This window comes from Hevea brasiliensis, chromosome 7, assembly GCF_030052815.1.
Source record: "Hevea brasiliensis isolate MT/VB/25A 57/8 chromosome 7, ASM3005281v1, whole genome shotgun sequence".
In the NCBI taxonomy this organism is placed as follows: Eukaryota; Viridiplantae; Streptophyta; class Magnoliopsida; order Malpighiales; family Euphorbiaceae; genus Hevea; species Hevea brasiliensis.
Window position 1 is genome coordinate 103,068,752 of NC_079499.1, and position 288,358 is coordinate 103,357,109.

The 288,358-nt window shown below is 33.4% G+C and overlaps 17 protein-coding genes, 3 long non-coding RNA genes, 7 other non-coding genes and 1 pseudogene across 35 annotated transcripts; 11 read left to right on the forward strand and 17 right to left on the reverse strand.

Moving 5' to 3' along the window:
• The first annotated feature begins 8,013 nt into the window (after nt 1-8,013).
• LOC110636401 (probable serine/threonine-protein kinase At1g54610) lies at nt 8,014-11,552 on the forward strand. Its single transcript, XM_021786097.2, has 6 exons — nt 8,014-9,458; nt 9,544-9,828; nt 9,905-10,444; nt 10,522-10,616; nt 10,701-10,803; nt 11,006-11,552. Exons 1-6 carry the CDS (start codon nt 9,090-9,092, stop codon nt 11,354-11,356), a joined length of 1,743 nt encoding a protein of 580 aa, XP_021641789.2. The 5' UTR covers nt 8,014-9,089; the 3' UTR covers nt 11,357-11,552.
• A 2,720-nt stretch (nt 11,553-14,272) lies between these two features.
• LOC110636403 (crossover junction endonuclease EME1B) lies at nt 14,273-24,444 on the reverse strand. 2 transcript variants are annotated; one of them, XM_021786098.2, is made up of 12 exons: nt 24,047-24,442; nt 22,982-23,137; nt 22,753-22,826; nt 20,019-20,189; nt 19,785-19,938; nt 19,579-19,688; nt 19,210-19,385; nt 18,235-18,298; nt 17,999-18,117; nt 17,783-17,872; nt 16,241-16,355; nt 14,273-14,531 (listed from the first exon to the last, which is right to left on the reverse strand). In XM_021786098.2, exons 1-12 carry the CDS (start codon nt 24,321-24,323, stop codon nt 14,352-14,354), a joined length of 1,686 nt encoding a protein of 561 aa, XP_021641790.2. In that variant the 5' UTR covers nt 24,324-24,442; the 3' UTR covers nt 14,273-14,351. The 2 variants fall into 2 exon arrangements, with proteins under 2 accessions (XP_021641790.2, XP_021641791.2); XM_021786099.2 differs by lacking the exon at nt 18,235-18,298 and having other exon boundaries at nt 17,999-18,085; nt 24,047-24,444.
• A 5,548-nt stretch (nt 24,445-29,992) lies between these two features.
• LOC110636404 (protein GOLVEN 2) lies at nt 29,993-30,737 on the forward strand. Its single transcript, XM_021786100.2, has 2 exons — nt 29,993-30,148; nt 30,269-30,737. The coding sequence occupies exons 1-2, from the start codon at nt 30,073-30,075 to the stop codon at nt 30,430-30,432; spliced, it is 240 nt and encodes a 79-aa protein (XP_021641792.2). The 5' UTR covers nt 29,993-30,072; the 3' UTR covers nt 30,433-30,737.
• Nucleotides 30,738-31,732: 995 nt separating this feature from the next.
• LOC110636405 (ubiquitin carboxyl-terminal hydrolase 27) lies at nt 31,733-39,612 on the reverse strand. Of its 2 annotated transcripts, XM_021786101.2 has the most exons (10): nt 39,279-39,609; nt 38,774-38,900; nt 38,161-38,261; nt 37,853-38,086; nt 37,487-37,555; nt 37,225-37,353; nt 36,750-36,887; nt 36,112-36,174; nt 35,680-35,961; nt 31,733-32,435 (listed from the first exon to the last, which is right to left on the reverse strand). In XM_021786101.2, exons 1-10 carry the CDS (start codon nt 39,540-39,542, stop codon nt 32,163-32,165), a joined length of 1,680 nt encoding a protein of 559 aa, XP_021641793.2. In that variant the 5' UTR covers nt 39,543-39,609; the 3' UTR covers nt 31,733-32,162. The 2 variants fall into 2 exon arrangements, with proteins under 2 accessions (XP_021641793.2, XP_058006363.1); XM_058150380.1 differs by lacking the exons at nt 35,680-35,961; nt 36,112-36,174 and having other exon boundaries at nt 39,279-39,612.
• Nucleotides 39,613-41,350: 1,738 nt separating this feature from the next.
• Nucleotides 41,351-43,929, reverse strand: LOC110636407 (uncharacterized). The gene is made up of 2 exons (XR_002491338.2): nt 43,790-43,929; nt 41,351-41,807 (listed from the first exon to the last, which is right to left on the reverse strand). It is a non-coding gene; the product is annotated as an uncharacterized LOC110636407 (long non-coding RNA).
• On the reverse strand, nt 41,890-41,979 carry LOC131181860 (small nucleolar RNA SNORD96 family). The gene has a single exon (XR_009150335.1). It is a non-coding gene; the product is annotated as a small nucleolar RNA SNORD96 family (small nucleolar RNA).
• On the reverse strand, nt 42,637-42,751 carry LOC131181727 (small nucleolar RNA SNORD14). Its single transcript, XR_009150206.1, has one exon. It is a non-coding gene; the product is annotated as a small nucleolar RNA SNORD14 (small nucleolar RNA).
• LOC131181961 (small nucleolar RNA SNORD14) lies at nt 43,064-43,187 on the reverse strand. Its single transcript, XR_009150431.1, has one exon. It is a non-coding gene; the product is annotated as a small nucleolar RNA SNORD14 (small nucleolar RNA).
• On the reverse strand, nt 43,279-43,384 carry LOC131181922 (small nucleolar RNA snoR99). The gene has a single exon (XR_009150394.1). It is a non-coding gene; the product is annotated as a small nucleolar RNA snoR99 (small nucleolar RNA).
• A 6,177-nt stretch (nt 43,930-50,106) lies between the features above and the next one.
• LOC110636433 (protein S-acyltransferase 8) lies at nt 50,107-54,481 on the forward strand. Of its 2 annotated transcripts, XM_021786137.2 has the most exons (5): nt 50,107-50,427; nt 51,412-51,597; nt 52,118-52,420; nt 53,018-53,248; nt 53,721-54,481. In XM_021786137.2, exons 1-5 carry the CDS (start codon nt 50,389-50,391, stop codon nt 54,012-54,014), a joined length of 1,053 nt encoding a protein of 350 aa, XP_021641829.2. In that variant the 5' UTR covers nt 50,107-50,388; the 3' UTR covers nt 54,015-54,481. The 2 variants fall into 2 exon arrangements, with proteins under 2 accessions (XP_021641829.2, XP_021641830.2); XM_021786138.2 differs by lacking the exon at nt 51,412-51,597 and having other exon boundaries at nt 50,238-50,427.
• Nucleotides 54,482-60,463: 5,982 nt separating this feature from the next.
• On the forward strand, nt 60,464-67,521 carry LOC110636410 (26S proteasome non-ATPase regulatory subunit 12 homolog A). Its single transcript, XM_021786110.2, has 12 exons — nt 60,464-60,619; nt 60,740-60,934; nt 61,416-61,523; nt 61,628-61,732; nt 61,877-61,933; nt 62,266-62,462; nt 63,664-63,763; nt 63,846-63,958; nt 64,060-64,213; nt 64,344-64,421; nt 66,691-66,935; nt 67,038-67,521. Exons 1-11 carry the CDS (start codon nt 60,617-60,619, stop codon nt 66,907-66,909), a joined length of 1,329 nt encoding a protein of 442 aa, XP_021641802.2. The 5' UTR covers nt 60,464-60,616; the 3' UTR covers nt 66,910-66,935; nt 67,038-67,521.
• An 872-nt stretch (nt 67,522-68,393) lies between these two features.
• LOC110636394 (ethylene-responsive transcription factor ABR1) lies at nt 68,394-70,285 on the reverse strand. Of its 2 annotated transcripts, XM_021786079.2 has the most exons (4): nt 70,105-70,285; nt 69,977-70,029; nt 69,452-69,863; nt 68,394-69,237 (listed from the first exon to the last, which is right to left on the reverse strand). In XM_021786079.2, exons 1-4 carry the CDS (start codon nt 70,268-70,270, stop codon nt 68,597-68,599), a joined length of 1,272 nt encoding a protein of 423 aa, XP_021641771.2. In that variant the 5' UTR covers nt 70,271-70,285; the 3' UTR covers nt 68,394-68,596. The 2 variants fall into 2 exon arrangements, with proteins under 2 accessions (XP_021641771.2, XP_058006364.1); XM_058150381.1 differs by having other exon boundaries at nt 69,977-70,285.
• Nucleotides 70,286-74,457: 4,172 nt separating this feature from the next.
• On the reverse strand, nt 74,458-81,097 carry LOC110636416 (ribonucleoside-diphosphate reductase large subunit). The gene is made up of 17 exons (XM_058150382.1): nt 80,522-81,097; nt 79,627-79,688; nt 79,440-79,527; nt 78,112-78,375; nt 77,702-77,942; nt 77,523-77,599; nt 77,223-77,393; nt 77,043-77,135; nt 76,780-76,929; nt 76,610-76,696; nt 76,318-76,482; nt 76,115-76,234; nt 75,590-75,792; nt 75,357-75,506; nt 75,128-75,275; nt 74,861-74,944; nt 74,458-74,774 (listed from the first exon to the last, which is right to left on the reverse strand). Exons 1-17 carry the CDS (start codon nt 80,747-80,749, stop codon nt 74,673-74,675), a joined length of 2,433 nt encoding a protein of 810 aa, XP_058006365.1. The 5' UTR covers nt 80,750-81,097; the 3' UTR covers nt 74,458-74,672.
• A 1,505-nt stretch (nt 81,098-82,602) lies between these two features.
• On the forward strand, nt 82,603-88,063 carry LOC110636408 (uncharacterized). Of its 3 annotated transcripts, XR_002491339.2 has the most exons (10): nt 82,603-82,988; nt 83,217-83,339; nt 83,835-83,915; nt 83,999-84,087; nt 84,182-84,256; nt 85,116-85,177; nt 85,270-85,329; nt 85,862-86,056; nt 86,566-86,669; nt 87,644-87,782. XR_002491339.2 is itself a non-coding variant. In XM_058150383.1 (9 exons), the coding sequence occupies exons 2-9, from the start codon at nt 83,217-83,219 to the stop codon at nt 87,724-87,726; spliced, it is 768 nt and encodes a 255-aa protein (XP_058006366.1). In that variant the 5' UTR covers nt 82,608-82,988; nt 83,214-83,216; the 3' UTR covers nt 87,727-88,063. The 3 variants fall into 3 exon arrangements, 2 of the variants coding, with proteins under 2 accessions (XP_058006366.1, XP_021641799.2); XM_058150383.1 differs by lacking the exon at nt 86,566-86,669 and having other exon boundaries at nt 82,608-82,988; nt 83,214-83,339; nt 87,644-88,063; XM_021786107.2 differs by lacking the exon at nt 86,566-86,669 and having other exon boundaries at nt 82,614-82,988; nt 87,644-88,063.
• Nucleotides 88,064-89,243: 1,180 nt separating this feature from the next.
• LOC110636409 (uncharacterized) lies at nt 89,244-97,647 on the forward strand. The gene is made up of 3 exons (XM_021786109.2): nt 89,244-89,402; nt 90,618-91,284; nt 97,352-97,647. The coding sequence occupies exons 2-3, from the start codon at nt 90,677-90,679 to the stop codon at nt 97,359-97,361; spliced, it is 618 nt and encodes a 205-aa protein (XP_021641801.1). The 5' UTR covers nt 89,244-89,402; nt 90,618-90,676; the 3' UTR covers nt 97,362-97,647.
• Nucleotides 97,648-115,979: 18,332 nt separating this feature from the next.
• LOC110636420 (uncharacterized) lies at nt 115,980-116,765 on the reverse strand. The gene has a single exon (XM_021786126.2). The coding sequence runs from the start codon at nt 116,603-116,605 to the stop codon at nt 116,258-116,260; it is 348 nt and encodes a 115-aa protein (XP_021641818.1). The 5' UTR covers nt 116,606-116,765; the 3' UTR covers nt 115,980-116,257.
• Nucleotides 116,766-118,774: 2,009 nt separating this feature from the next.
• Nucleotides 118,775-126,985, reverse strand: LOC110636419 (cellulose synthase A catalytic subunit 2 [UDP-forming]). The gene is made up of 14 exons (XM_021786125.2): nt 126,012-126,985; nt 124,635-124,830; nt 124,312-124,547; nt 124,128-124,230; nt 123,848-124,031; nt 122,807-123,073; nt 122,312-122,657; nt 121,970-122,107; nt 121,698-121,823; nt 121,373-121,585; nt 120,994-121,267; nt 120,715-120,911; nt 120,276-120,626; nt 118,775-119,821 (listed from the first exon to the last, which is right to left on the reverse strand). Exons 1-14 carry the CDS (start codon nt 126,090-126,092, stop codon nt 119,240-119,242), a joined length of 3,294 nt encoding a protein of 1,097 aa, XP_021641817.1. The 5' UTR covers nt 126,093-126,985; the 3' UTR covers nt 118,775-119,239.
• Nucleotides 126,986-132,722: 5,737 nt separating this feature from the next.
• On the reverse strand, nt 132,723-132,794 carry TRNAH-GUG (transfer RNA histidin (anticodon GUG)). The gene has a single exon. It is a non-coding gene; the product is annotated as a tRNA-His (tRNA).
• Nucleotides 132,795-135,659: 2,865 nt separating this feature from the next.
• On the reverse strand, nt 135,660-139,949 carry LOC110636392 (uncharacterized; annotated as a pseudogene).
• A 96-nt stretch (nt 139,950-140,045) lies between these two features.
• LOC110636391 (uncharacterized) lies at nt 140,046-141,111 on the forward strand. The gene has a single exon (XM_021786078.2). The coding sequence runs from the start codon at nt 140,191-140,193 to the stop codon at nt 140,923-140,925; it is 735 nt and encodes a 244-aa protein (XP_021641770.2). The 5' UTR covers nt 140,046-140,190; the 3' UTR covers nt 140,926-141,111.
• Nucleotides 141,112-143,130: 2,019 nt separating this feature from the next.
• On the reverse strand, nt 143,131-151,843 carry LOC110636434 (uncharacterized). Of its 2 annotated transcripts, XM_021786140.2 has the most exons (7): nt 151,400-151,842; nt 148,353-148,382; nt 147,957-148,055; nt 145,494-145,608; nt 144,214-144,511; nt 144,031-144,085; nt 143,131-143,496 (listed from the first exon to the last, which is right to left on the reverse strand). In XM_021786140.2, the coding sequence occupies exons 1-7, from the start codon at nt 151,550-151,552 to the stop codon at nt 143,422-143,424; spliced, it is 825 nt and encodes a 274-aa protein (XP_021641832.2). In that variant the 5' UTR covers nt 151,553-151,842; the 3' UTR covers nt 143,131-143,421. The 2 variants fall into 2 exon arrangements, with proteins under 2 accessions (XP_021641832.2, XP_021641833.2); XM_021786141.2 differs by lacking the exon at nt 147,957-148,055 and having other exon boundaries at nt 151,400-151,843.
• Nucleotides 151,844-160,357: 8,514 nt separating this feature from the next.
• Nucleotides 160,358-163,801, forward strand: LOC110636428 (uncharacterized). Of its 2 annotated transcripts, none has more exons than XM_021786135.2 (2): nt 160,358-160,831; nt 163,108-163,801. In XM_021786135.2, the coding sequence occupies exons 1-2, from the start codon at nt 160,574-160,576 to the stop codon at nt 163,660-163,662; spliced, it is 813 nt and encodes a 270-aa protein (XP_021641827.2). In that variant the 5' UTR covers nt 160,358-160,573; the 3' UTR covers nt 163,663-163,801. The 2 variants fall into 2 exon arrangements, 1 of the variants encoding a protein (XP_021641827.2); XR_009150132.1 differs by lacking the exon at nt 160,358-160,831 and adding an exon at nt 162,717-163,008 and having other exon boundaries at nt 163,108-163,246.
• Nucleotides 162,920-163,557, reverse strand: LOC131181591 (uncharacterized). The gene is made up of 2 exons (XR_009150133.1): nt 163,424-163,557; nt 162,920-163,326 (listed from the first exon to the last, which is right to left on the reverse strand). It is a non-coding gene; the product is annotated as an uncharacterized LOC131181591 (long non-coding RNA).
• Nucleotides 163,802-169,636: 5,835 nt separating the features above from the next.
• LOC131181592 (terpene synthase 10-like) lies at nt 169,637-173,577 on the forward strand. Its single transcript, XM_058150384.1, has 7 exons — nt 169,637-169,899; nt 169,999-170,266; nt 170,725-171,100; nt 171,215-171,433; nt 172,326-172,464; nt 172,888-173,136; nt 173,245-173,577. Exons 1-7 carry the CDS (start codon nt 169,675-169,677, stop codon nt 173,560-173,562), a joined length of 1,794 nt encoding a protein of 597 aa, XP_058006367.1. The 5' UTR covers nt 169,637-169,674; the 3' UTR covers nt 173,563-173,577.
• Nucleotides 173,578-193,031: 19,454 nt separating this feature from the next.
• LOC131181779 (small nucleolar RNA R71) lies at nt 193,032-193,139 on the reverse strand. The gene has a single exon (XR_009150257.1). It is a non-coding gene; the product is annotated as a small nucleolar RNA R71 (small nucleolar RNA).
• A 21,157-nt stretch (nt 193,140-214,296) lies between these two features.
• On the forward strand, nt 214,297-217,581 carry LOC131181593 (terpene synthase 10-like). The gene is given in 8 exon segments (XM_058150385.1): nt 214,297-214,492; nt 214,569-214,836; nt 215,204-215,491; nt 215,494-215,578; nt 215,695-215,913; nt 216,107-216,245; nt 216,882-217,130; nt 217,230-217,581. Coding segments are annotated over 8 exon segments (1,665 nt in total). The 5' UTR covers nt 214,297-214,384; the 3' UTR covers nt 217,539-217,581.
• Nucleotides 217,582-219,930: 2,349 nt separating this feature from the next.
• LOC131181717 (uncharacterized) lies at nt 219,931-222,038 on the forward strand. Its single transcript, XR_009150195.1, has 3 exons — nt 219,931-220,484; nt 221,221-221,277; nt 221,853-222,038. It is a non-coding gene; the product is annotated as an uncharacterized LOC131181717 (long non-coding RNA).
• Nucleotides 222,039-241,691: 19,653 nt separating this feature from the next.
• Nucleotides 241,692-241,799, reverse strand: LOC131181780 (small nucleolar RNA R71). The gene has a single exon (XR_009150258.1). It is a non-coding gene; the product is annotated as a small nucleolar RNA R71 (small nucleolar RNA).
• Nucleotides 241,800-288,358: the final 46,559 nt, after the last annotated feature.

A 288,358-nucleotide genomic window follows, 5' to 3' on the forward strand; every position in this document is an offset into this window, starting at 1 on the left:
AAGAGCAATTAAAAGCCGGTCTACGGTTCCCTTTGGACGACTTCTTCAAGGAAGTTTTAAAATATCACCAAGTGTGCATCGCCCAAGTTCACTCGAACTCGTGGTGGATCTTAGTAGCATTCCGAGGCCTATGCCGAGCTAAGGGGCTCTGACCTAGAGCTAAGGGGCTCTGACCTATAGCTAAGGTGTTCACTGAACTGCACAGGCTAACTCGTTGAAAGGACGACGAGTATTGGTTCTTCCAGGCGAAACCCCACTGTGGGCTTTTTACCGACCTGCCTTCCTCCCTGAAGAATTGGAAGAACAGCTTCTTTATCTTGAGGAGCAAAATTCCAAATGGTTTTGAGGGCTTCCCTCGGAGCTGGCTGCATCAGGGTCCCTTGCTAACGAAGCACATCGCCCTAAATAGGGAAGAGGGTACAATGGTGATGGAGTTGAAGGAACAGGCGTCCAGAGAGAAGTTCTCTTGCTTGGATGCAGTGACGGCTGAGATGCACCATTGGACTATGCAGCTGGTCATCGGCCAAGATCGCGGGCTTCAGCTCTCTGACCTCGGCATCTGTATTTTCTATATCTCACATCTTTGGACCTTAGCGATCTCACTGACCTCTTCTTTGTGCAGGTATGGCGAGCGGCGAAGCTTCCAAGGAGAGCCGGAAACGAAAGAGAGAGATCTCCCGGAAAGTACGGGAAATGAAGCGATCCAGCCGCCTGCACTCTACCATGAACCCGGGGAAATTCATGGGGGCTCATCTCAACTTTCGGGACAGCCGATCCCCGAGGTAGAAGTGATCCAGTCTCCTCCTCGCCAAGAAGAGCTACCTCCGCCTCCTCCAGTCGCTTCGAGTGCGGAAGGGGGTCCTTCCCAGCCTACCCCAAGGACTCTCTCCCACGGTGCCCAAGTGCTTATCCATTCCTTGGAGAAGAACCGGACTATTCGGGAGAATCTGGGTTTGGCTAAGGTCCTGGGGGCTTCTATCTGCCTTCGGGAGGATCGGGACAGGCTGTCCTCAGACAACCTTGATGACATCCTGACCCGATCTATGAGCTTGAACATGGAGTGCTTGGTGAACCAGCATATTGTCCGGGAGAAGGCTCACCGTCTGGGTATGGAGGTCGAGAAGATGGGTCATGAAGTGGCTTCCCTCCGATCCCAACTCTCATCTGCTCAGAACTACATATCTGAAATTGAGGGGCGGATGAAGTTTTACGAGGATAAGCTGGCCGAGCAAGCTCATGTTCTGGCCGAGCGAACTCATGTCCTTGAAGAAGTTCAGGCGCTCCGAGCTGATGAAGTTGCTCACCTCACTGAGGAACTTAAAGCGAAGGAAGAAGAGATAGTGACAAGAGAGGCCGGCGCCTATGTGAATGCCCACAGGGATCTCTTGGCCGAGCTCAGGAAGCGATATCCCGAGGAGGACTTCACTTGGATGGTAGACCTGGCTCCCTAAGACGAAGGTGAGAACAGCGAGGAGGAGGCTGAGGGTGAGAGAGGAAGTGAGCAAAATGTAAATAAGGCTGGGGGTGATCCTCCAGCCGAATGACTTGTACAAACTTTAATATGGAATTCCCTTTTGTTCAGTGAATGGATGTGATCGGAAAATCTCTAAATTACTTATGCACTTTGATTGTCTGAGCATATTAAAACAACTAAAGGTGATTATTAATCTAAGTGTAAGAGGTCGAAAAACACAATAAGCATGAGATTGGCAGAGAACCAACGCTAAACAGAACTTGATTAAAATTGAAAATTTGGCTTAAGCACTTAAGATCGGGATCGCCATTAAACCGGAGTGGAACCTTAACTTGATTATTCCTAAACTTTTAAAATGAAGGTCGGCGATAAGACCGGTGACATAAAGATCTAGTGTTGGTTCAATTTTGTTTGACAAGAGAGATCAACGAGGCTTTAAATGTCATGGGGGTTTAGTATTGACTCGATTCCTTTTGAGGAGAGATCGGAAATGTGGCTGTTCGGCAAGGAGGGATCGGAAATGTAATTGGCTGGCAAAAGGGGACTTAGTGCTGGGGATCAGTTTCGAAATTTATTGATTCTGGGGATCGGCCAAAATATGGTGTCGACACCGGTCTGTGTGGATATCATCAGAGGCCAGACATCTGGACGGCTGGTGGTTTGCTACAACTCGGCCCGGTGGTCAGAAAATTCCTCAAACTGTTTGAGGTAATTTTGCTAAACAATAAAATTTTAATTATCACCATTCTATACTTAATTAAAATTGATCTTGTTTAATTGAGAATTAATGCTTCATAACATCAACTCCCTTTGAGGTTTGTTTACAATCTCAAGGCACGCAGAAGGGAGACAGTAGTAACATAGAACATGTATGTGGCAAAGAGAAAGCAACTGGTGTAACTGTGAATGATGAGACACCTTCCAATGAATTAACTAAACCTATGGTACTATATTCACTGCTCTTTTTCTCTATCATTCATTCATTATGTAATTTACTAGATTTGAATATTAAGCATAATTTTTTTAACCCCAATACAAGCGACAGAAGAGAGTCTGGATTCAACATTTATTGCTTAGACCAATGATACATAAAACACAAGTCTTTAGGATGATCTGGCATTTTTGTGTTCTAAATTTCGTAAAAGTTTTTGGGGAATTTCTGTGATTGGGTTGCCCAAAATAATTCATGTAAACTATGTACATGTCGTCTTTGAAGTCTTGAATGAGGCTATCCATTCTTCCATATAAATGTCTAATTGGAATACGCTTCCCAAATCTTGCGTCTTTCTAAAACTTGCTTTTTTGGATCTCAACAGTACAATGATGTGAAGATGCATGTTGGCATGGGGCAGTCATCTTATCTATGGGATGATAGTCTAACTAACGTAAGTATTGGAGGCCTGTTGTCTGAAGCATCCTTGCAGGGCAGGTTCAGTAATTTTGAACCAAAATCAGATGGAAGTAATGCAGGCTTGCAGCCATTTCAGTTAATCTCTGATTCATTTGATGCTTTTATCACGGCCCAAGTAAATCATTCCCAAGCTCCAAAGCTGCCTTCTCATGGTTCAAGCTCATCCATTTTGGATGCTGAAGACACTTGCCATGCATTTCCTTTTGAAAAGTTTTCTTCCTCAGTCAAAGATGCTTGGGCATTGGGTGGAAGTGCTTATTCTCGTACCTGCAGCCAGGATGCTGTTTCCAAGTCATCTAAACATTCAAATATTAGTGAGGTTTGCCCAATTTTATTTCATTCTACACTATTAGTATTTACACATCGAAATATGATTGAGGATCCTGATTTTATGGATTAATCTACTGTGATTTAATTTCTAATTGAAAGGTTGCAAAATTCATTGTTGCTTAGTTTTATTTTGTAGATGATGGAGATATTAGACACTGTCAGTGGTGCTTATTGATTAACCATGGTGATTAGAGTTATGATATTAGTTCTAGTCAGGTTATTAAGACTCTGCACGCGAGAGCACTCTTAGTAATCAGCGTACAGACTCTTAGTAAAACCCTTTCTGTTGGATGTTAAAAATTTCACACGATTGGATTTTATCGGATGTCCACCTACATAATAAATGGATTCCTTGACTGTGTTTTTTCATGTTATAGGCGCAAGAAATTGAAAAAACAACCCTCTCAAGCTCGTCATGAAGGCCATGGGAGGAGAAGATTGAGTACTCAACAACTCAAAGAAGATACTGAATCTTCTAAAGAGGTAAGAATCATTCCTTAATTCCTTTCCTTCCTAACAAGTTTATCACAAAAACAGGATTCTATTTTGTTTAGCTAAGATCAAATGCAAGTGCTTCAAATCCTGAAAAGTCTTTTCAACGAAAAGTTTGATGTATCTTTTGTTGCAGCTGGAGAGGCGCTCAGAGTCCAACATGAGTAGGCATTGGGCAAGAAACAGGAAACCGTGCAATTAGCACTCTCTTTGCTCTCAAAGCCATCAGTAAAGAACAAAAACTACATCCATCATTGTCGCCTTTTCGCCCTTCTCGCCAGAACAGATCAATAAGAACAGAGGCTCATCCTAATGCATTGAGGAATATCCAAAACTTCACCCATTTACAGGCCTCTATAACAGATGTCATCAACCACAATGCAGGAGGCAATGGATTGCCTGGTTATCGTAGGTCTGTTTCTACGTTGGACCTACGTACTCTTGATCCAGACAAGATTTTAGAACCCTTTGGATTGATAAAGATTAAGCTATTCTCGATCATTGACCATATATGTGCAAGCAACTATTTAATTAATTATCTATGTGATCTTATATATACACGTGCGCGCTAATTTAATTTTGTACTAAATATAAAAATTCAAGTAGTGAAATTCCATGCATTTAATTCGTAGGTTATACAACAGTCGTATGAATTTTTATTTTAAATGTATCAAGTTGATACAAGTGAATGTGCATTTTTTAATTATAGATAATTTCATATTTAAATTTTTTATTTTGTTATAATTTTTATTTTTTAATAAAATGACAAATCGATGTGGTTAAAGATAAATAAATTTTTATAAATTAAGTCTTCATTTCCTCAATTCTCCAAAAAAATTATATAAATTACTATATATATATATATATATATAAAGCAAGCAGGTATTATCAAAAGGTTGACATAAGACATTCTCTTTCAAGTATCGTCGTGTGAAATTCTTTCTTATATCTTTCTATTATATGTAAGTTATAATTTATTTAATATCTACCCTCTTGATATTATAATAATACTATCATAAGTTATAATATATTAATATAAATAAATTATATATATTTATATCTATATTATATATAGATAAATTTTAATTATTTTTATTAAAAAGTTTTAGAAATAAAAGGTAATAAAAATAAAATATACAATAATTAATAAAAAATTTAAGATATTATATTCTTTTTATATCTTAAAATTAATATATATATTAAAGGCAATTCCCTAGTTTTATATAAATCAAATAGTGATGCTCTATACTATTTGAAGGGAAGGCATTCCAAATGTAGATGGGATTTAGTTCATGATTTAAAATTTTGAGAAGAAGTCCAAAGATAAGGAATGTCGGCAGAAATTCCTTTTCTATCATCATGTATTAGGTTGAAAAAGAAAAAGAAGCGGCCACTTGGAAAATGACACCTTCGTTTGTACTCTAATATTTTTTTAAATAGAAAATTGAGAAATTAGAGACTCAAACCTAAATTTATCAAATTGATGCACTATTTGATCACTAAAACTAAGTCAATCTAGGCAAATTAGACATTTTCAAATCTTTTCTCAGAAGTTTTAAGCATAATAAAGGGAATATGCCTATGTGATGAAGTCATTTCTTGTCTTTTTGATGGGTTGAAATTGAAAAGAATTGGTTGCATGATAAGCATAAGGTTCCATGATTAGGGTTTGAGAAAATTGATGCAGACCAGTTTCTTCATGACAATCATTACTACTACTGCTACTCAAAGGAGGCTCTTTAGAAGCCTTTTGGGTATGCAACGATACATTAAATTTAACATATTATACTCATAAAATTTAAAGATGATCCTTTGCTTGTACATAATATACAATAAACATCACAATTACAAATTAACTTTGATTTGATTTATATTAATTTAAGCATCCAAATTATAACCAAAAGCATGATGACAAATTAAATTAAAAAAGCAGAAGAAGAAGAAGAAGATCACACATCAAAATAGTCATCAACGAGCTTGCTCTTGATCCACTTGAAGCTATTTCTGAAAGATGATTTGAGCTTACCTTCCATGGTGTACATATTATATTGAGCCACTCTCTTTCTTCTCTTCATCTCAGGGTTGCTTGAGGGTGCTAGCTCATCTATTTTGCCAGTGGCTGGACCGTTAAAACTATAAGATTTAGACCGTTCTTCAAACCCCAGCTGGATTTCTGAATAGGCGTGAGAGTAAGCTGAGAAAGATTTGCTCTTCTCCATGATCATAAGAGCACGTAGAGGAAACTAGATCCTAAATTCTATTATATAGAAGAAGCAAGAACATGGAAAATCAATGTTTAGTTTTGCACGTTAGTGGGATGTACAAGGGCAGTGACGTCTGCTTCAATTTGATAATTACTACATTAATTCTATATTTATTTTTCTAATCAAGGGTGTAAATTAATTAATTTTGTTTGATTTGATGGGGAAATGATGCATGTGTGTGGTGTAATATGGATATGGTGGGTGACAATATAGGCTATGGAGGGCCATATGCATTATTATTATTATTATTAAGCTATGTAATGAATAAATTTTTAATTTTCTAATGAATTTGTTTCTAAGGCTTCTTGCGATGGCAAATTGTTACAAGTGGAGTCTTTTTAATAAATTAAATTTTAAATATAATATGTGAATATGAAAAAAATATATAAATTATACACATATATAAACTTTCTAATTACAATAAAAAATAAAAAAAAATTAATAAAACATCAATAAATAATTAATAAATAATTAAACTTTTATACCATTTAAAGCAATCAAATTTAAAATAAAAATTTATAGAATTAATTGGCTGTTAATTTTCTAAATTATATTTGTTTAAATCTATCTTAAGTTAACATATAAAATAATTATTTTTAAAAATTTTAGAGAGAACAAATGAATAAATAATATATTTATCTTAATTTTCTTTTTTTTTTTTAAAAAAAATTATCTCATTCGCTAACACTTAGCTCTCCCAATGATGAGGTTGCTTATGAGTGGTTTAGGTTACCTACTTCATAATTTTGTTATTTAATTAAAATAAAAAAATTAATTAATTTTAATTAAAATTAACCAAGATGTGGAGTGGCTAAGCCCTCAATCTCCAATGGATTTTGGAAAGGCAAAAATTTCCAAAAAACTCATACAAACCTTGTAGGTGCCTGCTTTGTATACACATACCATAAATATATATACACACATAGACTACACTGATCATTGATTTGACTCGCATGAGATTGTCAGCATACCCACAAATCATTACACTTAAAGCTAGTGGACACTGGTCAATTCTAATGCCAGTGGTGGGGAGTGAATTAGTGCTATCCACGAATGCAGGGAGCATATCAGCTGTCATCGCTAAGAAAGTATGGCAGAAAATAATTAGTAATATCAAACTTCATATATATACAATCTTCTACTCTTGATTACCAAGAATTACATTGCAAAGTTATTCAAGGCTATTGATGCCCGAAAAAATCAGCGCCACCCTCAACATCATCAACTTTGATGCTTCCACTTTTGTATATTAGTTCTTTTCCATGAACAAATTCAATATCACATCAAATTTCACCTTATTCTTATAACATGGCATGAAGTCATGAAACAGATAACTAATTAGTCTGACAAAGAGTTTAAAAAAGAATCATCGTGGTTGTCGGTACGAGTGACCAAAAACCCTATATAAGATTGAATGTTCAATTCTCTTTAATGGAGAAAATTTAGACCTAACTTAGTGGATTAAGAGGTATTTGTAGTTAGGGGTAAATACTATTTGGTTTGAACTGAATAAATTGAACTGAACCGTCTTACTCTGACAATTCAGTTCGGTGTTTAAGATAATTCGGTTCAGTTCGATTTTAGAGAGAAAAAAAATCAGTTAAACCAAATCGAATCGAATTACTTTATTAATTTTTAAATTAATTTATTTTTATATAAAATTTATGAATTATAAGTAATTTTATACATATAAATTATTTAATTTCATTGATTAATGATTATTAGGTTCAAACCAATGTCAAAATTAAACTAAATAACTTGAAAATCAAGTCTAAATTAAAAAACTGATCAAAACTCAAAAACTGATTGGTTCAAACCAAACCGAATTGAAATAGAGTGATTCAGTTTGATTTAATTTTTTTATTCATTTTAATTCGATTCAGTTTCTAAAATATAATAATTCGATTTGATTTTGTTTTGTTTAAACCAAAGGCTCAGCCCTACTTGTAGTTTACTAAAAAAAAAGTTTAAAAAAGTTAATGTTCATATAAGAATAGGCTTAACAATTCCTCAACTTTTATTGATATACAGCAAATTGTATAAGATGGATTACAGTTCTGAACTCTAAAAAACATGGCCTAGAAGTGATTCATTGACAACAAGATTGCAGAAGCCTCATATACAGGTAACACCTATCATACCTCAGTTCCTTCAGGGGAAAGCTGCAAAATTTTTGAAGGAATTATATAAGTTAAAGCATAATAAGAATAATACCTACCTTCAAAAGAAAACTGACAATATACCACATTGTCTAAAACCTTAGGATTACCATGCACGTACAACATCTGCCACTAACTAATTACCTGCAAAATATGTTCTGTTTTTCCTTCTCCTATTTTTTCAGCTCAGTGTTTTGAGCCTTCGGAGCTGCTTTTGCCGATTTCTCTTTCTGTTCAATAGATTCTAGTTACTTATTATGCATAAAGTAACATATCATTAAAAGTGCAGCATGATCGCTAAGATACTTCATGATCTTGAGCTTTTTTTTCTTCTGTTAATCGAATTCTTTCCTCTTTTGTGTTCTTCTTCTTCCCCGCTACTATCTTTGTACTATTCTTGTCAGAATTAATGTTAGCTCAGGTCTGTTTTACAGTCCCACTCATCTGTTCCATGTTAAAATTTTCTCTATCAGGACGACTTACCTGGTCCAATGTCACTGAATCATAAAAACGAAAATTAAACAAGTGCAATTAATGGTCTCTGTGAAAGAGCCAATTCGAGAATGGAGAATTTTTGCTTCTGGCTCTGTGACTGTGTTCGTCTTCGAATAAGCGCGGGATTGATGTGGAAGGGATCTGTTTCATTAATTGTGAAAAAAATATATGTATGCATCGAGAACGCAGCCCAAGTCATTGATAATGGAGAAAATAGAAACAAGCCCTTTTCTTCGCATTGTTCTCTCCAATCCTCAAGGCGGAGAATGCTGAGCTAGACGCGACAAAGTTCCAAAACATATGCTGGCCAAAGGACGGCCAAGTATACCCTTGCCTTCACATTTCTTATATGATCAAACAATTTGTTGCCAACCCTTAATGCCATTTTACTTTTCCTTTTTCTTTTCTATGTCACCTAGCAATAACAGCTTCACTTCTCCACGAAAAGTTGAGGATTTTGAGAGATGGGTTGTGTTCTTACCAAGAGATCCACCACCTCCCCTCTTAATCAGAAACTAGAAAATTTGAAGCAGGAACGAGGTTATGTTGGCAGACCTAATAATGGGCGGGGTGATCCTGTAGGGAAGTTGTTTAGGCAAGACGCAGACAACAAAAGGGTGGTAGTCCTAAATGGAGTCGGGGAGAAATTGGTTACTAGAGAAGGAGCAAAGAATGATGGTGTTAGAAATGTCTCGCAAAGATTTACTTCGAAGAAGATTGGCGGAGATGAGCTTGTGGATGGATGGCCTAAGTGGCTTGTTGATAACATCCCCACAGAAGTTTTGGCTGGTTTGGTTCCAAAGAGTGCCGATTCTTATGATAAGCTAGCAAAGGTTAGAGCTTTGTACTGTTATCAATTTCCCTTGCTTATCTATAATTATACGTAATCTGAATTGTGCTTAAGTTTTCTTTCTGCAGATAGGCCAAGGAACTTACAGCAATGTGTATAAAGCCAGAGATAGAGACACTGGGAAGATTGTTGCTTTAAAGAAGGTTCGGTTCGACACATCGGAGTCTGAGAGTATTAAGTTTATGGCAAGAGAGATAATGATACTACAGAAGCTAGATCATCCTAATGTCATCAAGCTCGAAGGACTAGCCACATCAAGGATGCAATACAGTCTTTACCTTGTCTTCGATTTCATGCAATCTGATCTAACTAGAATCATCTCCCGTCCAGGCCAGAGGCTAACTGAACCACAGGTTCCAACCTCCTCCTACAACTTGTAAATTTGTAGCTTGAATTTGATCATCGGTGATATGGGTGTGTTTGATACAGGTTAAATGCTATATGCATCAACTGCTTTCAGGCCTCCAGCACTGTCATGAGAGGGGAATTCTACATCGAGACATTAAAGCTTCCAACTTATTGATAGACAAAGATGGGAGGCTGAAAATTGCTGATTTTGGGCTTGCTAATTTCTTCATTCCTAAACCAAAAAGACCCCTTACAAGTAGGGTGGTAACACTCTGGTATAGAGCTCCAGAGCTGCTATTGGGTTCTACAGATTATGGAGTGGGCATTGATCTGTGGAGTGCAGGATGCCTGTTAGCTGAAATGTTCATTGGTAGGCCAATTATGCCTGGAAGGACAGAAGTTGAGCAACTTCACAGGATTTTCAAGCTTTGTGGCTCACCACCAGAGGATTACTGGAAGATAATGAGACTACCAACAAGTTTCAGACCACCACAACATTATAAACCTAGTTTTCAAGAAGCTTTCAGGCATTTTCCTGATTCTTCCTTTGGTCTCCTGACCACACTTCTCGCTCTGAACCCAGCATATCGTGGTACTGCTACTTCTGCTCTTCAAAGTCAGGTATGCACATCGTTGCTTTCCTTTATACTCTACCTGATTCTGCATCTGAAAGGGTAACAAAGATTTTTCGTGTACAGTTCTTCACTTCAAGCCCATTGGCGTGCGAGCTTTCAGGTCTACCAGTAATACACAGAGAGAAGGATGAACCAACTCAAGCTAATGATCGGAAGAAGTATGTTGTTGTTTAGAAATGATTAAGTAAAACCCTTTCTGGATTAATGAATGGATTCCCTGACTGTGTTATTCCATCTTATAGGCGCAAGAAATCAAGAAAAACCTCTCGAGAAGGTCATGAAGGCCATGGGAGGAGGAGCTTGAGTACTATACAACCCAAAGAAGACACTGAATCTTCTAAAGAGGTAAGAATCATTCCTCAATTACTTTCTTTCCTAACAATTAGTTTATCACAAAAACAGGATTCTATTTTGTTTAGCTAAGAATATCATCAATCTAAAGAAGGAAAAGAAAAATAATCTCATATCCACAAATTAAAATCAACCCCTCTGCCATTAGGCTACTAGTCTAGTGATCAAATGCAAGTTCTTCAATCTTTTGTTGTAGTTGGAGAGGTGCTCAGAGTCCAACACGAGTGGGCAAGAAACAGGAAACAGTGCAAGTAGTAGCACTTCTTCTGGTTTAATAGCTATCAGGGAAGAGCAAAAACTACGTCCATCATTTTCTCCTGGTCGCCCTTCTCGCCAGAACAGAACAATGAGAACAGAGGCTCATCCTAATGCAATGAGGAATATCCAAAACTTCACCCTTTTACAGGCCTCCATAACAGATATCATCAACCACAATGCAGGAGGAGGCAATGGAATGCCTGGTTATCGTAGGTCTATTTCTACGTTGGACCTTCGTACTCTTGATCCAGACAAGATTTCAGAACTCTTTGGATTGGATAAAAATTAAGCTATTCTTGATCATTGATCATGTATGTGCAAGCAACTACTTAATTAAATTACCAATGCCGTCTTATAAAGATGTGTGTGTGCATGCGCGCCTGCACGTGCTACTTGTTTGGTTTTGTACTTAAATGTAGAGATTCAATTGCAATGAGGAGTTGGTCATGATTGTTTATTTTAAATGTATTATATTTTTATCTTAAATGCATTATCTTGATGAGAAATTGTTGCATACCTCTTCCACTATTAATTCAAGATATAATCATATGAATTTTATATATTCAAAAAATAAATTTCATTGTATATTTTGTGTGTTGAGTCCATAATAGATCGAATTTAGACAAAAAAAAAATTTTATATTTATTTAATTTTAATATTATAAAATTACTTTAAAAATACCTTTAATTTTGAAATATATTACCTTAAATTTTTAATTCCATTGTAATTTTATTTTTCGATTATTGTTCAATGAAATGACTAATTTAATATTTTTAGTCTGTCAATCGCATACCAAACATAATAATTTCATAATTGAATTAATTATTATTATTATTATTTTTTGTTGTTTGTACTTTTACTAATTAAAATCAACTATTAGCTGCGTTTATTATCATATTCATCAAGCGTATTAAATTTTAAATTAAATAATAAAAAAAAAGATGAATTCCAAATCCAACAACTTTTACATAAAATTCAATAAACATCACAATTACAAACTTTAATTGGATTTATAATAATTTAAGCATCCAAATTAGCCAAAAGTATGATGAAAAATTAAAGAAGAAGAAGATCAAACATCAAAATAGTTATTAACAAACTTGCTCTTGATCCACTTGAAGCTATTTCTCAAAGATGATTTGAGCTTACCTTCCATGGTATACATATTATATTGAGCCACTCTCTTTCTCCTCTTCATCTCAGGATTGCCTGAGGGTTCTAGCTCATCTATCTTGCCAGTTGCCGGACCGTTGAAGCTATAAGATTTAGACCGCTCTTCAAACCCTAGCCGGATTCCTGAATAGGCATTAGAATAAGCTGAGAAAGATTTGCTCTTCTCCATGATCATAAGAGCACACATAGAGGAAACTAGATCCTAAATTCTATTATATATATATATATAGAGCAAGCAACAACATGCAGAATGTTTAAATTTGCAAGTTAGTTAGTGGGATGTGCAATGGCAGTGACGTCTGCTTCAATTTTATAATTAATTACTACATTAATTCTATTTTTATTTTTCTAATAAAGGGTATAAATTAATTAATTTTCTTTGATTTGATGGGGAAATGATGTGTGTGGGATATGGATATGGTGGGAGACAATAGGCTATGGAGGGCCATCTGCATTATTATTATTATTATTAAGATATGTAATGAATAAATTTTATTTTTTAATGAAATTTGATTTTAAGAATTCTTATTTGAGATTTTAAGTTTGCAAATAAATGCAATAATTTGAAAAGAAAAATAAAAAAAATAAATAAATGTAGAATGTCGTCTTTTGCAATTTGCAAAGAAAAACGACACTAGTAGTGGCCAAGTGTAGTATGACGTTAATGTTACACCATTTGGTTTAGGTTGCTTATTTTAAATTTTAGTTATTTAACCAAAATAAAAAATTTAATTAATTTTAATTAAAAAATAAAAATTTAAATTTATTTTTCGAATGCCCAAAAATAAAGCTGCGTAAAAAATAATTTTAACTGAAAAAATCAGATCTAATGAATCTAATCTATTTTTTAATTTAATTGATTTATGCTCTATGTATTTAATATTTGTTGATTTTATGAATTTCATAAAATATTAGGCGAACTATATGAACTTAAAATCACGCCCAAACAATAAAAATTTAAATATTAGAAGGTTCAACAAAGCAAGTTTAAAATAAAAATTAAATCAAACCCAATAAAAATTTTTTAATTTAATTTAATTTAATTTTATAATTAATAAATTTAATTTTTTTAATTAATACAAAACCGAACGGACACAGTGATTCGGTTGATGATGGCGGGACCTTCCATAGGATGAAGGAAGGAACATCCCAATCCCATAAACAAGATGTGGTAGTGGCGAAGCCTACAATCTCCAGTGGATTTCAGAACACAAACCAACCTTGCAAGTGCCACCCCGCTTCAAGGACAACCGATATACCTTTCTCTTTCTGCGGAGGCCAAGTGTCCTACACTTGCCATAAATTTACCTAACAAATGCACATTTACATCACAAATTCTATGTAGTTGAATTAAAACCTAACCAGAGGAGACAAAAAAACTACAGAAAAAATGACACTCGAGATTTAAAAAGCCCTGACGTAACCTAAGCGCTAATATGACACCCTCCCTCACCAACAGAATTAGCCCTCATCATAAAACCCCATCCTCGAAACACAGAGGAACAAAATCCACAGGAATTTAATAAAACAATCTCCACGACAATGGTGACACATCAAATACCATAATTCTTTTAAAATTTAGGAATAACTGCATGAGTGATGCAGAGACCAGACAGATTTCTTCTCCACAACTTTAGTCTAACACCACTAGCTGATTTCTATGTGCGTGCTCTGTCACACTCCACAAGCACACTCAAGGGACGTTCCCTCTCTTCCTTTTGCGTGCAATTCAGCAAGGATCTTTGAAGTGGCCAGATCCTTTGCTTGCATTAAAGATCCCTCAAAATATCTAAAGGAATATATAAGGGGGCTGGGTAATTCTTGATTCGCCTTATATACACTACCCTGATCATCGATTTGATTCGCATCAGACTGTCAACATAACTACTGATCATGAAACCTAAGGATTGTGGACACAAGTCAATTCTAATGCCACTGGAGAGTAGTGAATTCCAGCTACAACTTCAACAATATACTGCTATCCTCAATTGCAGGAAGCACATCAGCTGTCCTTGCTAAGAAAGCATGGCAGGAAATAATTAGTAATCACAAACATTATATATATATATAATCTTCTATCTTGATTACAAAGAATCGCATTGTAAAGTTATTCAAGACGATTGATGCCTGAAAAAATCAGCACCATCTTCAACATCATCAGTTCTGATGCTTCCACTTTGAGCCATAAGTATTCTGTAGACTCGCTTTGAACAAATCTGACCTACTCTTCTTTCACCACCAAGTAAACCTTCTGTGGTCAAGTCCTCGAGCAGAAATTCCTTTTCATGCACCTGGCATTTGATGGGAGAGAAATGTCTTAAAATGAAATGCTAACCCTTTCAAAGAAACAAATCAAGAAAAAGAAATGTAAAGCTAATGGCCAATTCGCCAGATTCTTCACACCGAGGATATGGCCTCTCAGAGAAAAGGTAGGAGAAGGTTAAGTATAATAGACATCTTCGACCCTTGCAAAGCCAGAAGCTTTGTGAAATAGGGACACATTTTCTATTCTTCACTCTGAGAAAATTAATTTCAGAATTGGAGTAAGAAAGAATCTTTTCAAAATTAGAGCAGTATTCATTTCCAATTCCATCCTAGCATAACATTTTGTCACAGGATGCAATTTGCCTTCATTCAAGTCTCAAAATATACTGTACCCTTAAGCTACAACTTCATTAAATATTAAACAAACATATTCTTGTTTGGAAAAGTCAACTTGTTAGCACTATCATTAAGACAGCATGTATGATACTAATTATTTGCTTTATTTCCATTTTTTCTTTTATCCTATTGTTTGAGATTAAGGCTTAGTTTTTATTATTTTTGTTTCTTTTTTCCTATTCTCTGTATAGCAATATTAAGCTACTGTTGCCAGGTTGCTTTATGGTACTGATACCAATAATTTTAGGCAAACAATGGGCAGCAAGTTCCTAAAACCTCCATTTCATAGAGGTACTCATCTATGATCATCAGCATTTCCATTATTATCTGCTCAGAAAATTCTTGTGGGCTCAAGTAATCAAAAGCAATCAGGTGAACGAATTGGCACAATTCCTTAAAGTCAATATATATGCTGTGTATGCATGTGTATGTAAAGCTTGTAGAGTTAATAATAATTATTCTGCATATACATTATGTATACGTGCATATATATATACATGGTGATTAACTACAACTCTAATATGAAACCCAAAAAACCGATTCAATTAGTTCAGTTTCCCTTCAATTGCCATTTAAATTATACCATAAAAACTATAGTTTCCTATGCCCAAAACACCCAAATAGTATTAAAAGACCAGAGTATCGGCCAGTTCTGACGTCACATCCTTTTCCTTAGCTTCCCCATTCAGTTACCCTTGAAATGATATTTAAATAATACCATAAAAACTATAGTTTCCTTTCCCCAAAACACCCAAAGAGTTCAAAAGGCCAGTATATTAGTCAGTTCTGACATCACATCATTTTCCTTAGCTTCCCTTTAAAAAGCCACCCAAGTGCACCCTTGAACCAAAATTGCAATTCACCAACACAAGTAAGGTTCTGAAATGAGAGAAACATTGGCGACTTCTGAAACTAATCACTTGTTCCCAAAACAACCAAATTTTAGCATACATTAATTACAAGAAAAAAAAAATTTTGCACTGGTGAGTTTCTTGAAAGTCATTGTATATGAGGCTGTGAAAATGGCAGTATGAACACAGGTGAAGGTGCATGTTTTAACTTCATTGTGTGAAATCCCAAAATTAAACTAATCCAATGTGACCAATTAAATTTCTGAGCATATTTTCTCAATGCGGATGGTAGACTTGTATCCTAGGTTCTATGTAACTTGCAATGAAGCCAGTCCAATTCATAGGATGGTAAGATGCACCCATATGAATAAGTGAACCATATGGAAAATTATAATATATAGCCATTATAGAAGGGGGTGAAATCAAGAGCACATCTTATATGTCAGTATCAGATAGAAAATACATGGGGCATTTTTCCTCATACTTACCGATATACTAGGATCCATGTAAACACGTAAAAGAGATTTCATGGTAGGATACTTCTTCCATATAGCAACAGCAAATCGTGGCTGCACCTTTGGGATAGCTACCAAAGCTTTTAACCTGAATTTGGAACGCAAAATCACAAACCCATAAATGAAGGCAAATAAAAAGATTTAGTCCACAACTCCACATTGGTTTCATATCTGTCGTGGAATTCCCTAAGGAGAATTCAACATCTTTCTATAACTAGATGATCATATCAGATCACATCTACTTCAGATAGTTAATCCGATAAAGTAAAGGTTCTGCATATGGTTTTTAAGAGCCATATAGCATATGGATTTATATAATGAGCAGCCTTCTCCATTTACAAGCTTAATTTTTTAAATTAGACAATTACTACAGACTAGAGTCTTAATAAATGAAAGATGAAAAAACTCTACACTTGAGATATTATATCCATACTTCAGCTTCAGAGAGTGGATTCATTTTCTTTTTCCTTGTAAATATTCCAGATCTCTCCTGTTATTGAAAGTAAACACACTTGTGTAGTATATTTGTGTGTTCCTACTTCTATTTGGATTGTATTTGTATTTAGTAGGAATTATAGGAAAAGTAGGAGAAGTAGAGCGTACATATCTGTATCTAATCATATTATGAAATTGAAGAAATTCTATTCCATTACATCACCTAAATTTCCCACTTCCCCTATTTGGGTTTTCTTTGTTAACTCAACTCAACTCAACTAAGCCTTTATCCCAAAAATTTGGGGTCGGCTATATGGATTCGCTTTCTCCACTCTAAACGATTTTGGGTTAAATCCTCAGAAATGTGTAATGCTTCTAGGTCATGATTTACTACTCTCCTCCAAGTCAATTTAGGTCTACCCCTTTTTTTTCTTTCTATCCTCTAACCTAATGTGCTCTACTTATCTAACTGGAGCCTCCGTATTTCTACGCTTCACATGACCAAACCACCTCAATCTCCCTTCTCTCAACTTATCTTCAATTGGCACCACTCCTACCTTTTCTCTAATACTCTCAATACGGACTTTATCTAGTCTAGTATGGCCATTCATCCACCTTAACATTCTCATCTCTGCAACTCTTATCTTAGACGCACACATTCAATTGGGTTTTCTTTGTTAAAAAAAAAAAAAAAACACTCCTAGTAGATATCCCAAATGCAACGTTCATTACTTTCTTGCAATTTGGAAGCTGAAGGGAAAGTAGGGAAGGTGAGGATTACAGTGCAAAAGTAATGTGTGCATGATACTGAATTTTTCTCAAATACATAAATTAGTTTTTCTGGATGCATAAAAAAAACAGCACATGAGCAATATGCACATTCATGTCAAGATTTATAACATAGTTTGCATGACAAACAGAAAATGCAAATTGGAAGGGCATTAAACTTACCACTAATGTTCAATTAGAAAAGCAATTGATACAATAGGAAAAGAACTTGATGGCTACCATAAAGAGTATTTAATAAATATTACAATAGTGCTAATCTGCAAAAACATACTTGGGAATAATGTTACTCACCATGGACTCTTTTTTATAAAATTCTTGTCAATAGAGTCCTTTGGGATAAGGGAACCATTAGCGTTCACAGATAGTCGCGTTAACTTATTTCTGCAATTATTATAAAACATAAGATAGATTCAGAAATTTGATCAGCTAAAGTAGATGGATAAGATATTTTTAACTCTTAAAATATTTGAGATGAAGCTATGACAGTAAGACATAAATATTAAGAACCTATATTGGCAAGTTGCCAGGCTGCAAGTCAAACCCACAATATGTTCAGCGAGTTCAGCTTCATCTCTACAATGCCTATGATGTACCCTGGAATAATGAGTGGTCAGTTTTGCCAGGACCTGTAGGGAAAGTCCAGCAGAAGATAAAAATAGCTCAGCTTCTTCAAAAGGTCTGCATATAGCCATATAAAAAGTTCTTAATATCCTATGAATTTTAATTCAGTAATATCTTATGACCTCTTCAATAGGTGGACATCTCCAAGCATTATCATTTTCTGGGTTCTTGTATTGTTCCTTTTCCCTACACATTCCCATTGTCCTTGTTACAATTAATGCAATGGTAGATTTCAAGAATAAGCAAAGCAAACAGATAGCAAAATACACAAATAAGACCACTCTAGATTTTGTTAAAACCACTATTTATTGGGAGGTGGCGAGGTGCCATAGAAAATGGAGAATTTTCTCTAAGCTGGCATCCAGAAAAACTAAGTTACAAATGTACATCTACTAGTGTGAACAATTTATTATGAGCAATTGAGCCTGCAAACAATATATATACACGCACTAAAAAACAACATAAGCAATGAAAATCATCCACTTTTCTTGATGAATCACTGACATCAAGCATTAGTCAATAACTCACAAATACAAGAACTGACCCCACTCCAATTTCATTAAACAGACAAATCAATTTCCTCGGATGAAAAAGACTATCAAAGTATTAATGCAAAGAAATAAGGAAGTTCACAAGTCAAAAGAAAGAAAAAAGGGAAAGAGAGAGAGAGAGGAGAGGGGATGGAGGGATGAATAATATTACATTTTCAAAAAATTGTCAACAGTTGTAAATTTGGCCAAGTTGGTAACATGGTAATATGAATAAACCCCTAAACTTAATTATATGCCTGCATTAGCTCCCCTTGGGTTAGAATAGACATGTAATCAAGTTTGATACTTTGACTTGACTATCACCAATTCAACAATTCTTACTCAAATCCTTTTGTATTACTTCTTTTCCCATGAACAAACTCAATATCACATCAAATTTCACCTTATTCTTATAACCAAATAATGCAAATCATGATTGAATATTAGCCAGCAAAAGCCCAATTTTATGTGAAGCCACATGGCATAAAGTCATAAAACAGACAACTGTCTGACAAAAAGTCCAAAACAGTTAAAATTCCTATAAGAATTAGCTTAAAAATTCCTCACCTTTTATTGATATAAGCCATCAGCTTATTTGTGAGATAGCAAATTGTATAAGATGGATAACAATTTTGAACTCTAGAAACATGGTCCAGAAGTGATTCATTGATAACAAGATTGCAGAATTCCTCAGCCTCATATACAAGTAACACATACCGTACCTCGGTTCCTTCAGGAGAAAGCTGCAAAATTTTTAAAATAATTATATATGTTAAAGCATAATAATGGGAAGTATGCACCCTTATTAGGTATCTAATAGGCCACAATGTGAACCTACAAGTACCTTTTACCTTCAAAAGAAAATTGACAATCTATCACATTGTCTAAAACCTTAGAATTACCATGCATTTACAATATCTACCAACAATTAATTACCTGCAAAATATGTTCTGGAACACTCATAGTCCAGACAATTGATTTTTCAATTGGATTTGATGTTATGCGGTATGTAAGGCCTTTCTCAGCAAACCTGATAAGCAAATGTCCTGTACTAATAAAGTATAAATAGTCAAGAAGCAGGTATTTGAATGAGGAATCTGCTTATAAAGAATAGAGGAAAAATATTCAGAGATGAACCTCACCTCCAACTGAACCCTGTTCAACTACCTTAGAATCAAACTCAGCAACTATAGATTTTAGAGCTAACTTCCCTTTTTCCCACTTCTGCTTTTCCTTCTCCAATTTTTTCAGCTCTGCAGTTTGAGCCTTCAAAGCTGCTTTTTGCAACTTCTCTTGCTGTACAATAGATTCTAGTTACTTATTATGCATAAAGCGAACTACCATTAAAGGTGCAACATGATTGCCAAGATACTTACTTCTTTTTTGAGCTTTTTTTCTTCTGTTAATCGAATTCTTTCCTCTTTTGTCATCTTCTTCTTCCCCGCTACCTTCTTTGTACTATTCTTGTCAGAATTAACGTTAGTTCTGGGTTTTACAGTCCTGCTCATCTGTTCCATGCTAAAATCTTCTCTATCAGGACTACTTACCTGGTCCAACATCATTGAATCATAAAAATGAAAATTAACCAAGTGGAAATAATGGTCACTGTAAAGCACCCAGTAAATGATAAAAGCAAATGTCACTAAGTAGCAAAGTTCAAAAGTTTGCAAAGGAATAATTGCTTTGTCAAACATACTCTCGTTAAACTACCCATCAAAATACGACAATAAGAGCAATTATGAAACTCTTTCAAGGCCCACCCATGAAATTTGAAAACTGAAATCCAGAACTCAACCTCTTATGGGGAAAATAAAAGCAAAGGTCCACACTCTCTCTTTCTTCTCTCTTTTGCTCTCTGAAATCCTTTGCCCTCTAAGTTATTCTCTCTCCAACCGCAATAATGAAATCATTAATTGCAAAGAAATAAAATTTACAAGGAAATTTAATCATTGAAACTAAGTTAAAGGAACTATGGGAATAGATTGCCCATAAGAGTTTCATTTTCAAAACAAAGTTCTTTAATATGAACAAACATTCATGTTATAATCTTTAAAATCAAGGAGACTGCATTATTCTTGATTGATTTCATTTGGTGGCATGGGAACAATAAACATAACCATTTCCAGATTATCAATTCAACATAAAGAATTTTCTTTTCAATAGAGAGAAAAGGTTTATATGTAGAGAATTAGGAGGAAAGTGTCAATCTCAATTTTATTTCTTGTCTTATTTGTAAATATGATCTTATGGGTCTGAACTCTAGATATTTACCTTTTCAATTTTAACCTTTTAAGGTTGAGCATAAGCCACGAATTAATGTTTTAGAAGTATACATCTCTCAGATTTACATAAAAGGGTGGTTTTGCCAAAACAATGATCTATGATTTATTATCCTTGCTATCGTTTTGCAAGGACATAAAATCATCATGAAAAGTTTGAAATTTCCATTAGTTAACAAGCAATATAACTTTGGTGCATACGTACAAATCTTTACTAAGTTCTGAAATTCATTGGCATGCAACCTTTACAGCCACTTTGTTCAGTTAGAATAGAGAATTGAAAACTTAAGCACATTAAATGATATCAAAGGTTTCATCATAAACCTGACAATGAGATAAATAGGATTTCATCTTCATTAAACATACATAGTTTATAAGATTATTCACTCATGTCATCTTTTCTTCAACCTAGAACATCTATATAACACCACCACCCCCACCCCCACCCCCACCCACCCCTCCCCCCCCACAACCCCCCCAACCCCAAAGTGCACCTGACAGTTATATAAATAAGATTTCATCTTTTCCCATACACATATTCTTTTTAGGATTTTTCACACATTATCTTTTATTTGAACTTGAACATATTTTTTAATCCCCCACCCCCAAAAGGGTGCACGGGCACAAATAATAAATATATTTAAGCTCTTTCTCTCTCTATGCCTTTCTTGGACAGAAAAAAATTGTTACAGTCTATACAATTTGTCAACCCAAATAGTTTGGAATTAAGGCTGAATTGATTTTGTGTGACTACAATTTGATATAGGATAACAAAGAGGGAATGACTATATTGACCAAATGGACCCTATGCTGCAGTAAGAAGATGCCTTTTTAGGGAGCTTTTGATGGTGCAGAGACAATATGCAACTAATTGGTAGGTTAAGTGCTGTATTCTGGAAATGTTAAGGAAGCCAAAGGTATATGTATAATTTTGAACCGAAGAAAACACAGAAAAATTAAGATTTTAAAACTGCAATGTTTCTGAATTGTGCACAGTGCCACAAACAGTAACTTTTCAATAATTTTGTGGCTAATTTATGGAAATATTTTAATGGTTGGACAAGTAGGAAAATCATGGCTGATTTTAGGGATTCTTAGAATCTGATCTGAATTCTATATGAAAGCGGTGTATTTATAATTTTGAACAGAAGAAAACACATAAAAGTTGAGATTTTAAAACTGCAATGCTTCTTCCTAAATTGTGCGCAGGCTATAAAGAAATTTAGGACTAATTTAGGGGTTCTTAGAATCTGATCTGAATTCCATATGAAGTTGCTAAAAAATAAAAAGAAGATAGAAATTTCTAATTTTTCATGATTAGAATTCCTTAATCTTCACAGCCAATGTCCTGTTAGCATCATATAAAGGGTTAGAGTCACACCTGAGAATCCCAAATTAAACTAAGGGTTTCTGAGATTTTTGTAAAACTATTCATCATTCCCAAAATAAAGCAGTCTAAAGTCTAAACACAGTATATATAATTCAAGAGATCCATGATAATTTTTCCTTGGTGCATGTAGGATTTAAAAACATTTCTGGATATGCTGAACCAACAGAGTAACATATGGAATGACTTGTTTTTTTTTTTTTTTTCATCTAGTTTATTTCCAATAAAACAAGATAAAATGCAAATGGAAGATAAGAGACAGAAGGCATGCACATCTTAAAAACAAAATTATCACAATCCCAGTTTCTCTTTTTTCTTCAGTTATCATGCCATCCAGTTTCTTCTCTAGTAATACAGTACTCCTATAAGAAAGCAATACAGATTACATTCAACAACTAGAAAATGAAAATTAGTCTTCCTAGCATTTTCTTCATGAAGAATTACCTGATTGATATCACCTTGCAAGAAAATGGATTGGGAAGAAGTGTCCCCTGATGCTTGAGCCAGATTACCATCCCCTGATAATATTTCCATAACTTCAGTAGATATAGAAGAAAATGGATTCCAAGTGTTGGGACCGCTATCTTTTGAATTTACAGAAAAACATTTGGAGTTTCAGGGTTTTTTTTTTTAATGAAAAAAATAACATTATTTAAATTGAACATCACCATACCAAGTGAATCAATGGAAGCAAATAGTCTAGAACTCCACCCCGTCTTCTCTATCTCATCATCACTATTACCCATTGTTGTGTTCTTCTGATTTCCCATTACAGATTCACTTTCCGATTCATCATTTTCGGATTCCAAACACATAAATCCACAATTTCCTTTTAGAGATTAAAAGAAGAAAAGTAAAGAAAAAAAAAACTGTTAATTCAGAGAAATAATGATTCCATAATGAAACTATTTCTGTCAAGCATAAAATTTTGAAGAACTCCACAAAACAGTCAAGAAATATGCTGAAAAAAAGTACCATAACTGCAAACAGATCTACTTAGGATTTCAAATTGACTAATATTTCATGGATAACCCTAAATTGACAATGATGTCAGGAAGAACTCAAAACAAACAAAATAAATCTAATTCATCCAAACAGAAAATCATACAATCATCAGTGCTTCTAGGTGCCCAAAAATAAAGAACAAGAGAAAGATACAGCAGCCACAAGGAACGGTATAAACTATTAAGGACTATATTAATAATGCAGAAATTTACAGAAATAAACACTTGGTAACTGGGAATTATGAGAATGACAGAAAGACTAACAAGCCGGATGTCAGCTAGCATTAACCACCCAATACGTGTGTGTGTGTGAAATTTAATTCAGCCATGAAAACACTTAGACATCGAAGTTTTCTTCATACACACACTGATTGCATCCTACAAATTGACTAAAATCCTAAACTCAGCAGTGAAAAATGCATAACAATTCACAAATTACTAAAGCCAAATGTATAAAACGATAAAGATGATAATAATGTAACTAAAGATCAACAAAACCGTCTATAACCCAAAGAAACGAAATAAAAGCAAATGTGAAACCCTAATTTCGAACCACTAAATATCACTTCCAGTCATTTCACCAAGCTCCCAAATTGAAAGCAAGCAACCACTGTAAACAAAGGAGAACCGCCAAAACAATTCGCAATCAGGCGCAAATCAGCATGATACCACCACCACACCCCCCCCCCCCCCCCCCCCCCAAAAAAAAAAAAAAAAAAAAGTAAATAAATAACCTGAGGGCTTTGGATCGCAATTGGAAACCACAATTTGGGGATTTGAAGTCCCCATTGTGCATTTCACGATAGAGATATCAGACATTGGAGTGTCGGCAACGAAAGAGGGAGTGGAGGAGAATGAGGAGGAGGCAGGCCGTAGTTTCTGTGGGGTCGGGTCATCGTCGAGCACGAGAATAGTAGGGAGCGGGTCAGGTCCAGTTCTGGGTTTTTTGGGTAGATACGGTAGTGGAGTCTTTTGGTCTTCGTCGTCGGAGATGATGATTGGATTAGACATTGACGCAAATATGAAAGAGCAAATTCGAGAGTGAAGAGTTTTTTGCTTCTAGCACCATGACTGTGGTCGTCTTCGAAGAAGCGCGGGATCGATGATGAAGGGATCTGTTTGGTTAAGAGGATTGATGTTTCCATGTTTGGATTACAATTGTTTTTGTTTATACCTGGAATAAGTCCATCCAGGGGCAGGGATTCACCTGACTCCTGAGACCTGTCCTGGGCCTGTGATCAGGCCCAACTTATCTTAATGAATTATTATTGTTATCATATTAATATATATATATATAATTTTTGAAATATTATTATTTTAATAGGACAAGTTAGATTAAAGTATTAAATCCGAATTGAACTAGTTTATTAAATGAGTAAATTAATGAATCGATTTTTAAATTAATTTAAATTTATAATTAAATTAAATAATGAAGTGATTCGAGGTAATTCAATTAATTCGGTAATTAAAAAAATAATATGTTTTTAAAATAAGTCAAATTTTTTGTAAAATTATTTTTTTTAATTTTATTCCATTAATCAATTTTGAAGATATATATATATATATATTACATTTCAATTTTAAAACTATTTAAAATATAATTATTATTTTCTAATTTTAAATATTCATTAAAAATAATTTTTAATTACTTAGTAAATCTCATTTACTTAGTTAAAAGCTACATCACCAATACCTCAAACCATAATAATAATTTTTTTTAATTAGTTGTCCACACAACGTCATTAACTATTAATTATCATTTTCATAAGTATGATTTTTTTTTTCAACTTTAATTATTAATATTAAACTATTAATTATGATGATTAAATCAAATAGACTCTTAATTAATCAGTCCATTGTATGAATCATCGTATCTAGTCTGATTTTTAAAATAATATATAGTCTACGTTAAAGGAGGAACAAAGGCACGTGATGTTGCACCTTTAAACCTCTAAATAAAATCACTTATACGCAGCGTATAGCACATAAATAGAATGCAAAAACCAAAATCTGAAAATGACCTAAAATCTACAACCCAACAAGTGAGAAGCAATCTATACCCACATTGTGATGGCTACTTCTATGAGTCCAAACATGATAGAAAAAATAAATTATTCTATATTAATAAAACAGAATAATTATTTATTTTTATTTTATTATTTTATCAATAATTAAATATGATTTTGATAGGTGTTTAAAATATATTAATTATAATTAGCCATCAGTGGAGGCACGTGATGGACCACGGGCTCCAACAGCTTGGGGGGGAGGCGGACCATACTATGGCATAATTTGGGGATGTATAGGGCATCATTTTCAAGGCTTAAATGTGGGTGATTAGTGTCCAATCGTGCTACTGCTGGTTCGATAAGGGTTGGCATTGGATTGGCTGGGCTAGGAATTGTGGGGCTGTGTGGTGGACCTCTCTCTCTCTCTCTCTCTAGTTGAGAGTGGTCACAATCTGCCCATCTAGTTGTTTTCTTTTGAGATTGGTCATGGTTTTGGGACACAGGCAGCCCCATTCTCAATTATGTTGTCTCCTTTGTATCATCAAATCAATTCTCATCATTTAAGCATGATTTTTGAACAGGAAAATGTTGCCGTTGCTTGTTAATTAATAATTAGTCAGCTAATAATATATATACTTTACTTAAGATATCATAGTTTTAAAAGCAATCTTAATATTATTAAATAAAAATTAATTGATAATAATAAAAATAAATTTTAAAAGTACACAATTTAGATTATAATACTAATAAAAATAATACTTTGATATATAATTTCTTTCATTTAAATTTAAATGATATTTATTTTGAAAGTTAAAATTTAAAAAAAAAATTAAAATTACAAATTACCTTCAAAGCCAAAAAAAAAATTTAAACAAAAGCCCATAAAATTAATTATACTCCTTTTCGTGGGACTCATTGTTTGAGACAAAACGATTTGTTTCAAACCCAATATTGTTGAGCCTAAACCCAAGTGTTGAAAGGGGTTGCAAAGGTTCAAATTGAATTGAATCGAATTAAATCTTCAAAATTAAATTAATTAAATTATTATATTTTAAAAATTAAATTAAAATAAATAAAAAATTGAACCGAATCGAACTGTTCTATTCTGGTTTGATTCAGTTTGAATTGATCGTTTTTTAATTTCAATTAATTTTTAAATTAAAATTTAATTTTTAAGTTATTTAGTTTGATTTTAATCTTTATTTGAATCTAATAACTATTTATCAATGAAATTAAATAATTCATATATATAAAATTACATGTAATTCGTAAATTTTATATAAAAATAAATTAATTTAAAATTTGATAAAATAATTCGATTCAATTTGATTTAATTGATTTTAAAAAAATCAATTAAATTTAAATAATTGAAATTCTCAAAATATAAAAGTAAGCTGAATTGAATTATTTGAAAAATTAAATTAAATTATTAAATTAAAATAATTTAATTTATTTAATTTAATTTAAATTAAATAATACTTACCTCTAAATTGCCTTTTTTGATGAAGTGACAAGAGTCTCCTCCAAATTAGTGATATAAAATAAAAAAGCCCTCCCTTTTAAATTTTTAATCTCAAAGTGGGCCAAAATTCACCAATGGATTGGACTGTACAAAATGTTAGGTTATTTGAAATATTGGAGGGCCCCCAAATATCAAGGACAGGCAATGAGTTCATTGTTGTTAGGTCACTTGAACCATTCAAGGGCCCTGCCCTCTAAACTTTCAAGTGCCGTACCGGCAGAGTGGCAGTCAACAAATAGTAGGATTCACAAGTGCAGGGTGTGACATTTGATGGAAATTGCCCTGTAATTGTACCCTAGAAAATGGTTTACACCCATCCACCAAACTAATAAGGTGCAACTTAGGCATTTGTTTGATTTGAAAAAAGAAAATGGACTGATTATAATTTTAATCTAAAAGTTAGATCAAGAAAAGCAAGTAATTAGATTGTTTTATAAATTAAAATGACTAGTCAAGTCAATATTATAATTTAACTATTTATATTTACCTTTTTATATTTATACTTTTCGATATGAAATTTATATCAACACTCTGTTAAAAAAAATTGGTGACTGTTATTTTAAATAGTTGATAGCAAAGGGTTCATGCATGTTCAATGAAGCCAATTTAATAATTGTCTGATTTATATGGGGGAGATCAAATCTATATATCTTGTCTCTTTAACAATGCATAATTGTGAAAATTGGGGAAATTTCAGAATAATTAAGGTTGACATTAGGGTTTGTGAATATATATGTGTGTGTGTGTGTGGAAGCATTGAGAGAGCTTTTCAAGAAACAACAGCTACAAGATTGGTGGAGAAATATTTGTTTGTCAGCTAGAAGAGGCTGCAAAGAAAGTTCATTAACATTTCTCATCCATGTCATTAGGGTTGTAAATCAATCCTCATAATTCGGTTAATCGAATCAAATCAACAAATATTTTATAACTTAAATTATTAAATTATAAAAATTTTATAATTTATAATTAAAAATAATTATTTTAAAAAAATTTTACGGTGAGATATAGCCCATCCATAATATTCGATCAATTATGTCTCTATTAAATTTAAAAAAAAAATTATACTATCTTTCTCTCATCTCTTTAAAAAAAAAAAATTAATACCAAAAATAAAATGAAAGAAAAATTTGGAAATTTCTCCTTCCCTCTCCTATTCTAGCCTTTGATAAGTAATGCATATGTTTGGTGATGAAAAGGGATTAAAAAAGAAAATGTGAAACCTATGATCTTACTTGAAATTATTATTCTAATGTTTGTTTCACTTTGAAAATGTAATAATGAGAATGAAAACTAAGTCTACATATATTTATTTTAAGCTATTATTTTCACCTCAATTTATGTTAATCAAATAGGAAAATGTTCTAAAAAATTTGAATTTCTTAATAAATACCAAAGAAAATAAAATTTTATTATAAGAATTACACCTTCTAACATAGAAATCAGACCTCAGTTTTTTTTTATAAATAAACATTGGCTCATAGATATAAGTTAAATCATCTGGACATGGTATGGTCAGACTAATTAATTAAGATGGAACTTGGATAGAGGTCGAATTGAGAAGGGCAAGCTCTATCCGATGCAGACGCAAAACAAGCCATTAGAAAAAGCAAGCAGAATCATCACCGGGAATTACGTTGACATGATACGTTTTCGTAGTGTACGGTTTGGCATTTATTAACTGAATCTCATTTATCATGTTGGAAAATCTCTCATCACCATATAAATATGCCCCCGATGCCTAAACAAGTAAGTCTTCTACAATTCTCATAATAGTCTAGAGAACCCTGTCTAATTTGAGTGTCGGAGTAGCAATCATTAAGCCGCCAACCTATCTCTTTTTGTGTTTCAAGTAATCCCAAATCAAACCACATCTCTCAACCACTAGAAAATACCAGGCAGCATCACTTATAAAGTGAGTTAACCTGTTAGGTTTATCATAAGTTAGTAGAACATGTTACTACATGAAATTCATTGATCAATTATATATCAAACATTAATATCTTTGTCTTAAGCCTTAATTGGGGAGACTAATCATGTTTAGTGTATGTTGAATATGAGGACAATGAGGGTCCATTAAGTAGATTGTCCACAGTGAATTTCACGTGATTTTTGGTACAATAAATTTGATCAGCTTATCCGAAAGTGATGGTAGCCTCCACCTATGTCGGTTCTTCTCCCTCCATTAATTAATGCATGGTTTTTTCCATGATTAATCTGCCTCTGAATAATCCAAAAAAACCCCTAATTATGACTTCAACTCATAAATAAAATTAGGGTTAGGTTATTTTGTTCTCTGGGTGTCTTCTAGCAATCTATATAAGTAAATTCCATGTATGCAATGCAATGCAATGCTCATAAATTCTTGCTTTTAAGCTTAAAAGAGAATTAGGGCCCCAGAAATCTAGCATGCTTGAAGCTGTTCCCTCATCTCTTAAATTCTAATAAATTCAATCCACCACTAGCTTATTATTTGTCTTCCTAATCCACTATAAGCTTCCAAACAAATGAAAAATACTAATTATATAAGACAAATTAATTAATCACAAATGCAATTATTGTCATATAATTTGCATTACTTTTTCCTTAATTACCATCAAGTAAATTAACAATTTGATTGCATTACAGCCTATTAAACATAACCTCCTAATGCAGAATTTTGTTAAATTTCTTTTACCATTTTAAGTGAATAAAAAAGAAATGGGATTAGTGAATAATTATAATGCAAATATGTGTAAGCATGGATAAAAGGCCATTAGAATGGAAGAAGAAGAGACAGATCATAATAGATTTAATTAATAGAGAAAATTTAACTAGCCCAACACTTGAATTACATTAGCTTAATTACAGGGTAATTAACTAATTAAACAAAGTTAATGAAGGAAGGAAGATGTAGCTAGCCACTACAGAGACACAAACTGGATAGAGATATATGGGAAGAGAGAAGAAGTGATGGATTTATAGGTATAGGATTTGCCATAGGAAGGTGTTGCCTGTGCTAGCATTTTCATGCAAAGACAGCAGTGAGACATTGATTTTGACACTTACAAGACCACATTTGTTCACGTAGAATTACTACAAAATTTAGGTCACACTCGATTGCTACACATGTCTAAGTATGTGGGTATGTCCAATTTTCTATATAAGTGATCAATCTTGAAGAGCCTAAACAAATCAACAACCAACACTACTGCTACTGCTCAGATCACAGACCCACAAGGCTTTAGTTTAGATGGCTAAAGTTTCATGCAAGAATCTTCTTCTTGTGGCCTTTTTCTTGCTTTGCTTTGTTTCCATTGGTGCAAGAGGTAATTAATTTCTATTAGCTTCTTTCTTGATTCTTGAATCTTTAAAGTTGGCCAAGATTTGATGATCATATGCAATTGCAGAGCTATTCCTTTAACAGTTTTTCTCCCTTCTCTTTGCAGGAAGGAGTTTGCGAGTGGCAAAAAACATTAATGAAGTAGAGAAGATCAAGGACCATGAAGATAATTCCTTCACATCCAAAGGAAATGGGGCGCCCCCAGATGCAGAAGAATTACTGGGGATGGACTATACTGGCCCCAAAAAAAATCCTCCAATTCATAATTAAAATGGGAAAATTTTGTCAAGCAACTTCAAGAGTTCCCTCTTACGTTTGACGATTTTGAGCTTTCATCCATAGTTAGATACGTCTAGGAAGAAAAATTAAAATAGCTAGATTTTTATTTATATATATGTATATATATAAAATATATATGGTTTTATAAACATGGTAGAAGTGTAAACTTGCAAGAACTGATGAATATTGCACTAGGTTCTAGTCTGCATGGAGTCTTTCTGTAAATTAACAGGGGAGTGTTGGCTTGTGACACCTTAATGAGTTACAGAATACAAAAGTACACTATCTTTTTGCTATCTTGGTGAAGCACTACTGTTCAGTACTGGTCTCTGAATCCATAGAAAATCTTGCATTTCTATGCGTGAAATAAACATCTTTTTGCTAATTTTCATCTGGAAAAATGAAAGAAAATTTAATTTAAGTGCTTAATTACCAATAATACTAAAAATATTTGACCAGAGTTGGCAATAAAAGCCTGAACTTAAGCAGGAGGTTTGAAGTTCAAAACTTGTTCAAAATGGGGTAGGAGAGGCATTGTGGAAAGAGGGAGAGTCGTGCTAAAAAAACATGTCAACAACTGCAAAACATGCAGCTTCTACGGCCTAGGTGATATACAAGTGTGCCACTTTTACTTGCTTGATTTCTCAATTAGATGTACACCTCCGATGTAAAAGAATGACTAGAAAGTCCCAACAGGAAATGACTTGAAGAGAAAGAAAGAGATGTGTGTACTCTTTCTGGGAATACTATAAGTTCAGTCATGCTGCTAGAGATCATTATGAAACTCCAGTGCCTGGGTTGAAAACAAGGTCTAAAATCAGGTCACTTTCCACAAAACTGCTTAACACCAGTGCGCTGCCCCCAACAAATTAATAAAATATTCACAGGTTATGGAATAGAAACAATAGTTTTTTTCAACTTTTGGGTTCTCAAAACACTCTCTCTCTTGCTTTGACAAGAATTTAATGAAAAATAGTGTTGAAAAGTTGGTTTCATTCAATAAGAGGCAACAACACATCTAATCGAGCAATGAATTATAGAATTCTAATAATCAATGTGCAGCTTCTCTAGAGGATTAATGGCATTGACTCTATGACAAGGTGCAAAAATTAAAAACAGATAATTGAAAACTATATATATAGAGCTCAGAGGAGAAGATAATCTTGAGTATAATTGAACATAAGAGTATGCTTAATAGGGTATGTAGGTTCAACAAAAAGCAAACAAGCATAAAGGTATTCATAGTGTATGATACGTGCATGTGTAGGTATATATAAAGGGGAGAGAGGACTGTTTATGGTATGCAATCTTCTGAGAGGTGTACATACCTAATTTCAATTGAACGTACTCATTATAATTTCAAAGAACTACAAAGTTATTGGAAAAACTGTTTCTGTCTCATAACTATCTGTTTTTGAACAAAAAAATCAAGAGTCCCGGCTGCATGTTTTCTTCTTGGCTGCACTTCTTTCTAGAGCACTTTTCTGGTGATAACGAAGGAATCCAGGCGTTTTGTTTGACAGAGGTGGGTGTTAGATGACCTGTAAGGACTCGCTTAGTGCTCGCATTTATTCAGCATTACAGAGCTGAAACTGGTGGTGGTGGTTCCTTTCAATAGAATTTCATGGCATCAAGTGTTTACTTGGAGTTGCAACAGAAGAAGCTGCTGTTGGAAGGATACAATATAGCTTCCACAAGAAGTGGTTACCTTACAAAGAATTTCAGCCTTCTACAATTCTCTCATAGAAGAGCAAGCTAGCCTCCGCAGCTAGCACATCTTTCTCTGAGACACTGGAGACATCAGAATCTGATATACAAAACCACTGAAGATGGGAAGGCTTGAGAATTTCACTGGTATGCTCTTTCAGTTTCTGGGAGCTCACACTTCTATAAACAGTATAATGGCCACCTCCGGCCTTTCCAAAGTGCTCCACAAGAGAAACAAGACGGTATAGCAAAGGTTCTGCAGGAGCTACTGAGGAAGTTTCACTGGCCTGCCAAAAAGAGGAGACACAAACACATCATTTGTTGAAACAACCTTAGAGATTAATCATCCGCCTTAAAGAGCAATTAGAAGCATCACTACCTAATGCATCAAAAGATACTAGGTGGCAATCTTTTCCATATTATAGAACTTAAATACATACAGCATCTTCTTGAATATTCCAAGTATAAGATAACTGGACTTAAAAGTTTCAGTAAAAAATTATCTTTTGCTCAAATAAACGATAAGGGTTACAGGTATCAGCACAGACACCACCTGACAACGCCATAGCTGTGACAGAAAAACTTGGACCAAACTTTTGCGACTATCATACTAAGGTAGCAACTTATAACTATGCAAACTTGGTGCTATTCCAGTCACGAATAGAATCTGCAGCTAAGACTTTGCAGTCAAACTTAGAGAAATAGTTTCCTTGCACTTCATCACAAACTGAGATTCTGAATCAGTGGTGAACAGTCTACAAGGAAATCAAAAGTACATTTTGAAATCAAAGGTGAAAATAAAGCCTAATGGGCCACCTTCCTTCTGTTTCAGCAGGCAAGTATACTTTCACTATAAGCATCAGTTCATAAAACCTTGAAATCAGTAGCTGAAAGAAGTATGAGAGAGAGTTGGAGAAATAATTACATTTGTGGTTTAAAACTCATTTAGTAAATGTGACAATTAATGTGCTACTTTATCACGTAACTTGTAATGCTAGTCAATCAACTTAGTACCTAAGTTTAGTACACTTAATAAATCTTGATTTGTTCCAATTTGGTCAATGAACTAGTACTTCATCTACAATGTAGAGCCACTTTGGCAATTGACATTGAGGTTGAAACATGTTTTTCAAAAAACAACCTTTTAGCTAATGTTGAAAAAAACAATTTGAAGAAGCCGATTTTAACTTGGAGATTTTATGACTAAAATATGTCAAATTTAATATAAAAACAAAGCAACATGGGTATTTAGGCCCTTTAAGTTATGCCAAATAATAGTCACTTAAGTTCTTAAAGTATTTCACGGTCAAATTAAGCCCTTTAACTTTTTAAAAATTATCAAATAAGTCTTTCAAAATTTTTAAAATAGATGAAATAAACTCTTAGGGATAAATAAGCCATTTAACTTTTAAAAATTGATAAAAAAAAATAATAAACTATAATTTATCTCTAATATAAATTCAGCCAAGGTCGTGCACGAAAATCTTCTAGTGCATCTGTTGCATCCCAAAATAGATTTATAAATTATTATTTACCGAATAGTTTAAGAAGTTTCTCTACAGAAACTATTACAAAAAAAATAAACCCATAGAGAAAATTCTTCAATCATTCAGCAAAGAACAACTTATCAATTTGCTCCAAGACGCAACAGCAGATACTTAGTGGGATGTTACAAATCAAATACATAAAATTGCTGATAAAGACCCCATGCACGGCCTTAGCTGGATTTATATTAGAGGAAAATTATTATTTAGTTTGTTTTATCTATTTTAAAAAGTCAAGGATTTATTTGTCCTCAAAATAATAAAAAGGCTTATTTAATATGTTTTTAAATTTTAAATGACTTATTTGATCTTTTTAAAATTTGAACAGCTTATTTGGATCCCGAAACATTTTAATGATCTCAAAACACTTTAATAACTTATATGACTATTGATCTATACTTTAAGGACCAAAATAGGCCTTTTGCCTGAAAAAATAATTTTTAATAAGCTCTAATGTATTTAAGATAGTGTTTTTCTCAACATAAACTCAAACAATAATGCCGAAAGGGCCATAATCTCTCGTGCCTAGTGCAATCCCATGAATGAGTGGACTAAAATCCTACAAGATGGATGCATGAATGCCACATTGGATTTCTATTCACTACCATTTCGAAGCTAACTTCTTTCAAGGAGTAGGCAATACACAGGTATAGAATGAATAGGCTCTTCTCGTTCCTTTCTTTGAGTATGTGGCAGATATCAGTTATGGGCACCTAAACTATACTTAGTGGCATTGGAAGGCAATGTCAAACATTTTTTATTTTTTCTATGCATAAAGGAAAGCAGTTAGGAATCAAGCTAGGTGCTCTGATTTGGTGATCTCTATAACAGTAGTAGAAAGGTGGTCTTGAACAAATCAGAATACATTCAAATTTAGCAATCAAGCTTCAATACTAAATTGAGTTACTAACAATAGGATTTCATTTCCCTAATTAAATAAATCTGGTTCATTTTGCTTCACTTTAAAACTACAACTTTTCCTTACGATTGACAAGGATAAACTTTATGCTTTGTTTGGATGGGGTGAGGAGAAAGGTAAGGAACGCTCATTAAAATAGAGGGAGGAAAGGGTAAGGGAAGTGAAGTAAAAAATTTAATCTCCTCTTTTTTGCGACCAATTGTGGGAATGGAGGAAAAGTAAAGTGCTGAAATTACTAAAATATCCTACTTTTAAAAATAGGAGAGTAGTACAATATGACCTAGAAGCATTACACATTTCTAAGGATTTAACCCAAAATCGTTCAGAGTGGACAAAGCGAATCCATATAGCCGACCCCAAATTTTTGGGATAAAGGCTTAGTTGAGTTGAGTTGAGTTGAGTTGTATCCTACTTTTAAAAATAATATGGAGAAAATGAACAAAACACTGTTTTTATTCTTTTGATGGGTCACTTGCCCCTCCTTACACCCCAAATTGGGATGTAAAAAATTAGGAGCTTTGGGGCCTAAGGGTGGGGGTCTTACCCTTCCTTACCCTTCAACCTCAAATTAAAACTCTCTTCCAAACAAGAGTAGGAGGATACAATCTCCCACTTACCCTTAACTCTCCCTCCTTACCCACAATCGAAACAAGTGTTAGAAATGGCAAAAGCCACTTGCGACAAGTGCCAAATTTCAAGGGATAGCATAATTGAGACAAACAACCCTTCACACCAGCTCCATAAAGATGTTACACAAACTCTTACCTTAATTCAATCCACATGCCTGGCTGAACTCCTAATTCTATAAAACAATTTGTAAAGACTGCATGAGCTTCTCACCAAAGGAATAGCCCAATAATTAACATTTGGGAATTCCAACCTGGACTCCGACCATTGAAATGTTAGTCAGGTAGTTAATGCGATGGGAAAAGCTACTTAATGTTGTAGAGGACTGGAACAAAACACCCATGTCCACATGTACAAACACACATATATAGATAGATAGGCAGACAGGCAGACTACAAGAGCACAAACAAATATATCCTTATTGGCAATCAATCAGACTACCTTGTCATTAGTTTGCATGCTCTCATCTGTAAATATGGCTTTGGAACAGCCTTTGGTTTGGGGCAAACTGGATTCTCCCAACAAGGTTTCTGTGTGTTCATTGAACCCAGATCCATCAGCTCCTACAATCTTTGAGTAAGTACTTTGTCCATGAATACAATTTAGCATTCTTCTGTCAGAATGCACATTAAAATAGTTCAGATGAGGGATTGCTTTTTGACTTTGTGCCTTGTCCAATGTGAACGGAAGCATGTTCAAAATTAATGGAAAGCTGACGTGGCCCTACAACCATTAAAACGGCAATCCACTATTATGCTGAAATTTTCCTTACATCAATTTAAGCAAGGAATGCATGGCAAGCGCAATAAATATATCCCTTACAAACTGAGGGGACATAAACATAAGACACCCAAGCCAAGGAAATTTGGATACCTGAAGTTTGACTGGTTCTCCAAACCGATTTATTGAAACACGTTGTAAATGAATGCATAAAATCTGCAAGTACATGGTAGGACATCAGCATGCCTACATAAAATTAAAACGCTCCTATACTAATACAGGAAGCAGCAACTTGGTTTCAGAGAAATAAAAGCTTGGGCAAAGTAGCAGGTAGCAGTTATTTCTTCCAAAGCTATCCTATACATAAAAAGTAAAAAAAAATTAAAAAATGAAATGCACACCAGCTTCAGAAAGCTCCTAACAATAGATAACAACATTTTTTCCAAGTAACCACCATCCCTTGGCCCATCCTAAATCATTCAGAAGCAAACAAATCTAGTTGCCTTTTCCTCTGGTTGGGAGCATTGGTTTCGTTATTTGATTCATAGAAAGATATTGGCCCATTGATAATCATATCACTCCTAAAAAATAGCAATGCACAAGAGGCGTTACCACTGGATTTGTCAGTTACCATCAAAGTAATTAAATTCAATTTCAATGGTTCCACATGTCATTAGCACATGTGGACAAGTGCAATAAACCCAATATCAACATTGCACATGGTATTTTTTACAAGAATTCTAGTGTACTATGTGTTCTGTTAAAACTAGTAAAAAGTTCACAGTTCATACCTTTGGGCAACGAGCAATACTTAGTTGCTTTAAAGTGCGTGAAAACTTATTTGACCATGGTAGACTTTCAAGATGAGAAAGACTATGGCAGGTACAGAAATCTTGAATGCTACAACTCCTAATTTTTTCAATCTCCGTCTGAAACATGAAATCAGAACAAGTAAAAGAATAATTCCCAAAAATAGGTCCAAACAATTGTAGAACCAGACTAAGCCCAATGTAGAAGTAGACCATGTCAATAAAAAAAAAAGGTAAAAGAATAAGAATTAAGGGTCGAAAAAATTGACGAACTAGACTAGGCAACAAAAAAGGAGACAAGTTGGTTGAAAATTAAAGTAAGATGAAATAAGGGTCAGGAAAAATAAGAAGCATACAACAGGGTTCTCTTCAACATGGCCCTGGTCTGCTCCTCAGATGCCAACCGGCTAACTCTCAATAATTGAGAAGAATCTAGGTTATATAAATAGGAAGTCACCTCTTTTGCTCCTTTCAAAGATAAATACTTCATTGCAGCAATGTGCCAACAATGGCCGCAGTTGTAATTCTCAACTTGTTCAGCAGCAATGAATTGCTTCAAGCACTCCTCCAAAGTACATCCAGCCATCTAGTATCATCATTTAAAAAATTAAAATAGGGATATACCCTCAGTTATAGTAAAAGTAACTACAGTGACAGAAATTCAAGGAATAATTTCAAATATGCACAATACCAAAATATTGAAACCTGTGTTAACATACAATGGTAGAACCACTTTCAAGTACTGGCAAAAGAGGTAAGCTATGAAAAAATTGAAAATTCAATGAAATCTGCAAAACAACAAAAGTGCAATTAAACCACATGGACCTATAAGTTATGAGATAGGAAGAGAATCAAAATAGTTTGCTGCATAATATAAACATAAGAAATAAAACTAGTAGAAAGGAAATAGGTTCTCAAAGGTTACTAATCTATGAACATTTAGATCATTCACCAATCACTACAAATTTGCAAGTATTCCAGTCAGAGTACAATTCTAAATATTTATGCAAAAAAATGAAGGTAGAGAGAAATAACTTATATGCATACATTACAAATGGAAAGTCTTATATGAGGGCAGCACAAACCTGAGATGAACAGCTTTGACAAGTTAAAATGCTACTAAGAATTCCATCAAATGGTCCAAAAAAGTGTTGTTGCCACCTCTCTTGTTCATTCAGTATTTCCCTCCTCCTTGGAGCAAGAATCCTATAATTAGGAGAAGCAAAAGCATCTGCTAGAGAACTCTCATTTGGAGGATAAGAATCTGAAAATTCTTCTCTTAAAGAGGATAACAGATGAAGAAATGCTTCTTCAGCATCCTATGCATGGAAATAACAAAAATAGTCATTGGAACGTAATTTGCTTGCTCAAAGAGTTCTGAAAAAGCAATGACCTGTTGGCTTGTTAAACTGAAATTTTGAATATAGTCAGCCATTGCAAGCATCACCTTCCGCGGATTTAACACAACTCTTTGTTCACCAAATGAAGATAGTTCTATAGAAATGGAGAATTCACTAATTAGATTACAATGATCATGTTTAATATAATCACAGAAGTTCCAGTAAAAAAATTTTGAAGTTTAATAGTAATTCAGAGTCTAAGTTGTTTTTCAGGAACCACGCAAGGAATTTAGCAGAAATCATTCAAAGAAATCTTATAGTGAACCTGGAAGCATGGAAAACAAATTTCTGACATTGAATAAATAATTATTCATAATACTGATATTTGGAAAACTAAGATAATTTCCTGTTCTCTAATAGCATGGACCACGAGTGCTTTGAATAATTTCAAAATGAATATCGTCAATAAAAAATTTTATAAAAAAAAAAAAGTCGAAAGAATGGAGTAAGGTGTTATAAGAACAAAAATTCCCTGCAATACTTCAACGGTAAGTTGTAAGGCACAGCCATACCCAGCAAAGCAACACAAACAGGAAACCTCCACTGGCACTCCTTTAGATTTTTTTTTCCCTAAAATCTCTTAATTTATGTTATTTCATCTTTTACCTTCTAATAAAGCAGCCAAAGCAACTGTAAGGTGCAAACTTTCACTCCACTCTCCATTGGCAGCTGATGCAAAATCCTCTATTACCTTTTGAAGAAAAGGTTGGAAATATGAACAGCTAGCTAGAGCCTGTTAAGTGGTTACAGGAAAAGAAGAAAATCATTATAGTTTCTCCAATTGAAGAACAAAATACATATTTATGTTCTATTTGGCTACTAACAATTATAAACCAAAAGTCAAAACTTTCAGTTCAAATAGCTTAAAAGCTGAAAATCCCATTCAATACCTTTGACAGCATTTGTTTACAAAATGTAAAAGTTAACTAAGCACCAATATGAATTAAATGAAGTTCTATCTTCCATCAGAAACAAAGAAAAGGCCAAAAAAAAACTTCACGATTGGACATATCTAATTTTTTCATTTTCTATTAAATTTTCTCATTAGCTATGCAGAATTTAATTCATCCAATGCGGATATTAAATACCCACAAGCCAAAAGCGATCGTACCTGTAATATGACATTCAAAAAGCAATTATTCCCAAGATTTTGCAAGCCAGGAACGAAGTAGAGCTTCTCCAGACGATTTTCTCTCTGAGCCAACCAAGGTAAGCGAGTTAAATTCCCCAAGTTGCGGTCTCTTACTAAAGCCAAAAGCAAACCAGCAACACCCAGAACACCAGCCACAGATATGTGAAACCCAGAAGCCGAAACCCACTTCACATGAAACAAAGATTTGTACCCATACTTGAGATTGCAGATTACTGATTTCATTGCTTTTCCTTTTTCTACTTCGACTTTCGTTTCAAGAAAACAGCAGTGTTAAAAAAAGGCACCAAAAACAACTAAAATATATTTTTATGATTATTTATATTAAAATATTATATTTTTTTCATTTTTTAAATAATAATACAAATTTTAAAATATTAAAAAAGTAATTTTGACAAATTAATTGATGATTAAATCCTCAATTATAGAAACTCTTTCCTCCCTCAATATTTTCTTTTTCAATTTGTTGATTTTGTAGATATTTATAAAATTTTATGTTATTTTCTTTTTTTATGATAGTGATACAAATTTATAGTTTTAAATAGATTAGTATAATTTATTAGATAAAAATTAGAATTTTATACTTTTTTGTGATTTAATTTATTCTGTATTATATTTTAATTCACATAGGTGTATGTCCATATGTTTATTTTAATAAATAAATAAATATTGAATAATTTTTAATTATCTTTTCAAATTGTGAAAATTTAAACATTTAAATATTAATTTTAATAATTATTATAATAACTCAATAAATAATTTGTTATTCTCTTAGTTATGTCCATTTTATTTACATTCATTTAATTTAAACTGTAACTACTAATTTTAAAGATTTATTTTGAAATTGCTCATTTATCAAAATAATTAAAAAAAATGTTGAAATGAATTAAAATGAGGAAAAAATATCCATTGATAAATGGATTGACTATAACAAATTTGATATCTTGTTGCATAAATTAATTTATAAAATAAGAGAATATTAAAAACACTTCATATTATAAATTATATGAAGTGAATCTAATTATATTATTTTTACATATTACACAAGTATCCCAATTCAATAGATTAAAATTAAATGAATTAAAACTAAGGCTTAGGGGTGAAATCGAATCTCGTCGAGCTGATCTTTGTCTTGTTTAGGCTCGGCTCATGAATATATGTTTCAGGCTCGAGCTCGATTCGAGCTTTAATATTAAAGTTCAAGCTCGATTTGTTTGCAATATGTTCAATTCGAATTCAATTCAAAATCAACTCGATTTAAGCTCGTTTGTCGAGCTCTAGTTTGAACTCATGTCAAGCTCGATAAGTTTAATCTTGAACTTGTTTCGGCAAGCAAGCTCGATAAGCTTGAGCTCAAGCTTAATTACTTTCAAAATAAATTACTACATGAGTCTATAGTCATTCATAATATAAATTAATAAGAAAAAAAAAAAGAGATAAAATAGATTAAAAAAATTTTGGTATTTTTCTATTTTTATATTTAATTTATTTAAATAAGTTTAAAAGAATTAAATAGGTTACATTATTTATATTTTATAAATATATTTTTTATTTTAATTATATCATAAATTTATATAATAATATAATATTTAATAATATATCATTTTATATTTAATGCAAATAAATGAATCTACTCACGGACTTATAAATGAGCCCATTAACAAACTTATTTACAAGTTTATAAACGAGCATATTCACTAACTTAATTAACGAATTAATTTGTAAGCTTGTTCAATGAGCCAATTCGTAAGCTTATTCAATGTGTTAGCTCTTAAGCCTATTAACAAGCCGAACTCGAGCTCAAACCAAATATGACTAATTTCGAGCTCGACTCGTTTAATAAATAAGCCTAAAATTCGAGTTCAAGTTCGACTCGTTTAGAAAATGAGCCAAATCGAACCAAGCTTTTTTCGAGTCAAATCTCGAGTAGCTCACAAGCGGCTTAATTCATTTACACTCTACTAAGCTTGAAACACTCCATCCACCATAATCAGAGTCGAACATTTAATCTCACTTAAGTAAATCTAATTACATTATTTCTAATTCATCTTTATTAACATTTTTAAAAAAAATTATCAAGGACAACTAAATAGATTAAAATACTTGCACAACTCGCTAAAACAAGAGAGCAAAAATACAATCATTACCCTCAAAAAATTAATTTATATTTATTACCTTAGAAAGCAATAAATATTTTAAATATTCTTCTCATTTTATAAGCAGCAGCAGGAAATCCACAGCAATGGCAATGTCATCGACTCATTGTTATTCATTGTTATGTTAAATTAACTTGCATTGATTTCCTCCCCGCATCAGATTCTTGATTTTTTCACTTTTATCATCTTTATCATCCTTACTGATCAAAAGCCACTTAAGTCATTGTCCAGTCGTACAACTTCACTTGAGAATAAAACTTAAATTTTGTTTCTAAATTCCATCGTACGGTCAAGCTGCGCCAGGTTCTTTGGAATCTACGGATGCAATGGCAACCTGAAATATAACAGCTTCAGCTTTAATGGCAGAAATTGTCATCCACACTCGAATACAATATCAGCAAAAGATTAAAACCAATGTGCCTCAGAATTGCAGAATGACAGCAAGGCATTAAAGCCATTCAGTCCCGAAAGATGGTAATTTGGTATAATGATATCATCATTGGCAACATTGTATAACCAAACCACCAAACAAAGCAGTAGTAATGCAAATACAAGTCTCATATAAGGTCCCATGAGCACTACTGTTGCCTGTTTACTTTTGAATTTACAAACACATCAAAACATCTATTTGTTTGTCCATTTAGATAACAATGCCTGACTCATGGCCAGTCCCAAATTGTAACGGCGACGATGCCGCTACACAAGGCGATGGAATATGAGTCCTGCTCTTCTCGCGGAGGAGCTCCACCTAAAATTGGAGGAGGACCTCAACGCATCAGAGAATTTCTATCTGACGTTTACTTATGGAATATACAAACATTGATTTCTTGTTTGCTGCAACTCAAGTAAAGGATTTCTTCATGGAAATCCCCCGCCAGATCATAATTCAAAACAGAGGGTAAAATTATAACCATATTCGTAAAGAGAATATTATAAAATAATTGATAGCTTCATTAAAATGAATTATTTAGCCAAAAAAAAAATTAAATTCTAATGATACATTCAATAACAAGAAGAATTTTGTTGAAAGTAAATTCCAAAATCACACACTGCCTTGGCCAACAACCAAACAAAACGATAACAGGCAACTTCTGAAACGATTCTGAAACTTCAATTTCCAAACAAAAACTTAAAACACATACTGAAGCCTACCACGGGAATTGGGTTTCAGACATCCAAGGAAGGATAAAGCAGCACAAGCTCTCAAGCCTGGTGAAGGCGAAAGCTCTTAGGTGGCCACTGCGAATGTTTTGAGAAACAAGTAACAGGCCAATTTCCCAAGTATTGAATAGCACATACATATATTTCTTTTTTGAAAAGTATACAAAAAAAAAATAAAATGTGCCTAGAAACTGTACTACAAAATGTATTTCTTAAATTATGAGTTGGAAATCATACTCAACTACAAATATTAAAGTGATTCAACCAACAAAAATTCCTTCAAAACATATATTCAAAGATCACAAATCCAGTAGACGCACGATCATCAAATGACCTCAAACAACAAGACCACAACAGTATTAGATGGGTACCTCCCAACCACAAACAACGACAGTTACATGCAATTCAAAAGGTTATCCAACGCATACAAGTTTCAGACATCCAAGGAAGGATTAGAGCAGCACAAGCTCTCAAGCCCGGCGAAGGCGAAAGCTCTTAGGCGGCCACTGCGAATGTTTTGAGAAACAAGCCTCTGGATTTGTCATCATCAACGTTAAGCAATAATATTATAATATAAAGCAATCGTCAAAATTACAAAAAGAATACTAAAATACAAAATACTGACACTATATATATAAAATAAAATATATTCCACCCTTCAATGATCAGCAAGAAACCAAAGAATACGGCTGACAAAGTGATACAGATGGATTTAATTAAATATCAGGGACTCGTTCATCCCTGAAGCACTCCAAATCCTGCTAAAGGGGCAGACGTATAGTCCCCATCTGGTGTTAGAGATATATCCAACATCGTACAAAGAAATCAAATCTCTCATTTACAATTTCATAACAGACCCATGATCACAAATAAACCAAAAGAAGGTAAGAAACTAAAAGTTTGCAGTGAACATAACATTCCAAATCAGAAAGAAACAAACCACCGGAAGAAAGATCTAATCAAACCAGAATTATGACTCGCAAAAAGATATCCAATTATACGGGTTTAAAAAGGAGAAACAGCAATAAACAATTGAAACAACAGCATTAAAAGCAGAGAGAGATGAAGCATTATACAGGCTTCACCCCGATCGATCGATCAATCAACCAATGGAGCATTGAAAAAAAATCCCAAACAATCAAACACACACTAAACCTTCATACACCTGAGCAAAGATCGAGTTCTGCTACCAGCAGGAGATCGACGATGTCAGGAGAGAGAGAGACATAGAGAGAGAGATGCAAAATATATAGGGAGAGGTTAGGGTTTTAGCCTAGGGTTTTGTAAGGTTGACGGCTGTGATTTGTTGAATGGAACAACGTAGATGGATTACATCCTAGCAGCTGTCAAGTAAAATGGGCTGGGCTTCCCTCCCCATGAATCAACTTGTTTGGACATTATGGGCTTAAAAGCTAGCCCTTGTCTTTACAATTGTCAAATTTCTCTGGTCAAAAGAGAAATACCAATCATTCACAGAGTAGCGGGCTTATAAATTTTTATTGTTGTTACGGTTATTATTAAAATATGCATTTTTTAACATTTTAATTATAAAATATTAAAATCTAATATACTTTAGTTACAATAATTTAAAATAATTAAATAATATTTAAAATTATATTTATATTTAAAATTATATTAATCATAAAGAAATTCTTTTTACCTCCCAACTATAAGTTTAAAAGAATTTGCAATTTAGAAAAAAAAACATTTTTGATATTGATATGGTACGTCCTAAAATCGAATTACTTCTTGAAGGGCTCAAATCTTTTATATTCAAGGTGGAAATAGAATTGTCATTTAAGGCATTCAAACATAATGTGTTTGGACAAGATACAAAATATTTGGATAAAATACAAAGAGTTCAAATAAAACTAGGAACGAAACCATTGAAAGAATTTTGAAGAATCGGCTCAAATAAAGTTTGAATAAAAACTAGCTCGGATTAAGTTCGAATAAGAAAAAATTATCTTAGAAATTGGACACAAATTATTAAGCTGGATATATAAAATACATGATTTTCAATTCTAGCAGGAAAAGGAGGTAAATAAATACTTAATTTACAGTAAGTAAATAAAATTTTATATTGTGTTTTATAAATTGCTTCGGCACTGTTTTCGTCAAGAATGTCACTAAATAATGTGCTGTATTTCCATAATATATAAAAAAATATTCAGATATGAGTTGATAAGATCTCGAATATTGTGAAAATGTATTATCTTTTACTCTATAAATAGGAGTTATGACACTTTTCCAAGGAATGCAATTCATTCCTCTCATTCTTTCTCAGTATTTACTTTATATTCTTTGGCATTTACTGATTTGAGTATCAGAGTGACCTTTCTTTTACATTTATTAATTTAAGTGTCGAAGTAGTCTTACTTGAGCCATCGACCTCACATTTCTTTCCGTTTGACTTATTGAGAGTTTAATCACTAACTTGAGAATTACAAGTAACATTAGATACTAAAAAAAATTACTATTTTAAAATTATTGAAAATTAATTGAAATTTTATTTTGTTATTTAGAATTTTTAATATGTTAAATTTAATTCTAAATAAATTTTAATATTCCCTTTTTAACATATTTAAAAATGTAAAATTTAAACATCAAATTTAAATTAATTTTCAATATTTTTATATTAAAATAATTAAAATCGTAAATTTTCTACAATAATTTTAATAATGATATTAATAAACTCTAAATTTTTTTTACTGTCCTATGCATTGAGAGCCAAAATGTGCTGCATTAGTGTAACACCCCGTTTGCATAGCCTGGTATATTTTACTGTTCCGATGACCGGTGTCAGTCCGGACAATTAAGGGGATTAGAACAACATCTAAGACAACTAAATAAGCCATAAACACAAATAATTAACGATTGTCAATTAGTTAAGTATAAATAAGAAAAACAGAACATAAGAGGTTAAACGAGTCGAGAGTCACAGCGACGGGTGACCGTCTCGGGAACGACTGCGAAGCCGTTTTAAACTCAAATTTTGAACCGTAAAATGTGACGCTGCGGTCCTTAGGACCCTTATGAACACAGTGGAAAAAAGAAAATCACGAAAAAAAACTGTTAAGCCAGTTAAATAATTAGGTCAGAGAGCCGGAAGAAATATTGAATTAATTGCAAACCGGGATGAACCGGCGAGGGGCAATTTGGTCAATTGACCCCGAGAGCTGACTACTGACCTAACTGTCAAATAAAATTGGAGAAAAAAAATTTCAGAATCGAGAATTAAATAGAAAAATAAATAGAAAAAAAAAAGAAAATGGAAAAGTCAAAAGGTGATGACGTCATGTATGACCTCATGCATGATGCCATAAAAATAAGAATTTATGAATTTAATTAATTGAATTTTTGGGTCTTCCTAAGAGATAAAAACAAAACAAAAGAAATAAAAAAAAAAAGAAAAAGATTTCATCTTCTCAAAAAAAAAAAAAAAACGTGAACCATTCTCTCTCCCTCTCCCTCACCAAAAAACTCCCATGGAAGATTCCACCCACTTAACCTTATTTTGTCCTCAAATTAATCCATAAAAACTTGTTAACTTCACTTGGGGAAGCATTTGAAGAAGAAAAGAAAAGGAAAAAGGGAGTGAAATTGAAGAATTAGAGCTAAAAAAATTCTGCTCACTTAAGGTTGGTATTCTTCATTCTCTCTTTGAATTTATGTTTAAGTAGCTAAGTTACATTTGTAAGTAACAAATAAGTGAATAAAATCAAGCATGGTGGACCAAATAGAAATGTGGGCAGCTAGGGTTTAGGTTTGAGGATGGATAATTTTGATACAAATTATGAATTAGTTAAGTGTGATGAGGGTATAACTTCTAAGTATACAATTAGAATTCAACAAATGAGTTAAACATGGAAGTTAGGGTTTTGGACCTAGGGTTTGGGAGACAAAATTTGGAGAAATTGTGAAATGGTGTCTTTGACCTAATGTGAAGTGAGAAATGGTCATTTGTGACCTAATTAAGTGTGTTAGAAGTGTTGGAATTAAAGTCAAATTCGGATTGGGTATGAAGCATGATCAAAAATCTACTTTGAGGGACCAAAAATGAAATTTTACAAGTCCAATTGGTAAGGGACCAATTGAGACTGAAAATAGGCACTAAATGACACAATTTTCATTTAGGAAGCATGCCCAAAAAGTGACCAAAACCTAGTGAACAAACTGACCAAACTGGAAAATCTGCAGTGTGAACAGTACACATGAATAGTAATTGTGTTTGGGTCATAACTCGAGCTAGGCAGGTCAAAATGACCTGAAATTTTACCAGTGGTTAGATGAGATATAGATCTAAAACTTTCATGAAGAACACAAACCCAAATTATGCCATTAACCCAATCAAATTACTGAGCAAATTTGAATCATTGAACCTGCAGATTTACCATATGAACAGTAAAGTTTCAATGGCTATAACTCTCTCTAGAAAACTCTGATTTAGGTGATTCTTGAACCGATGGAAACCTAAGGCATAGTAGAACATTTCATATGAAGAAAGTTAGACCAAATTATGGACCTAACTTGATCAAATTGCTGAACGAAGTTGGAATTAATAATCTGCCAGAACAAAATTCTGCAGCATGAACAGTAAATGTAATTTGCTTATAACTTGAGCTACAAAACTCCAATTGGGGTGATTCAAAAAGGAGAATAAACTTAAGACAATAAGGAACATTTTCTATGAAGAAAGTTTTGTCAAATTCCAACAGTAAACTGACCAATGAAACAGTACAATTAGGGACACCAAAACTGAAAATTTGGCAATTTTGCCTAAAAGGCCTAAGTTTTGAGAAAATGACCAAAACTAACAAGTTTGGTGACCAAAATGTGGTATGTGTGTGAAGTTGGAGTTTCCATACCTATTAAACCTTAGAAAGTCAACCATTTGACTTGAATAGTATAGTGAATAGTAACCCGAAACACAAAAATTTCAAGAACGTCGAATTTAGCACGTTAGAGCTAGGTAAAAGTGAAGCTAAATTTATTTTGGGTTTATGTTAAGTTATAGTACTGAAACATTGTAAAATTGTGTGTTTCAGTTGGAAAGGATACCGGGAAAGAACCTGAGAAACCGAATCGAGGTCAAGAGGCGACTCGCTTGAGGTTTGTGCACAACGTATGCTTTTTATAATTATCTTATGCTTACTGTTTTGAATAATGTGAAATATTGAATTATGGCATTCTTATGATGTTTGATTTAAATTGTGAAAGTTATTGTATATATTTGAAATGACAATGTTTAGCAAATTGTTAAGATAAGTTTTGAAACCACAGTGTCATGACCATATATTTGAACACCTCATTAGCACGACTAGTGGGGGTAATTAGTTTCGAATTTTGATTCCTTCTCTGGAGAAGTGTTGAGGTGTGCCTGTAGAAGAGGATGTGAATGAATATCCATATATTTGAGCTAGCTAGCCTTGTGATGCGATTTCTCTTTAGCCTATGGCTATTGAGATTCTATTTGTTTCGAATGGCATGATCTAACTGTGGGTTTTATGAAATGTGATTTGATACTTCAAAATGAAATTGTTTGGGATTAAAATCTCATAATGCATTATTTTGTATTTAATTCTCATGTTCAGTTAAATTTTCGAATAAATGTGATTTAAGTCCTGCATAAAGATTATTTTAGAATGTTGTGCACCACTGAGTCCTAGTACCCAGCGATAGCTTTTATTGCTGTCGCAGATATAGAGACTAGAGGAGCAACAGACTGAGCTGCTGAGGATTGAGGATCTGTCAGCTTGAAGTTATCGGGTATAATTTATATCCTAATTGTAAATATTTCTTTTGATGTATGTATTGCATATAAATGTATGGACATGTAAATCGGTCTTGAGCAGCTTGTACAAAATTTGTATGAAGTTTGTAATAAAGTTTAGTTTGTATTTCTTTTAATGTAAATTTTGTAAGAATGTATATAAATTGTGTTGTCTCTAATGAAATATGAGGACAACTATTTTATTTAATTTAAATGAAATGTATTGCTAGTATTCTGAGGATTATTGAATTTTGAACTTGAGAAATTGATTGAAATGATTGTGAAATTGTTGAAATTTATTGAGTTTGACTGTGAAATTGAAGTAGTGGTTGAAAAAAATTTTTAGGAGTGTTTTTTACAGGTATTTGAAGAACTGTTTTCTCAAAATACAGACAGAACTCTGTCAAAATTTTTATAAAATTTACGAAAAAATAAAATAAGCCAAAATTTCCAACTAGCTTTCAACTTAATTACATGTTTTAATACCTATTAGAAAATGCTCACCACTTATCAAAAGTAAGAAAATTATTTTAAAATCCCTTGTAGGGTACTTAACAAGTTATTGGTAGGTGAAGTTCGGTAATTCATTAGGTATGCTGCAGGATCATGTTATGCCTTACAGAGGGGTAAGTGTGACAATTAGAAAGAGAGAATATTCTTTTTTTTTAGGGATTTAGGAGAGTGAAAATTCAAAATTAATACCTGCAATCAATGATATATTTTTAATTATTAAATTAAATCAGGTTAAGCAAAAAGAGAAATATTTACTTGTTTATAGAGATTTTATTAGTAATATCGATTTACATACTCTTTCTTTAATAATTAAATTCGACTTAAAAATAATTTATACCTCATAATTTATAAAATAACCGAAAAAATATAAATAAAATATTAAAAATTAATGCATGGAGTATCCTGTAAAATTCCCTTGCCCATATGGTAGATATTTTATATGTTATGTAATTAAAAATTCACTTAATATGGTATAATAAATAAAAATTAGTTACTAATTATTGTATTAGAGTCTGTATATTTCTTAATTAAAATACGCCTGTAGCATTGATGCATTTGTCCTTTTTCTTATGCGTAGTTTGCGAAACTGGTCAAGCCAACCCAAAACAGAAGATCCAACAAAGTTTACGATGCATTGCGAAAATCTTTTATTTTTAATTATCTGTTTAATTACATTTGATTTGGTAATCCAACTAATTAAAATTATTAAATTTTAATTAATTAATTAATATATTAAGTATAATTTTATTAATATTATATTATTTATAATTATTATTTTTATAATTTTATAATAATATTTAACTTATAATTATTATCTTATTAATATTAAATTATATTTATTATTTTTTATAAATAAAAAATATAAATATATATTTATTAATATTTTATTAAATAATTAATAATATAAAATATATATTTTATTTTTTTAATTAATTCAATTATAATCGATTAATTATTTTCAGTTTTACTTAATTTTAATTTTTCTCAATATTGAGTTAATTTGATTAATATTTTTAAAATTAATAATTTTATTAATTAAATTTTTAAAATCAATTAACATAATTTTTAAAATATAAAAATTAATTAATAAATAATTTCAATAAAATTATAATTCAATCTTTTATCATATTTTTTTAAGGAATGTCTTTTACGAAGCTCGAGTCCAAAGAATATTGGGGACGAACGCAGCGTCTGGTCATGGCCCTCACAATCAAAGTCCCCAAAACCTAGCTTTCTTTTATCAAAATCTTTCTCTTATTCCAAAAAAAGGTTTAAAGAAAGTTCCAAAAGCCTCAGCAAAACCCACTACCCCATCATTTCCTTCCAGCTCATTGTTTTGAACCACAGGACCGCCTCTCTCTCTCTCTCTCTCTCTCTCTCTCTCAAAAGAAATGAACTACCACCACTGCAAGTTTCAAATATTCTGCTCTCTTTCTGCTTTGCTGCTGCTTGGGAAAAGTATCTATTAATGGCTAAGCGTGTCTATCAAGTTTGGAAGGGACGCAATGTACGTTTCCTTTGATTTTGCTAATGCATTTATGGTTAATTATTTGTTTGAATTTGTTTAATCCTGTTGAAATGGTGAAATATGATCTGGGTTTTGCTCAGTTTGTTGATTTTTGGTACATATTTGATCAATTTCTGGTTTGAGTTTGAGACTGATTAGTTGTTGTTCTGTACTCTCTCCTCCTCTCTAATTTGCTTGTGTATTAATGAGAGCATTTAACTGATTATTATTGGCCAGCATTAACTTTAGTTCTTGGCCTCTTATTTTCGTTTTTAAATGGTTTCAAGTTTCATCTGTAACTTGTTTTTAGCTATTGCAACTTCATATATTTGTTCTTCTTTGATTTGTCGGTGGCTATTTTTCAAATGAGAATTTTTCTTGCATAGCTTCTGAATTTGAGAATACGGACAGCATTCATGGTTTATAGTCACCTTTATTTGGTATAATTGAAAATGTACTTAGTGATAAATGCAAAAATATCCTTAGCGTTGAGTCACTATAATGCAATAAGTAGAACAACATAAATTGAAAATATGTGAAGTTGAAAGGAAAATTTTTAGACCATCTTCTCCCCATCTCAAATCAAGGATCTGGATGTAAGTTTTGGCACTTAATTATTCTTACGGGCAGTTTTTGGGAAAGAATTTATTTATAGCTAACCTAACAACATGGCAATCAATAATTTCTGCTTACTGCTCACCATCATTTGGGTATCAATCTATCAGCTATTAATATTCTAATTTTACTTACTATGTTGTTTACTCTGGTTGCGTAGGTGCATGGAAAGAAAAAAAAGTGGGATGGGGTGTTCTATGTTCTGGACTCGTCTTCTTATGTATCTCTATATTAGTTGTTTGCTTTTTCAAAAAAAAAAAAAAAAAGGAAAGAAAGAAAAGGAGGGAAAGCGACGATGTGCTAATTTTTAGATATGTTTCCTCTAAACATTAACCTAAATGTTCTTCTATTATTGTATTTATTGTGCAGATATTTCTCTTTAATGGGAAGCTTATTTTTGGCCCAGATGCTAAGTCACTGGTTGTTACCATATTGCTCATTGTGGTTCCTATTGTTGTCTTCTGTACAAATGTCGCAAGGAACCTCATCAATGAATTTCCGACATATAATACAGGCTGTGTAATTCTGGCAGTAGCAATTCTGTTCACAATCTATGTTAGTCCTGCTGATTTCTCCCATTACATAATTGTGTTTTCATTACATATTGTTGGGACCTTTTTTTTCATTTTATAATGAATGAATAACTATTAGAGAGAAAGGATGCTGGTATGCCCATGATTTTAGTTTTACTGATACGTGAAACATTAAGATGTTTGAAAACCGAAGAAAAACTAGATAAGAAATGAGTGCATTTGTGAAAGAGGAAGATGGAAATTACTTAATAGTTGTTTGGATATCTCTTCTACAACTTCCTAAAAATACAGGAATCTCCCTACAGATATTTGAGAAATAAATTGAATAAAATTACTATATATGTAGTCAGAGTGCTTCTATTAGTTTGCCTGATATTGACCCATTTTCCAAACATCTATAAAAGTAATGGATTCTATGGTCAAGCATTCTTCTTTTTCCATGTCCATCATGTGTTTGTCTATATTCTTTTCTCCAACTTTATCTTTAGCCAATGATGTGTTGCAAAAACGTTGTCCATTTGTCACAATTGTTTTCAATATAGGTACTAGTGCTTCTTCTTCTTACTTCAGCGCGAGACCCGGGAATTGTTCCTCGCAGTTCACATCCTCCAGAGGAGGATATTTATGACTCTTCAGTTTCAGTTGAAGTTGGTGGGAGACAAACACCAACTCCACAGCTGCCCCGAACAAAAGAAGTCCTGGTCAATGGTGTGCATGTGAAGGTTAAGTATTGTGAGACATGCATGTTATACCGTCCACCTCGTTGCTCACATTGCTCTGTATGTGATAATTGTGTAGAGCGATTTGATCACCATTGCCCTTGGGTGGGCCAATGCATTGGACTGGTAAGTGGTCTACATTGGTCAAGATTTTCGTCTTGAATTATGTGCTTGGAAACTTTTAGATCAAATTGGCAAATGCTAAACGTTTTTAGAAAATTCAGTTCATAATTTTGAATTTTTCTGCACTATTGGTATCTTCATAACTATTCTGGTCAACATGCAATCAATTGAGATCTGATCTCTTAGGTGATACATGTAATGTTAACTTGTCCTTTGCTGATAAATTTGTATATATTGATCCAGTGGAAATTGGCAAAATTCTTTCAAATATGAAGAATCTTTGCTTTGCTTCATTTTATAGTGGACAGGTTCAATAATTTAATCAGACATTTTATGGTTTTTTGAGTTGGTGTTTGTGAATTTTCGCAAAATTGGTGGAGTGAATATCATTTTGCTCACATGTTGGTTGATCCAACATTCCACCACGTAGTTAACTGGAAAAATAAGGATGACAAAAAAACAGTAATTTAGCAAAACTATCTTGTAATTTCAACGAATTTCAAGTACGTAGGTGCCATGGAGGATAATTTGTTCTCCATTTCCTGTCTGCCTTGTTGAAGTTTTACTCTAATTAAGCTAAATATTCTTACATTTATGCAGCGCAACTACCGATACTTCTTTCTGTTCGTTTCCTCATCAGCTCTTCTATGCATCTTTGTCTTTGCAATGTCAGCTGTGAACATAAAACTTCTTATGGACGATCATGGAACTATCTGGAAGGCAATGAAAGAGTCTCCTGCATCTGTGATTCTCATGGGCTATTGTTTCTTTTTCCTATGGTTTGTTGGTGGTCTCACATGCTTCCATATATATCTTATAGGGAGAAACCAGGTCAGGGCAACTCTCTTCTATTTTTATAAGTGTGTATATGTTTGCAGTAGGTTCTGCCTGTTGCCGACCTTGTGAAATAGTTTATCATTCTGACAGTCATCAGTTCTAAGGGTAAAAAATGTACACTATTGGAAGGGTTGCAGTTTTCAATTTTCATAAATCCTTTTAAAGATTTTTGTTATGGTCAGCTAGTGTTCCCTCCCACACCTTAAATGAATATGAGGAATGAGGTAGCTTTTGAGTTATTGGTAAAAATCTTGAAAGATGCTTTTTATATGTCAAACGAAAGATATAAAACCTGATTCTTTTTCTCTGATTAGAAGCATTTTTGTCAAAAACTCATATCTGGAATGGTATTAAAAAGAATTGAATTGGAGAATAGAAACCAGAAAAGGGTATTCCTTCTTATGTGCAGATTTCTTTTTTTCTTTCCATTTCCTGAAGTCCTTTAATTCATTAATAATTTCTTCAGACCACGTATGAGAACTTCCGCTATGGAGCACGTAATGGGCGCAACGTCTATAACCAGGGGTGCCTAAATAATTTTCTTGAGGTATTCTGCACCAAAATGAAGCCTTCAAGAAACAATTTCCGTGCATATGTACGAGAACAGGCAATGATGCCATCCATGTGTCTGCCCCGAGAAGTGAACGTGGATGATTCAGATGGGTACCGTCGAACAAAAGTAGAGGATAATCTAGAGATTGATAATGATCTTTCAAAGATATCTGAGCGCCGTAATGTTGAAGAGGCTGACAACATTTGAAGCTGACAGGCTGAAATAAGCTGAATTCTCTGTGTTTGTATACTCAAACAGAGCCATCAAGGAAAAGGGATAATGATCATGACTTATTATAGTAGAGGAAATCAGAGAATGGAAACTTCTATGACATGCTGGGAGCTAGTATGAATACCAACTACCAAGGATCAGCAACATGGATATCCTGAGTTCTTTGCTCATCAGTGGGGGGTTTATTATAGCAAAAGTTATACAAGCAACAAAAGAAAAACTCCAACACTGTTGTTTATATTAGTTGATTTTTTTCACTTAAATTAAATTTCAATTCACAGGATGCTGGTGTTGATTTCTTTGACAATGCATGTGTACCCTGTAGGGTATTTGAAATCCCTTTTAGATATAGGTGAGGGATTAATCTTCTGGGGTTTATGATGTTTCTTATGTCTTGTGTTATTGAACCTGATTCTTTTCAAGAGTGCCTTGCATTTTTTTCCTCCTTTTTCTTATTCCTTGCTTTCATTGATATTTTTAATTTTTATTAGTTTGTTTTAGATGAAAAGTCTTCTTATGATTAAATTTTGTTATAATAAGCACGTAAATCTATGGCACACATACAAATCATATAATCACACAATATTGAAAAGAGAAGAAGAATAACATAAGATTTAACGTGGTTCAATGTAATGTCTACGTCAACGGGTAAGACATGAGAAAAAGTTCCACCATAATGAAAAGAGCAAGATACAATTAATCAGAACTCTCAAACCCTAATCCCAGTATGTTTCCCGAATATCTCACAATTTTATCACAAAGGGTAGAATATTACAATATTTATACTGGTCCATACTGTGGGGGTGTTGCCCCTGCACCCCCAAGGAGATCAGTAGTGGGCTTCGGTCCCGGGCCTATTGGCCTGAGCCTTTCGCTACCACCACAGATCTCACTTTTTATCTCAATCGGGTCGCAATGCGGTAGCCCATGAAAAACATATCCAAATATTCAAGCCACAAAAATAACAATTCTTTCCATTGGCTTGAATTCTCTCAATCATCAACAAAATAACCACAAACACTCTGTCTTGCCATATGTCCTTGTAAGGGCACTACTGAGCACTACAAATACCAACTAAGTCTAGACAATGCCTAAACTTACTGATTGTGACTCCCTTGATCATCATATCTGTTGGATTATTATGTGTAGAGACTTTCTGCACAACTACAGTCCCCTGAGATACAATGTCCCGAACGGAGTGATATCTGACATCAATGTGCTTAGTTCGCTCATAGTATATTTGATTCTTTGTAAGATGTATTGCACTCTGGCTGTCACAAAATATTGTTGCCTTATTTTGTATCAACCCAAGATCGCCCACCAAACCTTGTAACTATAAAACTTACTTTACTGCCTCTACTAAGGCAATATATTCAGCTTTTGTGGTAGACAAAGCAACTGTAGCTTGCAATGTTGCCTTCCAACTGATAGCACTTCTAGAAAGAGTAAACAAATAACTTGTCAAAGATCTTCTCTTGTCTAAGTCCCCTGCAAAATCTGAATCCACATAGCCAACAACTGAATCACTCATCTTGATCATGTCAAATTTCAGACCAACATCTATAGTACCCTTCAAATATCTCAAAATTCATTTCACTGCTTGCCAATGCTCTTTTCCAGAACACGCCATGTATCTACTCACAACACTAACTGCATGTGAAATGTCAGGTTGGGTACATACCATAGCATACATAATGCTACCAACAGCACTCGAATAGGGAACACTGGACATGTGCTCCATCTTCTCATCTGTTTTTGGTGACATGTCTGCAGATAACTTGAAATGGACAGCAAACGGAACAGTCACAGACTTAGCATTATTCATGTTGAAATGCTTAAGCACTTTCTTAACATAGGCCTGTTGAGACAAAAACCAACACTTCTATCCCTGGTAATTTATATTCCCAATATCTTCTTTACAGCACCTAAATCCTTCATTTCAAACTCATCACTCAACTGCTTTTTCATAATGTTAATTTGTGACATGCTTTTAGCAGCAATAAGCATGTCATCCACATACAACAGCAAATAAACAAAGGAATCATCTGAAAGCTTCTTATGATACACACAACTGTCATATGAACTACGATTAAAGCTATTGCGAATCATGAATGTATCAAATCTTTTGTACCACAGCCTAGGAGACTGTTTCAGACCACATAAAGATTTCTTAAGCAAGCAAACATGGTTTTTCATACCTGGAATAACAAATCCCTCAGGCTAACTCATATAAATTTGCTCCTCTAACTCACCATGCAAAAATATTGTCTTCACATCTGGATGCTCAAACTCTAGATCATGAAGAGCAACCATAGCAAGTAAGACTCTGATAGAACTATGCTTCACAACTAGAGAAAACACTTCATTAAAGTCAATCCCCTCCCTCTGAGTAAAGCCTTTTGCTACCAACCGTGCCGTATATCGAGGTGCTTCAACCCCTGGAGTGCTTTCCTTTTTCTTGAACACCCATTTGCAACCTACCACATTTTGTCCCTTAGGCAATGTTATAAGCTCCCAAGTCTGATTCTTGTGAAGAGATTTAATTTCTTCACTCATAGCACCGAACCACTGATCTGCATCTGAACAAGAAATAGCTTCTCTATAATTACTGGGTTCATGCACATCAATTGTTTCAGTAACTAACAGGGCAAACGCAACTAGATCAGCATATGCATATCTCTGCGGTGGTCTAATCTGTCTTCTCTCTCTACTAGTTGTAATGCTATATGGTTCCTGTTGCTGTTGCTCAGGTGTATCTTCTTGTTGATCAGGATCTTGCATTTCATCCTTTAAATCACTGGACTGAACTGCTGAAGTATCAATATCAAGCTCCACCTGTTCTCTGACATCGTGATCTGATTCTGCTATTGACTTCTCCCTCTGAATATCCAATGAAGCATACTCATTAAATGTCACATCCTTGCAGATAATTAATCCTGGAGACTTTAGATCATTGCACCACAACCTGTAGCCTTTCACTCCAGATGCATACCCTAGAAATATGCATTTTCTTGCCCTCGGCTCAAGCTTACCATCTCTCACATGAGCATAAGTACAGCAACCAAATACTTTTAGCCGAGAGTAATTAGCAGGTAAACCGGACCAGATCTCAAAAGGAGTTTTGCACTCAATAGCTGTAAATGGAGATCTATTAATCAAGAAACAGGCTGTATTAATTGCTTCAGCTCATAAATCCTTTCCCAATCCTGAATGTCAGAGCATGCTTCGTGCTTTGTCACAAAGCGTTCTGTTCATGCGTTCTGCAATACCATTCTGTTGTGGTGTCCTTGTACAAGTGCGATGTCTCACTATACCTTCATTGCTGCAGAATGCATCAAACTCACAATTGAAAAATTCCAACCAGTTATTAGTTCTAAGACGCTTGACCTTCTTTTCTGTCTGCTTCTCAATCATCATCTTCCACTTTACAAAGGTTGAAAATACCTCATCGTTTGTTTTCAGAAAATATACCCATACCATCTGAGAGTAATCATCAATCAAAGTCATAAAGTACTTGGCACCGCTCTTGAAAGGGATTCTATTAGGACCCCATAGATCTGAGTGGATATAATCCACCGTTCCTCTGGTCTTGCGCACTGCCTTTTTATCGAACTTTACCCTGGTCTGTTTGCCAAACACACAGTGTTCACAAAAGTCCATAGATTTCATTTTTTGCCCGTCCAACAAACTCCGCTTGCTTAACACAGATAATCCTCTTTAACTCATATGAATAAGAAGCATATGCCACAATTGAGTCTGATTTTGATTATTGCTTCTAGATGCTACTGCAGCTTCCCCTGAAACTGTACTGCCCTGAAGAAAATACAATCCTAAAACCAAACTACTTTTCATGAGTATCATAGAGCCCTTATACACTTTGAGAACTCCATTCTCTGCATAGTATCTGAATCCATGAGAGTCAAGTGTCCCAAGAGAAATCAGGTTCCTCTTTAGTCCTGGAACATGCCAACACTCTACAGTTCTGACAATGCCATCAAACATCCTCAATCTGATGTTACTAATTCCTTCAACAGATAATGCACGATCAATGCCCAGAAACACCTTGCCACTCATCTATTTGTAAGTGGAAAACCAGTTTCTGTGTGGATACATGTTATAAGTAGCACCAGTATCAAGAATGCAGAAATTTTATCCCTGATCTAAACTCACGGATAAAATTTCTCTAGCACTCTCATCACCATCAGAATCAATAAAATTATCAATCACATTCACAGAACTTTCTGATTGCTTTCCCTTTTTATTTTTCAACTTGGGACAATCTCTCCTGTAGTGAACTTGCTCCCTATACTCAAAACAGTTGGCCTTTTTCATTCTTAACTTAGATCTGGCCTTAGATTTCTTCCTGCTGAAAGAACCCTCCATTGAATGTGTTTTTCCCCTGCTCACCAAACCTTCCCCCTCAAATCTTTCTCTATTATCTAGAAATTTCTTTTTCAACTCCTTCGATTTTAGAGAATTACTAATATCATCTAGTGAAATACTGTATTTCCCATACAACAGAGTATCAACAAAAGTTTCATAGGAGAGTGGCAAAGAATATAGCACAATAAGGGCTTGATCCTCACTATCAATCTCAATATCAATATTCTTCAGGTCCTTAATGATTGAATTGAATTCATATAGATGTTCTTTAAAGGGCATACATTCGCTCATTCTCAGATTGTAAAGACTTTTCTTCAGATACAGGCGGTTGGTAGGCGGTTGGTCAGTGATTTGGCAGAGTACAACTCCTCTAATTTCTTCCATGCCGCAGATGCTGAGCTTTCACCAGTAATCTCTCGTAGAATATTATCAGTTACGCTCATGAAAATCACACTCAAGGCTCTCTTCTTTAGATCAGTCTTCTCCGCCTCTTTTATACATTCTGAAAAGTTATCATCGATTGCCTTCCATAAATCTTGTAGGATTAAGGAATATTTAATTTAAATTTTCCACAGACTGAAACTCGATCCACCATCAAACTTCTCTATCTCATACTTCATTGAAGACGACGCCATTTGTAAACCCTAGGTTTTGCGCACAAAGCTCTGATACCAGTTTGTTATAACAAGCACGCAAATTTAAAGCGTACACACACATCGCACAATCACACAGTATTGAAAAGAGAAGAAGAATAACACAGGATTTAATGTGGTTCAACCGTAAGGTCTATGTCCACGGGCAAGACAAGAGAAAAAGTTCCACTATGATGAAAAGAGCAAGATACAATCAATTAGAACTCTCAAACCTTAATTCCAGTGTGTTTTCCGAATATCTCACAACTCTATTACAAATGGTAGAATATTACAATATCTCACAACTCTATCGGGCCGTGTCATCCGCTACCACCACAGATCTCACTTTTTATCCCAATCTCACTTTTTATCCCAATAGGTAGCAATGCGAAACTTTCGGGTTGGATGACAATTCGGACCCATGAAATTATATCCAAAAATTCAAGCTACAAAAATAACAAATTTCTTTACAAGGATTTTAAAATTTATGTCGTGGACATAGCAATGAGATTTAACTCAATGACATTGTAATTATTTTTAAAATTTTAATATCTTAAATTTAAGTTTTAATTAGAATTAAATAAATAAAAATATTATAATATCGTCTTAAAAAAAATTATAATGTCATGTTAATTCTATTCAAATTTATTTTATAAAAAATTATAATTATTTTTATAATACTAATCGTGCTTTGGGTGTCACTCATTAATGAATATGACTCGTTCAATTTTTTTGGTAATACTAATTTAAACAAAATAGTAAAAAAAATATAATTTTGATTTATAATTTATAAGGATAATAGAACTATACCTAAATAATTTTTTAAAATGTTTAATAAAAATAGTTAATGTAATTCATTCTTCCAATTTTTCATAAATAATACAATTTTATTTTTTATAATTTTGGATAAATTTCAAAATTTTATCCAAAATTATTTCTTATCTTTAAAGTATGAAAAATTTATAATTTGATATTTGAGTTTTACCTTATATTATATTTTATCCCTAAAAAATTGATTATTTAGTCCTTAAGTTTTGTATTATATTACACTTTAATTTATAAATTTTGATAAATAAATTATTTAAAATAATTTAGCTTTTATAATTTTAATATTTATAATAATTTTATCTATTAACAGAATAATTAAATTATTTTATATATTAAATTTATAAGATTAAAGTATGATATAATATAAAATTTATAAACCAAATAATTAATTTTATACACTTAGGATTAAAGTATAATATAATATACTTAGAATTAATAATTAATTTTTTAAAATATAGAAAGTAAAATATAATATAAGGTAAATTTAGAGATTAAATTGTAAATTTTCCAAAATAGATCGGCTTGGAATCAAAGGGGTTACTTACTGGGTTCCGGTTCGATCCGAACCATTTCCCATGGGCCATGGTTTCTTGCGCAGGGGTTTAAATCGATACCTTGATAAAAAAAAAAAAAAAACCGCAGCAAATCTTCTCTTAAAATAAAGAACTCACACTCTTTTCTCTAGGGTTCATCTGAATTATTGTATCTTCATCTATAGAATTTTCCCGACTCAAGATGGTAAGCCTTTTAGTTAATTTATTCTCACAATTCTACAAAATTTTCCTTTTTGGGGGGTTTTGATTTCGCCGGCTTTTCTCGTGGTTTGTTTTTTTTTTTTTTGTTTTCAATGGAAATCAGGAGGGCAAAGCGAATTTAGAGTCGGCGATAGAGCAGTTACAGAATGGCGAGAAACAGATGAGGCTCGCCGGTGATGTTGCCGGCACCAAGAAGGCCGTCACCGACATTCTTCAGCTTTGCTTCGAGGCAAAAGACTGGAAGATGCTCAACGACCAGATAGTCCTCCTATCCAAGAAACGCGGTCAACTCAAGCAGGTACTCTATATACGCTTTGCTATAACATGTACTTTCAACATGCTATTTATATTGATCTGGATTGAGATTATTATTATGATTTTTGTCTTGGTGGGTAGATTTGGCTGTTGCAAGGGATAATTAGGTTTGAATTTACTTTTTAATCATCTTTTGAAATAGCTAAAATGCCTTCCTCAATCGTGCATTATTTATGCTTAACACAGCTAAATGATCTCAAAATCATATCTATATGAATTTCGCTTCCATATCTGCATGGGGATAGTATTAATCAATGTCTTTGTTAGTTTGGCTGCTATTCATGATCCATTTGTTGCGGTTTGTTTTGTTTGTTTAGCTGTTAGCTATGCTTTATTGCTTTTATCTGTTTGTATGATGCTATTTATTGGCAATGTAACTGAACCTGATCAAAATGTTGAAATTCTCTTGAGTGCTGTTCCTATATTAGTTTTTTGTTCATTGGGCGCTCCGTTTTTGCTCTCAGGCTGTAGGTGCCATGGTCCAGCAAGCAATGCAGTACATTGATGATACACCAGATCTTGAAACACGTATAGAACTCATTAAGACACTCAACACTGTTTCTGCTGGCAAGGTGACTTCTATTGAAACATTTAACTCTGGTTGTCCAACATGTTACCTGCGTGCGCATTTGTATATTAATCACCTGCTATTTTAATGGGCTTGACCATTCTGCAGATTTATGTTGAAATTGAGAGAGCTCGATTGATAAAAAAACTAGCAAAGATTAAGGAAGAACAGGGGCTTATAGCTGAAGCTGCAGATCTGATGCAAGAAGTTGCGGTAAGTTTTGGGCTTTCATTTAGCAATATTTTTCATATATTTTTCTGTTTCAATATGAGGGGAACGGTGCATATATTTATCACCCAGTTGTCTCTCTGTGTGTGCTTTTTTTTCATTTATTTTTTAAAATTTTTTGACATGCAGGTGGAAACTTTTGGTGCTATGGCAAAAACAGAGAAAATTGCTTTCATTCTTGAACAAGTATGTGGCTCTTCTGTTGTTTCCAATTTCAGCATTTAGTACTTATTCATTAAGCACCAGTATAAAGTGCAATAGTAGAAGTGCTGGATTGCAACCAAGAGGCTAGAAGAGTTTCAGATTTGAATGCAGCCACTCCATTTAAATATGCTAAAGAATATGACTGTCTCTAGTTTTTTCTTTTGTAGGATATTACTTTGTTAGGGGAAGCAATGGAATAATAGTTATATATATATATATATATATATATATATAATTTATTAATCCTGGATTGTTTTTGAGTTGCAGTGTGATGTTAATTGTGTGTTAACTTGTGTGGGTAATTAACTTTGCAGGTGCGTCTATGCCTAGACCGCCAAGATTACGTTCGTGCGCAAATTCTCTCAAGGAAGATTAGTCCAAGGGTATTTGATGCTGATATTTCCAAAGAAAAAAAGAAACCCAAGGAAGGTGATAATATTGTTGAAGAGGCTCCTGCTGATATACCGTCACTCTTGGAATTGAAGCGAATATACTATGAATTAATGATACGGTATTTTTTTTTTTGTCTTGCTTTATTTTTACAGTTTTGCTTCATCTTGCTGTGGATGGTTTATTGGAGATTCTATAATATTTGACTATCACATTATGAGGATTGGCATGATGACTCTTTCATTTGAGAGTTCCTTGATGATAGCTTTGCAATTTGCATCTTTAGTTTCGTCTTTGAATAATAATTCTATGATTCTCTTTTCTATTGTCTTATCTTTTCTTTGAAAATTGATTTATAATGCCATGTTATTGCTGAAATGTTGGTCTTGTTTCTCTTGTATCTTTACCTTTTTTTTTTTTGTTGTGTGGGGGGGGGGGGGGGTGTCGTGGAGGGGATGCTGGACGGTTTTTTACTTGTACTGGGGTTCATGCTTGGTCTGGTCCTTTGGGAATATGATATGGTCTTTAGCTTGGAGTTATGTACTACATTAATGTAAATGGTGTTAGCTGCTTTTAAGATGCGTTGGTTGTTGAATACTGATGGTAAGATATAGAGCAATTTTATAACCTTCGACAATTCACAGGTGTTATATGCATTCATTGGTTGTTTGGACAAAAAAATGCTCCTTACCAAATCACTGACTTGTGTTTGGTTCCCAACATGGACACTCAATTAGAAATGCAGATTAACATGTATTCTTGACTAAATGGATTTGCATATAATCATGCATAGCTGTGTCCCTGTGTTTCATATCTTGGTGAGGTGCTTTGTTTTCTAATTTATGTTTGAGCTGGAAAGTAAACTGGTGTCAGCAGATCTTAATTTCCAAAACAGGTCAGGTGATACTGAATAGCTCTCAATGTTTTACATCTTGTGGCTTTCAGATTGCATTTGTGGATTTGTATGGTTTATAACTTCAGCTTCAAGGTTTTCCTTCCAAGGTTTATGAGATGATGTGTTTTATTCTGTGATATCGTTTCATGACAATTTTTGTTGATGTGGCATGTTTGGAAGGAGTCTGTTGTACTTGTATAATATATTTCATTGAAGAGAGCGTAGAACCTATGCAGCACAGTGCCATTTATTATGAAAACTTTGGGGTTTGCTTTTTGGTTTCTAATTGCAATGTTGATCATTTGTAAGAGTATATTAACTATAGCTTTGAATGATTACTGCTTTATTTAAAATGGCTGTACACCTTATTTTTGTTGCAGTTAGAAATATAGATATATCTTACACGGTGTTTTCCACCTCTCTCTAGGTATTACTCCCATAACAATGATTACCTTGAAATTTGTCGTTGCTATAAGGCCATATATGAAATCCCTTCTGTAAGGGAAAACCCAGCTCAGTGGATTCCGGTAAAATTTTATTTTTAATGCATATCATATCAAGATTCTATGGATTATACTACAGTGCTCTGATAGTTTTGGTAACATGTAGGTCTTGAGGAAAATCTGTTGGTACTTGGTACTTTCACCGCATGATCCAATGCAGTCAAGCCTTTTGAATTCTGCGTTGGATGATAAGAATCTTTCTGAAATTCCAAAATTTAAGTATGTATTGCTCTAATGACTTCCTGCTTCAGTTTAATAATTTAATTTACAATTTACTTTTCAACATGATCAATGTGCCTTAATTTGATGGTCTGGCATAGGGTGCTTTTGAAACAATTGGTCACAATGGAGGTCATCCAATGGACATCTCTTTGGAATACATACAAGGATGAGTTTGACACTGAGAAGAACTTGCTTGGAGGCTTTTTGGGTGAAAAAGCAGCAGAAGATCTGAAGCAAAGAATAATTGAACACGTAATTTTTGCTTCCATGCTAAATTATAGTAGAAACTAAAAAAAGTCTTTTTTTTTCCTTTAAAAAATCTTTGAAATTGATATTTGATTTACTTTGGGTTTCATTGCTAACATGCTTCCTGCTTTTCCAGAATATCCTTGTCGTTTCAAAGTACTACTCAAGGATTACTTTGAAGAGACTTGCAGAATTATTGTGTCTCCACGTCCAGGTTTGCTTGTGCTATTCTTTGTTCTTTTGCACTTCTTTGTTAGCCTGTCTCTTGTTGACCTCTCTCTATGTTCAATGTTTATGTGTGTGTGTTTGCTTATGCTACTCTTTAGTTTATTCTTTGTCAGACCTTTTATCATAATGGTTAAAAGCATTCCATTAATCCCAACTGACACTTTTCCTTCAAATTTGAATTTAGACCGGGTAGTTTCCTGTCTCGCTAAATAGAATAACTGGTAAATAAGGCATGAGGCCTTGGCATTCAATAAGTTTCATAAAGGATCTTGGAGGCATTTTCTTAGAATCTTGTCTGAATCCTGTAGATGTAAGCCTACAACTGACAGTTATAAGCCTTACTTTCTGATTGGCACACCCAAGTGATCTTCCAGTCTATTCATATTCTTGATATGGTTTGAAACCTTCTTTTACTTTCACTTTGTGTTTATGGTTCTTGGAATTAAGCTTTTGCATAAATACTGCTTGTTGTGTGTTCAGGATCAAATCTAGGCTTCCGGATGATCTATTCCTTTCATTGCTTGAGAAATCTTGGCTTTGGTTCTTGTAGGTGTCTTTACTTGCATAATTTGCCAAACATCCAGGGTGGAGTTAGAAATTTAATGTTGGAGGGTATGAGCTATATTTGTTATAATAGAATAAAATTAAATCTCCACTAATATAACTTTGATATCAAAACTTGAAACCCTGATATTATAGCACTTTGAAACTAGATACTTCCAATTTCACATCACATTTTTTTCATTTGAGCTGTAACCTTTAAATTACCAAAAAGGGAAAAAAATTAAATCAAAATAGAAACCTTTAGTTAATAAAAATTTTGTCCTATTTTGCAAGTTTGGAATGGAGCTCTGGATAGATCTTTTGGGGTTTTGATATGAATCATGTGATCCCTGAGCTTTGTTTGTTGTCATTGATTGAACCTTGGTTTTGTTCCTCTAGAAAGAGAGTTTAACATCAGTCTCAGTTCTGCTGTTTACTCGGTTGAATATGAGAAGATTTTACAGATTATATATAAAAAAGGGTTGTTGATAGGGGTGAGCAATTGGTTCGAACCGAACCGAACCGAACCGAATCGAATTAAATTATCAAAACCGAACCGCCAATTTTAGAAACCGAACCGAACTGAAATTAGTGAAAAACCGAATCAAACCGAACCGCTTTAATTCGGTTCGGTTCGGTTTAAACCGATCAGTTTGATTTTTGATTATTTTTTAATTTAGACTTGATTTTCAAGTTATTTGGTCTAATTTTAACTTTGGTTTGAACCTAATAACCATTAATCAATGAAATTAAATAATTAATATATATAAAATTAAATATAATTCATAAATTTTTCATAAAAATAAATTAATTCAAAAATCGATTCGGTTCGATTTAGTTCGATTTGACTATATAAATCACTATTCGGTTCGGTTCGATTTTTTCTCTTCAAAACCGAACCGAACCGAAATAACCGAAATTTTTATAAATTAAAACCGAACCGAACCGATTAACTTTTAAAACCGAACCGATTGAACCGAATTGAATCGGTTCGGTTCGGTTTTCGGTTTGAACCGTATTATGCTCAGCCCTAGTTGTTGATTACAAATATAATTCTATAAAAATATCAAGTGCCCCCTTTCATTGAAAGAGTAGAAAAAGGATATAAATTTATTAACTAAAGGTAAAACAAATGGATGTGCCCTATTCAACCCCTTGCCTATCTAGTGATGTTAGAGAAAGGTGGAGAAACAGAAGAAAAGAGGGGAAAAAAAAAAATGGCAGACACCAAAACTCATGTAATTTTTCATTGTCAAGTGATCGTCAAATTGTGAATGGCTTAAAATTAGATTAATTATGACTTTCAAAACTCCTCTGGAAAATATATTTGAGTTTTCAATTCTTTCAACCAGTAAATTCATCATGGAAAACACAACGAAAATGCAGCTTTGCGCTTACTGTTATGGATCTCTCAATTTGTTGTCGGCTAGGACCCTTTTTTGAAGGCCCATGTGTAATTAAAGTATCAGGTAGTAAATGGTTCAGGCCTTGGAACCCCAATCCCTTTTGAAAGATCTCTTCTTCTTTCTTCCTTCTTTTTTTTTTTTTTTTTTTGAGATAAAGTCTGAGTTGATTCAAATCTTGAAATGAGGATAGAGCAGTTCAGTGAACATGTTCTTAACTGGCCAAGTATGGTTGATTTTGATGTTTCTTTGCACTCACTCCAGAGTATATTCTTCTAAATAGAAAAATTTTGTGTCCACCCAATATAGGAAGCTGAGAAGCACCTTTCAGATATGGTTGTGTCTAAAGCACTGGTCGCAAAAATCGACAGGCCAATGGGGATAGTCTGTTTCCAAGTAGCAAAGGATAGCAACGACATTCTCAACTCATGGTCAATGAACTTGGAGAAGCTGCTTGATCTTGTCGAGAAGAGTTGCCACCAAATACACAAAGAAACCATGGTACACAAAACTGCTCTCAAAGTTTGAAAGGGTGATCTAGCAATTGCACACTGGTAGAGCTCTCTCTCTCTCTCTCTCTCTTCCCCCTCCCCCCTCTTTCAATTCCAAGAGGAAATAATTGTAAAACTAGTGGCAATTTCGAATGTGTATTACAGGTTGACTCAATTGGAGCTTCATTTTGTGGGCTGCAGCGGAAAAAAAAAATCCATTAAAATCTATGCTGGCAAGGTTGATGAGGCATGCATTTGCCCGGAAGTTAATTTCTATTGTTGACAGCGATAATAGTGAACTCGGATATGCTTTGTAGGACTAAGATTGTTGAATACTTCTGGCACATACAGAACCACAGACTAATGGCAGGATCGTAATGGCTTTGTTTTATAGCAGTGGAAAGAAATTCTTCTAGAGTTTTGTTTCAGATTTCCTTTCTTTTATGTGGTTCTTCCTTGATCGTGTCCTCAAAACAACTGGGCAACCCTTTTATTTTATTTTTATGGCTTCTCGTGGTATGGCAGAATTTGTTATTGCTATTCTTTGATGTTGAATATTGACATTGATGGTGTAATCGAGCTAGGTTGAGTCAGTTTATTACCTGAACTCTAATCAATGTGAAAACTCAAGGTTCGAAACCTTTCTTGAGCTTGACCAAGTTCTTTAACACTAGATTGTGATTCAGCTAGTTTGCATGAATTTATAAATAATGATTTGGATATTATATGCAACATGAAGTATACTTAATTACATATAGATCTTCAATCGGACTCAGCAAACCATAGAAATTAGGTATTATAATGTTCAAATCATGCTAATGACTCGCTATTTGAGTGTCTGAAAAATTAAGATCGACTAAATTAAAATGGGGTCAAACTCAAGTGGTGATGGGAGATGTTTTGTTAATCTGCATCCAGTTGTTTAAGTTGATTTTGCACTCGATGAATGTAAAATTGACACATTACTTAATATTTTTTAATTTCTTCACAATATGATGGTTTTGAGTTGACCTATCAGTTGCTCTTTTACGCCATCACATTTGATGGGATCATATTTCCACGTTCTGCAGTGCTGCTTGTAACAAGTGGGTGTCATTTTACAGTTAACAAGTCTCGGGTGACACCTTCAATTGGAACTGGAACAGATCCAATCCTTATGCAAAACGTGCCATAAAAAGATGCTCTACTTATTTGATAACAATGTTTGGTGGGCTCTCTCATTTCACAATGAGTCTCCCCCCGGTTGACCTTTTTTTTTTCCTAATTATTATTATTATTATTATTATTGTCACTTGTAGACATTGCAAAGGCAATGTCAGTCTCAGTGCAACATTTGGTATCTTGCAAGCAATTAAATAATTAATAATATCTTGTTAGAAAATGTAATAATTAATAATAATGTCAGTTTCAGCTTATTTGAACTCCCAGTTTTTTAATCTGTCGGATGGATTTGTTGCTGTTTAATCTTATCCGAATCTATCAATTGGAAGTTGGAGTGCGCATGAGCTTCAGTTTTCTCACTACTCCCAAACCAAATCCTTTTATTATAATACAAAAATCTGCCACTGTGAATAAATGTTATTTGGGATCACAAAATATATGTCCTAAATCTACTAAAATTAATAATCAGAAATAATAATGATTGTTACAAGAAGCTAATGACCTACTAAATGCAGGTGAACAAATGTGGTAGCAACAACAAATTTGAAATTTACTAAAATATATCAACCAGAGGAAGGAGGAACCGGCCACGGTGGGACTGAAATATCTGCACCCCTACTCTGACTGGTGGACTCTCCTGGAGGTGGAGCTGGAAAAAGCAGAGGAAAGGAAGATTGTGGAGATGAAGAATAAGTAGACGAATGAAAATGATGAGAAGCCGTTGATGAAGATGATAAAAACATTTGATCATATAGACTCATGGGTTGTCTTTGATAACCACTAACATCCAACACCAATGGAGGATGGTTCACCAAGTCCCCTGAAACAATTGGCTGAGTAGACACGGACAAAAGGGTATTTGGAGAATCAGAAATTGTCAACTGGGTTGTCATTGGATTGGAGGTAGATGGTCGGAGCTTGACGTTTTCCGGGAAGTTCAGTTTAGCCTTGCTGCCTCTGAATCTGAGTGCAGCTTCATCATAAGCTCTTGCTGCGGCTTCAGCAGTGTCAAAAGTGCCTAGCCAAACTCTAGCAGCCTTGAACGGGTCTCTTATTTCAGCTGCCCATTTGCCCCATGGCCTTTGCCTCACTCCTCTATATTTTCTCCTTGGCTCTTCTCTCAAGGCCTCATTGTGCTCATATATGGTAGTAAATGTGGTTTGTGCTGGTGGGATTACCGTTGTCGCGGCAATTTTTGAACTCTCTGTAAACAATTAATAAAAACAATTAGACCCCACAAAGTTAATTGGCACTAAGTGCATAGGACAAGCAGAAATTGATTAATGATTTTTTAATAGCACTAATTAGTGCTAAAAAAAAAAAAGAAAGAAAAAACAATGCTGTTCTATTGATAACAAGTACAGTTCTAAAGCTATAGGAGGATATTAAAAGACAAGAAGAGAGATTTTTAATGTTACCTCTATCAGCAGAAGACGTGCCTCCATATGAAAATTTATCACCAAATGGTTTAGAAAGCCTCGTAAATTCTCGACATCCCTCTTCTTCTCTCGCTCTCTTTCCTCTTCCTCCTCCTCCTCCTCCTCCTCCTCCAGCTCCAGCACTTGAAGAACTTGAACAATTACTTTCATTTGATAATGTTAGAAAATAATCAGCAGAATCAGGCACCTCTCCAGTAACCACATGAGTTAAAGCAGAAACCATAGCCGACATTTCTCTTTCGCTACCCAACCCAGAAAGCATAGACATCACAGGCACCATCTGCAGCTGGTTCTCTGTTCTCATTCTCATCAATGTTGGACTATCATGAAAAACCCATTCTTCACCACCACCCTCTCTCTTCTCACTAACTTTATCTCCTGGATTCGCCACCTTAAGAAAGACAAGTAAAATAAAAGAAAAATCAAGAAAAATATAGATGTGCTAACTACAATAGCTACCTTTCAAGGCAGTATTATATAAAAGGGCAGTAAACGCCGCCTTGCCTTGAACAAGAAAGACGGTTCTTTTTCTCTTTTTGATCTTCCCTTTTCTTGAGCTGTATATATGATAAACTTCAAGTTGAATAAACTTCTTGGTGTAAAGAAAACAAAAAAGAACATTAATTCCTTACAAATAAATATTAAAAAGAAATTTGGCGTCTGTTCATCGCAAGTGGTTGAGAAGATAATTAATATTCCATTCATATTCGTTTTCCTTCGAATGTGAACGCCTTCATTGCCAGCAAGAGAAAGTGAAAGAGAGAGAGAGAAAGCAGCAAAGTGGCTGCTTGCTTCCATTTCTTGATTTTTAGTCGGTGAACGGCATTGAGAAGAGGGTGACGCTGACGCGGTCTACTTGTGTCGGCCCATTGAAATCGATGGTTTGCCTCTCGGCTCAACTCATTGAAATTAGGCCCTTCTTTTTTTTTTTTTTTTTATGCACAGAAATAATTGCTTTCACACACCAGTCTACAATTAGACTTTACCACGTGTAATACTTAAATAATTATTATATATCTTTTAAATACAATTTTTTAATATAATTTAATTAAAGAAAGGGACAGCCATATACACAAGAAAGGCAAGTTGATAAATCAAAATTCAAAACTTATCCGAAAAAATTGACCCGTATATAATAATATGACTTTCTCTGACCAGGGTCAAATACGTAAAGCTCCTATTATATATATATATATATATATAGACTCTATAAATTATAAATTTAATAAATTTTATATTTATATAATTAAAAATAAACCAATCAAAAGTGAAATTAGAATCCAAATTGGGTTAGTTTAATTTGAAATTAGAACTTAACTAAAATCGATCAAAACTAAATTAAGTAAAATTAGGTTTGAATTGAATTGACAATGGCCTATTTAATTTTGGATTAATATTAATTTTTAAAAAAATAAAATAATTTTTAATGATTAAATTTAAATAAATTAAAATTAAAATAAAATAAGACCATACGATTTTGATTTTGATATTAAATTTTAAATTGCAACTATAGATTATAATTCAGTTCAACCAGTTAGTCACTCTTAAGTGAGAGGATATTATTTTAAATATATTTAATAATTTTTTTGTTATTTAAATTCAATGGATAGATATTAAATTTAAAATAATTTATGTAATAAAAATAATTATTTTTTATTAATATAAAATAATAAATTTTATATGTAAAATTGAAAGGAATTCTCAAGGGTTTGAATAAGGGGAGAGCAGTTTTGGGTTTAAATCTAAAAATCGAATCGAATCAAGTCAATTTGATTCAATCAATTAGGTTTTAAAATTCAATCGGTTCGGTTGGGTTATTTTCATAAAAAATAAAAAAAAATCGAATCGAACAGAAATTATATATATATATATATATATATATATATATATATATATATATATATATATATATATATATCAAGGAAATCAAAGAAAACCAAACTGAACCCTAAGATTTAGGTTTGATCAGTTTAAAATCAAACTGAACCTAGTTAGAAATCAAATGATTAATTTATAAATTTCGGTTTGATCGGTTTAAAATCGAACCGAATTAAACCGATATTTATCGATTTGATTCGATTTAATTTTCTCTTATTAATCAGTTTAGTTCTATTTTTAAAATTTTTTATTTTTAATTTTTAATTTTATCAATTCGATTCGATTCGATTCAAAATTGAATCGACCGTTTGCACACCCTTGATTTGAATTATTCAAGCCAAAGTCGATAAATATCTCACAAACCAAATGTCAACACTTCATGATTGGAACCTTTCATCATCTCGTTATCACAATTCTCATTTTCTCGTCATACATGTATATTGACATTTTTAAATTTTATAAAACCCTCAATTTCATCGTATTTAATTAAATAAATTTTCAGTAAATTTATTTTATCTATAGATATATAATAAAATATTAATATTATTTTTAATTTTTTAATGTATTAAAATTAAATTTTACGGTGTTATTAAATTTTTAATGAAATATAGAGAATAATTTATTTGTTGAGCCATTTAAAAAATGGATTAGGATGAAAAAAATAAGCAATTTACTAAAATTTACCGACAAGACAGCCTTTGCAGGTTTGCGTCCTCAAAGGCCACAGTGTGTGAACAAAGACATTAGCACGTTTGAGGTTGAGACGGCGAAAGAACAAAACGGTACGCTTCGCTGTCTAAACCGCAATTTATTATTATTTTTTTAGAATTTAATTTATTTTATAAAAAAATTATTTAATTATAATATTAAATTAATAATATATATATAGTGCCTACAAAAAAAAATTTTATAAACTGATGCTACTGAGAGATACTCTCTTAAAAGAGCTTACAAGAAAGCGATAAATTTATAGTCGTGAAAGAAGATAATTTAAAGAGTTTGAAGAACACTAAAAAAATTATATTTTTTTTATAAGAAGTGAATTTACTATATCATTTATAAATTTTTTTAATCAAATTTGATAGAATACAAATAATCAAAATTATTAAAGAATATAAAAAGATAAATATTTGAGATGTATTATCTAAATATAAATATATAGCATTTTATAACAAAATTTGATGATTTTGTGTTATTACAAAATATTAAATTATGAAATAATATGAAAAGAAAGAAGAAAATATCTAGTTCGTTAGTAAGAACGATGAGCACACATGAAAGCGGCAGCAAATTAGCGGTTGATGAGTAGAACTTAAAGTATATGGTTAAAATTTGAAAACGACACTATAAGACCGTTGAAAATCCACGTAAGGTGAGAATAAGAAATTAGAAATAACAATTAATTGAGTATTTATAGATATTTAATTTATTTGAATGTTAATATGATGTATTTTGTTAGTATATAAATGAATTTAAAAAATATTAAATTTAAAAAATAATATTAGTGATGTATTTAAATTTTGAATATTAGAGATTCGTTACACAAACTTATTTAAATAATTAATAAAATATAAAATATTTATTTTTATAATAACATAAATAAATTTTTATATATTATATTTTAAATAAATAAAATTTAAATATTTTATAGAATTATTAAATTTTTATAGTATAAATTTTAGATTATTAATTAAAATTAATCAGATTTATATTTTTTTTTCAAATAATAACAATTAAATTTATAATGAGTTTGAATAATTAAGGATAAATTTTAAATTTAATAGAATAAAATTCATGGGTATTCAACTTATTGACATCTTTAATAGAAAATTATAATTTTAAGTTAAATTTTCAATTAACGAATTTTAATTAAATAATATTACAGTCGCTTTTAAAGATGTGAATAATGAATTTTAATTAAAATTAATTATATAAAAAAAAATAAAGCCGACAATCTTAGGGAAACTTTTTAGGGTTGAATATAAAATTTGAAAAAGACATAAAGAGTGAGGGGGTGAAGTTGGAAGTCATATATATCACAACACCGGCAAATACCGACTAGACGAAATTTCATAATCAAGTGGTGAGTTTAATGTTTTTGAATTTGTCTAAACATCTCTCAATCACACGAGACAATCATATCAATTTCCTTCTTAAAGCCTATCAATTCTCCGCAATCCTTGTAAAATTTTTGTGTCCGCTTGTCAAATTTTGAAACACAAACAAAATTGGTCCTTTCATTGGAATATCCAATTAGTTTGAAAAAAGAAACATGCATCAACATTTTAAAATTTTCATCCTAAAAAAAAATTGTTAATTTTTTTTTATTTAACTTTAATTAGAGTTTAAATTTAATACGAGGTGACTTTAGATGGTAATAAAAATAATAATAATATTATGATTTTGAGTGAATTATTTTTTATTGTTATGATTGATAAAAAATAATAATTTACATTACTCTATAAATAAAAATAATTTACAAGCTATTTAAAAACTCTGTTCAATAAAAGCTCCATTATTCTTTTACTTTACTCGTTTATTTAACCTTCTAAATTTAAGTTTAAATTGAGAAATAAAAATTTCAAATCGGCGAATTTGGGTACCGATTTATTGGCTAATTATGAGACTTGGATACTCTAATTAATGAAATTTTGAAGTTGATTTTTCATGATGATTGAAGCGTTAAGCGACTTTTTTTTTTATATATAATTTAATTCTATTTGATATAGCAGTTTAAAAAAAAAAAAAAAAACTAAAAGTCAACTTTGCTGCCTGAAGCAGAGCAACTTGTATTTTTGCCAAAGAAGAAAGAAGCAAAATGTCAAAAGTTGAACTCAAAACTAAACTCAGATTTGAAGTCAATGCTAAGGAACAGACCAAAAACAACTGAACTGAAGTTGGTCAGAGTTGTAGAATCAGGCCACTTGGTAGTTTGTTAGGTAATGGACTTATTACTAACCTAACGCTGGACCACTTGCAGAGGCAAACCATAAATCCTCAAGCCCCACATAATCTCATGAATGTTAGGCCCAAGAGATTTTTTTTTTTTTTCTTGCACTTTTGGGCTAGGTTTTCTTTGGAAACTTGTATAACTAACTCGCTGGAAATAAAATAATTTCCATGACAGCAATGAAACTTATACAAAATACTCCAGTATAGAGGCAAATTTAACTGTAGCAACATTAAATACTATACAAAAGGTTATCTAAGTCGATAAATACTTGATTCCATCTCTGTAACTAATATCCTAAAATTCTCTAATACATTTTCTTGCTTCACCAAACATACTTAGAGAAACTATAACCAAATGATACTCTTTTCTCTAACTTCCACAAGCCATGCATTCCTCACGATTGGTAAGAGAGCAAACCATCTGAGCCATTTTAGTATCATCATCTTCATCACCCAACTTCTGCTTCTTTTCCTGCATTTATCAATAAATAACATCATCTTCAGTAAAATACACAAGCAGGAATGTTTAAAATTCTTGTAACAGTAATTGGTAATTACTTTAAGAAGAGAAGTATCAACAGTGAACTTGATGGCATCAGCTGCAGCACGCGATCGTAAATAATACATTCCTGTCTTTAAACCCTATCATACCACAACAAGGACAAAGAACATATTAAAAGGGTGGAGCATTAAGGCGACAAATTAATACTAATTACAGTATGAGAAAGTCCGGCAGGCACTAAAATCACTTGTCAAATGAGAGATTGGAACAACCTATATAAGCTCTACATCTATCACAACCATAGATATAATTCCAAAGTGTACCTTGGACCACGCATAGAAGTGCAAGGAAGTTAATTTTCCAAAATTGGGTTGGTCCATGTGTATATTAAGGCTTTGACTCTGATCTATATAACACCCTCGATCAACAGCCATATCCACCAGTGTCTTTTGCTTGATCTCCCAAACAGTCCTAATTGGCACAAGAATTGTTGTCTCAGCATAAAAGGAAACGAAAAAGGACAAAGGACTGAAGAAAACCACTTATGCATACTTGTATATAAGCTTCAATTCATCAGGGATTTCTGGAATTTTCTGGACAGAACCATCCTCATAAATTATTTTATTCTTGAGAGCAGGAGACCAAAGACCCATCTCAGTTAAGTCATGAAGAAGATGTTTGTTGACCACAACAAATTCACCACTGCAGAAAGATACAGAATTAGATGACAACAGAAGACAATTGATCATAACCTAGGTTGAATAAAATAGGATGGCATAACAAACCTTAAAACTCTGCGACTGTAGATGTTGGAAGTGTATGGCTCAAAGCACTCATTGTTTCCAAGAATCTGACTGGTTGAAGCAGTTGGCATTGGTGCGACAAGAAGTGAATTTCTCACTCCATTCTTTGATACCATTTCCCTAAGGGCATCCCAATTCCACCGATTAGTTGGAGCTACACCCCACATGTCAGGCTGTAGAATTCCCTGGACAATTAAATATAGATTTCAGAACTTAGCAAACAATGACAAGGACCTGTTTGGCACTTGACAAAAACAAATTTATCATTACCAAATAGACTAAATTACTTAGGTATTTCCCACAAGGAGAAGATGGGGAAACACATACTAAATACTTAACGTAAGCCTAGTAGAACTATTTTTTGCACATAGCAAAGATGTCAGAAGCAATGAAAGGCTAATGGTAGGACATTTTTGAATTCATCATTCAATAAAAGGGGGAATAAAAACCCAGCAAATAAGAACATATTTACACACTTATGCTTGCCGTTTGAAACAATTGGCATACCTTGCTTACAGGACTTCCTTCATATGTTTCATAGGGACCATCTCTTGCAGCTATCTCAGAAGAAGCTTTCAGAGCATGGTAATAAATGGTTTCAAATATATCCTTATTCAGCTGTTGAGCCTGAAATTAATTTTGACAAAACCATCAAATCATGCAACTCATTCAAACTATAGTTCAAGCAAAACATCAGGAGTAAATTTTACCTCTGGTGAATCAAATGCCATTCCAAGTAAGATGAAGGTGTCTGCTAGACCCTGAACTCCAATGCCAATAGGTCTATGTCGAAAATTTGACCTTTTTGCATTTTCAACAGGGTAGTAATTAACATCAATGATTTTGTTAAGATTAGAGGTAACTACTCCTGTAACCTGTCCCAAAGGCATAAAAAAAATATTGTGACAAGGCAGGTTTATTAAAGAAAATCTCACTCCCCACAATATTACAAGTGAAGTCATGAATTCCAAACAATTTGCATCTAATAAATGGAATACAAACCTCAGCTAGTTTGTCAAAATCAAAGTATCTATTCCTTGAACCTCTACTTCCAACGAGCTTAGATGGATGAGACTCCATTGGAACACCCTAAAAGAAAGCAAAGCAAAATTAAACCACAAGTAACACAACCACAAGAAAATTAATTTAAATAAGCTCAAGCAATGGCTCACCTTTTCTCTCACAAATCGTGGGAGAGCAATAGAAGCCAAATTGCACACAGCAGTTTCTGTTGGACTTGTATATTCAATTATCTCAGTACACAAATTTGAAGATTTTATGGTACCCAGATTCTGCTGGTTGCTTTTTCTGTTGGAGGTATCCTGAGGGAGGTGAAGTCATAACAAACAAAAGCAATAAAAAGTTATAAAATAAACCAAGGAAGACAAATTTTTTTAAAATAATAATCCAATAGCAACTTGTTTACATAGATCACCTTAAAAACCATATAGGGAGTCCCAGTTTCTATCTGAGATTTCAAAATTTCAAACCAGAGGTTCTGTGCTTGGACAACCTTCTTTGACTTGCCCTAAGTATAGAACATAAGCATTATTAGTAATCAAAATTGAACAAAGACAAATAGATACAAAACTAATTAAACCAAAATTGAATTTACCTCTCTCTCATATTGGGTGTACAATTTCTCAAATTCTTCACCCCAACAATCTGACAAACCTGGAGCCTCATTAGGGCAAAATAATGACCATTGCCCATTACTTTGAACTCTTTCCATAAAGAGATCAGGTACCCAAAGCGCATAGAATAAATCCCGTGCGCGATGTTCCTCCTGTAGCATAGACAAATTACACTCTTGATATTAAATGACAAGGAACCTGGATACAGTGGAGAGAGAAGCTAATATTGGATAGAACAAAACAGGGTGATAATGAAGAATTTTCCAGCATTTCAACCATACCTTCCCATGGTTCTTCCGGAGATCTAGAAACTCAAATATATCAGCATGCCATGGTTCCAAGTACACAGCAAAAGCACCTACAACATCATAACTTATAAGAAATGGTTTTCAAGGAGCATCACCAATCATCAAGTGTCAGATTTCCAATGAAAATGTCAAGCATAGCACTATAAACACACCTTTCCTCTTGCCTCCTCCTTGATCAACATACCGTGCAGTATCATTGAACACACGTAACATGGGAACAATGCCATTAGATGTCCCATTTGTTCCACGAATATAACTACCAGTAGCACGAATATTGTGAACGGAGACACCAATTCCTCCTGCAGATTTACTGATAACAGCACACTCCTTCAAAGTATCATATATGCCTTCAATACTATCATCTTTCATGCACACCAAAAAGCAGCTGCTCAACTGTCAAAACGTACCAACAATGAATGCATTAGATAATTGTTGAGATTGAGATAAGTGCCCAAAGGATTCAGTTAAATCTCAGTAAACAAGTCTTTCTTCAGCAAGAGATAAAATAGAAAAGGAAATGTAGAACTCCCAAGCACAAGTATCTAATTGGCATGAAACATACTTGGGGCCTTGGTGTTCCAGCATTAAAAAGGGTGGGCGATGCATGAGTGAACCATCGTTGAGACATCAAATGGTACGTTTTGATAACAGAATCAATATCATCCATGTGAATTCCAACAGCAACTCTCATCAGCATGTGCTGAGGTCTCTCTACTACCTTCCCTTGCACTTTTAAGAGATAGGACCGTTCCAAGGTCTTGAAGCCAAAGTAATCATAGTCAAAGTCCCGATCATAAATGATTTCACTGTCCAAACAAGCAGCATTCTGAGGCAAATAAAGAAATAGTTAGCAACAAATTGAAAGTCATGCACTAGACTAAACATCATCAAATAACAGATATGAACATCATCAAATAACAGATATATCTATCTCCACTACTAGTAAAGCAAACAATTGGTTTTCAAGTCAGCAAACATCACTACAATTAGAAATTGGCAATTTATCTATATTGGAATCCCACATCGAAAGAATATAAAATAAAAAGACAATATATAAATAACTAGGTTGCAATATTGATTTGACTAATTATTTTAATATATAAAGCAATTTAATCACTTATATAAATTTGAATTAAAATAAATTAATTATAATTTGATTGACATTCTCTCCAAATTTAATATGTTATAAGAGCCCGAACTAAGTTATGAGTTTTAATCACTCATAAGGCTGTATAATTAAATCCGTGTTGAGTTAAAAATAAAAAATACAAACTAATTGTTAAGTAACAAATATGTGTTTGCACTTGACGAGAAAGTGTTGAAATCCCACATCAAAAAAATATAAAGTAAAATAACAATATATAAGCAATTAGATTACAATATTAAATTGACTAATCATTTTAATATATAAAGCAATCTAATCACTTATATAAACCCAAATTAAAATGAATTAATTATAATTTGACAAATATTCTCTCCAAATTTAACAATTAAAACAATCTAATCAATTATATAAACACAAATTAAAACGAATTAATTATAATTTGACCGACATTCTCCTCAAATTTAACAATACAACTCATTTCTAATAAAAATAACTATAATAATCCTAGCAAACTCAAATAACCACTAAACAACCTTCTACAAGAATTATAAAAATAAAAAAAAAATCAACACACACACACACACACATTTCTCTCCTTTGTCAATTTACCATTGCACACAACTCATGCACCATATTGCTAGTAAATAATTAAACAAAGAATTAAAAAATAAAAAGCTGAACAGAACCAACAGTTGATTTAGAAATACCAACATACAACCGTAAATACAGATCCAAACACACATGGAGGGGAGAGAAAAGTCTCACAATGCAACTGGATATCATACCTTCATGATTATCTCATAAACATCATCAGCAATCAAAGGAGCCTTCAGTCCAGATCTCTCATTAAAATGGTTGTACATGATTTTAATCCTGCAACAACCAAATCAAAAACAGATGAAACAGTTTCAAAAAGTCAAGCTCATAGGCTAAAAAAATAAGGATCTGTTATCAAAATTAGAAAGAACTTACGTCTCTGAAAATGATTTCTTTGTGTTCTTGTGCAGATTTGAAACAACAATCCTTGCAGCCAACTGCATGGAAGAAAAAAATAGCCATGGTAAATAAACAAAATATAAAAATCTTCTCTTGTCAGATCACACAAAGAAAATAGTTCCATGAGGAAAACATAATGCTATAATATCTCACAAGTCCTAAAGAAAACAAACTTTTCACGCAAACTAAACATTAATCATGTAATACAAAAGAAGAGGTACCAAGCCCAAGAATCATAAATGAATTGCTTGAAAACACATGAAAGATGCTCTTAAACAATAAAAGAGCAAGGTACCTTTTCCTTCTTGAACACAATTGGAAAACACCATAAAATGTTTCATAAAACTACAAACATCAAAAAAGAACCCATAAAATTTTTTAAAAAAATAATAATAATTTCAAAGAACCATTAAAGATAAGTATAATACAACAATATTCTTAATTTTCATGTAACAATCCCATCAAGTGCATAAAATTTGGCATGTTATTTAAGAGATCAACCCTGAAGGATTCTATCCATTATGATTTACCCAAGCAAAAAGACTCAACAGGCTAATCTACTAGCAAATCAACCACGCCAGTAAAAAATGACAAAAATTCAGATTGCAAACTAGTCAGGTGGAAACGAGAAAGTACAAAATCTGGTGTAAATGGTTTACAAATCACACAAAATTTTTAATTCGCAATCCCCAATGCCGTTAAAGGTACAAACATAAGTAAAATACTTAAGATCAATTCTCAAAAACCATACGGCAATCATCATCTCGTCTCAAATAAACAGATCTAACAAAGCAATTCATCAAACACCACAACCATAGTATAAGAACCAAACCAATCCAAAAGATTTTAATAAATAAATAAAAAAACTCACAGAGGCGTAGTCAGGATGATTAGCGGTCATGGCTGCAGCAGTCTCAGCAGCCAATTCATCGAGCTGGCTGGTGGTAACGCCCTTGTAGACACCAGCGCACACTTTCTGGGACACCAACACAGGGTCACAGTGCTCCATACTCAACCCATAGCTCAGCTTCTTCAATCTAGCAGTAATCTTATCGAAGTGCACCGCTTCCTGCCTCCCATCTCTCTTCACCACATACATTTTCTCTCAATCCTGTTTTTTTTCCCCCTCTCAGACGACTTTTATCAAACAGGTTTTAGCTGCAGAGAGGAACGAGGGAAAGGAGCTTCTTATAAAGAGTGAGCGAGGGATTTTTGAATTTTAGGGATTGCTAGGGTTTTATTATTTTCCTAATTTAAGCGGGGATTTGAAATTTTGGCGCCAAAATGGTGAAGGAGCGTTTTTGCTTTTCTTTGGGGTGTAGTGTGGTGGGGTGCGCGGTGGAGGAGGTGCAGGGAGGAGGAGGAAGAGCTGGCAATGAGCTGCGGGCGTGGGAGGGGTCCACTGCTTGGTCTTTTTTTAAGAAAAAGTGAATTTTGAGCTTTGATTCTATGGATTTGGGGGAACAAATTAAAGCCGATGTTTGGCGCCATCCTTTTGGCGCGGTTTGAAGTGAGGAATTTGGGATTATTGTGGGCCTGGTTTTAATTAATTTTGTTTTAAATTTGGTAGGAGTAGAGAATTCAATTATTTTACTGAGTAATAGTATCTAAAATTTATGTACTGTTAAAAAAAAATAGTTTAAAAAAAATTATTTTATTATTTTAATATTATTATAATTAAAATTTATCAAAATTAATTTTAAAATATTTTTTAATACTTTTTAATTAATATATTTAAAAAAATATTTTTCTTAATAATAATACTAAATAGAACTTAAGTTGATAAAGAGATTTTAATGTTTATTATACATACTAATATTCCATAACCTGGAAATTTTTAAACAATAATACTTTGTCATTCTCAAATTCTATTTATTTTATGAGAAATATTTTTTTATATTTTTTAGAACTTAAGATATTAAAAAAAATAATCAATAGAAAATATTTTCTTAATTAAAAAAAATATAAGTTATTTTTATTTTTTTAATTTAGTGAAATATAAAAATATTTATATATATATATAATATAAATATATATCATTAATTTAATATTATAATTAAATAATAAAAAATATTTTTCATATTAATTTAATAAATAATACAATCATTGTAATACGATTTTGTTATTTATAATTAGTAATTATGAAATTGATGTGCCACGTCCATTTATTATTTTCTATTTTGTCTTTCTCTTTTATGCTCTTTCTCACTTTCCTATATTCTCTCTTTATTATTTTTTCTGTATTTTCCTCTCATATTATCTCATTCTATTTGTTTCTCCCACTATCTCACTCATCCTCTCTTTATCTATCTCTCTCCTTTACATTAAAGTTTCTAAAATTGGTCCAATTATTGAATTGGTAAAGACAAATAATTAAATATTTACCATTTAATTAGAGTCTAATTAGAATTTGATAGATATATTATTAAATAAATATTAATTATAGATTATATAATTAATGATTTTAAAAATAATTATAAATCAAGTGAATTGCAACCTCCAATAAATAAAAAAAATAATAATAAAATTAAAGGAAACTATTATAACCCTTTATTTGGATCCTAATGGAGAAATTAAAGAGGATAAATAAAGAGAAAAGAAAATAAAAGTAATTAAATTTCTTTTCTATTATTTGGATACTTTGATAAAATAAAGGAGAAAAGAAATTTTTCTCCTAATAAAATTACTTAATTATCATTAATTTATAATTTTATTATTATACAATATTAAGAATATATAGGTAATTTTTATATAAATAATACCTAATTCTCTTTATTTTTCTTTATTTTACTTTAAATTAAAGAGAAATATTTTAAATTTATGAAGAGAAATTAAAAAAAATATAATTTCTCTTAATTTCTCTCCATTTCCCTCGATCCAAACAAACGGATAAGGAAGTCCTGAATTCCCTTGCATAAAACGTCAACAGGGCAAAAACCTTGATTAATGGTGCATAACCCACCCTAACCCCTGTTTGGATTTAGTGGGCTTAAGCCTAAAGGAAGAGAGTGGGCTTTACCACGATGGAGTGATCTCAATCTTTGTGCCGGTCTCCTAGGCGAGAAGACCGGGATCAGAAGGCCCTACTCTCTCTGAACTGCTTTGGTTATCCTTTTTCTTCTCCAATCAAATCTCTACAATTTCACTGCTACCTTCTGCTTAAGCTCTTTGCTTCATTTCATGGATTTCTTCATGCCCAACATATAAAAACTCTTTCGAGTTTGCATAATAAATTTCCCAAAGAAAAAGCTGCACTCAAACGATAGGCCAACAGAGCGCCAGAGCCAGAGGGAGAGTGGTTTTGCGTTGCCTCTGCAACTGTTTGATTGACACTCACGGTATATGCTTATCCTTCAAAACCCTAATTTTGATTTCTTTGATTTCATAGTAATTTTTTTAGTGAAAATTTTTGGGAAAATCATGGTTGCTTTTTCTTGAAGTTGGTATTTCTGTCTCGAAAGTTTTTCTTATCATCACTTGATTTTGGTTTTCTTTGGTAACTCGAAGCAGAATTTGAAATTTTATTTCGGTAAGACTCTTTTTGAGTAGTTTTTTATGTGTAGCAGATGGATAGGTACCAGAGGATCGAGAAGCCTAAGGCGGATACGCCAATAAATGAGAATGAGATTCGCATTACCACTCAGGGTAGGATGAGAAATTATATTACCTATGCCACCACTCTCCTCCAGGTAATCCCCTCTCTTTTTTGGGTTTATTCCTTGCTTATTGTGATGTGTTTTCGACAAGTTAAGTGACAATTTTGATGGAATATTTTAAAGTTTCCTTGAGTATGTTGATCCTCAAATAGAACTGCAGCAATTGCTCTACATATACCCATCTTTAGTTTTTGTGATTACAGAATTGACAGAATTGTGTTTGATGAATAGCTTGTGTAGTGGTTTTCTCATATAAAAGACAAGAAGTGAAAGAAGGTTTGTTCTGAAATGGAATCTATAGCAGAATGCGATTTGAAATGGCCTTTGAAGTTTTGCAGTTGCATATATTGGAGTTCTTTTTTTTTTAGTCACCATAGTTGAATTAGACTGCTAATTATGATTCATAGTTCGTAGATGTTGCTTCTTGTTCCACATTAGAGGTTAATGTAACTCTTTTTTTCAGTTACTCTGTTTAACCTTTTTCCTCTATTTTTTCTCCTTAATTTCTTTGGGGGTGTGTGTATACAGGAGAAAGGGTCTAATGAAATCATTCTTAAAGCCATGGGCAGAGCTATAAATAAGACAGTAATGATTGCAGAGTTAATCAAGGTGGGATGAGGGTTCTCACTGTTGCCTTCTCTATGTCTCTTTGCCTCCTCTTTCTCATCAGCTATTGTCTTTTCTCTTATCAGAGAAGAATTGTTGGTCTGCATCAGAACACTGCAATTGAATCAACTGATATAACTGACATGTGGGAGCCACTAGAAGAAGGCCTTCTTCCGTATGTAACTTCTGACATTTATTCTACTGAGCATCATGCAAATCCCATTTCAGTGTGTAAATAGCGCAATAATGGCTTCTCTCTTTTCTTGCAGTCTTGAGACTACTCGACATGTTTCAATGATTACGATCACTTTTTCAAAGAAGGAGCTGGATACATCCTCCACAGGGTAATTTTGGATTAGCAGTGAATGCTGTGACTCTCTGTTAGCAATGTAACTATGTTGGTGTTTTGTCCTTGGGGTACATGGTGCATAGACAGTGATGATTATAAATCAGGTTATAGGCAATGCTAATCTTATTTCAGTTTTATGGTTGGTTGTGTTATAGTTATGACTGAATGAGTGATTGGTAATATTTTTTTTCTTATAGTTGCATTTATCATGTAAAGCTGCCTGAATTTTTCTGGTAATATTGCTAAAATTTGTACATGTAAACAATTGATGTGCATGTAGTTTCATTTTTTTTTTAATATCATATGTACATGTGATCTTTTTGGATTGGAATTTTTTTATCATTTTGCTGCTGTCAAATCAGGAATCGAGCTGTTTTGCTTTACATTCTTGGAACATACATTTCACTGTTTTGTTGAAATAAAACTGGACTGACTTACAGAACTTGTTGATGGTTCACATATATAAAACAGTTAATTTTCCATTTCAAGTGTGCCTGAGGAACATGTACATTTTATGATAAACACACAGTGATCTGAATTAGAAAATGGCTTGTGTACTCTAAAAAGTATATTTCAAGTAATCTTGTTTAAATTTAATTGATAGTGCCTCAGGGTTTGTGAATGATTATAGTATCATGTGTAAACTTTTATTTCAAATGGATCCATATAGCCTATCCCAATTAGTTTGGGATTTACTTGTGAATTTGAAATATTTTGTTTCTGGATCCTGAAGTTTCCTTTTCCTACGGCCTCTGGGGCTGTTATTGTTCTTTGTATTGGAGCTGTGACCTTGAAATTTCATTTGATGTTACCAAGATCATTCCTAATTTCCTTTCTATCATCTTCCAATGCAGATATCAACCTCCTATTCCGGTTGATCAAGTGAAGCCATTGAATGAATTTGAAGATGAAGGAGGTGTAGTGACAACCCTTTCTATGTATTTATGATGCTCTCTCCAGCTATTAAAAATAGAATTGATTTTCATACTTTACTTTTGTCTAATTCAGAAGGCTCACCAAGAATGCGAGGAAGGGGATATGGTAGTTGGGGAAGAGGAAGGGGCAGAGGTAGAGCTAGAGCTTACTGCTTCTACAGAATATTCATTTATTGATGTTACATTTTTGTCTGGCATATGGTACAGATATCTAAGTGGATGGTTTTGCACTCATAAGCAAAATGTATGCAACAATTTGTTGGTTTTCCTATTATAGTTTAGCATCATTATTGCATGGTCACTGACTGCATGTGGGTTTTAAATTAGTCCTCCTCTTGTTGAATGTGCTTAGCTCTCTAATTTTGGTTTTCTGTTGGCACCATACTGCCATTTTTATGTTTATTTTCCATTTTGAATTAGTCTAGTTGTTTTAAATTTGGATTCATTTCAATCTATCAAAAGTTTACATACATCAAAAGCATTTTAAACAGAAGAGGTCAAAGACTTGGTTTAAGTGATGAGTATAAGACTCCATGTGTTCTTTGAATGTGAAGTGGGACTCCTAAATTATCTGGAGCATATATTCTTTCTAGCAATGCCATATTCATAGAATTCTAATTTATAAGTGGCCTAGCTTATTTAGTTTTATTATTATGTATTTGTAGGGAATTACAATGTAGGAGGAGATTATAATGGTGATGGTTGGGATGGTGGGCATGGCTATGGTGGCAGAGGTAGAGGCCGTGGTAGAGGCCGTTTTCTTCGAGGCCGAGGCCGTGGTCGCGGGCGAGGATTTGGTGGTCAATCAAGTGGATACTATGACTATGGTGAATTTGAGGCACTGCCTGCCCCTCGTCGTGGTACGTTTCTAGAACTAGTGATATATAAACTCTATTTCCTCCCCCCCCTTGGACTCGAGTCGGTTTGTGTTCTGATCATATGAATTGCAATTGAAACTTTTGCTAAACTTAGCTCCTTAGTTATTATGTGTTTCTGTTGTCACTAATGAAACATCTCCTAATCTCAGAAAGGGAGTTCATTGTTATGAACTAGCACAATACAATTTGAACAAACTGGGTTCTGTCATCTTGTAGATAACTGTGTAACGATGGGGACCTTAAGAAGGCAAACCACTATTTGGCACATATGCAAGTCTTGCATTCTCATTATTTTAAATTACACTTCTACTTCATTGTGATAGCATGCAGTTTAGAGCAATAGGAGCTTTTGTAGTTAAGATTGAATTTACAAAAATTAAGAAGAGAGATGACTATCTGAATGTTATCTGACATTGGTTCTTTTTGAATGCTTTCTGAAATTGATGCCACATTTTCTACGTAAGAACTTCATGTTTGTCTCTTTGTTGTAGGAATGGACGGAGAATGTCATTAGCTTTTAGAAATTGAGAGTTTATCTGTAGATAATAGAATTGTTACCATGAAGTGAACAAGTGGATGCATTGGGAAATAAAAAGTATGTATGATGTGCCACTAGTTTTAAGTTGAAATGTCTGTCTTTGAAATGCATCAGAGTATACCTTGCCTGACTTTGTTCTAAATTATCCATAAGCCTATTATGAACTGTCCTGTGAATGAATTTTGCATAAGATCAAATTTGGGTGTGTACATTATTAATGTCTGGCGCTGTATGCATATAGTGTTCCATCTGTTACTTCTAGAAAACATGAGAATAATTAAAATGAATTATTTTCTCTTAATCTTTAGGAATGATAGTTAAAATGAAATTGTTCACTCCTAAACTTTTTGCTTTTTCTATCAAGTCTTCTAAGCGAAAGCTTTTGCTGTTGAATCCCTAAAGCTTTTGATCTTGTGCTATTGAGTGTGTGTGTGTATGTGTTTTTTTTTTTTTTTAAGCAAAATGGTCAAATTGATATCTAATTTAATGATGACATTAATATTTGTCATGGTAGAAGACAGTCTTTTTTAAAATCTGTTACTTTTCATTTTTTTAATATAATATAATACTGATTTTTCAAAGTAATATTGAAAAGCTTAATTTCTTGTTCTAATGACCTTTTTTTTGAAAAAAAATTGCTCATATGAATTTGACATAGTCAAGGTTAAAGAATTGTAATTAGATATTAATTTTCTCTATTTAAGAAGAGAATGCATTTTGTTATTTTTGACAAAAATGAAAAAAAAAATGTATTTAAAAATGTCGTGGCATGGTCAATGATGTTAGCAAAGATTTTAATATCAATTTTGACTAATTTTGTTTAGTCAGCAAAATTGGAATTGATAGCACCAAATAAAGAAGTTCAAGGATATAATAGCAAACAATTCCATTTAGGGAAAATTGAAGGGAGAAAATATGAGTTGTCCATAATCTTTACAACCATGCATATTTTTAGCATTTTGTGTTCCTAGTTATTGTTAGTTTGTATGAAATTCTGTTCTTGTATTAAACCTCACTGGGGGGTCTTGCAGGGCGTGGTCGTGGCAGGGGAAGGGGCCGTGGGCGTGGTCGTTCTTTCAGGTCCGAGGGCCCTGCTCAAGCAGGAGCTGCCTGAGCGGCATCTGTGGGAAAACTATAATGTAGGTGTGCAGTTGAAAAATGATACTTGGATGCCTGCTCTGCTTGTGTTTTGGTGAATTTGGTGATAATTTATGGGCATTGTCTTAAAAGTTTGAAGTTGTGAAAGTGTTCGAGCCATGGTGCTTACAGTTTTGTCTCTCTGTAGGTTGTGGTGTAGGATTATTTTTGTAGTTATTATTGCTGATCAGGTGCTTAGCATGCTGGGCAAGGTTGTACATGCATTTTTTTTTCCTATATAGGAATGATAGAGCAGTACATTCTTTTATTCTTAATAACAAAAATAGAAGCTGCATACTGATGTTAACGGTGCATCCTATTAATTCTAAAGTTTCTCTTTTATTTCAAAACAAATTTTCCAATTTATGGTTTACCATTCATCAACTCCTATATTTTTTGCTTGAAGAAAGGCAAGTCAAATCCAATTAAAGGAAAAAACAAATGTAGTGCCTGTTTAGCATTGTGTTTGGGTCCTGAAGCTGTTTTTCTAAGTAAAAATATTATTTTACATGTTGAAAAAAACAGTTTGAAAAAAATTATTTTATTATTAAAGCTTGTCAAATTTAATTTAAATTGTTTTTTAATATTCTGAAAGTAGTATATCTAAAAAGTATTTTTTTTAATAATAGTTTTAACAGCAATATCAAATTGGTCGGTAATCAAAAATTTCATTCAATTGGATTTTATTTTACTCAAATTAATAGGCAAACTTCCTTTCTAAACTTGAAATCGAACTAAAAGAGTAATTGGTTCTGATTCGATTTTAATTAATTTAGATTTGGTCAGTTTTAATTTTAAATTAGATCAATTTAGTTTTAATTCTAGATTGAATTGTACCCATCTCTACTTTTGATAGTGTTTGAAATTACTATTTTAATTATTATTGGTAAATATTATTTTTAAAATATTTATTAAATACTTTTAAAAATTATAATAAATAATAATAAAAATAAAATAATTTTATTTATATTTTGTATTCTAAATTTTCTGTGGGCTTCACCCCAGCCTGGGGCTTGACTATTTTTACTAATAATCGAAAGCAACACAAATCTCTTATTAATCCTTTTAATTACAACTTTGCCATTTTCGATTACATATTTTTTTACATTCCTATATATTAATTCTGTAAAATTTTATTTTAATAACGACATCACCATCTTTAGAACTAGATATTTATTTATTTATTTATTTATAAATTATAATTTTATTTACCATACATGTTATTTACAACATATAATATTTTATTATTTTATAGATAACATATAATTATGATTTATGTTTTATTAATATTTTATTAGTTATTAACATGTAAATTATATATTATAAATTTTAAACTATTTAATTTTTCTTTTTTCATATTTTGATTTAATTTGATCATTTAATCCTGTTAACCCCAAACTGGCAACAAATATCTTCAAATTCGCGTACGCGTTCCTATCTTTCTTATCCTTTTCTAGGCAAATTAAACGACACCGTTTATATTCCTAAACCACTGACTTAAACCCCTCCGCTCCTACTGCCTCCTGCTCGATGCTCAATTGGTCATCCCTTTATCTCTCCCCCTCTCGCTTTCGACAACAGCTGCGTTCTCGCTTTCGTCGGCAAGGGAATCGCTACCGTCATCCTCCTGGATCCTCTCTCTACACCCCAAAGGTTCGTTCTCAACCCTTCCCTTCGTTTCTTTTCTACACTTTTCTCTCTATAATGTCTTCATGCATGCTCAATATCTAGCACATCCACTAATTCTTGCCTTTAAATTCCTTTAGTTTCATGAAATCTATAACCCTGATTATGATATTCTTCAATTTTCTTATTTTACTTTTGATGAATCTATCTTTGCGCAACCCTGATTTTTTCCCCTTCATCTTTTGGTGTTTTTTATGTGTATTTCTTGTTCTGTTCTTGGGTTCTAATTAGTTACTTGCTAATTCTATCCATCATCTTGGGTTTTCAACTAAGAAGTGACTATTTAGCTGGAAAAAGAGGAAGTCATGAATTAGCTAGAGGAATGCTCCTTGTTCTATCTGTGGAGGATGTGATTTAATGGTATTTGAATTTTTCTGTAGTCATATTCAAATCCAATTGTCAGTACTAGTAATTGGAGTCCGATCAATATGTGTATTTGTAGTGTGAATTAAACACACTTTTATTTGAGTGCTGCAAATAACTGGTTGTGGGCAACTCGATAGGACTCGTTTCTGCTGTTTTACTGTTAAATCACATGACAATTTTATAAGTTAATATTTGTTTAAACTTCATTTACAAATATTAGTTTATTTTTATTATTATAATAATAATAATAATAATAATAATAATAATAATAACAACGAAAGTATAATATATACATTTACCTGTGGATGAATGATTATTTTAGTAGCACATAAGTAGTAGTTAGGCAAGATCTTTTATTTCATTTCTATACCTTAAAACCTAGAAAATGGTGTCCAAGTAAGCAAATGGAAGTGGTATTCATACTTGAAAAAGAAGATTGTAAACTAGAAACATTCAAGTAGATAAAATTGTAAACTTGAAAAATTACTGATTTCGCAATTTGAAATTGCAAGTTTAACTTGGTCATTCTGAGTTTATATACATTTTGAGCCAATCCAGGATGTTAACAACAGTGGTTCTCTAATAATATTAATCTATCTTAAATAACTGACTATTTAGCTAAAATATGGTAAAATACCAGAATATAAAAGTTGAAACTTTTTACTGATGTTTCATCATTTTCTTTTAACATTGTGATTTGTACTCACTCCTCTACCAAATATTGCTTTAGGGCTTTATCTTTTATGGCTTTACTTCCAAGAGGTCATGTTCTTAGAGATTATACTGATGGAAGTCTTGAATCTATGTCTTTTGCAGATCTATATTGAGTTCTATTGTTCTCTGATAATTGAAGCCAAAACCTAAACGCAAACACTATGAGCTCGTTCACCAACACCTCCAATTTTGACAATCTCCTGCTTCAAACCCTAATGGGCCGACTGCAAATCCATCCTCCAAATTCTACCCACAATCCCTTCCTCTCTCAGTCACTTGAGGACCTCCTCTTTGATGCTGCATACAATAACTCTGATAACTCTGATGATGATTGCTCTGATTCCAGAACCCAGCTCTCTAAAGAAGAATCCAAGCTTGAGAAGGAAATCATTCGACTCATCCTCTCAGGTAAGACTGATTCATTGAACCCCAACTCGGGTCAGGCAGTTACAATTGGTGAACATCACATATGTGTTGGGTTTCATGAGGAAAAAGGATCAGATTATCGAGTGTGGGAGTGGCATGGACATATTATGCTGTTTGATGAAGAGAATGGATACACTCCTGAGTATATTTATGGAAATTACTTTGAGAGGCTGCAGGGTAAGGTGGCCAGATCTGGCGGGGTTAGTAAGGTGGACAAGGAAGAGGAAGAGGAGGAGAAGGAAGAGGAGAAAATGGGGAATTTGGGGTTGAGAGAGTTGATTGATGGTGGGGATTCTGGTGGTGCTCGAATTCTTCATAGGAATATCAATGCTGGTTCTTCAAGGTTCGTTTATAGAAATCACTCCCTTTCGTATTGTTTTGTCATGTATTTGTGCTTTCTACTGTTTAGGACTGCTTTTGTTAATAAGTTTCTCAATGTTGGGTTCAAACAACACTGCATGGCTGCATGATTTGCCTGAATCACTTATCTATTCCTAGGAATAATTTTATTTCGTTTATTTATTTTTTGTAAATAGTTGAAAGTCAAAACATTTTCCATTTTTGTTGTTTATAAACCTGAAAATGGTCTATGAATGTAATTTTGCCATAGTAATTTGAAATGTTGTTTTAGATTTACTCTGTTAAAAACTTTGCTTTATTAGGCTTCATCATCTTATATTAATAAATATAGACGTTTATAGATTGTTTCCTGTTTCATTCTGAGTTTCTGGCATGAATTATTTTCCTTTCTTTTTCATTTTTTAAGTTTTGTTGTGTGGAAGCCTTGCACACTGTGAGACGCTCTTTTGTGTATGTTAAATTTGGAGAGAGTGTTGGTCAAAGTACAATTTAATTCATTTTAGTTCGGACTTATATCAGTGATTAGATTGCTATACACATCAAAATAACTAGTCAAGTCAATTTTGCAATCTGCCCACATATATTTACCCTTTCATTTTTGTATTTTCTTGATGTGGGATTTATTATCTCAGCACTCCCCCCTCAAGTGCAACCATATGGTTGTAACTTGACAATTATTTTGTATTTTTAACCCAATACGGGTTCAATTATATAGCCTTGTGGGCGGCTGAAACCCACAATCCAGTCCGAACTCTGATACCATGTTAAATTTGGAAAGAATGTTAGTCAAATTGCAACTTAATTCATTTTAATTCGAGCTTATATAAGTAATTAGATTATTTTACACATCAAAATGATTAGCAAAGTCTATGTTACAATCTACCCACTTGTATTTACGCTTTCATTTTATATTTTCCCGATGTGGGATTTATAATCTCAACAGTGTGAATTAGCTGCATTTGACCTAGTGACTGTCATTTTTAATCTAAGTTGTTACTCTTCTACAGTATGTTACTTAAGTTGTTGCATGTAATTGATATGCTGTAGTAGAGATTAGGGAGAGCAGTTTAGAGAGAGTATTAGGTGTGTAACTCAGCAAATATTCAGCTGCTTATGTTTTTTAGGGCTTAATTTCACCTACAATCCCTCAAATTAGGGTGTTGTAATGTTACACTCTTTCATCTTCAATTTATATTGCAAAACTCCGTAAACAATCGGTGTAGAGAGAGTATCTAGTGTGTAACTCAGCAAAAATTCATATATTTTCTAGGGCTTAATTTCTCCTATAGTCCCTCAAATTAGGGTGTTGTAAGGTTACAGTCTTTCGTATTTCACCTTCAATTTTATATCGCAAAACTCCTGAATCGATAATTTGATTAACAACAATGTCACTCTTACCTGTCTGTTGGGGCCTCTGCGCAGATGCTGATGTGGCATTTTCACATTGGATTTTCAAAAAGGCGACCTAGTGCATGAAGCATTCCACACTTGTGGGCTCTAGGGAGGGTTGATGTATGCAACCTTACCCTTACTCCGTAGATAGGCTGTTTCCGTGGCTTGAACTTGTGACCTCGAGGTCATGTTGAATTTTCATTAATAAAAAATACTCTCACCTCCCAATTTGTCACTCTTTCTCTCTCCTCATGCGTTAACACTCTGTACTCAATTTCTTTCTCTATTTTCTCTCCTTCTTCCTCTTCTCTCTCTCTCTCTCTCTCTCTCTCTCTCTCTCTCTCTCTCACACACACACACACACACACACACACACACACATGCACACTCAAAATCTATCTCAGCTATCTCTACCCCCCCTCTCTTCCTCCTCTTCTCTTTTTTCCCTTCCCCCTCCCTCAATCTCTTTTTCTCACCCAAAATTATAATTAGAATTGAGAATTTCAACATAAATCAACAAGCAGCACCTTCCTCATAATTAATCACAAACCCAGAAAATTCATTCAAAGAATTACAACTCTCTTCCAATTAGCAAAACCCATAAAAAATTATAATTGAAACTTGATAGCTGATGCCAAATTCTATGTCTGCTCAAGCCACCAGAACAAGCTTATACTATGGAAGAGGAGATGACCAATTATGTTCTTATAATTGACAAACTCTGCCAACTTCGATTCATGTCCCTATCGTTAAATCAGCTGTCTCCTCAAAAGGTTAGGAAAGGATGAAGATGAAGAGTGCATGTGCCCAGTGTGATTAGTTTCTATCAAGAATTAGAGATGAGAGTTATGGAAATTTTCTCATATGTTACACAAGGAGTGCCTGGACAAATGGGTTGATGAAGGGCAGGTTACCTGCCCATTATGCAGATCCATGCTTTTTCCAGAAATATATGGGCAAGGCATGGAGGAGATCCATGGATTATGGAAAGGAATGCTCTATTTTCAGGTGGTGACCATGTAATGGGAAGAAAATAAATCAGATCATGTAGATCCCTCCTGATTACTGATATGATAGAGACTGCAAGATCTATTGAAGATCTATAGGTGATGAAGAAGAATTCTATCTTTTCTATTGATGTTTTGTGATGAAAGCAAGTTGCCTCTTCCTCTGTGCTTGTGATTGGGGAGGGGTGATGTGTTGGTTTTGTGAAAATGGTCAGTTGGGGGTAGGTTTGCGAGAATGTTTCAAGGAGGGGCTTTGGTGCTGAGAGGGAGAAAGAAGGGGGGAAAAGGGAAGAGAGATTTTGTGGGTTGGGGGGGGGGGGTGTTGTGGGGGGCGGGTGGAGGAGAGGGTAAGAGAGAGAGAGAGAGAGAGAGAGAGAGAGAGAGAGAGAGAGAGGGAGGGAAGGAGGGGGGGAGGGAGAGGGAGAGTGCCTCGCCTCGTAGGAGAGAGAAAATTATCCAATGTGGATTAGAGAAGAGTTATTTAATTAATAGACATCCAATTCAGCATGGCCAAACCATTATTTTGTCGGAGCTTTCACTGGAATCAAGTGATAGTGACTTTGGTGTTCATTTAATTAATGTTTGGGGAGATTTGTGATATAAATTCAAGATGAGAGACTGCAACGTTTCAACCTCCTAAGTTGAGGGATGGTGAAATTAAGCTGTATTTTAGATTCACAAGAAGTTGAGTACCTCTTGAATTCTCTACAACTCTCTATGTAACTATGATAAGGAATTTGGACTTGTAAGTACTTATTTTCTTATTTCCACATAGCTATCTTACTGAACTGATGGCATTGGAATTGGTTTCATCCAAAACATAGATTTTTGTTGGCCAATATAGTGTGTAGCACAAACACCTTGATTAAGAGCACCTTTTTTAATGAGGTTGGCTGGAGTTATTCATCATCAGACAAGGTTCGCTCTGTTATTTTCGGCGATATGAATGCTTAAATGGCAATTATGCTTTGAAGGCTTGAAGCTGATGCTGTTATGCATCGCATCAGTGATTAATATCGTTTTGTATATTTGTTATGTAAATTTTTTGTTAGAAATTTGAGAAAGGAAGAGCATCAGCACGAAAGCAATGAGGAAAGTATGATAAAAGTTGATGAGGTAAAATATGTGATGCATAATTAGAATTGAGAATTTCAACATAAATCAACAAGCAGCACCTTCCTCATAATTAATCACAAACCCAGAAAATTCATTCAAAGAATTACAACTCTCTTCCAATTAGCAAAACCCATAAAAAATTATAATTGAAACTTGATAGCTGATGCCAAATTCTATGTCTGCTCAAGCCACCAGAACAAGCTTATACTATGGAAGAGGAGATGACCAATTATGTTCTTATAATTGACAAACTCTGCCAACTTCGATTCATGTCCCTATCGTTAAATCAGCTGTCTCCTCAAAAGGTTAGGAAAGGATGAAGATGAAGAGTGCATGTGCCCAGTGTGATTAGTTTCTATCAAGAATTAGAGATGAGAGTTATGGAAATTTTCTCATATGTTACACAAGGAGTGCCTGGACAAATGGGTTGATGAAGGGCAGGTTACCTGCCCATTATGCAGATCCATGCTTTTTCCAGAAATATATGGGCAAGGCATGGAGGAGATCCATGGATTATGGAAAGGAATGCTCTATTTTCAGGTGGTGACCATGTAATGGGAAGAAAATAAATCAGATCATGTAGATCCCTCCTGATTACTGATATGATAGAGACTGCAAGATCTATTGAAGATCTATAGGTGATGAAGAAGAATTCTATCTTTTCTATTGATGTTTTGTGATGAAAGCAAGTTGCCTCTTCCTCTGTGCTTGTGATTGGGGAGGGGTGATGTGTTGGTTTTGTGAAAATGGTCAGTTGGGGGTAGGTTTGCGAGAATGTTTCAAGGAGGGGCTTTGGTGCTGAGAGGGAGAAAGAAGGGGGGAAAAGGGAAGAGAGATTTTGTGGGTTGGGGGGGGGGGTGTTGTGGGGGGCGGGTGGAGGAGAGGGTGAGAGAGAGAGAGAGAGAGAGAGAGAGAGGGAGGGAAGGAGGGGGGGAGGGAGAGGGAGAGTGCCTCGCCTTGTAGGAGAGAGAAAATTATCCAATGTGGATTAGAGAAGAGTTATTTAATTAATAGACATCCAATTCAGCATGGCCAAACCATTATTTTGTCGGAGCTTTCACTGGAATCAAGTGATAGTGACTTTGGTGTTCATTTAATTAATGTTTGGGGAGATTTGTGATATAAATTCAAGATGAGAGACTGCAACGTTTCAACCTCCTAAGTTGAGGGATGGTAAAATTAAGCTGTATTTTAGATTCACAAGAAGTTGAGTACCTCTTGAATTCTCTACAACTCTCTATGTAACTATGATAAGGAATTTGGACTTGTAAGTACTTATTTTCTTATTTCCACATAGCTATCTTACTGAACTGATGGCATTGGAATTGGTTTCATCCAAAACATAGATTTTTGTTGGCCAATATAGTGTGTAGCACAAACACCTTGATTAAGAGCACCTTTTTTAATGAGGTTGGCTGGAGTTATTCATCATCAGACAAGGTTCGCTCTGTTATTTTCGGCGATATGAATGCTTAAATGGCAATTATGCTTTGAAGGCTTGAAGCTGATGCTGTTATGCATCGCATCAGTGATTAATATCGTTTTGTATATTTGTTATGTAAATTTTTTGTTAGAAATTTGAGAAAGGAAGAGCATCAGCACGAAAGCAATGAGGAAAGTATGATAAAAGTTGATGAGGTAAAATATGTGAGCAGTCCTCTAAAAGCTGTCAACTCATTCAAGTATGATGGAATCCCCTCTAAACTGTTAATCTGCTAAAATTCTAATGTCTATCTGATTTACACATGATGTGAAACCATTTCTCCAATGAGGTGCCTATAAGCTACCTGTCTGTTTTTTTCTCCAAGGAGGTATAAGCTACCTGTCTGTTTTAGGAAAGTTAAAAACCACTTTTGTAGATCACATATTATGAGAGCTGTACTGACCAATTAAAGTTGAATTAGCCATTGGCAATACCCTTCATCAAAGAGTCTTAACAATGAATGAGAATAATTTAGAAAATTTTGTGATGCAGCTAGAGTGCATGTAACCTTGGTGTGCCTAACTTTATAATTGAGTGGTGCTAGATTGTCCTGCAGAATGAGGTGCAAATTCCTGTTTGTAGAAGGGTATGGATCCTTTCCCTGTGCATTTTATAGTTTGATGGATGGATAGATAGAGTTGTGAAATTTGATGTTGGTATCTTTATTGTTTTCATCTTTTAAGTCAGTGATACAAGTAAACATGTTGTAATGAAGTATTGACTAATTGTATGTGTTTAGAGATATGTTAATAGAATCGGAAAGCATTATTTCATGAATTCTCTTTTTTGTTTTTTTACCTTAGTAAATTGCCTTCCCCACAAAATGGTACTCTTCTCTGTGATGGACTTGTAATGTTTCTATTGTCAAATACAAGGACTTGACCAGACATTATTTTTGTTGACCACGTGTGTGTCATGCTAGTAACCTAGTGTCACCCTTTGTTTCTGTTCTCTGCTTCAAGTAGATTTAACCAAATTGCAACAGTTGGTGTTTGATTTTCTCACTTATGATTTTTATTTGTTCATTAATTCCTATTCGTTCAACATGACAGGCTTGGTTGAGTGGATTTGGGCATTCAAGGGAAGACTTGAATCAGTATGTCAAATCCCATTTATTCTTCAAGATTGAAGCTTTCTGGTTATCATTGGGCACATAACTGCTGGTGCAGTTCCATGATCCATTTGGTGTTTCGCATGGGTGTTATATTTGAATTTCATGTACATGTTAGAATATATGCATGAACAGATTTCTTTCATTTTGTAAGACTATTTTGTTCAACTACTTCATGCGAGCTGAATAAATATATATATATATAAAAAAAAATTGAAAAGATGTAAGGTTTCTCTCTCTCTCTCTCTCTCACACACACACACACACACACACACGCAGACACACACACAGTTGTACAGGCAAGGTGCAGGTTGGTTTATTGTTCAACTGCAAATTCCCATTATTCGTCGATATGCGACTGCTTGTTTTTTTCTTGAGGGGGTTGATGACAGCATTTTCCTGCTCTATTTTTGTTAGCTGCCTAATTCATATCATTTGGGTGTTTTGGTTAGGTTAGGTTGCTTGCAGCTGTGTGTTGCATCTCTAAATTTAATCAGATTCAACCATTCGTATATTGCATGCGTGGGTTTTTTATGCAATTGGATTCTGTGTTTGAGAATTATGATGCCTACATAGCTGATATTGCAACTTCTGAATTTTTATTTATTTTTTCTAAAAAAACTTATTTTTAAACCTTAAATCTTTTCAATTTTTTTTTTTTTTGGTTATCTTTCAGGCTTTTGAGCCCACAAACTCTTCAATTTGAAGATAATTAAGTCTCATATGTTGCATGGAAATTTCAAGGGAAATAGAAGATTAATTAATATATATCAATCATTTAAAAAATTTACACTCGACTTTATGGATATTTAAAAAGCTATGGAAATAAATTTTTAGCCTTTATATGCGTATCCTTGATAAAAATCTTAAACAAGATCAGAGATTAATTTCTATTTATATTTTACCTTTAAATCTCTTTTTAACTTATTTTCATATGGCCACTATTATTGCCAAACATTTTAGCTGTCAGTCGCATTCTAATAATGTCTGTTACCTAAAATATTATAGAAAAGGGTGAGGATCAGATAAATAAACTGTTTCATATTCTCATTTTGATGTTAGTCAACTAATGGATACTATAATGAAGATACTTTTAAGTTATCAAATTCCCCAATAGAGTGCCTGTGTAATAACCCATTGGAGAAATTCCATTTTTGCCAAACCCAATTGATCAATATTATTTATAGGAGCAAGATGGCTGACACAAACCAAGAAAGCAATTAGTACCATACCCAATGGAGCATAAAGTTGGAATGTGCAATCAAGTGTTGTTTTGGGCATTTTCTCCTCAAGAAATAACCTTTTTTTTATTTACCCTTTTTCTTGTTCTGCAAAAACCCTCTTCTGTTTTCCAAAACCTTTAACTTTCAATCAATGATTCTTCTGGCAACTCATTAATCCTCTTGCCTATGCTCCCAATCATGGTCTCTTGGAAACCCAGTTGCTGTGGTTTCTTGTCTTCAAGATTCAAATTCTTGGTCTGCTTCTGCTTGCCTTTGTCATCTCCCTTGTACCTCATGCATGATGATTCCTTTAGCCTCTTCTCGGTTCTGTGGTCATGCAAAGACCTTCCCATAACAGACCAAGCAAACTGGAACATCACACAAAGTTGCCAATTCGTAAGCTTACAGTTTTAAACTTTTTGGATTGTCGTAGTGTGCTTTTCTGTGTTTCTTGGAAAGGATTTGTGGTGAGGGGGCCATTGATATGAATTAGGAGAACAAAGACTAAAATAAAGAATCAAAAGCGCAAGAACAAGAGGCTGAAAAAAAATACTTAGAACAGAAAATAATAGAAGAAGCATATTAATTTATAATGCAAAAAGAATTGATGAGATCTGAAATTTCGTGAGATATTTAAAAGTTTTATTTATGGTAAAATGTCTCACATTTGAAATATATTTTATTTTAATTTTTCTCTTAATATAATCTGGTGTTTAATATATTATTATTATTTGTCTTCAAGATTAGGGCATATATTAATAGAATTAATTCATTATTTTTATTTTTAAATTTTACTTTTGTTAATATTGTGTTAGTTATAATGAAGAATGAAGATTAGAATGAGTGATTCACATGAGAAAACACTAAAAGAACCCTAATAACTAATGCACCACAATAATTGCAGCAGAAAGTACTCAATTCCTTTGGTGTTGCAAATCTTTGTTATATATTTTGCTTGTTGGAAAAAAAAAATTACAAGACTTGATTAATGATAAATTTAATATATAAATACGTGAATTTCAATTAATTTATAAATAAAATTTATTATATATTTTATATTTTGAATTCATAATAAATCGACGCAACAAAAATTTTCTTCATATTTTATTACATTTTAATTTTCTTATTCACTAGAAATCACCCTTCAATTGTGGCGCGCATCTCTCCCCTTAATTCTGGTTTCTGATATATAGTTTACACTCATATTGCATACCAATGTGACCTAACAATTTTAACAGATTTTCAAATTCATTAAATATAATTCTTCTCTTTTAGTACTGAAAAAAATCAACAGAAAAAAAAATAAAGATATATATATATATTTTTTATTCTAACCCTAGTATTGTGGACTCCACATATGTACTTTCATTTCGTGGAAATTTGATCGTCGCTCGGATCTGCAATTTCGGACCGAGTAGATAAGCTGTTGGACCCATTTCAGAACCGGGTCAAGCTATTGGACCCTACCATTTTTAGATGTTCTGGACGCGTTCCAGTTGTCAGATTTGACTTAAGTAAACTCGAACTCTACATTACTCAATTTTTGCCTTGTACTGGGTTAGAATAAAATTTATAAAATATTCATGGATGATAAGAAAATTACGATTCCTATTGCAATAGCCTTATAATATTGTTAAGGACCGCGGGGCAGGTTTATAGAATTTTTAAAGTTAGTTTGGATAGTTTTTGAAAAATATTAGTTTTGAAGTCTTATAATTGAGTTGTCTGATGTTGTAATTATTGCTTGGTTTAGAGGGCCTAGGAGGGGCCATATAATGATGATGAGATATAGGTTGAGTTTAGAAGTGTTATTTGAACCATTTTGCAAGTTGGGTAGGTCATAGGTATAGGGGAGACTCTGCCGGATTTTCAGCACAACTTAGGGTGTCTTTGGTCTTTTCTAAACTTGTATTGAGTCAAATATATTAAATAATTGCAATGAAATTGTCATGTGAGTTGGGACAGCCTTCCTCCTCCGCCCAGCTGCCGCAGTGACCACGATTCAAATTTATGAGTAAAATATTAATTTTAATTGTAATTTCGATATTATTATATCTTCAAGTATGCCCATGCATCACTTATAAATATGTATCTATGTAGTTAAACACTAGGCACGTTTTATATTGCATTCATAATTGTTGAAGTGCCATTGATGTTGTTTGTGATAATTTGGAGCAGTGTGTTTGTGTAGCGTGCGTGTGGTATGGTATTGGATATGGACAGGACGGGTAGACACGGCTTGAGAGACACTCGCTAAGACCCGATCCTTCGAGGTAGACACAGCTTGAGAGACACTCGCTGACAGAGGTTGGATTAAGAGGGCTGTATAGGGGATCAGTTCCCATATATGTATTACTTGACAGTGTTGGGTGTGTGAGTGCTCCAAATTGCCTTTTTGCTGTTATGATATGAAAATTAAGAGCTTTAGATAGCTATAGAGATTATGGTTAAAATTGATATTTTACTCTCTGAGTCGAACGCTCAGTCCTATTCATCTATTTTTCCAGGCTACAAGGGGATTATTTGTTGTGGCTAACCTGCTCTTCTTCTTCACATGTGCATTGATAGTATTTAATGTATTTTGTACAATTGAGTTAAATTTTAGACTCCACATGTGTTAGAAGCACTTATTTTTATTTTGAGCCTGTATTATAAAAGTTATGTTGGACCTGTAAAATTATTAACTGTATGCATGATGGGATTGGATGAGGGAGCTGAGCTCCCATTTGAGTTATGATATTTTGATTATGTGGAGGGTGAGCTGAGCTCCCCAATTTATAATATATTATGTTTACAGGTCGGGCGAATCAAAAACTCCCCGTTAAATGGTCCATTTTATGGCTGGACTCTATCCGGTTAAATTCTTGAAATTGGGCTCAAATGGGCCTTAGAGTTGGGTTGAGGAATAGTTAGCATTACTATGGGCTTCGGGGGCTTTAGGCTAGCCCAGGTCCTAGTACCAGTCCGGCCCATAGGTTGGATTGTGACAAATGTGGTATCAGAGTTAACGGCATTAGATTCATGGGAAAGTGTGCACCTAGAGTTGTCACATGTGAAGTATAGGATTCTGTTTTGTCTTTTATTTGTAATTTTTCATTTCTAGATTCTGCGTTATTCCTCGGTTAATATAAGAGTGCTTCAGTTTAACACCTCAGTTTTGTTAAGTACATAAAATTGTGAAATAGAGTTAGCAAACATGTTGAGGTCTGCCATGGAAATACGTTCTCCAAGAAACACTATATTTCTATTAGTATGGGTATAAGTGTTGTGTCTATCTGGTGCTAGGCATGAGTACATAAAGGTGAGTTTTGATAGTATAATTGCACTAGATAAGGGTGAGGATACCACTGCTGGCACTCGTCAGTAGATGACCCAGTCAAAGTAAGTTTATGATAATAGTATATTCAAGAGAGATAAGAGATTAGGAGACCTAGTCTGTCGGACGTATTGTAGTAACTATACAATTTTCTCGATGTCTGCTCTGTAAGCTGCAGATTATAGTACCGATATGAGATTATTGTGTAGAGCTGCGTTCATCCCCGTGGTGCTCTATAATGAGGGTATTTGCGGATGGCCTCTGTTTTGGTATAATTATGCCAGAACAGAGTTCTATATTTGCAGAGGAGTTGGGAACTTCTGGTTTGGGATCTAGAGCTAGAATATCGAAATGTCACAGTTGGGTGGTAACTAGAGTTAGTAACTCGATTACTCTAGCATGAGCTTGAGTTACATCAAGAGTTGCCATCAGACCAGAGGTTGCAGATTAGTTACAAAGTAAAGGTGACATCCATAGAGTGAGACCATCTAGTCTTCGGTATGGAATTTTGGATGGTTTTTGTAGTACGACAAACGTTTTGCTTAGAGCTTAGTGAGAATAGTATACCTTGTGTGTATCAGCAAGGTGTAAAGTACAACGCTACTACCTAAGGAAGGTCGAAACTATGAATTGATGATTTACAGAGCTATGATATGATAAGAAAGTCATTAATTTGACATGGTTTTGGCAAGGTGGTAAATGTAGTACCTTTGTTGCAATAAGTTAGGGTATAGTCCTATCTTTTCAGAAGGGATCGAAGGTTATTACTGATAATAATGACTTATGGAGTAGTATCCCAGATGGGATTGTAGTGTGAGATAGAGAGTTATTAGCTCAGGTGTTCTGGAGAGAGTACAAGTTCCATGTAGGAATTATAAGATGTAAGATCAAGATGTATGTAAGCCTTTAAATTGAATGACGGGTTTGGATACCTAGTATTTTAAGTTTCAGCTAATTAAATGGATATGAAAAATTAGAGTTGCTACAGATCTCCTCCCTAAGGTAGTAGGGGGTAGTATGTAGTCCAAAAGGTTAAGAATAGAGATCACGCAGGAGAAGTATGATTGCTATTCCCTAAGTTCATCCTTAGCTTCTTAATGCTTAAGACTAAAGTATACTCCAAATAAAGTAAAAGAAAAAGGACAAAAGTTAGCATCGATAAATCATAGAATATGTATATATAAATATATATATATATATAGATAGAGTGCAGTTCAAATGCAGTAGGAGAGATAGCCTGAATGCTAGTAGAAGTCTAGCTAGGGTAGTTAGAGGATCAATTCTGAGTAACATTGAGGTATAGATGACGTAGTAGGGATAGTGGAAAGGTATAAGTTTCTGATATGATAATCAGGTTCAAAAAGAAAATAGAGCTAAAGGATGGAAGAGTGAAAGTTCAGATTTGGGTAAGATAAAAAGAGTTGGCTAAAGAATAAACTGGAAAAACATATTAGGATAAGATTAGGAAGAATAGAGCCAAAATACCAAGGAGGTGAATGTGGTTTTAGGAAGGGTAAATGAGATAAAAAAAAAAAAAAAAAAAAAAAAAGATAGAGAGCGTAGAAAAGGATGGCATTAGGAAGAACATTGTTAAGTTATGGAACCCAGTAGTACAGGACTTAGAGCAGGTCATAATTGATGTAGTGTTAGAAGCTTGAGCCTAGAGCTTAGAGTTACAGGATCTGGATTAGACCTTATCTGTTTTTTATTCCCAAGGAAGGATAATGGGACAATGACATAAGAGCCCTTTTGGTTGTTGACAGTATAATGGAAATTAGGTGAGGTGTGCGACCAAAGTAGGTAGTAACTGTTGAGCGTGCTATGGTAACTTGAATTATATTGTCAGATAAAGAAGCAAGATCAGTAAGAGTAAGTTGGATAAAAGTCAACATAAGGGATATAAATATGCAAGATGAGGGATAATGTCACAGAGGCTTGATATTAAAAGTTAGAGTGGTGAGACCTAGAGTCAAAAATTGGAGTTAGACATATATTTTCAGTATGATCGATAAAATAATTATGTAAAAAAAAGAGTAATAATAAATAAATAAATAAATAATAGTATAATAATATGTAGCAGAACGCTAATAACGGTCAGAATATGACAAGATAGGTATAGGTGTAATTATAAGATATTGAGAAGTACATGAATTAGAGGAGTGATTATTGGTAAGATTGGAGTAGATCTGAAAGAATCTGTGAGTGCTTTTATCTTCTAGAATATAACTAAGTATAAGGAGCATTAGACAAATAATTATAAGTATGGAAGATAAATGAAGAGTAAAAAGGAAATAGTAAATTCTAAGATGATATGTCAGGCAGGACAACAGTATAATAAATGGTAGATACAATTGATATCTTGTAATAACGCACAATAATTACAAAAGAAATAATGAAACTAAAAAGGGAGACTAAGGGGCATGAGCTAAACAATGGTATACCATAAATAGTGGGAGAGCATTTCTCATTCTTTTCAAATTGGCTCGTATTTCGATTCTAGGAGATTATGTTAAGAAGAGAGGTCGTGTCAAAGTGACCCAATTAATTGAAAATTTGATGGGCGTTAATACATATCCAATCTTTTGAGGCGAAAATGACAATGATGGTGTACCTAATGTTAAGTATGAAAGAATGATCAGAGAGGTGATAGGAGTTAAATCGAGCTAGTTACTAGGGCTTACAACCCTTTTGAACTACAAGCTGGAGGAAGTGTTATTTGCTAATGAGTTACAGAGAATGAAATTATTGCTAATGGGAAAAGTTGAGGCTGAAGTTTGGAAAGCTATGGGCAGTATATGTGATTATATTAAAGAGAATAAACACGTGAAGTATCTTATTCAGAATTAAGGCATGGCACATATTTCCCACAACCATGTTAGTTCATATGGAATTTATAATTTCTAGGGCTCCTATCCATCCAGGATAAGCAATTTCCTACTAAGGCTGGTAGGGAATGATAATGTTCTGATAGGTAAGTTGGAAAAGGGGATACAAAAAGAATTTTCTATGGTTAATTGCAAGTGTTACGTAATGTGAAGAATGTGCTTGTAGGAGTCAATCGTAAAGTTAGAATTCTCGAAGTAATGGAACTAGTAATCAAGATAAGACTAAGAAATTAAAAAAAAAAAAAGTTAAAGTTGATGATGGGATGAACATGCTTCAAGGAAAAGATGTAAGGGTGAGATAGGACTAAGATTAAGGAATAAGTACAGCATGTTGAAAAGATATCAACGATAGCAGAAATAGGAAAAAAAAGTAGATAAGATCCAAAGAACAGGAAGAAAGCTCGGTAGAACTAGTTATAATGATGAGGATAAGAAGGAATAGGTATGCTAGGAACACACTAAGAGATGTTTGAAATAAGTTATTATGAGATGATAGATTAAAGAAGTAGTAAAGCCTCGATCTAAGTGCCAATGTGTCAGAAATAGGCCACATACTAAGAAGCTTTAGGAAGAAGTCTAGATATTTCCATTCCAGAGAAGGAGTATAATGGTGTACCTAATGTTAGAAGTCTAGATATTTCCATTCCAGAGAAGGAGTATAATGGTGTACCTAATGTTAAGTATGAAAGAATGATCAGAGAGGTGATAGGAGTTAAATTGAGCTAGTTACTAGGGCTTACAACCCTTTTGAACTACAAGTTAGAGGAAGTGTTATTTGCTAATGAGTTATAGAGAATGAAATTATTGCTAATGGGAAAAGTTGAGGCTGATGTTTGGAAAGCTATGGGCAGTATATGTGATTATATTAAAGAGAATAAGCACGTGAAGTATCTTGTTAAGAATTAAGGCATGGCACATATTTCCCATAGCCATGTTAGTTCATATGGAATTTATAATTTCTGGGGCTCCTATCCATCTAGGATAAGTAATTTCCTACTAAGGCTGGTAGGGAATGATAATGTTCTGATAGGTAAGTTGGGAAAGGGGATACAAAAAGAATTTTCTATGGTTAATTGCAAGTGTTACGTAATGTGAAGAATGTGATGGTAGGAGTCAATCGTAAAGTTAGAATTCTCGAAGTAATGGAACTAGTAATCAAGATAAGACTAAGAAATTAAAAAAAAAAAAGAGTTAAAGTTGATGATGGGATGAACATGCTTCAAGGAAAAGATGTAAGGATGAGATAGGACTAAGATTAAGGAATAAGTACAGCATGTTGAAAAGATATCAATGATAGCAGAAATAGGAAAAGAAAGTGGATAAGATCCAAAGGACAGGAAGAAAGCTCGGTAGAACTAGTTATAATGATGAGGATAAGAAGGAATAGGTATGCTAGGAACACACTATGAGATGTTTGAAATAAGTTATTATGAGATGATAGATTAAAGAAGTAGTAAAGCCTCGATCTAAGTGCCAATGTGTCAGAAGTAGGCCACATACTAAGAAGCTTTAGGAAGAAGTCTAGATATTTCCATTCCAGAGAAGGAGTGGGAAACGATAAAGTTGAATTAACTAGGTTATCAGGGAATACAAATACATTTGTCCTATAAGAGAAGAGACCCAGTTCACTTTTCAATATTGATAAGTGGTGTAGGGTATGCTTGACACTTGGATAGAGCTTTACATAACTAGTTACATAAGATGGACAGGAGCTGGTCTAAGGACCTTAGTAATGACACAAAAGAGATTGAAAATTTTAAGTATCATGGGAGTGAGAAGATTTATAGGTATTGACCATTGAGGTCATAGGACAAGTAAAGGTTTCGAACGAGATGTATATGATAGGTGCTACAAGAAAGCATTTCATAGGATACTATAGGGTAAGGAACATAAGTCATATTTTTGGGGAAGAGAGATTATCGAAACAAAGGAATGAGGATTGAAGTCACCAAGAGACACATTAGGGCGTAATAAAAGTGAGGTAAGCGCCAAAGTTGATTAAAGTTATCAGATATCAAGTCGAGAGTAGTGAAGTTATAATGAGCACTAGAGATGACAAAAAAAAAAGAGGGGTAAACGAGTAGTCAGATGTGATGGTTTAGACTCAGAAGGAGGATGGTAGCTGGCATACTACGTTAGATGGCATACTACGGAAAGATGTAAAATTTGTAATGGGTGATCGTGTTCTTGAAGGTTTCTCCTATGAAAAGGGTTATGAGATTTGGAAAGAAAAGGCAAATTGGCACTCCGTTATATAGGACCTTTTAAGATCATGGACAGAGTGGGAGCAGTTGCCTATCAGTTAGAGTTGCCACCAAACCTTTCTCATGTCCACCCAGTATTCCACATTTTCATGCTTAGAAAGTATGTTCCCGATCCTTCTCATGTGCTGCGACCAGACACAGTGGAGTTAAATGAGAATTTGATCTTTGAGGAGCAACTAGTAGCTATAGTAGACTATCAGATGAGACAACTTTGGTCAAGGCAAATCCCTATGGTTAGTCCTGTGGAGGAGTTAATCTATGGAGGAATGCACTTGGAAGTTAGAGCGGGATATGCGCAGCAAGTACTCATAAGTTTGATATGCAACTATGTGTCATTGTTCTGCCTTGTGTAAAATTCGAGGACGAATTTTCTATAAGGGGGGAAGAATGTAACATCCCTAATTTTTAAATATATATATATATATATATATTATTCTAACCCTAGTATTATGGACTTCGCGTATGTACTTTCATTTTGTGAAAATTCGATCGTTGCCCGAATCTACAATTTTGGGCCAAACAGATAAGCTGCTGGAATCATTTCAGAACCGGGTCAAGATTATAGGCTATTTTATTCTAACCCTGGTATTATGGACTTCGCGTATGTACTTTCATTTCGTGAAAATTCGATCGTTGCCCGAATCTACAATTTTGGGCCAAACAGATAAGCTGCTGGAATCATTTCAGAACCGGGTCAAGATTATAGGCTACCCCACCATTTTCAGACGTTCTGGACGAGTTCCAGTTGTCAGATTTGGCATAGGTAAACTCGAACTCTATATTACTCAATTTTTTCCTTGTACTGGGTTAGAATAAAATTTATAAAATATTCGTGGATGATAAGAAAATTACGATTCCTATTGCAATAGCCTTATAATATTGTTAAGGACTGTGGGGTAGGTTTATAGAATTTTTAAAGTTAGTTTGGATAGTTTTTGAAAAATATTAGTTTTGAAGTCTTATAATTGAGTTATCTGATGTTGTGATTATTGCTTGGTTTGGAAGGCCCAGGAGGGGCCATATAATAATGATGAGATATGGGCTGAGTTTAGAAGTGTTATTTAAACCATTTTGCAAGTTGGGTAGGTCATAGGTATAGGGGAGACTCTGTCGGATTTTCAGCACAACTTAGGGTGTCTTTGGTCTTTTCTAAACTTGTATTGAGTCAAATATATTAAATAATTATAATGAAATTGTCAGGTGAGCCGGGACAGCCTTCCTCCTCCGCCCAGCAGCCGCAGTAACCTCGATTCAAGTTTGTGAGTAAAATATTAATTTTAATTGTAATTTCGATATTATTATATGTTCAAGTATGCCCATGCATCACTTATAAATATGTATCTATGTAGTTAACTACTAGGCACATTTTAAATTGCATTCATAATTGTTGAAGTGCCATGGATGTTGTTTGTGGTAATTTGGAGCAGTGTGTGTGCGTGGCATGCGTGTGGTATGGTATTGGATATGGACAGGACAAGTTGTAACACCCTCCCGGTAGCAACTCCGTACATTCTACTGTTCCGGTGACCGGTGTCGGTCCGGACAGCTAGAACGTCCAGAAAAATATTTAAACTAAAGTCAGGAACCATAATTAACTCAAATATTAACAAGAAAAATTTAGTAAAAATTTTAGAAATAAAATACAACCAAGTTAAATGAGCCGGTGCCCAAGCGATGGGTAACCAGAGGGAAGTTGCGGTTCTCGCAACGAGGAGCCCTAGACCCGGGGAAAAATTCATAAAATAATTGTTGGGACTCCAGAGAAGGGTCATTGAGGTTCCTATGGCATTAGAATGCCAAGAAAATATTTAGAAAAATTTTTCAATCGGTACAGACAATTTTGACCCGTTAAGCCAAACGGAGGGCATTTTGATCATTTCGCCTTCAGAGGTGATTTTTGGCCGACTTGTCCAGTTGAGTAAATAATTATTATGATCTAAAATATGAATAAATATTGCTAAAAATTAAATTAAAATTTAGTAGAAAAGAAAAGAAAGAAGAAGGAGCTAAATTGGGAATTATGATGTCATGCTTAGGTAATAAAAAATGCTATGGCCAATCACATTAAAGCAAGACAATTAACATTCAATAAAAAGGGATAAATGAGGCAGAATTCCAGAAATTTCAGCAGCCCTTTCTCTCTTCAAAAAACGTCACCCATGCTCCTCCATTTTTGGTTCTTAAAAGCTTCAATTTCCATGCTTTCCTCACCCCAAAACCCTAAGTCACATTCACTAAAACTTGTCCATACCTCTTGGGGAAGTGTTTGGCAGCCTAGAAAAGGAAGGAAAGTGAAGTTTTAGCTTGGAGAAATCTGCCCTACAAGAGGTTAAAGTGAGGTTAGTGCCTACTTATATATATACTTCTTTGATTCCATGTTAGAAGCTTGAAATAAGTGAGAAATTGTAAATTAAATGAACATGAATTATGTGTATACATACTATGAATTTTCTGCAGCCCTTGTGAAGGAATTATTTTGATAGTTTTGATGGACTTAGAGTGAACTAGAGCTTATGTTTAAAGTGTATACATATACATATACAAAGAATGGAAGAGTTAAATAAGGAATTTGTGAAAACTCATATGGGAATTAGGGTTTTGAGAAGTGAAAAATTGACTTGGCTTAGGAAATTGTTAGAGAACCTTTTAATGGTCAATTAGTGACCATTTTAGGTATGTTGACCATGAATTGGACTAAAAAATAGTATAGCCAAGTGAATGTGTAGGCTGCCTTGTGAGTGCAGCAGAGTGACTAAAATTTCAGTCCACTTGCACAGCCATAACTTTGGCTGTGTAGGTCCAATTGATGTTTGGCCAATTGGATATGAAACTAGGCTTGTAATGGAACATTTTTGCTGAAGAAACCATGCCCAAAAGACTAAAGCAAGAGGACCAAAACTTGGCCCCAATCCGGATACCCTGCAAACAGCCCCTGCAGAATGACCAAATGAACAACAACTATTCATTTGGCCATAACTCACTGTAGATTTGGTCAATTGACCTGAAATTTTTACAGCAACAAGTTAAGACATAGAAAAACAACTTTCATGAAGAAACATACCCCAAATTATGACCAGAACCAAATCAAATCATTGAGCAAAGTAAAGTTTACTGTACTGAGATTTCCAGAATTTTCATTTGAGCAGCAATGTTTGGAGGACTATAACTCTCTCTAGAAAACTCGGATTTAGGCGATTCTTGAACCGATGGAAACCTAAGGTATGGTAGAAGATTTCATAAGAAGAAAGTTAGACCAAATTATGAACTTAACTTGATGAAATTACTGACCAAAGTTGGACCAAAAATCTGCCAGACCCAAAATCTCAGCATGAACAGTGCACGTGAACAGTAAACTTATTTTGGCCCTAACTTGAGCTACAAAACTCCAAATGGAGTGATTCAAAAAAAGAAATTCAACTAGACAAAATAAGGAACATTTTCTATGAAGGAAGTTTTGTCAAATTCCAACAGTAAATCGACCAATGAAACAGTGCAACTTCGGAGCACCAAAACCGAAAATTGGCAATTTTGCCAAAATGACCTAAGCTTTGAGAAAGTGACCAAAACAAACAAGTTTTAAATGAAAAATGTAGTATGTTTGAAGTGCCAAAGTCAATGTACATATTTTCTATGCAAAAGTCAACATTTTAGTTGACTAATGAAGTGAATAGTGACATGAAAACTTGAAATAAGCTTGGAAATGGATTTAGTAATTGATTCCAACAAGTTTTAAGCATAAAATGTGGTACATCGAGTGTTAAAACCTATGTAAATATTTTCTATGCAATAGTCATCATTTTTGTTGACAAATGAGGTGAAGAGGTACAACAAAACTTGAAATTCAAAATTTGAAATTAGAAATGCATCTATGGGACTTTAAATTTCAATTGGCAATTAATAATAGTAAATGTAAAACTCAAAATATGGGATCTTGGTGTAATTAGAATTAATATATCCATTAAGTATAAAACGGTCAACATTTTGGTTGACTAGTATGGTGAATAGTAATCAAAATGATTAGTGAATTAAGATGAAGACCTAGAACCAATTCTAAGCTTAAATGCTTAGAATTGTATGACAAATATGGACTATGCATCCTAGTCAAAATTGTTAAAAAGAAATTTAGGCCATAAATTTGAAATCCATGAAATATTCATGGATTACTTGAAACATGAAAAATAAGTCACCTAATTGATGTGAATAGATAGTTAGGGCATATATGCCCATCACAAATGGAATTCATAAAATATTAGTAACTCAACTTGAAATATAAAATTTGTAATTACATAAGTAGACTCTTGAATGTATAAATGAGAAAGGAAAAATGTTTTGAATACAATGGTACATGTGAACCATTGTTTAGAATTGGGATCAATATGAATAACATAATGAATGGATAAATAAACCATATTAATGTATGAATGAGACATTAGTTCTCATTATTGTAAAGAGGAGAAGTATTTTGAGTACAATGGTATAAAAGGATAATTGATGTGAATTGTGATCATATAAATGATCAAATGAATGTATGAATTATGATTGAAATTTATCATGAAATAATGAGGTCATAAAGCATAATATAATAATATTTTAAAGTATCAAATGCCCTAGTATACCTAACAAGATTGGTTTGGATAGTTTGGCATGCCAATAGGGTATTGTTTTAGCAGTACTGCGAAAGGCTTTATGCTTGTATTCATGGCTTTATGCCCGTATTCATGGCTTTTATGCCCTTATGCATGGCTTTTATGCTCGATTATGTGATATCATGGCTTTTTAGCCATACTGACTGCATACATGGTTGACGTTCTGCGTCCCATGGTATGACGCCCGAGGCAATCATGCGGTCCAAAGCCAACGACCCGTTATCCATCGATCGTCTAGTATAGGTTACTTGGGCGATCAATTAAAGTATTATTCAATTCAGCAGCTAAGTTAAGTTAAGTATAATGAAAATCCAAGACAATTAAATTAAGTATTAAATGAATAAGCAAAAGAGATTAGCAAAAGAAACATAACAAAAATATAAATTGCGTAATGCATGACTTGAAATACAATACAGATAGAATAAATTATATACCTGCTAGTATTACTGAAAAGTTATAAACTAAGCACTTCCAAAGAGGAACAAACTAGTATATAAGATCATTGATACTAGAAATACCATACCAAATTAAATTGATTCTTGAGTATCAGAATTATCATTTATTCCTTTCTTTACTTGTATATATTATTTCGGTTATATTATTGCACCACTAAGCGAAATGCTTAGCGCGATGGAATTGCTTCCTCAGTATCAAGGTAAAACCAGAGTATCATTGAGATTTTTGGAGTCGATCTGCGAAGTGTCGGAAGAGTTCAAGATTGTCACCTCCTCAAAGAATGCATGTAGATAGGGCTCATTTTATACATGTTATGTATATTGTTCATTCCTAGCACATTGCAAATTATTTGTATATCTTGTACAAAATAAACTCATGTAATTAACCTATGAATTATGGAAGCTATTCAAAGTAAGTATTTTAGTATGTGAATTGAATTTGAGTTATAATGAGATTATACTTGTGAATATTGAGATATTGAAAATCTAATGAGATTTCTCGAGAAACTGAAACCGTATTGAGATACATTATGTTTGAAAATTTTTGAGACTATTAAGTTTGAGAAATTGAGTATATATTGAAATTGTCTTTGTGAGTTCGGAAGAATCTGTAGTCCAAATTACAATGACACTTTGTCGGATTATCGTTAAAATTTTTTAAATTTCCAATTTAGTTAGATTTTGATAAAAGTAAAAATAGCCTAAATCTTCAATAAAGTTTTTGAATAAATAAATCAAGGACTGTAATAAAATCAGATAAAATAGAGTGCTTCGGCACACTGAGTGGCATAACTTGCTCGGCTACACTATAGTTGGGTAAGGGGTGTCACACAAGTAGACACGACTTGAGAGACACTCGCTGGGACCCGGTCCTCCGGGGTAGACACGGCTTGAAAGATACTCGCTGGGACCCCGCATTTGGTTTATTAAGCGAAAGTCCGGCTTGAGAGACACTCGCTGGCAGAGGTTGGATTAAGAGGGCTGTATAAGGGATCAACTCCTATATATGTATTGATTGATAGTGTTGGGTGTGTGAATACTCCAAATTGCCTTTTTGCTGTTATGATATGAAAATTATGATGATGTTGCATTTCACTCCACATAGTGCTTTAGCTTTAGATAGCTATAGAGATTATGGTTAAAATTGATATTTTACTCTCTGAGTCGAACGCTCACTCCCGTTCATCTATTTTTTCAGGCTATAGGGGGATTATTTGTTGTGGCTAACTTTCTTTTCTTCTTCGCAGGTCCATTAATAATATTTAATATATTTTGTATAATTGAGTTAAATTTTAGACTCCGCATGTGTTAGAAGCACTTATTTTTATTTTGGGCCTATATTATAAAAGTTATGTTAGACTTGTAAAATTATTAACTGTATGCATTATGGGATTGGATGAGCGAGCTGAGCTCCCATTTGAGTTATGACATCTTGATTATGTGGAGGGTGAGCTGAGCTCCCCAATTTATTATATATCGTGTTTACAGATAGGACGAGTCAAAAACTCCTCGTTAAATTGTCCATTTTATGACCGGACTCTGTCCAGTTAAATTCTTGAAATTGGACCCAAATGGGCCTAAGAGTTGGATTGAGGAATAATTAGGCTTACTATGGGTTTCGAGAGCTTTAAGCTGACCTAAGTCCTAATGCCGATCTAGCTCATAAGTTGGGTCGTGACATTCACTGCATGCATAAAACTCATACATCTCTTGATTTGGAAAATTTTAAGATATTTTGTCATTATTATTGACATTCAATCATTATTATTTCACCTACCCAAAGTTAATTTTTCCACTGATAAATCCTATGATTTGGCTGACAAAAAAATAAAATTCTAATTAACATTAATTATGTAATAAATTTAACAGCGTGTAGATAAGAAATAAAAAATAAATAAATAAAAATTATCTCCAATAAAATTAAAAAGATATGACCAACCACTTCTATCATATTTTTTAAATTTTTTATAATGTTTTTAAATTTTAAATTTATAATTTTCAGCAAATTACTGAGAAGAAATATTACAAAATCAATAAATAAAAAATAAACAATTCAGCCTCATTATATGCCTTATATCCTTTTTTTTTTAAATCAACATATTCAAATAATATTATAGATTTAGTTCAGCGGTGCATTACTAAAAATTGAATGAAAATTGTTCTTTGTGAAAAAAAAGCATAAATAAGCTATTTTGATGAAATTTACTATTTCATTAATTTGGAAATTTTTTATATATAAAAATATTTCTTAAAGCTTTACATTTTCAAGGAAAATTATTCAAGAACATATGTAAAAATAATGAGAAGAAATCCACAGATTTCACTTTCGAACAAAAGGATATTTAATCTCATCTAATTGCTCACCCCAAAGTAACTTAGGGTATATTTGACTAGAAATGCAAATACAATATAAAGGGGAGTATAATTAGATTTTTTTATTTTATGTAAAAAATAATAAAATATAAGCAACACAGCAATGAATATAATTTAATTTTAACTACATATATATTGAAATTGAAAAATCTAGATTTTAACTCTCCCCTCACTTAATTTATGTAATAAAAAAATAATAAAATATTAATATATATAATATCAAATTTTAATTTTACTCAACAAAATTAGTCCAATAAGAACTAATCTTCGTTATTAATCAGGGTTTGATTTTGTTTAAATGCATTAAGCTAATGTGAGAGAATGAACCCTTATTAAAATAATCAGTATAAAAAAACACTTAAGGCTATTTGGCATTACTGTTGAAACTGTTATTAAGAAAATTACTTTTAGATATACTAGTTAGAGAGTATTAAAAAATAATTTAAAATTAAATTTGATAAATTTTAATAAAAAAAATATTAAAATAACAAAATAATTTTTTCTAAACTATTTTTTATAACAACATCTAAAATGGTGTTTTTATTCAGAAAAACACTTTTGGACCTCTAAATACAATGCCAAAAGTTGACTCGAGATTACCTTAATTCAAAGTCTTATCCATGATTCAAATCTGGCCTTGCGCTCAAAACAACTGCATTCCAATTAATTACTACTTTATAATACTGTTAATTAAGATTATAAAAGCATCAGTATATAATTTGAAGAAAAGAAAGTAAAAAAACACAACAAGAATATTGTTGAACATGTAAAGACAATACTATGGAGGAAACTAAATAAAAAAGTAAAGTCTGAAACGTGTAAGCTTGGACAACTCGTCCACTAATCACTAAATAGAAATTAATTTTTTTTAACATTAATTCTTGACTAGCTAATTAACCCATGATCAATAAGCACCACTGAAATTGGAAGCTGCATTTTGGAAAGATGAAGGCAAGAAATATAATCATGCATGTCTCCTTCGAGACTTCGACCTATAGCATCTTAATTATATTGAAGTCAAGTAATTGTTAGCCAAATACTCAAATATCAGAAACAATTCTTGCCATGATGTGATTAATTACTGGTATTAAATTATATGGCTAGCACAAATTAAGTAGGAAACCATTAATCAATCAAGAATTAGTACCAATAAGTGGTCAGCTAATTAAAGATTTCAAAGAAAATAGATATCCATTCTTCTGCAAAAGATCTGCAGATAAATACATATTGATCTACGATTCCAAGTTCCTCAATTAATAAATGGCCAGACTATATATTAGCATTGGTTAATTTGTATCCTAATAATTAACATTAAGCATCATAACAACTTAATATGATAAAAATACAGCTTATGATGCCTAATAAGCTAGAAAAAGAAGAAGAAATCTCTACTCTTCTTGCAGAGAGTAAACTTAACCCACTGCTCTTAATGATATATTAAACCAAAATCCCATAATCAAAACTGTAAATATAAACTATATCATCATCATCCTTACTTCATCCATGCAAGAAATTATCATCAAGAACCCCTTCACTTATCAGTCATATGACAAGCAAAAAAGAAAACAAAAAAGCTTTGTTAATTCGATCTCCCTACAAAGCCAAAAAAAATTAGAAGGCTATATGTTTACAAAAATACTCTTTTATCCCAAAACCTCCATTAGGGTTTCTTCGATTACCTCATCTCATGATGATTCTTGCCTGCCATGTCTAATAACCTTTATCGGCTTGGTGTCCTTGTAAATGCTCTGCAGAGACCTGAATCTTTTCTTCCTTGGCCGTTCGATAATAAACTCCTCTTCTTTACCAAAAATCTCTTCAATCTTCTTCTTCGAAGTGATCTCATCTTGGCTGCTACGATCAAACGAGTCCTCATTGTCATCACAATTATTCTTGTTCTTGCTCTTCCTGTTAATGCTATTGCTGTTATCCTCATCGCTTAACTGCATCAACTGTTGAGCCGCGACCATTTCTGAGTCCGTTAAGACTTTGTGGATTCTATACAAGGATTGTAACTCCGCCATGATCATCATCAAGAAACAATCTCTCTTTCTCTATCTCTATTATGCTTCTTCGTTTCTTGATTCTTACTCTCCTGTAATTTATAATCTGGACGGTTTCTGTGGTTCAAGTGGTTGGCGTAGTGCGCGTTTAGAGAAGAAACTGCAGAGTTGGCGCTAAGAAGATGACAGGAAGAAGTCTAGATAATGCATACGAGGAAGCCAGCGATGTTATTTTATATAATATTTTTTTATTATTTTGTTCCACTACTTCCACTTCTATTTTAATACGTCACTCATCAACATCATACACCGTCAATTCAGTTTGTTGACTTTTCAAACACCAATCCCACGGCTTCACTTTTACAGAGATTATTATGTAATTTGGCTCCATATAAAATCATGAATTTTATTTTTTAAAATTATAAAAAAGTAAAAATTATATTTAAGGGAATACTAAAAATTAGTCCTTGCAGTGTATTGTATAATTAACCTTTGCTTACAGGAAAAGTTAACATATGTATTTGGGGTCTCATACGCATGAGATCTTCTTATGAGGGTCCCAACATCAAGATCAACCCAATTGCATGATGATGATGATGATGTTTTGTGGTCTTGATCGGACGAGTGTGATTGGGCCAAATTATGTTGATGAAATTGTCAAAATTGGGAAGAATTTTTTAATGGTGTGTGATGTATTTTTGCTGGTGGCTGATTAGAAGAAAATAGGGAGATGATAATTTTAAAGGATGTTGACTTGGTTTTTTTTCAAGTTCTTTTCTTCTTTCTCAACAAGTCTTGCTGTATTTTAGTTGAATTTCTTTGTTCAACAAATTCTAATATTAGCAGATCCGTTTGCTTTGGTGCAAATTTTAAAATTAAAATTTAACTGAAATTAGTTAAAATTAATTTTAAAATAAATTAAAATTAAATTGAAACAATTCTTCTGATCAAAATTAAATTAAGAAATTCAGCTATTAGAGCATAGTTTTTTCAACTTCAGAAAGCAATTGACTGAATTTATTAAATCACATCAAGAAATTTGATGTGCCAATTTTTAGTAAAAATAAATAAATAAATAAAATTTTTAATAAAAAAAATTTCACTTGCTCTATTTTTTATCTGAATATATTAAAGAAAATCATCTAACTTTATATTAAAAATTAAATAATTGTTTGATATTTATATAAAATTTGATCATAATGGGATTTTATGCAATTGAAACAAAAGAATGGCAATTAGCAATGCATAGGAAGCAAACAAAACATGGTCATAGTTTGAATAGTCAAGTCAAGAAAAGGTTCATCCTTTTTCTATTTATAGGAATGAGCAGTTAAAAGGAGAAGTAGAATTGACTTAGAAAAGGCAAGTCAACAAGCAGTAAAAAATTGTATGGTTATGGGATTTGGAACTTCATTTGCAATTTCACAGCACAGGCTGGGTGCCTGTGTCTTGCTTTCACATTTTAGAATTTGAACATTAGACTGCACATTCCTGGCACTGCCCATGGAGACTATGGTGGACTTGAGAAAGTCTTCAAAGTAACCAGGTGGTTATGCCCATTTAAGGCTGGAGATCTAAAACCTCAACTGGAATTATCAGCTTATCTAGAAAGTAAAATGGAGGAGCAGAACCTCAACCCCATTCAACTGAGTTAGACAAATTCGCTGACCTTTTCACAAAAACATAAGAAGCAAGAAATAGGTCATTGAGAAGAGCTTTACAATCTTCAGCTATCTGACCAAAATAAGAGAGATTAGCAACAGAACTTTGAAGAGCATGAAAATGATTCAAAGAATCCATTTCCGTAACAGCATCTTGATAACCTCTCCTCATCAACCAAGACAATGCCTCGCGTAAAGACAAAGCTTCTGCCAAATCAAACTTCAACTCTACCTACAGAAGGTTGCTGAACACCACCCAAAAAAGTGCCCCAATGATCCCCCAATAGCCATCCAAATCCAGCCCGAGAACCCAATGTGCACGGAAGCATCAATATCGCTTCTAACATCTTTTCCCAGTTGCCAATCAACTTTAACTCAATACTGTCTCGAGTTTGATCCTATTATAGCAAAATAGCGTAGCCTACTTGTTTTTACTTTTTTTTTTTCAACAGATTATGAACAAAATTTGAAAAAATGCTTAAACACCCTTCTCTTTAAAGGGGTAAAAGATGAAAAGATCTGAAGAACATGATGAAAGTAAGGAAAACGAAGAACAGGCATGTTATTAAGGAGATCAAATTGCACAGCATTTGCAGCTCCAAATAAGGTACATAAATGTCCAGATGGAGAAACAATAAAACAAAAGGACGTGAAAGTGGTTTGAGACACTTGCATGAATCCCCACATTGATAAGGGAATAATTTATGATTCCATGCTCTCTTAGAAATACATAAAACTCACATGAAAAACAGCAATTTAATAAAAGAATTAATAGAAGAAAAAAAAAACTGTAAAAAATAGTGTCATCCCCAACCCACAGTATCTACACCCCCAAACTACAACTTTCTTCCCACAAAAATTTCATCTTGGCCATAAAATATCACATTGCACATTTGTCACGCCCAACCCAGCCAGCCTATCCAATGACCTTCCTGGCTGGGACTCGAGATCCATTTTTATATTTCTCCATTGAAAGCCTACTTTTCAGGCCTTATTCATTATCTTAGTCACAATTCAACCCACAAATTTCCAACACAGGGCCATCTTTCGACACGAATGGGTTTATTCGGACCCACACAAGAGTTAAGATTGAAGCCAGCAGAATTGACCATACCAAAATAATGGTGGGCATGCGATCTTGCTTCCCAAGCAGCCCCTTGAGGAAGGGATAGAGGTGGATAATGACCCATAACGCAAAAAATAGCCTACCGAACAAAGGACCCCATGAATCGTAGCCATTGTTGATAGCATCCGAGACCCCAACCACAACTCCAACAATGTTTATGATTAACAAAGTTGTGGGAGGGATTAACAATGATGTCCATTTGAATAGGTAAAGCTCTGAAAATTCCCCATCATCACCTCCTTTTGAGGTGACAGTGAAATTTGTGTTGACACCAGCCAAAACCTTGAGCAAACCTTGAAACAGAGCAAATAGATGTGATGAAACACCTCCAATTACCCAAAACTGCTCATTTCTCCACCAGTGATCTATCCCAACACCACCCCACTGCATCTCAAGAATACCAGTTGCAGCTATAGATATGAAGAGTGCCATGAATACAATTCCAGCATAGTTGCTAATCTGCATAACAAAAAAACCAAATGAGCCCCAAACCCTAGCGGCCAAATAATAAAAATGAAAGAGTTGGTGTTCAGGCTCTTAGAACAGCTAAATACTATGGGACCTAATCAGCATTTTGTAAACAAAAGAAAGGAAAACTGGTTTGCTCATATAATATATGCTTTTTGAATCTTCTCAACAAGATTCGTAAGCTGCTAAACTACAGGCAACCATCAACCTACATTAACATGACAAGCCCACAGAAGAATATATTAATCAGCCCACAAAATAGCGACCTAAATCAAAACAGCCAGTTTTAGTACTAATGCACAAAATCAAGTTGAAAAATAGTTCTTTATGTCACCTGCCCTTTTAAGAAATCCATGAAGAATGAGAATGAAAAGATCAATCCAAAATCAGCATGTTCAAATCTTTAAAATGAATTAGCAATGATCAAAATGAAATGCAGTATTACCTCAGGAACAATGAATTTCCCAGTGAGAAGACAGATAGCTGGTAGGGTACAGTAAACAAGCAGGGGAACAGATGTCAAAGGATATACAACTGAATTTATGTAGGAAAATCTTTCCAATGATTTCAAGCCGCCCCCATAGCCATACCAAATAGGACAATGTCTGCTCAATAAAATTTCAACAGAACCAAGGGCCCACCGAAGAACCTGGTTTAGACGATCTGACAGATTAATAGGAGCTGAACCCTTAAATGCAGGCCGCTTAGGTATGCAGTACACAGATCGCCATCCATGGCAGTGCATTTTGAATCCTGTCAGGATATCCTCAGTCACAGAGCCATATATCCAGCCAACCTGGTTCAACACAAATCATATTGACACCCAAGTACAATAAAACATGCTTATGGAATTTTTAGAATTATGTTTCTTGTTTTTCACTTACTTCCTTTCCCCATTCTGTTTTATCTTCATAACCACAGCTGATAACTTGGATGGCTTCTCTCAACAGTGATGCAGGACTGGCATCTTGAGGAACTCCGCCATTTTCCAAAATCGTTGAAGCTACAAATACTGGAGACTGTCCAAACTTCTTCTCCAATTTCATTTGGGAAGTTTCTGAAGATTTTTCAATAGTTGAATCTGAAAAAGCAACACAATTTTATTGACTTAGAAATTAGCGCAGCATGGTAAAATTAGTGCCATGGCGAGAACAAATCTACACCTTCAATTCCTTCTTCAATATTTTCAAGGGCGTGTATCTGCTTTGATGTTTCCCTGTTCTTTGACTTCTTTTTCTTCTCCTTCTTTGGCTTTGATTTCTTGTTCTTTCTAGATCCACAGCAATGGCAACACCATTTTGGCCAACAGTTGCAGGTCTTGCCAGGGGGCTTCTTCTTGACAGGCGCATCATAACCATAAAGAGCTTGCCTTCTGAAAACACACCCAGTTCCAACATATATGGGACCTTGCAAACCATCTAATCCTTTCATGTTGATCTGTTTTCAATTAAAAAAATTAATTTTTTTTTCCATAGTACTAATTAAATAGAGAAATTCCAAAGAGCAGCAATAAAACAGGGAATGAAAGCAAAATACACATACATCAAAGAATACAACATTCCGATTTGAGTATCTATCATGACGATCAATACCATCAAATCTTTGAGGAAATTGCACATAGCAAACTTTCTTTCCTGATGTTGGATCCATCATGAAGCACATAGCTTCCCTAAGAGCCTTGCTATTGTTAATATAATGATCACAATCAACATTCAAAAGATAAGGAGCATTTGATAGAACTGCAGACACCCGAACCTGCAGCAATGATAAGAAACAAAGTATTAGTTCTTGGTCGTTAGAAAGAGAATATTAAAGAAACCTGGAAAGTGCCCAAAAGGCATTAAAAAAATAAAAGCTTGTGCCATACCAGAGCATTCATAGCCCCAGCCTTCTTATGGTGCTCAAAACCTGGTCTCTTCTCACGAGAAACATAAACCAAACGTGGTAACTCATTCCCTTCCACATCACGGACACCACTGTTACCAAGGAAGACCTATAAAGCAAGATACCATCATTATTTAGTTGTATGCTTATCAAGGAGAAAGGACTGTTGACAGTAGTACATGACTCAATAAATAAATTAATTATCAAGAGAACACAGCCTGTGATTTTACAAAAAAAAAAAAAATATGGTCGTACCTGAATCATGCCAGGATGATCTCGTACGTTGTTTCCAGGCCATGCAGTTCCATCCTGCATTGTCCAACCATCTTCTGGAACTTTTTGTGCAGTGGCAACCAATCCATTGATCCGAACTTTGAATTCTTCATATTCTCTCTGCAACAATAAAATAATACAATGAAGCAACATCATTAGCAAAAATTTGGGTGAATCAAGTGTTAAAATAAAAAATAAGAAAAAAAGATAACAGAAACATTGGATTATATTTTTCTAAACTAGATATAATGTCAATTTCAAATCACATTGCTATATGACTTGCACACATTATACTATAAAATGATTCTGCAGACAGTCACCAACCTTCATAGCACGCCTTTCCCTCACAAAAGATGGGTGGACTTTATTTTTTAAATAGTCAATCTTCTGAGAAAAATACCACTCAGGGGCTCGGGGCTCAATATTATATTTCTTACAAAAAGGAACCCATTTCCTGGAAAATTCAGACGTCTCAGAAAGTGCCTCAAATGTAAGCATGGCAGCACCATCATCTGACACATAGCATGCAACCTTATCCACAGGATAATCAACCGCAAGAATCGAGAGAACAGTGTTTGCAGTGATCAGTGGGGGCTCTTTCATTGGATCAACAGTACTTACAAAAATATCTACACTAGCCAACTCAGATGGTTTTCCTTCTTTTTCATACCTGAAAATGAAGGGGCAATGGTAAGCCATCAGCTTCCCAAATCTCACGCACTAACAGGGAGTGGAAGTTAAATGCAAGGAAAAAATAGAATGGAACCAAGACAAATTACGAGAATCTGTCACATGTGAAACTAAATGGGTTCCATATACCTTAGTGACAGCCGATCAAGGTATGTTTCTCGTTCTATAGGGTGCCATTTTGGAAACTGATCAAGAATCCATGATACTGCAAACCATATTTCGCATATCACTGATGTCAACCACAAACCATAGGCATCGTTGACTGGGTGGAGAATTCTATAGTGAAAAAACAAGCCAAGAATTACAAGACGGAGTATTATTATCAATCTGTATGGGCTTATCTTGCTTGATGGTATGGGTAACTTCCTTGAAAGTGGCTGTCTGCCCTCATCCATCCTGACAAAGTGCATCAAGAAAAATCATAAAAAGCCTAAATAAATGAACAGATAAAAAACAAATGAATAGATAAAAAAAGGCGCCATTTACTAGAGAGAGAGAGAGGGATAAAAAAAAAACCCACACTTTCAGATGAAATTCGCATAAATTTTCTGTAGTGTCACGTCAATTAACATATTACTAAGTCCAACCAAATTTTATACAGGACCTATAGCATTCAAATTTTATAAGGGTACATCTTATATTTCATTTAGATCTCTCGTGGTAAAATTCAGCACAATGGAATGCATCTGGAGGTTGAAGAAAAAGTAATATATTGGCAGTAAGCATTCAGAAGTGTAAATTACGAATCCACCACAACACAAAATAACCCAACATTAAACCTAGAACACCTTCACATCAGCAGCTAATGCATATGATTCAAGCTCAAAAGTGGAGTGCAAATTAATAATTCACTACAATACAAAATCAACTCTACCACCTAGAACAGCTTCACATCAGCAGCCAAGAGAAATGTTTCAACCTCAAAAGTGATTTCCCAAAATCAACCCTTTTAAAGATGTTCAAAACCTATTTTGAACCTATCTCAGCTTTTTATACTAGTAATATCTTCAACGGCACCTAATAAATATCTTCACTTGGTCAAACTGTGTTATCAAACATCATCTTCTCTAGGGATAGAAGATAATTCAATCAGCGATGGAACAAATATGGGGAAAAAAATTACTAAAGAAAGGACCAAAAAAAAAAAAGAAGCTTTCAGCTACCACTTACATGGGCAAATCAGGATCATCCAATTCATCTCCATCGAAGTTTCCACCATCGTTTCCTCCATGCTTGACCACCTGAAGTTTGTCACTCTGCCTTTTCTTCCAATCTTCCATTCTATCTTTCCAGGCCACGCTCCCATACCCATATACAGCAATGTCTTTCTTAGGAACCATAGGTCTAGGTTGCACTACAATGTCAAAAACATTAACTTTATGTTACCTGGATAAATAGAACGATAAAAAAGCACAAGGACATGCAAGCAGAGGATGAACAAATGACTTACAAGGTATAGATGGATCAGAATAAGGCATTGGGTGAACCCTGTTTCCATGACCCATGTATGGGGGCACAATAAGAGCATGTCGGTCAGAAGAAATTTCAGCATCCTAAAAGACCACAGATGCAATCATCAGATCACTCGTGTGAATATTAAAGCATGTGCATATATGACAGGCCAACAGAATTACCTCCTCGCCGTATGTCAAAAGGGGAATTTTAGAGCTGAGGGGAGAAGAATCAACTTCTGAGTGTGTGGGAATTCCAGACACGTTAGAATGAGAAGCGTGCCCAATATTAAGGCGTGCAGAGAGCATTGCTTCTGCAACTTGTTCCGGACCCAAGCCATCAAAGTTCCCATAGTCAAACTCATGCTCCAAGTCATCAATATCATCTTCTTCTTCATCACCATCAACCCTAGGACTACCTGTCATTTAATTATATCAACAGTTACAGTCAAATGAGGTATGTAACCTAAATATTTACACGCAAAAAAAGGGCATTGAAGTCTAACCCTTAATGCGCTTGTATCTGGTCTTGCACTGAGGGCAGGCTTGATTTCCCTCTCTTCTTTCATACTCATAGCAAGGCCTGCACACTGGGAAAGCACATTCATTGCAGGCAACAAATGGCTCTCCATCCACGGTGATCTCAATCTCATCCCCACATATCTGACACACTTGCCCGCTCAGTTCCTGAACAGACTTTATCTGCATATAAAAACAACAAATTGAGTGTATTAGCACTTAAATAATTTGCTAGGGGGAAAGTTTAAAAAAAAAAAACAATAAATAATGGTTGAGCTTGCAACTAAAAATTACAAACAAAACAGACGAAAGCAAAGAGTTTCAATTCATTGCATGCACCCCTAAATATACTAAAATTTATCATCAGACTTCATTAACAAGTCAATTTGCCGTCTTTGATTGGCATTCCCAGGATTTCACCACTAGTTTCTTTTGACTTCACTGTATGGCCTGAAAAACTAAAATTTAATTCTCTTCCACAACATCTTCAGCAATCTTTTTCCCATATGCATGCGGTCAAATCTCATCTAGTCAAAGAACCTTGCAGTCCCTCCTTCTATATCAATGAATGTGATTCTGCACGTGCTCTCATGTGTGTGTTTATGACAGAAACAGCGAGGATTCCGACTCGCAACAGTGCTCATTTTTATAGTGAACTGATCAATTGAATGTCTGGTAGATCCAGAAGAAGAGGTTGCAATATGCCATATGCAAATTCATTGACAGTCTACCCTAAAGCTTCCAAATTCTATGCCAATAACCACACAGCAATTTCAATTATCTCATAATAAACAGCAAATTTAATCACAATTTTCTGAAATTATTGGACATTCCTTATAAATATACCCAGCATTTACATAGAATCAGAATATAAATCTTGACCTTCTAAAACCTTCGCAAAACAACTAAATTAACAGATCAGAAAAACTGAAACTTTGGAATGAAATAGCAAATTCGAGAGAGGCTCAAAAATCTAGCAATTTACTTCCAAAAGTAGGTATTAGCTATTTTAACCAAATTGCTCCAATCTTGACTCAATTATATGGCAAAAACAAAAGCTACGATATGATTCACCAGAGAAAGAATAAGGAAATTCCAAGAAAAGGCAAAATTTTTTAGGAAAATGTGCATTTAATTAGAGAATAAAAAACCTGAAGGAAGCAAAAGTGACATTCATAATCTAAGTGAATATAGAGATCACTAAATCTGTGAGAATCAGAAGAAAATATGGCTAAAGCTATGAAAAGAAAGCTCTAATTTGTCACATTTGAAAGAAAACCCAGATCAGAAATCAACAAACTGAGTAAATGGGTTACTGAGAAAGAAAAAAGGAACCAAAATGCACGGGTTTGCAGAGGTCTTACTCTTCCATTCTCATCAGCATTTATGAGAACGAACTCATTCCTGTTGTGAGACCCAGCAATAAGTCGACCCCCAGTGTTCATGACTGGCTCAGCTAGCTCCCCAAATCAAAACAAACCCAGCCCTCTCCTCAAATCGAGAGAACCTAACTCAGAACCGAGTCTTCCGCTGGTTCAGCTCGCCAAAAAGACTCCACCTTTGCATCCCAATCTCAAAACCCAGATATAGAGAAAAGCATAAACTGATAAACAGAGCTGATTCTTTTATATATATAAATAAATTTTCCAAAAACAACAAAGAAAAAAATGGATAAAAAGTGTTGCTGGGTTGCTGTTGCTTTAACGTTGTTTTCAATAGCTTAGCCAGCCAGCCAAGTCTCACTCCTGTCTGTATCCTGGCTGGTCTCAATCTTGAGGCAATGAAAAGAGTGAAGATGTGGGTTGGTTTTTAGAAAGAGAAAAAGAGAGGAGAGAGAGCGCCAGTTGAAATGTGGAGGCGTAATAGAGAAGGAGGCAAATAGATCAAGAAATGGATATGTGGTGTAATGGGTCTTTAATCCCAGTGAAATAATAATAATAATAATAATAATAATATTAGAAAAAAATTATCAAAAGTAATTGGTGGTGGGCCCCAGAAGTGATGGTGGCTCTGATCTGTGCCCCCACCGGAGTAGGTGTCCCCTTCGTCCCTATTAATTATTTCCCTTTTTCTTTCTCTTTCGACCTGTACTCTCCCGGAAGAAGAAAGGCAATTTCTTTTTTTCCTTCGATTTTCTGTAACAGTGGGTTTTGTTACTGTCTGATAGATTTTTTTTTTCGTTCACCTGAATGTTTTTGGTGTGGGAAAGTGCAAGAAAATGGTATATTGAGAGATGTAAAACAGAAAAGAGAAGAGAAAACGCGTAAACAGTAAAACCTATATACTATGCGAACAGAGAGAGCAGAAGAAAGACACCAGCCAGAACATAATCTACGCCGCGTTAGCAGATCCTACTTCGAAGGCTCTTTTTAATTTTCTCGCGATAATATCAATACAATTGCAATGATCAATCATTTTCGTCTCTCTCAGTGTATTAATTTGACTTTAATTCGGGTTAGATCAAACACTTTTTTTGGGTCCGATAGTATTCGGGTTTAATGGCTTTATTTTTGTCGGTGATGTTTTTTATTTTCTTTATAAATTAAATAATTTGCCAGCTGATAAATATAATGTGGACAAAATTTGTCTATGTATGAACAATGATATAACAACAGAATATTAAATGATAATTTAATTAATCTATTCTCATATTTTGAGAATAATCTTTTAGTTGTAAGAATTATAATTCTGAGAGATTATTCCATAAATATTTTACATTTAATTTATATAAATTTATAAGATGAGTCTGTTCAAGCTGAAACTCAAACAGAGTCAGAATTCATTTCTCCTATCTTTTTAATTATTACAGAAAATATAAATAATGAATTTAATAGACTATTATTTTTTAAATTAAAAATTTAAGAAAAAAACTAAAATATTTATAAAAATATGATGAATTCTATCATACTTCTTAGAAAATATTATATTATATATTTAAAAAAAATTTAAAATTAATTTTATCACCAATAAATTAGTGGGAATACAGCTATGATATCAGGCTTCAATATAATAATATCAATTTTATATATATGGGCATATCAATCTAAGTTGCATGCCTAAATCTCTACTCTTTGCCTACTAATTATCCATTGTCTCTAATGTATACATGTGTATAGTTCCATTAAAATATATTGAAGTCAATACTCAATACAACCCACCAAAGCCAATTATTAGGTGTTGTTTAATCAAATGTAAGGACAACAATGAATTAATTGATGGTTTATTTGACCTTTGAGGTTGTGTGATTTTTTACAAGGCAACCCTTTTGTGACATGTGAATGAGAGTTTTCTTTATTATCCTAACCTTTTATATTGTTGGTTAGTTGGCAATTTATATTAAAAAAAATGGAAATTATACTTAAAACTTGTTAGGTTAATTTTTTATTTGGAACTTATTAGGTTTAGTTATTGTGATTAATCATTGATAATACAATTATAATTAAATATTAATTTTAAATATCAATTATTTATAATTAATAATTAAATATTATTTTTAAAAATTATAGCAACCTCAAATTTATAGCCTTGATCCCTATTAGTTGGCCTTCATGTGATTTTCAACTTTACTCCTCCTCACTCTACATTATTATATCCTGTTAGATGGTTTTGTCCTTTCATGCCACGTGTGCATCAAAGTGTCGGTGGAGCTAATTTACGATTATAATTTCTTTTTTTTTTTTTTTAATTTTCATGTTAGGGTAGACTTTACTTTCACATAATATTAATATGCGTTTTGATTCTTATTTAGTTTCAATTTGTATGTAATGATTGGTCATATACTCATCATTGAGCTAATTTGATCTAACCCCGAATCATTTGCTAACCCACACACGTGTTTCCATGCTATAGGCCTTTTAATTTCTTTAAAAACCATTCTAAATATATATAATTAAAATAATTTGAATATAAATATTTTATTTTTATTTTTAGATAAAATTGATTTTTTTAATATAAAAATGCCTACACAATATTTAAAGATGAAATTTAATTTTTTAATAAAATTATAATAATTTTATTATAAAAATTACGTTAAATAGTAATGATAATATTTTTTTTGCTTTATTTTTTTTATGTAAAAAGGAAAAGAAACACTTTTGCCTTTTAGGTTTATCCATAAAATGATTTTGTTTTAATCCACTCAAAACATGCCATATGGTAAAAAAAATATTAAAAATTAGAAAGATAAGCTCACAACATGCAAACCGTAAATCGGATTTACCACGATATAAAAAAAAAAAAAAAAATTATATCATCACCAACCAAAGGAAGGACTCAATCATGGTTTTACCAAATGAGTTGTCCAATAAAAACACACCACGTGGTCAAATGCATGTGATAGGTAGGTCCATGGAGACATAACAGAGAGATCGAGAGAGAGAGAGAGAGTTTTTTTTTAAAAAAAAAGAGAACTTCCTTCTCCTGGTAGGAAGCCCGTGTGGGACCCGCACAGACGAATGGTATTATTGTTTTTGTTTGATAGAGAGTGGGTCCCAATGGCTCGTGAGAGACTTTTTAGGGAGAGATGAGTGACAGCTGGCGATTGCGATGGTGATTGCTTTTGTGGAAAGTGAACTGTGAACCACAGAATCTTTAGAAAGAGAAGAAATTCGGGCAGGGAAGTGTCGGTCGCTGAGATTTTGCCCCGGGATTTTCTGATACGTTGATACGCGAGTACGCCCACAGCTCCTGTCCAGTTCACTCCGACTCCGAGTACTGAGAATTTGGACCCTCTATACTCGTATCGCTGCACTGCACTTCTCGGTCCTGGCCTCTTATTAAATATATTAAATAAATTATAATCGTTTAAATTATTTATTTTTTATATATTAATAAAATATTTAATTACAGTATTAATTTATATATTAAAACATATATTCATTTAATATTTTTAATTTAAATCAAAATAATTGAGGATATAAAAACATTAAATAAATAATATAAATAAATATTTAGTATAATTATTAATCCTTTTGATAAATTATTTTTACTAATTATATAAAAATTAAGTTAAAAATCTCACATGAATTTAATATTTAAAAAAAAAACTCTTAATTAATATATCAAAATTTCAATTTTTAATTAAAGTATTAAGCTTGATAAAAATTCAATTCATACTTAAAAAATAAATTAAAATAAATTTTAAATTTAATTAAGATAAAAATTTATTAAGTTATATATATATATATATATATATATATATATATATATATATATAAATTAGTTTATATTAGATGGTCCATTATTTTAATATTATAAATTATTAATTATACGTTTAAATTTTTTACGTGAATGGCAATTGTGAAACACATATTTTCTTTTTTTTTTTTTAAAGAAAACAAAAATTTAAAAGACATATGTAATATGTATAAATTTAAGTGTAAAAATTATAAAAACATTTATATTTTATTTTTTGTTTTTAATGAAGTGTTTGTATTATAAAAACATATTTGTATATATTGAAAAATGTGTTAATTTGAAATCTTTTGAAATAAGTAATAAATATAATTTTGATATTTATTAATTATATTTTATGTATACCATCAGTAAAATAATTTATTAATTTATAATAGAAAATATAATTTTTAAGTTTTAAAATATATATATAGTTGAAATAAATTAAAATTATATTTATATTAGATACATTCTCTTCCATTTTATTTTATATTTAAAATTTAAATAATTCTATATTTTAAAATAAATTATTAAATTAATCATTATTTAATATCAATAATTAAATTTATAATTATGAAAAAATATATTAAATAAAATTTTTAAAAGTATTTATTTTTTATGTGATGTTTCAAATAATGATAATACAAATATCAAATTTTGACTAATAGTATATATATATATTAGATGTGATGTGGAGAAGTGCTAAGTTGATATTGACAAAAATAAAAATATTTATAGTAAACATATTAAATATTAATTTAATATATTTTAATATAAACGTTTTAAAAATATTAATATTGAATTTTTAAAATAAAAAAAATACATATTTAAAAATATTATTATTTTAAATATTATTAAAAAATTAGAATATATTATATCTAATGTCATCTAACTAATATGTTAAAAGAGTATTTTTCTCAATAATCATTTTAGCAATAATATATAATAATAAGTTTAATAGTAATATCAAATAAATATAATATTTTTATTTAAGATAATTGATTATACAATAAAAAAAAAACTTGATTACTAGCAAATGGGAGTGTAAAAGAGGTAGATTTTTTTAATAATAAAAGTAGTTTTAGTATCTGTTTAGTATTGAATTTAAAAAGTTAAAATTATTTTTATGTATAAAAATATTATTTTAAATATTATTAAAAAAATAAATTAAAAAATTTATTTTATTATTTTAGTGTTTTTATAATTAAAATTTATTAAATATAATTTTAAATTATTTTTTAATAATTTTTAATTAATATGTTTAAAATAATAAAATTTTCAATAATAATTTTCCTCATAATACAAAATAGGTTTTATACAATACTCATTTATGGGTTGTTAGCGTACGAGAGGAGACATTTAATGTAGGATTTTATTACTTTTGGGTATAAAGGAGCCCACTAACTCAACGGTTATAATTAAAATTTAATTAATTATATTTATTTATATTAATAAATATTATATTTAATTAATTTATAAATTTAATTAATTTTTAATGACTTATTGATAAAATTACTAATTTATTCATTTAATCTTTTTATTGGATTAATTTTTTGATCATATTTAATAATATTACATTTAATAATTAACTTAATAATTATTTTTATTAAATCATTTATTTTAATAATTATATAAATAATTAATTATTAATAATTAATATTATCGGAGAGGAGATAAATATATGGTTCACTGGTACCAGAACATCTTATAATTTTCTTTAGACATTACACATGCATGTGGCGTCCCTTCTGCCGGGCAAAACAACAACCCACTTGCCCCTCTCTATTTTAAGCATGAAAAATATGGAGATTTTTAAGACAATTTCTTCGGATTCCATTTGAGTCAATATGAAAAATAATTAATTATCATTTTTCATTTTTTTATTTTTTATTTTTTAAATTTACAATCAATCAAGTAATATAGTTATGCAATGGCACATATTCATTTTCATTGTAAAGATAACTAATATTAAAATAAATAGTTAAAAAAAATTTAAATTCGAGATATCTTCGCTTATTTAAAATTTTTTATTAAATTAATTAAAATTATTATTAATATTTATATTAATATATATTAAATTAATTAAAAAAAATATATATATAATATATAAATTTATATATAAAAATTTAATAAAACGATAAATAAATTCATTCTAACGTGGGCTGGTGTTGCTGGCGTGTTATTGTTACGCGCACATTGACTAACGATGCGTTCCACACCAGCGTTACCCGCATGTCACAATGACCCGGTAATATTCCAATGCTAGTCGCCGGCCCAAAACTTCCTATTTGACTGAATTGAAAGATGAAACGCTTAAAATTTTCAGTTTTCAGTCTCCTTATTTGGTGTTACTGACTGAGTTATTGCTCAGAAAAATGTCATTTTAAATTTATTAATTTGATAAAATTAAATATTTTAATTTAAATTTAACATATTTTAATTATAAAAGTTTAAATATTAAATAATATTTTAAATAATAATTAAAAAATTAAAATTTAAGTTTCGATTCTAAGCCTTTAAATTCCAACCTAAGTAAGGAAAGGAGGCCAAGCCATTTTTGAAATTATTGAGTGCAGTAATAATATTAAATTTTAGTATTTTTTATACTTATATAAATATAAACTCTTTTTATAAATTGTGAGAAAATGAATTTTATATTTTTGTAATTGAAGAGTGTATTATATGGTCAAGTTAATTTATAAATTAAATTATTTATATATATATATATTTAATTTTATTTAATAAAATATTAATTTTATTATATTTTTACAAACCTTATGACAAATGGGAAAAATTAAAATGAACATCGAGAAAAAAAATCTAAAATTAAAAATTGACAAAATTTCAAAAAATTCGGTTTTTTTATTCAAAGCAGAGAAAGCCAAAATCTGAAAGAATAGTAATGTGGCTGCTGGGATTCGAGCCCAGGTCTCCACGGCCACAACGTGGAATTCTTACCACTAAACTACAGCCACAGTTGTTATTTGAGCATCACCGATGTGCATATATATTAATCATTAGACTGGTAAAAAAAAAAAAACTCAATTAAGCCTTTATCCAAAAAATTTGAAGTCAGCTATATGGATTCGCTTTCTCCACTCTAAACGATTTTAGGTTAAATCCTCGAAAATTTGTAATGCTTCTAGGTCATGTTGTACTACTTTCCTTCAAGTCAATTTAGGTCTATCCATTTTTCTTTCTATCCTCTAACCTAATATGCTCTACTTGTCTAACTGAAGTTTCTGTATGTCTATACTTTACATGACCAAACCACCTCAATCTCCCTTCTCTCAACTTATCCTCAATTGGTACCACTCATACCTTTTCTCTAATACTCTCATTACGAACTTTATCTAGTTTAGTATAGCCACTCATCCACCTTAACATTCTTATCTCTGCAACTCTTATCTTAGACACATACAACTCCTTCAATGCCCAACACTCACTACCATATAACATAGTCGGCTGTATGGCTGTACGGTAAAATTTTCCTTTCAACTTATTGGGAATCTTGCGATCACATAAAACTCCCGTGGCACGTCTCCACTTCAACCATCCGGCTTTAATCCTATGACTAACATCCTCCTCACATCCCCCATCTACTTGAATGACTGAGCCGAGATATTTAAAGTGATTACTTTGGGACAGTACCACTTCATCCAAACTAACTCCTTCCTTATCACCAGTTTGGCCTTCACTGAACTTGCAATGCATGTATTCTGTCTTTGTTCTACTTAACTTAAAGCCCTTTGACTCTATAGTACTTCTCTAAAGCTCTAGCTTTCTATTGACTTTTTCTCGCGTCTCATCTATCAGAACAATATCATCCGCAAACATCATGCATTAAGAAATACTCTCTTGTATATGTTTCGTCAATTCATCTAAAACTAATGTAAAAAGGTAAGGGCTTATAGCTGATCCTTGGTGTAATCCAATTGAGATAGGAAAATCTCTCGTGTCCCCTCCCACTATGCGCAAAATAGTAGTTGCTCCTTCATACATATCTTTCAATACTTGTATGTACCTAATAAATACCCTCTTTTGTTCTAACACACTCCATAAGACATATCTTGGAACACTATCATAAGCCTTCTCTAAATCAATAAAAACTATGTGTAGATCTTTCTTCACATCTCTATATTTCTCAATCAAGCTTCTAATGAGAAAGATCGTTTCCATAGTTGAACGACTAAGCATGACGCCAAATTGATTGAGAGAGATAGAAGTATCATGACGTAGTCGATGCTCCACAATTTTCTCCCACAACTTTATAGTATGGCCAATGAGTTTAATTTCCATATAGTTCGAGCAACTTTGAATGTCTCCCTTATTTTTAAAAATATGTACTAATATACTCCTCCTACATTTATCAGGCATTTTCTTTGAGTTTAGAATCTTATTAAATAATTTAGTTAACCATGCCACTCCCATATCTCCCAAACACTTTCACACTTCAATTGGTATTCCATTGGGTCCACAGGCTTTACCCACTTTCATTCTCTTAAGTATTTCCTTTACTTCTAAAGATCTAATCCTTATAGTATAATTCACATTCTTTTCTATCGTTCTATAATCTATATTCACGCTATTACCATTTTGACTATTATTAAAGAGATCATTAAAATAATTTCTTCATCTTTCTTTAATGTCCTCATATTTCACCAACAATTTTCCTTCTTTATCCTTAATGCACCTAACTTGATTGAGATATTGACATTTCCTTTCTCTCTTCCTTGCTAATCTATAAATATCTTTTTCCCATTCTTTAGTTCAAAGTTTCTCATATAACTTTTCAAAGGCCTGTGTTTTTGCTTGACTAACTGTCTTTTTTGCCCTTTTCTTTGCTATCTTGTACTGTTCATATGCCTCATTATTATCACATTTAGGTAATTTATTATACCATTCCCTTTTTCTCTTCACTACCTTTTGTACTTCTTCATTCCACTACCATCTCTCTTTTGAGGGTGGTCCATGTCCTTTAAACTCTCAAAGTATTTTTCTAGCTACTTCTTTAATCTTTAATGCCATCTGTATCTACATATCATTGGCTTCCATATTCAGCTTCCATGCTTCGGAGTAAAAAAAAAAAAAATTACCATTTAATAAATTTTTGATACAGTATAAGTTGTGAATTATAATTCTTAAATTTTTAAAAATATTTGAAAAATATACAACTCACATAAATTAATTTTCTCTCTAAGATTTAATTTCTTTTTTTTTTTTCAACTAATTTCAAGTTACACAAATTATTATTAAAAAAAAAAGTCCTTTTAACCGTTACTGATAGATGAATGAAATGATTCCCTCGCAGCACTTGAAATTCACATAAAAATCAAAATAAGACCTATTTAGTATTATTGTTAAAATTGTTATTAAAAAATTAATAAATTTTTAAATATATTAATGAGTATTTAAAAAATAAACATGACATGATTTAGTTACATTTTTTTTTAAGTTACACAAATTATTATTATAAAAAAAAAAATCCTTTTAACTGTTACGGATAGATGAATGAAATGATTCCCTCGCAGCACTTGAAATTCACATAAAAATCAAAATAAAACCTATTTAGTATTATTGTTAAAATTGTTATTAAAAAAATTAATAAATTTTTAAATATATTAATGAGTATTTAATATATTTAAAAATTAAATATGACATGATTTAGTTACATTTTTTTTTAATTTTCAAACAACCTTTTTTTTTTAAGCTGCTTTTTTCGATAGCGAAATGAGTTGAACTCTCAGCATTCTGAAAATGATTGTCAGCATTCTGAAAATGATTGTCAGCATTTGCATGCTGGGAAATAAGAACTTCCCACGAACAGACACGACAGCAAGTGAATTTCGACAGGCGTTCTCTTGAACAGGAACAGGTGCATCTTCCAGAGGTTCTTCTCTTATAATTGCATCCTGACATGATGAAAGCTTGTTTGCTTTCGTTCTTAAGAGCCCATATGGTCCAACAGTGTGCACCATCCACAAAAAGCCAAAATGCTGCTGCAAAAAGAAGAAAGATCCATGCAATGCAACAGCGTTTTCACCCTTGGGTAACTATAAACGGTCACCAAGTCTTCCAAACCACCCTAATGGTGCCATCGACGGAGGCTGTTACCATGCAATTGTCTCACACTTATTACCTGCCAAAACAATAGGAAAATAAAAAATTCAATTATCATGAGGTCCACCAGACAATAAATCCTATAATGAAGAGTATAGAACAAGCGTATAAATATATATAACTATGGTCCTAAATCCTAATTGTGATCTGCAACATATAAACAATGGTAATTGGTGGAGATCAAATTTGAGCAACATTCAAAGGTCAGGATCCAATGAAACTCCATATTTCGAATGGCAGAGAATAGGCATGGCATGAAGACACAAGACTAGAGTCAAATATACTATAGAGGAGTGTAAACTGTAAACAAGACGAAGAACGCAAGATAGTCTATGAGACGGTAGCAGTAGTTCTGCTAGAAGGGGCCAGTCGGAGCTTTGAAGCAAACCTAATGGGGAGTAGGCCTGTTTAAAAGGTGGGCCAGTCAAGGAATCTTGAGCAACCGATTAATCTGACCAATATACAATTATGCCTAGCATCACACCAAGACTTATTCAGCTCATGAAGTCATCTACATGTACCTATCCTCTTATACTGGGAAGTCATGGATCATTAATCTGCGAACAATGATACATATTGTCCACTATACATCTATAATTATTCTGACCGAGTGATCCATAATTCCAAATTATTCTATGTTGGAGACTTGAACAAAAGCCTTGCATTTTTTATTGCTGGGGCAGATAGGTCCCTAGGGCCGAGAACAAGTGTAATAGGAACTTTGAAAGCAAGAAGGCCGACTTCATAGGACATCAGTATAAAATGTGTAACCAAAGTTTATTGGGGCCCCCGATTCCAACTGTGCTCATAAATTTTAATTTGACAGCCAAGCAATTAAATGCCTGTGAATAGGATTTCATCGAGCTTCATGCTGGCTACGGTGTATTATGTAAAATTTAGTTGGAGCTTCTGATGTTTTAGCGAAGAACATGAAATGAAGCTTTTAACCCTAAAAGAAATAGAAAATTTCTAGTAGGCCAATCTGACTTGGTATTTTCTCATGTACAGTACTACAGTTAAACCCCAATCATAGATAACAACTTCATCAGCCCGTGTATTTCTGATATCATCAGGTTTAATTTTCATCCAATTACTTGTGGTATGACCATGTTTGCATGCTAGCCAAAATGGTCACCGAGTGTCTTTCTGACAAAAACAAATCTAACTCTCTTTATTAGGTTTTCATTTTTTTTTTTTAAATTTTCGTTTCAGTTTTTATTGTTCAAAAACTGAAATAACCAATTATGCACTTTGTTACAGGCTCTTAGCATACCAGTGATTCACTTCCTTAACAATGTCATTTTTGGCAAGCCAAAACAACATTGAAATTGAAAGTTAAGCCTGCCCCAAACTGTCGTTTGACTTGTTTCTAGGTCTAGCCTAAAAAAATTGAAGTGGTGAAATTGAAATCCCTCCCCTTGCTGTCCATCTCTCATCTGCCGATTCCCTTTTTACAGCCTCTTAACTGTCCATGGATGTACTGTAGCTTGATTTTGATCAATTCGGGACTTGTAATCTCGAGTCATGACTCAGATCAGCAATTTTGATGGGTTCTAAATTGATTAGAAAAAGTTATTCTGGGATTGCAAGTGGAAGAAAGGACTTTTCTCCACAAAGCAATCCAAGAGCATGGGGGAAAGTTTTTTTTGGTACTATAAATAGATAAAGGAGAGGCACAATGTTGTTAGGAGAGATGAAGCAATCCATGACATTGTGGTGGAGATGGAGATGGAGAAGAATCAAAAGGAGTCGTAACAAGTGTTCTTCGACAAGGCATAATCATATTGTTGCAAGCTCAATCTAAGCAATTGGATAACATTGAGGCAAAAAGCAGATAGCCGGCTCCTTTGACTGAAAAGGAACTTGGGAAGTTGCTACAGTATATTTCCTTTTGGAAGTCTCCCTGTACTCCCAAAGAATAGCTAAAAAACAAACAGATTGATTCCTTTCTCTAAATCAGATTGGTTCGGATCTAGACTCTAAGAAATTCAGTTATTCAAGTCCTGATAAATTTCAGATCACCAAACTAGCTGATGCACACCCATAGGAACACTAAATTTTGAAACTTTCCACGCTCTTTCCAAACAGGACATGTAGAACATTTCTCTTGACAAAATAAAATGTGCATGTAGGACTATATAAGCACTAATTACCAAAAGGTCAATGAAAATCTATAAAAACTGAAATTTATTTAAGAATAAAACTTGGAGCAAATAATAGAATGGTGATGATCAGCAGCATCTTAACAAATGGTTCAATTAAAATAAATACTCCCTCCGTCCCACAAAAATAGACTTACTTGTTCACATGGATTAAGCCATTACTCCATTAAAAATTGAATAATTTATGTTATTAAATTATTTTTGAAACCAATAAACTTAACTTTTTCAATGCATATTAAATATTAAATAGGGAAATATATTAGTAAAGTAATAAATAAACTATTATTTCAAAAAGGAAAATGGCCTATAATTTAGGACAAATGAAAAGGAAAGTAAACATATGGAAGGGGTTACATAATAACCAAGCAAACCAAAATGTATTTACCACTGAGGAATGAGGGCGAAAACTTGACACCACCGTTGCATCCACAAGATCCCAAAAGTAAATGTAACCATCCGCAGACCCGCCAGTCACATGGGCATCAGTGTTGGTAAGGCAGCAATCCAATTTATATGACTGATGCAGAACCAGCCAAAAGAAATAAATAATGGACAATGGAATCTTAAAGGGTCCGACCAATGAACTTTGAACCAATAACTGTACTAAAATAATGAATTTCTGATTTAGATAAAAGAAAAGGCATCAAAAAAGCATCAATAAGCTAACCTTACAAGTGTGTACTTTATATTCTTGCAAGAGTTCACCTGTAGATCTGTCATAAGTAAATGGTATAAATTGGCAGAAAACCCAACAATATGATCCATGTCAAAAATTCATACTAGTATAGAAATCCACCTCTCCAAAAGGCGCAAGGTAGAATCTAGGCAACTTGCTAATATACAATTTCCATCATTTGACGTGGAAATACAGTTGACAGGCTGCCCCAAGTCATCGACTATTTCTCTACATGATGATGCAAAAGAAGATAGCCATTAGAAGACACCCATATCCAGATATTTTAAACAGAGCTTTACATAGCATAAATGAAAATTAAAAAAAAAAAAAAAGAAGGCTTTTTTTACACACAATAAATATTTAATGATAGCGGCAAATGTGGGTTTCCCGAATGTGTTACATACCTACCAATACGGATATCAAATGTTCTAACAGTACCATCAACACTTCCAGCGATCATCTCAGTTTTCGTCAAGCATACAGACATTACACTGTCTGAAAATGCATCAATGATATGCATATTAACCGGAAATTTGAGAGAATATAAGGCAGCATTAACAAATTTAAATAAATATTAAGAAAAGAAAGAAAGAAAATGACCCTAATTGGCTCAGTACTGTGAGATCTACAATCACAGGCGCGCAATGACTGATCATAACCAGCTGATACTACAACAGAAGCATACTCATTAGACTTCACAGCATTCACCTCCAAAAAAAATGGACATGAACATATCAAAAGGATGACAAAATCATTGCAAGTAAATTGTTAATTGTACCTGGCTATCATGGCCTCTAAATTTTTGAATGACACGACCAGCTGCCACATCCCAGTAAAAGATTTTCCGGTCACCATCGCAAGAAATTAGCTTGGAATTGTCCCTAAAAAGATTTTTTTTTTTTTCGTGTTAATACAAAAGAGCTGTGAGAATTGGAGTCTGGAGAGAGAGGGGAATGTGCATACGAAGTGACATGAACGTCACGGACTTCACGGCCGCGGGATTTATAAGTCTTGATGTGGATTCCACGATGGGGATCCCATAAACGAATGGTACGGTCCTTGCCACAGCTAAGGCAATAATTGCCGTCTCCATTGAATCTAGCGGCTAAAACTGCGCCTTCGTGGCCTCTCAGCACCGTCGCCTACTTCTCAGGCGGATCCGACGCACTCATATCTCACTCAGTCTCACTCTCACTCTCACTCTCTTCGTTTTTCAGGCGGGAACAGCCCCCGGTCTCCGACTCAAGCTGGGTTCCTACTTTCTGGATTAGGCTCGTAGTATTGGGTCTCTTAGCCCATATCTCTAAATGAAAATGGGCTTTTCTGGGTTGGGTCTGTTTGTGTGATTTGGGATCAATCAAAGAGATAGAGAAATAGAAATCCATTCAAACTCGTTTATATGTAACCGAGCCCATGTTTCAGCACTTAACAATTCATTTCTCGAGATCGGAGCCGTTAAAAATTTTAAAAAATAAAAAAGAAAACCAGCTTTCAACTCAATGCCCGTTAACCTCTGCTCCATCTCTCTGTCTCTTTCGCCTGTCACCAATGGCAGATTACGACACGCACCACCAGCATCACCAGGGCGGCGGCCACCACCACCACCACCAAACGATCCCAAAAGAAACAGCTCTCCAAGCCCTAAACACTATAATCCAACTCCATTTTGAGAAGACCCTGGAAAAGAAAAAAGCAATAGACCTCCAAAAGAAAGAGCTCCACAAGCTCTTCCTTCTTTTCTTCATCTTCCTCTCTCTAGTCTTCATGGGCGTGGCTCAGCCTAGTCGCCTTCAGTGCTGCCACTGCTGGGCCCCGATAACCTTTCTCTCTTTGGCCCACCTCATCTTCTATGTCTCTGTGGCTCAAACTCTTCGGTGCATCAATGGTTTCAAGTACCAAAGACGGTGCCACAAGCTGACCCTTGGATTGGCGACTGAGAAGCTAAGGGAATTTAAGATGAGAATTGCTAGTGGTAGTAGTGAGTGTGGTGAGGTGGTTGGTGATGAAGGTGAGCTTCAGATTCATTACCAAGAACCACCAGAGAGTTACTTTGGTAAGTTCAAGAGGAACTGGGCTTTACATTTTGGGTTCTTGATCTTGATATATGGGTTCATGGTATCTTCTTCTGTTGTTCTTCTTTGTTATTGATGGATTAGTGTGTGTTGAAGTTTTTGATGTAAGAATTTCTTCTTGATTAGATTAAATTCCAGTGTGGAATTAGTTATTCAATGATTTGGGTATGTGAATCTGAACTGGTAGATTAATTTCTTGATAAAATCTTGTATGGGTTTCTCTCAGAAAGTTGAATGGAATGAAAAGTAGTAAAATTGTAGATGGGATTATGAAAAGGGCAATGATGAGAGCACATTGTGCTTTGCATTTGATATTTTTGAACACTTTTTGTCGCTTTCAGTTTTCATCCTCTGTGAAAGTGAAACTGAAAAATCTACTTTTGATGATGGGGCTTTGCGTTGTGTTTGCAGGGCTAGAAGAATATACTTAACTGTTTGAAATTTGAATGGAATGGGACCCGTTGAATGGGCTTCACAAACAAAGGGTTAAAAATAAAAAAAATGTAATTTAATAAATTAATTTTTTACTATTTTTTAAATCAATTTTTAATATTTTTAATTAATTTATTTAAAAAATTATTTTTTAATAATAATTTTAATAACAATATGACAGATTTTTATTAGCACCATTGTCCTTCATGTCCATGTTGTAAATTTCTGCCTCATTTAGAATATATAAATATGAAATGTACATTATTATAACTAGATAGAATCAAGGCATTTTCACAAGATAAAAGTAACTAAAAAATTAATCAATATATAATCAATTTTCAACTCAATAATATTAAAATTAATATATCATAGATAAAATATATAATATATAAAAATAGGAAAGAAAGCACGCATTAAGATGGATAAAAATAATCTTCATTATTTATGTTATTTATAAAAAATATTATTTAAAATTTTTTAGCGATAGTCTGTCACTAATAAGATTGTTTAGCGACAACTACAGTGTCATTAATACATGCTAACATGTCACTAATAACTTTACTGATGAATGTTTATCGCTAATGTATTTAGTGATGGATAATTCATCAACGATAGCAAATGTGTAGCTAATACCTTTAACGACAAGAGATTCTTTTATTTCATTACCTATTTATTTTTAATTTAAGTAAGCTGTATTTTTATGCTCTTAAAATATTTTTCAATAAGGACGACTCTAAAATTAAAAATAATTGTTATATTTTTAAATAATTTTAATTTTTAATATTATTATAATAAATATAAAATATAAGTATTAATTTAATAATAATTATACTTATATAAAAAATTCTATTATAATTCTTAATTTTTATAATCATAATAGTATTATTAATTAATTAAAAATTATTTAATTTATTATAATAAAATACTAAACATTGAATCTTATTTCTATTAATTTATTATTTTAATTGTTCTAATTTATTTCTATACTTTGTTTATTTATATCTATAAATATTTATTTTATATGTGTATATGTTATTATTTATTATTCTTCTTGTTTTTTTTTTTTTTTTACCTTCAAAATAGAGTAAAAAAATTGAGAATTTGAATTTGTAATCCAATCTAAGCGTAACAATCACTTTATTAGTAACAAATTTATAACTTTTTCTTTTAAAAAAATTATTAATATTGATAAAAATATAATTTTAACCATATGAACAATTGTTCATTTATTTTATTTTCATTAAAAATAAAATATTTTTATATTCTCAAATTATTTTCAAGCGTAATAAATTAAAAATAATTTTTATTATAATATAAATAAATTTATTAAAATTACATTTAAATTTTCACTAATTTCAGTAAATAGAATAAAATTAAAATTAATTTTATAATCTTTATAAAATTAATGTTGAAAAGTGCTTAAGAGTTTTTTTAATTAATCATTCTTATTTTTCAAATAAATTTTTATTTTTTTATCAATAAAATATTCTAAATTATAAATTTATAAAAATTAAAAATATTATTCATAAAAATTATATTTTATTTAAATAATTAATTATTTAAACTAAAAATAAATTTTCATTTTATTTTAAAACATAATAAAATATTAAATGCTCTCATTCATTTTAAATTTTTTTAATCTTTTTAATAGGCTGCTGGAGTGAAGATTCCTTAATGGCAAGTTGTAAAAACACTGAGCATAATGCATTGTGTTAAAAAAAAATATATAATAAAGCAGTGTTAAGCGCAACCAATTTTAATGAATTAGTATAAATTCTTTCCAATGGAGCCTAGTTGGTGCTTACAGAAGTATGGATTCTTTCCAATGAATTTTAAAATAAAAAGAATATTAATCAAAAGAAATATTATTATCATAACTGTAGTAAATAAAATTGTTAAATCACAGAAATAAAAGATATTTAATCCTGTATAACAGGTTGAAATAAGTAATGATTGGCAGGCTGGGCCACATTTCCATTCTGGAGGGGTTGGAAATCTAGAGCTTCCACATTACTGGGAAGCAATTGGATTTGATTACAGTTCACTTCTTCTCCAATCTCCAGAAATATTGTGCCTGAATGAAATGGGGAAACCCCTTGGGATGCAGTATTGATTTTGATTGCAAAATGCAACCTAGTGATTAGACTGAGGACAGAGCATCACATAGTGATTTGTATGCATTAACGCAGAGTTTGAATTTTTCTTCAGCCATTGCCTGCATAGATACATGGAAAACAAACCTATTAAAGAAATTAACCACTCAAGTTTGCAAGCACGCATGGGCAAAATACAAAAAGCAAAGATCATTAGAACTTAGAAGGGGGGAAGCAACTTTCAATATCTAATTTACAGTAACCAAGCCGGTAAGAAAGCTAATCCCTCAGACATACACGATAGGCATGTATACATGGAAAAAATAGCCTAATTTGGTAAAGAATCGTGCCATTTTAAAATTTGAAAAAACGAGTTCATGTAAAGTTTAGTTTAATCTGAATTTATAAGCACACAAAAGTATTAGAAAATGACTTGTATAAACCCTTGCAGCTCTATACACACTGCTTATGCATATCAATATTGCAAACACTGTGCTTTACAATTATCAGGAAGTGGTGACATGAAGATATAATGAGAGAAAACTAGAAATATCAGTTTAAAAAAGAAAAAAAAAATCCATGTAATTGATGGAGAGAAGAAATAAGTGTAATTACAGAAAAGGAAGTGGGTAAAGAGCAGAAATTCATCGACTAACCTGTGAAGGGCCTTGATGCTTATCAGGATGCCATTTTAATGCTGACATGCGGAAACTGCATGGTTTGTTCAAAAAATTTCAGATAGAAAAAAATGATGTGTATGAATAAGAAATAAAGTATGCAGGAATCACAACAACAAAAAGTGTGCTTTTACTTCAAGACAGAAAATGCAAATAACTTACGCATCTTTAACATCTTCAATCCTTAAAGGACCACCTGGAGGCAAACCGAGGATTGTTCTATCATGAAAAGATCCGACAGAACAATACTCATTAACAGACTCAGTTTCACTTCTAGCATCCCAGTCTTTATCTCTATGATTTGTCCAGTATGGATGCTCTCTCCAGTCAAATCCAAATGTTGAACATCGGTAAGAAGACTCATTAAAATACCAAGTATACCATCTTTTTCCAAATGTAGCTTGAAAAAATGTCTCACGACCATCAGAGTCCTCAGAGAAACTCTCTCTCCTAAACTTACCTGAACAATCAATAAAAGAGAGGGAGAGACACAGTTTGTTTAAATACAGCCGGCAAGTGACTATAAATTTTGGTAACTATCAAACAAATATAGTAAATTTGAAGTAGATATTGAGAGGAGAATTAAACAATGACATATAAAAAGGTTTTAGAAGAGGAACCCAAAATTATATCATGAAAATTTTATGGCATTTACTCAATAGAAACACATTATGAAAATAGATGTCATCTTTTATTACAAAAACTTCTTAAAAAGTCTATATATTTGCTCCCTTATTTTTCCACTCATTATTGAAATCGCTTTTGCTTTCTTTTTCTCTTTTTCTTTCCCTTTCGATTCTCTTGTGATTGGGAGGCTTGGAACAATACTGCCCTCCTGCTCTATTTCTTTCACTCTTTCTTTTCCCTTTTATTTATTTTGTTCATCATCTATCTACATTGTTCTCAACAAATTGGTTAACCAATAGAAGAGAGAATTACAACTCTTAAGTTTGTCTTCCCCATGTTCACAGAAATGCAGTCATTATACCATGGCAGGGTTGCATTATTTTCTATTTTAGTCTTAGAATTGCATTCTGACTTGCGTGTAAGAGATGGTGGTTCCAGCAAATATTACTTGGGAGTTACCAAATTCGACCCTTCACCTTTCCCATGATGACTTTGTTGGTCAGAGAAAACTAAATTGATCCGAAATGAGGGAATATACAAGTGGACTATTCAGCTATTAGTTATTGAAGAGCAAAACAGTTATATTGTTTAGGGCATCATCCTGCAGATAAAAGCAAGAACACCGTGTGGACCATACTCATATGAGCTTCTAGATAAATAATAATCCTGACCACTATATCAAATGGGTGACATTATCAGCATGAAAATGAAGAAATAAATATAAAAAGGTAAATTCCAAAGTTAAGCAAGTTAATAAAACAACAAACTAAATTAATTTAAACAAACACAAAAAATAAAAGAAAGAGAAAACTCACGTTTCATTTTCTTGGCATGAGATTTCCCTCGATGTCGAGCAGAAGACTTTACTTGCCTTTTCTTACCAGTGCCATGTGAATGCTCTGGATCACAAGCCCATAATGACTCTTCATCCTAGTTACAAGTGTTAAGCAATACATGCATCATTACCTGGACAACTAGAACTTTTGAATGGACATAAGTTGAGCACAAAATTAACATAAATTAAAATCTTTTTAAGAGAAAAAGGTAATTTAAAAGTAAGATATATAATTATATGTGCATTGGACTCAACACATCTTCAGTAACAAGTGAGATCAATCAGATTCTAAGGCTGTATTTACCAATCCCTTGAAATTGTCTATGCTGGATCCACTATAATTAGAATCAAACAATTCCATTCTCCCCCCCACTGATTCAAATCTAGATGAAGAATCAGAAGTTACCATGAATTGATGAAGAATTGAGAAAATCATTCGTGAACCAGTTGAATTTTTCCAAATCAATTGATTCTGTGGATTCCTTTCCAATTGGGTTCAAATGGATCTAAATGGACCTGACAGGCTTGAAGCTCAAATTAACCCTTTCACCCCCTATTTTCTAGTGACAAGAAGCTAACAATCAAGATTCTGAATAGAAATTTACACTCAAGTTTGTTTCTGCAGAAAATAACTTGTCTATAGAAATTTTTTTTGAGGAAAGTATTTTATTAGAAAACTTACTTTTTCTACTGTTTGGTTATCAAAAATCAATTGGAATTTTTTTTCCACATTTGGAACATGTTAGAAAATATTAATTTTTTTTCCAATATCTAAGACTATGAAAATGCTTGGATCTAGAAGAACTTCATATTTTTCTATTTGTAGTTGAATATGAGATAAAAATTATGCAAAAAGGGGTAAATTATGATTTTTGTCAGTGGCCTTTTGGCTAGGGATGATTGAAAGAGGTCACTAGAGTAATAAGTGGTGGCAGAACAAGAAATATTTTTATGAGGGTCATTCATTCAATAGGTCAGTTCAGAATTCTAATTTACAAATATCAGCACAAAATAATTACTTAGAAATCACCAATTGCACATATAATTAATTAGAAATCACCAATTGCACATACACACATAATATAGCTGATCATTATCGCAACTTGGAACAAATTTGTAAAACGAATCACGTAAAATAATTTTTGAACAATCAAGAAGTTTCTAAATTTTACATCATTTAAAGTATTAAAATAAAAATTTATCAATTAGTCGAAGTTTGGTACATATGTTATTAACTGTTCAGATTTATATTCATTTCACCTATAATAAGTCAGTGCAAAATTGATCTCAATTTCTTATCTTTCTAATAACTTTCAGTGGGGTCAATATAAAAGCCCTAAAAAATTTCATGCAACACCCATACTCTATCTTTTGTCCCCTCAAGTTTATTGGAGTCAAAATTGACCTCACTAAGACATGAGTAGATAACCCCCCGCTCATAGCTATGCTTCTGTTATCCCCTTACAGGTTCCTTCCACTTTTATGAGTTTGTGAAAGTTCAAAAAAAAGTTTATTTTTCTCTTTTAATGAAATAAAGGAAAAAAAATAAGACTTTTCACTTACCTATAATCATCAAACAGAATCATGCATGTATTTATACTTCACCTAATTTCTTCCTTTTTTTTTCTTCAGTCTTGGGTTAAATGGTATCAGCCATGGACTACAGTGAACTCTATAAAAATGTATTATTCAATATTTCAGATTTTGATCTGTTATGCTTCTTTTACATGGATGCTATTTTTAATTGGTTTTGAGATTTTACACCAAATCATAATATTCGATTCAATTCTCAGTTCTTGATTCACAAAAATAAGATTTTGACTCTCAATTTGACAACTATGGCATCATATTTTAATGGCTACTTAATTTCTAAGGTATGTCTAATCAAAAGAACGATGTGAGAATCAAGGCTTGACCACCAAAAAATCCTGAACTTTTCATGTTTTTTTCAAATTTACCTCATTCTTTTAATTTAATCAATTCTAGCCTCCTGATACATGTCACATCCAGCTAACAAAACAGCTTTACTCTTTTCTATTCCTGTTCATATATGGTGACTACAGTTCTATTCTGACAGTTGTATTCGACAATATAATATCTAATCATGGCACAGTGAAATGAAAATAAAAAGGAAATAAACACTTATTGGCTTTTGCTTCCAGTTAATAAGCAATAAGAAAAAACAGCATCCACTAATCATATTTAATGGCTACCCAAAATGATCTAAGAATGCTATAGGTTCTTCATTATTATTTATTAGCAGAGCGATAAATGGATCACACATGTAGACCATGATTATATATTTGTCAAGTGATTTCAGCAATCCACGAATGGAAGCAATAATACAACCACAATAGAACTATCTTGTGATAGACTGGACCTATAGCAAAATCTTGCATCAAGGCAATCTGAATATCATTAAGGATTCCAAAGCAAAATTCACCTTGAATGAAGGTTTAGAGGAACCATTGTTGAAGAGAAGGTCTTTTAGAGCTCTCTTTGCATCGGCACGTTTTTGACGTACTGCATACCTTACGTAATTCTGAATTCAGATGTCCAGTTTCAGGAAAAGTTACTTGAAGAGAAAATAAAAGAATACACAGAGAAGTATACTGATGGAGAAGCGAGAGGTACATATAAAAGTCATAAAAAAAAAGAAGAAAAAAACACAGTTTCTAAGCCTTTGAAGCAAGGGTATGGAGTTCATATTGAATTTTACATGCTTAAACTACCTTTGGCATTTGTCAAAAGTTTAAATATATTTATGTCTCAATTTCCAAGCAGGTAACATATCATTGATAATCATATCAATCCCAAAAGCTGATAATAAAGCTTATACCTTCGATGGTTGTTGGAATCTGCTTACATCCTGCCAAAAAGGATAATTAAATGTCAATCTTTCTTTTCAGGGAAAAAAACCATTTGATGCTTGTAGCCAAATAATATATATATATATATATATATATATATATATATATATATATATATAAAATAATGTCAGTCCACCAGATCATTGCGCAACTCTCAACCCCCACGCTTTATAAGAATTTTGCACCAGAATAATTAAACTACAGTTCTTTCAGCTTTGTAGCATGAAATTAGAGCTTTGGAATTGGAATTTAACATAAGAAGACCTTTTCTTTTTCAACTTAATTAAAAGATCTAATTCTAAACCTAGTATGCAGGAATATGCAAGAAATGGGCCAAAAGTACTGATAATGGAAGAATAAAGATTATAAAGGGAAGGAAAAGGCTAAGAAAACAAAAAGCTGTGTCCAAAGGAAAAGGTTTATGCAATTCTGCGAAGGAGATAGAATGGTAAGTCCTATCTCCAAAAGCAAACCAGAAAAACATCTTCAAAAGCAAACAATTCTCCAAGTTCTTAGAAGTTAAATTACAAAGCTCCATCAAAAAGACACCATATGATATGATGTTGAAACACATAACAATCGTGATCTCCTCTCCTTAACCTACATACCTAACTGTCAAGCAATTGCATAACTGTCAAAGGCGTCACTCATACAATCCTGAAAAAAAAAGGCCCCCAACTTGCCACCAGGTTGCAAATAGCATATGAAGCTCAAGAGTCCCTCCATCCTGCCTGCAAACATAATAGCATTTTTTCCCCTATTTGATAAGAAGTGGAAACACAACATTTTTTCTTCTACATCTTCAAAAAGGTCTGGGCCCACTCAATCCTTTTTACTAATTCCTTCATGTAGTCTTAGGCCTTAGCCTAGCTTGCTTATACCCTACAACTTTAATGAGCTCAACCTTCCTTAATAATGCATTTGTTAGTCTCTGATGCATGTGTCCACAACATCTCGATCTCTCGCCTTAATTTTTCCTCAATAGGTGCCACTTCCCCTTTTTAACAAATGCGTTCATTCCTTCCAGTCCATTCTTATATTTTCATATATGCATTTTAGCGATGTCATTTCTTCCATGTTAATCTTGTAATCATGTTATTTTCTCATCACCAAACACCCGCTGCCACATATCATAGTTGGTTGAATCATCATCCCATCAAGACTTCTCCTTCCACCAAGCCATATTTGCAATAAAAAAGAATGCATCTTTTCACTTCACTTCACCCAACCTATTTTAATTCTGTAGTTGACATCCTCACTTCCCACTTCCTTTTGTACAAAAGATAGTGCGCATCTAAAATGTGTACTTTGAGCATCCTTACACCATTTAGGATAATCTCACTTAGATCACTTCCCCTTCCGTTGAGTAACTGCAATGTCTAATACTCTGTTTTACTTCCACTCAACTTGAAACCCTTATAGTTTAGACTCTAAGGTGCCCCTATATAATTCCAACTTCTTATGCCAAGTGGGTTTCATCAATTAAGATTACACCAAAAGGATATTCTCTTTGATGTGCTTTGTTAACTTCTTAAGAAACTCAACTCAAACTCAACTCAACTCAACTCAACTAAGCTTTTATCCAAAAAATTTGGGGTCGGCTATATGGATTCGCTTTTTCCACTCTGAACGATTTTGGGTTAAATCCTCAGAAATGTGTAACACTTCTAGGTCATGTTGTACTACTCTCCTCCAAGTCAATTTAGGTCTACCCCTTTTTTTCTTTCTATCCTCTAACCTAATGTGCTCTACTTGTCTAACTGGAGCCTCCGTATGTCTACGCTTCACATGACCAAACCACCTCAATCTCCGTTCTCTCAACTTATCTTCAATTGGCACCACTCCTACTTTTTCTCTAATACTCTCATTACGGACTTTATCTAGTCTAGCATGGCCACTCATCCACCTCAACATTCTCATATCTGCAACTCTTATCTTAGATGCATACGACTCTTTCAGTGCCTAACACTCACTACCATATAACATAGCCGGTCGTATAGCTGTACGGTAAAATTTTCCTTTCAATTTATTGGGAATCTTACGATCACATAAAACTCCTGTGGCACGTCTCCACTTTAACCATCCGGCTTTAATCCTATGATTAACATCCTCCTCACATCCTCCATCTACTTGAAGGACTGAGCCTAGATATTTAAAGTGATTACTTTAAAACAGTAACACTCCATTCAAACTAACTCCTTCCCTATTACCAGTTTGGCCTTCACTGAACTTGCAATGCATGTATTCTGTCTTCGTTCTACTTAACTTAAAACCCTTTGACTCTAGAGCACTTCTCCAAAGTTCTAGCTTTCTATTGACTCCTTCTTGTGTCTCATCTATCAGAACAATATCATTCACAAACGTCATGCACTAAGAAATACTCTCTTGTATATGTTTCGTCAGTTCATCTAAAACTAATGTATATGTTTCCATTAACTTCTTAAGAAACAAAGAATGAAAAATTTTCAAATGACAAGTCAAGCTTTTACACCTTGTCAAAGTACCAGAAAAGCAGAAGTTCCATATGCTTCCATCCACCCAAAGACATGCATTGCTCAATGATTATTGATGTATCAATTTATAATCATCATCAATTCTATGAATGTTCCAGCAATCACGCTTCTAAGCAAGCAGTTTGGACATTAATCTTGACCTTAACGCAATCCACGGTGTGTTTTAGAAGTGCCTTTTCAAGCTCATCCGAGAAACAAATCTTAGGGGTCTATCAATGCAACTCAGCTGAGTATCATGATTAATATGTTCCAAGTATTGCACATTTCACTAAAAGAAGCAAAATTTTAAAATTTTTATCATAAAAGGCACCATCTAACATGTCAATCATAGCGCTAACAATTAACCAAGAAATTCATAGCTTAAATAATGCACCCAAATAGAACAATAACAATTCCATATTCATACAAAATGTTAAACTCCACCCCTTCCCGAAAAGCTTTTTTTTATTATTATCACAAAAAGGGAAAGGTTTCAAAAGCTGAAATAATGATAATAAACTCACAGCGTTCCATTTGTTCTTCCATTTTTCGCATGTAGTAGGTGTAGAATGAATTGAAGCACAATGGGTCTTTGTTATTGATGTTGTCGATGATGACAAAGTTGGAATCAAGCTGCTTTTCAGTATAAAAACGCTTCGCCATCTGGGTATTTGCATAATCGAAGAAAAGAACAAAATTTTCAATATAAACAAATGATCAAACAGTTTTTGTTCTGTCTTCAAGAAGAGAAAATGCTTATCCTGTGGTACAAAAGGGAGCTTGGGGCTGAGTTCCGTCAACAGGCGACATTAACCCACGAAGAACAGTGGTTGTTAGGTCTTCGTCTTCTCGATCATGAGGTGAGGCAGGCCGAAGTTGTCTCGTTGCCCACGAATAGTTTGGACTTTGGACTGGACATCCTCGTAGCTCTTGGACCAGGTTTCGTACGGGAACTTGGACTCATTGCAGTCCGCCCTTCTCGGTTTTCCGATTATTCTCATTGGAGTAAATTATCTAAATACAGAATAAAAATGGTGCTTCCAATATGAATTATATTTTAATGAGTTAAATAATCTTTAAATTAAATGTTTATATTAAAATTTAGGTTATTAAATAATTAATAATAAAAAGTTCAAGTGAAATTTATTTTCTTAAATCAAAATTTCTTTTCCAACTATCTTATAGAGAGATTTAGTTGAAGTTAAATTGGAATTATATGAACCAAATTTATTTTTTATTTTTATTAATATAAATAAATTTAAATTTTAAATATCTGTATCAATTTATTTCATTCAAATTTCTCTCTGATAAAGTTATTTTTATTTTCATCTTATCATTTTTATACAAATATATGAGATTTCATAATGAAAAGAAAAATATTAATGAATAGTTAATCGTTACACATAGTTTATAAATATGTGTTTGTTAGTATAATTACAGCAATTAACATGATTATAGGAGATTTGTGTAATTACAGTAATTAGCATGATTATAGGAGATTTGTGTAGTATAATTACAGCAATTATTATTCTTGTCTAAATTAGCTCATATTCTCATGTATAAATAGATATAATATATTTGTAAATAAGACATAGACAAATACACAATCATTTTCTTCATTACTTGTATTCTTTCTTCTAACATGGTATCAGAACTGTAAAGCTTTTATTTCTAGTTTATGGGGTCTCTCTTCTCTCTTTACAACCTGTTCTGGTTCATTATTTCATTCTTGTTATGATATCATTTTTTTTTCTCCTCATCTTGTTATCAATGGAGAAATCTGATATTTCAAAACCTATTGCAACAGTTCTGACTGGTTCCAACTATAATCTTTGGGTTCAAGAAATGAAAAATTTTTTGATAGGTCGCAAGCTTTGGCGTATTGTTACCGGAGATATTACTACGCCGACAAGAGAGAACGATGAAACTGATGCAAAATTTGTTGACCGTTTTGAGGATTTGGATAGTAAAAATCATCAAATCATCACCTGGTTTCGCAATACCTCTATCTCGTCCATCCACATCCAATTTGCTAATTATGACTCTACAAAAGAAATCTGGGATTTTTTGGCTAATCGATATCAGACCACTAGACTTGTTTACTATTATCAGTTGTGGACTACTCTTCATAATCTGAAACAAGAAGCAAGTCAATCTGTGAATGATTTTCTTACCCAGGTCTAACCCATTTGGAATCAAATATCTCAGGCCAAAATCAGTGAAGATCATCTTCATCTCATTCAAGTTCTAATGGCTCTTCGATCAGAATATGAGGCCGTTCGAGCGTCCCTGCTACATCGAAATCCACTCCCATCATTGGATACTGTTATTCAAGAGATTATTTTTTAAGAGACTCGTTTCAGTTTGGATAAAACTCTTCAATTTGAAACTGCTCTTGCAACTACTTGATCCTCACATCAGAAATCTAGCACTCAACTCTGTAAGAATTGTAATCAAATTAGTCATGCTTTTGCATATTGTCCTACTATAGAATGCAGATATTATCATGGTTATGGTCATATTCTTGAACATTGTCCCACACGCCCTCCAAGACCAAAATGAGGGCATTCTAAATTCAAGAATGTCTCAAAGCCTGGATCTTCCTTTGTCACTGCTGTTGCTGCTACTGAGGGTTCTATTGCCATCACCATGAGTGATCTTGAGGCACTATTCAAACAGGTTATCTCTTCTAATTTTCCTGCTGTCATGTCTGCCACTCCGGGTAATTCTTATTGGCATTTTGACTCTGCATGTTGTAATCATATGACTACTAATATTAAATTCTTGTCTTCTGCAAAACCTGTACCTTCCTTATCACCAATCCATACTGCAAATGGTATTAAAATGAACATCACACATACTGGTCATGTGTCTACCTCAAATCTTCATCTCCCTGATAACTATTATATCCCTAATTTGGCACTCAATCTTATTTCTGTTGGTCAGTTGTGTGAAAAAGGACTAAATGTTATTTTTTCTCCCTATGGTGTCCAAGTACAGGATCCACAAACGGGACAGATTCTTGGGGAGGGTCGCAGAGTGGGTGGATTATTTGAGCTTGCATTTTTACATCTTCCTCAGAGATTTGTGTCTGCAGCTACAATCCCTAATTCCTTCATTCACCAATGGCATCTTCGTCTTGGTCATGCTTCTGCTAGTAAAATTCAACCTTTAATTTCTCGTGGATTATTAGGATCTACTAAGTTTGAGTAATTTAATTGTTTAAATTGTTAGCTTGCAAAACAACCTGCATTATCTTTTTCTTATAATAATACTACTTCAGACACTCCTTTTGGTTTAATTCATTCTGACATTTAGGGTCCTTCTCCTATTTCTTCAATAAATGGTTTTCGTTATTTTTGTGATATTTATTGATGATTATTCTCGGTTTACTTGGATATATTTTTTGAAACATCGATCTGAGTTATCACAAATTTATATCACATTTGCAAAAATGATTAAAACTCAGTTCTCTTGTGACATTAAAATTCTCCGAATAGACAATGCCATGGAATATCGGGATTCTTCTTTACTTCAGTTTCTTAGTCAACAAGGCACTGTTGTTCAACGTTCTTGTCCTCACACCTCTAAACAGAATTGGCGAGCCGAACGCAAGCATCGCCATATTCTTGATTCTGTACGTACTCTTCTTCTTTCTGCCTCATGTCCAGAAAAATTTTGGGGAGAAGTAGCTCTTCATGCTGTTTATATTATTAACCGTCTTCCTACCTTGGTTCTTCATAATTTATCTCCTTTTGAAAAGTTGTTTGGACAACCTCCTGATTATTCCATCCTTAAACCTTTTGGATGTGTTTCTTTTATTCTTTTACAACCACATGAACATACCAAATTAGAACCCCGTGCTCGTCTATGTTGTTTTCTTGGTTATGGCATTGAACACAAAGGGTATCGTTGTTGGGATCCTATTTCTAATAAGTTACGCATCTCTCGTCATGTTACCTTTTGGGATAATACTATGTTCTCTTCTCTTTTCAAATTTCATCATTCTGTCAATACTGACTCTCTATTTTTCACTGACTCCTCCAAAGAGCTGTTTCCAAGTCCTGATCCAGGTGATTGTGATGTGCTCAATATTAGCCCAACTACACCTGCCCCTGTTGAATCTGCATCAGTTGTTGATCCAGTACCTGCGCCTGCATCTCCTCCTAGCACTACTCTTCGTCGTTCTACCCGCGCAAAAGAAACTCCTCATTATCTTTCTGATTTTTACTGTTACTCTACTATTACAACCCTTCATGAGCCTCGTTCTTATCGTGAGGCAAGTACTGACCCTCTTTGGCAGCAAGCTATGACTGACGAACTTCAGCCTTTAGAGAAAACTCATACTTGGGATTTAGTTGATCTTCCACCAAACAAGACCCCTATTGGTTGCAAATGGATTTACAAAATCAAGACCCGTTCTGATGGAACTATTGAATGCTACAAAGCTCGCTTAGTAGCCAAAGGGTACACTCAAGAGTATGGTATCGACTATGAAAAAACTTTTGCTCCAGTGGCCCGATTAACATCTATTCGCAGTCTCTTAGCTATTGCTGCAGTTTGTAAATGGAAACTTTTCCAGATGGATGTCAAAAATACTTTTCTTCATGGTGATTTAACAGAAGAGGTTTATATGCATCCTCCTCCTGGTTATCATTCTCCTCATAAGGTTTGCAAACTTCGACGAGCCTTATATGGATTAAAACAAGCTCCCAGGGCCTGGTTTGCCAAATTTAGTTCCACTCTTGCTCAACTTGGTTTTCTCTCTAGTCCATATGATTTTGCATTATTCACTCGCCGAATTGACAGTGGTATTGTTCTTTTGTTGCTTTATGTTGATGATATGATAATAACAGGAGATGATTCATTTGGTATTTCAAAGTTACAACATTATCTCAATTAGCATTTTGAAATGAAAGACTTGGGTTCTTTCAGCTATTTTTTGAGTCTTGAAGTTTCTCAAAATTCTGATGGCTATTATCTATCTCAAGCCAAGTATGCATCCGACTTACTTTCTTGAGCAGGCATCACTGATAGCAAAACAGTATCAACCCCATTGGAGCTCAATTGCAAACTTACACCTCTTGATGGCACTCCTCTTGATGATCCTACTTTATATCGACAGCTTATCGGGAGTCTTGTTTATCTGGTCACTCCTCTTGATGATCCTACAGTATCCTACTCACAATTATTCGACCTGATATTTCATATGCTGTTCATCTGGTCAGCCAATTTATGTATGCTCCTCGCTCAACTAATTTCTCTGCAGTACTTCGAATCCTTCGTTATATCAAAGGCACTCTTTTTCATGGTTTGCACTTTTCCGCTACCACCTCCCTAGTATTATTTGGCTACTCTGATGCTGATTGGGTTGGTGATCTGATAGATCGTCGCTCTACAACTGGTTATTGTCTCTTCTTGGGTAATTTTCTTATCTCTTGGCGTAGCAAAAAGCAAACTGTTGTTGCACGTTCTAGCACAGAATCTGAATATCGTGCTCTTGCTGATGCTACATCTGAAGTACTATGGTTACGATGGTTATTAACTGATTTGGGTGTCACTCATTCTTCTGCCATAATGCTTCATTGCGATAATAGAAGTGCCATACAGATTTCTCATAATGATGTGTTTCATGAGCGTACCAAACACATCGAAATTGATTGTCATTTTGTACGTCATCATGTTGCTCATGGCACCATATGTTTGATTCCTGTCTCCTCTATTAGCCAAACCGCTGATATATTCACCAAAACGCATCCTTCCGCTCGCTTTCAGGATCTCTTAAACAAACTCAAGTTGGCACCTGTGCTACCACCTTGAGTTTGAGGGGGGGGGGGGTTAGCATAATTAGAGCAATTAGCATGATTATAGGAGATTTGTGTAGCATAATTACAGCAATTAGCATGATTATAGGAGATTTGTGTAGCATAATAACAGCAATTAGCATGATTATAGGAGCTTTGTGTAGCATAATTACAACAATTATTATTCTTGTCTAAATTAGCTCATATTCTCATGTATAAATAGATGTAATATCTCTGTAAATAAGACACGGATAAATACACAATTTTTTCCTTCATTACTTGTATTCTTTTTTCTAACATGTGCTTTTAAATTTTTTTAAATTTTTAATAATATTTTTTCAGAAATTTATACTTCAAAATTTGAATATATTATACAAATTAATTTTAAAAGACTGAAAGTGAATATATATTATAATAATAATAATATAAAAATTTTATTAAAAATAATGATTATTAAAAGTTTTTTTTTTGAAATATAAGTATAAATTAATTAATATATAAATTAAATTTAAGACATTAGTTAGAATTTTGATGGGATTTGGTTTCAATAATATAGGATTACTATATATATATATATATATAATTTTTTTAATAATGATAATTTTTTATTATTAAATTAATTTTTATTCAATTTTTTTAAATTTCTCTTCCATTTTAATAAAATTTTCAAATTAATTTATAATACAATTAATTAAAGATATCTTATTTAATTTTTTTTATAGTAATTTAAATTTTATTAATCTCACCAATCAAATAAATTGGATCACATCGAATTATTTTCTAATTCGATAATATTTTAAATTTGAACTGTTTTGAAATTTGATTCGTTTATCTAATTGAATATATTGAATTTAATAATATTTATGTTTATAATTACTATTTAAATATTTTATTTAATTAAAAAGTTTTTATTTTGAATTTTTTTTGTTAAAAAGATATTAAAATAGTAATTTTTATGAGATTTTTAAAATATTATATTATGTAAGTTTTTTTAAATATTATTTCATGAAAGTATTTTTCAGAAAAGTTTTTTTTTTATCTTTATTTCGACAAAATGTTTTCCTCGAGAAAATGAAACAATATGGATAAAAATTTGTAATCCGATTTCTTTGAATTAATATTTTTTCTTTAAAAGTTATTTTTTTGTGCTGGCTATTTTTAAAATTACATATGATTTTATATTTTTATTGGTAAGAATTGAAAAAAAAGGGCAAAATAATTAAATATTAAATAAATAAATAATTAATTAAATAGTATCAATCTACTAATAATGATCACATTAAATATTACTTTTATAATATAATTTTAAATTATTTTATAAATTTTAAGATAAAAATATCTAATTTTTAAATATTTTCATTTAAAAATTTAGGAAGAATTAAATAAGAAATTGATATTAATTTTGTAATTAAAAAACATTAATTAAATATATTTAATATTTTTAATCATTTAACTCAAAAAATTGAGGTAACGATGACAACAATAAAAATTACTTGAAAGGAAAATAAAGAAGAAAATTAAATATTTAACATAAAAGATAATAATTTATCTTTAATCATATATATAAAGCAGGCATAATTTTTTTTTTGTTTTGTATTATAGGATTCCAAAACTACCAATTAGTAATTTTTAATTTTTTTTCTCTTGATGTTGCCATATAAAATTCAAAAGCTATCATAATTATATCAAGTGGTAATTTTTAATTGAATTAAAGCAAACATATTTTTTTCTTGATACTGTCACATAAAGTTTCAAAGCTATCATATTTATATCAAATGGCAATTTTTTTATTAAATTTATTTTTTTTATATTTTCTAAATAGTTATAATATATAATTATTATTGAATTTAGTTTTCTAAACACAATTCTTAATTAATTTAATCTTTCAAATTTAAATAAGGCAAAAACTATTAATTACTAAATATAATTATTATCCATTATCATGATTTTAAATTTTTAATTTAAAAATCAAAACTCATAAAACTATTTAGTGGAATATTTTTAAACATATTTATTATTATAATAATTATTATTATTATAAATAAAGAATAACTTATGATCATTAAAAAAAATTATGGTCATTAAACCCACTGATTTGAGAGTAATTATCAACTTATTTGATTAAAGTTTATATCTAATGTTTTAGAATTTTAAAATTTTAAATACTAAACTTAAAATTTTCGCAATTAAAAAATAACAGTTTTTGTTAATTAACAATGGTTTAATGGTCTATTTAGTTCTGATTTGAATTTTTTCTATCTCTGCCCATAAATAGTTAATCCATTCTGCCATTTGACACACATCAAACCTTTTTCTTAATCTAATTACTCTTATTTTTTTTTAATTTGTTATATTATTTTTATTTTTTCTTTTAAGAGTTATTGATCTTGATTCACAAATCTTATTTATATAGTTCTATTGATGCCTTGTGTATAAAATTTTCTTGGTCACATGGCATCGCCAAGAAAAAACTTTGCCTATAGAAAAAACTTTGCCTATTATATATATATAGATAGATAAATAGATAGGCAATAATCAATAAAAATATATAATTAAAAATTATCATTTAGTATAAATGTGATAACTTTGAAATCTTATGCCAATATATATATATATATATATTGGATGGGAGGGTATTGGTAGACTTTGATCGTGCCATACATTTATCCTAAGATTTTGTGACAAACACAATTTTGTTTTCTCAAACCAATATACATATAGTGGATTCCCACTAATTCAATGATCAAAATATAAAAACTTAACCAATTAAAAAAAAATATTTTTTTAATGTAATTCATTATATTTTACAATAGAATTCACTATTATTTTAATAATGTGTCAATTTTCCTTAATTAAATTGGTGTATATAAATTTTTTTAATAAAATTGAATTTGATTAGAACTCAAACTCAAAACTTTATAATTGAGGAGAACATTTCATTCCTAGCCAATTAAATAAAGAGAAATTTAAAATTTGGTCTATGAGCTTTGTTTTATATTATATTTTAGACCTTGAGTTTTGAAAAATTAATTATTTAGTTTTTAGGTTTTGTGATATGTTACACTTTAATCCATAAATTTTGAGAAATAAATTATTTAGTCCCCTTAATTTTAATATATAGAATAATTTAGTTTCTATAATTTTAATATTTATAATAATTTCATCTATTACAGAAAAACTAAAATAATTCTATAGATTAAAATTAAAGGAGTTAAAGTGTGATATAGTATAAAATTTATGAACTAAATAATTAATTTTTAAAAATTAAAAAATAATATAATACAAAATTCAAAAATTAAAATATAATACAGAGAAAAACTTAGAATTAAATTGTAAATTTCCTTAAATAAAAAAACCATCCAATTTCCCTCTTCCCCTCCACTAATATTGCGCTTCCCCTTCTCATCATCTTCTTGTGTAAACTTACAGCCTGTGACACCTGTTGCCATAATTACAAAACACCCTCAGGAATAAAAATATTACACCATATCTTATGCAATCAAATAATAAGAAGACCAGATTTTCAAAGCTTAAAAATATAGAAAGAAAAGCTATAAATATGAGTGATATTAAAATATTTTAAAATTCATATATATATATATATATATATATATATATATATATATATATATATATATATATATATATATATACTCTCTCTCTCGTATATATATCTTTCTTTCCTCAACCACAGAACGAATGTCGGAACCAAGAAATTAAACTTCTTTTTCTTTCCTTTAAAATTTTCTTTTTCTCTCTATTCCTCCCTTTTATCATTCTTTTTTTTTTTTTCTTTATTTTGCGTGAGCTAATAAAGATTCTAGGGAAAATTTCTGTGACAGGGAGGGGAAGAAAGAAAGAAATAGAGAGAGAAAGAAAGAATTTTTGGACGACATGGGAGCCTGCGCGACCAAGCCGAAGGTTTTAAAGGATGATGCACAAGCTCCGGTGCCGTCTCCTGAGACGGCGGCAGAGGAGGTGGTTCCCCAGGTCAATAAGAAGGAGAAACAATCGGTTCCTGTTATAGACGAGGTGAAAGATAAAAAGGTTGTTGAGAGTGAAGGTGATGATAGGATCAAGGAGATCGTTGATGATGACAAGGCTGAAGATCACAGTACCAAGCGACGATCTCTCAGTCACTTCTTCAAGGAGGTAATTAATTATTTCGTTTTTTTTTTTCTTATCATCATTATATAATTATAATTATGCAAATTAAAACACGATCAATTTTTTTTTAAGGAAAAGAAAAAAAGAACACATAAGAGATTTCTTGCACATTAATCAAATAATAATCAGAATTTATTTGAAATGGGATCTGTTTTAAAAAAACTTAATTAAGTTGATGTCTTATTTATTTATTTATTTTTAATTTGTATGTGATAATACATATTATAATTCTACGCCAAATTTGTAATTTTCAATATTCCTGTCATATTCTTTCTATATGCTAAAAAAATAAAAAATTATTGCCGATAAGTGTTAATGCAGTGGTAAGCCTATTGTTCTTTCAATGGTAGAACTCATATTTGAAGGTATTATGAAAGGGACAGTCTTAAATTTCGAAAAAATTAATTTTTTTGTGAATCATAAAATAAAGGATTCCTAATTTAAAAAAATAGTAACGAGAAAAAATGAAGATGCATAAAATATGAGGATTGTATTTTTTATATTCAATCCTATTAAACTCCAATGGAATATATTTCAATAATATATAATAAGTTTGAAATAATTTTAAATTTAATAATATTGATTTTTATGAATTGATTAATCTTTTATATAAATAATTAATTAAATATAATATATATATTTATAATAATATTCATAAATTTTAAGATATTATATTTTAAATAAATAGGATTTAAATATTTTGTTAGGATTATTAAAATGTCAAAATATAATTTATTAATAAAAATATTTTCTATATAAATTATTAATTAAATATATAAAATTAAATGAATTTATATAGCAATGATAATATATTTGAGATTATTTAAAATTAAATTTAAATTTAAATATTAAAATTTTTATTAAATTTAGTTTTTTATAAAGTAAATGTCATCCTAAAATTATCATATTAAATCTTATCTAACAGCTTTTAGTGGAATATATATTCCCAATTTTAATATTTTAAAATGTATACTTAAAGGAAAAATGAAATGCATAGATCGGATATAATAATAATAATATAATTTTATAACAGTGGCAGGCCCAGTTGCTTGTGCTTGTCTATTTTCATGTCGGTAACGCTAATTAGTAAATAAGAGACACTTTAACGCTTGCTATTCATTCATGTATTTACATTAGCTGATAAGGATTCTGTAATGGTCAATATCCCACTTGTTATCAGCTTCCTCTTTGTTTTTATTGATCTATTCTGTGCATGCCTTTCTCTGAGGCTAAACATTCAACCATTGCGTTATCAGATAGGACAGAGCACGTACTCCAATTTCTTTTCATGTATCATGAGCTCCGTAATATATGGATTTTACGTATTATGCTAAGGAACTCTTTTTATATATATATTTTTCTTGTTTTCATTATATTATGAATCAATACTTATTCTTCAGTGCATGAAAGTACGAGTTTAAAGACTCCAGTGGGATCACGCGGACTTCAAACACACACGAGAATAAATTTAATTTTTTTTATTAAAATTTTTATTTAAATTTATATACTTTTTAATTAACATATATTTTAATATAAATATCTAATTTAATAGTTATTAAACTCGTTCTTATATGAATTTTTTAATATATTCTCATTCATTAGTGGCTAACTTATAATATTTTTATGGCATTCCATACTTTATATGGTGTAATCATTTTAATTGATTCTATTTTATTTTATCCCCAAAAATCTTGGATTTACTTAAAAAAAAAAAATTACATTGTGTAGATTTTGTTGGTAGGAGGGTTAAAAGTAGAGTAAATAATATAAATACGAAGCAAGCATAAGTTGGATAGGTGGCCATGGTGGTGGGCGCCTTAGAAACTGCTTGTATTGACGTAGTAACCATCTATAAAGGACCCATCTGTACTGGTTGTTGGGGTCTTTGGATTATTTGATTATTTGATTGCAACCAACTGGATTAATGATGTCACATGCATGGTTGGTGATAACTGTTAATTTTTTGTAACATACCTCTCAACCTCTTTGCCCTGTTTTCTTCCACTAAATTAGTATAATTAGGTTATCGTTGACTGCACCTAGCTGCTGTGCCAACAAGGTCTTATGTATTGGTAAAAGACTTAAAGTTGCAGATGTTCATTCAAAAGTCCAAGAAAAGATAAATATTGTTTATCAGCTACATCTGCCAGATGATTTGATTAGTTAAGTAGTTGTTAACATATTAATCAACTGCATGTATTGCACTGCTCTTTGAGCCATCTGGGATTTCTTTCTCATGGTTAAATTTGTACCCTTTTCAGAGTGAAGATGTGAAGGAGTCAGCTGAAAGTGTGAAAGCACCAGAAGAACCAGTGAAACCAGAATCATCAGTGACTGAAAAACCCAAGGGGCCAACGGTCCTAGAACGATCAGTGACTTTAATTAATCCTGCAGAGCCAGTAACAGTTGAAACACCACTTACCAAAGAATCTGTGGAGCCAGCGAAAGAAGAGCAATTAGGGAGTGAACCTGCAGTGTCACTGAAACAAGGACTCTCAACAGCTGAAAAAGCTAGGGAGCCAGAGAAAGGAGAGCAAAAAGTGACAGAAAAGCCAGTGGAGCCATTGAAACAAGAACCTTTAGCAACTGAAAAATCTGCGGAGGTTTCAGAAACCAAGTTACCAGAAGCTAAAAAATCTGAAATCCCAGTTGAACCAAACCCCCGTCTATCTGTTGCTGGTGGACCTGTAAAGGTGGTAGCAGAGAAAGTAATTGGAGCCACGTCTGCAGCAGTAGATCCCAAAACCAGCACTGGAACAACTGTGGAGAAAAAATCTGAAGAAATTAAGGACTTGACGCTTGACAATAAAGCCTAAAAATATGATTTATGAATCTCCTCTCACATGGATACCGAAGGGTTTAGCTAAAGAGATGATTGCCAAAACCATGTACTTCGGCTGCTACTTTTTGGGAGTTTATTAATCGTTTCATATAAATTATATTTTTTTTGATTTTCATGTAAATTTAATTTATTTTGTGTTTCCACGAGTATGAATGAATTATTTTGTGTTTCAATTGAATAAGTTTAATAAAAAAAGGAAAAAAGAAAAATAAAAAAATCTTGGGCTACTGTTTAAAAATAATAATAATAATAATAATAAATATCATAATTAAATAGTTAAAATATGTTAAACAAACAATTAAATGAATATAAAAAATAATTTAAATGGTTATGTGAATTATACTTGGTTAAAGATTTAAAATAAATTAGTCATTTTGTCAATGCAGTGCACAGATTATTTACTATTTTATTTTTTAAATTAATTTATAATGTATTTTTTATTATTTTTTTATTTTTATAATCATCTTACAATATTTTATTATGATAAAATTTTTAATTAATTATAATTTTATTTAAAGCGTTGATAAATAAATAATTTATTATGTTTATTATTTTTTAATTTAATTAGTCATATACCAATAAAATGATAAACAAAGTAAAAAAAAAAAAGTCATGTCACGATAATTTTGAAATACCATTATTAAAATTTTTAGACTATAATTATGAGAAATGTTTTTAAAATTAATTTTTAAATTTTATGAATAATTTTTAATTAAATGCTTCTATATATATAATTTTTTTTTAAAAATAATTTACCATTTTTAACTCTAATCAAAATTTTAATTTAAAAAGTGTATAATTTTTGTAGATATATAATAGATAACCGTAAACTTAAGAATTTTAAAATTTTTTTAAAAAATTAAGATATGCCACATGTCAAATTTTTAAATACTCTTATTAAGTTACGTGGTATACTCTTATAAAGTCATTTAAAAAGCTCACACATATATTATAAAATAAATTGATTAATAGATTATTTTTTATTATTTTTTAAATTAATTGATATATATAGTAGCAAAGTCTTTCAAAATAGGCAACAACATCGTGGACGAATTTGAAGAATGAGAATACCCTTTTAAAGTTAATTTCTCTTTTTAAGTACTTAGGATAAGTAGATAAGAATTTTTAACAAGTAAACTAGTAAGTAGGCAAGTTGTTACTTGGTAGTAAATCTCCCATCTGAAATGGTAATTCAAAAATATCACTTTTGGCTCTTCCAGTCTTCCCTATGCTCTTTTAATCATATTGGGCCTCCATATGTTATTCCAAAGGCCCCTAAAGCCATTTAAACATGAATCTCGTACTTGGGTCTCTTTTAAGTAAGGTTGAGCAGAATTCGGTTTAAATTAAAAAATTAAATTGAATCGAATCAATTCGGTTTAATTGGTTTGATTTTAAAATTAAATCGATTCGGTTTAATTTTATATTATAAAAATTTCGATTATTTCGATTTGGTTCGATTTTGAAGAGAAAAAAATTGGTTAAACCGAATCAAATCGAATAGTAATTTATATAGTCAAATCAAACTAAATCAAACCGAATTGATTTTTAAATTGATTTATTTTTATGAAAAATTTATGAATTATATTTAATTATATATATATTAATTGTTTAATTTCATTGATTAATGGTTATTAGGTTCAAACCAAAGTTAAAATTAGACCAAATAACTTGAAAATCAAGTTTAAATTAAAAAATCAATAAAAATCAAACCGATCAATTTAAATCGAATCGAACTGAAATAGAGCGATTCGGTTCGATTCGATTTTTCATCCATTTCGATTTGATTCAGTTTCTAAAATTTACGATTTGATTTTTATAATTTAATTCGATTCGATTCGATTCGATTCGGTTTGAACCGAATGCCCACCCTTACTTTTAAGTCTTATTTTCAACACTATTCACACTGTCTATATTCATACAAATTATGCAATTATTATGCACCTTCAAGTAATCATACTTATTGTCATGAAATTTAGAATTACCAATTAAGGAGTTTGAACATGCCTCATGCTTAGACACATCATAATTTTTATAAAAAAATAATCTAATAAAAAATAAAAATTCTTAAATTGATAAATATTTTTATTTATATAATTAATTAAAATTACATTAAAATTAATATTTTTAATTTAAATAATTAAATGTAATATTATAATACTATAATAATGTTTATTATATATAAAAAATTAAATTACAAATCCATATAGGTGCAAACGCATGTTGGCAGAAAAAATTAGCATAATAAAATATATGCATACTTGGTTGATGTGCTACTATTCTATTCCAATCATGATGTAATTATGTGTCCCATTTGATCATTTTTAATTGGCTAAGAGCTCCTTAATCACTTTAAAAATAGTTGATTATTTAAGACACGAGTAAAAAGTGGAAACGTTAAAAAAAAAAAGAAAAATAAAAAGAGGGGTAAGAGAATCTTTTATTATTTTTAAGAATGATTAAACAAAATCAATGAAAGATTCTTACTCGTGCAGTTTTTTTTTAAAAATATATTATTATAGTATTTTTAAATAATATGAATTATGAACGTTGTCGGTTGGTTTCGCATGATTTAATTTTCTTTATATTTAATTTATTTTTTTTATATTAATTAATTTATAAATATTAAAATTAGTAAATTTTTTAAGTAGATATAATAATATAATAAAATTAAAAAAAAAATTAAAATAAAAATCTAAATAAAAATCAAAATTAAAACTATAAAAATATCTAATATAAAACTATGCATGTGAAAAATAATAAAATTATTTATGCCAAATCCACTTGCTATCGGTTCACCTTTTTATATATTTCAAATTTCTATAAAATAAATGATTTATGTAAATTGATTTCTATAGGTGGTTTTCTAGTTACTATTTTAATAAAATTATTTAAATTTTAAAAAAAATGTAATTATATTAATAAAAAAGTTAGATTAGAAATAAGTTGAACACTTAAAGTCTTTTTTTTCCTTAGAAATAAGTTGAACATTTAAGGTAATCTGTACTACTCAATGGCTCTCTCTAGTCTCTACACATTCATTAGAATTAAACTTACTTTTTTTTATAGTTATCCATAATTTTTTTAGAGAATTCATTAGATAATGTTTATTTTCATTATATTTGTGTAATTTCATTGGCCACAATCTTATACAAACCCAGCATTAAACTCTTATAATTCCATTTAAATATTGGTACATAGGAATTCTATTAAACTCCTAATCCTATATAAAGAGTTTTTTTAATTAATTTTGTTATTTTTTAATTTTATGATATTTTTATTTTATTTAAGGTATATTAAATTTTAAACATAATTTTTTCGATATTTACTTTTTAAATATTAAGATAAGATTGAAGACTTGTAGGAAAAACTTTTTGTCCTTTTTATATTAAATATGATAATAAATAAATAAAAATATGTTTGATAACAACATTTAAATTTTTTGTAATAATATAGTAGACAGTTTTTCAAAAAAGAACTTTGAATTTAAAAAGAATTTATTTTAAGGTTTTTTTTAAAATGAATTTAAGTTTAAAAAATTTCCTAGGCAAAGTAAGAAAGCAAAATAAATTTCTATTTTCTATGAATTTCCATTTTATTTTATAACTCCTTCATTTTTCTAATTTATTTTAAATTTAGACTCTATTCAAATAGAAAATTTTAAATATTTAATTATTTATAAAGAATAATAGAAAATTTCTATTTAAAGAAAAAAAAATCTTTTTCTGTTCAAAATCTTTTAGCTTTTTTTTAATATAATATTTTAGAATGTATTTATATTACTTTTTAAATTATAATAGAATTATATTACAAAATAGACTTCTATAGATTATTTTACTTTTGTTTCTAATTTTAGGATGTTCTTATTTTTGAATATATATATATATATATATATATATTAATTATAATAGAATTATATTATAAAATAAAATTCTTATAAATTATTTTCAATTTTAGGATTTTCTTTTTTTTAAATATATTAATTTTTATTAGCCAATTAAATTTAGTTTTTTATTGTCATAAAACAAAATAAGTAGCACTAAGAATTTTAAATATATATAAACTCTAAAATTAATTTCAAGAATAAAAAATATAATTATAAATAACATAAAGAATTAAAGATAATTTAGGAAATCCCAATGCCCTCATCATATATATATATATATATTAATTGTATTTTTTATTTTTTACTTATTAATTTCTTATTTTAATTAATTACCTCTTATAAAATTTAATATTTAATTAAAATTAAATATAAATAGTATTAAGAATTTTAAGTTTATATGAATTTTAAGATTTTTAAGTTTATATGAACAATATAATTAATTTAAATAATAAAATATAATTATAATTAATTTAAAAAATAAAAGGCATTTTTAGAAAAACCATTATTCCTCATTCCCACATTTACATATAGTATAGATAAATAAGAACTTACTAAAATTAATAAAATAATTAATGAACGCAAAAATATGATTAAGTGTAATGAAATTACTTATAAAATATTTTATTAATATTATAACTTTTGGCTATTATAGAAGCTATTGTAGTCATATTGGCCTCTGTGTTATTATAAGCCCCTAAAGCCATTCGAACATGGACCTTCTATTTGGGTCTCTTTTCGGTTTTATTTTTCTATAGATCATCACTACTTGTACGACTCATATTTATGCATATTATGCAATTATCATGCACCTTCAAATAATCATATTTATTACTCTTTAATGTTGTAATCTAACAACTTATTTTACAGATTTCTCAAATGGGACAAATATTCCTAATAAATACTATAATAATATTATATCATATATAAAAAATTAACAGAAAATTATATAAAAATTTAAATCATAATTTAGTATAAGTGTAGGAAAACTAGTAGTATAAGTGTAAGAAAACTAGTATAATAAAATATAACTATTCCATCATCTATGCATCCATCGCCGTCCTCAAATCATGATCCCGTTTGATCATGTTTAATTAGCTAAGAGCTCCTTAATCACTTTAAAAATAATTGATTATTTAAGAGTTTAAGAAACATGAGTGAAAAATGGTGCTTGACTACCCAACAAAAACATTGAAGAAAAGAAAAATAAAAAGAGGGGTAGGAAGGAGAATCTTTTATTATTTTTAAGAATGGTAAAACAAAAACAATGAATGATTCTTCCTCGTACAGTTTTTTTTTTAAATATATTATTATAGTATTTTTAAATAATATGAACAATGAACATGCACATTATTTGGGTTGATTTCACATACTCGTAATTTATTTTTTTTTTTATATTTAATTTTTTAAAAAATATTTATACTAATTAACTTATAATTCTTAAAATTAGTGAAAATTTGCTCTAAAAATAGATATAATAATATAATAAAAATAAAAAAAAATAAAAATAAAGATATAAATTAAAACTATAAAAATATCTAATCTAGAACAATGCACATGAAAAATAGTAAGTTGCAACGAGAAATATAATATTCAGAACTTTATTATATTAGACATTCTATTGGATAAGTGGGCTTAAAAACACTGGCATGTGAATCACATCCGTAGAATAATAATGATAAAATACATTAATCAAATAAAAATACATACATTAATGCAGTAATATAATAGTTAATTTTAAAATTACAAAATTTTAATTAGAATTAAAATAATAAAAATATATAAGAAATAATTAATTTAGTAATATTGAAGCGTGTCTAAAAATTATGAGATTCTAAGTGGTAGTTGAAACCTATTATAATAAAAAATAAATAATGTGTTAAATACATGTGCTGTAAAGAGCATAATAAATAAATGAGTCAAATTAGAACTAATGAATTCAATAATATAAGATACAGAAAATTAAGCAATGTGTTAATTATGACCAAATTGCCTAGTGATAGGGGTAACACCTCAGATCTTTCGATTTTGCGCATATATAAGGGCATGAAGCTTTCGGAAAATTAAGCACATTACCAAGAGCACAACAAAAAGATCTTCTCAATGGCCCTTCAATTGCTTGCTCCATTTTCTAGTTGCTCTTTCCCTAAACAGCCACTAAGAAATCACAACCCATTCATATTATCAAAAAAGGGCAAAATTTCCAGCCCTCTTGGATGCATGGTTAGTCCAAAACTTGCCAAGAAAACTATTGTGAGACGATCTGCAAATTACCAACCTCCCATTTGGGAATATGATTTTGTCCAGTCGCTGAAGAGTGAATATGGGGTATATATATATCTATAGTTATTTTATTCTCCTCCTTCTCCTGCTTCTTCTTCTTCTTCTTCTTTTCTTCTTCATGCTCATGATTACTGTGCTATGCAGGGACATGTGTACACAAAACGGATCAATAAGCTGAAGGAAGAGGTGAGGGTGATGCTTAAGCAAGCTGTGAATCCTTTGGATCCGCTCCAGCTAATTGATACCCTACAAAGACTTGGATTAGCTTATCACTTTGAAGATGAAATAAAGAGAATCTTGATGAGCATTTACACCCATAATAGCTATGATAATACACGGATGAGGGAGGATTTATATGCTACAGCTCTTGAATTTAGACTCCTGAGACAACATGGATATAAAATACCCCAAGGTAAATAACTTCTCACTGGTCTCCTAATTTTATTTTAATTAATTGTATTCAATAATAAATCTAAATCTATTCTTTTGTTAGGGTTTTTTTTTAACTTATCATGATTTCCTTTTAGATTTAATTTTGCATGGGGACCTATTGGTCGGATATAAATTGAGGGTCTCATACCAAATTTTTTTTTATTTAATAAAATATTTACTTATAAAAAAAATCTAAATATAATATATATATATATATATATATATATATAAGCAAAACAAACTTTATTGAATGAAATGAAAAGCAAGGAAAAGGGCTCTAGACTACCCATGCCAGCAGACATACTGTACGATAATGTTGATATATTCATCAAGACTTTCTATAAAAATTATTCTTATATAAAATAATCTAGTCCCTAAGTTCTAAAAATACTAAAACAATGGTGTAGAAATATTTTAACTCGAGAGGGTGAATTGCAGAGATCTTCAATAGTTTCCGAGATGAAGAGGGAAACTTCAAAATGTACCTATGTGAGGATCGGGAGGCAATGCTATCTTTGTATGAGGCATCATTCCTTTCAGAGGAAGGTGAAAGTATCTTACAATATGCAAGAGATTTTACAACCACTTCTCTAAAGAAGTATGTTCAACAAAGTAAAGACCAAAACCTATCCATGTTAATAAGTCATGCACTGGAGCTCCCATTTCACTGGAGGATGCTAAGGTTGGAGGCCAGATGGTTTATAGATGTATACGAGAGAAAACAAGACATGAATCCTCTTCTGCTAGAACTTGCTAAATTGGATTTCAACAGTGTGCAAGCAACACACCAGGACGATCTAAAATACATGTCAAGGTATGTATAGTCTGGAGATGAAGTGGTAGACTAAGTTTTTAATAATTATCGTACTTCTATTTTCTTGTAGTTATGAGGATGCTCATGATATTGGCTTTTCTTGCTTTAAATTAGGTGGTGGAGGAATACAGGTTTAGGAGAAAAATTGGACTTTGCCAGAGATAGGATAATGGAGAACTACTTATGGACAATTGGGGTGATATTCGAGCCACAATTCAGCAATTGTAGGAGAATGAGCACAAAGGTCAATGCACTAATAACAACAATCGATGATATATATGATGTGTATGGTACCTTGGATGAGCTTGAGCTGTTCACTAATGCTGTTCAAAGGTTGGTGGAATATATATTAGTTTATAAATAAATTTTTTCCCGTACTTTTATAAATAAATTAATTTTGGTTATTTATTACATTATTCATTGATGAAGCCAATAAATTATATCTATTAATTACAAAAACAAAAATTTAAGAGTAAAGCAAACTAAAAATGAAAGAAATAAAAATTTTGAATGTAATAAACTAAAATAAAATGTCGAAAATGCACATAAATATTCATAGACATTCATGAGGTTATTTTTTTTTATAAGTAAGAAATTTTATTAAATAAAATCAAAATCAGATAAATTTTAAATTGAAGTTATTTAACTTTGAATAAAATAGGGAATAAGTGAAATTCACATCAAATTTTTTTATGAAAGTAGCTTGACAAAAGCCCATAGTGATTGATAAATTTGAATGGTTGATGAAATATATATATATATATATATATATAGAGAGAGAGAGAGAGAGAGAGAGAGAGAGAGAGAGAGAGAGAGAGAGAGAGAGAGAGAGAGAGAGAGAGAGAGAGAGAGAGAGAGTCTGAATATCATAATCATATGATTTCTTAGTACACAATTTAATATATATTTATTGAAATCATTTAGAATTTTATTTATATTTTATAATAATAAAATTAAAAGTAAGCAGGATAAATACACAATTTAATTAAATATATACAAAATGATTTATTGTATGACTTGACTCTATTTATTTTAATAATGAAACAATTATCTACAGAAACCTTATAAATATTCAAATCAAAATCAACTATATATTTTAAATCATAAACCAAATCAAACTATATTGCTTTGGTTCAATTTAATGGTTTTTAAATTGAAATATGAATATATCCCTGTATATACTAACCAATAATTAACAAGCATAATTTTTATGGTGTGATTTCAGATGGGATGTTAATGCAACAGAGCAGCTTCCAGACTATATGAAATTATGTTTCCTTTGTCTCCATAACTCAATAAATGAAATAGCTTTTGATGTCCTTAGGGAGCAAGGAGTTCACATCATCCCCTACTTGAAGAAAGCCGTAAGTATTGATGATGCTTCTGACTAAATCATTTTGAGTCGTGGATTAATTTAGTTTATTCATTAAATTAATGTATAAAAGGGATTTCGAGTCAGAATATAATTATATCTTTGCAGGTTACGAGTCATTTCGAATGAAATATTATTTTTTTTTAAAATTATTTATTTAATTTTTAAATTAAAATTTAAATTAATCAAATCAATTTCAAATCAAATTATTTAATTAACCTTCAATTTTACTATTTAGTTGGAATCAGATTTAAAAAAAAATTACATATATTATTTTGAATTGGATAAGTTTAAATTTAATTGGTTTATTTCCTCCTGACATTCTTCTCCCACATGAAAATTTCGAAAGTAAAAAAGAAATTGTGTTAATAGCAGCCATTTAATTGCATTCTTATCCCATTTTTTATATTTTCAGTGGGCAGACATTTGCAAATCATACTTATTGGAGGCCAAGTGGTACCACAGTGGATATACACCAAGTTTACAAGAATATATTGACAACGCGTGGATCTCTATATCAGCTCCTGTGATCCTAGTACATGCTTATTTTCTTGTAAAATCTCCAATCACAAATGATGCCTTGAAATGCTTGGAAGAGTATTCTTATATAATTCGATGTTCATCCATGATTCTTAGACTTGCAGATGATCTTGGAACATCATCAGTATGCACTCCTTAATTCCTCTTTGTTCTCCTTTTCTTTTGAAATGTCTCATTCACTTCTTTATTGATTAGTTTTATTAATCATCTTATCTTGTTGATTATTCATCAGGATGAATTAAAGAGAGGTGATGTTCCGAAATCAATTCAATGTTACATGCATGAAACTGGAGCTTCAGAAGAAAAAGCTCGTGATCATATTCGATTTCTAATTAGCGAAACATGGAATGAAATGAATAAAGAAAGGGTTGCAGATTCTCCATTCTCAGAAACTTTTATTGGCGTAGCAATTAACCTAGCTAGAATGGCACAATGCATGTACCAGTATGGAGATGGGCATGGGATTCAGAATCGTGAGACTAAGGACCGAGTTCTATCATTACTTGTTCAACCAATTCCATGTATGCAGCTTCCTTCTGCCTATCTGTAATCATTTAAGTGATGCAAATCTGAATAAAAAAAGAAACTATGGATTTGAGTACTAATAGAAAAAAATCTGTACCCTATGATAGTTTTAATTTGGTGATATTATTGATACTTGATATATAGTGATGAATAGAGAGCGTCGAAGCTAAAGAAATTGGATATTAAGTACCAAAAATACACACTAATTCTACTATTATCTAGACTACTGAATTAAAATATTACCTATTTTTTTTTATAAGCAAAAAGATATTTTTTAAAAGCCAGAGATTCCAGAACAAATAGCAACAAAGATGCAGACTGGGAGCAACAAGCGAAAGCGAAAGGAAGAACACATCCTGAGATACTAAGAAAGCAAACTCTGCCAGGCTGAAAAAGAGAAGGAAACGAAGGGACTGGTCTGAGAAAGAGAGGAATTGCCATGAGCAACCGAGAATCATAAAAAAACAAAAGCTATAAAACTCAATCCTGAAAGAGCCTCTACTGATTAATGCCTTGAAATAGATTCATGTCATCCTTAATCTACTTTAAGAAGTATTGTGCTACCACCTCACAACGACTTTTTGCCATGCTTCCTGCCTTGGGTCAAGGTAAATGTCCCATGAGTCTTGCAAGCGAAGCCATTTTTTGCGGAACTTATTCATCCATTTAATGCCTCTATTGGATGGTCTTAAGACTTTTTAACCCTTTTTCTTCCCTCCTCAAGAGAGCTTTGGTGAAAAATCAAACAAATCCAAAAAAAATTTGCTTTTACGTCTTTGCTTAAGAAGACGAGACAGCTTCAACTTGTTGCTGAGGATAATAGGCTTGCTCAGAGGAAGAGAAGGGGACAATAGCTAGATGATTTTGGGCCAAATGAGAGAATGGACTGTTGATTGAGGTTCTGGATAAATTTCCAATATAAGGCCCACTTCTAGCTTAAGCTGGCAGTGATGCAAGCCTTTTTTTTTCTAGACCAAATAACGTGGGATTCAAAGGAGGGCAAAGACGCGAGCTAAAGTCTTAGTAAAAGGTGCTCAAGAAAAGAGACATGAAGTGGCTCAATGTAGATAGGAGAAGATGGTTGCACACACTCTGATCTGGAATGGCGAGCTCCAAAAGGGGGCAGCATCATTGATCATTAGAGACAGAAGAGCCTGAGGTGTGATTGTTGATCCAATGGGAGAGGGGGACAAAGCATATTGATGCAGATGCCCAAATTTTGGACTTATGCTTGTCAAACAGCAGTGTATTTGATAAATCGGTTGCCCACACCCACCCTTTTCCCACACCTCACCTTTCAAAGCTCTCTTTCACACCAAGCCCAACTATAATTCCTTGCGCATCTTTGGCTGCCTATGCTATCCTTGGTTGAGACCTTATTCTCCTCATAAATTATCTCCCAAATCTACTCCATGTGTGTTTCTTGCGTACTCTACCACTCATCACTGTTATAAGTGTTATGATCCTACAAGCTCCAAACTTTATCTTTCTTGCCATGTTGTCTTTGCTGAAGATACATTCCCTTTTACCACTACACACGCTCACCTCCCTCGCCTTACTATTGCATATGATTTTTATATTAATCCTAATGTTGCTCAAATTGACAGCCATGATGCCGCCCCACAATGGAGTTCACCCATTTCTTTGGATGCCACTATTCTTCCTCCTACTCCCCAATCTACTGCCCCCATGCATCTCACCATCTCCATCCTCTAGTCTCTCCGATTACTGACTCCTCCATCTCTTGAGCTTTCTCCGGCCTTGGATGCATCTACTCCCTCTTCTCCTTCGCTCGAGGTAAGTATCCCTGCCCCTTTGTCACTTCGCATTGTCACTCGCTCACAACATAATATCTTCAAACCTAAACATCCCACGGAGGGTGCCAAATTAACCCAAGCCAATAGGTTTTCCCCAATATACCCAACCTAGGCAATTGATCGAATTGGTCTTATTGTCAATGATTGTATATCTCTAGCATCTAAGAGTTGGTGTTATTTTTAGTTGAGAAATTTATAATTTGATCTCTGAATTTTACCACTAATCACTATTTCATCTCTATATTTTGAAAAGCGAACGATTTGATCCTCGGGTTTTACTTCATCTCTATATTTTGAAAATCGAATGATTTAGTCCCTGATTTTTACTTTTATTAAAAATTAATCGTCCTTCCATTCAAAAAAATCATTAGTCAAGTGGTTCAAGGAGAGAAATTCTATAATGGCTAAAATACCCTTTCTCCATTATCTCTCCCCCCAACTCTCTCTCTCTCTCTCTCTCTCTCTCCCCCCAGAGTTTTCTCCTTTTCCCTGTTTTTCATTTTCCATTAGAATGGAAATTATACGATAACAATCGGCTTTGGATAAGTTGGATAACAGATTCACATAATTTGACCATCCATCTTATTTAATCCATCAATCCAAACTTATTGGGGTGTAAAAGAATCGAGCAGAGCCGAGCCGAGTTTTAAAGAGTTCAAGTCTGGTTCATGAAATTTTTTTTGAACTTTAGCCGAGTTTGAACTTAACTCATGCTGAACTTGAGCTGAATATCCATAAGTTCATGCTTGACTCATTTAGAAAACGAGCTCTAAACGAGCCGAGTCAAGCTAAGCTTTTTATCAAACTGACTCTTCATCATTTTTCCTACTATTGCTACCACTGCAAGTATAAACATCAAAAGACAAGCTACCCATCGAGGGAAAAAAGAATCTGGGACCCCTGCTAGGTATGCATGTTTATACACAAAAATTTTATAATTCTGGGACTACAGTCAGGGTGGTCAGATCCCTTTAAATTTGTGAAAAATTTTCCTCATGGTGCAGTGGAATTTTTTTGTGAAAAATCTATTAATTTCAAAGTGAATGGGCAAAGGTTAAGACACTATACAATTGGTGAACCCATTGAGAAGATAACAACTTGCTATCTTTCTCATTCTCCATGAGTTCCTGTTGAGTAAGGTCAAGTTAAAGACTTAAAATTATCAATTTTGGGAGTCACCCAAAATTTTCTTTGAATCTTTATTTCTTTTATATTTTGTTTTAATTCTTATACCCCTTATTCAATTTTTGACATTATTTTAATTTTGGTGCAGATGGGATAAACTTCATTGCAAGCAAATGAGTATTTTAACATTTTAATCTTATGTCTGAAATTTTATTTTTCAATTTGTTTCTTTGAATTTCTCTCATTTTCTATAGCTAAGTAATGGCTAGTTGGTTTTGCAGGTCTCTTTGTTATCTTGTTGATAGGAAGTTTTCCTAAACCATACCCTTTTCGTTTAAAATGAAAATAAGTTAAATGTGGATTTGTGAATTTTTTATGTGTATTTGGTGGATACAGTAGGTTAAAGTGATTAGAAATTGTGCCATGAAGGTTTGATTACTTGAACTTTATCTTACTTATTTTTTCTTATACACTATGCCAATAAGTCCATTTTGGATAGAAGTTGCATAACTTTCAGCACAATCAATTTAGGATTGTGTTGGGGCTTGTGTTTACTGGGCACCATTTTGGACAGAAAGTTGCACAACTTTCAGCACAATTAATTTAGGATTGTGTTGGTGCTTATCTTTACTGAGCACAATTTTGGATAGAAAGTTGCACAGCTTCCAACACAACTTGCATGCCTATGTCCTAACTTGTGTTATTTATTTGGTTTTGCAGGTTAACAACCCAATTCACCACTATGGGCCCGAGTCCAAGATTTTCAAGCCCACCTTATTTTTTAAGCCCTTTTAATTTATAACTCCAAGGCCCTACCTATTCTTAAAAAAAAAAAAAATTAAAACCCAACCCATTTTATATTATTAAATCTAAAACCCATAACCATTTCTTTTAGCCCAAAAACCTACACCTAATTAATCAAGCCCAAAGCCCATAACCCATATCCATTTTCCCAATTTTAATCCCTAACTCCAAACCCACATCCAATACCCATGATCCCAACTACCCTCTTCTTCCTCTCACCATAACCCTTGACACAACCCACGCTGCCCCTTTCCCTCACCTCACACCACAACTCACGCTACAACGACAACCATTCTGCCACTATTTCTTCTTCTCATTCTTCAGATTCTTCTTCTCTATTTTTAATTTCTTTTATTTTTCTACTCTTTATTCCTATTCTCCACCATGGTAGATTCCCCATTATCCTTCGAAGACTCCCCTCCCCATGCACCACCCGCTTCAGCACAATCCTAACCCAAGTTGAAACAAGTTGGTGATGCTACTGCAACCCCTTCTAGTACTATTTCTTCTACTCCGCCACCTGCTCCTCACCAACAAAAGAAAGCAAAAAGCATTAAACCTCACAAATCCACAAGCGGTAAAAAGAGAACGAAGCCCGAGCCTCCAACCCAGCTGCAATCTACCTAACCACGTATCCCTGCCATACTTGATACTCGAATTGATATACCAAAATCAGCTGTGAAGCATCCAGGGAAATCCTTAGGTACTACCTCTATTCCTCAGTTTGTTACTACTGCTAAACATTGGGTATTGCCTTCTGCTGAGATGAAGAAAATTAAGAAAAGAATTGAAAGTAGGAAAATTGTCTAGACTCGATATTTAGATGTTTTTGCACTTAAGTCTCTGAATATTTATGTTGAAATGCAAACTCTATTGGATGCTTTGGGCTAGGTTAGATTTGTTCACAAGCAGGATTTAGTTTACTCCACTTTAGTGCATGAATTCATGGCTTCCCTATCCACTACTGCACATAAGTATGAGCTAGATCACAAATTGACAATGCATTTTATATGTCTGGGTCAAGATAGGGAACTATCACTTGATGAATTCCATCATATATTTAGATTATCTACTAATGGTCTGATTAGAATGCCCACAAATAAGTGAGAGTATAATGACCTTGAGTTTTGGTAGCAAATTGCACCCTTAGGAGGAGTTTTCAAACCTGGGCATAGTAAGGCTTCAAAAATAAAAAATCACTCATTAAGGTTGCTTCAGAGGTTAATTGCAAACACAATTTTAGGAAGAGGAGCTAGTGTTGGCACAATGACTCAGTATGACCTGTTTTTCTTATGGTGTACTAACTGGCAGAAAAGTTTCTCTTGGCTATTATTTCTATCGGTATGTGCTACATCAAGCCACTAGAGATACTGGTTAAATTGTATTTGGAGGGTTGATCACACCATTTGTTTGGTTTTGACCCTCAAATTCATAAGTGTGCTGCCATCACAACTGGATTACTGTTTTTGGATGGACCTCACTTGGCCAACCAAAAATTTTGTGTTAAGAATGAGACTACACAACTCTATGAGATTCTAGTACCAGCAGCAACACCACCACATTCCCCTGCTGTAACTGGTTCCCCTACACCATCTGTACAACCTACTAAGCAACCTGCTGCATAACTTTCACACCAAGCTCCACCTGCTGCATAACTCACCCCACTAATCGAAATCATTGAGGGAAGTGGCTAGCTAGCTAATGAGTATTCATCCAAACTCACCTCAGACTGGCAAGCAAGAGAGAGAGGAATATAATCAAATATCAAACTCAACCCCACAAGTGGAGGAGGAACATAGTAAGGGACTGTCATGCCAAGTGTGAATCAAAAATAATTTCAAATCACAACATTTAAATATTTCATATAAACCACAAATCACATTTTACCTCAAAATTTCTATTTACAAAGTAGGCAACACAATAATTTTCAAATAAAATTCCCAAAGCCAAAACAATTAAAAACTATTCATATTATATACTAAATCAAATTTCAATAAGAAATACTTAAATAAGTTTATTGTGCACAAACCTCGTAATTAGTCTTTCCTTATTTCACTCTTGTCGATTCCTTTCCTCGGAAGGCCCTTTTTCCACTGAAGCACACAATTAAGATGTTTCAATATTTATTCAAATTATGTTTAACCATAATTTTAGCAATTAAAATTTGCATTTAAACTTTACTTATATAATCCCATAAATTGAGTTCTTTGTGTTCTTGATTATGGTGGTTACTATTTATTTGACCATTGGGTCAAAATGTTGACTTTTTCACACTAAATAGGTATACCAATTCTCATTACCCCCACATACCACATTTTGAGTGCCTAATTTGTTGATCTTGGTTGCCATTTCAATTTCTAAGTCTCCTAAGAGAAAATTCAATTTTTCAGTTTTGGTGCCCTGTATTGCACTGTTCCATTGGTCTAGTTACTGTAGGAATTTGGCTAAGTGTCCTTCATCAAAGTTGTTCCCTATTGTCTTATCTTTAATTTCCTTTTTAAATCACTCCATTTGGAGTTTTGTAGCCCAAGATATGGTCATTTTTCTAAGGCTGGCCGGATTTGTGTTACCCAAAATTTCTGGGCACTTTATTGGTTCTGGCAGTTTTGGACAACTAACTTTGGGTGGCAAAATGACTTGGTTATAGGCAGAATTTGGGTTGGTGTTCTTCATAAAAGTTGTAGTGCTATGTCATACCTTTCCAAGGCCACAAAATTCAGGTCATTTGGACCTACCTAGAATAAGTTATGGCCAAATGAACAAATATTGTTCATTTGGTCACTTTTGTACAGTGGCAGTGCATAATATCCAGATTTAACCTAATTGTTCACTAGTTTAATGTCATTTTCTGGGCATGGTCTCTAAATGAAAATTGTGTCTTTATGTGTCTACTTTCATTCTCAATTAGCCTCACACCAATTAGGTTGGTAAAATTTCAGTTTTGGTCCCTGAAAGGGACCTAGGTTAATCTGCTATATTGGAACCCTTCACTAATCCGAATTGCACTTCATTTTCACTCATTCAAACACATCACAATTGGTCCCAATTGACCATTTCTAACCTTAATTAAGGTCATTTGCATCAATTGACTATTTCCTCTAATTTTTTTCCCCAATTTCTTATGGCTCAAGAACCCTAAATTTGACAACTTATGCAATTGACATAATTAAAGTGCATAACCTTCTTATATACACTTAATTTGACTTAATCATATGTTCAATTGCATCAAACTCGAGAAAATCTTAGTTCCTCTAGTGTAGGCCAAATTTCCCTAATTGGTCTCACCTATTTGATTTGTTTAATTTCCCCATAATTTCTAAACTAATTCATGCACATAAACAAAATTCTAAAGAGAAATTAGGTGATTAATCACTAACCTTGAATGAAGCTTCTTCAATCTTCAATTTCTTCAATTTTTTCTTCTTTCTTTCTCCTTCACTCTTCTTTTCAAGACTTAAAATCAAGTTTTGATTAGGAAATTTAGGGAATTCATGGTGGAATTTAGGGTTTAGAAAGCTTGCACATAAGCTTTTGGTGGAAAATTAGAGAGAGGGAAAAGAGAGAGAGAGCTACGGCACACAAGAAGAATATGGGTCTTTTACATTTTTTTTTTCATTTTATGCATTAATAATTCTAAAATTGACTTAGTCAAAAATCAATTAAATAAATTTCATTTTTGACATCATAGTGAGGTCACTAAGGTGATGTAACAAACCTATTTTCATTTCTTTTTCTTTTTCCTTTATTTTTTCATAGTTCTTTAATTTAGTTCTATATTCTAAAATTTTCATTTCTCTAATTTTATTGAACAATTAGGTCAGGAGTCACCTCTAGGGGTGAGTTGACCAAATTGCCCCTCGCCGGTTTGATCCGATTTGCAAGTAATTCGATATTTCTTCCGGAGTCCTAACCTAATTATTTGACCTATTTATAAGCTCTTTTATGTAATTTCTCTTTTCCACTAGGTTCACAATAGTCCTTAGGACCGTAGTGTCACAATTTTCCATTCAAAATTAGGGTTAGGATTGACCTCGCAGTCACTTTCCAGTAAGGTCACCCATTGCTGTGACCCTCGGCTCATTTAACTTTTTATGCTTTGTTTTTTTTTTTTATCTATACTTAACTATTTGGTAATTACTATTTATTTTCCTTCAAGGCTTTTCTAGGTGTCTTAAACATAGTTCTAATCCTCTTAATTGTCCGGACCGACATCGGTCACCGGAACAGTGTAATTTACCAGGTTATGCAAATAGGAGTGTTACAACAAAGCTACTTTCGTACATTACTTGATTCACTTAAAACCCATTAAATTTTATAATCAATCATGAATCCTCTTAAATCCCTAGTTTATTTCTAAATCTAGATGTTTTTAGGTTCATATCCTTAATTATCTATACCTAATTTTCATCTTTCGATTCTTCAATCAAAGATTAGAAATTAGACCCAATGGGATCCAACATTAGGTAAGTCATAAAGCACATAAGAAAAAAGAATTAAAACTCATATTTATATAAATCTAGACAAAAAAAACCCCATCTAAATCCACAAATAAATTCAAAATATTATAACCCAACTCTGAAATCTTAAAAAAATATTCTATCAAGGTAAAATTTACATAAGGAAATGATAAAACTAACAAAGAAAATATATAAATGGACTAAGAATAGAAAAATCCAGGTGAAGGAGAGTCAAAACTTTGAAAAACTATAGTTTAATGTCACTTGGCAGCACCTCTCCAGTAGAAATGGCGTCCTCCCTTCCCCTTTTTATTCTTTTTTTTTTTTTTCCTTTTCTTTCGTTATTCCTTTTTTTCTATTTACTTCTTCTCCTTCTTAGGGCAAAAACTAGAAAAAGATGATTTTATATGATCCTAAAAGTTGTCCTAAAGTAGGTCTAAAAATGGATAAGGACAAATAAATGAATAGAAGATGAGGTGTCAAAATTTTCAGGTCAGCATAATCCTAAGCAACATCTTAAACAAGGTTCTAGGCACTACACTACCTAGCAGCACAGGGTAAGTAGGTTTTTCAGCAAATCTCTGCAGGTTTTGTGTTAAAATAAAATTTTTGCTGCGCTTGACTTCTAGTTTAACATGAGCCACATCTTAAATACTATGATATACCCTAAGCAGGATTTTAAGCAACTTCTTATGCAAATTTCGATAGGTTTAGATTTCAAAACTTGAGTTCTTCATCTTTTTCCATTTTTCAAGTTTCTAAACCTCCTCAAATCATTTCCTAATGTATTATTGACATTTAATTCACTATAAAAACCTATTAAAAATATCAAAATTTTAAAAATTAAATATAAAGCAATTAAAATTAATAATTTAATTAAAATAAAATTAAAAATATAAAAAATACTCAATTATAAAAATAAAATAGATGTAAAACTATTCTAAAATAGCAGCAGAAAATGAGTGTAATAGAATTGAAAAAGATGGAAGGGTGAGTAAGTCCATTTATTGATCTTAAAAACAGGAAAAGGCGGCTCTTTTAGGATATAATAACAATAATATAATATAATTACTCCACTTCTATTTCTTCATTTAAAAGATGTTTAATCATTTTTCATTGACAGAGAAAGCGAGAATCTACTCTTACTGTTCCTTGAAAGACTCAACTGGATTATATTTTAATATATTATAAGCTTTTGGGCTTGGCAGGGTTGGAAATAGGGTGATGTTTGATTTAAATTCTCTACCTTATGAAAAGTTAACTTTTTATAAAGTAATTTATCATCACGAGGATAAGTAAGTTACTTCTTGAGAATTGAAAGAAGTAATTTCCTATTTAACGTAAAGAGTCAATTGGATTGTTGTGCCAAGAGTAGATGAAAAACTGAAAAGTGTGTGTGTATGTTTTTGGGTTGCTGTTCCAGGAATAGGTGAAAAACAGAGGAATATGAGTGTGTTTTTGGTTTGCTAACCCCAAAGTAGGTGAAAAACAAACGAGTAGGTGTGTGTCAAGAGAGGGATGGGCTTGGTAAGGTTGGAACTAGGATGATATTTCGTTTAAAATCTCTACTTTTTGAAAAGTTAATTTTTTATAAAGTAATTTATCATTATGAGGATAAGTAAGTCACTTCCTGACAAGTGAGAAAAGCAATTTCTTCTCTTTCTAAGAAATTGAGGTAAAATATCAATCAAATAAGATAGATTTTTATACTTTATGAGAACTTAAAATCCTCTAGCTAAATTATTCCAACTAAACAAAACTTATGAAGAAAGAGAAGAGTAAACATATTACTTATCAGATAAATTTTAGTATATATTAATTTCCCAAATTGAATTTGTTGAGAGGTAAGCCAGTATTTTTGTAAAAAAAAAAAAAAACCTTGAAGGAAAAAAAAGCTATCAAAATCATAGTTCCTTTAGTAATTAATATTAATTTTTCAATTCAAAGTTGTTGGTAGGTAAAACATAATTTATTATTTTTTTGCAAGTAGGCCATTTATAAATTAATTATTGTTATCAATAAAAATTAGAGACTAATTACGCTATTCTTTTTTTGAATTTTTTGATTTACTAGAAGTCTTGTGTTATCTTGAGCTATTTATAGTCTTATAAATTTTTACATAATAATTATTATTATTTGTTAAAAATAATGTGGTTGAGCCTTAGTTTTCTTTTTCTATTTTTAAATGGTAATAAATAGACAGATTTATAATCTATTAATTACTATTGACTATTAAACATTTATTAAATTTAAAAAAAAAAAAAACACGGGACTGATCGCCTACTGAGATCAACTCATATTTCTTTACTTGAGAATAAAATTAATTCGAATCCATCGTAAGCGTGGCTGTCTCTGTATAATAGCTTTCACTCCATTTTTTTTATTGCGATAAATATATATATCCACATGGATTTCATTAGTTCAATGCTTCCAATGAGTTTGATTTTTATATATTTAATTTGATATGTTATTCTTTTAATTCAATATGAAAATTCAATCCCTCCCTTCGAAAACTAACATCTCATAAAAATTTAATCCAAATGATTTCTTTTTGTCAATTATGATATTTAGAATGAAACAATTTAATTATTTTAAAATTAAAAAAATTAAAATATATAAAAATTATGTGTGATTATCTGAAAATTTAATATTTTTTTATAAATAATTTATTTAAATATTAATGAATATCCTAATCTTCTTTAATTGATTTTTCTACTTGCAGAAGACTAGCAGACAAGTTACTTTTTTGTTTTACCTCGCTACCATTAGGCCAGACGTCACTCTCTAAGTTTACTTCCATTCATTTTCCCCTCAGCTACAGCCGATGAAATAATTTTCAGATCTAGTCAAATTTAGCCAGAGTGGTGTTTTAAAGACAAAACTGACAATAATAGCGTTAGCGTCGGTTTTCATGCCGACACTCTTATCCAGTATATTAAAAAAAAAAAAATGCAAACAGAAACTGAATAATTAATTAATTTAAAATTATAAAAATTAAATAACTGTATTATTTAAATAAATGATTAAATAATTAATTTTATTAAAATATAAAAAATTAAATAGTATTTTTCTAAAAATAATTATCTTGTCTGGTATGAAATTCATGCCTGTTGTGGAAAAAAGAAAAAAATTCCATAGGTATGGGGAGCGTAAGGACCAAAGCAAAATTAGCTTCTACAATTTTTTTTTAGGGCTTCTACTTTTTTACAGCAACTTAGCAAGACACTGGCAGGTTTTGCGTTGCAATGAATTTTTTGTTATGCTTGATTTTCAGTTTAATTTGAGTCACATTTTAAATCTTAATTAGAGTTTTAAGTAATTTTTCATATAAATTTCGGTAGACGTGAATTTTGAAATTTGATTTCTTCACTTTTTTCTATTTTTTTAAGTTTTTAAATTTCTTTAAATCATCTTTTAATATACTATTAACTTTCAATTTATCATTATAATCTATTAAAAATATCAAAATTTCAAAAATTAATATAATTATTATAATAATAATAGTAATAACTACTCCACTTCTATTTCTTCATTTAAAAGATGTTTAATCATTTTTTCAATAAAAGAGAAAGGCAGAATCTACTTTTAGTGTTCTTTGAAAGACTCAAGTAGATTATATTTTAATATATTGCAAGCTTTAAAGATCCGTAAAAAAAATATTTATATTAAAAACATAAATAAAAATTTTATTTTCTAATAATATAAATTATTAAATTTATTTCTTCTAAATAAATTTATTATGTATCAATAATTAATAAAATCATTTAATTAATTCAATTGAAACAAAATTTTAATGATTTATTATATATAATTTAGTTTAAGACTAATTAATATTAATAACACAACATTTATTATTTATTTATTATAATGCATTGAATAAAATATAATTTAATAACAAATATTTAAATGTAAAGTCTTCTTGTGTAGAGTTTTTTTTTTTATATTTATCATTTATAAAAAAAATAAAGATTTCTTGATCAAACTTTCTTTTAAGCTTAATTTAGCAATATTAATTAAAAAAAATTAAATTAATTAACCTATAAAAAGAAACCTAATGTTATTTTTATGATAAATAGGTTTATGTTGACCCCACAAGCTCAAAGGAGCATAGATTTTGATGATACCAAAACTCAACTAGAATCAAACTAACATTGTTTTAAGTATTGTGTATCTCAAAGAAAAATGATACAAGGATTTTATAATGGATTCGTGCTTTTGAAGAAATGATGACAATCTAAGGATAACACAGGACGAATCAAAGGAGATAAAAGAAGAAAATGTTACCTTCCAAGGCTTCATTGAAAATCAGATTTGAAGGTACATCTAGTATAGAAGTTAGTTTTAATTTCTAGAATTGGTTGTGAAAAGAATTGAGGAGTAAAAGTCAATGATGCTTATTTTTAATCCCTCAAAAGATTTTCTTTTTAAAATATCATTATTGGCCTAAAAAGTGTTTGACTATGATTTGGAGTAAGGTTTTATAGTTTTGAAAGTTATGCAGAAAAGTTTTCCTGGTATGCTAATTGGTTTGCTACTTATTTTAGTATGCTAACTGGTTTGCTATTTTCTCAAGTATGCTAACTGTTTCAACTCTGCACAACATCGCAGAAAACGACAAAATAACGGCCATTTTCTTGAAATTCGTATCTGTAACGTTCAAATGAGTTCTGCAACGGTAAAAAATGTTCCAAAGCTATAAATACACCTTCCTTTGGCCATTTTGCACTTAATGAAAGTCCCTCTACTGTTCAAAATCATTAAAGCTTTCATTCAAAAGTGCTCAAAGTGATTTATTGCTCTTCATTGGCTTATTTACTCAACTCTTCTTTATAGATTCTGTTGTATTGAGTGAGAGTGAGTTTTAAACACATTATTATCATTTGTGAGAGGTCATTCAAGCACCTATTGAAGCTTGGTTGTGAAAAGTGTTTGGGTTAACACTTGGTAGAAGTGTGAAGCTACTTGTAAAAGCTTTGTTGTGAAGATTTGTAAAGGGCTTTGTCTCTTGCCTTGAAAAGAGAAGAATAGTGGAGTGAAGACTCAAAGTTGAATCTTTGAGAGAGTGGATGTAGGCTAGTTAAAGCCGAACCACTATAAAAATTTCAGTGTTCATTTTCTCAACCCTTGCTCTTTACATTTATGCAATTTAGCTTTATGATTGATATGCTTTTGCTGATATGAAAGTTGATATTGTTTGCTGTCAATCTTGCTGCTAACTGAGAAAATTAGTTTACTGCTAAATCTGCTTTTACTGCTAAATCTGCTGATATCTGATTTAATCTGCATGTTGTTTGATCTGCTGTCAGTTAGAATATTTGGTATACTGCTCTGGTTGCTGTGTTAAAAACGTATTCAGATTACTGATATATTTACTGAATGTTAATATAGTCTGTTATATCAGTATACTGATTGCATATAGCTTAACCTTGAGTCAACTTGTCAATAGAGCTATATTGTTCATTTTTCACATTAGTTAATTGAGTTGAACCTAGCTGCAATTTTCAAAGGTTTTGAGCAAGAACCGAAAATTGTTTTTAAAAGTCCAATTCACCCCCCTCTTGGACATATTTTGGGACATCAATTTGGTATCAGAGCTTGTCTCTCTTGCTTGAGGATTAAACCCCTTAGAGTGATCCACACACATGGCTAGTTCATCTAGAAATTCTGCTGGTATACCTGCCCCCTTAGCTGAAGGTTATTCCATCACTAGACCACCACTTTTTAATGGCACAAATTATTCCTTTTGGAAAACTAGAATGAGAAACTTTATACAATCTGTTGACATTGATGCTTGGAGAATAGTTAAAGATGGTCCTTATATTCCTTATAAAACCAGTGAAGGAACTGTACAAATTCCTAATGCTAAAGTTGAATTTGATGATAATGATTGGAAGAAAATTTCTACAAATGCCAAGGCTATTAACATTCTTCATTGTGCTCTTGATATTAATGAGTATAATCGTGTTTCAGGATGTCAAACTGCAAAAGAAATATGGGACAAACTAGAAGTCACATATGAAGGAACTGATGTGGTAAAAGAGTCAAAGGCAAACCTCCTCATCCGTGATTATGAATTATTTGAGATGAAACCTGGTGACACTATTCTTTGAGATGAGTGCAGTTCTGGACCTTGTAAATCTACTTAAAGCTCTTGGAAAGAGATTTGAAGAACAAGAACTTGTAAAGAAAATTTTGAGGTCTCTTCCAAAGACGTGGGAAGCAAAGACTCTGTTATTCAAGACACCAAGGATTTGGAAAATACACCTATGATGAGTGATTGGTTCTCTCATTGCACATGAGATGATTTATAAGAAAGATGAGAATGAAGGTGATCAAAAGAAAAAGAAAGGGATAGCTTTCATATCCGAAAAAGTAGATGAGAAAAAGAAAAATGTTGCTCTTAAAGCTAATTCAAGTGATGATTCAAGTGCTTCAAGTGATGATGATGAAGATATGGCTATGATAGTCAAAAGATTCAAAAGAGCATTTAGAAAAGGTGGAAGCAAATACAAGAAGTTCACAAAGAAATATGCTCCAAAGACTCCAAATCATTCAAGTGAAATAGTTTGTTATGAGTGTAACAAACCAGGCCACATTAAGCCAAAATGTCCTACTTTGAAGAAGAAAAATAAGTTTAGAAAGGACAAAAGCAAAAAGGCAATGGCAGCAACATGGAGTGATAGTGACTCTTCATCAAATGATGAAACAAGTGACAAAGAGGCTGCAAACACTTGTATGATGGCAATTGAAGAAAAAAGTGAAAGCTCACACATCGAAGATAGTGAAAATGAGGTAAATCTTGAACTTTCTAATGTTGATGAATTAGAACTTGCATTTGTGAAGACATATGATAAGTATAGAACTTTTAAAAAGAAATGCAAAATTTTAGTTCATGAAAATTGTGCTTTAAGATCAGAAAATATTTCCTTGAGTATGGCTTCAAAGGAAAATGAATTTTATAAATCTCAAATGAAATTATTTAAGGAAGTTAATGATGAGCTTCAAAAATCAAAAGATGTGTGTGAACAACTTCTTGAGAAAAACAGAATTCTTGAGGAAAAAGTTGAATCTTTGACAAGAGATTTATCTAAATTTACAAAAGGAAAAGAAACACTTGATATACTTCTTGGGAATCAAAGATTTACAAATGAAAAATCTGGAATTGGATATGATGGATTTATGAAGTATGGAAAATACAAACAATTTTTTGTTAAAGCTACATCCTTTTCTCAACCAAGTATTACATGCTTTTATTGCAATCACAATGGTCATATGATTAATGCTTGTCCTATTAGGAAAGGAACCTTTAAGGCAAAGAAAGTATGGGTGCCCAAAGGAACCCTACCTAATGTTACTAACATCCAAGGACCCAAAGTTGCTTGGGTACCTAAGAACAGTTAACTAATTTCAGTGCGCCTAAGGAGTATCTTTGGAAAGCAGAACATTGGTACATTGATAGTGGCTGCTCTAGGCACATGACAGGAAATAAAGGCAAGTTTTCCTCTTTTACCTTGAAAGAAGAAGGTTATGTGAAATTTGGTGATAAAAGCAAAGCTAAAATTGTTGGATGTGGAACTATTGGTAAAAATCCTTGCATTGAGAATGTTGCATTAGTCCAAGGATTAAAGTACAATCTTTTAAGTGTTAGTCAACTTTGTGATAATGGTTTTAAAGTCATTTTTACTTCTTCACATTGTGAGATTCATGGAAATAATGTTATGTTTGCTGGTGCTAGAATAGATAATATTTACTTACTTGATTTAACAAGTCTTGAAGAAAATTGTGAAACATGTTTTATGACATCAGATGATAGTGCATGGTTATGGCATAGAAAATTAGGACATGCTAGCATGAGTACACTTGCTAAACTTTCTAGAAAGAACCTTGTTAGAGGACTTCCAAAGCTAAGATTTGAAAAAGAATTTCAATGCAAAGCTTGTGCACTTGGTAAGCATACAAAATCATCTTTTAAATCAAAAAATGTTGTAACTACGTCTAGACCATTGGAATTATTACATCTTGATCTTTTTGGTCCAATCACACCTAGAAGTCTAGGAGGCAAGGTATATGCATTTGTAATTGTTGATGATTTTTCAAGATTCACATGGGCTTTCTTTCTTGCTCATAAAGATGAAACCTTTGATATATTTGAAGCTTTTTACAAAAGAACTCAAAATGAAAAAGGATATTGCATTACATCTTTGAGGAGTGATCATGGAAAAGAATTTGAAAATAATTTGTTTGAAAATTTCTGCTCTCAAAATGGTATTTATCATACATTTTCAGCTCCTAGAACTCCACAACAAAATGGAGTTGTTGAAAGGAAAAATAGATCTTTGCAAGAAATGGCAAGAACAATCTTTGAATGAAAGCAGTTTACCAAAATATTTACAAGAAATTTGTAAATACAGTATGCTACATTTTAAACAGAGTTTCCATTAGAGCTATTTTAAAGAAAACTCCTTATGAACTTTGGAAAGGAAGAAAACCCAATATTGCATATTTTCATGTCTTTGGTTGCAAATGTTACATTTTGAATAACAAAGACAGCAATCTCAAGAAATTTGATGCTAAATCCTGTGAAGGAATATTTCTAGGCTATTCAACAAATAGCAAAGCATATAGGATCTTCAATAGAAAAACATTGACCATGGAAGAATCAATGCATATACTTTTTGATGATGCTAACACTTCCTTGCAAAGGAAAGATTCTTGTGATGATGAGATTGAGCAGATTCTAAACTCAAAGAGTTCAAATAATGATGAGCTTGAATCAAAAGAACCAGTGGAGGATGATCAAAATGACAAAGAAGAAGAACTCCCTTGCTCCACAAATATTGAAATTCAAGATGACTCCCAACCAAATGTGGAAGAACTACAAATTGAGGAACCTCAACATCAAGATATTCCACAAGAATGGAGGTACCATAGAAATCATTCCAAAGATGACATTCTGATGCATACATTTTGCATAGTCATTTAGGTCTAATTTTATAGCCATTTTATTCTATTATTAGTTATCTTTAACTAATTTCATTAGTAAATTAGTTAGTTTTTCATAATTGTCGATTTTGGATTAATTTGTAATTTTTACTTTGTTTTGTAGGAAAAATGGTGTTTTTGAAGGACTGAAGAGAATTTTGCCATTGAGGAGTGTCTTCTACAGCCAAAGATGTCAAAAACAAGTTTTCAAGCTGAAATATGCATTGACCAAATTGTGCATAACTTGCCGCATAAGCTATGCAGATCTGCATAAGGAGAAAGATCATCATTTGAGAACCAGTGAAATGTGCATAAGGAGACAGATAGCGATGCACATTCTCGCCTCCCTTATGCACATTCACGGAATTGTGCATAACCTATGCACCAAGTCATGCGATTTCGCATAAGTGACTCAGAACCAGCGCATAAGGGATGCATAACTTATGCGATCCACTTATGCAGTCCCATAAAGAGTTCATTAATGAGCTGGCAGAAGATTCCCTCAATCAATTCCTCCTAGAACATACTATTTTAGGGCTCCATGTCAGAAAAATGCTATAAATAGTCCCATTTTCCCATTTTAGAGGGGGACAAGGAGCAAAGAAGAAGAGGAGAAAAGAGGCAGAATTTGAGGAGTCACTTTCACCTTCCACACTATTTTCAACCAAGATTTGCAGATTTCTTTCTTCCCATAAATTTTCTATACTTCTAGTGTTTAATTTCTTATTTCTTAGCTTAGATTAAAGCTTTATTTCCATTTAAACTCATCATATCTTGTAAGCATTATGGATAGTGAGTAGTTTACTTTTGATTCTGGAGTAAGGGTTGTAATATTTGAGATATTTTGTGGATTTTGATTGGGTAATCCATATTTTGTGGTCTTAATGAGTTTTATTCATTTCTTGTATGCTTAATGACATGCTTAGTGTAGGATCCCATTAAGTGATGTTCTTAATCCATGGTTGAAGCACCGAAAGGAGAAGACCTTGTGATAGATAATCAAGAAATTGGACTTAATTAACTTAGACCTAGAAATAGGCTAAGGATTAAGAGGATTCACAGATTAATTAAAGAACTTAATGGGTCTTAATTAATTCTAACTCCACGAAAGTAGGATTAGTTTGATTAAGGCACTCTTTGTCTCACTCGAAAGGGAATTCAAAGGATTTAAGAATTAATCTCCTTAAAACCCATAAGTTTCATAAAATTGGATAACCGATTTAAAATCCCAAAATAGCTCGAATATGAAATCCCGAAATCCGGAATCACCTTTTTATCATTGTTAATTTCTAATCGAATTTAATCATTTGCCATTTTGAATATTGCCATATTTGAACTTGCTTATTTCAATTTGATGCAATTTTAGTTTAATTAATACATTGTTGAATAGAATATTAATTTTGCACATTTAGATTGCATACTCCATTACCCATTAATTCATTATTTTAATTTCATAAATACTTCGATTTAGTCAACTTTTATATCGAAAATTCAATCATTAACACAACTCCTCGTGGGATCGATATTTTTCTATACTACTTGTACGACCCGTGTACTTGCGGTTGGGACGCATCAAGTTTTTGGCGCCGTTGCCGGGGAGTTGTTTGTTTAAGATTGAATTCTTGATTATTTTAGTTGATTATAGTTTTATTTTTGTTATCTTTTCATTTTTGTGTTTGTTTGTTCTTTTTCAGGTACTTTTAATCTTTTATGAGAAGAGCTAGAAGCTCAAGTGACACAACCTTACTGTTCAATCCTGAAATTGAGAAATTTTGTAAAGCCAACAAGAAAGAGACCAGAAAAAGGAAGGAAGCTTTGAGAGAGATTGAAATTGAAGCAGACATGGCTGATGAAAGAATTAGAATTGGTGTTGGTAATGCTGGAAATGGTCAAAACAATGAAAATGAAGCCCACGGAGAAGAAGTTGTTAATGCAAACGTGCCTAGGGGAAGTATGATGGATCATGCTTTTCCACGTTTTGATGATTTGAGAGAGAGCATAGCAAGACCAAGGATTGATGCAAATAGTTACAAGATGGATTTTGGAGTTCTTCAAATGATTCAAAATTCTCAATTTGGAGGACATCCTTCTGAAAATCCACACACACACCTGAAGAAGTTTGCTATGATTTGCGACATGCAAAAACAACCTGGAGTGTCTGATGATGCAGCAAGATTGAAGCTATTCCCATTCTCTTTGAAAGATAGAGCATTGGATTGGCTTGATTCTTTACCTCACAACTCCATTACAAATTGGGAGCAACTCACTGATGCATTTCTTGCACAATATTTTCCACCTGGAAAAACTCAAGAGTTGAGGAATCAAATGACAGCTTTCAGACCAAGAGAAGATGAAACTCTCTATGAGTCATGGATGAGATGGAAGGAATTAGAGAGATTATGCCCACATCATGCCATTCCAAAATGGATGATAAATCAGAATTTCTACACAAATGTCACTCCTGCAATCAGAGGAATTATTGATGCTCAAACAGGAGGAGAATTTATTATAAAGCATGAAGATGAAGCTTATGAGCTATTGGAGAAAATTGCAAAGAATACTCATCTTTGGAGTAGTCCAAGAGGACCAGCTCCAACTCAGAAAAGGCAAGCTGCTGGAATGTATGATCTTGATCCATTCAACATGATTAATGCAAAATTTGATGCACTTACAAATGTCCTTGCTAAGAAGATGGAAGATTTGAGTATGTTGGTTAGTTCATCATCATCAGCTGGAAGTTCACAACAAGTGGCTTATGCAGAGAAACTACGGTATGGAGTAGACTATGGAGAACAAGCGAGATATGTTGGTAATTATGGAAACAAACAAATGGGGAATTCTTATTCTCAAACTTACAATCCAAATTGGAGGAATCATCCCAACTTTTCATGGGAAATCAGCAAAATCAAGTTCAAAATCGAATTTTCAACCACAACAGAGTCAAGTTCCATATCGAGAAAATAGGCAACCACTGCCTAATTTTCAGCAGAAAAATTTGAACCCTCCACCAAAACCGCAAGAACGAAATTCCACCACTGAAGCTTTATTGCAACAGATACTTGCTAACCAAAATAAGCATGATGAGGAGATGAGAGAGGTGAAAGCAAGGCTGGAACAGATGCAAACACACAACAGAATGCTGGAAAACCAGATTGCACAACAAGCATCCTCCTCAAGTGCTAAGTCTTTTGGAAAGCTTCCAAGTCAACCAGAAAATCCAAGAGAGCGATGTCAAGCTATTACTTTAAGAAGTGGAAAAGTTATAAATGATGAGAAGAGTGAAAGCAGTGAGAAGAGAGAAAATGAGAAAATATGATGAGAGTGAAAAACAAGAGAGTGCAGAAAATTGTAAAGAGAAAATTGAAGAGAAGGAAGAGAAATATATACCTCCCGAACCCTACAAGCCACGACTTCCTTTCCACAAAGATTTCACAAAGCCAAGCTTGATAGGCAATTTGGGAAGTTCTTAGAGGTTTTGAAGAAACTTTACATAAATGTGCCTTTTGTTGATGCTCTTTCACAAATGCCCTCTTATGCAAAATTCTTGAAAGAAATTCTCTCAAACAAGAGGAAACTTGAAGATGATGAAACTGTAGCTTTGATGTAAGAATGTAGTGCTATCCTCCAAAGGAAACTTCCTCCAAAGCTCAAGGATCCAGGGAGTTTTTCAATTCCATGCCACATTGGAGAGTCTTGTTCTACAAAAGCCTTATGTGATTTAGGGGCTAGTGTTAGCCTTATGCCCCTTTCCATCTATGAGAAGCTCAACATGGGAGATCTAAAGCCAACCCACATTTCTCTTCAGTTAGCTGACAGATCAATCAAGTATCCTGAAGGGATTTTGGAGAATGTGCCTCTGAAGGTTGGGAAGTTCTACATACCTGTTGACTTTGTCATCTTGGACATGGAGGAAGATTTTAATATTCCAATTATCTTGGGAAGACCCTTTCTAGCTACAAAGTAGAGCATTGATTGATGTTAAGGAGAAAAATTAACTCTTAGGGTTGGTGAAGAGCAATTGGTTTTCAATATTAATAACACTATGAAAAAGCATCATTCTGAAGCTGATACTTGCTTGAGAGTTGATATCATTGATGAGCTGGTTGAAGAACACTTCAGAAAGAAATATCCAGAAGATCCACTTGAAAATTGTTTGGTTCATGGAGGAGGCATAGACTATGACAACCCTCATGTAGCTGCATATGCTCAACACTTAGAGGGAAGTCCACCATTCATTTCTGCTCCAGTTTTTCAACTCACACAAAAGGAAAAAGTCGAATCTAAGCAACCATCATTCAAGGAAGAAGATGCACCTAAGGTAGAACTTAAGCAACTTCCTTCTCAGCTCAGGTATGAATTTCTTGGCACCAATAACACTTATCCAGTAATTGTAAATGCAAATTTGAGTACATTAGAGGCTGATAAGTTGTTAAGAGTGTTGAGACAATTTAGGAAAGTCTTAGGATACACCATAGATGACATTAAGGGAATAAGCCCACACTTTTGTATGCAGAGAATCATTTTAGAAGAAAATTGTAAGCCATCTATTGAACATCAGAGGAGATTGAACCCAAATATGAAAGAAGTTGTTAAAAAGGAAATTTTGAAGTTGCTTGATGCAGGGATCATTTACCCTATCTCAGATAGTACTTGGGTGAGCCCAGTACATGTTGTCCCAAAAAAGGGTGGAATGACAGTTGTCAAAAATGAAAATAATGAATTAATTCCCACCGTAATGTGACTAGTTGGCGAATGTGCATAGATTACAGAAAATTAAATGTTGCCACTAGAAAAGATCATTTTCCACTTCCCTTCATTGATCAGATGTTGGAAAGACTAGCTAGGCATTCTTACTTTTGCTATTCAGATGGATATTCAGGTTTTTTTCAAATCCCTATCCATCCAAATGATCAAGAAAAAACCACTTTTACTTGTCCATATGGAACCTTTGCTTATAGAAGGATGCCATTTGGGTTATGTAATGCACCAGCCACTTTTCAAAGGTGCATGATGGCAATCTTCTCAGATTTCATTGAAGACATAATGGAGGTTTTTATGGACAATTTCTCTGTTTATGGATCTTCATTTGATATATGCTTGGCTAACCTTTCTAAAATTTTGCAATGATGTGCGAATCGACCTTGTATTAAATCGGGAAAAGTGTCATTTCATGGTTCAGGAAGGGATAGTGCTTGGACATTTGGTGTCTAACAGAGGAATAGAGGTTGATAAAGCCAAAGTTGAAGTGATAGAGAAGATGGCTCCTCCTACCAATGTCAAGGGAATTCGAAGTTTCCTAGGACACGCCGGGTTCTACAGACGCTTTATCAAGGATTTTTCTAAAATAGCTAAACCTTTGTCTAATTTGTTAAGTAATGATACACCATTTGTATTTGACCAAGAGTGTTTGGATGCCTTTGCAGGTTGAAGCAAGCTCTTATCATCGCACCAATCATGCAACCACCGATTGGAGCCTACCTTTGAAATTATGTGTGATGCTAGCAATTATGCAATTGGGGCTGTTCTTGGTCAAAGAAAGGACAAAAAGGCTTATGCTATTTATTATGCTAGTAGAACACTGGATGAGGCTCAAACAAATTATGCAACAACTGAAAAGGAATTTTTGGCAATTGTCTTTGCATTGGAAAAGTTCAGACCTTACATTATTGACTCAAAGGTGGTTATATTTTCAGATCATGCAGCCATCAGGTATTTGCTCCGTAAAAAGGAGGCCAAACCTAGGCTCATTAGGTGGATTCTGATGCTACAAGAGTTTGATTTGGAGATTAGAGATAAGAAAGGAGCCAAAATGTAGTTGCTGATAATCTTAGTAGGTTAAAATTGGATGGTGAAGAATTGGATGAAATCCCTATTGATGAGTTTTTCTTGGATGAACAACTTTTCTCTCTTGTTGCTAAACTACCTTGGTATGCAGACTTTGTGAATTATCTATCTTGTGGAGTTTTACCTCTAGGAATGACATGGCAACAAAAGAAAAAGTTTTTGCATGAGGTGAAGTTTTATAGATGGAATGACCCTTTACTCTTTAGGAGATGTTGTGATGGTCTGATTAGAAGATGTATTCCTGAAGAGGAGGTACAGAGTATTATGCATCATTGCCATGCTTCTGATTATGGAGGTCATTTTGGAATCTCTAAGACAGCTAGTAAAATTTTGCAAGCTGGTTTCTTTTGGCCAAATCTTTTTAAGGATGTGAGGAAATTTGTGTTGAATTGTGATAAATGTCAAAGGAGTGGAAATTTATCAAAAAGAGATCAAATGCCCCTAAATAATATTCTTGAAGTGGAATTATTTGATGTTTGGGGAATAGATTTTATGGGGCCATTCCCTCCTTCATATGGTAATAGATACATCTTAGTTGGGGTTGACTATGTGTCAAAGTGGGTGGAAGCTATTGCAACTGCAACTAATGATGCTAGAGTGGTAGTGAAATTTTTGAAGAAATTTGTCTTGAGCAGATTTGGAGCTCCTAGGGCTATAATTAGTGATGGGGGTTCCCATTTTTGTAATAAGCAATTTGAGAGCTTAATGAGGAAGTATGGTGTAGTGCACAAGATAGCTACCCCATACCATCCTCAAACTTCAGGAAAAGTTGAAATTTCTAACAGAGAGCTCAAGCATATTTTGGAGAAAACAGTGAACAATTCTCGGAAAGATTGGTCTATCAAACTAGATGATGCTTTATGGGCATATAGGACTGCTTACAAAACCCCTATAGGAACTACTCCCTTTAGGTTGGTGTATGGTAAGTCTTGTCATTTACCTGTGGAGCTAGAACATAGAGCATATTGGGCCATTCAGACCTTGAATTTTGATCTTAAGCAAGCTGGTGAGAAAAGGTTGTTACAACTTAATGAGCTTGAGGAATTGAGGATGGATGCTTATGAAAGTGCCCGTATTTACAAAGAAAGAACTAAAGTTTGGCATGATAAGCATCTAAGAAAAAAAGAATTCAAAGAAGGTGATTTAGTTTTGTTGTTCAACTCAAGATTGAAATTGTTCCCTGGAAAACTCAAGTCAAGGTGGACTGGTCCATATAGAATTTCTAAGGTTTTCCCTTATGGAGCAATTGAAATTTGGAGTGAAAAATCTGGGAATTTTAAGGTCAATGGGCATAGATTGAAACATTACATAACTGGAGACCCAATAAAGGGAGCAAGCTGTTATAAGCTCTCCAATCCCTCACCTCTTTTCAGTAAAATTCATGAAGAGTCCAGCTAAGGACTATAAATTAGCCCTCTTGGGAGGCATCCCAAGTCCTTTTATTTTGCTTTTGCTAATTTACTTTCATTTTCATTGATTTTGTTTTATCTTAAATCTCCCCAAATTCAATTTTTGACATTGTTAAATCTTGTCCCTTGTAGATGTAATTCAATGAAGAAAGGCTGGTAAACTGATGGGGAAGTGATTCTTAACTTGAAAATTTTGTCCTTCAAATTTTCCCAAGAACTGATTTTTTTTTAACCTGTGCAGGAGCTGCAATCTGGTTTCTGCAGAGAGGAAGAAAAAAATTCTGCAGCAAAGAGGGTGTTTGCAGCAGATGGCTTGTGTTTTTGGTGAGGTTGGGTGTGTGACTTTTAAGTATATGTGTTTTTAATGCTAATATGGTGGTAAGTTGGTCATTTTTGTAGTTTTGAGATTACTTGGGTTGTGGAATTCAAGGTGGACAATATTGCATCTTCTTGGCAAAACTTGGAGAGTTCATTTCTCATTTGTGGTTAGATGCAACTTTATGCAGATTTTATGGAGTTTTATGTGCTAAATGTTGATTTGCAGAATTTGAGTCAAAATGGCATAGTTCTCAAAGGTCTTTTATGCAGGATCCATTTTTACATTCTCGTGTGATGCATTTTTGATGAACTTTGTATATATTGATGTGTTTTGGTGAAAATTCTCATGGTTTATGTTTCATGGAATTATATTTCTTCATTCTAGGGTATTTTTCGCACTTGCAATTCATGTTCCATTGCAAACTTAATCTTGTTGAATTGTGCATAAGCAACTGCATAGCTTATGCAATCCTGCATAACCACAATTCTTGCCATTTTTCACCTTTATTGCAAGTGCATAAGGAGAGTGCATAGCTTATGCAACTCTGCATAGCCTAATTTTGTCAAATTTCACATCTTTAGAAACTTGCATAAGCAGAGTGCATGACCTATGCACATTTGCATAACTTCAAATCCTTCATTTTCTCTCTCTGCCGAAGAGTGCATAAGCAATGTGCATACCTTATGCACTTCTGCATAACCAAAAATCCAAAACTCCAATTCTGCCGAAGAGTGCATAAGCAGAGTGCATAGCTTATGCACTTCTGCATGACCAGAAACCCAGAAAAACCAAACTTGCCGAGGGGTGCATAAGGAATGTGCATAGCCTATGCACTTCTGCATGACCAGAAATCAGAAAATTCCAAAAGTTGCCGAGACCTGCATAAGCAATGTGCATAGCTTATGCACTTCTGCATAACCAAAGATTTTGAATTTCAAAACCCACCGAAGAGTGCATAAGCAGAGTGCATAGCTTATGCACATCTGCATGACCACCAACCAAAATTAAAAAAAAAAATTGCCGAACAGTGCATGAGCAGAGTGCATAACCTATGCACTTCTGCATGACCCGATTTTACGAAAAACCGCCTGAGAGATGCATAAGGGGAGTGCATAACTTATGCACTCCCGCATGACTTCGCTCCTTAAAATTTCAAGGGTCATCGAAACTTGCATAAGGAAGGTGCATGACTTATGCACAACTGCATGACCACCAACCCAAGATTTCAATACCTGCCGAAACATGCATAAGGACAGTGCATGACTTATGCACTTGTGCATAAGCCATTTCTCTGAAGTTTAAATCATTCTGAAACATGTATAAAAGAGTGCACAGGTTATGCATAAATCATTTTCCCCTTATGCAGTCTCTTACAAACCCGATTCAAATTCATTTTCGGCAAACAAAAATCCCCACCTCCACTTCCCGCCTCTTCACCCCACGACCGTCCTTCAACCTCCATTCCTTCCGGCATTCTCACCGTCTCTATCCCGTTTTCTCCACTAGCACTTTCATCACGTAAACCCTAAATTTCCCCTTACATTTTCATTTCCCCCTTATCTCTTCCATCCTCTCCATCGGCAATGGAGTCCCCTCCCCATTCCCGTCCACCTTCTCCTCTCGAAGTCTCTCCATTGTCATCGATACCCCCTAATCCCAATTCTCCTCCACAAGCGACACCCCCACCACCTCCCCCAACCACATACAAACGCAAAATCCGGTCAAAATCTGTGCGACCCATGTCCTCTGCCCCTCCTCTGTCCAAACGCAAAGACCCACCCACCCCATTGTTGGAACCACCTCCCAAAAAGCCAACAGCTCCAGCCTTTACACCCTCTTCCAGCAAAAAGACAATTTCGGCAACCTCATTTGTATCAAAGCTACCCTGGCCTCTCCCTGATACGATTCAAAAAGCAGCTTTTAAGCGACTTAAGGATAGGAAGGTACAACCCACTAGGTATATATCTGCTGATGCTTTACAATCTCTTGGTTTATTTGACAATGTAGTTGCATATCTTGATGGTATGGGTTGGACAGAATTTGTGCATAAGCAAGAGATAGTTTATCCAATTCTAGTTTTGGAGTTTATTTCTTCATTCTCTGCTACCCTCAACTTGCATGATGTAGACCATAAACCAATTATGAAATTTAGATGCTTGGGGCAAAATAGAGAGCTGTCATTGGACCAATTTCATAGCATTTTTGGTTTTGCTATTGATGGGTTATTTAGAGTACCACATACTGGAGTAGAGGTAGCCAACAAGGGCATTTGGAATGCTGCCCAATTTTGGAGAATCATAACAAACCAACCTCAAACTTTCTCTGCTGGAAGATCAAAACATCCCAAATACTTGACCACACTTAGGTTTATTCATAGGCTGATGGCTAGCACCATATTGGGCAGAGGGACTAGTTCTGGTGCTGTAGGAAAATCTGAACTCTTTATGTTATGGTGTGCATTTCACAAAGTTAAGGTTTCTCCCGGTTATTTCTTTTGTGAGCATGTGCTGCATATTGCCACCAAATCCATAGGTGACATTGTTTTGGGTGGGCTTATCACTGTCATAGCCAAGCATTTTGGTTTTAATCCTGCAGAGCACTCAATACCAGCACTTGAGGACACTTCATATTTTGATACTGCACACTTAACCAAAACAGGGTTCAATTTGTCATATTTTGATCTTGCCTACTGCGCAGTGCCCAGGCCTTGCACAACCTGACCCAAGCTTTCCCATCCGTCCCACAGCACCCTACTACACCTACCCCACCCCCTCAGCCTGCTCAGGACATTCCAGCTACCTCTGCTCAGCCCATACCTCCTACAGCTGAACCTTCCTCATCCACAGCACCTCCTGCATTCAACACTAAAGCCTTATTCACCTATCTTGAAAGGCTTAGTGATGATATATTCTTTGTGGATAGGAAGCTTGACACTGGTCTTGATACACTCAAGGATCGTCATGATCAACTATTTGACCTTGTCATGGAAACTAGGGACAAAGCGAAAGAATCAAGGAGATGGTGAAGCAACTCATGATCTTTTGGGCATGCCACCCCACCTCCATCACCTCCTCCAAGACCATCATTTCGACAATTGATACCGACCACCATTATAGCAACATCCTTGGACAAGGGCAAGACAATAGAACTAGATTAGTGTTTGTTTTACTTTTGTTCCAACTTGTAGGACTTTTCCTTTGTAAATATGTTCAAACATTTATAGTTTGTTTTGGATTATGTTTGTTAGTTCTGAATTAGTTTGTTTTAAATTATGTTTTTCTTGAAGTTTTATTGGATAGCTATTACATTAGTCTTCTTTGATTTTTATTGCACTTATTGCCCTTTTGTACATATTTGCCCATACTCTGTATATATTTCAATACTTTTACTGCTGGTTGTACATTTTCCCTTGCCAATTCCCATGCAGACTTTTGTATACACTGCCATGACTATGAATTTCCTCATGCGTAACTTTTGCATAGCACTTTGTGCAACTCTTTACGCTTACTGCAGAATCAGTTGTATTCCCCTTATGCAACTGTCCTGCATAGCCTATGCAACATATATTGCCTCTTATGCAGCACCGCATGGCTTATGCACCTTACCTATGCAAATGTTCTGGACAGCTCTTAACTCTGCACAACTTTGCGACTTCTTATGCATCCCTTTATCTTGAATTCTCATACTGTAACTCTTTCTTTTGCTCTTAATTTTTACAATTCTGGTCAATATTATTTGCTTTGAGTTTTGGTTATCTGTTGCTTGAGACATTGAGGACAATGTCAATTTTGAGTTTGGGGTGCTCATTTTGATTTTTAGCTTTATTTTTCACATTTTGAGTATAGGAACATCTCATCCCATTTCATTTACATATATTGTAAATATTTTACATATATTTCCACACATACATATACATAACACATTTACACACACATTATACATCACTTAGAAATTGTACACATTGAATACAAATAGACTCCCTCCATTTAGTTAATGCATTACTCATTTTAGGAATCATGCATCATGCATTAAAATCTTTTGCCAAATCCCTTGAGTATTGAAAATGTGCCTATGAGAATGATTTGACTCACCCTTTAGTTGGGTTTGTGGATTGAAAGTTTCCTAAAAGGTGCAAGGTTTTGAAGTGTCTATCCCTTGCCTATATCTTCTTAGCCAAAAAGCCACCCAACTAGTCATTTGGAGAAGGAAGTGTTTAGAGGGAGTTATTGGATATAAGATAGTCAAATGATGTCTCACCAATCCTAGAACAAATTTTCTAAACCTTTCAAGGCGAAATACCAGCTTGTACTTGAAGAGAGAGATGATTAGGCATTCTTTGATTTAAAACCTTCTCATTTTAAACCTTTGGCCCTTTTTCCCAATTAAAATTTACCCTTGCAAACCCCTTTGAACCTTTTTATCCCTAATTTTTCTTGAAATCCTTATTACTACCTAGCCAATGAACCAAACACTCCAACCCTTTTCATGAGAATAATTATTCATACTATTAGGTACATAAAAAAAATAAAATAAAAAAAATACAATAAAAGGGAGAAGAAATACTTGTCACCTTGTAAAAGTGCTAGTATATGTGCTTTTCACCATTGTCATTCAAAATGAAAGAAATCCACCCAAAGTATTAAAAGAAATGAGTTTGGGGGTGGCATCTTTAGGGACAATCATCAAAAGAAAATGCAAAATACAAGTCTAAAGTATCAAAATGTCCCTCCATTTTATGTGTCTTGTAAAATATGCTAGCACTTGACAATCCTCATTATGTATTTCTCTCTCCTATATATATATATATATATATATATATAAAGAAAAGAGAAAAAGATATAATAAAGTGTACCTTATGTTTCAAAATTGCAACATATTCTCATGCTTTGAATACTTTTTACCCATTTTTCTTCTTAGCCTCTTTTTGAATCCCATGGCCCCATTACATCCATAAAAAGACCTTTAATCTCTTGAAAGTACTTGCTACATTAGTGGAGATAGGAGTGGGGAATTTGCCTATGGGATTGGAGAACTATTCATTCATTCATTCAATTCCATCATTCCATATAGAGACACTTTGACTATTGATTGTTCTAGAATTCCTTTTGAGCATGACCCTCTCTTTTGATTGGTTGGTTTGGAGATTTTGAATGATAATTGACTTGATGGCTAAGCGGTGAAAACTTGGATAAGCATTAAATTCTTTGCATTTTGAAGGATGGGTATATGGATTCTTTGGTATGGTGAAGGTGTGTTAAGTTACTTCAATTGGTAATTTTCATAACTCTTTGGATAAGGCACCCCTAAAAACTTTGCACCACATTTTAAAGTTTGCTTGAGGACAAGCAAAAGCTTGAGTTTGGGGGTATTTGATGCATACATTTTGCATAGTCATTTAGGTCTAATTTTATAGCCATTTTATTCTATTATTAGTTATCTTTAGCTAATTTCATTAGTAAATTAGTTAGTTTTTCATAATTGTCGATTTTGGATTAATTTGTAATTTTTACTTTGTTTTGTAGGAAAAATGGTGTTTTTGAAGGACTGAAGAGAATTTTGCCATTGAGGAGTGTCTTCTACAGCCAAAGATGTCAAAAACAAGTTTTCAAGCTGAAATATGCATTGACCAAATTGTGCATAACTTGCCGCATAAGCTATGCAGATCTGCATAAGGAGAAAGATCACTGTTCCAGAACCAAATTAAATGTGCATAAGGAGACAAGATAGCTTATGCACATTCTCGCATCCCTTATGCACCTTCACGGAATTGTGCATAACCTATGCACCAAGTCATGCGATTTCGCATAAGTGACTCAGAACCAGCGCATAAGGGATCGCATAACTTATGCGATCCACTTATGCGATCCCATAAAGAGTTCATTAATGAGTGTAAGATTCCCTCAATCAATTCCTCCTAGAACATACTATTTTAGGGCTCCATGTCAGAAAAATGCTATAAATAGTCCCATTTTCCCATTTTAGAGGGGGGACAAGGAGCAAAGAAGAAGAGGAGAAGAGAGGCAGAATTTGAGGAGTCACTTTCACCTTCCACACCATTCTCAACCAAGATTTGCAGATTTCTTTCTTCCCTTACATTTTTCTACATTTCTAGTGTTTAATTTCTTATTTCTTAGCTTAGATTAAAGCTTTATTTCCATTTAAACTCATCATATCTTGTAAGCATTATGGATAGTGAGTAGTTTACTTTTGATTCTGGAGTAAGGGTTGTAATATTTGAGATATTTTGTGGATTTTGATTGGGTAATCCATATTTTGTGGTCTTAATGAGTTTTATTCATTTCTTGTATGCTTAATGACATGCTTAGTGTAGGATCCCATTAAGTGATGTTCTTAATCCATGGTTGAAGCACCGAAAGGAGAAGACCTTGTGATAGATAATCAAGAAATTGGACTTAATTAACTTAGACCTAGAAATAGGCTAAGGATTAAGAGGATTCACAGATTAATTAAAGAACTTAATGGGTCTTAATTAATTCTAACTCCACGAAAGTAGGATTAGTTTGATTAAGGCACTCTTTGTCTCACTCGAAAGGGAATTCAAAGGATTTAAGAATTAATCTCCTTAAAACCCATAAGTTTCATAAAATTGGATAACCGATTTAAAATCCCAAAATAGCTCGAATATGAAATCCCGAACTCCGGAATCACCTTTTTACCATTGTTAATTTCTAATCGAATTTAATCATTTGCCATTTTGAATATTGCCATATTTGAACTTGCTTATTTCAATTTGATGCAATTTTAGTTTAATTAATATATTGTTGAATAGAATATTAATTTTGCACATTTAGATTGCATACTCCATTACCCATTAATTCATTATTTTAATTTCATAAATACTTCGATTTAGTCAACTTTTATATCAAAAATTCAATCATTAACACAACTCCTCGTGGGATCGATATTTTTCTATACTACTTGTACGACCCGTGCACTTGCGGTTGGGACGCATCACATTCTTGATAGTCCATCACAAAGAATGATGACAAGAGCTCAACTTAGAAGATATTTTGGTAATGTTGCTTTTGTTTCTCAATTTGAACCCAAAACATATGATGATGCTCAAAATGATGAAAATTGGCTTTTTGCTATGCAAGAGGAATTAAATTAGTTTGAAAGAAACAAAGTTTGGAAACTTGTTCCTAAACCTAAAAAGCATTCTGTTATTGGAACTAAATGGGTATTTAGGAATAAGATGGATGAAAAAGGACATGTAGTTAGAAATAAAGCTAGACTAGTAGCTCAAGGATAAAACCAAGAGGAAGGTATTGATTTTGATGAAACCTTTGCTCCAGTTGCTAGAATTGAAGCTATTAGAATGTTGTGTGCATTTGCATGTTTTAAGAATTTCATGCTTTATCAAATGGATGTTAAAAGTGCATTTTTAAATGGATATATTGATGAAGAAGTTTATGTAGCTCAACCTCCTGGTTTTGAAGACCCTCACTTTCCAAATCATGTTTACAAGCTTACTAAAGCTCTTTATGGTTTAAAGCAAGCTCCTAGAGCATGGTATGAGAGACTTAGTAAATTCTTGCTTCAAAATGATTTTAAAAGAGGAAAAGTGGATACTACTCTTTTCATTAAGAAAATTGGAAAAGACATGCTTATTGTGCAAATTTATGTAGATGATATTATTTTTGGTGCTACTAACCATTCTCTTTGTAAGAAATTTTCCAACATGATGAAAAGTGAATTTGAAATGAGTATGATGAGTGAACTTACTTTCTTCCTTGGATTGCAAATTAAGCAAATGAAAGATGGAATTTTTATAAATCAGTCCAAGTATATAAAGGATATGCTAAAGAAGTTCAAAATGGAGGATATGAAGAGTATTGGAACTCCCATGAGCTCAACAATTAAATTGGAGAAAGATGAAAGAGGTAGATAACAAATTTTATAGAGGTATGATTGGTTCTTTACTCTACTTGACAAAGATCTAGACCAGATATTCATTTCAGTGTATGTTTATGTGCAAGATTTCAGTCATGTCCAAAAGAATCTCATCTTGTAGCAGTTAAGAGAATTTTTAAATACCTCATTGGCACTCACAATATTGGTTTGTGGTATCCAAAATGTGAATCATTTGATCTTATTGGTTATAGTAATTCAGATTTTGCTGGTAGTAGATTGGACAGAAAAAGCACTTCTGGAACTTGTCAATTTTTAGGTCATGCATTAGTTTCATGGCACATAAAAGCAAACTTATTGCACTTTCTATTGCAGAAGCTGAATATATTGCAGCTGGAAGTTGTGTTGCACAGATTTTATGGATGAAACAACAGCTTGAAGACTTTGAAATTAAATTTGATCACATTCCCATAAGATGTGACAATACTAGTGCTATAAACCTATCAAAAAATCATGTTCAACACTCTAGAAGCAAGCATATTGAAATTAGACATCATTTTATTAGGGATCATGTTCAAAATGGTGATATTCAAATCGAATTTGTCCCTTCGGAAAAATAGCTTGCTGATATTTTTACAAAGCCACTTAGTGAAGAAATTTTCTGCAAAATAAGAAGAGAACTTGGTATGATTGATGCTTTTGATTAAGTTTTGATGCATTCTCATGTTTCTATATGAAAATGAAGTGATATATGTTGATTTGCAGTGTTGAAAATGCATTCTGATATTTTTGGTGCAATTTGAAAAATTCTGGATCATATCAGATATGAACAGTAATCTGCAGAATTTGATCTCAGTGGCATACTAATCCGTTTGCTAATTTTCTTGTTTGCTAAATGCTTTACCACTACTCCTACTTTTTCGTTGGCAAACTGGAAGTCAGGTCTGATTGCTCTAAAACTCTAAAATTATTTTTTTTTTGAGCGCCTATTCTGCATGTTTAAAGCCCATATTACTTAAATACCCCTCTACTTAAAGTATTGCATCATTATGTATTTAAGGGCAAAATGGACTTTTAACACATTAATTCGCGCGGGATTTAATTTTTTTTCTGAACCATCAGTCTTCTCGCCGTCTCTCCTCTGCTACACGCTACCTATTCCCTGCAAAAACCTACAGTTGTGTCTTTTCAAGTTTTAAAATTCAAAACTTCATTTCCTTCCGTCGCTCCGTCTCCCAGAACCCGAACGGCTGCGTTTTTCCTTTCCACCTGCAAACCCATTTTGGTCGCACCCTTTCAAGCAATCGTCTTCCTTCATCATTTTTAAATACTTCCGAAACCTATTGGCAGTGAATCTATTAAATCGATTGTTTGCAGATAGAAAATCCCCAAAATTTTTCGTCTCCTTTATTTCTTTAAATCTGCCGAAAGAAATTGTTTGCTGTTGGATATTTTTTTTCTTTTGCCTGAATCGATTCGCACTCTCTGTTTCAGTATATCTCAGGTATAAAATCTAAAACTTAATGGAATCATGTTTTACATTTTGTCTATGCTTGTTTTATTTGCTTTCGCAATATGCTGATAATTTTTTTTTTATTATTCTACTTGATTTGCTCTCGCCTGTTTGTTCTGTTTTAGCGCTCAGTTGTTAATTTTTTGGGCATTAACATTTCGTAAAATGTGGTATATAATAATAAATTGATTGCCATGGATTCGTAAGAACTCAAATATCTCTTGCTGTCTGTTCTAATTTTTTTTTGCCATTGCGCTCTGTTGTGCTAAATGAATGATGATATGCTTCGATTGATTATATATATAAATATATATTGGCTGCTCACATCGCTGAATTTATAATCTCAGTCTTCACTGTCCTTACGGCCTATTTTGCTTCTAAGATTGGTTATGGCGCGAGACAAAGGAAAAGGGAAAGCCAAAATCCCCACATATTCATCATCGGACTCAACTGACGCAAGTGTTCCTGCGTCACCTCCTCCGCAAAAAGATGCTCCTCTGGTAATTGGTAAACCAAAAGAAACACCCAAGAAAAGAACCAGTGAGCCAGTTCAAGAAAAGGGAACGAAAAAGAAAAAGACTTCAAAAGCTCCAGTTGTACATATGGAGAGGGCTATTCATAAGCCAAGGTATATTCACTAGCCTGCTTTTATTGAAGTTTCTGTTCCTTTGCAATCCTTGTTTGAGTATCAAAAATGGGATAAACTGTGTTCTGACCTTTCAAGGAGTGTATGTGGATTTAGTGCAAGAATTCTATAAAAATTTGAGGGTTGATGATTCTGACAAAGATGAGTCTTTTAAGGTGAAAATGAAAGGGACAATTTATGAAGTGACAAGAGCTAGATTAGCTAAAGCCCTAGGAATTCCAAGCAGTGGGAACAAAATCTGCTCCCACAAAAATGTTTTCTTGTTGGTGGATTTAACAAAGAGATTTTGAGGGTGAAGTGTTTAAAGGGAAGTGAAGGATAAAACTACCATTACCATTTCTCATCAAAACATCAAAATTCTTCATATATTTATCATTTATGTGTTGAATCCTAGAATGCGATCCCAACTATTTGAGTACCCACGACCTCTGCATAATTTGGCATATTGTGAACCAAATTGAATTTAATCTTGCCTATTTTATCTTTGAAGCAAATCATGAAATGGAAGCCACCCTATAAGCTACCATATGCCCATCTTCTGAATGGTCTATTTAGAGACTTTGGGATACCTTTGGAAACCGAGAAACTTAGGACCAATATGATCCCAATCACTAGTTTGCAAAAAGATGATGATGGTAGAAAGCTTAGATTTGAGCAAGGTGCTAGCTCCAAAGATAGTGCAAGTGGTACTTTCAATGTTGAAGGTATTTTGGAGGAAGTAAACAACTTGAGAGAATTTGTTGAAATGGAACTTGGAGAGCTACAGAAATTTAGAAGTTTTCAAACTGTTCTTATGAATGCTCTTGACTCTAAAGTTGATGGAACTTTGATGTTGATGTACAAGATTGTGGAAGAATTGTTTAAAATCAAAGTCCATTTGGGTATTTCAACCACTGAGGCTGGAGAAACCAGTAAGGCTGCTACTGGTTCTGTTCCTCAAACCGAGAAAGAAAAAGAAAAGGAGGAAGTGAAAGAAAAAGAGGAAGAAGAAGAAACAGAAGAGGAAGAGGAAGAAGAAACAGAAGAAGAGGAAGAGAAAGAAACAGAAGAAGAAGAAGAGAAAGAGGAAGAAAAGGAAGAAGAGGAAGAAGCTGAAGCAGAAAAAGATGAAGATGAATCTGATGATGAGAATGGTAATGGAGGCAGCAAAGAAGGTAGTGGGAAAGATATGAGTGACTCAGAGTCTGAGGCAGAACCTGAGACACCTGCTCCTGCTGCTCCTGCAAAAGGAAAGGGCAAAACAGCTCAACAAGAACAAAGACGCAAACAGAAAGAGGAAACTGGTAAACCCTCTGGCAAAAAGACTAAAACTGGCAAAAAGTCTGCAGCTGAGTCTGGTACTACTGAGTTAGCAGCTGGGCCTATTTTTCCTTTGACACCCGGAACTGAATTGGCTGCTGCAATTCTTCAAAATTTGAGTGACAAACCTGTCAAGCCCAAAAAGCTGAAAATGGCTGCTCCAAAACCAATCAGAAGAAGTTCTAGGCTGAAAGGATAAACTGAATCTTGATTGAATTTTGTCTAACAGTCTGTCTGTTAGTTTGCTACTTTTGGTCTTTCTGAACTTTAAATTAGTCTGCTATAACAGTCACTGTTTTGACTGTTTATTCACTGCACTTAGACTGATTTTTGACATGCATGATTTCTCCCATATTCTTTTGATGCTGACAAAAAGGGGGAGAAAAGTAATGAATGGTAATCTTGATACTTGTGGTTGACATAGTTTGTGATTAGTATATTGTTGATATAACTTTATAGTGTGCATATTGTTGATATAACCTGTGAATGATATACAGTTTGTGATTAGTGTGCATATTGTGCATATTTAGTTAATATCTTTAGTCACACTTGACTCCTTAAGAAAATGCTTATGAATATTTCATTGAAATTATTAAGGGGGAGTTATTTGTGATTAATTGTTGATATAAGCACATACATAGGGGGAGTTATTCACACATATACATCCATACACATACTCACACTTATTTACATTTACATGGTGATTCAATTGAGTTTTGTCATCATCAAAAAGGGGGAGATTGTTGACCCCACAAGCTCAAAGGAGCATAGATTTTGATGATACCAAAACTCAACTAGAATCAAACTAACATTGTTTTAAGTATTGTGTATCTCAAAGAAAAAGGACACAAGGATTTTATAATGGATTCGTGCTTTTGAAGAAAGGATGACAATCTAAGGATAACACAGGACGAATCAAAGGAGATAAAAGAAGAAAAGGTTACCTTCCAAGGCTACATTGAAAATCAGATTTGAAGGTACATCTAGTATAGAAGTTAGTTTTAATTTCTAGAATTGGTTGTGAAAAGAATTGAGGAGTAAAAGTCAATGATGCTTATTTTTAATCCCTCAAAAGATTTTCTTTTTAAAATATCATTATTGGCCTAAAAAGTGTTTGACTATGATTTGGTGTAAGGTTTTATAGTTTTGAAAGTTATGCAGAAAAGTTTTCCTGGTATGCTAACTGGTTTGCTACTTATTTTAGTATGCTAACTGGTTTGCTATTTTCTCAAGTATGCTAACTGTTTCAACTCTGCACAACATCGCAGAAAACGACAAAATAATGGCCATTTTCTTGACATTCGTATCTGTAACGTTCAAATGAGTTCTGCAACGGTAAAAAACGTTCCAAAGCTATAAATACACCTTCCTTTGGCCATTTTGCACTTAATGAAAGTCCCTCTACTGTTCAAAATCATTAAAGCTTTCATTCAAAAGTGCTCAAAGTGATTTATTGCTCTTCATTGGCTTATTTACTCAACTCTTCTTTATAGATTCTGTTGTATTGAGTGAGAGTGAGTTTTAAACACATTATTATCATTTGTGAGAGGTCATTCAAGCACCTATTGAAGCTTGGTTGTGAAAAGTGTTTGGGTTAACACTTGGTAGAAGTGTGAAGCTACTTGTAAAAGCTTTGTTGTGAAGATTTGTAAAGGGCTTTGTCTCTTGCCTTGAAAAGAGAAGAATAGTGGAGTGAAGACTCAAAGTGGGATCTTTGAGAGAGTGGATGTAGGCTAGTTAAAGCCGAACCACTATAAAAATTTCAGTGTTCATTTTCTCAACCCTTGCTCTTTACATTTATGCAATTTAGCTTTATGATTGATATGCTTTTGCTGATATGAAAGTTGATATTGTTTCTTTGTCAATCTTGCCGCTAATCGAGAAAATTAGTTCTTGCTAAATCGCTTTTCTTGCTAAATCTGCGATATCCGATTTAATCGCATGTTGTTTGATCTGTATGTCGGTTAGAATATTTGGTATCTTGCTCGTTCTTTGTGTTAAAAAGCGTATTCGATTCTTGATATATTTCTTGAATGTTAATATAGTGCATTATATCAAGATATCTTGATTGCATATAGCTTAACCTTGAGTCAACTTGTCAATAGAGCTATATTGTTCATTTTTCACATTAGTTAATTGAGTTGAACCTAGCTGCAATTTTCAAAGGTTTTGAGCAAGAACCGAAAATTGTTTTTAAAAGTCCAATTCACCCCCCTCTTGGACATATTTTGGGACATCAGTTTAGTATATAAAAATATATAAATGCATATTATTTTAAAATATTTTTAATTATTAAAAATAAACTAAATGTATTGTAATTACATTAGAATTTAAGAGTAAATCAAATTTACACATTTAATAAATTAATAATTTTAGATAGATATAGATATTATGAAAAAGACTATAGATATTATTTTTTAAAATATTTTTAGATAATAATAATAATAATAATAATAATAATAATAATAATAATAATAATAATAATAATAATAATAATAATAATAATAATAATAACAATAATAACAATAACCACACGTTAAGAGACCTAGACATTGTTGTTTCACCTAAAGAGTCAATTGGTTTGCTGTACCAAGAGTAGGTGAAAAGTCGAGGAGTGTGTGTGCATGTGTGTTTGGGTTGCTATCCCTGGAGTAGATGAAAAACAGACAAGTATGTGTGTGTGTGTATGAAGAGATGGATGGGCTGGGCAAAGTTGGAAATAGGGTGATGTTTGATTTAAATTCTCTATCTTCTGAAAAGTTAACTTTTTATAAAGTAATTTATTATCACGAGGATAAGTTATTTCTCGAGAAGTGAAAGAAGTAACTTCTGTTTCACATAAAGAGTCAATTGGATTGTTGTACCAGGAGTAGGTGAAAAACTGAGAAGTGTGTGTGTGTGTTTTTGGGTTGCTGTCCCAGGAGTACGTGAAAAACAGAGGAATATGAATGTGTTTTTGGGTTGCTATCCCAAGAGTAGGTGAAAAACAAACGAGTGTGTGTGTGTTAAGAGAGGGATGGGTTGTGCGGGGTTGGAACTAGGATGATATTTGATTTAAATTCTCTACCTTCTGAAGAGTTAATTTTTTATAAAGTAATTTATCATTACGAGGATAAGTTACTTCTTGATAAGTTAAAAAAACAATTCCTTCTCTTTCTAAGAAATTAAGGTAAAATACCAATTAAATAAGATAGATTTTTATTATATGAGAACTTAAAATCCTCTAGCTAAATTATTCCAACTAAACAAAACTTATAAAAAAAGAGAAGAGTGAACATTTATTTAATTAAAATTTATTTAAAATTTATTTAATCCTTTCGATTAATTTTTTTATTAGTCAAGTTAATTAAAAAAAAACAGATGTAAACAAAGATTGAATAATTGAAGAATTTAAAATTATAAAAATTAAATAATTGTATTATTTAAATAGATAATTAAATAATTAATTTTATTAAAATATAAAAAATTAAATAGCATTTTTCTAAAAGTAATTATCTTGGCTGTTATGAAATCCATACCTGTTGTGGAAAAAAGAAAAAAATTCCATAGGTGTGGGGAGCGTAAAGACCAAAGCAAAATAAGCTTCTACAATTTTTTTTAGGGCTTCTACTTTTTTATAGCAACTTAGCATGACACAGGCAGAGTGTATTAAAAAGATTTATCGACAGGGATTTAGTGTTTGCGTGTTCATGTTAAATTTTTTATAATTTTTAAAAAATTTTTTTAATAATATTATCTTGCATGGCTATTAAAAAAATTAGCCAATTTTATTGAAAAAAAAATATAATATATGTGATTGCTCAATTATTCAGTGTATTAGCATGAAAAATTAGGGATGTTGTCCCCGCCAGATAAGGTGGCCAAGCATTAAAGCCAACTTTCATAGAGTCGGCTTATAAACAACTAACTGGCTAACCCAACAGATAAGGTGTGCGCCTGTCTGAAAAGTCTGTCAATCATGATAGCGGAAAAGCTTCGGAACACAGCCCCCAAACACGTTAATATAATTCAATTGAGTCGACTGTGGGACTGTCAGAAATTAAACCAGCAGTTTTAAGGGGGGTTTTAACTTTAAAAATGCCAGATTGATCAAATTTACTCTGATTTAAGAAATATTAATATATTACTTATTGAATAAACTCAAATTCGAGTTGATTAAAAATATGGGTTAACTCAGTAGACCAGTTCAACTTCCCCTCCCCCACATATATAATAATATGCCAAGAGGTCAATTATTCTAATTAAAAATGGTTTTGGGGCAAAGTGATGAATTCTAATTTACTTCCACTTATCATATTATTGTGAGAATCAGTTTTTCCTAGGATGGGACAATTAGTTTTATATTTAATTAAGAGGTAGTACACATGAATCACATCAGAAGTTGTAGGAGAATGGTAAATAAATGATCAAATCGATTAAAACATGTACTAATAAATTCAATAATGTAAGAGATGATTTATTCAATCAAAATCAAAATAATAAAAAAATATAATATACAGAAAATTAAGCAACGTGTTAGTTATGATCAAATTTTATTGTGATAAGGGCAACACCTTAGATCTTTCGAGTTTGCACATATATGAGGACACGAAGCTTTTGGAAATTAAGCACATTATCAAGAGCAAAACCAAAAGATCTTCTCAATGGCCCTTCAATTGTTTGCTCCATTTTCTAATTGCTCTTTCCCTAGACAGCCACTAAGAAATCACAACCCATTCAGATTACCAAAAAAGGGGAAAATTTCCAGCCCTCTTGGATGCATGGTTAGTCCAAAACTTGCCAAGAAAACTATTGTGAGACGATCTGCAAATTACCAACCTTCCATTTGGGATTATGATTTTGTGCAGTCACTAAAGACTGAATATGTGGTATATATACGTTTCTATTTATTTAATCCTCCTCCTCCTCCTTGTCTTTTCCAAGCTCATGATTACTGTGATGCAGGGAGAAGTGTGCACAAAACGAATCAATAAGCTGAAGGAAGAGGTGAGGCTGATGCTTAAGCTAGCTGTGAATCCTTTGGATCAACTCCAACTAATTGATACCTTGCAAAGACTTGGATTAGCTTATCACTTTGAAGATGAAATAAAGAGAATTTTGATGAGCATTTCCACCCATGATAGCTACGAAAATACACGGATGAGGGAGGATTTATATGCTACAGCTCTTGAATTTAGACTCCTGAGACAACAGGGATATAAAATACCACAAGGTAAATAACTTCTCACTAGTCTCCTAATTTTATTTTAATAAATTGTATTCAATAATAAATCTAAATCTAGTAAAGTGTAATAATTGTTTTTTTTTAAACAAGCAAAACAAACTTCATTGAATGAAATGAAAAGCAAGGGAAATGCTCCAGACTACCATGCCAGCAGAAATACTGTGTGATATGGTTTTTTTTTTGGAAAATACTCTGTGATAATGTTGATATAATATTCATGCATGTTGTTGTTAAAATACTTTTTTAAGAGCAACTTGTAAAGAATTGTAACCGTGACACTTTTCACCCTTTCCCAAACACAACATTCTTAATCAAAATCAGAAATAATAGTTTAACTCGAGAAAGTGAATTGCAGAGATCTTCAATAGTTTTCGAGATGAGATGGGAAACTTCAAAATGTGTCTATCTGAGGATTGGGAGGGAATGCTATCTTTGTATGAGGCATCATTCCTTTCAGAGGAAGGTGAAAGTATCTTACAATTTGCAAGAGATTTTACAACCACTTCTCTAAAGAAGTATGCTGAGCAAAGCGAAGACCAAAATCTATCCATGATAATAAGTCATGCATTGGAGCTCCCACTGCATTGGAGGATGCTAAGGTTGGAGAGCAGATGGTATATAGATGTATATGAGAGAAAACAGGCATGAATCCTCTTCTGCTAGAACTTGCTAAATTGGATTTCAACAGTGTGCAAGCAACACACCAAGACGATCTAAAATATGTGTCAAGGTATGTATAGTCCAAAGATGATGTGGTAGAGTACTAAGTTTTCATTAAATATCGTACTTCGGTTTTTTTGGCATGAGGCTGCTCATGATATTGGCTTGTCTTGTTGTAAAACAAAGGTGGTGGAGGAATACAGGTTTGGGGGAAAAGTTGAGCTTTGCCAGAGACAGGATAGTGGAGAACTTCTTATGGACAATTGGGGAGACATTCGAGCCACAATTCAGCTATTGCAGGAGAATGAGCACAAAAGTCAATTCACTATTAACAACAATCGATGATATCTATGACGTGTATGGCACTTTGGATGAGCTTGAGCTGTTCACTGATGCTGTTCAAAGGTTGGTAGGATATATATTATTTTATAAATAAATTAAGTTTGGTTATTTATTCAATTATTCATCAATGAAGCCAATAAATTGCTTATAAAAAAAAATAAATTACTTATAAAAAAAATGAAGCCAATAAATTATGTCCATTAATTGGAAATATAAAATATATTCATCAATAAGTTTGGTTATGTTGTGATTTCAGATGGGATGTCAATGCAATAGAGCAGCTTCCAGATTATATGAAGTTATGTTTCCTTTCTCTTCATAACACAATAAATGAAATAGCTTTTGATGTCCTTAAGGAACAAGAATTTCACATCATCCCCTACTTGAAAAAAGCCGTAAGTATGCTGAATTTTCCATATCATCAATTTGTCTCCAATCACTTTCTTGATCATTTATAAGTAGCAATTGTCAACAAATTACTATCTAAGGTTGGAGGTGGTAAACGAGTTGAATTGGTTGATTAGGAACAATTCAGATTGTGAGTCCTTTGTATATTATGTTTTTTAGATAGATTCGGACATTAAAAATTTATTCCTCAAATTACTATATAAAAAGAATTTCGCGTTAAATTTAGATTAATTTATGAGTTACGAGTTGTTTTGGATAAACTATTAATTCTTTTTTTTCAAAAAGTTATTCATTTAGTTTTAAGATAAAAAATTTGAATTAATTGAGTCAATTGAAATGTGTTATTTTGAGTCAAATTATTTAGTTGACCTTCAATTTTTATTGTTCATTCAGGTTCATATTAAAACAGATTGCAGATTATTTTGAATTGGATATATTTTAATTTACTTGGCGAATCAAGTCAAAATTTACAACTTTTATTTGTGATCAAGTATTTACTTTGCATTGCAAGATATTCAAATCCTGACAGTCTTCTCCTTCTTGAAAATTTTGAAAGTAAAAAAGATATTGTATTAATAGCAGTTCATCTAATTGCATTCTTAACCCATTTTTAAAATTTTCAGTTGGCAGACATATGCAAATCATACTTATTGGAGGCCAAGTGGTACCTTTGTGGATATACACCAAGTTTACAAGAATATCTCGACAACGCATGGATCTCTGTTGCAGCTCCTGTGATGCTCGTCCATGCTTATTTTCTTGTAAAATCTCCAATCACAAATGATGCCTTGAAATGCTTGGAAGAGTATTCCAATGTAATTCGATGTTCATCAATGATTGTTAGACTTGCAGATGACCTTGGAACATCATCAGTATGCACTCCTTCCCTTTTTTTTTTTCTTTTGAAATGTCTCATTCAACTCTTTTTTTATTAGTGCTATAATCATCTTATCTTGTTGATTATTCATCAGGATGAATTAAAGAGAGGCGATGTTCCGAAATCAATTCAATGTTACATGCATGAAACGGGAGCTTCAGAAGCAAAAGCTCGTGATCACATTCGATTTCTAATTAGCGAAATGTGGAACAAAATGAATAAAGAAAGGGTTGCAGATTCTCCATTCTCGGAAACTTTTATTGGCGTAGTAATTAACCTAGCTAGAATGGCACAATGCATGTACCAGTATGGAGATGGGCATGGGATTGGGAACCACGAGACCAAGGACCATGTTCTATCATTGCTTGTTCAACCAATTCCCTGCCTATCTGTAACCATTTAATGGATTAAAAACTAAATATATGATAGGTGGAGATTCTAATTAAGTTTGTTATGTTGGTTTTGAGGATGGAAATCATTGGGGATTATTGTAAATTGATCATGAACTCTATTTTAAAAAACGATCTTATCTTTTTCTGTTTAAGTTTCAATACCAATTGGTATAGTTTCTTATGAAACTTCTCTAGTTACATGTTTTGTTTAAGAAAAAATAATGAGTTTGAGTATTAATAAAAAAAAAATTTCTACTCTAAACTTATGGTTTTGACTGTCATATTTTCTTTTGATAAATCAGAATTTTATTAATTTTATAAACTATAAATCGAAACTTAGCATTAGCATCTAGACTAAAACTAAGTCAATGGACTATTCCATAACATCCAATCTATGGTTACTAATGCAAAGTGAAAAAACTAAAATGAAATACAAATAGAAGTAATACATCTCAAGGTCTTAAGACCAAGGCCAAGAAAAAAAAAAAGGAAAATAGCAAACACCCTTCCATACTACCCAAAAATAAACTACTGCAGTGAAGGGGCAAAGCTCTAAAACCACGAAAACCAAACATCTAATGGACCTTTCGCAAATTCAGAATAGCGGCTTAGCCCAGGGCCGAAATTACAACCAGGCAACAAAATGTTGATCTCTCAAGACTTCTTGCTCGGCGAGACTATCTGTCGCAAAATTTCGCTCCCGCAACATACGTATAAAAGACATATTACCAAGCTTGGAGTTCTTAATTTACCAATGACACTGAAGGCTCGTTGAAGGTGCCAAGGCCTACAATCATGAGATGAAGTGACCCACTTAATCACATTAAAAGAATCAGATTCAACAATGAGAAAAGGAATTTCATAGTTGTGAATTGAAGTGAATAGCTAGATTGCTTTCATAATGGCCAATAGCTCCGATCTGTGTCGTTAGTCACGAACACCACAAGGACAAGAATACACGCATAAAAAGATTCAGATGAATTCTTGAGAACTCCACTTTCGTACTTAAATGGTTAAAGATTTAAAATAAATTGAAATTATTATTTTTTTTTAAAAAAAAGTCACTATTACTTTTGTACAAAAAGAATAAATACTTTTAAAAAAATTGTAGAAACAAAAAAGAAACTTATTGGATCAACAAATTAATTATTGTTAAACTAAAAAGATTAAAAAAAAACACCTAAATAAAAAGTGTGTTTAGGAGTGTTGTATGGTGCAGGGTGAGTCCTATGTAGCTGTTGTATGTATAACGAATAAATATTGACCATTAATTTTGATGAAATTTATATTGGACACATTATAATCAATGATTATAACAAAACAATGATTGTATTTTAAAATTTCTCAGAAAAAAGAAAATACTGAATAAGTTTGCACTTTTATGTTTGAAGGAGTAAACAATATTAAAAAAATATATATGTAGGAAAAATCTCTTTTTCTAAAAAAAATAATAGGAGAAAAATAAAAAGTTAAAAATAAAGAACCAAATTCCAACCAATACTATTATCTAATTGCCCCTTTGGGAGTAAATGATGCCCTTGAACAGTCCTCCAAAGACAAAATGCCCTCTTTACTTTTCACATTGCGGCCTATAGGATCTAGCTTCTTCCACCCCTACTTCGCAATAACATAGTCCCTAAGGACATGCTCGACAGTAGAGGTGGCGGTTTTGAGTCGGAACTGAACCGAAACTGATTCGGTTAAAATCAGATCAAAACTGGTCAAAATTGGAATTGACTTCAAATCGGATCGAAATCATCTTTCTACGATTTGGTTCAGGTTCATATTTTTCAAGAATCGTGAACCTGTGATTCCGAACTGGATTAAACCGACGATTTCGAACTGGATTAAACCGGTGATTTAAATACAAAAAAATTCAATAAATATGTTACCTCACTCCTAATTCATTTATAAATATCATTAATTCTCTACACAATTATTTTCTACACTCTTCAATTCTTAATACTTTTCAATTTCTCTCAAATTCTCTGAATAATTATTTTTTATACTCCTTTTAATTTTCAGTACTCTCTCAATTTTTCTACTTTATTATTTTATATGCTTACTGAAATTTTCAATACTATCTCAATTACTTTGTTATTATTTTAAATCCTCAATAAAATTTCTAATACCCTCAATTTTAATTTTTTTTTCTCTTTTATACTTTTTTAATTATCAATTATCATATAACTTTTAAAAAAAGGCAAGTAATAAAACTAGAAATTTTAATTTCTCTAAATCCTAAAGGGATACATAGGCAAAATTGTAACAACCCTGAAGAAAAAAAAAAAAGGGTGATTTGAGTTTGGCGTGTGACAGTGGGTTTCCACTGTCACTGCCAAACATAAAAAGAAAAAAAAAAAAAAAAGAGGTGCCCCCCCCCCCCACTCTCTCTTTTCTCTCCTCTCCTTCCCTCTCTTCTTCTTCTTTCTTTTTCCGGTGACCGGCCGGCGACCTCCCGAGCAGCTCCCCACCTAGCCGGCGACCCTCCGGCGATGGCCATAACCACCAGAAACGGCGGCAAGAGAGGGAGAAGAGAGAGAAAATGCGCGCACAGTGGGCAGCGGCTTTCTGGCGAGATTCTGGCTTCATCCGACGTCCGATCGAGGCGATTCAGGTGGCGTTGGAAAGCTTGTTCCGAGACCTTTTTTTTGATACCAATTTTGCAACAAATGGAGGTCGGATGAGTGAGATATGGAGGAGAGAAGTTTCGGGTTTTTCAAGCTTTTTCGTCAGATCTACGACGATCCGACCGTTGGATCGACGATCCGAGACCACCTATGGACTGAGGAAGAGGAGAGGAACATGGTGGTATGATCAGATCCGGCAAATGTCACCGGCGGCCGGCCACTGTGCGCGGTGGTTCCGGCGGGGCTCCGGTGGACTATGGAGATGATTCAACTTCCAGAGGCTTCCTCGTAAATTTTTGGAATTTTTGAGACACAGATAAACTTCGGGTAAGACAATTTCTATTATTTCTCTGTCTGTGGAGCATAAATACAGTATTTCTTAAACAGGAAAAATTGGAGAAAAATTCTAAGAAAAATATATGATGAAAGTAAAATTATTTGGAGATATTCTATGGTATTTGTTGAATTTTTGAGTGATTGTAGAATATTTTTGAAAAATATAGATAGATTTTAGTTAGATTTTTAGCATATGGGCATATAAGATTATTTGAAATTAAGATATTTAAATTTTATATAATTGGTTGAAGCTTGAGGATGGAGGTTTAAATATGTGAATATTGAGTTGAGTTGAATTAAGAATATGTTAGCTGTTGGAAACTTATGGAATCGAGTAAAATTCTTGGATAAAATATTCATGGGTGATTAGAAAATTACAATTCATTTTGCAATAGCCTTATAATATTATTAAGGACCACAGGACAAAATTTTAGAATTTTTAGAGCATGTTTGAGTGGATTTTTACAAAATGTCAATTACAGGGACTAAAACGTAATTTTTAAGGTTTTGAGTATTGCTTGGTTTGGAGGGCCCAGGAGGGGCCATATAATGATGATGAGATATGAGTTGAATTTAGAAGTGTTATTTGAGTTTTTTTTTTGCAGATTGGGTAGGTCCCAAGTATAGGGGAAACTTTACCGAATTTTCGACATAAATTAGGCTGTCTGTTGCCTCTTTAGAGTTTTATCTTAACTTAGTACTGATAAATTTATAATTTAATTATTAGGTGATCGAGATTAGCTATTTTTCTGCATCCAGCAGCCACAATAGTCATCGGTGTACTGTGAGTAAAATATTAATTTTAATTGTAATTTCGATATTATTATATGTTCAAGCATGCCCATGCATCACTTATATGCATATATTTATGTAGTTAAACTCTAGGCACGATTTATGTTGCATTCATAACTGTTAAAGTGCCATGGATGTTGTTGTGGTAATTTGGAGCAGTGTGCGTGCGTTGGCGTGCGTGTGATGTGGTGTGGACTATGGATAGGACGGGTAGTCACGGCTTGAGATCTTCGCTGGGACCCGATCCTTCGGGGGTAGTCATGGCTTGAGTTCTTCGCTGGGACCCCGATTTGGTTTGTTAAGCGAAAGTCCGGCTTGAGTTCTTCACTGGCACCAGGTTGGATTTAAGAGAGCTGTATAGGGGATCAGCTCCCATATGTTATGATTGATATTACTGGGTGTGTGAGTGCTCCAAATTACCTTTTTCTTTGCTATGATGTGAAATTATTCTTTTGTTGCATTTCACTCTACAGGGTGCATTAGTTTTAGATAGTTATAGAGATTATGGTTAAAATTGATATTTTACTCTCTGAGTCGAACGCTCACTCCTGTTCAATATTTTTCCAGGCCACAGGAGGAGACATTTTTCAGAATAACCTGTCCCTTTCCTCTCAGGTTATGAAAAGATTACTTAATTGTATTATTATTCTTCAAAATTGTAATTTAGGACTCCGCATGTGCTAGTAGTAGCATTAAGCCTGTCAGGGACTGTATGAATTCAAGTTTTCGTATTAATAAATGAAAAGAAAAATTTTTTTATGAGTTTTAAATGGTTATAAATGAGGTAACAGGGTTGAGTTGGGCTCCCCTAATTTTAGTTTCTGATAATTTCTGGGCTAAGTTGACCCGAAATAAAATTATAACAGTTTAATTTAAATTATTTTATATGCATATTGGGCCTAAATTATGGGCTTGGTTATGGGTTGAGGAATAGTTAGGCTTACTACGGGCCTCGGGGGCTTTAGGCTGGCCTGTGTCCTAGTCTTGGGTCCGGCCCATAGGTTGGGTCGTGACAAAGTTGGTATCAGAGCTTAGGCTCTAGATTCATGGGAAAGAATATACTTGGGAGTGTAAAAAGAGTCTTGTTAGGATGTTACATGCGGAGTATAGGATTCTGTTTCGTCTTTTTCTGTAATTCTTTATTTCTAGATTCTGCGTTATACGTCAGGAAATATAAGAGTACCTCAGTTAGTGTCTTGATTTTCGTGGAGTACATAGAAACATGAAACAGATTTAGCAAACTTATTGAGGTCTACCATGGAAACACGTACTCCAATAAATACTATATTTTTGTCAGTATGGGTTTAAAAATGTTGTGCCCATTTTGTGCAAGGCACGAATACATAAAGGTGAGTCTTGAAAGTACAGTTGCCCTGGATAAGGATGAGGATACCACTGCTGGCAGTCATCAGTGGATGACCCAGTTAGAATAAGTTTATGATAATAGTATATTAAAGAGAGATAAGAAATTGGTAGACCTAGTCGGTCAGGACGTATCGTAGTAACTATACAATATTCTCGATGTCTGCTTTGTAAGCTGCAGATTACAATACCGACATGGGATTATTGTGTAATGCTGCGTGCATCCCCGTGGTGCTCTATAATGAGGGTGTTTGCGGATGGCTTCTGTTTTGGTACAGTTATGCCAGAACAGAGTTCTATATCTGCAGAGGAGTTGGGAACTCCTGGTTAGGGGTCTAGAGTTAGAGTATTGAAAGGTCACAGTTGGGTGGTAACTAGAGTTAGTGACTCAGTTACCCTAGCATGAGCTAGAGTTGCATTAAGAGTTGCCATCAGACCAGAAGTTTCGGACTAGTTGTAAAGTAAAGGTGACACCTATAGAGTGAGACCATCTAGTCTTCGGTATAGAATTTTGGATGGTTTTTGCAGAACGATAGACGTTTTGCTTAGAACTTAGTGAGAATAGAATACCTTGTGTGTATCAGTATGGAATAAAGTACAACCCTACTACCTAAAGAAGGTCGAAACTATGAATTGATGATTTATAGAGCTATGATATGATAAGAGAGACATTAATTTGACATGGTTTTGGGCAAGGTGGTAAATGTAGTATATTTGTTGCAGCAAGATAGGGTATAGTCCTATCTTTTCAAAAGGGATCGAAGGTTATTACTAATAATGGTGACCAACAAAATAGTGCCCCAGATGGGACTGTAGAGTGTGATAGAGAGTAGTTGGCTCGGGTATCCTGTAGAGGATACAAGTTTCATTATAGAAATCATATATAATCAGATCACGATGGATGTAAATCCTTTGAATTGGATGACAGGTTTGGGTGCCCGGAATCTTAAATTTTGGCGAATTGAGTAAACATAGAAAAAAAAAAATAATAAAAATAAATAAATAATAATAATGATAATAATAATAACAAATAAATAAAATTGCTGCAGAATCAGTTCTCGAGGTAGTAAGGGTATTATGTAAGCTAAAGGATAAGAATAGAAATCATACGATAAAAGTATGACTGCAATTTCCTGAGTTCCTTTCTAACTTCATATTTTTCAAAACAATAATATAATCTAATTATAATAGTATTAAGAGTAATAAATTAGCGAAGATAAATCATAGAAGGCCAATGGATAAAGAAAGTGCAGAATGAAAGTTTGGACAATTGATTGCCGATGCAATATAATCTAAATGCTAGTGGAAGTACTAGCTAGAGTGGTCAAAGGACCAAATCTGAGTAGCATAGACATATGATAACTCGATAGAGACTCTGAAAGATATAGTTAGCGAGTACAGCTGTCATGTTAGGAAGAAAAATGGAACCAGGGATTGAATAGTCAAGTTCTATTTTGGGTAAGACAAAGGAAATAAATGAAAGGATAACCTAAAGAGCGCATAATAAAAGGAACAAAGTAAGATATAGGGTAGGCTAAGCGTTATTCTTGGCAAGGTAAATGACAAGGACGGAGAACCCAAAATGGGACCACATTAATGAGAATAGTGATGGAGATATAGAATCTAGTAATGTGATACTCATAGCATGATGTAGTTGAGGTAGTGCCAGGGGCTAAAATATAGAGTTTGGAGTTACATGATTGGATCATACTTTATTTATTCTCTATTTCTAAAGTGAAGTGGATAGTAATGGGGCAAGATTCTTTTAACTTGTTAACAGTATCAAGACGATTAGGCGAGGAATACAATAATAATGAACAAAAGCTAGACGGTGTGCGATGGTATTGCGGACTATCTAATTAGACAGAGAAGAAGAAGTTAGTAAGTAGTAAGTTGAATAAAAGTCAATCTAAGGGATCAAATAGGTATAATGAGGGGAAAGAATTATAGATAATGACACATAGGCTTCAGGTTAGACTTTTGAGATAGTGAGAAGGTAGTTAGAGGTTCGTTATGAATGTCAGGCAAACGTCTTTAGTGTGATCAACAGAATCACTTTGCAGTGAAGCAATAACGATAAAACAACAGTAAGGGTAGAACGAAAAGTGACAAGTATGGGTGGTAATAAATCAATAGAAAGTTTAAGGATCAAATTAATGACCATAGACAAGGGTGGAATTAGTGTTGGAAGAATCTATTAGTAAGGGAAATCTTTCAGGATTCAACAAAAGTTAAGGGCACAATATCAACGATGATAGATATGAATCATTGGTCGAGTATAAGTAAAGTTAATAAATTATAAAATATTATGTCAAGAAGGAAAATGGTACGGTAAAGGGTTCATGCAGATGATACCTTATAAGTAGAGCACAATTGTGCTAGGAGATGATGAAATTTGGAGAGAAAGACCAAGAAACATAGGTAAAACGTTATAATATGATGATCGGGTGTAGTTGAATATAAGAGGATATTTTTCTTTCTTTTCAAGTTTAGCTTGTGCTTTTGGTTCTAGAGGGTTATATAAGGAACAGAGACTGAATCAAGGAAACCTAGTTATTTGAGAGTTTGGTAGGCACCAATTCATACACAATTTCCTGATATGAGAATGATAGTAAGTGCATACCAAGTGTTAAGTATGAAAGGACGATCAGAGTAATAACAGGAGTTAAATCGAGCTAGTTACTAGGGATTACAACCCTTTTGAACTATAAGCTGGAGGAAGTGCTAATTGCTAATGAGTTCTGATGAATAGAATTATTGCTAATGGGTAAGTTGAGACTGAAGTTTGGAAAGCTATGGATAGTATATGTAATTATATTAAGGAGAATAAACACGTGAAGTATCTTGTTTGGAATTAAGGCATGACACATATTTCCCACAGCCGTGTTAGTTCAGATGGAACTTATAGTTTATGAGCCTCCTATCCATCCAGGATGAGCAATTTCCTACTAAGGTTGGTAGGGAATGATAATGTTCTGATAGTTAAGTTGGGAAAGGGGATACAAGAAAAATTTTCTATGGTTAATTATAAGTGTTACAAAAGGTGAAAAATGTGCTGGTAGGAGAAAATCATAAGGTTAGAATTCCCGAAGTAATAGAACTAGTAATCAAGATAAGACTAAGAAATAAAATGAAAGTTAAAGTTGATGATGGGATGGACATTCTTGAAGGAAAAGGTGTAAGGGTGAAATAGGATTAAGATTTAGAAATAAGTGCTGCAAGTTGAAAAGATATCAACAATAGCAGAAATAGGAAAAGGAAGTGGATAAGATCCAAAGGATAGGAAGAAAGCTCGGTAGAGCTAGTTATAATGATGAGGATAAGGAGGAATAGGTATGCTAGGAACACACTAAGAGATGTTTAAAACAAGTTATTATGAGATGATAGATTAAAGGAGTAGTAGAGCCTCGATCTGAGTGCCAATGTGTCAGAAGTAGGCCACATACTAAGAAGCTATAGGAAGAAGTCTAGATATTTCCATTCCAGAGAAGGAGTGAGAATTGAAAAAGTCGCATTGGATTGAGTTGTCAGGGAATATAAACACTTTTGTTACCTAGAAGGAGAGACCCAGTTTACTTTCCAATGTTGATAAATGATACACTTGGTCCTTGGAGGAGACTCTACCTGACTAGTTACATAAGATCGATAGAGGTTGGTCTAAGTACCTTAGTAATGACACAAAAGATATTAAAAATTTGAAGTATCATGGGAGTGAGAAGATTTATAGGTATTGACCACTGAGGTCATAAGAAGAGTGAGAATCTTGAACAAGATGCATAGGTGCTGACCATTGAGGTCAAAGGACAAATAAAGATTTAGAATAAGATACCTGTGATAGGTGCTACAGGAAACATCTTATAGAACATAATAGGGTAAGGAACATAAGTTATGTTTTGAGAAAATAGAGATTATCGAAACAAAGGAATAAAGACTGAAGTCACCAAGAGACACGTTAGGGCATAATAAAAGTGAGGTAAGCGCCAAAGTTAATTAAAGTTATCAGAGATCAAATTAAGAGTAATAGAGTTATAATGAATACCTGAGGTGTCAGAAGAATGGTCAATGAATAGCCAAGAGATAAGAGATGACAAATAGGACACTATAGTAGAATCAGAGAGCGGTAAATGTCATATATAATATACAAAGAGTTTGAAGAATAAATGTTTTACCAATCTCTGCATAGCTGGAGGAGTAATGATTGCACTTGTTCCGATAATCTTCTTTTCCATATCTCTTGTTTCTTTGAAAATTCGAGGACGAATTTTTCTTAAGGGGGGAAGAATGTAACAACCCTGAAGAAAAAAAAAAAGGGGTGATTTGAGTTTGGCGTGTGATAGTGGGTTTCCACTGTCACTGCCAAACATAAAAAAAAAAAAAAGAGGTGAAAACGGAGGAGGACCCCCCACTCTCTCTTTTCTCTCCTCTCCTTCCCTCTCTTCTTCTTCTTTCTTTTTCCGGTGACCGGCCGGCGACCTCCCGAGCAGCTCCCCACCCGGCCGGCGACCCTCCGGCGATGGCCATAACCACCAGAAACGGCGGCAAGAGAGGGAGAAGAGAGAGAAAAAGCGTGCACAGTGGGCAGCGACTTTTCGGCGTGATTCTGGCTTCATCCGACGTCCGATCGAGGCAATTCAGGTGGCGTTGGAAAGCTTGTTCCGAGACCTTTCTTTTGATACCAATTTTGCAACAAATGGAGGTCGGATGAGTGAGATATGGAGGAGAGAAGTTTCGGGTTTTTCAAGCTTTTTCATCAGATCTACGACGATCCGACCGTTGGATCGACGATCCAAGACCACCTATGGACTGAGGAAGAGGAGAGGAACATGGTGGTATGATTAGATCCGGCAAATGTCACCGGCGGCCGGCGGCCGGCCACCGTGCGCGGTGGTTATGGCGGTGGCTCCAGTGGACTATGGAGATGATTCAACTTCCAGAGGCTTCCTCGTAAATTTTTGGAATTTTTGAGACACAAATAAACTTCGGGTAAGACAATTTCTATTATTTCTCTGTCTGTGGAGCATAAATACAGTGTTTCTTAAACAGGAAAAATTGGAGAAAAATTCTAAGAAAAATATATGATGAAAGTAAAATTATTTGGAGATATTCTATGGTATTTGTTGAATTTTTGAGTGATTGTAGAATATTTTTGAAAAATATAGATAGATTTTAGTTAGATTTTTAGCATATGGGCATATAAGATTATTTGGAATTAAGATATTTAAATTTTATATAATTGGTTGAAGCTTGAGGATGGAGGTTTAAATATGTGAATATTGAGTTGGGTTGAATTAAGAATATGTTAGCTGTTGGAAACTTATGGAATCGAGTAAAATTCTTGGATAAAATATTCATGGGTGATTAGAAAATTACAACTCATTTTGCAATAGCCTTATAATATTATTAAGGACCACGGGACAAAATTTTAGAATTTTTAGAGCATATTTGAGTGGATTTTTACAAAATGTCAATTATAGGGACTAAAACGTAATTTTTAAGGTTTTGAGTATTGCTTGGTTTGGAGGGCCCAGGAGGGGCCATATAATGATGATGAGATATGAGTTGAATTTAGAAGTGTTATTTGAGCTTTTTTTTTTTGCAGATTGGGTAGGTCCCAGGTATAGGGAAACTCACTGATTCGACATAAATTAGGCTGTCTATTGCCTCTTTAGAGTTTTATCTTAACTTAGTACTAATAAATTTATAATTTAATTATTAGGTGATCGAGGTTAGCTATTTTTCTGCATCCAGCAGCCACAATAGTCATCGGTGTACTGTGAGTAAAATATTAATTTTAATTGTAATTTCGATATTATTATATGTTCAAGCAAGCCCATGCATCACTTATATGCATATATTTATGTAGTTAAACTCTAGGCACGATTTATGTTGCATTCATAACTGTTAAAGTGCCATGGATGTTGTTGTGGTAATTTGGAGCAGTGTGCGTGCGTTGGCATGCATGTGATGTGGTGTGGACTATGGATAGGACGGGTAGTCACGGTTTGAGATCTTCGCTGGGACCCGATCCTTCGAGGGTAGTCACGGCTTGAGTTCTTCGCTGGGACCCCGATTTGGTTTATTAAGCAAAAGTCCGGCTTGATTTCTTCGTTGGCACCAGGTTGGATTTAAGAGAGCTGTATAGGGGATCAGCTCCCATATGTTATGATTGATATTACTGGGTGTGTGAGTGCTCCAAATTACCTTTTTGCTGCTATGATGTGAAATTATTACTGTTGTTGCATTTCACTCTACAGGGTGCATTAGTTTTAGATAGTTATAGATATTATGGTTAAAATTGATATTTTACTCTCTGAGTCGAACGCTCACTCCTGTTCAATATTTTTCCAGGCCACAGGAGGAGACATTTTTCAGAATAACCTGTCCCTTTCCTCTCAGGTTATGAAAAGATTACTTAATTGTATTATTATTCTTCAAAATTGTAATTTAGGACTCCGCATGTGCTAGTAGTAGCATTAAGCCTGTTAGGGACTGTATAAATTCAAGTTTTCGTATTAATAAATGAAAAGAAAAATTTTTTTATGAGTTTTAAATGGTTATAAATGAGGTAACAGGGTTGAGCTGGGCTCCCCTAATTTTAGTTTCTGATAATTTCTGGGCTAAGTTGGCCCGAAATAAAATTATAACAGTTTAATTTAAATTATTTTATATGCATATTGGGCCTAAATTATGGGCTTGGTTATGGGTTGAGGAATAGTTAGGCTTACTACGAGCCTCAGGGGCTTTAGGCTGGCCCAGGTCCTAGTGCCGGTCCGGCCCATAGGTTGGGTCGTGACAAAAATTAAGTTCATACACTTTTTGCTAATTTTTTTAAAAAAAATTAATTTCATCTCTAGTTTTTTAATCAGGTTTAAGTCTTTACTTATTAAATTTTTCTTAAAGATAAATTATTTTCTTTTTTTTTTTTAATTTTATTTTAATTGAATGATTTCTAAGAAAAATTAAAATATTTTTATAAATATAACTTAAATTCTGAATCAATAAAAGTTTTCTCTAATTTTTTTTCTAAGTTACCCTTAAATTGCCCCTAAATTGCCCTCAAACCGTCCTCCAAACCGTCTTAAACCGTCCTTTTTCGAATCGCCCTTCAAACCATTTTAAATCGGGGCTCAAACCAGAACCGGTGGTTCAGGAACCGTCTTCCAAACCGTCCCCTAGCGGTTTGATTCAAGTTCATGATTTCATTTAACCTAAACCGCGTTCGTAATCAGAATCGCGGTTCTGAACCGTGGCCACCCTAACTTGACAGACTTAACATGAAGCATACAAAACAGGACATCCCTCATAGACCAAAATGTGCATTCTTGTTCTTTGTGCATTGGTGAGCAAGCCCCTCTTCAAAGCAAGCCAAAGAAAAGAACAAATTCTTTAAAGACCCTCTCAACCCCATATCACCTTCTAGATTCTATTAGCCTCATTCTAGGAATCCTTTTTAAGCATTTCATACGTACTATTAATTGAAAAATTCCCATTTAAAGTGCTCCCAAAAAATAAAATCATTATCATTAACAAGCGTAGGAGGAGAAATACTATTAATAATCCAAAGGATCTCATCTGAAACTCCAGGGGCCTTTCAAGGTTTCATAGCCATAACAATAGCCTTAACCTCATCCCTTTTCATTGGTTCCACTAGGGTAGAGAAAAAACGATTCTCCTACCAAGGAAATGTAACAACCAAACCCTATCTGTAGCTAGAGTAGTGTTTACATACCCCCGAGACACACCCAAGAGTATATCTCAAGGATTATTACTCTCCCTCTGATAATATTTGATTTTCTTAATTCCAATTAAGTTTCAGTTTAGAGAAAACAGTAGAAGATTTAACATGTTCAAATTTATTTAAGTCCTAAGAAAAACCAACTCATAAATTCTCTATTTATTTGGAATTTTTCAAATAATGAAATTTAATTTAAAATTTCCAACCGAAATTAGACAGAGTTTCCTTTAAAGTTTTAGTAATTGTAAGTGACTTGTTAATATCCCTGTCAACATTTATCATATTACTCCACTACACATGTGAAACATATGTGGTTTCACTCACAACTTATCTCACAAATGCCCATAATGTATACAACATCTCATTAATTAAAAGTATCTATTATACTTGGAAAAATTTACATTATATAATTATAAAAATATTTACAAAACACAAGACTTGTTTTTCACATCCATGTAGTTTGTACAATTTGAATAGTTACACATTAAAGGATTATATTCCATAATAAAAAATGTCTAGTACAATGTAATCTTCTAATGTGTACAAAATAATATTAAGTCTTCTCTTGCCTTGAGCAAAATGTCACTCTTTGCTTTTACCCCCGTGCTGATTCTTGATCTTTACTTTTATTATCTATGGAAAGTTCAAACAACTTTTCGCTAAGCAAAATGCTTAGTTGTGCTATAATTTGGTAATGTTATGTCATGCAATATATATATATATATATATATATATATATATATATATATATATATATATATATTTATTTATATATGAAAAATTCATAACAATTGTGTAACTATATTTCCAACAAGTTTAATGGAATGGTAAGATGCACAATTTCCACAACTCGACATGATATGCCATAGTATATGGTTACATAAATCTTACATATTCAATATAATAATTATCCATATTCAAGGCAAAATATTTATAATATCATGGTTACATAATCTTTTTCATTTATTTTTCTTAGCCCACTTACAATGTCTAGACAATATATGTGACAAGTATCCTAATGGCTCTTAGCTAAGCACCATCCTCTTAGCATAAGGCCAAGCATAATCCTCATGGCATGTAGCCATGTATAATCCTCATGGCATGTGGCCAAGTATGATCCTCATGGCATATAGCCAAGTAAAATCCTCATGGCATGTAGCCAAGTTATTGTGCACAATATCAATTATTTACTTGTCAATTCCTCATGTCACCTGTTCCTAGACATGTAATGGGCATACACACTATCAAAGCAACATATATTTAGCTCAACTAGAGCAATACTTGTCAATTTCCCCTTACTTATTACTCATACATAAGCAAATTCATCAAATTCCATAAGTGAGATTTTTCAGTGAATTCTGGCAGCCAGATGCAATGGATTCAAAATTCTACTAAAAATTATAGAAATAGAGTTTCATTACCATATTTTTCAGAATTCAACTTCCATATGTCAATTTCACTTTCTAATTTGAATCATATTAAAATCATATCTACACTTCAAGATATAAATAAAAATGGGCAACCTGTTCCAGTTTCATTCATACTCAAAGCAGTAACAGGACATGTAACAATTTCCTTATACAAACAGCAAAATTAGTTCTTGGCCATGACTAAAAAGTTTTAGTGGCATTCATCAAGCTTTCCAATGGCTCAAGAATCATAATATTTCAAGTTTTTAGCACAAGATATGAATTTTTAAATTTGAATGTCCTGTTCTGGAAACCATCAGATCAATTTTTTAGATTTGAACAGTAAAATGTTTTGCCCTCAAACATAATCTTAACATGAGAATTAGATATAGTACGAAACTACAAACTTGTAGAGCACTCATTCCCAAGGACATAAAATTCACAGTAATCCAACATTCCTAGCTCAAGTTATGAATTTTTAAATTTGACTGATCCTCGCCTCACTAACGCTTTAGATTTTCAGCTCACTTACAAATCCCTAATGCTTCTAATTTATCAAATTCAAGAAGTCTCTATATTAATATGGTAAAAGAGGGAAGATATAGTACTAACCTTAGTTGGAGAAACAAAAATTTTCCCTTTCCCTTCAAGCTTCTACGAGAACAGAATCAAACCCTCAAGTAGACAAATTCTTCAAGCTTTAATTACTAATTTTTCTTGCTCCATTTGCTTGGCTTCTAAAAATTAATAAAATTTAGGGTTTCAACTTGAGATTTTCCCTTCAATTTTGAGAGAAAATGGCTGTAGAAGAAGAAAGAAAAGAGAGGAGAAAACTTGAGAAGGTTGGCCAGCTGAAAATGGGAAAGAAAGGAAGAGATGTTTTGTTTTATTTAATGGTCTTGATGTGTTTTCAAGTTCCTATTGGCTGCCCCCTTTTTTTCTTTTCTATCATTTCTAATCTTTTCCCAAAACTTTTTAATTGGTTCAAGTTGGTCCTCCAATTTTTAAATTTGCCCCTTAACTCCTCAATTAATTCAATTTAGTTTGGTGACTACATTCCTAGGCATGGATGAAAACAATTTCATACCCAATTCATTTTTGTAATTTATATGAATACCTCTTAAAGTAAGAATGAGGATATGACAGGAAACATGTTCGTAAATGCATAAGATGCATGATTATTATCTTCCTCTTTATAAACCTTCTTAAAAAAGTTCATTGCCATCCTTTTTAAGCTCCTCTTGATCCTCTACCTAACCACCATCCTTGGACTTCAATAGCTCAATCTGATTTCTTTTTCTTCTCTTAAGAGTCTTCAAGTGGAAATACTTGGTATTCCTATTTACCTACTACACTGACTTGCTTCTCGACTTCTAATACCAAATTAATTCCTCTTGAAAGAGAATCATTTCCAACTCTCACCTAACAACATACTTCAACCACACCAATCTACTAGAAACTCTATTCTCCAAAGCCCTCTTAACCCCTTAAATCATGGCTAAAAGATTTCAAGATATATCATGTAAAAATTAAAAACAAAATCTTTTTTTGTAATAATAAATTAATTTTTTTTAAAAAAATAAAAATTTCAAAAATAGGGAATCACAATAAGTGATGCGTACTCCACAAGTATATGGGTCGTTCAAGTAGTAAAGAAAAGATATCGTCCCACAGAGATTTGTTATTTGAGTAGCAAACTATAAAAGTCATGATTATTTGGGCTATCGATAATGTGTGTCAAAAATTAGAGTAAAAGAACCAGTAAATTAAATTGGAAAAATAAGGAAATTATAATGAATTAAGCAATTAAAATTCTAAGTACTATACTAATTTACTAAAATTTCAGCAAGTAATTAAAGATTTAATTAATTAATGGTAAAAATTGATTCCAGAGTTAAGATTCATAAAGTAAATTTCATTGGAATTTGGATAGGCAAGGCCAAGATTAAGGGAAATACAAGTTTAAAGGAAGTTGATTCTGATTTCTTTTAATTTCTCTTTCAAGCAAACTAAAGAGTGTTTTAAAGGAAACTAAACCCCATTTTCATGCGATGTTTAATTACCCAAAACCCTTTAAGTACTTTAATCAACTTGAAATTCCTCTTAACCCACTAGTTTATTTCTAACACTAGGTGATTAAGTTCATTATCTTGATTATCTATCATAGATTTTCATCTCTCGGTCCTTTAATCTAAGATTAAGAACAAAACCCAAAGGGTACCAATAATGGGTATGTAAATAAGCACACAAGATAAGAATCAAAACTTATATATACCAAAATCTGGTAACAATCCAAATCCACAAATAAAATTTAAATCATTACACCTAACTCTGAAATCCTAGGTATCTACTCACTCATACTTGTATTTACAAGTGGTAAGTATGAAATAGAGCAAGAAAACATGAAAATAAGACTAAAAATAAAAAAAACCCAAAAGAAGAGAATCTAAATCTCTGAAAATGGAAGCTGGAAACGTCACTCTGCAGGTGTTATTCCTCCAAAAATGGCGTGGTTCCTTCTTTCCTTCCTCTTTTGATTTTTCTCTCTCTTCTTATGGTAAAAATGAGAATATGATGCTTATATATCCCCTCAAACTTTGCCCTAAAAATGGTCTCTAAAGGGATAAAGACAAAAGGTGTAAAAGGTGTGAAAAGAGAAAAATTTTCCATGTCAGCAAATCTACTAGCGCCATCCCACATGCCTCATGTTGATTCAAGTTATTTTCCACATGCCTCATGTTGATTCGGAGGAGGAGCCTCTAGATTCTGCACTACCAGCTACACGGGGCATGTTGAAGTCCTTGAAACTTTCGGCAGATTTTGTTCCAAAATCTTTGTCTGCACGACCAGCTACACAGGGCATGTTAAAGGCCTTGGAACTTTCAGTGTGTTTTGTTCCAAAATCTTTGTCTACACGACCCAGTGTTGAATTTACATGCCTCATGTGGATTTCTGCTGGCTGACTCTTTTCTTCACACGACCTTCAACACGGGGCATGTTGAAGCCCTTGAAAATCTCAGCCGGTCTTCTTCCTTAGGCAAATTTTCTTCATTTTTCACACTACTTTAAGCTTCCAAATCACTTTAAATTTCTTCTATATGGACTTTTTTGCCTTTAAACCTTATTAAAACCTATCAAAAACATTAAAATTCTAAAAATCAAATATAATGAAACTAAAATTAACAAATTAACTAAAATAAGCATTAAAAGCATAAAATTACTAATGTAAAAAGGACAAAATAGATGCAAAACTACCCTAAAATACCTATATAAAATGGGTTTATCAATAAGATATAATGATCACAACACCATTATTAAAGTAGTAAATTACACTTTATTATAAATAAATATGTTTCAAAATTATTTTAATGAAAGTAATAATCATAATTAAATAGTTTAAAGTAATTAAAATTAAAAAGAAAAAATTGAAATAATAATAATATACTAAAAGAGTAGTTTGGTGGGTTGGAATAACAGAGAAGGGAAGAGATGATTGAGCTGAAGCCAAGGGTCTATTTGGATGAGGGTGAGGGAGAGGTAAATAAAGATAAAGATGAGTAAGTAACTATTTTATCCCTGTTTGGGAATAGGTAAGTTAATGGAGAATAAAGGTAAGCAAGGATAAGCCTTACCCTCCCTTACCCCTCAAATCTTAATTTTTTTGACACCCCAAATAATTTGGGGTGTAAGGAAGGGTAATGAGGGAGAGATGAGAGTTATGAATATTTCTGTTTATACACCCCTTAAATTTACTATTCCTTCATCTCTTTCTAAATATAACTAATATACATTACCTCTTCTTACCTTTTCATTAATTCACCCTTTCCCAAACATGAGATTTTTTTTTTATTATAACCCTCCTTACCCTTCCCCTTCCTTACTCTTTCTTACCTTTTCATTACTTATCCTTCCTTCACCCCATCCATACAACCCCTAAGGGGTGTTTGGTGGGAGTTTTTTTTAATAATTTGATAGTAAGTTAACAAAGGGTAATTGTTACCTTGCAAGAGAGTATTCCTTGGTGCATGATGTTTGCGGATGATATTGTTCTGATAGATGAGACACGAGAAGGAGTCAATAGAAAGCTAGAGCTTTGGAGAAGTGCTCTAGAGTCAAAGGGTTTTAAGTTAAGTAGAACGAAGACAGAATACATGCATTGTAAGTTCAGTGAAGGCCAAACTGGTGATAGGGAAGGAGTTAGTTTGAATGGAGTGGTACTGTCCCAAAGTAATTACTTTAAATATCTAGGCTCAGTCCTTCAAGTAGATAGGGGATGTGAGGAGGATGTTAGTCATAGGATTAAAGCCGGATGGTTGAAATGGAGACATGCCACTGGAGATTTATATGATCGTAACATTCCCAATAAGTTGAAAGGAAAATTTTATCGTACAGCCATACGACCGGCTATGTTATATGGTAGTGAGTGTTGGGCACTGAAAGAGACGTATGCGTCTAAGATAAGAGTTGCAGAGATGAGAATGTTAAGGTGGATGAGTGGCCATACTAGACTAGATAAAGTCCGTAATGAGAGTATTAGAGAAAAGGTAGGAGTGGTGCCAATTGAAGATAAGTTGAGAGAAGGGAGATTGAGGTGGTTTGGTCATGTTAAGCGTAGACATACGGAGGCTCCAGTTAGAGAAGTAGAGCACATTAGGTTAGAGGATAGAAAGAGAAAAAAGGGATAGACCTAAATTGACTTGGAGGAGAGTAGTACAACATGACCTAGAAGCATTACACATTTCTGAGGATTTAACCAAAAATCGTTTAGAGTGGAGAAAGCGAATCCATATAGCCGGCCCTAAATTTTTGGGATAAAGGCTTAGTTGAGTTGAGTTGAGTATTATTTATATCTTCTTAAAGGATTAAATGTTAACCTTTGGAACTTAGATCAATAATTATTCTCTTTAAAAATTGAAATTTATAATAATAATATTTAATCATTAATTTTTTAATTTTTTACCAAACACAAACAACAGTAGTTTAGTAGACCGAAATTGTAAAGAGGGGAAAGAGTGAGAAGTTTGGAATTTGATGTTGGGTATCCGCAAGTGTACGGGCTGTAGCAAGTAATAAAGTGATAAATAAAGTATCATTTCCATGAAGAATTGTGTTTAAGTAGTAGATTATGGTTGTTTCGATTATTTAGACTAATGACAATTTATGGGAGAACTAAATTAACTAAATGCAGTAATTTAAAAGGAAAATAAAGAAAATAGGCAATGGGTAATGTAAATAAAATCTTAATCTAAGCAAAAATTAACTAAATTAATGATGGGTAAGCAAGAACAAAGACTAATTGATAATAAAAATGATTCCAGAGTTGGAGTTTATGAATTAAATCTATTAAGATTTGTCTTGGTTCATCCAATTTTAAGAGAAAATAGAGTTTGAAGGTAATTGTTATCAAAATCCTTTGATTTTTTTTTTCAAGCAAATAAAAAATATTTTAAGAAAATCAAACTGATGCATGCATTTCATATCATTGTTTAGATATAATTTTGCAATTAATTTACATTTGTTTATAGCTTTATAGTAAATATTAGCTTTAATTTAGTTAATTTTGCCTTTTTACACTTCTTAGCCTAATTTATGGAATTTATTTATTTTATAGGTTAAAATATGAAAAATTTTGGTGATATTTTGATCAGAGCAACTATTTGGAAGAAATCAGAGTTGAATTGCAAAGTTTTAAAGAGAAAAATTTGAAGTTGAGTTTTAAAGAAACAAAAAGTTGTACAACCTATGACACAGCTTGTGTAACTTATGTCGCAGGTTGTGTCGCAGTTAGCAATCTCAGGCTGAAAGCTGCACAAGCTTGGACACAATCTCATTTAGCTTGTGTTGATGCACCTGATGAATTTCAAAATTTGTCTAGAAAGTTGTACAACTTGAAACACAAGCGCAACACAATCCAATTCAGTTTGTGTCATTTTAATGAAAATGCTGACGTGGCACTTTCTCTTATCTGACCCAATACATCATCTTTTATCCATAATTTTCTATCTTTTAATCCATTTTTAGGACAGACCCATAAGGGATATAAAAAGCATCTTTTTCTCTTTCTTACCCTAAGGAGAAAACTAAGGATTTTTGCAAGAAAATAAGGAAGAGAGAGAAACATCTTGGATCAGGTTGCAGCAGCTAAAGAGGACACTTTCTCCAGCATTCTGGCAACTGATTCTTCACCATTTTTATTGAGTTTTTCTTCCTCTTAGCTTAGATTTTCATTTCTTCTTCATTTCTCTACTTGAGTTTGTCTTGCAACCATGATTTGTGAGTAGAACTTTGAGATTCTAGGGATGGGTATGTAAATATTGCCTTGTATTATGGTTTTTGAACTGCTTTAGCTATTTAAATGAGATTTGCTGTAATTTTGATTTTTCGCTTGTGAGCTTGTTGTCTTGCTTGATGAAAGGGCCCTCATTAAATTAAGTTTTAATCCTTTACAGATGGACTGAAAAGTGAATGTTTAGGATAGATAATATTGAAATAAACTTGATTTTCTTAGTGTTAGAAATAAGCTAAGAAGATTAAGAGGACTTTTATAATCAATTAGAGCTTTAAATGGTTTTTATCAGGTTTAAAATACTATGAAAACGGGGTTTGATTTGATGAAAATCAACTTTGAAATGCTTGAGAGAGGTTTCAAAGAACTAAAAATTGATTTCCTTCAAAAATTGCAAATCTCATGTGTTTGGCTAAATTAGGGAAAAACTACATGCAAGTAATATTGAAAAACCTTATCTCTAGAATCACTTTAATTCTTATTGAAGTTAAACTTAAATCATCATAAATTTGTAATTAGTAATTTCATCTTAAGTATTAGTCTTTTAATGCAATTAGTTTAATTAATTATTTGATTTACTTAAAATTCCTCAAATATTAGTTTTATTTTCAATTTCATTTTCAATATCTTTAAATTTTTACATTCTAATTAGCTTATTCCTTTAATTCCAATTTGAGCATAATTCTCTATGGGAACGATATTTTTAAATCTATACTACATTGACCCGTGCACTTTCGAAAGCTATTTCTTAGCATATCAAGTTTTTGGCACCCTTACTGGGAAATTATTTGGTTTTAAGTTGGATTTTAACTATTTTAAGCTTATTAGAATTTTTATTTTCTTTTATTTTCGTCGCTGTTCCTTGTGTTTTTCAAGTACTTTGATTGTTTATGAGATGGTCAAAAAGCAAAAGTGATACTCAATTATTGCTCAACCCTGAAATTGAAAAATTCTGTCGAGCCAACAAAAAGGAATCTAAGAGAAATAAGGAAGTACAAAATGAAGAATAGCAAAGGCTTGAGCAAGAGGAGAAAATTGAAAACATGGAGAATCCAAATAGAACTAATGATGGAAACACTGGAGAAAATGATCAAAATAGGTAGAATGAAGTTGTTAATCAAAATGATCCTCAGAGAAGGTCCATGTTAGATTATGCTTTTCTTAGATGTGCAGATGTGAGAGATAATAGACCTGTTACTGGAGCTAATCAATTTGAGTTAAAGACTGGTCTTATTCAAATGATTCAGAATTCAGAATTTCGGGGCAGCTGATGCATACATTTTGCATAGTCATTTAGGTCTAATTTTATAGCCATTTTATTCTATTATTAGTTATCTTTAGCTAATTTCATTAGTAAATTAGTTAGTTTTTCATAATTGTCGATTTTGGATTAATTTGTAATTTTTACTTTGTTTTGTAGGAAAAATGGTGTTTTTGAAGGACTGAAGAGAATTTTGCCATTGAGGAGTGTCTTCTACAGCCAAAGATGTCAAAAACAAGTTTTCAAGCTGAAATATGCATTGACCAAATTGTGCATAACTTGCCGCATAAGCTATGCAGATCTGCATAAGGAGAAAGATCATCGTTTCAGAACCAAATTAAATGTGCATAAGGAGACAAAGATAGCTTATGCACATTCTCGCCTCTCTTATGCACCTTCACGGAATTATGCATAACCTATGCACCAAGTCATGCGATTTCGCATAAGTGACTCGTAACCAGTAAAATCAGATAAGGGATCGCATAACTTATGCGATCCACTTATGCATTCCCATAAAGAGTTCATTAATGAGTCAGTAAGATTCCTCAATCAATTCCTCCTAGAACATACTATTTTAGGGCTCCATGTCGAAAAAATGCTATAAATAGTCCCATTTTCCCATTTTAGAGGGGGACAAGGAGCAAAGAAGAAGAGGATAAGAGAGGAATAATTTCAGTATTCACTTTCACCATCCACACCATTCTCAACCAAGAATTGCATAATTCTATCTTCCATTACATTTTTCTACATTTCTAGTGTTTAATTTATTACTTCTTAGCTTAGATTAAAGCTTTATTTCCATTTAAACTCATCATATCTTGTAAGCATTATGGATAGTGAGTAGTTTACTTTTGATTCTGGAGTAAGGGTTGTAATATTTGAGATATTTTGTGGATTTTGATTGGGTAATCCATATTTTGTGGTCTTAATGAGTTTTATTCATTTCTTGTATGCTTAATGACATGCTTAGTGTAGGATCCCATTAAGTGATGTTCTTAATCCATGGTTGAAGCACCGAAAGGAGAAAACCTTGTGATAGATAATCAAGAAATTTGACTTAATTAACTTAGACCTAGAAATAGGCTAAGGATTAAGAGGATTCACAGATTAATTAAAGAACTTAATGGGTCTTAATTAATTCTAACTCCACGAAAGTAGGATTAGTTTGATTAAGGCACTCTTTATCTCACTCGAAAGGGAATTCAAAGGATTTAAGAATTAATCTCCTTAAAACCCATAAGTTTCATAAAATTGGATAATCGATTTAAAATCCCAAAATAGCTCAAATATGAAATCCCGAACTCCGGAATCACCTTTTTACCATTGTTAATTTCTAATCGAATTTAATCATTTGCCATTTTGAATATTGCCATATTTGAACTTGCTTATTTCAATTTGATGCAATTTTAGTTTAATTAATACATTGTTGAATAGAATATTAATTTTGCACATTTAGATTGCATACTCCATTACCCATTAATTCATTATTTTAATTTCATAAATACTTCGATTTAGTCAACTTTTATATCGAAAATTCAATCATTAACACAACTCCTCGTGGGATCGATATTTTTCTATACTACTTGTACGACCCGTGCACTTGCGGTTGGGACGCATCAAGTTTTTGGCGCCGTTGCCGGGGAGTTGTTTGTTTAAGATTGAATTCTTGATTATTTTAGTTGATTATAGTTTTATTTTTGTTATCTTTTCATTTTTGTGTTTGTTTGTTCTTTTTCAGGTACTTTTAATCTTTTATGAGAAGAGCTAGAAGCTCAAGTGACACAACCTTACTGTTCAATCCTGAAATTGAGAAATTTTGTAAAGCCAACAAGAAAGAGACCAGAAAAAGGAAGGATGCTTTGAGAGAGATTGAAATTGAAGCAGACATGGCTAATGAAAGAATTAGAATTGGTGTTGGTAATGCTAGAAATGGTCAAAACAATGAAAATGAAGCCCACGGAGAAGAAGTTGTTAATGCAAACGTGCCTAGGGGAAGTATGATGGATCATGCTTTTCCACGTTTTGATGATTTGAGAGAGAGCATAGCAAGACCAAGGATTGATGCAAATAGTTACAAGATGGATTTTGGAGTTCTTCAAATGATTCAAAATTCTCAATTTGGAGGACATCCTTCTGAAAATCCACACACACACCTGAAGAAGTTTGCTATGATTTGCAACATGCAAAAACAACCTGGAGTGTCTAATGATGCAGCAAGATTGAAGCTATTCCCATTCTCTTTGAAAGATAGAGCATTGGATTGGCTTGATTCTTTACCTCACAACTCCATTACAAATTGGGAGCAACTCACTGATGCATTTCTTGCACAATATTTTCCACCTAGAAAAACTCAAGAGTTGAGGAATCAAATGACAGCTTTCAGACCAAGAGAAGATGAAACTCTCTATGAGTCATGGATGAGATGGAAGGAATTAGAGAGATTATGCCCACATCATGCCATTCCAAAATGGATGATAAATTAGAATTTCTACACAAATGTCACTCCTGCAATCAGAGGAATTATTGATGCTCAAACAGGAGGAGAATTTATTATAAAGCATGAAGATGAAGCTTATGAGCTATTGGAGAAAATTGCAAAGAATACTCATCTTTGGAGTAGTCCAAGAGGACCAGCTCCAACTCAGAAAAGGCAAGCTGCTGGAATGTATGATCTTGATCCATTTAACATGATTAATGCAAAATTTGATGCACTTACAAATGTCCTTGCTAAGAAGATGGAAGATTTGAGTATGTTGGTTAGTTCATCATCATCAGCTAGAAGTTCACAACAAGTGGCTTATGCAGAGGAAACTACCAGCTGTGGAGTAGACTATGGAGAACAAGCAGCATATGTTGGTAATTATGGAAACAAACAAATGGGGAATTCTTATTCTCAAACTTACAATCCAAATTGGAGGAATCATCCCAACTTTTCATGGGGAAATCAGCAAAATCAAGTTCAAAATCAGAATTTTCAACCACAACAGCAGAGTCAAGTTCCATATCAGCAAAATAGGCAACCACTGCCTAATTTTCAGCAGAAAAATATGAACCCTCCACCAAAACAGCAAGAACGAAATTCCACCACTGAAGCTTTATTGCAACAGATACTTGCTAACCAAAATAAGCATGATGAGGAGATGAGAGAGGTGAAAGCAAGGCTGGAGTAGATGCAAACACACAACAGAATGCTGGAAAACCAGATTGCACAACAAGCATCCTCCTCAAGTGCTAAGTCTTTTGGAAAGCTTCCAAGTCAACCAGAAAATCCAAGAGAGCAGTGTCAAGCTATTACTTTAAGAAGTGGAAAAGTTATAAATGATGAGAAGAGTGAAAACAGTGAGAAGAGAGAAAATGAGAAAAATACTGATGAGAGTGAAAAACAAGAGAGTGCAGAAAATTGTAAAGAGAAAATTGAAGAGAAGGAAGAGAAATATATACCTCCTGAACCCTACAAGCCACAGCTTCCCTTTCCACAAAGATTTCACAAAGCCAAGCTTGATAGGCAATTTGGGAAGTTCTTAGAGGTTTTGAAGAAACTTTACATAAATGTGCCTTTTGTTGATGCTCTTTCACAAATGCCCTCTTATGCAAAATTCTTGAAAGAAATTCTCTCAAACAAGAGGAAACTTGAAGATGATGAAACTGTAGCTTTGACAGAAGAATGTAGTGCTATCCTCCAAAGGAAACTTCCTCCAAAGCTCAAGGATCCAGGGAGTTTTTCAATTCCATGCCACATTGGAGAGTCTTGTTCTACAAAAGCCTTATGTGATTTAGGGGCTAGTGTTAGCCTTATGCCCCTTTCCATCTATGAGAAGCTCAACATGGGAGATCTAAAGCCAACCCACATTTCTCTTCAGTTAGCTGACAGATCAATCAAGTATCCTGAAGGGATTTTGGAGAATGTGCCTCTGAAGGTTGGGAAGTTCTACATACCTGTTGACTTTGTCATCTTGGACATGGAGGAAGATTTTAATATTCCAATTATCTTGGGAAGACCCTTTCTAGCTACAGCAGGAGCATTGATTGATGTTAAGGGAGAGAAATTAACTCTTAGGGTTGGTGAAGAGCAATTGGTTTTCAATATTAATAACACTATGAAAAAGCATCATTCTGAAGCTGATACTTGCTTGAGAGTTGATATCATTGATGAGCTGGTTGAAGAACACTTCAGAAAGAAATATCCAGAAGATCCACTTGAAAATTGTTTGGTTCATGGAGGAGGCATAGACTATGACAACCCTCATGTAGCTGCATATGCTCAACACTTAGAGGGAAGTCCACCATTCATTTCTGCTCCAGTTTTTCAACTCACACAAAAGGAAAAAGTCGAATCTAAGCAACCATCATTCAAGGAAGAAGATGCACCTAAGGTAGAACTTAAGCAACTTCCTTCTCAGCTCAGGTATGAATTTCTTGGCACCAATAACACTTATCCAGTAATTGTAAATGCAAATTTGAGTACATTAGAGGCTGATAAGTTGTTAAGAGTGTTGAGACAATTTAAGAAAGTCTTAGGATACACCATAGATGACATTAAGGGAATAAGCCCACACTTTTGTATGCATAGAATCATTTTGGAAGAAAATTGTAAGCCATCTATTGAACATCAGAGGAGGTTGAACCCAAATATGAAAGAAGTTGTTAAAAAGGAAATTTTGAAGTTGCTTGATGCAGGGATCATTTACCCTATCTCGTATAGTACTTGGGTGAGCCAGACATGTTGTCCCAAAAGGGTGGAATGACATTGTCAAAAATGAAAATAATGAATTAATTCCCACCGTAATGTTGACTAGTTGGCGAATGTGCATAGATTACGTAAAATTAAATGTTGCCACTAGAAAAGATCATTTTCCACTTCCCTTCATTGATCAGATGTTGGAAAGACTAGCTAGGCATTCTTACTTTTGCTATTCAGATGGATATTCAGGTTTTTTTCAAATCCCTATCCATCCAAATGATCAAGAAAAAACCACTTTTACTTGTCCATATGGAACCTTTGCTTATAGAAGGATGCCATTTGGGTTATGTAATGCACCAGCCACTTTTCAAAGGTGCATGATGGCAATCTTCTCAGATTTCATTGAAGACATAATGGAGGTTTTTATGGACGATTTCTCTGTTTATGGATCTTCATTTGATATATGCTTGGCTAACCTTTCTAAAATTTTGCAGCGATGTGCAGATACTGACCTTGTGTTAAACTGGGAAAAGTGTCATTTCATGGTTCAGGAAGGGATAGTGCTTGGACATTTGGTGTCTAACAGAGGAATAGAGGTTGATAAAGCCAAAGTTGAAGTGATAGAGAAGATGGCTCCTCCTACCAATGTCAAGGGAATTCGAAGTTTCCTAGGACACGCCGGGTTCTACAGACGCTTTATCAAGGATTTTTCTAAAATAGCTAAACCTTTGTCTAATTTGTTAAGTAATGACACACCATTTGTATTTGACCAAGAGTGTTTGGATGCCTTTTGCAGGTTCAAGCAAGCTCTTATCACTGCACCAATCATGCAACCACCTGATTGGAGCCTACCTTTTGAAAGTATGTGTGATGCTAGCAATTATGCAATTGGGGCTGTTCTTGGTCAAAGAAAGGACAAAAAGGCTTATGCTATTTATTATGCTAGTAGAACACTGGATGAGGCTCAAACAAATTATGCAACAACTGAAAAGGAATTTTTGGCAATTGTCTTTGCATTGGAAAAGTTCAGACCTTACATTATTGACTCAAAGGTGGTTATATTTTCAGATCATGCAGCCATCAGGTATTTGCTCCGTAAAAAGGAGGCCAAACCTAGGCTCATTAGGTGGATTCTGATGCTACAAGAGTTTGATTTGGAGATTAGAGATAAGAAAGGAGCTGAAAATGTAGTTGCTGATAATCTTAGTAGGTTAAAATTGGATGGTGAAGAATTGGATGAAATCCCTATTGATGAGTTTTTCTTGGATGAACAACTTTTCTCTCTTGTTGCTAAACTACCTTGGTATGCAGACTTTGTGAATTATCTATCTTGTGGAGTTTTGCCTCTAGGAATGACATGGCAACAAAAGAAAAAGTTTTTGCATGAGGTGAAGTTTTATAGATGGGATGACCCTTTACTCTTTAGGAGATGTTGTGATGGTCTGATTAGAAGATGTATTCCTGAAGAGGAGGTACAGAGTATTATGCATCATTGCCATGCTTCTGATTATGGAGGTCATTTTGGAATCTCTAAGACAGCTAGTAAAATTTTGCAAGCTGATTTCTTTTGGCCAAATCTTTTTAAGGATGTGAGGAAATTTGTGTTGAATTGTGATAAATGTCAAAGGAGTGGAAATTTGTCAAAAAGAGATCAAATGCCCCTAAATAATATTCTTGAAGTGGAATTATTTGATATTTGGGGAATAGATTTTATGGGGCCATTCCCTCCTTCATATGGTAATAGATACATCTTAGTTGGGGTTGACTATGTGTCAAAGTGGGTGGAAGCTATTGCAACTCCAACTAATGATGCTAGAGTGGTAGTGAAATTTTTGAAGAAATTTGTCTTGAGCAGATTTGGAGCTCCTAGGGCTATAATTAGTGATGGGGGTTCCCATTTTTGTAATAAGCAATTTGAGAGCTTAATGAGGAAGTATGGTGTAGTGCACAAGATAGCTACCCCATACCATCCTCAAACTTCATGACAATTTGAAATTTCTAACAGATACCTCAAGCATTTTTTGGAGAAAACAGTTAATAATTCTCGGAAAGATTGGTCTATCAAACTAGATGATGCTTTATGGTCATATAGGATCGCCTACAAAACCCCTATAGGAACTACTCCCTTTAGGTTGGTGTATGGTAAGTCTTGTCATTTACCTGTGGAGCTAGAACATAGAGCATATTGGGCCATTCAGACCTTGAATTTTGATCTTAAGCAAGCTGGTGAAAAAAGGTTGTTACAACTTAATGAGCTTGAGGAATTGAGGATGGATGCTTATGAAAGTGCCCGTATTTACAAAGAAAGAACTAAAGTTTGGCATGATAAGCATCTAAGAAAAAAAGAATTCAAAGAAGGTGATTTAGTTTTGTTGTTCAACTCAAGATTGAAATTGTTCCCTGGAAAACTCAAGTCAAGGTGGACTGGTCCATATAGAATTTCTAAGGTTTTCCCTTATGGAGCAATTGAAATTTGGAGTGAAAAATCTGGGAATTTTAAGGTCAATGGGCATAGATTGAAACATTACATAACTGGAGACCCAATAAAGGGAGCAAGCTGTTATAAGCTCTCCAATCCCTCACCTCTTTTCAAAGAAATTCATGAAGAGTCCAAACTAAGGACTATAATTAGCCCTCTTGGGAGGCATCCCAAGTCCTTTTATTTTGCTTTTGCTAATTTACTTTCATTTTCATTGATTTTGTTTTATCTTAAATCTCCCCAAATTCAATTTTTGACATTGTTAAATCTTGTCCCTTGTAGATGTAATTCAATGAAGAAAGGCTGGTAAACTGATGGGGAAGTGATTCTTAACTTGAAAATTTTGTCCTTCAAATTTTCCCAAGAACGATTTTTTTAACTCGCAGGAGCCGCAACTTTCTCGCAGAGAGGAAGAAAAATTCTGCAAAGAAAGAGGGTGTTTGCAGCAGATGGCTTGTGTTTTTGGTGAGGTTGGGTGTGTGACTTTTAAGTATATGTGTTTTTAATGCTAATATGGTGGTAAGTTGGTCATTTTTGTAGTTTTGAGATTACTTGGGTTGTGGAATTCAAGGTGGACAATATTGCATCTTCTTGGCAAAACTTGGAGAGTTCATTTCTCATTTGTGGTTAGATGCAACTTTATGCAGATTTTATGGAGTTTTATGTGCTAAATGTTGATTTGCAGAATTTGAGTCAAAATGGCATAGTTCTCAAAGGTCTTTTATGCAGGATCCATTTTTACATGCTCGTGTGATGCATTTTTGATGAACTTTGTATATATTGATGTGTTTTGGTGAAAATTCTCATGGTTTATGCTTCATGGAATTATATTTCTTCATTCTAGGGTATTTTTCGCACTTGCAATTCATGTTCCATTGCAAATTTAATCTTGTTGAATTGTGCATAAGCAACTGCATAGCTTATGCAATCCTGCATAACCACAATTCTTGCCATTTTTCACCTTTATTGCAAGTGCATAAGGAGAGTGCATAGCTTATGCAACTCTGCATAGCCTAATTTTGTCAAATTTCACATCTTTGGAAACTTGCATAAGCAGAGTGCATGACCTATGCACATTTGCATAACTTCAAATCCTTCATTTTCTCTCTCTGCCGAAGAGTGCATAAGCAATGTGCATAGCTTATGCACTTCTGCATAACCAAAAAAAAAATCAAAACTCCAAGAAGCATAAGCAGAGTGCATAGCTTATGCACTTCTGCATGACCAGAAACCCAAAAAAACCAAACTTGCCGAGGGGTGCATAAGGAAGGTGCATAGCCTATGCACTTCTGCATGACCAGAAATCAGAAAATTCCAAAAGTTGCCGAGACCTGCATAAGCAATGTGCATAGCTTATGCACTTCTGCATAACCAAAGATTCTGAATTTCAAAACCCACCGAAGAGTGCATAAGCAAAGTGCATAGCTTATGCACATCTGCATGACCACCAACCAAAATTCAAAAAAAAAATTACCGAACAGTGCATGAGCAGAGTGCATAACCTATGCACTTCTGCATGACCCGATTTTCTGAAAAACCACTTCTGCCGAGAGATGCATAAGGGGAGTGCATAACTTATGCACTCGCTCCTCAAAATTTCAAGGGTCACCTAAACTTGCATAAGGAAGGTGCATGACTTATGCACAACTGCATGACCACCAACCCAAGATTTCAATACCTGCCGAAACATGCATAAGGACAGTGCATGACTTATGCACTTATGCATAAGCCATTTCTCTGAAGTTTAAATCATTCTGAAACATGTATAAAAGAGTGCACAGGTTATGCATAAATCATTTTCCCCTTATGCAGTCTCTTACAAACCCGATTCAAATTCATTTTCGGCAAACAAAAATCCCCACCTCCACTTCCCGCCTCTTCACCCCACGACCGTCCTTCAACCTCCATTCCTTCCGGCATTCTCACCGTCTCTATCCCGTTTTCTCCACTAGCACTTTCATCACGTAAACCCTAAATTTCCCCCTACATTTTCATTTCCCCCTTATCTCTTCCATCTTCTCCATCGGCAATGGAGTCCCCTCCCCATTCCCGTCCACCTTCTCCTCTCGAAGTCTCTCCATTGTCATCGATACCCCCTAATCCCAATTCTCCTCCACAAGCGACAACCCCACCACCTCCCCCAACCACATACAAACGCAAAATCCGGTCAAAATCTGTGCGACCCATGTCCTCTGCCCCTCCTCTGTCCAAACGCAAAGACCCACCCACCCCATTGTCGGAACCACCTCCCAAAAAGCCAAAAGCTCCAGCCTCTACACCCTCTTCCAGCAAAAAAACAATTTCGGCAACCTCATTTGTATCAAAGCTACCCTGGCCTCTCCCTGATACGATTCAAAAAGCAGCTTTTAAGCGACTTAAGGATAGGAAGGTACAACCCACTTGGTATATATCTGCTGATGCTTTACAATCTCTTGGTTTATTTGACAATGTAGTTGCATATCTTGATGGTATGGGTTGGACAGAATTTGTGCATAAGCAAGAGATAGTTTATCCAATTCTAGTTTTGGAGTTTATTTCTTCATTCTCTGCTACCCTCAACTTGCATGATGTAAACCATAAACCAATTATGAAATTTAGATGCTTGGGACAAAATAGAGAGCTGTCATTGGACCAATTTCATAGCATTTTTGGTTTTGCTATTGATGGGTTATTTGGAGTACCACATACTGGAGTAGAGGTAGCCAACAAGGGCATTTGGAATGCTGCCCAATTTTGGAGAATCATAACAAACCAACCTCAAACTTTCTCTGCTGGAAGATCAAAAACATCCCAAATACTTGACCCTGCACTTAGGTTTATTCATAGGCTGATGGCTAGCACCATATTGGGCAGAGGGACTAGTTCTGGTGCTGTAGGAAAATCTGAACTCTTTATGTTATGGTGTGCATTTCACAAAGTTAAGGTTTCTCCCGGTTATTTCTTTTGTGAGCATGTGCTGCATATTGCCACCAAATCCATAGGTGACATTGTTTTGGGTGGGCTTATCACTGTTATAGCCAAGCATTTTGGTTTTATTCCTGCAGAGCACTCAATACCAGCACTTGAGGACACTTCATATTTTGACACTGCACACTTAACCAAAACAGGGTTCAATTTGTCATATTTTGATACTGCCCGCCCTGCAGCAGTAAATCGAGCCCTTGCACAACCGTAAACCCAAGCTTTCCCATCCGTCCCACAAGACACTACTACACCTACCCCACCCTCACCGCTCAGACATTCCAAATACCGCTCACCCATACCTCCTACAATGAACCTTCCTCATCCACAAGACTCTCGCATTCAACACTAAAGCCTTATTCACCTATCTTGAAAGGCTTAGTGATGATATATTCTTTGTGGATAGGAAGCTTGACACTGGTCTTGATACACTCAAGGATCGTCATGATCAACTATTTGACCTTGTCATGGAAACCAGGGACAAACAGAAAGAACTGAAGGAGATGGTGAAGCAACTCATGATCTTTTTGGGCATGCCACCCCCACCCCCATCACCTCCTCCAGCACCATCATTTCGATAGCTGGCAGCAGCCACCAGCCCCTTAGCAACATCCTTGGACAAGGGCAAGACAATAGAACTAGATTAGTGTTTGTTTTACTTTTGTTCCAACTTGTAGGACTTTTCCTTTGTAAATATGTTCAAACATTTATAGTTTGTTTTGGATTATGTTTGTTAGTTCTGAATTAGTTTGTTTTAAATTATGTTTTTCTTGAAGTTTTATTGGATAGCTATTACATTAGTCTTCTTTGATTTTTATTGCACTTATTGCCCTTTTGTACATATTTGCCCATACTCTGTATATATTTCAATACTTTTACTGCTGGTTGTACATTTCCCCTTGCCAATTCCCATGCAGCAGCTTTTGTATACACTGCACAGCTATGAATTTCCTCATGCAGAACTTTTGCATAGCCTGTGCAACTCTTTTCGCTACTTCAGAATCGCATGTGTTGTATTCCCCTTATGCAACTGTCCTGCATAGCCTATGCAACATATATTGCCTCTTATGCAGCACCGCATGGCTTATGCACCTTACCTATGCACATGTTCTGGACAGCTCTTAACTCTGCACAACCTGTGCAGCTTCTTATGCATCCCTTTATCTTGAATTCTCATACCAGGTAACTCTTTCTTTTTGCTCTTAATTTTTACAATTCCTGATCAATATTATTTGCTTTGAGTTTTGGTTATCTGCTGCTTGAGACATTGAGGACAATGTCCAATTTTGAGTTTGGGGGTGCACATTTTGATTTTTAGCTTTATTTTTCACATTTTGAGTATAGGAACATCTCATCCCATTTCATTTACATATATTGTAAATATTTTACATATATTTCCACACATACATATACATAACACATTTACACACACATTATACATCACTTAGAAATTGTACACATTGAATACAAATAGACTCCCTCCATTTAGTTAATGCATTACTCATTTTAGGAGTCATGCATCATGCATTAAAATCTTTTGCCAAATCCCTTGAGTATTGAAAATGTGCCTATGAGAATGATTTGACTCACCCTTTAGTTGGGTTTGTGGATTGAAAGTTTCCTAAAAGGTGCAAGGTTTTGAAGTGTCTATCCCTTGCCTATATCTTCTTAGCCAAAAAGCCACCCAACTAGTCATTTGGAGAAGGAAGTGTTTAGAGGGAGTTATTGGATATAAGATAGTCAAATGATGTCTCACCAATCCTAGAACAAATTTTCTAAACCTTTCAAGGCGAAATACCAGCTTGTACTTGAAGAGAGAGATGATTAGGCATTCTTTGATTTAAAACCTTCTCATTTCAAACCTTTGGCCCTTTTTCCCAATTAAAATTTACCCTTGCAAACCCCTTTGAACCTTTTTATCCCTAATTTTTCTTGAAATCCTTTTTACTACCTAGCCAATGAACCAAACACTCCAACCCTTTTCATGAGAATAATTATTCATAATATTAGGTACATAAAAAAAATAAAATAAAAAAAATACAATAAAAGGGAGAAGAAATACTTGTTACCTTGTAAAAGTGCTAGTATATGCTTTTCACCATTGTCATTCAAAATGAAAGAAATCCACTCAAAGTATTAAAAGAAATGAGTTTGGGGGTGGCATCTTTAGGGACAATCATCAAAAGAAAATGCAAAATACAAGTCTAAAGTATCAAAATGTCCCTCCATTTTATGTGTCTTATAAAAATATGCTAGCACTTGACAATCCTCATTATGTATTTCTCTCTCCTATATATATATATATAAAGTAAAGAGAAAAAGATATAATAAAGTGTACCTTATGTTTCAAAATTGCAACATATTCTCATGCTTTGAATACTTTTTACCCATTTTTCTTCTTAGCCTCTTTTTGAATCCCATGGCCCCATTACATCCATAAAAAGACCTTTGATCTCTTGAAAGTACTTGCTACATTAGTGGAGATAGGAGTGGGGAATTTGCCTATGGGATTGGAGAACTATTCATTCATTCATTCAATTCCATCATTCCATATAGAGACACTTTGACTATTGATTGTTCTAGAATTCCTTTTGAGCATGACCCTCTCTTTTGATTGGTTGGTTTGGAGATTTTGAATGATAATTGACTTGATGGCTAAGCGGTGAAAACTTGGATAAGCATTAAATTCTTTGCATTTTGAAGGATGGGTATATGGATTGCTGGTATGGCTGAAGGTGTGTTAAGTTACTTCAATTGGTAATTTTCATAACTCTTTGGATAAGGCACCCCTAAAAACTTTGCACCACATTTTAAAGTTTGCTTGAGGACAAGCAAAAGCTTGAGTTTGGGTGTATTTGATGCATACATTTTGCATAGTCATTTAGGTCTAATTTTATAGCCATTTTATTCTATTATTAGTTATCTTTAGCTAATTTCATTAGTAAATTAGTTAGTTTTTCATAATTGTCGATTTTGGATTAATTTGTAATTTTTACTTTATTTTGTAGGAAAAATGGTGTTTTTGAAGGACTGAAGAGAATTTTGCCATTGAGGAGTGTCTTCTACAGCCAAAGATGTCAAAAACAAGTTTTCAAGCTGAAATATGCATTGACCAAATTGTGCATAACTTGCCGCATAAGCTATGCAGATCTGCATAAGGAGAAAGATCATCGTTCAGAACCAGTAGAAATGTGCATAAGGAGACAAAGATAGCTTATGCACATTCTCGCCTCCCTTATGCACCTTCACGGAATTGTGCATAACCTATGCACCAAGTCATGCGATTTGCATAAGTGACTCGTAACCACTGAAATCGCATAAGGGACTGCATAACTTATGCAGTCCCATAAAGAGTTCATTAATGAGCTGGCAGAAGATTCCCTCAATCAATTCCTCCTAGAACATACTATTTTAGGGCTCTATGTCAGAAAAATGCTATAAATAGTCCCATTTTCCCATTTTAGAGGGGGGACAAGGAGCAAAGAAGAAGAGGAGAAGAGAGGCAGAATTTGAGGAGTTACTTTCACCTTCCACACCATTCTCAACCAAGATTTGTAGATTTCTTTCTTCCCTTGCATTTTTCTACATTTCTAGTATTTAATTTCTTACTTCTTAGCTTAGATTAAAGCTTTATTTCCATTTAAACTCATCATATCTTGTAAGCATTATGGATAGTGAGTAGTTTACTTTTGATTCTGGAGTAAGGGTTGTAATATTTGAGATATTTTATGGATTTTGATTGGGTAATCCATATTTTGTGGTCTTAATGAGTTTTATTCATTTCTTGTATGCTTAATGACATGCTTAGTGTAGGATCCCATTAAGTGATGTTCTTAATCCATGGTTGAAGCACCGAAAGGAGAAGACCTTGTGATAGATAATCAAGAAATTGGACTTAATTAACTTAGACCTAGAAATAGGCTAAGGATTAAGAGGATTCACAGATTAATTAAAGAACTTAATGGGTCTTAATTAATTCTAACTCCACGAAAGTAGGATTAGTTTGATTAAGGCACTCTTTGTCTCACTCGAAAGGGAATTCAAAGGATTTAAGAATTAATCTCCTTAAAACCCATAAGTTTCATAAAATTGGATAACCGATTTAAAATCCCAAAATAGCTCGAATATGAAATCCCGAACTCCGGAATCACCTTTTTACCATTGTTAATTTCTAATCGAATTTAATCATTTGCCATTTTGAATATTGCCATATTTGAACTTGCTTATTTCAATTTGATGCAATTTTAGTTTAATTAATACATTGTTGAATAGAATATTAATTTTGCACATTTAGATTGCATACTCCATTACCCATTAATTCATTATTTTAATTTCATAAATACTTCGATTTAGTCAACTTTTATAACGAAAATTCAATCATTAACACAACTCCTCGTGGGATCGATATTTTTCTATACTACTTGTACAACTCGTGCACTTGCGGTTGGGACGCATCAGCAGCCCGATTGAAAATTCCCATTCTCATTTGAAGAAGTTTCTAATGAGATGTGGCACTCAAAGACAACCTGGAGTTTCAGATGAAGTGATTCGACTAACCTTATTCCCATTCTCTCTTTGAGATTCAGCATTAGAGTGGTATGATACACTTCCATAAGGTACTATGGCTACTTAGGAGTAGCTATCTCAAGCTTTTCTATCACAGTTTTTTCCACCTGGGAAGACCACTCGTTTGAGGAATTTGATGGTAGCTTTTAGACTAAGGGACAATGAAACTTTGAATGAATCTTGGATGAGATTTAAGGAGCTTGAAAGGTAGTGTCCTCATCATGAAATACCCAAATGGATGATTGTTTAGAACATCTACACTAGATTTACTCTAGCAATAAGAAACACAATTGATTCACAAGCAGGAGGAGATTTCATGAGAATGACAAGCGAAGAATGCTATGATCTGTTAGAGAAAATTACTCATAATACCCATTTATGGGAAAATCCTAGAGCAATTGAGCCAAAGAAGGCTAGGATCTATGAACTTGATTCAATTAGTTACATGAATACAAGAATTGATCAGTTGACTCAGCTACTTAGTGATTTTTGTACAAAGGCATCAGTCTCAACTCCTACAACTATGTAACAAGTTGCCTACACAGATGGAACCCAAAGTTGTGGAGTTGATTACTCTTCTTATAATGATGATTTCTTGCAAGAATAAGCCGCTTATGCAACAGGTTATCAATAGAAACCTATGGAAAATGCTTATTCTAATGTGAATGAATCAACATGGAGACCACAAACAATTTTTTGCCAATAAGGTCAAAGCTCAAACTATGCTTATAGCCAGCAGTATATGCAGCAGAATCGACCTCAGTTTTAGCCACAATTTCAGCCCATAAGGCAGCCACCTCCTGGATATTAATCAAGAGCACAACTACCTGTTCCACCTCCTAAACCAAAGCTAACCTTGGAAAGCATGATGGAGAAATTTTTTACCGAACAAAGCAAGATAAATACCAAATTGGAGGAAGAAATGCAACACATGAGATAAACTATGGATCAGCTATAAGCTCATATCCGCATGTTAGAGAATCAATTGGCTCAACAAGCAAGCTCATTAGGATCTACTTCCTATGGCAAACTACCTAGCCAACCACAAAACTCTCATGAACAATGCAAGGTTGTGACCTTGAAAAGTGGTAAGAAAGTTGGGCAAGAGAGTGAAAACAAAAAAGAAGAAAAAGGGAGCACAAAGAAGAAAAATCAATTAAGAGCAAGAAAAATGAAGAAGAAGAAGAAAGCAAAAGTGAGCAAGATGAGGGAGAGAAGCCATACATTCCATCAAAACCTTATAAACCCACCTTTCCCTACCCTCAAAGATTCATCAAGCAGAAGCTAGACAAACAATTTGGCAAATTTCTTGAAGTGCTAAAGAAGTTATGTATCAATGTGCCCTTCACTAAAGCACTATCTCAAATGCCAAGTTATGCCAAGTTTTTGAAAGAAATTCTTACTAAGAAGAGAAGGTCGGAGGATTATGATACTATCAACTTGGGAGAGTAATGCAGTGCTATAATCAGAATAAGTTACCTCCCAAACTCAAGGATCCAGGTGCATTTTCCATTCCTTGTCACATAGGTGATAACTGTGTGGCAACTGCCTTATGTGACCTTGGAGCCAATGTCAGCCTAATGCCACTTTCAATATATGAGAAGCTGAATATGGGAGAGTTAAAGCCCATCAACATGTATCTTTTATAGGCTAACTGTTCAATTAAATATCCAGAAGGTGTCCTAGAAAATGTGCCTATCAAGGTTGGGAAATTCTACATTCCGATAGATTTTTTCATTTTAGATATGGAAGAAGACACAAAAATTCCTATCTTAATGGGAAGACCATTTTTTGCCACAGCTGGTGCACTAAGTGATGTAAAGGGTGAGAAATTGACACTTAGAATAGGAGATGATCAAATGATATTCAACATCAATCCAGCCATGAAGAAGAAATATGAAGAATTTGAATCTTGTTTGCAGGTAGATATCATAGATGAGATTGTTCAAGAGCATTTCAAAAAAAGCTATCCACAAAACCCCCTTGAAAATTGCCTAGTCCATGGTGGGAGAATTGATGATGACAACACTAACATAGTTGCTTTTGCACAACACTTGGAGTGCTCACCACCATATCCTGAAGCTACAAATTTTCAGCTTGAAGAAGTGCAGACTTTGGAGATTAAATCACCATCATTAAAGGTAGAGGATGCCCCAAAGATAGATCTTAAACCTCGTCCTTCCAACCTCAAGTATGCTTTTCTTGGACCTAATGAAACATATCCTATTATAATTAATGCATCTTTGATTAATGCATTTCTGACAGTGAGTGGGTGAGTCCTGTGCATGTTGTACCAAAAAAAGGTGGAGTGACAGCTGTTAAAAATGAGAATAATGAATTGATACCAACTAGAACTGTTACAGGTTAGAGAATGTGCATAGATTATAGAAAGTTAAATAATGCCACAAGAAAAGACCATTTTCCTCTCTCTTTCATAGACCAAATGTTAGAAAGATTAACCAAGCATTTTTACTTTTGTTATTTAGATGGATATTCAGGTTTTTTTCAAATTCCAATACATTCAGAAGACTAAGAGAAAACCACCTTTACCTGTCCCTATAACACCTTTGCTTATTGAAGAATGCCATTTGGACTGTGTAATGCACCTGCCACCTTTCAGCGGTGCATGATGGTCATTTTTTCTAACTTTATTGAAGAATTTATGGAAGTTTTCATGGATGACTTTTCAGTATATGGCATTAATTTTGATTCATGCTTGACTAATTTGTCTTAGGTTTTGTAGAGATGTGCTGACAATGATCTGGTATTGAACTAGGAGAAATGAAACTTCATGGTCTAAGAGGGCACCATTTTAGGGCATTTGATCTCAAACAGGGGAATAGAAGTTGATAGAGCCAAGATAGAAATTATTAAAAAAATGCCCCCTCTAACCACTGTCAAAGTAGTGCATAGTCTTCTTAGACATGCTGGATTTTACTTGCGATTTATTCAGGATTTCTCTAAAATAGCTAAACCCTTAATAAATCTTTTGAATCATGATGTTAAATTTAATTTTATTCAAGATTGTATGGATGCTTTTTGCTGGTTAAAGATGACATTAACAACAGCTCCCATCATGTAACCTTTGGATTGGACATTGCCATTTGAAATTATGTGTGATGCAAGCGAGTTTGCTGTTGGAGCTATATTTGGCCAGCAGAGAGACAAAAACCTTATGCCATTTACTATGCAAGCCGAACCCTTGATGAGGCTTAAATTAATTATGCTACAACTAAAAAGGAGTTCCTTGTGGTAGTGTTTGCACTCAATAAGTTTCGTTCTTATTTGGTCAACTCAAAGGTAATTGTTTTCACTGATCATGCAGCAATAAGGTATTTAATGAGCAAGAAAGAAGCTAAATCTAAGTTGATTAGATGGATTTTGTTACATCAGGAATTTAATTTAGAAATAAGAGATAAAGAAAGGTGTTGAGAATGTGATGGCTGATCATCTTTCTAGGCTAAAAATTGAAAATAATGATGATGATATTATGCCAATTGATGAGTTTTCTTACGAATAAGCAGCTGTATGTTTTGAAATCTGCACTTCTATGATTTGCTGATATTGTGAATTATTTTTCTTGTAGTGTTTTGCCACCTGATTTATCTTGGCAGAAAAAGAAAAAATTCTTGCATGATGTTAAATTTTATTATTAGGAAGAACCTCTTTTATTTAGGAGATGTAATAATGAAATAATTAGGAAATGTATACCAGAAGAAGAAATAAATGATGTTATCTACCATTGCCGTTCCTCTTAGTATGGTGGTCATTGTAGTGTTTCAAAAACTATTAAAAAAGTCTTGACAATAGGTTTTTATTGGCCTAATATATTTAAACATGTGAGAGACTTTATAAGTAAGTGTGATAGGTATCAAAGGGTAGGCAACATTTCAAAAAGAGATGAGATGCCCAAACAATCCATATTAGAAGTTGAATTGTTTGATGTGTGGGGAATTGATTTCATAGGGCCATTTCCATCCTCATATGGAAATAAATATATCTTGGTAGGGGTAGACTATGTATCTAAATGGGTAGAAGCTATTGCTACATTTACCAATGATGTAAAAACTGTGGTAAAATTTCTGAAAAATTTTGTTTTGACTAGATTTGGTGCCTCACGTGCCATAATTAGTGATAGTGGTAGCCATTTTTGTAACCACCAATTTGAAAAGTTAATGAAAAAGTAGGGGGTAAAGTATAGGATTGCCACACGTTGTCACCCTCTAACAAATGGCCAAGTAGAAATCTCAAATAGAGAACTTAAGCAAATCTTAGAGAAAACTGTTAGTAAGTCTATAAAAGATTGGTCTCTTAAGTTAGATGACACTCTTTGGGCATATAGAATAGCCTTTAAGACTCCCATAGGAACTACACCTTATAGGTTAGTTTTTGGAAAATCACGCTATTTGCCCGTAGAGTTAGAACATAAAGCTTATTAGCCCATAAGAGCAATCAATTTTGATTTAAAGACTGTTGGACAGAAAAGACTTTTGCAACTTAAGGAGCTAGAAGAATTGAGACTTGATGGTTATGAAAATGCTAGGATCTATAAAGAAAGAACAAAAAAATGGCATGAAAAGAATATTAAGAAAAAGGACTTTAAGAAAGGAGATTTGGTGTTCCTATTCAATTCTAGGTTGAAACTCTTTCCAAGGAAATTAAAATCAAGGTGGTCAAATCCCTTTAAAGTTGTGAAAAATTTTCCTCATGGTGCTGTGGAATTTTTTTGTGAAAAATCTAGTAATTTCAAAGTGAATGGGCAAAGGTTAAGACACTATACAATTGGTGAACCCATTGAGAAGATAGCAACTTGCTATCTTTCTCATTCTCCATGAGTTCCTGTTGAGTAAGGTCAAGCTAAAGACTTAAAATTATCAATTTTGGGAGTCACCCAAAATTTTTCTTTGAATCTTTATTTCTTTTATATTTTGTTTTAATTCTTATACCCCTTATTCAATTTTTGACATTGTTTTAATTTTGGTGCAGATGGGATAAACTTCATTGTAAGAAAATGAGTATTTTAACATTTTAATCTTCTGTCTGAAATTTTATTTTTCAATTTGTTTCTTTGAATTTCTCTCATTTTCTATAGCTAAGTAATGGCCAGTTGGTTTTGCAGGTCTCTTTGTCATCTTGTTGATAGGAAGTTTTCCTAAACCATACCATTTTTGTTTAAAATGAAAATCAATTAAATGTGGATTTGTGAATTTTTGATGTGTATTTGGTGAATACAGTAGGTTAAAGTGATTAGAAATTGTGCCATGAAGGTCTGATTACTTGAACTTTATCTTACTTATTTTTTCTTAAGCATTGTGCCAATAAGTCCATTTTGGATAGAAAGTTGCATAACTTTCGGCACAATCAATTTAGGATTGTGTCGGGGCTTGGGTTTACTGGGCACCATTTTGGACAGAAAGTTGCACAACTTTCAGCACAATTAATTTAGGATTGTGTTGGTGCTTATCTTTACTGAGCACCATTTTGGATAGAAAGTTGCACAGCTTCCAGCAGAACTTGCATGCCTATGTCCTAACTTGTGTTATTTATTTAGTTTTGCAGGTTAACAATCCAATTCACCATTATGGGCCCGAGTCCAAGATTTTCAAGCCCACCTTATTTTTTAAGCCCTTTTAATTTTTAACTCCAAGGCCCTACCTATTCTTAAAAAAAAAAAAAAAAAAAACCCAACCCATTTTATATTATTAAATCTGAAACCCATAACCATTTCTTTTAGCCCAAAAACCTACACCTAATTAACCAAGCCTGTAACACCCCTTACCCGACTACAGTGTAGCCGAGCAAGTTATGCCACTCAGTGTGCCGAGCACTCTATTTTATCTTAATTCATTTTTATTCTTCCTTTTGAATATAACTTGTGAAATATAATTTATTTAAGCCATTTTTCGAAATTATAATTTATTTAAGGTTCCGAAAATTTTAAAGAAAATCCGGCGGAGTACCGGCAAAAAATGGAGAAAACAGTTCTTCGAAACCTGTGAAAAACACTTCTTATATTCTTATTCATTCATCTCAACTCCATTTATCAAAATCTCAATATTTTTCAGTTCACATTCATTTCTCAATCATTCACCTCATTTGATAATCATGTACCAGTTACAGATCAATATTCACTTTTCCATTTACAAACACAAATTTGCATTATTTACATGAAAATCAAAATACATTACATAAGTTTCATTACATATGAGAAAATCAAAATTTATTACAGAATGCCAAAATGACACCTAGTGTCCTACCAATGCACTGCAGAAGTTGAGGTGACATGGACACTATGCAGAACTGTGAACTGCCTTACCAAATCTGTGGTCTACTGGGCCCTCTGTCCAAATCTTCAGTACCTACGCGTTGCAAAAGCGACGCGCTAAGCATAAAGCTTAGTGGTGCCAATAATACAAGAAAATATTATATGCAAATAAAAATAATAATTTCCTTGCTATTGTGTTCATAAGAAATGAATAATTACTAACTTATTGTTTAGTCGAGGGCTAATCATGTTTTATGATATTAACTTCTTCATGCATTTCATTAATTATTTTCTTCATATCTTGAGCTTCTTTGTATTTTTGTAATCATTCCTGATACTTAATTTTCGTATTTTCTTTAATAATCAGTTCAATCACAGTTGTACTTTTCCATGCCCAAGTAACCTATACTGAACGACTGGACTGGATAACGGGTCGTTGGCACTGGACACCGCGGTGCCTCGGGCCGTCATACCATGGGACGCAGAACGTCAACCATGTATGCAGTCAGTATGGCTAAAAAGCCATGATATCACATAATCGGGCATAAAAGCCATGCATACAGGCATAAAAGCCATGAATACGGTCATAAAGCCATGAACACAGGCATAAAGCCTTTCGCAGTACTGCTAAAACAATACCCTATTGGCATGCCAAACTATCCAAACCAATCACATTAGGCCTACTAGGGCATTTTGCATTTTTAAGTTTCACAATTTTGAATTTCAAGTTTTCATGTTACTATTCATTTCATTAGTCAACTAAAATGTTGACTTTTGCATAAACAATAGGTACATTGGTTTTAGTACTCCCAACATACCACATTTTGTATTTAAAACTTGTTGGTTTTGGTCACTTTCTCAAAGCTTAGGTCATTTTGGCAAAATTGCCAATTTTTGGTTTTGGTGTCACTATTCACCTCATTGGTCAACAAAAATGTTGACTTTTGGATAGAAAATAGGTGTATTGGTTTTAACACCCCAAACATACCACATTTTGTATTTAAAACTTGTTGGTATTGGTTGCCAATACCATTTATAAGCTTAATGCTAATTGAACAAAATTTTCAGATTTGGTGCTTCATCTTTACTGTTACATTTGTTATTTTTACAGTGGGAATTTGAGGAAATGGTAAACATGAAAGTTGTTCCTTATTCTGTCTAGTTGAATTTCCTTTTTTGAATCACTCCATTTGGAGTTTTGTAGCTCAAGTTATGGCCAAAATAAGTTTACTGTTCACGTGCACTGTTCATGCTGCACTTTTGGGTTTTGGCAGATTTTGGTCCAACTTTGGTCAGTAATTTGATCAAGTTAAGTTCATAATTTGGCCTAACTTTCTTCATATGAAATGTTCTACTATGCCTTAGGTTTTCATCGGTTCAAGAATCGCCTAAATCCGAGTTTTCTAGAGAGAGTTATAGCCATCCAAACATTACTGCTCAAATGAAAATTCTGGAAATCTCAGTACAGTAAACTTCACTTTGCTCAATGATTTGATTAGGTTAATGGCATAATTTAGATTGGTGTCCTTCATGAAAGTTGTTTTTCTATATCTTATCTTGTTGCTGTAAAAATTTCAGGTCAATTGACCATATCTACAGTGAGTTATGGCTAAATGAACATTTGGTCATTTCTGCAGGGGCTGTTTGCAGGGTATCCGGATTGGGGCCAAATTTTGGTCCTCTTGCTTTGGTCTTTTGGGCAGGGTTTCTTCAGCAAAAATGTGCCATTATAAGCCTAGTTTCATGTCCAATTGGCCAAACACCAATTGAACCTACACAGCCAAAGTTATGGCAGTCCAAGTGGACTGAAATTTCAGTCATCATGCTGCTGTCTTTTGGCAGCCTACCATTCCACTTTGCCATGCCATTTTTCAGTCCAATTTATGGTCAACATACCTCAAATGGTCACTAATTGACCATTAGAATGTTCTTTAACCAATTCATAAGCCAAGTCAAATTTTTATTCCTAAACCCTGGCTAAATTTCAAAGATTACACCAATTACCTTAGTTAGCACACCAATTCATCATACATATATATATATACCTTAAACATCATCTTTAGTCCACTCTAAGTCCATCAAAAACACTTAATCTTGTTCCTCCCTAGGGCTGCCAAAATTCATTGTATACATACACATAAATTCCATTCATTTAATTCACAAATTCTTGCTTATTTTAGGTCTCTAATCATGGAAAGAGAAAGATGTATGCATAATAGGCACTAACCTCACTTGTGACCTAACTTGGACTTGCCCAACTTCAAAATTTCCTCAAATTTCTGCTGCCTTATGCTTCCTCAAGGTTTAGGGATAATTTTTTGTGAAGGAAGTTTAGGGTTTTGGGGTGGAGAGCTTAGGGAAAATCAAGATTTGAACAAGAGCTTTCATGGAGTTTTTTTCTTCTCTCTCTCTCTCTCAACGTTTCTGCAGCCTAAAGATGAAGATGGCTGTCCACTTTTTCCAATTTTTATCTCCTTTTATTCATGTTTAAGTAATTTATAATGATGTGTCAAAATTTGGTTGGGTGAAAATATTTTAATTGCATCATGCTCATGTCATAAATATGACTTTTATTTCATTTTCTTTTCTTTTCTTTTCTACTCATTTTCAATTTAATTTTTAACAATATTTATTCATATTTTATGTCATAATAATTATTTACTCAACTGGACAAGTCGGTCAAAAATCACCTCTGAAGGCGAAATGACCAAAATGCCCTCCGTTTGGCTTAACGGGTCAAAATTGTCTGTACCGATTGAAAAATTTTTCTAAATATTTTCTTGGCATTCTAATGCCATAGGAACCTCAATGACCCTTCTCTGGAGTCCCAAAAATTATTTTATGAATTTTTCCTGTCTAGAGCTCCTCGCTATAGAACCGCAACTTCCTTCTGGTTACCCTTCGCTTGGGCACCGGCTCATTTAACTTGGTTGTATTTTATTTCTAAAATTTTTACTAAATTTTTCTTATTAATATTTCAGTTAATTATGATTCTTGACTTTAGTTTAAATATTTTTCCAGAAGATCTAGCTGTCCAGACCGACACTGGTCACCGGAACAGTAGACTGTGCGGAATTGCTACCGGGAGGATGTTACAAAGCCCAAAGCCCATAACCCATGTCCATTTTCCCAATTTTAATCCCTAACTCCAAACCCACATCCAATACCCACGATCCCAACTACCCTATTCTTCCTCTCGCCATAACCCCCGACACAACCCACGCTGCCCCTTTCCCTCATCTCACGCCACAACTCATGCCACAACGATAACCATTCTGCCACTATTTCTTCTTCTCATTCTTCACATTCTTCTTCTCTATTTTTAATTTCTTTTATTATTCTACTCTTTATTCCTATTCTCCACCATGGTAGATTCCCCATTATCCTTCGAAGACTCCCCTCCCCATGCACCACCCGCTTCAGCACAATCCTAACCCAAGTTGAAACAAGTTGGTGATGCTACTGCAACCCCTTCTAGTACTATTCTTCCACTCCGCCACCTGCTCCTCACCAATGAAAGAAAGCAAAAAGCATTAAACCCCACAAATCCACAAGTGGTAAAAAGAGAAAGGAGCTCGAGCCTCCAACCCAGCCGCAATCTACCTAAGCACGTATCCCTGCCATACTTGATACTTGAATTGATATTCCAAAATCAGCTGTGAAGCATCCAGGGAAATCCTCAGGTACTACCTCTATTCCTGTAACACCCTAGGCAAATCCCACATCGACAAAACACGGAAGAGATGCTGGGTTCATAAGATGGTGGTTCGTAACCCCTAGTGACGAGTTTTAAAACCGTGAGGGCTTCGGCCCAGAGCGGACAATATCACTAGTGGGTCGGGCCATTACATTTGTGGGCCAAAGCGGACAATACTAACTGGAGAAGGATTGGGCTGTTATATTTGTGGTATCAGAGCCGCTGCGCGTGCAACCTTGAACGATGGTGGGGCAAACCTCAGCGAGGACGCTGAGTCCCATAAGGGGGGTGGATTGTAACACCCTAGGCAAATCCCACATCGACAAAACACGGGAGAGATGCTGGGTTCATAAGATGGTGGTTCGTAACCCCTAGTGACGCGTTTTAAAATCGTGAGGGCTTCGGCCCAGAGCGGACAATATCACTAGTGGGCCGGGCCATTACACCCTCATTGTAACAATTCTGCATATTCTACTGTTCCTGTGACCGGTGACGGTCCGGACAGCTAGAACGTTTGGAAAAATATTTAAACTAAAGTCAGGAACCATAATTAACTCAAATATTAATAAGAAAAATTTAGGAAAAATTTTTGAAATAAAATACAATCAAGTTAAACGAGCCGGTGCCCAAGTGATGGGTAACCGGAGGGAAGTTGTGGTTCTCGCAACGAGGAGCCCTAGACCCGGGGAAAAATTCATAAAATAATTTTTGGGACTCCAGAGAAGGGTCATTGAGGTTCCTATGGCATTAGAATGCCAAGAAAATATTTAGAAAAATTTTTCAATCGGTACAGACAATTTTGACCAGTTAAGCCAAACGGAGGGCATTTTGGTCATTTCACCTTCAAAGACGATTTTTGGCCGACTTGTCCAGTTGAGTAAATAATTATTATGACATAAAATATGAATAAATATTGCTAAAAATTAAATTGGAAATGAGTAGTGGATAAAAGAAAAGAAAATGAAAGAAAATGCTTATTATGACATCATATGATGTCATTTAAATTTCCTCCACCAATCACAATTTGTTAAACTCATTAAAAGAGATAAAAGAGACCAAAAATAGGAAAAACCAATCTACATCTTCAACCTTGGGCAGCCTAAAAAACGTTGAGAGAGAGAGAGAGAAGAGGTTCCACCATTAACACTCCATTCAAGCTCCATTTCTCTCTTTGTTCCACCATAAAATCCCTTCTTCACTTCATTAAAACTTGTCCACTCATCTTGGGAAAGTGTTTGGCAGCCTAGAAAAGGAAAGAAAGTGAAGTTTGAGCTTGGAAAATTCTGCCCTACAAGAAGTTAGTGCCTATTTAAACTTAAATCCCTTTTATTCCATGTTAGAGACCTAAAATAAGCAAGAATTTGTAAATTAAGTGGATGAAATTTATGTATATGTACTCCATAAATTTCGGCTGCCCTAAGGAAGAAATAGGATTGAGTGTTTTTGAATGGACTTGGAATGAACTAGAAATCATGTATAAAGTATATAAACATAAGGAAATGAATTAGTTAGTCAACTAGGGTAATTTGTACAAAATCTTGAATTTGAGTTAGGGTTTGGGAGTGAAAACTTGACTTTGCTTATGAAATTGTTAAAGAACATTCTAATGGTCAATTAGTGACCATTTGAGGTAAGTTGACTATAATTTGAAGTGCATTAGAGTGTTACAAAGTGTTTTGGTAGGCTGCCTAGTGACAAAGAAATAGGAGGCTGTGAGTCCAGCCTGTTTGGACTGCCATATCTTTGGCTGTGTAGGTTCAATTGGTGTTTGGCCAATTGTACATGAAACTAGACTTATAATGTCACAATTTTGCTGAAGAAACCATGCCCAAAAGACCAAAGCAAGTGGACCAAAAGTTGGCCCCAATCCGGATACCCTGCAATCAGCTTCTGCAGAATGACCAAATGAACAGTAACTGTTCATTTGGCCATAACTCACTGTAGAATGGTCCATTTGACCTGAAATTTTTACAGCAACAAGATAAGACATAGACAAACAACTTTCATGAAGAAATGTACCCCAAAATATGACCAGAACCTATCCAATAAGTTTTAAATGCAAAATGTGATACATTGGGAGTGTTAAAACCAATGCACCTATTTTCTATCCAAAAGTCAACATTTTTGTTGACTAATAAAATGAATAGTGACACCAAAACTTGAAATATGAAATGTACTTACATGAATAAATTGTAGAATGAATAAATGTGATGAAAGTGTCATTTGTGATTTAGGTTCCCATCAAGAGAGAAAGGTTAGCCCAGTTTCCACTCTAAAATTGTCCAATGGAATAGTAAACTTAGGTAGTAAAAACTGAAAATTTAGAAATGCATCTAGGGGACTTTAAATTGCAATTGACAATTAATACTAGCAAATGTAAAACTCAAAATGTGGGATCTTGGTGTAATTAGAATTAATATATCCATTAAGTATAAAAAAGTCAACATTTTGGTTGACTAGTAAGGTGAATAGTAATCAAAATGATTAATAAATTAAGATGAAGACCTAGAACCAATTCTAAGCTTAAATGCTTAGAATTGTATGACAAATGTGGACTATGCATCCTAGTCAAAATTGTTAAAAAGAAATTAAGGCCATAAATTTGAAATCCATGAAATATTCATGGATTACTTGAAACATGAAAAATAAGTCACCTAATTGATGTGAATAGATAGTTAGGGCTTATATGCCCATCACAAATGAAATTCATTAAATATTAATAACTTAACTTGAAATATAAAATTGTGACTACATAAGTAGATTCTTAAATGTATAAATGAGAAAGGAAAATGTTTTGAATACAATGGTACATGTGAACCATTGTTTAGAATTGTGATCAATAAGAATAACATAATGAATGAATAAATGAACTATATTAATGTATGAATGAGACATTAGTTCTCATTATTATAGAAAGGAGAAGTATTTTGAGTACAATAGTATAAAAGGATAATTGATGTGAATTGTGATCATATAAATGATCAAATGAATGTATGAATTATAATTGAAATTTCTCATGAAATAATGAATTCATAAAACACAACATATTAATATTTAATGATATTATGTGCCCTTGTATTGCCTAGACATGTGTGTCAGATTGGATAGTTTGGCATGCCAATAGGGTATTGTTTTAGCAGTACTGCGAAAGGCTTTATGCCCGTATTTAAGGCTTTATGCCCGTATTCATGGCTTTATGCCCGTATTCATGGCTTTATGCCAACATTCATGGCTTTTATGCCCGATTATGTGATATCATGGCTTTTTAGCCATACTGACTGCATACGTGGTTGACGTTCTGCGTCCCATGGTATGACGGCCCGAGGCACCGCGGTGTCAGTACAACGACCCGTTATCCGATTTAGTCGACTGTCAGAGGTTACTTGGGCGGTAATTTATTGAAATAAATTAAGACTATTAGTAATTAAAAATATTAGAAATGAAATAAATGAGTTAATAAGACTTCAAAAGAATTAGTTAGAATTATGAAATGATCCAAACCACATAAAAATTGTTAAGTAAAATGATAAAGGAGTTGCAAAAATAGGTATAACTTAACTAAATGTTTTAAATGTACCTTCTATTGCCATATGAATATAAACTGAGTATTTTTATTAATTCTGTATATTGTACATTATCTCTGTGAATTTAGGAATTAAACGCTTCCAAAGTGGAATAAATTAGAACAAAAGATAATTAATATTAGACACATTGTATTAAATTAAATTGATTCTTAAATATTCAAATTATGCTTCTTTCTTTCTTTATTTGTATATTTTATTTTCTTGTTATATTATTGTACCACTAAGCAGCAATGCTTAGCGCGATAGAATTGTTTCCTTCGCGCAGGTACTGAAGCAAGCTAGAACCCAATGGATGTTTGATCGAATTTTGGGAGTTCGATCTGTAAGTGTTTGAAGTATTCAAAGCTTGTCACCTCCTCAGCAATGCATGTAGATAGGGCCCATATAGATCATATTTTGTATTTTGTTTAAAATGCTAGATATTGTATTATAATGTAGATTATGAACAGGTAATTAATAGGAATGCGATGTAAATTATGTAAATTAAGGAAATTTGAAAATTTTGCTTATGTAATTTGAGAATGTTTACATATGAATTGAGTATGAATGGAAATGTATGGAAATGATTATGAAATTGAAATGTATGGATGAGATTTGAATTATGAGAAAATTATGAGAATGATTGATGAGATAATTATGATTAGCATGGATACGATTTTATTTTGGAAATATTATTGAATTTCAAACAGGTGAATATTGAAATACGCCAAACGATAATAAAATAGGGGAAACTTCGCTGATTTCTCCGTCGAAAAATAATTGATATTAAATTAAATGAATTCAAAATTATTTAAAAAAAAAAGTAAGATAAGTTAGGGTGCTCCGGCACCGATTGTAGCACGCCTTGCTCGGCTATACTGTAGTCGGGTGAGGGGTGTTACAGGGGTAGCCAAAACCTCAATCCAATTCGGAGACTTTTCCGATAACGGGTCTGTCTGGCCGGAAATTCACAGACCCGGTCAACTATCGAATTTCCGCAAATTGAGGATACCTACACGAAGCCCACAACACGGGGGTTAGTACATAAATTTTTCAGAATTTTCTAAGCTCATTTAATGCTCTGAAAAACACTGCGAAGTTCCGTGGGACCCACCGAAAAATGGTGTCGGAAAAATTCAAAATTTATGTCGCCGCGAAGCTCTCGACGAGTGGAGCACTCTGGTACTCTCGGTTTTCTCGTGGGGTTTATGGTTTGTGAGAAATCTAGCCCAAAAGTCAAAATGGGCTAAAAACTTCCCGTGCAAAAATCGGACAAACCGCCCGTGGATTTCAGTGTTCTTGGTGTCTATGGAAAGCTCTCGTTGAGTAGATGAGTTTAGACACAAGACCCGGTCCGATTGGTAGCCGGATTGGGCGGATTTTGGCCGGGAAGTCCAGGCGTCGCGCGCGCGCTGCGCGTCCTTTCTGAGGCCGTTTTCCGGTGTTCCAGGCGGCGGCCGAGGTGGGGCGCCGGCGAGGTGGGGAGGCAGGGGAGGTGGCGGCGCGGTGAGGGGAGGAGGGAGGAGAGAGAAAAGAGAGAGAGAAGGGGAGGAGGTCGACGCGCGCGAGAGGAAGAAGGAAGAAAAAGAAAAGGCCGGTCCGATTCTACCGGTCCGGTTCGATTCGGCCGGTCCAATTCAAGATACAAAATTTTGAATTTTTACTCTGCCTCGGGATCGAAAACGAGGTCCAAAAATTCGGAAAAAATTCCAGAAAACTCAGAAAAATACGTAGACTCCAAATATATTTTTAGTTTTGCCCCGTGGTCTTTAAATTAATTTTTAAAAATCAGCAAAGTTTATATTTTCGGAAAATCGAACCCGATTTTTAAAATCCGAAAAATCTCAAAAAAATTCCTAAAATTTAAATAAAATTAAAATACCAAAAATGCTCATAAAATTTAAAATTTTGGGGTGTTACATTCTTCCCCCCTTACAGAAAATTCGTCCTCGAATTTTTACACAAGGCAGAATAAAGCACATGATTATACATTGAACAAATAGGGGTACTTGCTACGCATGTCCCGTTCTGACTCCCAGGTGCACTCTTCCACGGACTGACTCCTCCACAAAACCTTAACCATAGGGATCTGTTTGGATCTTAGCTGTCTCACTTGGTAGTCCACTATGGCTACAGGTTACTCCTCAAATGTCAAGTTCTCTTTTAGCTCTATTACATCTGGTTGTAGTACATGAGAAGGATCTGGAATGTATTTTCTGAGCATGGAGATGTGAAACACGGGATGAACATGAGAAAGGTTGGGTGGTAGCTCCAACCGGTAGGCAACTGCTCCAACTCTATCAGTAACCTCAAAAGGTCCGATATACCGAGGTGCCAACTTGCCCTTCTTTCCAAATCTCATGACTCCCTTCATTGGAGAAACCTTCAGGAACACATAGTCGCCCACTGCAAACTCCACATCCCTCCGTCTGGGGTTTGCATAACTCTTCTGCCATCTGAAAGTCGCTACTGCTCCTCGATTAAAGGAACTACCTCAAGTGTACCGCACTAGGTCTACATCATGCACCTTCGCTTCCCATTTCTGCCCAACACGGAGGAGACCTACACTTTCTTCCATATAGTGCCTCATAGGGTGCCATCCTATCTTTGGAGTGATAACTGTTGTTGTAGGCAAACTCCACCAAAGCTAGCTGCTCATCCCATCGACCTCCAAAATCCAAGACACTCATGCGAAGCATGTCTTCCAGTGTTTGGATTGTCCTTTCGGACTGTCCATCTGTCTGAGGGTGGAAAGCAGTACTAAAGTTCAACTGTGTGCCAAGTGCCTCCTGCAACTTCCTCCAAAACCGTGAAGTGAACTGGGGCCCTCTATCAGATATTATGGAAGCCGGAACTCCATGCAATCTGACTATTTCTCGAATGTAGAGCCGGGCATACTGTGCCACAGAGTATGTAGTCTTTACAGGCAAGAAGTGAGCTGATTTGGTTAGACGGTCTACAATTACCCATATCGAGTCATATCCTCGCGTGGTACGAGGCAACCCAGTCACAAAATCCATAGTGATCATTTCCCACTTCCATTCTGGGATAGGGAGCTCTTGCAGCTTCCCTGACGGTCTCTGGTGTTCAAACTTCACCTTCTGACAAGTCAAGCATTTGGACACGAAGTCTGCTATGTCTCTTTTCATGCCATTCCACCAATAGCTATCTTTCACATCATGGTACATCTTGGTGGAACCTGGGTGGACACGGTACAGTGTGTAGTGTGCCTCTCGCATGATTTCATTCCTGAGGTTGTCCACATCGGGCACACATATCCTAGAACCTTGCACTAGGGCGCCATCATTGGCAAATCCAAACTCACCACCTTTACCTTGCTGTACTCTTTCTATGATCTTCATCAATTGTTGGTCTCTATGCTGGGAAACTCTAACTCTGTCCCGCAAGTCTGGCCTCACTGAAAAATGAGCCAACAATACTCCCTCATCTGAAAGATCTAGGATTAAACCTTGATCCATCAACTCATGTACTTCCTGAATCAACGGTCTTTTCTCTGCTGAAATGTGCGCCAAACTGCCAGAAGATTTTCTACTCAAAGCATCTGCTACTACATTGGCCTTCCCAGGGTGGTACTGGATGGTGCAATCATAGTCTTTCAGAAGCTCCATCCATCTTCTCTGTCTCAAGTTTAAATCCCTCTGTTGGAAGATGTACTTCAAACTCTTGTGGCCGGTGTATATCTCGCACACTTCACCATACAGGTAGTGTCTCCAGATTTTTAGTGCAAAGACTACAGCCGCCATTTCCAAATCATGGGTAGGGTAGTTCTGCTCATGCCTCTTCAGCTGTCTTGAAGGATAAGCCACTACCTTTCCATTCTGCATCAAAACACACCCTAGGCCAACTCTGGAGGCGTCACAGTACACGGTGTATCCTTCACTACTCATAGGTAGTGTCAACACAGGGGCAGTGGTTAGACACTCCTTAAGCTTCTGGAAGCTCTTCTCACAGTTATCTGTCCAACTGAATGGAACATTCTTCCGAGTTAACTTAGTTAAGGGAGCTGCTATCCTGGAAAAATCTTGCACAAAATGCCTATAGTAGCCAGCTAAACCCAGAAAACTTCGCACCTCAGTGACTGTTGTAGGCCTAAGCCAATCAGTTACAGCTTCAATTTTCTTGGGATCCACTTGAATGCCGTCACTAGAAACCACGTGTCCCAAGAATGTGATGCTTTCTAGCCAAAATTCACATTTTGAAAATTTGGCATATAGTTGGTGCTCCCTCAAAGTCTGCAACACCATTCTCAAGTGCCACACGTGTTCTTCCTCGGTCCGAGAGTATACCAAAATGTCATCTATGAATACGATGACAAAACGGTCCAAAAATGGCTAGAACACCCGGTTCATCAAATCCATGAAGGCTGCTGGTGCATTAGTGAGTCCAAAAGACATCACCAAGAACTCATAATGACCATATCTTGTCCTGAATGCCGTTTTGGACACGTCCTCATTCCTGATTCTCAACTGATGGTAGCCTGATCGCAGGTCTATCTTGGAAAAGAATCTAGCGCCTTGGAGCTGATCAAACAAATCATCGATATGAGGAAGTGGATACTTGTTCTTCACAGTCACCTTGTTCATCTGTCTGTAGTCAATACACAACCTCAATGACCCATCCTTCTTTCTCACAAATAGAACAGGAGAGCCCCAAGGCAAAGTGCTCGGACGTATAAAACCCTTGTCCAAAAGCTCCTATAGTTGCTCCTTTAGCTCTTTCAATTCTGCTGGTGCCATCCTGTAAGGTGGCATCGATATGGGATTTGTACCCGGCACAACATCAATGCAAAACTCTATTTCCCTTCCTGGTGACAACCCTGGAAGCTCCTCTGGGAAGACATCCATAAATTCTCTGACAATAGGAACATTTTCCATGCTGACACCTTCTACAGATGTATCTCTCACTAATGCCAAATACCCTTGGCATCCACGCCTCAACATTTTTCTAGCACTAATTGCTGACACCAAGTTATATGGAGCCACGCTCCTGTCACCGTCAAAGCTAAACTCTTCCACACCAGGTATGTGGAAATACACCTTTTTGTTCCTGCAGTCTAAGGTGGCATAATGAGTTGCCAACCAATCCATCCCCAAAATTACATCAAAATCCATTACTGGTAGAGGAACCAAGTCTGCTGGGAGGATCTTTCCATCCACTACCATTGGGCTACCCGGAAAAACCATATCTACATCTATGTTGTCGCTAAGTGGGGTAGCTACTGACAAAGGACATTCTAAGGTTGTAGGGTTTCTACCCAACCTCATGGCAAACACAGGGGAGACAAATGAGTGCGTAGCACCCGGATCTATCAAAACACGAGCTTCATAGGAATGCACTGTAAGAATACCGCCACAACCGCATTGGAAGCTCGAGCATCCTGGTGGGTCGTGGTGAAAACCCGAGCTTGACCCTACCCCGAGTGGCGTAACCCGACATCGACTTCTACCTCCGACCGCCTCCAAATCCACGCCCCTTGACCTCGGCCTGTGGCCACTAAATCGATCACCGCCATGCCGAAGCACTGTGATACAAATCGCCGAGGAACATTTGCAATGTAACCTTGTGACCCCATCCGTGGCTCATCAACACGGGCATTCCCTAGCAAAGTGACACAGTTGGCCACACCTGAAGCATACTCCTGAACCCATCAAACAAGGTCCTGAATGTCCTCTTCCACACTGTGCACAAGGTGCCAAAGAGGATCCTGAACTGCACCAGAACTATCAGACTCGAATCGTGACCACCGCTAGATCCGCACTCGGTCCAATCCTCGAGGTTTGTGTCTAAAACCACTCTTCTTGTTCCTACTCTTTCCTCTGTAATTACTCTGGCCACCACTATCCGGAGTACCCATTTGGGGAACACCAGAGAACCTCTCGCCTGTTTTTCTTTGCTCTTCCGCTGTCATCCACAGCATAGCTAATCTCAATCTGTCTGGCTCGATCAACCACCACATCAAAAGACTGATCAGACATCATGGCCAGGTTCGCATACCTCCTGTCAAGCCCCTTTAGGAATCTCTTCACCTTCATAGTTTCTGTAGCTACTGCTGTAGGGGCATATCTGCTCAATTCCGTAAATTGCAGAGCATATTCATCTACAGACCTGCCATTCTGTCTTAAGGCCTCAAAGGCCCATTGCTTCTGATCTCTGAAGCTTTCTGGCACAAACCGATTGATGAACAGTTCCACAAACTGAGCCCACGACAAACCTTCAATCCGAGGTAACACGTAGTCATTCATCCATTGTCTAGGCATAGACCCCATGACATGCTGCGTACACTCTATTAGTCTTTTATCGCTTAATCGCACTGCTCTCGCCTGTCATAGAATCCAAAACCGATATGCATCGTCTGACACATCATAAGTACCAGGCACCAATTTCTTGAAATTTATGATCTGTTTGTAAGGTTCTCCTCTTGGTGCAGTGGACTGCTACTGCTGTGGAGGGTGGACCATATACTGTGCCATCATATCGATGGTTCTCTGCAACCCAGCTAGAGTAGCTACCATGGGGTCCATGGGACCCTGTGCCATAAAAGACTGATCCTGTACTGGTGGCAGCTGCTCTTCTACTTGAGCAGCTCTAGGCCTCCTACCCCGCCTCCTGGCAGCGCCATCATCTGTCTTGACACCTCGTCAGCACATCCGGATTCGTGCAAGGCAGCCTCTCCGCTTCTACGCATTTTCCTGAAATTTAGCAGCATTAGCCCACAAAATTCAAAACTGCACATTACACAGCTCTACAGACTCATATTTATACACAATATATGGAGCAGAAACTAGAAGCAAAGATGACAATGCAAGACGAATGTGAACCCTATTTTTCCACATGTGACTCCTAGTAGACTCTTCCCAACACTTTAGACGACATTCCCTAAGAATCTGGAGCCTAAGCTCTGATACCACATCTGTCACGACCCAACCTATGGGCCGGACCGGTAGTAGGACCTGGGCCAGCCTAAAGCCCCCGAGGCCCGTAGTAAGCCTAACTATTCATTAACCCAATTCCAAGGCCCATTTGGGCCCAATTTCAAGAAAACAACCGAACAGAGTCCGGCCGTAAAGTGGACCTTTCAACGGGGAGTTTTTGACTCAACCGACCTGTAAACACAATATGGGCTGGGAAGTCCAGGCCTCGCGTGCGTGCTGCGCGTCCTTTCTGAGGCCATTTTCTGGCGTTCCAGGCGGCAGCCGGCCGTGGGGGAGGGCCGAGGTGGGGCGCCGGCGAGGTGGGGAGGCAGGGGAGGTGGCGGCGCGGTGAGGGGAGGAGGGAGGAGAGAGAAAAGAGAGAGAGAAGGGGAGGAGGTCGATGCGCGCGGGAGGAAGAAGGAAGAAAAAGAAAAGGCTGGTCCGATTTGACCGGTCCGATCCGGTCCGGTTCGATTCGACCGGTCCAATTCAAGATACAAAATTTTGAATTTTTACTCTGCCTAGGGACCGAAAACGAGGTCCAAAAATTTCGAAAAAATTCCAGAAAACTTGGAAAAATACGTAGACTCCAAATATATTTTTAGTTTTGCCACGTGGTCTTTAAATTAATTTTTAAAAATCATCAAAGTTTATATTTTTGGAAAATTGAACCCGATTTTTAAAATCCGAAAAATCTCAAAAAAATTCCTAAAATTAAAATAAAATTAAAATACCAAAAATGCTCATAAAATTTAAAATTTTGGGGTGTTACAATTTCCATCCTCATATGGAAATAAATATATCTTGGTAGGGGGTGGACTATGTATCTAAATGGGTAGAAGCTATTGCTACACTTACCAATGATGTAAAAACTGTGATAAAATTTCTGAAAATTTTTGTTTTGACTAGATTTGGTGCCTCACGTGCCATAATAAGTGATGGTGGTAGCCATTTTTGTAACCACCAATTTGAAAAGTTAATGAAAAAGTATGGGGTAAAGTATAGGATTGCCACACCTTGTCACCCTCAAACAAATGGCCAAGTAGAAATCACAAATAGAGAACTTAAGCAAATCTTAGAGAAAACTGTTAGCAAGTCTAGAAAAGATTAGTCTCTTAAGTTAGATGACACTCTTTGGGCATATAGAACAACTTTTAAAACTCCCATAGGAACTGCACCTTATAGGGTAGTTTTTGAAAAATCATGTTATTTGCCCGTAGAGTTAGAACATAAAGCTTATTGGCCCATAAGAGCAATCAATTTTGATTTAAAGACTGCTGGATAGAAAAGACTTTTGTAACTTGAGGAGCTAGAAAAAATTGAAACTTGATGGTTATGAAAATGCTAGGATCTATAAAGAAAGAACAAAAAAATGGCATGAAAAGAATATTAAGAAAAAGTACTTTAAGAAAGGAGATTTAGTGTTCCTATTCAATTCTAGGTTGAAACTCTTTCCAAGGAAATTAAAATCAAGGTGGTCAGATCCCTTTAAAGTTGTGAAAATTTTTCCTCATGATGCTGTGGAATTTTTTTGTGAAAAATCTAGTAATTTCAAAGTGAATGGGCAAAGGTTAAGACACTATACAATTGGTGAATCCATTAAGAAGATAGCAAGTTGCTATCTTTCTCATTCTCCATGAGTTCCTGTTGAGTAAGATCAAGCTAAAGACTTAAAATTATCAATTTTGGGAGTCACCCAAAATTTTTCTTTGAATCTTTATTTCTTTTATATTTTGTTTTAATTCTTATACCCCTTATTCAATTTTTGACATTGTTTTAATTTTGGTGCAGATGGGATAAACTTCATTGCAAGCAAATGAGTATTTTAACATTTTAATCTTACATGCGAAATTTTATTTTTCAGTTTGTTTCTTTGAATTTCTCGCATTTTCAATAGCTAAGTAATGGCCAGTTGGTTTTGCAGGTCTCTTTGTCATCTTGTTGATAGGAAGTTTTCCTAAACCATACCCTTTTTGTTTAAAATGAAAATCAATTAAATGTGGATTTTGTGAATTTTTGATGTGTATTTGGTGAATACAGTAGGTTAAAGTGATTAGAAATTGTGCCATGAAGGTCTGATTACTTGAACTTTATCTTACTTATTTTTTCTTAAGCACTATTCCAATAAGTCCATTTTGGATAGAAAGTTGCATAACTTTCGGTACAATCAATTTAGGATTGTGTCGGGGCTTGTGTTTACTGGGCACCATTTTAGACAGAAAGTTGCACAACTTTCGGCATAATTAATTTAGGATTGTGTTGGTGCTTGTCTTTACTGGGCACAATTTTGGATAGAAAGTTGCACAGCTTCCAGCGCAACTTGCATGCCTATGTCCTAACTTGTGTTATTTATTTAGTTTTGCAGGTTAACAACCCAATTCACCACTATGGGCCCGAGTCCAAGATTTTCAAGCCCACCTTATTTTTTAAGCCCTTTTAATTTTTAACTCCATGGCCCTACCTATTCTTAAAAAAAAAAAAAATTAAAACCAACCCATTTTATATTATTAAATCTGAAACCCATAACCATTTCTTTTAGCCCAAAAACCTACACCTAATTAACCAAGCCCAAAGCCCATAACCCATAACCCATTTTCCCAATTTTAATCCCTAACTCCAAACCCACATCCAATACCCACGATCCCAACTACCCTCTTCTTCCTCTCGCCATAACCCCTGACATAACCCACGCTACCCCTTTCCCTCACCTCACGCCACAACTCATGCCACCACGACAACCATTCTGCCACTATTTCTTCTTCTCATTCTTCTTCTCTATTTTTAATTTCTTTTATTATTCTACTCTTTATTCCTATTCTCCACCATGGTAGATTCCCCATTATCCTTCGAAGACTCCCCTCCCCATGCACCACCCGCTTCAGCACAATCCTAACCCAAGTTGAAACAAGTTGGTGATGCTACTGCAACCCCTTCTAGTACTGTTTCTTCCACTCCACCACCTGCTCCTCACCAACGAAAGAAAGCAAAAAGCATTAAACCCCACAAATCCACAAGCAGTAAAAAGAGAAAGGAGCCCGAGCCTCCAACCCAGCCGCAATCTACCTAACCACGTATCCCTGCCATACTTGATACTCGAATTGATATTCCAAAATCAGCTGTGAAGCATCCAGGGAAATCCTTAGGTACTACCTCTATTCCTCAGTTTGTAACTACTGCCAAACATTGGGCATTGCCTTCTGCTGAGATGAAGAAAATTAAGAAAAGAATTGAAAGTAGGAAAATTATCCAGACTCGATATTTAGATGTTTTTACACTTAAGTCTCTGAATATTTATGATGAAATGCAAACTCTATTGGATGCTTTAGGCTAAGTTAGATTTGTTCACAAGCAGGATTTAGTTTACGCCACTTTAGTGCATGAATTCATGGCTTCCCTATCCACTACTGCACATAAGTATGAGCTAGATCACAAATTGACAATGCATTTTAGATGTCTGGGTCAAGATAGGGAACTATCACTTGATGAATTCCATCATATATTTAGATTATCTACTGATGGTCTGATTAGAATGCCCACAAATAAGTGAGAGTATAATGACCTTGAGTTTTGGCAGCAAATTGCACCCTTAGGATGAGTTTTCATACCTGGGCATAGTAAGGCTTGAAAAATAAAAAATCACTATTAAGGTTGCTTCAGAGGTTAATTGCAAACACAATTTTAGGAAGAGGAGCTAGTGTTGGCACAATGACTCAGTATGACCTATTTTTCTTATGGTGTACTAACAGGCAGAAAAGTTTCTCTTGGCTATTATTTCTATCGGTATGCTATATCAAGCCACTAGAGATACTGGTTAAATTGTATTTGGAGGGTTGATCACACCAATTGTTTGGTTTTGACCCTCAAATTCATAAGTGTGCTGCCATCACAACTGGATTATTGTTTTTGGATGGACCTCACTTGGCCAACCAAAAATTTTGTGTTAAGAATGAGACTACACAACTCTATGAGATTCTATTACCAGCAGTAACACCACCACATTCCCCTGCTGTAACTGGTTCCCCTACACCATCTGTACAACCTACTGAGCAACCTGCTGCATAACTTTCACACCAAGCTCCACTTGCTACACAAGCATCCTTATCAACAGCTTTTGGTCCTACTAATGCAACTCTCCAGGCATTAATGGAAAATATCAGTGATGAGATATATTCCTTTTGCCAGATGGCAGATGTATCTTTTCAGACATTAAGGGATCTAACAAATATCTATTTGGATAGAAATGCTAAAATGAATGATGAGTTGAAAGTTTTGCGTGCTAAGTTAGAGCAGATAGAGACTAACCAACTCTCCTTTTATAACTTGTAGCTTGTTTAGTTAGTTAGTATTTTATTTGTGTTTATATTTGAGACAGTTTCTATTTAGTGTTTTTATTTGTTTGTGAGTATTTTAAATATGCACTTTCTTTTTATTTTATTTTGACTCTTTAATGCCTTGTTTTCAATATGCTCATTTAGAATTTCACTTATTGAATGGCTATATCATGGTTATATTCTTAACCTTCACATTTCATCTTGAGCTTAATTGATTTCATGGACCTTGTTTTTTTTTTCTTTTTACAAAGTGTATTGTAGTAGCTCTAAAATTTTCTTTAATTAAATTGGTTGCATCTTCAATAAGATAACAACTCTTATCTCAGCTTGTGTTATTTATAGCACAAGTTGTGCTACTACTTATGAAACAGGGCACCTTCTATCCACATTCTTTTAAATTCATTAGGCTTACTTATCTATTTTTTATGCACATATTAGCCATATATTTTCTAGACAGTATTTGAGTGAGCCCATTGAATTTATTTCATAGCTAAATTATCTCATTCCTTGCATTCTTTTTGACATTGAGGACAATGTCCAATTTGAATATGGGGGAGAAGGGTAAATTTTTTGCAAAATTATTTTTCCTTTTCATTTGCATATAGTTACATAATCATTCATTAATTCATACTTGTACATATTTTCACATATTCACCACATATAGTTTCATATACTTAATTATACACACTTAGTTACATATAGGTTCATTCATATATTCATGCATTTCATTTATTCATTTAAAATTTTTTTGAATTTAAACCAGTCTTTGGAATCCTAGAAATTGCTTATTCAAGCAATTTAACTTGCCTCTAGATGGTTAGTGGAATGAAAGTTTCCAACTAGGTACAAAGTTTAGAGCATTATTCTTTCTTTTATTTTATAGCTGAAAATTAATATATTAATCTAGGTATGCAGATTCTGATTAGTTATTTTGAGTTTTTGAGTTTCTAAATATGCCTTTGAGAAAGAAAATGGTCATTGTGATCTCACCATTCCTAGAACAAGCATCTTGGATTTTTCAAAGCGAAATTTTTAACTTTCATTTGATAAGAATATAATTTAGGCATTCCTTCATAATCTAAACCTTCATTTTTAGCCTTAACCTACCCTTAATTTCATTTCAACTCTTGCAAAACCCCTTTGAGCCTTAATCCCCTAATTTCTTTGGAACCCAAATCATTTACTTAGCCATAGACCTAAACACTACCACCCATTTATGAGAATAATATTTTAGCAATCAAGTGCATTTTATAGATAAAGAAAAAAAAAAAACACTCTTGGAGGATTGAAATATCTTGAAAAGTGCTAGACTAATTGTGACAAATTACTAAAAAGTCAACAAAATATCCCAAAGGTAATTTTGGGTGTGACATGAAATAGGAACAAGTATAAAATCAAAAGAATATAAAAAGTAGCCCCTCTATATAATCATAGAAGTAAGTTAGCACTTGAGATTTATTGTGAATTTCTTTCCTCTTAAGTTTTAAAAAAAAAAAAAGAAGAAGAAGAAAAGAAAAAGATTTTTTTTTTGAAATGAGAAAAGAAAAGAGAATATTTGATGCACTTTGAGTTTCATGATTATTATTATCATATTTTGTTTTCCTTATTCCCTTTATTTGTTAACCATAATTTTACCCTACTTGACCCTATTACAATCCTTGAAAGACCTAATGATTCTTTGAAAAATGCTTGTTACATTAGTGGAGTTAGATCTTTTATGCTTGTATATGGGTTTGGTAATACAGTCCTCCATATATTACTCATCATCTATTTGAGACACATTAGCTATCTATTTCCTTTAACTTTATTTCGGCACAATTGAATCTTATAGTTGGTTGGTATTTGTTGCTTAGGTTGATTGGTTAATTCTTAGCTATTCTATAATTGTTTAGAGTGATTTCTCCATTCTTTATGATTTGCTGGTGGGAATTTGGAATGTTGGTGGCTAGAGGTAAGTTGGTAGTTTGGATTAGTGATTTTTGTGTTTTTAAAGACTGATTATATTCCCTTCTAAATGAGTTTTAATGAAATTTTGCTTAGGAACAAGTCAGAGTTTGAGTATGGGGGAATTTGATGCATGCATTTCATATCATTATTTAGGTATAATTTTACAATTAATTTACACTTGTTTATAGCTTTTATAGTAAATATTAGCCTTTATTTAGTTAACTTTGCCTTTTTATACTTCTTAGTCTAATTTATGAAATTTATTTATTTTATAGGTTACAATATGGAAAATTTTGGTGATATTTTAACCAGAGCAGCCTTTTAGAACAAATCAGTGTTGAATTGCAAAGTTTTAAAGAGAAAAATTTGAATTTGAGTTTTAAAGAAACAGAAAGTTGCACAATTTATGACACAGCTTGTGTAATTTATGTTGTAGGTTGTGTCACAGTTAGCAATCTCAGGCCGAAAGCTTCACAAGCTTGGACACAATCTCATTTAGCCTGTGTTGATGCACTTATTGAATTTTAGAATTTGTCCAGAAAGTTGCACAACTTGCAACACAAGCACAACACAACCCGATTCAGCTAGTGTCATTTTAATAAAAATGCTGACGTTGCACTTTCTCTTATCTGATCTACTACATCATCTTTTATTCAGATTTTTCTATCTTTTAACCAATTTTTAGGGCAGACCCATGAGGGATATAAAATGCATCTTTTTCTCTTTTTTACCCTAAGGAGAAAATTAAGGATTTTTGCGAGAAAATTAAGGATTTTTGCTAGAAAATAAGGAAGAGAGAATAACATCTTAGATCAGGTTGCAGCAGCTAAAGAGGACGCTTTCTCCATCATTTAAGCAGCTAATTCTTCACCATTTTTACTGAGTTTTTCTTCCCCTTAGCTTAGATTTTCATTTCTTCTTCATTTTTCTACTTGAGTTTGTCTTAAAATCATGATTTGTGAGTAGAACTTTGAGATTCTAGGGATGGGTAAGTAAATATTGCCTTGTATTGTGGTTTTTGAACTGCTTTAGCTATTTAAATGAGATTTGCTACAATTTTGATTTATTGCTTGTGAGCTTGTTGTCTTGCTTGATGAAAGGGTCCTCATTAAATTAAGTTTTAATCATTTACAGATGGACTGAAAAGTGAATATTTAGGATAGATAATCTTGCAATAAACTTGGTTTTCTTAGTGTTAGAAATAAGCTAAGAAGATTAAGAGGACTTTATAATCAATTAGAACTTTAAATGAGTTTTTAGCAGGTGTGAAATACCATGAAAACAGGGTTTGATTTGATGAAAACCAACTTTGAAATGCTTGAGAGAGGTTTCAAAGAACTAAGAATTGATTTATTTCAAAAATTGTAAATCTCATGTGTTTGGATAAATTAGGGAAAAACTACGTGCAAGTAAAAATGAAAAACCTTATCTCTAGAATCACTTTAATTCTTATTGAAGTTAGATTTAAATCATCATAAAGTAATTTCATCTTAAGTATTAGTCATTTAGTTCAATTAGTTTAATTAATTATTTAATTTACTTAAAATTCCTCAAATATTAGTTTTATTTTCAATTTCATTTTTAATATCTTTAAATTTTTACATTATAATTAGCTTATTTCTTTAATTCCAATTTGAGCACAATTCGCTGTGCGAACGATATTTTTAAATCTATACTACATTGACTCGTGTGGAAGCTATTTCTTAGCACATCACAAATGTCACACCTTACCCCTCTGTAAGGCATAACATGATCCCGTAGTATACTTAATGAATTACCAACTTCGTTTACTGATAATCCATTAAATACACTACAAGGGATTTTAAAACCAATTTTTGCCCTTTTTGAAGGTGGCGAGCATTTTTTGTAGGAATTAAAAACTTTTAATTAACGTTTAAAGGCTAGGTAAAATTTTTGACAAATTCTATTTTTCCGTAAATTTTGTAAAAATTTCGGCAGAGTGCCAGCTGTAATTGAGAAAAACAAAAAATTTTGACCTGTAGAAAACACTTCCAAATAGTACACTTCATCAAATCTCAACCACCAAAAACTCAATTCAACACAAATCAACTCAATATCCACAATTCATAGTATTTTCAAAACAATTAGATAAACCCATTCACATTGCATTTAAAATATTTAAATGTACATTCAAAATTGAATTTATAAACATAAAATCTCAAAAATAATATTATTACAAAAGTACTGTACAACTGCTCAATTTACATTAATACATATGAACATTCCATTTTTACATCAAAATTAAGCTACAAGGGTATAAATAAATACCTGTACAAAAAGTCGGTGTAGTCTTATCAACAACAGCTCACTCTACTGCTTCCTCACTACCCCTATCTGCGACAGCAAAGGAAGCTATCGCTAAGTATAAATTTACTTAGTGGTGCACAATAAAATTTAAAATACTATAAATAAAACATGCATTGACAAATCGTAATTCAAATATTTTACAATTCTGTTTCATAATTTCAAATCATATTTTGAATATTTCGCAAACGCTTAATATAAAACATTCATTGACAAATCATAATTCAAATATTTCACAATTTCCAAAGCTCATTATAATACAAATTTAGTTAAACAATTTAATAAACATAGTGTTGCCAATCAATAACACAACTTAGGCCATGAAACAAAATTTTCGAACATGCCGTGTTGTACACTATGACAAGACAAACTCACCCCACTAATCGAAATCAATGAGGGAAGTGGCTAGCTAACTAATGAGTACTCATCCAAACTCATCTCAGACTGACAAGCCAGAGAGGAAGGAATATAATCAAATATCAAACTCAACCTCACAAGTGGAGGAGGAACATAGTAAGGGACTATCATGCCAAGTGTGAATAAAAAACAATTTCAAATCACAATATTTAAATATTTCATATAAACCACAAATCACATTTTACCTCAAAATTTCCATTTACAAAGTAGGCAACATAATAATATTCAAATAAAATTCCCAAAGCTAAAACAATTAAAACTATTCATATTATGTACTAAATCAAATTTCAATAAGAAATACTTAAATAAGTTTATTGTGCACAAACCTCATAATTAGTCTTTCCTTATTTCACTCCTGTCGATTCCTTTCTCGGAAGGCCCTTTTTCCACTGAAGCACACAATTAAGATGTTTCAATATTTATTCAAATTATGTTTAACCATAATTTTAGCAATTGAAATTTGCATTTAAACTTTACTTATATAATCCCATAAATTAAGTTCTTTGTGTTTTTTATTATGGTGGTTACTATTTATTTGACCATTTGGTCAAAATATTGACTTTTCCATACTAAATAAGTATACCAATTCCCATTACCCCCACATACCACATTTTGAGTGCCTAATTTGTTGGTCTTGGTTGCCATTTCAATTTCTAAGTCTCCTAAGAGAAAATTCAAATTTTCAGTTTTGATGCTTTATTTTGCACTGTTCTATTGGTCAAGTTACTGTAGGAATTTGGCTAAGTGTTATTCATCAAAGTTGTTCCTTATTGTCTTATCTTTAATTTCCTTTTTGAATCACTCCATTTGGAGTTTTGTAGCCCAAGATATGGTCATTTTTCTAAGGCTGGTCGGATTGGTGTTACCCAGAATTTATGGGCACTTTATTGGTTCTGGTAGTTTTGGACAACTAACATTGGGTAGCAAAATGACTTAGTTATGGGCAGAATTTGAGTTGGTGTTCTTCATAAAAGTTGTAGTTCTTTGTCATACCTTTCCAATGCCACAAAAATCAGGTCATTTGGACTTGCCTAGACCAAGTTATGGCCAAATGAACAAATACTGTTCATTTGGTCACTTTTGTACAGTGGCAGTACACAATATCCGGATTTAACCTGATTGTTCACTATCTTAATGTCATTTTATGGGCATGGTCTCTAAATGAAAATTGTGTCTTTATGTGTCTAATTTCATTCTCAATTAGACTCACACCAATTGGGTTAGTAAAATTTTAGTTTTTGTCCCTGAAAGGGACCTAGGTCAATTTGCAAGATTGGGACCCTTCACTAATCCGAATTGCACTTCATTTTCACTCATTCAAACACATCACAATTGGTCCCAATTGACCATTTCTAACCTTAATTAAGGTCATTTGCATCAATTGACTATTTCCTCCAATTCTTTTCCCTAATTTCTTATGGCTCAAGAACCCTAAATTTGACAACTTATGCAATTGACACAATTAAAGTGCATAACCTTCTTATATACACTTAATTTGACATCATCATATGTTCAATTGCATCAAACTCGAGCAAATCTTAGTTCCTCTAGTGTAGGCCAAATTTCCCTAATTGGTCTCACCTATTTGATTTGTTTACTTTCCCCATAATTTCTAAACTAATTCATGCACATAAACAAAATTCTAAAGAGAAATTAGGTGATTAATCACTAACCTTGAATGAAGCTTCTTCAATCTTCAATTTCTTCAATTTTTTCTTCTTTCTTTCTCCTTCACTCTTCTTTCCAAGACTTAAATTCAAGTTTTGATTAGGAAATTTAGGGAATTCATGGTGGAATTTAGGGTTTAGAAAGCTTGCACATAAGCTTTCATGGTGGAAAATTAGAGAGGGAAAAGAGAGAGAGAGCTACAGCACACAAGAAGAAGATAGGTCTTTTACATTTTTTTTTTTTCATTTTATGCATTAATAATTCTAAAACTGACTTAGTAAAAAATCAATGAAATAAATTTCATTTTTGACATCATAGTGAGGTCACTAAGGTGATGTAATAAACCTATTTTCATTTCTTTTTCTTTTTCCTTTATTTTTTCATAGTTCTTTAATTTAATTCTATATTCTGAAATTTTTTTTCTCTAATTTTATTGGACAGTTAGGTCAGGAGTCACCTCTGGGGGTGAGTTGACCAAATTGCCCCTCGCCAGTTTGATCCAGTTTACAAGTAATTTGATATTTCTTCCAAAGTCCTGACCTAATTATTTGACCTACTTATCAGCTCTTTTCTGTAATTTTCTCTTTTCCACTAGGTTCGCAATAGTTCTTAGGATAGCAGTGTCACAATTTCCCATTCAAAATTAGGGTTAGGACTGAACTCGCAGTCACTTTCCGGTAAGGTCACCCATCACTGTGACCCTCGGCTCATTTAACTTTTTATCCTTTGTTTATCTTATTTATACTTAACTATCTGGTAATTACTATTTATTTTCCTTCAAGGCTTTTCTAGGTGTCTTAAACATAGTTCTAATACTCTTAATTGTCCGGACTGACACTGGTCACCGGAACAGTGTAATTTACCAGGTTATGCAAATAGTGGTGTTACAATTCTCCCCCCCCCCCTCCCCCTCCCCCTCCCCTTAAAAGAAATTTCGTTCGCGAAATTTTTCCCAATATCCATCCTAAAATGGTCATACATTTGTTTTCTCATGTCTTTCATATATTTTCTCGTAGCTTCATAATCTGGATAATGGTCCATAAAACTTTAACCAAATGTATACATTTATTTCTCAACTGCTTCACCGCATGTGCTAAGATCTTTATAAGTTCCCCGTCATACATTGAATTTAAATTCATTTCACCTTTTTAGAGGTAAGCAATTTTGTGTGCTAATGAATCCACTCTTTTTAGGACCCTGTGTGATCCTATGGAGTGAGAACTTAGTTTTTCTCCTTTCTATGTGACACCCCTTACCCGTTTACAGCATAGCCGAGCAAGATATGCCACACAGTGTATTAAAACACCATATTTTATCTCAATTATTTTATCATTCCTTAATTTATTTCTTCATAGTTATGAAGTGAAATTTATGAAATTTAACTCATTTAAGTCATTTATTAAAATTATAAATTCATTTGAGGTTCTGAAAATTTTATAGAAAATTCGGCAGAGTACCGGTTAAAAATGGAGAAAACAGTTCTTCGAAACCTGTGAAAAACACTTCTAATACATTTCCATTATTCTCAAACTCCATTATTTCAATATAATCTCAATATTTCTCAATCATTTCTCAAAACTTCTTCTATTTGACATTCATTCATTTCACATATTAATTATGTATAAATCATAAATAAATACTCAATTTTCATTTATAAATACAAATTACAAATATTTGCATAAATACCAAAATATAGTACATGAGTTTCAACTATACATGAGAAAATAAAAGTTTAATTACAAAATACAAAAAAAAGTACAAAATACCAAAATGGGACCTAGCGTCCTACCAATGCACTGAAGTCTGTGAGGTGACACGGACACTATGCAGAACTGTGAATGGCCTCACCGGTCTATGGTCTCTTGGGCTCTGTCGCCTCTCCAGAACCTACGCGTTGCAAAACAACGCACTTAGTGGTGCCAATAATAAAAGAAAATATATAATATGCGAATAAAAGTAAAAATTTCCTAGTTATTGTGCTTATAAGAAATAAATAATTACTAACTTATTGTTTAGTCGAAGGCTAATTATATCTTATGATATTAACTCTTTCTAGCATTTTCTTAATTGTTTTCTTGATGATTTTGAACTTTTTTTTTTATTGTAATCATTCTTATTCTTTATCTTGGTATTTAATTTCCTTACTTCCTTTAATAATCAATTCAATTACATTTATACTTTTCCATGCCCAAGTAACCTATACAAATTGACCGGACTGGATAAATGGGTAAACTAGCACTGGGTACCAGGTACCTCGGGCCGTCACACCATCGGTCACAATGTGTCTCCCGGTGTGCAGATAGAATGGCTAATAAGCCATAAAAGTAATAAGGCATAAAACCAAGTATAACATCATAATCAGTATAGCCATAGGCTATCATATCACAGAATGGCATGAAGCTATATGCAGTACTGCTATCAGAACCCTATTGGCATGCCAACCTATCCAAGCCAATCACACTAGGCCTACTAGGGTATATTACAAAGTTATTTCTTGAATATTTGTACTTAACATTAAGGTTACTATTCATTTGGTCATTTAAGTCAAAATATTGACTTTCTCATATATAATAGTTACATGAGTTTTAATTACATAGATTTACCACATTTTGGTTCTCAAAAGTGTTGGCATTAGTTTCCAATCCATACTTCTAATCAATGGAAAATAAATAGGAAATTTTAGTTTTGGGTGCAAGAGTTCACTGTTCCATTAGGCCATTCTACAGTAAGAATTTGGCCAAATGTTCTTCGTCAAAGTTGTTCTTTATTGTGTTTAATTACATTTTACTTTTTGAATCACCCCATTTGGAGTTTTCTATCTCAAGTTATGGCTATTGCACCATAACTGGTCGGATTGCCTTTACCCAGAATTTCTGGGCAATTTTTGGTTATGCCAGATTTGGTAGTCCAAATTTGGCTAGCAATTTCATTTAGTTAAGTCCAGAATTTGAGTTTGTGTTCTACATAAAAGTTGTTCTAAATTGCCTCAGATTTTCATTGATATAAATTTTAGGTCAATTGGACCTTTCCACATTGAGTTATGACCAAATGAATGAACACTGTTCATTTGGTCATTTTGCCTCGGCAGAATGTAAGTTATCAGGATTTGGTCAATTTTTAGGGCATCCTAAGTTTGCTTTCTGGATAGAGTTCCTTCATCAAAGTTGTGCCATTATGTGTCTAATTTC

Excerpts from the sequence above, each read along its gene's own strand:
- LOC110636419 (XM_021786125.2), bottom strand. The coding sequence starts at position 126,092 with ATGAACACTGGGGGTCGACTTATTGCTGGGTCTCACAACAGGAATGAG. Across the intron at positions 121,586-121,697 it reads CTGGGGCTATGAATGCTCTG|GTTCGGGTGTCTGCAGTTCT; the intron begins GTATGGCACAAG and ends TCATTGCTGCAG. Across the intron at positions 119,822-120,275 it reads GGAAATTCATTGTTCCTGAG|ATTAGCAACTATGCTGGAAT; the intron begins GTAATACTGCAT and ends TTTGTTATGCAG.
- LOC110636409 (XM_021786109.2), top strand. The coding sequence starts at position 90,677 with ATGAGCTCGTTCACCAACACCTCCAATTTTGACAATCTCCTGCTTCAA.
- LOC110636394 (XM_058150381.1), bottom strand. The coding sequence starts at position 70,270 with ATGGAAGCAAGCAGCCACTTTGCTGCTTTCTCTCTCTCTCTTTCACTT. Across the intron at positions 69,864-69,976 it reads AACCGTCTTTCTTGTTCAAG|GTGGCGAATCCAGGAGATAA; the intron begins GCAAGGCGGCGT and ends GTCTTTCTTAAG. Across the intron at positions 69,238-69,451 it reads CACGTCTTCTGCTGATAGAG|AGAGTTCAAAAATTGCCGCG; the intron begins GTAACATTAAAA and ends AATTGTTTACAG.
- LOC110636428 (XM_021786135.2), top strand. The coding sequence starts at position 160,574 with ATGGGAGCCTGCGCGACCAAGCCGAAGGTTTTAAAGGATGATGCACAA. Across the intron at positions 160,832-163,107 it reads TCAGTCACTTCTTCAAGGAG|AGTGAAGATGTGAAGGAGTC; the intron begins GTAATTAATTAT and ends TACCCTTTTCAG.
- LOC131181592 (XM_058150384.1), top strand. The coding sequence starts at position 169,675 with ATGGCCCTTCAATTGCTTGCTCCATTTTCTAGTTGCTCTTTCCCTAAA. Across the intron at positions 171,434-172,325 it reads TTCACTAATGCTGTTCAAAG|ATGGGATGTTAATGCAACAG; the intron begins GTTGGTGGAATA and ends GTGTGATTTCAG. Across the intron at positions 173,137-173,244 it reads ATGATCTTGGAACATCATCA|GATGAATTAAAGAGAGGTGA; the intron begins GTATGCACTCCT and ends ATTATTCATCAG.
- LOC110636403 (XM_021786098.2), bottom strand. The coding sequence starts at position 24,323 with ATGTCTAATCCAATCATCATCTCCGACGACGAAGACCAAAAGACTCCA. Across the intron at positions 23,138-24,046 it reads TTGCGATCCAAAGCCCTCAG|GAAATTGTGGATTTATGTGT; the intron begins GTTATTTATTTA and ends AATCTCTAAAAG. Across the intron at positions 17,873-17,998 it reads CTGGCAACTTGCCAATATAG|AAATAAGTTAACGCGACTAT; the intron begins GTTCTTAATATT and ends TAATAATTGCAG.
- LOC110636391 (XM_021786078.2), top strand. The coding sequence starts at position 140,191 with ATGTTTCAGCACTTAACAATTCATTTCTCGAGATCGGAGCCGTTAAAA.
- LOC110636416 (XM_058150382.1), bottom strand. The coding sequence starts at position 80,749 with ATGTATGTGGTGAAGAGAGATGGGAGGCAGGAAGCGGTGCACTTCGAT. Across the intron at positions 77,136-77,222 it reads ACACCCAATATGAGAGAGAG|GGCAAGTCAAAGAAGGTTGT; the intron begins GTAAATTCAATT and ends TTCTATACTTAG. Across the intron at positions 74,945-75,127 it reads ACTTCTATGCGTGGTCCAAG|GGTTTAAAGACAGGAATGTA; the intron begins GTACACTTTGGA and ends GTGGTATGATAG.
- LOC110636404 (XM_021786100.2), top strand. The coding sequence starts at position 30,073 with ATGGCTAAAGTTTCATGCAAGAATCTTCTTCTTGTGGCCTTTTTCTTG. Across the intron at positions 30,149-30,268 it reads TGTTTCCATTGGTGCAAGAG|GAAGGAGTTTGCGAGTGGCA; the intron begins GTAATTAATTTC and ends TTCTCTTTGCAG.
- LOC110636420 (XM_021786126.2), bottom strand. The coding sequence starts at position 116,605 with ATGATGATCATGGCGGAGTTACAATCCTTGTATAGAATCCACAAAGTC.
- LOC110636433 (XM_021786137.2), top strand. The coding sequence starts at position 50,389 with ATGGCTAAGCGTGTCTATCAAGTTTGGAAGGGACGCAAT. Across the intron at positions 51,598-52,117 it reads CAATTCTGTTCACAATCTAT|GTACTAGTGCTTCTTCTTCT; the intron begins GTTAGTCCTGCT and ends TTTTCAATATAG. Across the intron at positions 52,421-53,017 it reads TGGGCCAATGCATTGGACTG|CGCAACTACCGATACTTCTT; the intron begins GTAAGTGGTCTA and ends ACATTTATGCAG.
- LOC110636410 (XM_021786110.2), top strand. Across the intron at positions 61,733-61,876 it reads ATCTGATGCAAGAAGTTGCG|GTGGAAACTTTTGGTGCTAT; the intron begins GTAAGTTTTGGG and ends TTTGACATGCAG. Across the intron at positions 64,214-64,343 it reads AGCAAAGAATAATTGAACAC|AATATCCTTGTCGTTTCAAA; the intron begins GTAATTTTTGCT and ends CTGCTTTTCCAG.
- LOC110636401 (XM_021786097.2), top strand. The coding sequence starts at position 9,090 with ATGGGTTGTGTTCTTACCAAGAGATCCACCACCTCCCCTCTTAATCAG. Across the intron at positions 10,445-10,521 it reads CTTCTGCTCTTCAAAGTCAG|TTCTTCACTTCAAGCCCATT; the intron begins GTATGCACATCG and ends TTTCGTGTACAG. Across the intron at positions 10,617-10,700 it reads CAAGCTAATGATCGGAAGAA|GCGCAAGAAATCAAGAAAAA; the intron begins GTATGTTGTTGT and ends TCCATCTTATAG.
- LOC110636405 (XM_021786101.2), bottom strand. The coding sequence starts at position 39,542 with ATGAAATCAGTAATCTGCAATCTCAAGTATGGGTACAAATCTTTGTTT. Across the intron at positions 38,087-38,160 it reads TCAGTTTAACAAGCCAACAG|GATGCTGAAGAAGCATTTCT; the intron begins GTCATTGCTTTT and ends TTCCATGCATAG. Across the intron at positions 36,175-36,749 it reads GTATTGCTCGTTGCCCAAAG|ATTTTATGCATTCATTTACA; the intron begins GTATGAACTGTG and ends ATGTACTTGCAG.
- LOC110636434 (XM_021786140.2), bottom strand. The coding sequence starts at position 151,552 with ATGCAAATACCCAGATGGCGAAGCGTTTTTATACTGAAAAGCAGCTTG. Across the intron at positions 148,383-151,399 it reads GGAAGAACAAATGGAACGCT|GATGTAAGCAGATTCCAACA; the intron begins GTGAGTTTATTA and ends CCTTTTTGGCAG. Across the intron at positions 144,512-145,493 it reads TCATGCCAAGAAAATGAAAC|GTAAGTTTAGGAGAGAGAGT; the intron begins GTGAGTTTTCTC and ends TTGATTGTTCAG.
- LOC110636408 (XM_058150383.1), top strand. The coding sequence starts at position 83,217 with ATGGATAGGTACCAGAGGATCGAGAAGCCTAAGGCGGATACGCCAATA. Across the intron at positions 84,257-85,115 it reads CTGGATACATCCTCCACAGG|ATATCAACCTCCTATTCCGG; the intron begins GTAATTTTGGAT and ends CTTCCAATGCAG. Across the intron at positions 85,178-85,269 it reads TGAATTTGAAGATGAAGGAG|AAGGCTCACCAAGAATGCGA; the intron begins GTGTAGTGACAA and ends TGTCTAATTCAG.